The 288,358-nt window shown below is 39.1% G+C and overlaps 1 protein-coding gene across 2 annotated transcripts; it reads left to right on the top strand.

Moving 5' to 3' along the window:
* Nucleotides 1-25,497: 25,497 nt before the first annotated feature.
* HDX (highly divergent homeobox) lies at nucleotides 25,498-239,855 on the top strand. Of its 2 annotated transcripts, XM_053699335.1 has the most exons (11): nucleotides 25,499-25,646; nucleotides 30,692-30,802; nucleotides 60,481-60,627; nucleotides 62,781-63,887; nucleotides 67,707-67,760; nucleotides 98,413-98,559; nucleotides 124,132-124,333; nucleotides 177,894-177,976; nucleotides 179,889-179,972; nucleotides 237,778-237,900; nucleotides 239,537-239,855. In XM_053699335.1, the coding sequence occupies exons 2-11, from the start codon at nucleotides 30,734-30,736 to the stop codon at nucleotides 239,660-239,662; spliced, it is 2,142 nt and encodes a 713-aa protein (XP_053555310.1). In that variant the 5' UTR covers nucleotides 25,499-25,646; nucleotides 30,692-30,733; the 3' UTR covers nucleotides 239,663-239,855. The 2 variants fall into 2 exon arrangements, with proteins under 2 accessions (XP_053555311.1, XP_053555310.1); XM_053699336.1 differs by lacking the exon at nucleotides 60,481-60,627 and having other exon boundaries at nucleotides 25,498-25,646.
* The last annotated feature ends 48,503 nt before the right edge of the window (nucleotides 239,856-288,358 follow it).

Raw genomic sequence — 288,358 nt, forward strand, 5'->3', positions numbered from 1 at the left:
ACACTGAATGCAATAATGGGAGGGTACAAGAGGCGGCGCATTCTGAGGGCACCAGGCTTGAAAACCCCTACCCAACTAAATCCCTCTTCGTCCGAAGCCAAGAACAACTTTGAAAAAAAGGAAAAGGCCCAAGGACACTGACCCACAGATAGTCCACAAGCCTTGCTAGAGACTGCAGGAACTAGACTAGACTGAGTCAACAGCCTCCAAAAGACACCGTCGCCCAGCAGTCGGTCTCCAAACAACACACCCCTTACTAAAGAAAGGAAACAAACTACTGTATTCTTCCACAAAGAAGAAAGACACAGGGAAAACATGATTGTACCTGTAAAGCACGGCTAATCCCTCTTAAGGGACTCAAGGTGCTCATTTTATCAACCTCGAAAGGAAGAAAAGTTGAGTAGACCACACCGGGGATCGAACTTGCAACCCTCGGTTTGCTACAGTGCACCACACTACATTAGTATGCTGAGCTAGCTGAACAGCTAACATAAGGAACTCCAGAAAAAAAAAACCTTAAAGGGCACAAACACAGAGCAAAAAAACAGAGAAACTGGATCAGGCTAACAGAGACCTACCAGTCTCATAGAAACAAGGGGAGGCAACGCCCAGACCCCAGAAATACAGGAACCACGGGATAAGGCCGGGAGTCTAAAACAGAGAGAGGATCTTCCCCTAACACAGTGCAACTGCACTCTAGAAAGCAACTGAAGACGAAGGTCCCCAAGTCGCAAAAAGGTAGCTCAGAATACTGAAATATTCAGAAACGAAACCTCGTACAGCAAGCTCAGATAGGTTGGACAAACAACACCTGAAGCAAAAACACTGCACGCTGCAGTCATCTAAAAATGACTCTGAAACTTAAATACCTGCAGGGCAAGTAGAAAGCAGCTGAAGATAGGATCCTTCAGATTGCTAAGTATCCACTAACCAGCAGATAACATCGCTGGCTATCTAAGAGCCGCCAGTCCTTCCTACAAATCTTGATGTAGAAAGGAGAAACCTCAAAGAAGCCTACCGTACCTTGAATGCTCTGAGGTTGAAATAGCAGAGCAACAGATCTCAGATCCTGCTCCAACACCGGACCAGCCCAAGCGACAGACATGTCCGATAGACAGGGGGGACAGAAAGACCCCAACCACAAGCCCCCAGGGAATGGAAAGAAAAAGGGGGGACTCACCCACCCCAACAGAGCTTGGGTGCCAACCCAATAAGCTCCTCCAAAATAAAGCACTCCCAAGGAGAACCTCCTAGGACCTGGAACAGAGAAAAGTGCAATAGATCCGTAGGAAGACCTGTCACAACTCTCTTAGACAGTCTCTACGTAGAGAGATCAATTTCCAGCAGGTGGAACAGAGCCCACAGAGCAGCAGATGCTGCCCCTTACAGAAATAAGCCACCTGATCCAACCTCCTACACACAGGGCAGGACAATGACCCTCCAAAGAGAGGAAACCCCAGCTCATAAGGAAGAGACACTATCCCCTCAAAAGGGCACAGATAAGAACAGCATACATGTCCACAAGACATGAAGCCATAGTATGATCAAAACACGGACCAAATGAAAAATCATCCAGACACTAATGTTGACCCAACAGAGAAAAAACTCCCCATGAAAAGGAGCACACTCCGTCCATAGGACAAGTCAGGCTTTAAAGTTTATAACCAGTACCCGAAGGTGGATGCCTTCCTGCTTGCAAGCCCAATGAGCTAGCCCCTATGTCACAACATAGGGTCCCTGAAAAAAACTGGGTTGTCCCAAACCAGTCCACAGGATCATAAGTCTCCAGTCATCCAAGAAGGATCCAAGACAAGAACCCTGGACCCGGGACCCAGAATCATCCTAGAACAAACGACACCCCCAGGGAACACAAGATACCCCGTCTGAAGCATTCAGACCGCACAGGGGATGATAACCTAGTAACCCAGAAAACGGGTACAGGACTCCCTCGTAATTCCCAGCCCAAAGGGAAGAGAACACCCTTGGCCGGAGGTCAAAACCCCCCCAACAAGGTGCTAGGCCGTGACAAAGTCACGCAATTTCTCTAGAGCCCAAAGGCCCTAAGGGCAACACAAGAAAAATGAGAACGAGAACTGAGTCACCTGAAAGAGAGAGTAGAAAGGAAAGGCTAGTTTCCATAATCCTTTCAGATTAACGTTCCAGAGGACCACACCCCAGGGAGAAGAATGCAAAGCATCCCAAACCCAGGCAGAAAAACATCCCCTAAGCAGAAAGCTTGGAAAAAAAGACAAAACCTCCTATCGCCCCTGATATGGAGATGACTAACTCCCAAAGGAAGACAGAGCCTCACGGCCTTCACTTCCTAATTAAGTGGCCAAAGTCACCAGAAAAACCGGACGAAGTCCAGAAAGTCTCGACCCAAAGGAAGAGAACCTCTAAAAGGAACAAGTCCTAAAAGGACACTTTCAAAGAGACCATGAAAGGCAAAACCGTAAGAACGGTGGTATAAAGGACCTAAATCCTCCAAACCTCCAACCCACAATGGGAAGGAATACTCTAGTTCCCGGAAAATTTAGAAATGACTGAGCATGTCGCTGCGGATGTCGCTGCCCACTAGATTGAAAAGAGAATGAGGACTGAACCAATCCCCCATGCCCCTAAGCAACCATGGACCATCAAGTCCTCTCAGTATGCTAGTTGAAGCTTGTAAAATGACAAGTAAACAACACAAATCATATTGTGATCACTAGACGCCCTTACCGTACCAGCCGGAAATAAAAAGGCGCCACATGTCTGAACTAAGCCAGCCTCAAAGACAGAAGGATTTATACCCAGTCAGGACCAGCCTGAACCCAAGGGCCCCAGCACTGTCAAGGCCACATAGTCTCCCCCAAGATGGAGGGATAAAGAACAGTCAGACAGAACATAGGACTACTACGTCCTCACTCTTGTAAAAGTAAACAGTGACCACAAATCGCGAGTATCAATTCCAGAGAAGAAAGTTCCTGAAGGATACATCACACAACAACATGAGCTTTAGACCGAATAAAAATCATCCTCTAAGCTCAGAACTGGAAAAGGATACACAAATAACAAAGACTATAAGAAGATTACTTCATCCCCTTATTTCTATGCAAGCAAGCTATTCGAAGAGTAAGACTGAGAATCCCCAGACCCATTAAGAGTGGGATCCTCCAGCAACGCCAAAACGTGCCTCAGTAGAACACGAAAGCGTGCCAGTCTATAACAGAAGGCACAACATACCTCCGCCGGGACAAAAGAAAACACCGGCCCCAAAGGTTGACCCCCTGAGGCCTCAGGGGCAGTCACTCCCCCGGAGGGCTGAACTGGACCAGGCAATCCCCCGCCTGATGAGCCTCGGTTAACGGAACACGGACAATATCATAAGCACACTCTCGGGAGGTGCAGATGCGCCAGCGCCAAAGATATTGCCATGCGGAACCATGTCGTAACCTCCGGTAGGAACAGGCCACACTACATAGAAGGATAAGTAGCATTTGGGTTACATGCATGCGTAGTAAGAGTTAGTGGTAGGGAACTTGCCTCATGGGAAATAGAATCTCCATAGGCGGATGGCTCAGAGGGCACCTTATTCCCCGATCCCGAGGAACAGAGCACTCTAAAATGGCATTCGGAACATAACTGATGGGCATATATCACCTGGGCCAATTCATATTCTTCACAAGAAGTAGAGTCTGAAACAGAGAAAACGCCTCCACAAAATCAGAATCCTCCATAACTGGGATATTGAATAAAAAATGAACCAATAAGAAAAATCTAAATGGCACCTTACACCCCCAATGGCTGGGTCACTCACCACCTCCAGGGAATCAGACACCAGCGAACCAGGATTTCTCCATCGCCAACGGTTAGGAATGCGGAAATGGAGAGCCAAAATGTGGCCAGGCCTGGTCACAAGGTAGACCGTGCAGTCCATGCAAAAGTAGCGTCGCGTCTGCCATGGACTTGAGAGAAAAAAGCAGGCAGCGAAACTTGTCAACGCTGATTGCTTGTGGAGCTATTAATATGAGTCGGGATGGTTTCGTAGAAAGACTCTCCCTGCATCTCCGGACTCTAACTTTCACCCATGCTCTCACTGAGAGGCTGACAGGACTACTTAAAACTCTAGTCCCATGCCGAAGAGTACTACCCTCCATAAGAGACTATCGAAAACCTCTGACACTTCTCTGCCAACCTCCTGGGACGAAAGGCAAAGAATGACTGGGGGATGAGGGAAGTGGTGGAGATATTTTAAGCCTTTTGCTTTGGTGTCTTTGCCTCTTCCTGGTGGCCAGGTTCTGAATTCCCAAAAGTAATGAATGCAGCTGTGGACTCTTTCCATTTATGAAGAAAATAAAACTTTCATTATTCAAAAAGAGTGTGCCATTAAAAAAAAATACAATTTGCTTCATTTTCTTTGTAGCTTTTGTTGAAAAGCATACCTAGGTAGGCTCACAAGAAGCAATGCACTACTGGGTGGTAACTACTGATTGGTGGCTGCACACATATGCCTCTTGTCATTGGTTCGCCAGTTTTGTTAATCTAGCTCCCAGTAGTGCATTGCTGCTCCTTCAAAAAAGGATACTGAAAGAATAAAACAAATTAGGTAACAGAAGTAAAACTTAAAGTGTTTTAAAGTTGCATGCTCTCTCTGAATCATGAAAGAGAATGTTTAAGTTTCATGCCCCTTTAAAGACACAGATAAACTCTACTTTAACCCTTAAGTGCTGAGCCATTTCCACCCCTATGCTGAGCTGTTTTGGAGTCTTTAGATGCTGCTCACATTTAAACCCTACTGTACGCCATTTTTTAGTGAGAAACCCACATATTATATATTGTTGTTTTCAGCAGACCCAATTATACCATTATTATATATATATCTATCATGACATGTAAGAAGAACTAAACAACAAAATGTGTGAAAGAATGTATATTTAAAATTTTGATAAAGAAGGTTGCAATCAATTGTGTTAAAACAATAAGAGGTTATCCTCATATAAATTGGGGCCTTTGGGTATAATTATATAACTTTGATGTGCACATAGGAGCTCCCATGAGACTGTGAACAAATAAATGGACTTTTATTCACACCAGGTGATCCCTATTACCATGGTGATCACCTGGCTATTAAAACATATGTAGTGGCTTTTTTAAAGAGGGGCTTTGAGGCTTTAAAACAAGGGGTCTTGGAGTCTCTAAGTTTTTTGATGGCCTATTATAAGTGCTTAGAGTCCCCCCTTATTAATATAAATATATATATATTCCAATTTTAATAATCAAGGTTGCAAAAAATGATGGTGTTTTTTTTGTCTCAATCAAAAAGGCAAACAAGAAAGGAATATCCTCATATATTTCAGGGATTTCAGGTTTATTTACATAATTTTAATTTGCACGTAGGGGCTTCCATGAGCCTCTACACAAATGAATGCACATTTATTCACACCAGGTGATCACTATTACCACAATGGTCATCTGGTGATTAAAACTGATATATGAGCTTTATTTTAAAGAGAGGCTTGTGGGCTTTATAACAAGGGGTCCTGGGGATCTCTAGGCCTTTTTGATGGCCTGTTATAACAATAAGTGTATGCTAATTTTTATTAAATGTTATTTTAATTGTATGCATCCAAAACACAAACCGTTGGAAAGAGCAGAGAGCTGCCTTTCAAATGGTCTTGGGTGCTTTTAGGGATTGAGGGAGCTGAGATCAAGGGGTTTGAATATTTACTCCTCTATACAGCTCCCTTAAGCTACTTGCTGCTGCCTGTACTTCTGGGTCTCTGGGGCAGTTGACATGTCACCAGCATCCAAGGATTCCCCAGGCGATGCCAGTAAGTGAGGGGGCAATATTAAGCTCTGAAAGCGATACCCAACATCCTCCCCTATGGATGACTATTGGTCGTCAAATACACTAAAAGGATTAAATACATTTTTTCAAAAGTGTGTTATTATTGTTTTTTTTACAACTGAAGAGAGGAAGTAGAGGAAGGGACGGCATATGATAGTTACAGAAGGGGCAATCTAGACAAAACGTCTGCAAGTATAAACGATGCAAAAGCATTCAGATCATTTGTTATCATCCGAATGCAGAAGAAGGTCGGCTGCCCGCACCATTCAGTTCTTTTTAGAGCTGGATTCCTTCTAGTGAAGGTGCAACACACTAAGATCTATGAAAATCCAGATCTTAGTGTCTTGCACTTTCACAAGAAGGAATCCAGCTCTAAAAAAGAGCCAAATGCTACTAGTGGCCGCCTTCTGCTCATCACGAATGATCCGACTGTACGTGCTTAGTATAAACATTACACTATGTTCACTTGCTATATCACACTGACATTCTTACTACAGTTGTGGATGGAACAAAGTTTTGTAATAAGATAATTTTCTAACTTTGTAACAAGGAGGAATTTAACCAATTATTTAGACTGGTAATATAAATGTGAGGCAAAGTTTTTCTTTTCCCTTTTGCTTATAGTGATGGTATTAAGTCCTTTTTGTACCAAATAACAATCAGACAGCTATGGCATATTCTTCTACCTAGCGGCAAAACCATTACTCTTGCATGTTACATTAGCAACAAACATGCAATCACATCATCCTTGTTTACATACATAATTCTTGACCTCACATAGCTTTCAGATGTTTTAAGAGTTTATGATGACTGACTTGGGTTTCAAATACTTCGTTATTCCTTCTTGCTGTTAATTGCATATATAATCATGATATATACTTGTATTTGCTTTGGGGATGATCAATGATTGTTTCAGTTTTGTCTTACTATATCTCATTATTGCCTTTCTATTACAAACTTTTTGTGCCTGATCATTTATAGCGTTACACAAAATACTATTTATTTTCAGTTTTTTTTTTATTGTTTTTTTCTTGTTGGATGCTTATTACAAAAAAAAAGCTTTGTATACCCCAAGTGCTATGATATATGAGTTTATATGATATATAGTTTTATCCAGAACTACCAATTTACCAATGCACATTATTTGTTTCTTGAGTTCAGTATCATTTCATATTCTCATTCTTATCTGGACTTATGGTTCTGAGGATATTATTATTATTATCAGTTATTTGTAGAGCGCCAACAGATTCTGCAGCGCTATAAACAAAGGGGGAGTACAACAAAACAATTATAGGGTAGAGGGCCCTGCCAAGAGTTGCACTGTTGTAGTCAGCTCTTGAGAAGGTGATCATCAAACAGCTGGACTTTTAGGCTTACATGCTAAGGGGGTTCAGGGGATAGCAATGGAGGAGAGGAACTGGTATAAAGAAAGGTTAGCGTAGGTTGTATGCATCCCTGAACAGTAGAGTCTTTAGGGAGCACTTGAAGCTTTTAAAACTAGAAGAGAGTCTTGTGGAGCGAGGCAGAGAGTTCCACAAGATGGGAGCCAGTCTGGAGAAGTCCTGTAAACGGGAGTGTGATGAGGTGACAAGAGAGGAGGAGAGTAGGAGGTCATGAGCAGAGCGAAGGGGACAGGAGGGAGAGTATCTGGAGACAAGGTCTGAGATGTAGGGGGAGAGCAGTGCAGTTGAGGGCTTTGTTTGTCAGAGTGAGAGTTTTGTGTTTGATCCTAGAGGCAAGAGGAAGCCAGTGAAGGGATTGGCAGAGAGGCGCAGCAGATGAAGAGCGACGTGTAAGGAAGATGAGTCTGGCAGAGGCATTCATTATGGATTGTAAAGGAGCTAGGCAGCAGATGGGGAGACCAGAGAGGACAGAGTTGCAGTAATCAAGGCGGGAAAAAATGAGAGAGTGGATTAAAATCTTAGTTGTGTCTTGTGTAAGGAAGTGTCTAATTTTAGAGATGTTTTTAAGGTGATAGCGGCAGGCTTTAGCCAATGACTGAATGTGAGGAGTGAAGGAATGTGACCCCGAGACATCGGGCGTGCGGGGTAGGGGTAATGATGGAGTTGTCGACAGTTATAGAGATATTGGGTGTGGAGATTTTGGAAGAAGGGGGGAAAATGAGGAGCTCGGTTTTGGAGAGATTTAGCTTGAGGTAGTGAGAGGACATCCCGGAAGAGTTGTGAGACAGTTAGTGACACGGGTTAGCAAGGAAGATATAGGTCTGGTGCAGAGAAGTAGATTTGGGTGTCATCAGCATACAAATGATATTGGAAACCGTGGGACTTAATTAGGGAACCTAGTGATGACGTATAGATTGAGAAGAGAAGGGGACCGAGGACAGAGCCTTGCGGTACTCCGACAGAAAGTGGTGACGGGGCAGAGGAGGCCTTAGAGAAGGCTACACTGAAGGTACGGTTTGACAGATAGGAAGAGAGCCACGAAAGAGCTGTGTCACAGATGCCGAAGGATTGGAGGGTTTGGAGCAGAAGAGGGTGGTCGACAGTGTCAAAGGCTGCGGACAGATCAAGGAGGATAAGCAGAGAGAAGTGGCCTTTTGATTTAGCTGTAAGTAGGTCGTTGGTGACCTTAACAATAGCTGTTTCTGTGGATTGATAGGGACGAAATCCAGATTGCAGCGGGTCAAGAAGGGAGTTTAACGTAAGGAAATGGGATAGGCGTGCATATACTAGTTTTTCGAGAAGCTTTGAAGCAAGAGGGAGGAGGGAAATTGGGCAGTAGTTGGATGGGGAGGTAGGATCAAGGGAAGGTTTTTTGAGGATAGGTGTGACCAGCGCATGTTTCATCGATGAGGGAAATGTACCAGTGCTGAGGGAGAGCTTGAAAATGTGTGTTAGTATAGGGGTAAGGGTAGCAGAGAGAGAGGGGAGCAGCTGTGAGGAGATAGGGTCAAGGGGACAGGTAGTGAGGTGAGAGCGTAGTATAAGTGCTGAAACTTCATCCTCAGTAACAGGGGAGAATGAACTAAGTTTCAGGTTATGAGGATTGTGGTTGAGTGAGAGTATTTGAGGGGGGGGGAGAGAATGGAATTATGTTGAGAGCTGATTTCATGTCTGATGGAGTCAATTTTGTTAATGAAGTGACTGGCAAAGTCTTGGGCTGACAGAGAAGTTGTATTAGGAAGTGGGGGAGGGCGGAGGAGAGTATTGAAAGTGGAGAACAGACGTTTTGGGTTTGAAGAAAGATTAGAGATAAGAGTAGAGAAGTAGTGTTGCTTGTGGAGATTAAGGGCAGAGTAGTAGGAGTTCAAGATGAATTTGTAATCAAGAAAACAGCTGAACTCCATGATTTTCTCCAATGCCGTTGAGCAGTACGGGAACATCTGCGTAGGTACCGTGTCAGAGGAGTATGCCAGGGCTGGGGATGAGTGTGTGATTTCCTAGCAGTGGTAAGAGGGGCGAGATTGTCAAGGACGGATATAAGGGTGGAATTATAGTGACAGATAGATTGTTCAGGGCAGGAAAAAGCTGTTTTCCAGAAGGCTACCTGTAGAAAGTTAGATGGCAATTGGAGCAGATGAGTGAAAAGGTCTGTGTTTTTTTTCTGTGTTCTGAGAGAGACTGTGTAAAGGGAGAGAGATAAATTGGTTAATGATGGCCCAGAGAAAGTGTGTTAAAATGAGTGTGAGGGTACATTTATGGACATTTTAAGCTAAGGATCAGTCATGCAGAAACAAAAAAAAAAACACATCAAAAAACAAAATATTACAGAGATAAGACAGACATACAAGACAGACAAGGGGTGAAATAAAACCATTCAAACAAATACAGATAAATGGACAAGAGGTGCTTAAACTATGCAAATGATGACTAGCACAGCCTGTAATATATACATTTAAAATAAAAACAAGACAAAAGGAATTATCACTAAATATACAAACACATACAATAAAACAACTTAGTAGGTAAAATATAATGAAGCTGTTTTCCAGAAGGCTACCTGTAGAAAGTTAGATGGCAGTTGCAGGAGTTAAGTGAGAAGGTCTGTGTTTTTTTTCTGTGTTCTGAGAGAGACTGTAGAAAGGGATGTGTGACAATATGTAGACCAATTAATCTAAAGAATAGCTACTAAAATTATTTTGTAAAAAAAATATCTTCCTATGATGGCGTTCTCATGAGGTTACAAAGCACATACTGTATATAAAATATATATAATATATAAAACTATTTATTAATAAAAAGTTGGTGCAAAGGAAGCCTTTAGAAAGAAAGTTAAAGGGACACTGAACCCAATTGTTTTCTTTTGTGATTAAGATAGAGCATGAAATTTTAAGCAACTTTCTAATTTACTCCTATTATCAAATTTTCTTCATTCTCTTGATATCTTTATTTGAAATGCAAGAATGTAAGTTTAGATGCTGGCCCATTTTTGGTTGTTCTTGCTGATTGATGAATAAATTCATCCACCAATAAAAAAGTGGTGTCCAAAGTTCTGAACCAAAAAAAAAAAAAGCTTAGATGCATTCTTTTTCAAATAAAGATAGCAGGAGAATGAAGATAAATTGATAATAGGAGTAAATTAGAAAGTTGCTTAAAATTGCATGCTCTATCTGAATCATGAAAGAATAAATTTGGGTTCAGTGTCCCTTTAATGCCAAAGCCATGTACAGTATAACTTATCCAGTAGGGTAAAAATGCTGTTTAATGGTCATGCTAAAATTCCTTGCTCACAAAAACCTGCATTTTTTCCATTACTCTTACAATGAACCTTGCTATTCACTAGTGTTTCAGCTTCTGTTTTAACTCAGATATAATCTACACCTGGCTTCTCAAGTGCTGAATTCTGTCAACTGGTATCCAATTAGGTTGCACATAAACTACATACAAAATCCTTCTGTGTTTCTAGGCTTTTCGCTACTCTGCTACTCCATACTATATTCCTCTAATTGATGTGCATTCATGCATTGTATGTTTTACTTAAGAAAGTAAATAAATAATAAAGACTATTTTCCAAATCCAGCTTTACAACCTCCAATGTACCTCGAGGTAAGAGAAGATGGTGAAATAACGTTTAATCAACAACCAGCATCAAAAGGAAAGTACTCACTGGAAAGCCATCTTATGTTTAATATGTTTATTGAAGACTCTCAATGAGTAAATCTTCATACACTTTAAAGGGACACTGTACCCAAATTTTTTCTTTCATGATTCAGATAGAGCATGCAATTTTAAGCATCTTTCTAATTTACTCCTATTGTCATATTTTCTTTATTCACTTGGTATTTTTATTTGAAAAGCAAGAATTTAAGTTTAGATGCCGGACCATTTTTGGTGAACAACCTGGGTTGTCCTTGCTGATTGGACAGCACCAATAAACAAGTGCTGTCCATGGTTCTGACCCACACATTGGCTGGCTCCTTAGCTTAGATGTCTTCTTTTTCAAATAAAGAAAGCAAGAGAACAAAGAAAAATTGATAATAGGAGTAAATTAGAAAGTTGCTTAAAATTGCTTGCTCTATATGAATCACAAAAGAAAAAAATTGGATTCAGTGTCCCTTTAATCATAAAAATCTGTAAAAACGTCTCAACGCGTTTCGGCAGATCAACCCCCCTTTTCAAGAGCGAATAAAAAACTCAATAAAATAGTTATAATAACACAAACATAATACAAGATCTTAATACTGAATACTCCTCCTACCAATCACCTCGACAATTTTTATTTGCTCTTGAAAAAGGTGGTTATCAGCTGAAACGCTTTGAGCATTTTATTTACAGATTTTATACTAAAATAACTAATAAAATGTTAATAAATTAATATATATAAAGCTTGGAGAACTACCTGTATTTAAAAAATAGTTTAAAATAATAGAATAATACATTCAAATGATTTTTCATGAAATTATAGCCGAATGAAAGAACACAAATAGATATTGTAAGTCTATGGAAAAGTGTGTATACAGTTTGAACTTGAGCGAAAGACAAAACTGCTATAGAATATTTAGCACAACTTTAGACCTGAAGTAAAGTGTAAGGGTTAAAAAAATGGTCATAAAACACATCAAAATAAAGTTGCACACACATATATACACTTTTTAATAAAAATATATAATTTTAATATTAAAGGGCCAGTAAACGTACCAAATAATGTTATATCATTCTGCACATAGTGCAGAACTATATAACATTAGCTTATAGCGCTAGCTTTATAAAACAAAGGGCTGCATAGATATTTACCTATATTTAGCCCTTTGTTTTATAAAGCAAGCGCTAAGCTAATGTTATATAATTCTGCACTATGTGCAGAATTATATAACATTATTTGGTATGTTTACTGGCCCTTTAATAAAAAGGTGTTAAAAGGGATATGGCAAAGTGATTTAATGGAAAGGGAGGGTTGAAATATTCTGTGGTCCCGTAGTCCGGGACGAGAGTGAAATCTCTCTGGATGACTTTAAAAAGTTGCTGACTTAGGCCTCGCTTCCATTGAGTCGTAATTCAGTTTGCGTGCACTCGCAAACCGATAAATATGCTGTCGAAAGCAATAGCGTTTAACGACTGTTTCCAATGGTGCGTTATACCTCAATATCGGCTGCCGGACTTCGGCTGCCGAAAAGATTTTCGCGTCCCATAGAAAGTAATAGAAGCCGTTAATCGATAAATTATACCAGGTTTCCATTGAAAGCGCTAACCGTTAATACACTGTCGGAGGCTGTCGATACATTGAGAAATATTACCCCCAGCTCAACTAGGTGTAAAAGAGGAAAATTGTGCTTTTTGAGACCTATTTTCTATTGAAATGATAAAACTTGCATATAATGCAAGTGTTTTAATGTAGAAATAAATTGTTATAAGTAATATTTATTGTTGTCTCATGTATAGAAATAGTTGAACTTATATTCTAATAGAAATATCAGTATATATTTAAATATAATAATATATGCAAGAACATATCTACAGAATGCAAACTAGACCTATGCCTAGGGCAGCAATAAATATTACTTATATTTATGAAGTGTTAAATATAATTATATTAGAAAATAGTATTTGATTATTAAAAATATGGATAAGTGTTTTTTTATTTTTCTTGAGAGGCGATCACAGGTAAGAAGCACGGACGTTAAACGTAAATTCTATAGCGTAAGGTCGGGTTACCTTAGCAACTAATTGATTTTCAAGAAATCCGACGTCAGATGGAAGCGTTAACACAACGTTAACTTACAGCTACACGAAAAGAGCGACTGCGCGCAACACGCTAATCTTTTCAATGGAAACCTGGTACTAAAATGCAGCCGTAAATTACTTTTAGCTGTCGGCCGCTTCGGTAGCTTACGGCTCCATTTTTAACGACTCAATGGAAGCGAGGCCTAAGTTGTCCACCATATTTCTTATTTAAATACCTTTTTTACGCTTTTATCTAAAATTATAATGTGTCTTCCCACATATGGGTTACGTCTATCTAATGTGCACAGGTGAGCAGTGAAAGTCAGTGAGCAGGCTGTAGGAGGTGGATCAGAGGGGGAAGCAATCTCTGCTTGTGTGTTTACCTGGCGTGTGACAACACACATGTCTGTGAGCTGTGGGAGCAGGGCAGAACTGTACAGTTGGGACTGAGGGCTGAGTGAAAGGGAAGCTGTTGAGTCCTCTATAAGGTAAGGGGCAGCTGCAGTGAAGCCTTGTCCTGCCAGCCCCATGCATTCACTTACACTGAACTTTTCCTGTCTCACCAATTATTTAGAAGGACATCAAACACTTTGAGATGGTAATACAAAATGATAAATCATATATATAGAAAAAACTTTGCAATCTACTTTCATTATTTATTTTGTCCCCTTTTCCTGTAATTCCATTCTGAAATTGTGAGCTTTTCAGTTCCTGTTAGAAATGGAAGTGCAGAACACTGTTATATTCCACACAGCCATTGGCTGCACACTCTAGTGACCTATTTATAACTGTCCCTAATTGGCCACAGCAGAGAAGGTAACCTAAGTTACAACATGGCAGCTCCCATTGTTTTATAGTCACTAAAGCTTTGCACTTATTTTGTCAATATTTAAACAGCTTATAATTTAAAAAATATATCTACATGTTAATCTCAGAATAATCTTTTCTTTGAATGCATCATTCTATCTAATATTTATTAAGTGTTTAATGCCCCTTTAAGTTCTTCCTATACCATCTTATATAATATAATTGTGCTCTAAATGCGTATTTGATTTTAATATTTTTTCCTATTTTTTTCATCTATTTTTTTTTAATTCTCTCATGAATCATAGGTATCAGAGATAAAGATTTTTTTATGGCTTATTATTTAGAATATGCTTTAAAAATAAGTCTGCCTGCCTCAATAATCATGCCTTCAGTTGTATAAAGGATGGTGTCATTTTTTTTAACATGGTGATTTTTTAGATTTATCTTTACAAAATGTAGTTTTGTATTATAGTTTATTATAGTTTTATGTTTTAATTTTTAAAAGGGAATAATTGTGATTAGGCATAATTGTGAATAATAATAATTGTGAGTAAATAAAAATACAGATTTTAAAATTCACATTTAAATAGTTAATAGAAATAATGTGCTGTGTGTATGTGGGTGTGTGTCTGCCTTTGTATGTGTGTTGTCTGTCCTTCCTTTGTGTGTGTCTGGCCCTGCTTTAGTGTGTTTGCGTATGTGTGTGTGTCTGTCTTTTCTTGCATGTGTTTGTTTGTGTGTGTGTGGAACCTGTATTTGTGTGTTTGAGTGAGTGTTTGTGTGAGTCTGTGCACGTGTGTGTGAGATTATATATATATATATATATATATATATATATATATATATATATATACACATATATATATACACAGTTGTATGCAAAAGGTTAGGCACCCTTGACAATTTCCATGATTTTCATTTATAAATAATTGAGTGTTTGGATCAGCAATTTCATTTTGATCTATCAAATAACTGAAGGACACAGTAATATTTCAATAATGAAATGAGGTTTATTGGATTAACAGAAAATGTGCAATATGCATCAAAACAAAATTAGACGGGTGCATAAATTTGGGCACCCAAACAGAAATATTGCATCAATATTTAGTAGAGCCTCCTTTAGCAAAAATAACAGCCTCTAGACGCTTCCTATAGCCTGTAATGAGCGTCTGGATTCTGGATGAAGGTATTCTGGACCATTCCTCCTTACAAAACATCTCCAGTTCAGTTAGGTTTGATGGTTGTCGAGCTTGGACAGCCCGCTTCAAATCACTCCACAGGATTTCAATGATATTCAGGTCTGGGGACTGGGATGGCCATTCAAGAACATTGTACTTGGTTCTCTGCTGATATTGAGTGGAATCCATGCGACCCTCAACTTTAACAAGATTCCAGTACCGGCACTGACCACACAGCATGATGGAACATCCACCAAATTTTACTGTGGGTAGCAAGTGTTTATCTTGGAACGATATGTTCTTTTGTCGCCATGCATAACACCCCTTGTTATGACCAAATAACTAAATATTTGTTTCATCAGTCCACAGCACCCTTTTCCAAAATGAATCTGGCTTGTTCAAATGTGCGTTTGCATACCTCAAGCGACTCTGTTTGTGGCATGTGTGCAGAAAAGGCTTCTTCTGCGTCACTCTCCCATACAGCTTCTTCTTGTGCAAAGTGAGCTGAAATGTTGAACGATGCACAGTGACACCATCTGCAGCAAGATGATGTTGTAGGTCTTTGGAGGTGGTCTGTGGGCTGTTTTGACCGTTCTCACCATCCTTTGCCTCTCCGATATTTTACTTGGCCTGCCACTTTTGGCCTTAACAAAAACTGTGCCTGTGGGCTTCCATTTCCTCACTATGTTCCTCACAGTGGACACTGACAGCTTAAATCTCTGCGATAGCTTTTTGTAGTCTTCCCTTAAACCATTATGTTGAACAATCTTTGTTTTCAGGTCATTTGAGAGTTGTTTTGAGGCCCCTATGTTGCCACTCTTCAGAGAAGAGTCAAAGAGAACAACAACTTGCAATTGGACACCTTAAATACCTTTTCGCATGATTGGATGCACCTGTCTATGAAGTTCAAGGCTTAATGGGCTCACCAAACCAATTGTGTGTTCCAATTAGTCAGTGCTAGGTAGTTACAGGTATTCAAATCAACAAAATGACAAGGGTGCCCAAATGTATGCACCAGTCTAATTTCGTTTTGATGCATATTGCACATTCTCTGTTAATCCAATAAACCTCATTTCACTACTGAAATATTACTGTGTCCTTCAGTTATTTGATAGATCAAAATAAAAATGGCTGATCCAAACACCCAATTATTTATAAATGAAAATCATGAAAATTGTCAGGGGTGCCTAAACTTTTGCATACAACTGTATATGTGTATTTTGTCTGTCTATCCCTGCATGTTTTTGCTTGTGTCTTTTTGGATCTGTTTTTTGTGTTTAGCCTTGCCTTTCTGTGTGTTTGTGCATGCATTTGTGTATGTGTCTATGCCTTTCTGTGTGTTTGTGTATGCATTTGTGTATGTGTCTGTGCCTTTCTGTGTGTTTGTGCATGCATTTGTGTATGTGTCTATGCCTTTCTGTGTGTTTGTGCATGCATTTGTGTATGTGTCTGTGCCTTTCTGTGTGTTTGTGCATGCATTTGTGTATGTGTCTATGCCTTTCTGTGTGTTTGTGTATGCATTTGTGTATGTGTCTGTGCCTTTCTGTGTGTTTGTGCATGCATTTGTGTATGTGTCTATGCCTTAATGTGTGTTTGTGCATGCATTTGTGTATGTGTCTATGCCTTTCTGTGTGTTTGTGCATGCATTTGTGTATGTGTCTGTGCCTTTCTGTGTGTTTGTGCATGCATTTGTGTATGTGTCTATGCCTTTCTGTGTGTTTGTGCATGCATTTGTGTATGTGTCTGTGCCTTTCTGTGTGTTTGTGCATGCATTTGTGTATGTGTCTGTGCCTTTCTGTGTGTTTGTGCATGCATTTGTGTATGTGTCTGTGCCTTTCTGTGTGTTTGTGCATGTATTTGTGTATGTGTCTGTGCCTTTCTGTGTGTTTGTGCATGCATTTGTGTATGTGTCTGTGCCTTTCTGTGTGTTTGTGCATGCATTTGTGTGTGTGTCTATGCCTTTCTGTGTGTTTGTGCATGCATTTGTGTATGTGTCTGTGCCTTTCTGTGTGTTTGTGCATGCATTTGTGTATGTGTCTGTGCCTTTCTGTGTGTTTGTGCATGCATTTGTGTATGTGTCTATGCCTTTCTGTGTGTTTGTGAATGCATTTGTGTATGTGTCTATGCCTTTCTGTGTGTTTGTGCATGCATTTGTGTATGTGTCTATGCATGCATTTGTGTATGTGTCTATGCCTTTCTGTGTGTTTGTGAATGCATTTGTGTATGTGTCTATGCCTTTCTGTGTGTTTGTGCATGCATTTGTGTATGTGTCTATGCCTTTCTGTGTGTTTGTGCATGCATTTGTGTATGTGTCTATGCCTTTCTGTGTGTTTGTGAATGCATTTGTGTATGTGTCTATGCCTTTCTGTGTGTTTGTGCATGCATTTGTGTATGTGTCTATGCCTTTCTGTGTGTTTGTGCATGCATTTGTGTATGTGTCTATGCCTTTCTGTGTGTTTGTGCATGCATTTGTGTATGTGTCTGTGCATGCATTTGTGTATGTGTCTATGCCTTTTTGTGAGGCTTGTGTATGAGTGCATCCATTATTTTATGCGTGTTTGTGTAACTCTCTGTGTCCCCCACCTTTGTGCGTGTATTGCTACCTGCTTGTGTATGTGTTTCCTTACCTTTGTGTGTCTAATCATGTGTCCAGCCTCTGCCTGCTGTCATATTAATTGTGTGTCCAGTCTCTGCCAGTGTCCTGGCAAGTTATGTTTATTTAAGGCCTCAGCATGCTGCCATCTGAAGAATAAACGTCTCATTTTAGGTAAGGGAAAATGTTTATGTAAGTATATACAAATAGGGCTAGCTTACAAGTGGATAACTATATATCGCTTTCATGAAATTAGTGCTCCACTATGTAATACCAGCGCACGATAATGTGCGCTGGTAATACAAGTTCACAGCAAGTTCAAGAGAGCGCGCTTCCATAGGCTCCTATGGGAGCCTCGTTGTGATGCCGTCAGAGACAGCATCAGAACTTCAGCGCCAGCATAGGGGGTAAGTCAAGTAGTGATGGCAGCAATCAATTATATGTATATGCTGATATACATATATATCTATGTGTTGATATGTGTATATACACATATTAACACAAATATATATGTATATAAGCATATACATATATATATTTACTGGGAACATACAGTTCCCATTGACCGCAATGTAAAGGCACTTTTCAGTGCCGTTTTTTTTTCTTACACCCCACTCCCACCAACTTTAACCCCAAAATACTGCCTAGTGCAGTACATTTATTAAAAAATAAAGATGCTGCATCTTTATTTTTTAATTAACTACACTGGACAGTATTTTGGGCGCATTTGGGGCAGATCTATAAAAATTAACCAGAGATCCGATCTCTGGTTAATTTTATAAGCGCTAATTGCTACCACAAACTTGCGGTAGCAATAACCAGCCACTTGTAATAGCTGGTTAATTATTGCACTCCCACAAACGGGCAAATATGCCCATTTGCGGGAGCGCAATAATTTAGTGCTCCACTTGTAATCTAGCCCAGAGTATTTTATTCTTAATACAATTGTATAATAGAAGCATTTAACGTATTACAATTTTAAATTTTGAGTTAAAAAAGTGGGGCAAGTTTGGCATATTTTTCAACCCTTGTGTGTGTATATGTATATATATATATATATATATATATACACAGTATATATATACACATACATATATAGAAGGTGTCTGAGGAAGGAGTGTAAACCCTGAAACGTCACTGAATAAACCTTTGCTATGCTTAAAGAGACACTGAACCCAATTTTTTTGTTTTGTGATTCAGATAGAGCATGCAATTTTAAGCAACTTTCTAATTTGCTCCTATTATCATTTTTTCTTCGTTCTCTTGCTATATATATTTGATAAAGAAGGCATCTAAGCTAAGGAGATAGCCATTTTTGGTTCAGACCCTGGACAGCACTTGTTTATTGGTGGGTGAATTTATCCACCAATCAGCGAGAACAACCCAGGTTGTTCACCAAAAATGGGCCGGCATCTAAACTTACATTCTTGCTTTTCACTGCATCTTAAGTCTTGAAGATAGCACAGTCTTTCGCTTAAAGGGACACTGAACCCAAATTTTCTCTTTTGTGTTTCATATAGAGCATGCAATTTTAAGCAACTTTCTAATCTACTCCTATTATCAATTTTTCTTTGTTCTCTTGCTATCTTTATATGAAATAGAAGGCATCTAAGCTAAGGAGTCAGCCAATGGTTGGTTCAGAACGCTGGAGAGCACTTGCTTATTGGTGCTGTCCAATCAGCAAGGAGAACCCAGGTTGTTCATCGAAAATGGGCCAGCATCTAAACTTACATTCTTGCTTTTCAAATAAAGATATCAAGAGAATGAAGAAAATGTGATAGTAAGAGTAAATTAGAAAGTTGCTTAAAATTACATGCTCTATCTGAATCACAAAAGAAAAAATTTGGGTTCAGTGTCCCTTTAAATGCTAACTTTTTACTTTCAACTTGTAATACGCATGTTAATCCAGCCAAGCTAATTTTTGTCTGAGCACTGTTAGCAAAAAAATTAAAAATAGCGCACCACCTGTAATCTGGCTCAATATGTTTATTCTGTAGTGTTTAGATCAGTGTTTCTCAACCTGCGGTCCTCAAGTACCCCCGACAGTCCAGGTTTTCATTATAGCTGAACTAGAGCACAGGTGAAATAATTAGCTGATCAGTACCCATGGTTACTAACCTGCTCTCACCCATCACCTGATTATTTCACCTGTGCTCTAGTTCAGCTATAATGAAAATCTGACCTGTTGGGGGTACTTGAGGGCCGCGGTTGAGAAACACTGGTTTAGAGGATCTTCATCCCATTCTTCATACAGCAAATACCAAATAACTCAATAAGTGCACATATGGATTTAAAACTCACCCCAAGTGATGTTGAGACTTGGGGAACAATTTATCATGGCTGAATGGGGCCAAATACCCTTGTTTCCGCGCAAGCTTTCAAGCTCACCGGAAACAGGAGTTAAGAAGCCGCTGTTCCTTAACTTGTCCGCTGCCTTTGAGGCTGCGGACATCAATCTGCCCGATCGCATACGATCAGGTTGATTGAAACCCCCTGCTAGCGGTTGATTAGCCGCAAGTCTGCAGGGGGCGGCATTGCACAAGCAGTTCACCAGAACTGCTTGTGCAATGATAAATGCTGACAGCGTATGCTGTCGGCATTTATCGATGTCTGGTGGACATGATCGCTACAGTGGATCATGTCCGCCAGTCAAATGATAAATCGGCCACATGGTGGTATGAAAACAGGTAACACACGTGAATAAAAAAATAGCTAAAACAGAACCAGGAGAAATTAGACTGTAATCTCTGAGCTAATGAGACTGCACTCTGTTACTATGGCAACGGATATACAATACTTATATTGCCATGTAAACCTACCATGAACAAGTTAATGTTATTTAAGATGTAATAAATTCAAACTGAATCAAATCTAAATGCAAAATAAAATACTATTTTACATCTGAAACGATCAATAAGAGACAGTTAATGTAAAATGTATTTGTGCAACAGCACAATTTCAAAGATTACCCTATACGACATGAATGGACATTATAATTCAAAGAGCAAATCATTTTTAATTGAGAGAGTTAGAGGAACATTAAACAGCTGGGAACAACTACAGTAGCACAATCACCACTCTTGATGCTATTGTTTTCCCTCCTGTACCTACAGCTCTCATTAAAACTGTTCTCTAATTGTAACTCATTACAGAATCCTGTTGGCAAAGCTCTGCATTTTTTACTGGGCGCCGCCATTTTGTAGCTTGCATAGTGTTGCATCCTGTGATAGGAGCAGTGCACCTTCACAGATCTGTGATGTTATCGGCTTTTTCACAGCTGTGCCTTACACTTCAGTTTAGCTCATATAATACAGAGCAGATGTGTTACTTTTTTGCACAGTTTTAAAGTTAAATAACAAATATAGACTCCAATATGGCAGCACCCAGGGTCAGATGATCTAAAGCTTTATGGGCTGGCAAAATTATTAAAGAATGCTTGCCAGAATTTCCCTGGTGAAATTTTTATCCTTAAAACAGGATGTCTTGCTAAGGGGCGTATACTACATTTATGTATGAAAAGAGCACAAAAAATTGTATTTTAAACACCATACAAAACAAATAATTGAACCATTCACACAAAAATAAGCAGGGGAAATTTGTATTGTTAAAGGGACACTGAACCCAATTTTTTTCTATCGTGATTCAGATAGAGCATGCAATTTTAAGCAACTTTCTAATTTACTCCTATTATCAAATTACAAAATACAAAAGATAATTGTTGCTTTTTCATAAAAATGGGCTGAACAAGGGCGTTCCATGGGTGTATATGAAATTGTCTCTAATCCGAGCGTAATTCTGTAAAGATTTTCGCACTACAGTTCTCACAAACTACAAGGTGACGAGCTTTTCTCAAAACACTTAAAATACTTATAAACATAAAAGAAAAGCACATGCATACGAAAATATAGGTAAATGTAAGATGCTATACGCAGGAAGCAGCATGAGATTTATATTGGCTGCAGGATTTCATTTTTAAAGTGTCCCTCCTGATCATCTACTAATGTCACTCTATGGAGCAAAGTTTCCCTTTCCAGCAACCTCTATTACTTTCAAAAGGAGACATCTCGTCACTCCATCAGGGCAGCCCCTGCGAGGGTCGGCATGAAAACCATATCTGAATTTACGAAGTTTAGATCATCAGGCCCCCTGTGTGAAGATGCAGAGCACCACTACTAATACTTGAAAGGGATTAAAACAAGAAACAGCTGCAGGCATAGGAGGAAAAACAATAAAATAGTGAATAGTAACCATTTTATTGTAGTTGTACTCAGACATTTAATGTTTCTTTAAAATATTTAGGTTACACTATACTGAGCCTCTTACGATACTCATGAAATTGTTTTCTTTCATGATTCAGATAGAGCATACAATTTTAAAAATATTCCAATTTACTGAAGTTCTATTATTAAATTCGTGGCCGGACTTTTAGCCGACGGACACTTGGCCGACGGACATTTGGCCGAAACACAAGTGGCTGTCACATAACAGTCCGGCCACGAGATAGATAGATTTGATAGATACATAGATTAGATAGATAGATCAATAGATGCAATAGATACATTTGATAGATACGATAGATAGATTTGATAGATAAATAGATAGATTTGATAGATAGTTTCCCAGACAGATAATTACAAAACGTGCGGCCTGGGACCCATGGTAAGGTTCCCAGAGGCAGTTGCGGCGCCCGAGGCTCTGATTAGAACAGAGCACTCTGGAACGTATCTGCCCTCGGCCGAAATCGGAACATTCTTTAGCTTTCTGTCTGTCAGCCAAATGTCCGTCTGCCAAATGTCTTTCTGCATTTTGTCAGAGCACCATTAAATTTGATTTTGAAGAGCATTGCTAGGTAGGTTGTGTGTACGTTTATAGATCACTACATAGCAGAAAACACTGCTGCCACTTAACCCTTTAAGGACACAGCTTTCAGTTTGCTCAATTGTTTTATGACGGAAAAATTCTGTCATATGTCCTTAAGAGTTTAAAGGGACACTATACCCAAACATTTTCTTTTATGATTAAGGTAGAGAATATAATTTTAAACAACATTCCAATTTACTTCTATTACCTAATTTGCTTTATTCTTTAGATATACTTTAATGAAGAAATAGCAATGCACACAGTGAACCAATCACAGGAGGCATCTTTGTGCAGCTACCAATCAGCAGCTACTAAGTATATCTAGATATGCTTTTCAGCAAAGAATATCAAGAGAATGAAGCAATATAGATAATAGAAGTAAATTAGAAAGTTGTTTATAATTGTATGCTCTTTCTAAATCATGAAAGAAAAAAATTTGGGTTCCATGTCCCTTTTTAAGTGCTCTTATAACATTGTTAAAAACATTCTTGTAAAACTGTTATCATATATGCTTTTCAATAATGGAGGAAAACAATGTAAATTTGATAATGGAATTAAATTGGAACTTTTTTTTTTAATTTACATTTTTCTGAATCATGAGAGAATTTTTTTTTATCGCTTTAAAGGGAAAATTATAGTGCAAAAGTGACATGCTCTAACTGTTAGATCATGTCATTTTACCACTACCGACCCAGCAAGTCTATGTGATGGAGAGTTTAGCAAGTTGTGGTCAGCTGTTTCTTCATTTGTGGTTTCCAGGCTCGCATCAAGGGCTCCCAAGCTGTGTAAGCTGCAAACAAATTAAGTAAAGTATATTGAGTTTGTCCAACATTGCTAATCAATAGTAAGGTAACTATCCCATGTAAACCCAGAAAAAAGCAAGCCAGATACTTATGGATATACACTGTACTTCCAAATAATATTTTATTGCAGAGAGTCCAACTGGATCTTTACGATGAACACAACTGAATAGTATTGAGGTTAAAAAAGGTTTTGTACACTGGTTACTCCTAGCTTTGTGAAACATATCAATTTATTAGAGATTTGCATTTGTTTTCGGACGAATGAACATTTGTCACGGAAATGGGGTTTTCGTAAATAAAAATCTAAATTAATGCACCGACGAAAATGAAAAAATTAAAAATACTGACAAAATTCATTAGTACGGTGGGATACTTACCTTAATGCGCTGGAGAGAGCGCTAATCCGATTCTCTTCTTGCCAGAGCCCAAGGCTACCAGGAGACTTAGCGCAGTCAGCTCCCAGGATCTTCACTAAAGTTAGAAGAGGTTCGGGTAACCCGCTCTCTAGAGTGCATTAAGGTATGTGTAGCTACAGGTGAACTTTTTACCTGTAGCTTCAAAACAATTACAGTTGTTTAATGAAAACAAATGTAAATGTTTAATTAACCCTTTCGTGACAGGGTTAAAGTGCCTACATTGGAACAACTGTTCCGATGTAGACAAATTGAAACTACGCGATAGTGCATACGATCGCGAGATTTCAATTATTGGATCGCATCTGGGGGGCGTCCCTACAATCCTAGGAACGCCCTCCAGACCACGATTAAATCCTTGAAGCACAGAAGGCTTCAGGACAGCTGTTAGCTATGACGTTCTATTCCGTCATAACGGCTTTAAAGCCCAGTCTAATTATGACGGAATAGAACGTCATAACGGCTTTAAAAGGTTAAAATTCAATTTTTATTTTGTTTTGAAAACTGAATAGTGCAGCCACTGAATATTTGGGGAAACAAATTTATTTGAATATCCGAAAAGAAAATTACGTTCAAAACAAAATGTTTGGTCCTGCACGTCTATAATTTATATTGACATTTGTATTTGCCAATTGCCATCTCTATATTTCAGGTACCTTTTTGAAAATAGGATTCAGCGCCATGCAGTGCCTACGTATGAAGTAGCCTAAAACACTATGTTCCCTGAAGGGGATTAAATTAATTAATTTAATAGACAGTACCCTAATGGTGAGTGTGACATAGGCAGTAGACACCTTAAATTGATGTTAAATCCTAGAGTTTGGGAAACGCTAGGATTTACCAGTGGAACAAATAAATGGGACTTTCAGTCATGAAGTATAAAATACTTCATGCTGAAAGTTCCTTTCTTTGTCTGAAGCGTTTGCCGCGCTGAACGCTTCAGACATATAAAGGAACTTTCAGCATGAAGTATTTTATACTTTATGACTGAAAGTCCCCTTTATTTGTTCCACTGGTAAATCCTAGCGTTTCACAAACGCTTGGATTTATCATCACTTTAAGATTGTAATATAAAATTGTGTAGTAAAACAATTTTGCAATAAACTTTCATTATATATCTTGATACCCTTTCCTGTAATTTAAATTAAAAAATTGTTTTTTTTAAAGTCTTTAAAACTAAAATAGCACGTTGCAAGCGTCACAAATCTACTCTTACCAAATATATTTATCTAATTTGCAGTCTTTTAGCTTATGCTTGCAGCCAGCCATGGGGCACATTTTATTCTACCAGTGACACTATTTGTAGCCACCAATCAGCAAACGCTACCCAGGGTGCTGAACCAAAAATGAGCCAGCTCCTAAGCTTACACTCCTGCCTGTTCAAATAAAGATAAAAAGAGAACGAAGAAAAAATGATGTGGTAATTCTATTAGCTATTATACGTAATCTTAAAACTGTCATAAACTATGAGCACTCCACAGGTTAAAACCGGTCTCTAGTTGAATGCAGGAGATGCTGTTCATAAAGGTGCAATGGTGTACACCATTATCTTCCAGTGAAAATTACAAATTACATTATTTCTTTTTTTCATACACACTTTCCAAACTATTTCCTGCAAGATGAACTGCATTTCCCCCCCCAGCCACATAAAATAAAATCCCTCCCTTATAACACAAAATGTATACAGAAATTCCTACTTAGCAGATATATGCACTCCCATAATTTACAACATATATTTTTTTTATTGCAACCATATATTACACACTACCATGTATTAGAAATATAAATCTATTTTTAAAATATAAACAAATGTCAGATCACCTCACTTAGCATAGACATTAGTCTGCATGCACAGACATAACACGTTCTGCTGTCACACACACATCCCCTCCCCCATAGCACTGTCAGCCCCTGATCTCGCACTTCTATTGGATGCTATCTGCCGTGACGTCACGATCATGATTAGAATTGATGATCGGACGCGCTGATTTCATTGTCTGGTCCGGACCCGAGCGGCCTCGCCATCCTTGGCCTTGGGGAGGTAGGAAGAGGAAATGAGAACCGGGGAGAATAACGGGGGATTGGGGGCGGCCTATATGGGAGGGAGAGGGGGCTAGTACTGAAAACATGAGAAAGGGTTTCCAGGCTCAACATTTCACAAATCCTTACTGAATCGCATACATAGCACTGCGAAGAGAAGGTAGTGCACGGGTTAATTGCAAATACAGCAGGAACTGGGCCCAGAGCCTAGTTGTAGGAGGAGAGACTCTCAGAACATGCGCACTTCACCCAGATCTCGTAAGACAAATATCCAGTGCTGCTGCTTGGTGGTATAACCTGGGGAGGAGGGGAGAATGGAGTGGGGAGGAGGAGTGATGCTGAGAGAAGATGATGAGAAGAGGGGGCAGGCAAATAAGGGGGACATAAATACTAGGTGAAGACGAAGCATAAGCTGAAATAATAGAGATGACAGATCACACCTGATAATTAGTTATTGCTTGCATTAAATGGTTAGATACCTTTCTGAGATGGATAGTTAATATACACATGCACATCACTATATCACTATCAGGCTAAGCAACGTAAGAGCTTGTGCAACAGGTTATTACCACTCTCATACAAACAACTATCTCACCTGCAGCGTGATTTGCCCCGTCAAAAGCTTATTGTTTTACCACACCTATGAAATATAATATTTACTTGTTTCAGCTTACCATTCATTATGTAGATAACTACCAATTTTAAAGGGACAGTAAAGTAAAATTGTATGATTCAAATAGAACATGCAATTTTAAACAACATTACAATTGACGTATATATATATATTTTTCTTTGTTCTTTTTGTATCCTTTGTTAAAATACATTCCTAGGTAGGCTCTGGAGCAGCAATGCACTACTAGGAGTTAAAAGGATATGAAACCCAACATTTTTCTTTCATGATCCAGATAGGGAATACAATTTTAAACAACATTCCAAATTTACTTCTATTTAATTTACTTTATTCTTCAGATATCTTTTGTTGAAGAAATAACAATGCACATGGGTGAGCCAATCACACAAGGCATCTGTGCAGCCACCAATCAGCAGCCACTGAGCCTATTTAGATATGCTTTTCAACAAAGGATATCAAGGGAATTAAGCAAATTAGATAATAGAAGAAAATTTGAAAGCTGTTAAAAATTGCGTGCTTTTTCGAAATCATGAAATAAAAAAATGGATTTCATATCCCTTTAACTGCTGATTGGTGACTGCACATATAGGCCTCTTGACATTGGCTCGTCAGATGTTTTTAGCTAGCTCTCAGTAGTACATTGCTACTCCTGAGCCTACTCTTCAGCAAAGGATACTAACAGAATGAAGCAAATTTGACAATAGAAATAATTTGTAAAGTTGTTTAAAATCATATTCAGAATCATGAAAGAGAAATGTTGTGCTTCATGACCCTTTAAAGTGACCATCATGTAAATATGCATACAAATAGACCCCATAATCATGGTTGTCTGCAAATAAAACATTTTTAAGGGTGGGGGGGGGGGGAGAGAAAGGAAATGCCCAAGTGACATGTCTTTTGTACACAAGAGCTGTGCATGATTCTAAGGGAAAGGGACTATAGCCCCCTCTCTGGTCACTCATGTAGTATATAGAATGATAGACATTCAGAATTCTCAACTTTTTGGTTGAAGAAACAAAAAATGACAGGTGCTTTCCCATGATCAAAGATCATGTGAGGCAGAGAGCATGCTCTGTAAGACAGCCGCTGTAACACGCTAGTGTGCGTGGGAAGTTAGAGAAACCAAATGCTATCATCCATAATATTAGTATACAGGTCACATTGTGATCTGGAAAAGCTCTCACACTACAGCTGCAGACATCGTTATTTGGTTCATTCATGGATCGGCTCTGGCTGGTTCTTGTGCTGTGCCTGCAAATCATTCTGATCATGACTTCCTACCCAGGACAGTTGCCATGTGTTCTATGGCTCTATGTTAGCGCATGCTGTCCTGTATAATAGGAAAGTACCCAAGAATAAGCCCAGAGGTATGATTATTTTTATTAGATTGTTAATTTCTTTGAGTTTTGAATTTTCTGGGGTTGTGACATCATTACACAGAAAAGTGCATACACAGGGATGCAAGCAGGATATAGGTGTTATGGTATAACATAACACAAATACTCCTCCTTGGAACAGCGTAAGGGAAGGTAGGTGTCCCTACAGCATAAGAGTGTCTTACATAGTTTCATAACAATATCTACTAGCCCAGGAGTCTGTTTTGAAGAATATAGCTAAATGAACCATTGAGTTTGACTATGGCTTCCAAGAATATCATTCAGGAGAACAGAGTTTGATTTTTCTTCTTAACAACTTAATAATTAAACTGATCCAGAGTCCTTATTGTTGGGATAAAACTGATTTGGAGGGTTCCAAGCACCTGATTGTTTTACACAATTACCACTGAAGATAAAAAGGGAACTAGCTAAATATCAGAATTGGACTGTACTCCTCATTACCAATACCAGAAAATGTTGGAGATCTTCATAAACATTGTAACATTTTATGACCATTACATTCTTCAATTAAGAGTTTTCAGATTAATTAGAATTGGGTTTTGTGGCAAGGCCTTATGTTAAATATCTGATAAGTTAATAAGGTCTAAAATAATAAATTAGGCATACAATGTAGATTGTGATAGTTTGGAAGTTGAAAAAAGGCATATTGTGACTACAATAACCTGTCTGATAAACTAATCATAAGCTTGTATTTACTCCACAATTTCCTCAGCATTCTTAATAAAGTCAAAGTCATGACTTATGCTATAGATATGAATAATGTATTTAATATGGATCCAGCAGTAGCCCATCATCCCAAAAATATTTTAGTAGCACATAAATAAAATTCAATTTATGGGACTCTTAGAAAATTAGTGGCTTAATTCTAACTAATCTCTCAAAAAGCTGAAGGCAGAAGTTTATTTCATCCTCTAAAAATATGTCTAGATTGTATCTTAATATGTAGAAAACATTTTACAGATTTACACATCAAAAAGGCTTGGCAAATCCTGGATGCCAGGGAAAACACAGTTTATTGCTTTGGATTATTTTACATAAATTCCCCTTTTCATTCCTTATTGTTTTGGATCACTCCTAAACTTCATAAAAGTGATCAACTCTACATCCAATGCAAAGATGTCTGCTGGAAATTAAAGAGAAAGTGGTAAGGGAAAAGATCTTCAAGAAAAGTCTCTTTGAGATTCATCCTAATGAGTGCCTACTTGCTAAATTAAGTTTGAAACAGTATGTTCATGCCTTTGCAAAAAAAAACCACACAACACAAATTAGCTTTGTTAAGGTCATGTACATACATATTTAAAAAACAAATGCACACTACATTTTAAAATACTGTTATCAAAATATATTTTAATTGCTTTTCCTGGAGCTGTATACGTTAGTACAAAAGCAACTTCCCAGCTAGAAAGAAAAAAAAAAATCAGCATTGCAGAATATCATTGTGGTGCTATGAAGTCATCATGAATGGTCATTTACTTTGTATTGGAACGGGATATTGGAAATGGGAGGGATGTGCACTGGTTTCATGTTCAAGCTGGTGTTGTGTGGTTAGTATCCAGTCTGAGCTATATTCTGGGGTGAAGGCTAGAGCTTGATCAAAATTTCAGCGACGATATACATCATATTTATTATATATTTCAGAGTAATCTAAAGTACATTGTTTTATATATGTTAACTGTAAGTCAAACAGATTATATGGTCCAATATAGTTTTAGGGATGGTGAGTTTAATATAACCATATTAGAAAAAAATAAAATAAAAATAATATCATTAAAATAGTATTATAATCCATCTGCATCTGGTTATTTCAATAAGATCTTTAGTTGTGTGCTAACACTAATGATTTTTAGGACACGTATCATCCTAAACCCACAATCCCAAGCAGGTTACCTTACATCAAGAAAGACAAAGAAATCCTGTATGAATCCAGCAGAGTTCGCTGCCATTCCCAATATACAATGGTTTTACCTTTGTTCACTCACTTTATGCTTTGTGAATACTATTCTTTTTAGTCCTAATTGCTTCTCTTGATCCCTGGTATTACTCTCTTCAATACTGAGGTACTCTTTTCACAGAACTCTTGAGCACTGCACGAAACAGCACACCAACAAAAACCAACATGTATGATAAAACAGAATAAATAGTCAAAATCTGTATACAAATGTACTTCTACTGCTCCCATCTGCAGTTCTCGGATTCTCTTGTTCGCTGTTGTGTAATTGCTAATGTCCATAAATTGTCACACAGTTTTCAACCATATACTGATTTTGATAGTCCCCATGTATTATGCGCCTAACTGTAACATAGCAGTCACACATTTGCCTCTGGTCCCATCTTGTTTTTAGATTACTGCTAAAAGCAAACAAAATGTCATAACGTTTTCTTTTTCTTCTTTTATGTTGCCATTATCCTTTATTTTTTATTATGTTTTATTTGTTATTTTCTGCAATTTGTAATAGTGATTCTTTTGTCTAAACCAGAGAGATTGGTGGGATCTTAAATGGACATTGCGACCAAAATATTTATAGCAAATATATGAAAGAGCAACAGTTAATAGTTAACTTTTTTTTAAACGCAAAAATATTTTTTCGAGTAAAACCTATTTAAATGTAAAATGAACTTAACAACAATTGCAACTAATACCTAGGTATTTATAAATTGCTGGCAGATAGATGTCCTATACAACAAGTGTTTTATTAAGCACATGAATATCCATTTTTAAAAATAAAAGTGTAAAAAAGTGCATTAGAAACGTGCAAAAGACACAATGGTTCCTTAGCTTAAAAGATAACTCTGGAAATTGTATTTATCTTATCTTTTGGGCAGGGGAATTCTCAATAAAGATACAAAAAAGTGGCACATCTATTAAACAGAACAATGGGCATTGCCTTTCTGTAATTCAAGAATCTATCCCTACTTGTGAAGTAAATCTGCCTTTAAAATCTATTCTTTCAATATTTTTCTTTAATGAGTAGGTGCAAAAGTCATTACAAAGTAACTTATTTTTTCTCTTACTTTTAGGATTGATGTCGTTCTCTCTTTGACCACTGTTGAAATTCTACCATGGAAGGAACTGTTGCCCCAAATGTTGGGGAGGTGACATCCACTGGATCTCAGGGATATCAACAGGAGGTATAAATAATGAGCTTAATATTACATAAAAGCGATATTTGCTGATGTATGAGGATTAGGTAAGGTCATAAAATACATATAGAATAGTTCTATAAAATAAGCAACATTTTATTCTTCCAATAATAATTGCATCTGATTGAGTATCTCAAGTATGAATCTGTTAGGTTTTTATTTCCCTGCCCTTTTCTGTCTGCATTATTTAAAGGGATATAAAAAGTATAACAGATAACATGACTATAATGTGTCATTTATACATAGGAAGGGAACTACAGGGGAGGAAAGGATAGAGACTTGGTAAAAGGGAGAACAAGAGGCTCAGAAGATGCGTGAATGGAGATTGTCAGAAGTGAGGGTAGAAAGAGTTCAGATAAGGGTGACGGAGAAAGCCAGGTAAAAGTCAGTATTGAGACACATGGAATGTAGGGGATGGAGAACACTGGATAAAGAGAAGACAGAGTTTCAGATGAAAGGTGGATATGATGTTTCAGTGAAAGAATGGATAAAGTTACTCTTGCAAAGGAAGTATGGAAATTACCAGGCCGACTTGGGGCAAATTAGCCAGGATTAGTGAGATGAGAGGTGAAGTCTACTTTTAGTACATAGTTTTAGTAACGGTGGTTATAGTGTATTTGCGAGCAGGCAGTCATAGCTTCCGGTTTAATAAAACCCTTTCTATATTTGCATGCAAATGATGGTATATTGGGCCTTATCACTATGTAATCTCTCGAAGATGGAACAGCACTTGTCAGTGACAAAAAGGGATATTAAAATTACATTAAACACCTCTTAGTTTTGTGTAAAAAGGTACTTGTCTCATTCTAAATTTGCATTTTGGTCTCTTTAGGGAGCGTGGACAAAGTACATTTTTACACAAAAGCAAGAGGTTTTTAATGTCCCTTTAAAGTCCTTGTGGTGCATTTAAAAAATAGCTTTTTAAAATGTATTACAGTTTTGTTTAAAAAAAAAAAATAAAATAATGTTCTTGTACTGAGAACAAATAATTTTGTTTTTATGCTAGAGCAGTGTCTGATTGCCAATAGCTGTTCGTGTATGTTATTCTTTTCAACCAGTGAGCAATCTGTCCATAGGGATAGGTTTTAAACACTATTTCAACAGCTTTCATTTAACTTTTTTTGTGCAGGCAAAATATTTTTATCATGTTTAAGTAGAGCAATTTTTTTTTCTGTCTGCTTAATGTCCCTTTAATTTCTCACGCAAATATAGAAAAGGCAAAAACAAATCCTGTGGTTAAAGGGACATGATACTCAAAAAATGTATCTGATCCATTTAAAAGAGAAAATTTTACTATGCATAACAACTTTTTTTTTCTTTGAAAAATGGATGTTGTGTACTCAATAAAACAAGCTTTTTCAGTGGGACTTGTCCCTTTCAACCACAGTACAATGACTTAGTTACACATAATCATGCACTTCCTGTAAGTTTAATTTTAAATTGAAACCATTTTCAATAACTGTCTTATTTAAAAATAAATAAAAATTTAACTTTATTGGGACTTGTTCTCCAGTACAGTGCAGAAAACATAAGAGAGAAAATATGACATAATGACATCAGAGAGATTGGAAAATCATCTCTGACCACCCAATGTCCAGGTGTTAAAAGTCTATTCTGCATGAATGTCAATGAATTCTATCAGAGAGTCTCTAATATACAAAAAGAAGAGCTGATATTGGAGGCAAACATTAAACAGAAAAAACAAATAGCCTTTTAATAAAATGCACAAAATTTGTGAAAAATCTCCAAAACATATACATAACAATCAGAAATTTCCACTATAAATAACAATTATATAATGATATTAAAGGGCTAAGTATTGAACAAAAGAACATTACACCTGAATACGTAGTAAGGCAGCAACTTCATGATATAGGTTCAGTTGGTCTAGTAAATGGTAATGTCATTTTTCCAAAGTAAAGGTGGAGCGTACTTGAAGGAGCCTTTCTGAAAAGGATGGAATCGTAGGTGTTTTCCAGTGTCTGGGTATAACCTGTTTAGCACTATTAAGAAGGATTAATAGAACACAATTATAAAGTTTAGAAATCGTTTTTTGTAGAAAAGTGATAGAAGAATCATTAGAAATTTTCATTGATAAGACATTCATTTCTTTCAACACTTGTGACCAAGAGGGTACTAACATGAGACAAGACCACCATAAATGTATAAAGGTACTCCTCTCCTCCAGCTTCTATTTATTGTATTGGGAAATATATTTTTTAACCTATGAGTCAGATACCATCTCATAAGAACTTTATAGTTAGTTTATAAGATAGAAGCCAAGATGGAAGCTTTGGCCACACCTTGAAAAATAGCATTCCATTCTTTTTTAGAAGGAGGTTACAATAGGTCCCTTAAATTAATATATGAAGTTAGACAAGAAGATGGGGGGGTTGCACTTAAAAATGTATAAATCAATTATATAGTTCCCATTATCGGGGAATTTCCAGAGCATACATTTTTTATATCTGGATAAGTCAATACAACATGTTGGAGTTGGATGTACCAAAACAATTTGGTGAATAAGTATTGGCCGTGCTCTGCTAAAACTGACCTGTTTTTCAAAGTTTCACCATCCAGAACGTCAATAATGGATGAGATTCCATTAAATCTGAAACTGTTATTGAAAGGCAATGAATCATCAAAAAGGATGGGATTAAAGGGACATGCCACCCACATTTTTTCTTTTATGATTTAGAAAGAGAATGCAATTTTAAACATCTTTCTAATTTACTTATATTATCTAATTTGTTTTATTCTCTTGATATTCTTTGATGAAAAGCATATCTAGATATGCTCACTAGCTGCTGATTGGTTGCTGCACATAGAAGCCTCGTGTGATTGGCTCACCATGTGCATTGCTTTTTCTTCAACTAAGGATATCTAGAAAATTAAGCAAAATAAATAATGGAAGTAAATTGTAATGTTGTTTAAATTTCTATTCTCTATCTGAATCATGAAAGAAAGATTTTGGGTTTAGTGGCCCTTTAAGTAATGAAGGCAGTGTGGAAATGGGGTTACGAGATTTGAATATGTTACTCCAAATATTAAACACTTTTCCTATTATAGCATAAGTGTTGTCCATCTTTGGCCATGAAAGACTCTATGATTTAAATATGTATAGTTTAGAGGAGAGAAGGGAAAGAGGTGACATAATAGAAACCTTCAGATATATAAAGGGACTTAATAAAGTGGAAACTGAAAGCATATCCCACAAACAAATAAATGCCAAAACAAGGGGTCACAATCTTAAATTAGAGGTTAGCAGATACAGGAGAAATGTGAGGAAGCATTTTTTTTACAGAAAGGGTGGTGAATTCATGGAATAAACTTCCAATTGAGGTGGTAAACACAAAGACTGTAAAAGAATTAAAAAAATCCTGGGACATGCATAAGGCTATCCTAAGAAAAAGTACTGTAATATGAGTAGACTTGATAGGTCTTTTTGGCTCTTATCTAATGTCAAATTCTAAGTTTCTATGTTTAATAGGGTCTAGATAGCCAATATGTACCCCCTAGTTGTTTCTCCTGTACTAGATAGTGGTCTAAATGTACCCATTCTTTATGCACTGCACTACGATACCAATCCACTATTCTTTGTAGGAGAGATGCTGATCTATTTATTGATAAGCATGGATCCCCAATACACCGTTTGATTTAGAAAGGTAGAGAGTGGATTTAGAAACTTTGGGATGCGTCCCATTCCAAATGTGTTTATTAAGTAGACCTTGTAAATTAGGGATGTAAGATCTAGGCAGTAGAATTGTTAAAGCTTGTAACAGGTATAATATGCGTAGCAGAATTTGCATTTTTATAGCGTGGATACATTTTTTTTTAAATTCAAGTTTAATATCTTTTTTGAGTCTATCATAGTTGCATTTGAACAAACTAATACAATTTCTAAGTATTTTACGGAATGTTTCTGAATCTTAAGAGAGTAGGTCTGGTGAATTTGCTGAATGTCCCGGTGACTCATGCCAACACCTAATAAGTCTGATTTAGTTTGATTTATGGAGAAGTTGGAGAAGTATCCATACAATTCAATGGAACTTATTACCGCTGGGATAGATTGTAGGGGAGAGGAGAGGGTAAGCTAAATTATAAAATTTCACTTTCTCCAACTAGAATGCCCTGAATCGCTGCATCTTTTCTCACATGAGAAGCTAACACTTCCATTGCCAAGGTGAACAGCAGTGATGACAGGGGAGATCCCTGCTGCATTCCATTCTGAATCCGAAAAGGAGGGGATAACGTGTTATTGAATTTGATAAATGCAGAAGGAGAATTGTATAGTTCAAATATAGAATTATTTAATAATGGACTGAAGACAAACTGAGTAAATGTAGTTCAAAAGAATTGTCAGTTCAACCTATGAAATGCATCCATTGCCAGGACCAGTTACTGTGCTGAGAAGCAATATTTTGTTGTATTTCACACTTAGTTTTGCATTGGCACTGATAAATACCCTGCCCCATGCTTTAAATATGCAAGTGGTTGTTCAGCTGTTATTGCTGTGTAGTAGCTTTGCTTAAAACATTTTCCATCTCATACGAGGAGAGTCCACGGCTTCATTCATTACTTTTGGCAATACAGAACCTGGCCACCAGGAGGAGACAAAGACACCCCAGCCAAAGGCTGAAATACCTCACCCACTCCCCTCATCCCCCAGTCATTCTTTGCCTTGCGTCACAGGAGGTTGGCAGAGATGTGTCAGAAGATTTCGGAGTTGTCTCTTATGGAGGGTAGTACTCTTTGAGATGGGACTGGAGTTTTAAGTAGTCCTGTCAGCCTCTCAGTGAGAGCATGGATGAAAGTTAGAGTCCGGTGATGCAGGGAGAGTCTTTCTGTGAAACCATCCCGACTCATATTAACAGCTCCTTAAGCAATCAGCGTTGACGAGTTTCGCTGCCTGCTTTCTTCACTCAAGTCCATGTCAGGAGCGAGGCTACATAGAAAAAGGGGTTGTGGGTGGCGCCACTGAAGGCTAACTGTGTAGCGAATAAAATAAATGGTATAAATAATTAATACAATACCAATGCTGTAAGTCAATTACGATCAAATGCCAAAAATTATTTGTTAAAAAACCCCTAAAGTCTAAACGTAAGGTAATAACTTTCAGTATCAATGAACCTTCTATGCTCAAATAATTAATGAAAATTACAAAAAGAGATTTTGGTAATAAAATTAATTTAATACTAATACATAAAATCAATAAACAATCAAATACATATAGCTATAATTGCACCGGTGCTAGTAAACTAAAATGCCATCAATTAAACATATATTAAATTCATAAGAGGTCTAAAAAGCAATTTCATAAATATTAGCTATGACTATTTCACTATTTCATACAGAGCTAAATACACAAACAAAAATACATTAATTCATAAGAATAAAACAGCATTGTAAAATAAACGGTAGGACAGAAACAAAAATTATAAGAGAGTTAATATAGCAGCATCTCTTAATGTCCCTTTGAATAGCTTTGATATCCCTTTAAATAGCTTTGCAGCGTGAGTGCTAAAATGTTTCAGTTAATCCCGTTCCAGATAAAAGATGGTAATGTTGCAACATATACTACAAATGACTTGACTTTTTTTTCTTCTAGTATGCTTGTAACTTAGTTTTGTAACTTTATAGCAGGTTAGAGGTGAATCAAAACAGTGTAGATAGGTTTTAGATTTACAGTTCTCACCTACACGCCAGGTAATCCCTTAATGGAACACAGTCGGATCCCAATGTTAAATAACCACCGGGTTATCTCCTTAACAATTGGACCTTGCTCCTCGATGAAAGGTAAAGTGTAGTCAGCAGCTTTCTACTTTAGCCGTAAGAAAAATTCCTTCTACTGTATGAATTGTGTAGAGACTCAGTGCGCGCACTATTTTTGAAAATCCCGCTCCTACCGTTCAGCCAATCAGCCTCCCTTCTTGCTTGGTTAGTTCAAGCTGTTGATCTTGGCTTGATGGTGCGGTTCTGGGAGCTCAGTAGCAGTTCCTACGAGGCTCTCAATCAGCCTCTCCCTGGTTTGCAAACAATCTCGCAGGTGTTTGGGAAATCAGTACATCCACGCGTATCGGCTTTAGGCCTTTGTCAAGATCAGCGAGGCTACACACTGTCAAACTTGAGAGGCCGTGTTCCTGTTCCACGGCGTTGATTCTGGTAAGATTGTTTCATTTTCTATATATGTAATAACACAAGAAGACAGGGTCACAGTGTGGCTCCTTTTATCTGTATAGAATCAAGGGTTAATATCTCCAAAGGTGATAATTGAATGGGGGGGTGTATATACAGTATATTTGCTTTATTGTGTTATTGCTGCGACGTGTGAGATGTGGCTTGGGCAATGTGGAACAGTCAGGCTTTTTCCTCCCTGAATTACTGCGCAGCCTGTTTACTTGGCACACTTTTTCCTGACTGCAGGGGCGGTCCTGCACGGCACTCCATGTGACCGGGTGTGGTTTCTTCCTCTTCCTTTCCTGACTGTTGGCTGCAGGAGACAAAAGCGAGTTTCTCTGTGGTCCTGGGTCTTAAGAGGTGGTGAGTGCCCCTGCCATTGGGAGTATAAAGGTGCCTTTTAATTATTGTTAAAGTCCATATTAAAGGTGCAAGCTATGGAGGACTCTGGTATGTTAGAGGGTACTCCCTCTTTACCCAAATCTAATGCCTGTGTTTATTGTGAGGAGGCTGTGGTATACCCACCTGCTCAACTATGTTCCACATGCCTCGATAAAGTAGTGCTATCTAAAAGAAATAAGATGTTTAGTACCACTGAGCCGTCCACCTCTGAGGGCTCTCTGTCCCACGAGGTGCGTTCCCTACATTCATCTCCAATTACACATGCAGCTCCCCGGTGCACTTCTAATCCTCCTACGGGAGGGGCCATGTTGCCGTCAGATTTTGCTGAACAGTTGCAAACGGCGGTATCTGCAGTCTTTAGTGATTTACCTCTTCAGCTATGCATGCTGAGGCAGTGGAACGGCGTTCATTCTGACCTATCCCAACTGATCCCTCTGGACATCGGGTCGAGGGAATCTCTCTCTTGGTGGCTCTGTCCAGATCAGCTGTCCGAGTTGACATCCTTCCTCAGACCATATTGGGAGATTGTGACTACAGATGCGAGTCTCTCAGGTTGGGGGTGCAGTTTGGGGTTCCAGGAAGGCACAGGGCAGGTGAAATTGGAAGGAGTCTATTCTCCTGATCAACATCCTGGAACTTCAGGCGATCTTCAACGCTCTGGGGGCTTGGCCTCTCCTGGGGTCGTCCATCAGATTCCAGTCGGACAACATTACCTCAGTGGCTTAGTTCAACCATCAGGGGGTACGAGAAAGTCTCTAGCCATGAGGGAAGTTTCTTGGATTCTGGAGTGGGTGGAGGCCCACGACTGCTCGCTATCAGCGATCCACATCCCGGGTGTGGACAACTGGATTTTTTCTTTAGGTTCCAGCACCTCTCACCCAGACTTGGTACTTTCCGACGGAGATGTTCGTGCCTGGGCTGTGAATTCTAATACCACACTGGAGGGATCACCTTATGTTTGAAATTGCTGTTTTATCTTCTAAACGTCTGTAAGTATGTATTGTGTAATTGCACTAACGTTAAAATAAATTACCCTGTACTTGAATTGGGCTGCGCCTGTCTTCTATTCTGTCCTAGTTCCTGTTCCTGATTGGGTGTCACTCGAGAGCATACACTTTCCATTACGGGCAGCAGCACACCCAGATCTGAACAGCAGAGGTTCAGGTATTATCAGCTGGTTTGTTTGCAACAGCCAGCTTGTGGATTAACATCGCACACAAAATCAAGCACAACCGGCTTTTTACTTTCTACCCCTCACAACCTAGGGGTCTGACTCACTCCCAGGACTGAAGCGCCAATACCGGTATTTGTTTCAACTAGAGCTGTGGCTTCTTCTTGGGCCTTTAAGAATGAGGCCTCTATGGAGCAGATTTGTAAGGCAGCTACCTGGTCCTCCTTACACACTTTCACAAAGTTTTAAAAATTTGATGTTTTTGCTTCGACTGAAGCTGTATTTGGGAGAGAGGTTTTACAGGCTGTGGTGCCCTCAGTTTAGGGTCCGCATTTCTTTTTACCCTCCCGTTCTTCATGCAGTGTCCTCTAAAACTTGGGTATTTGTTTCCCACAAGTAATGAATGAAGCCGTGGACTCTCCTCGTATTAGATGGAAAACATAAATTATGCTTACCTGATAATTTCATTTCCATCGTTACGAGGAGAGTCCACGGCTCCCGCCTGGTTCTCCGCTGGGCGGACCTAAATTTCTTTTGTTTTCCTTCTGGCACCATTTATCCCTGATATTTTTCCTACTGTTCCTTGTTCCCGTGGCAGAATGACTGGGGGATGAGGGGAGTGGGGGGGGGGAATTTAAGTCTTTGGCTGGGGTGTCTTTGCCTCCTCCTGGTGGCCATGTTCTGTATTCCCACAAGTAATGAATGAAGCCGTGGATTCCCACAAGTAATGAATGAAGCCGTGGAAATTATCAGGTAAGCATAATTTATGTTTTTTTGAATGTTCAGTTTTTCTAACCAACTATGTAAGTTCTCACCTAATGGAAATTATATGTTGAGTAAATACAGAGCCAAATGCTCACATGGGCATGCCAGGCTTGAGATGTGTTTGACAGCCATTTGCATGGAGTTGGTGGTGGTGTTTTATGTGAACAATAAAGATTTCTAGTGACTAAAGTGAAACCTCTTCAATTAAAAATGATCCCTTTATAGATTTCAACAGATCTTTAACTGTAATGGAAACCTCAGACAATTACTCTCCATGTCAGTGGTGTATGTCCATGTGAATGTACATTTCATTTTATAATAGTAATTCACCAGCAAGCCCACAGGGTAGTTAAATATGAAGAGCCTCTCTGTGTATGAGTGCAAGTTTGGAGTGTGGACTGCTGAGACTGGATTTCCATGTGTGACACCTGTTTGTGTGTGAGATACCTATTGCAGAGGCACATGACAACACAGACTGGAGTTGTGTTGGCTTCCTGTGAGTGACTGCTTCTCCTTTCCACAACATAGCAGCCATCTTTATAATTCATCTATATATTTTGTAGATGCCTTGAAAAGCTACTTTGAAATTAGAGGGCTCTATGATAACTGAGGTTGAATGGAACCTTACAGAAATGTCATATACTAATATAATTATCACATTATGGGGCATATGTATCAAGCTCCGAATGGAGCTTGATGCCCCGTGTTTCTGGCGAGTCATCAGACTCGCCAGAAACAGCAGTTATGAAGCAGCGGTATTCAAACCCCCTTGCAAAGGACTTTAAGAAGAAAATCAGTATGCCTGTCCCGGGACAGGCAAGGTAGTGAGCTTCGTGCACACTCATGTTATTTCCCTATTCAGTTTAAGGAATTTTACTATGAAATCTCATGAGATCACAGTAAAAGAGTTCTTGACCTCAGAACGGCTGATGCTGATTGGCTGCAGTTAATTTCTTCAGTAACTGAAAAAATAACTTTTTACACAGGACTTACTCTGGTGAGCTGAGGAAATTGTGAGGTTAAATAGCTTCCTTTTTTACATAGAGATGCTCAGGTGATAGTTTCCTGTCATCTTTTTACAGTTATACTGCATCAGTTTCAAGTGATTTAGCATATGAGTATTATGTCCCTTTAAGTTGCTAAGAAATTGCCATGTGTCTGCATTTGTGCTTAAATAATTCTTTCTTTCTTTCTTTCTTTCTCTCTCTCTCTCTCTCTCTCTCTCTCTCTCTCTCTCTCTCTCTCTCTCTCTCTCTCTCTCTCTCTCTCTCTCTCTCTCTCTCTCTCTCTTTTTTTTTCTTTCTTATTTTCTTTCTCTCTCTCTCTCTCTCTCTCTCTCTCTCTTTCTCTTTCTTTCTCTCTCTTTCTCTCTCTCTCTCTCTCTCTCTCTCTCTCTCTCTCTCTCTCTCTCTCTCTCTCTCTCTCTCTCTTTCTTTATCTCTTTATTTCTTTCTTTCTTTCTTTCTTTATCTCTTTATTTCTTTCGCTCTTTCTTTCTCTTTCTTTCTTTCTTTCTTTCTTTCTTTCTTTCTTTCTTTCTTTCTCTCTCTTTCTTTCTTTCTTTCTTTCTTTCTTTCTCTCTTTCTTTCTTTCTCTCTCTCTCTCTCTCTCTTTCTTTCTCTCTCTCTCTCTTTCTTTCTCTCTCTCTCTTTCTTTCTCTCTCTTTCTTTCTCTTTCTTTCTCTCTCTCTCTTTCTTTCTCTCTCTCTCTCTCTCTTTCTTTCTCTCTCTCTCTCTTTCTTTCTCTCTCTATCTTTCTTTCTCTCTCTCTCTCTTTCTCTCTCTCTCTCTCTCTCTCTCTCTCTCTCTCTCTCTCTCTCTCTCTCTCTCTCTCTTTCTTTCTCTCTCTCTCTCTCTCTTTCTTTCTCTCTCTTTCTTTCTCTCTCTTTCTCTCTCTCTCTCTCTCTCTCTCTCTCTCTCTCTCTCTCTCTCTCTCTCTCTCTCTCTCTCTCTCTCTCTCTCTCCACTCACTCTAACACACTATATAACAAATTATTGTTACGCCCCCTATTACGCAGCATAGTCATAACCCATATCAGACATAAACATTGCTTATTAGAGATAACATTGTAAATCTAAATGAGTGTTGAGTCCCTTAGGCACCAGGGTCTCCAGGATATAAATCCATGTACTTTCTCTTTGTAGGAGTAGTCTACCATGATGATATAGTGCATATCTGCAACAGTATTGCCCGTGTTGCAAAAAATGTCTAGCCACCGGTTGCTCTGAACTGCCAGAATAATAACAGCCCGGATAGCAGACCGGTGGTTCGCCATCCTTGTCCTCAAGTCATCTTGGGTTTTGCCGATGTAAAACTTTCCACAGGGACACTGCAACATGTAAATGATATAATTAGTGGTACAGGTTACTCTAGCTCGTATTTCATACTTCTTATTTCTCAGTGGATGATTAAAATATTTACTCTGGGTTAATCCCCCACAAGTGGTGCATCCACTACACCTGTAGCAGCGATTTCTGGTGGTCCCTAACCAGGTCTTCTGGATATAGCTTGGTCTATAATCAGGGCGTAATAACAAGTCCTTTTAAAGATCGTCCCCTTCTATAACCAATCATAGGGGCTTCATAGGTCCCAAAGAGTAGTGCCTTGTCAGACTTGATAATGTCCCAATGTGCATACTTTGAGGAAATGCAATCAGGCTCTTTTAAGAATAACAGGATCAAAGTATGTAAAAGATACATTGATGATCTTTTCATTATCTGGGGAGGAACAGAGAAATATCCACAACAGTGGTTTACAACTCAGAACTCAGAGAACAATAATCTTAAAGGGACATAATACTCATATGCTAAATCACTTAAAACTGATGCAATATAACTGTAAAAAAAAAGAAAGATATTTTACCTCACAATTTCCTCAGCTCACCAGAGTAAGTCTGGTGTAAAAAGTTATACTTCAGCCAACTGCAGGTAAAAAAAAAAAGGAATAAATTAACTGCTGCCACTCAGCATCAACAGTGCTGAGGTCATGAACTATTTTACTGTGATCTCATGAGATTTGACTTGACTCTTATGAGATTTCATAGTAAACTTCCTTAAACTGAATAGGGAAATAAGATGAGTGTGCATGAAGCTAACTCCCTTGCCTGTCCCGGGCAGACATTCTAATTTGCAGCTTAAAGTTCTTTACAATAGGGTTTGAATACTTAGGACATCTTGAGGTAAAATATTTTTTTTACATTGGGATGTTCAGGTGATATTTTCTAGTCAGCTTTTTGCAGATATGCTGCATCACTTTCAAGTGTTTCAACATTTTAGTATCATGGCCCTTTAAGTTAAAAATGAGCTAGACATTTTTTGCAACATGGGAAAGGGAATACTGTTGCAGATCTGTGCTATATCATCATTGACCACTCCTACAAAGAGAAAGTAAATGATTTATATCCTGGAGACCCTGGTGCCTAAGGTACTCAACACTCATTTAGATTTTCAATGTTATCTCTAATAAGCAATGTTTATGTCTGATCTGGGTTCTGACTATGCTGTGTAATAGGGGGGGCATAACAGTAATTTGTTCTCTAGTGTGTTAGACTAGTTATTTCTTAATGATTAACATCTAAGTGGCTAGTATTGTATAAAGTGTAGGTTATTATTACCCATAGATATTAGGAAGGCATTTTCTTTATGAATCCGGAAAAATGATTTTCAAAAATAAGCAAAATTAGTTACATAGCTATGCTGTCTGGAGAGGTCTGATCCACCTCCCTGTATCAGTGTTTAGCATCAGAAACACAGCAGATAATGACTTTTAAAGTCTGGTATACTACCAAAGCAAAGGTGCAGATAGATACAGCCATATAAGGAATTGCGTGGGGGGAGTTAGAGCTGTACAATTCAGAAACTTCAAAAAAGGGTTAATGGCGAGGTACTGCAGTATAAATTTGCAGGTCAAGTAATTAAAGTACATATTACATTTTGTCTCTATCCCAACTTGTTTTATGTCCCTTTAAAGTATATTGGGAATTTCTGCAGGTAAATACAGTAATTTCTAAAGCTTTTTTTTTTAAAGGATTGTGATAGACCCCTTAGATAACTAGCTCGGAAATTGAAGGCCAATTTTATTCTTTGGTCATCCAATGCACAAATTACTTACTGATTTTTTTTCTTGTGGTTTTTCATATGCATCTTTGTTAATGTTACTGAATTAGTGATACATTTCTTTATGTATATTTACTCTATTTGTAATCTAAGCTTTTTCCTGTTTTTGGTACTAAAAACAACTATGTATTTGTATTTTAGAAATACGATTTCTGAATTTAAAAAACGTAATTTAAGCAATTTTAACTGCATCACATACATTGTACATATTCACCATTAATCTTACACTATCATAATTTTTTTAAAATTTTGTCCAAGACTGACTTTTTTTTTGTGGTAACATAATTCACTGCCAATAGAATGTTAATTATATACATATGTATGTGTGGATGTGTGTGTATGTATGTGTGAATGTATGTATGTGTATATATATATATATATATATATATGTGAATGTATGTATATGTGTGTGTGTGTGTGTGTATATATATATATATATATATATATATATATATATATACACAGTATGTTTACTCTCTGTAAAATATTATTGAAAAATGATGCAGTGAAGCCAGTTTGGGGTGGAATGACAATACTGTAAAGGTCATTAAGTAAGATAGCTCAAGCTTGCCAACACAAAGGTGAGAACACTAGCGGAGGTGGAGCAGTGCATCGACTGCTCCACCTCCGCAGGGATGAAGAAGATGCTGGGCCCGCAATGGATGAAGATGGAGCCGTCTGGATGAAGATGGAGCCACCGGGATGAAGATTGTTCAAGCAGGACTTCAGCAACTGTGAGTACCTAAAGAGGGGTTAGTGTTTTTTTAAGTTTTTTTGGGGTGGGTTTTTTTTTTTAGATTAGGGTTTGGGCATTTCTTAAAAGAGCTGAATGCGCTTTTAAGGGCAGGAAAAAGAGCTGAATGCCCTTATTTTTTAGAAAAAAGCTGATTTCTTTAGGGCAATGCCCTACAAAAGACCCTTTTAGGGGCTATTGGTAGTTTATTATAGATTAGGGTTCTTTTTATTTTGGGGTGGGTTTTTCCTTAAACAGGGTATTAGAATAGGAATAATTTTTATTATTTTGGATAATTTGTTTGTTGTAATGTTTTTTTTTATTTTTGGGGTGTTTTTTTTTTTTAGCATAGCCATTTTTTTTTTATGGGCAGCAAAAGAGCTGAATGCCATTTTAAGGGCAATGGCCATACAAATGCTCTTTTCATGGAAATGGGTAGATTCGGTTTTACTTTATTTTAATTTTGTGGGTTTGGGGGGTGGGGTTTTGTATACTGTTAGGGGGTGTTTGTTTTTCTTTTGTAGAAAAAGAGCTGATTTATTTAGGGCAATGCCCTACAAAAGGCCCTTTTAATGGCCCTTGGTAGTTTATTATTAATTAGGGTTTTTTTATTTTGGGGTGTTTTTTTTTTTTAAACAGGGTATAAGAATAGGAATAATTTTTATTGTTTTTGATAATTTCGTTTATTTTTTGTAATTGTAGGTTTTTCAATTTTTTTGTAATGGTAGTTTTTTGTAATTTTTGTAATGTTAGGTTTTAGTATAAGGCAGCTTAGGTTTTATTTCACAGGTAAGTTTTTTTATTTTAAGGGCCCTTGGTAGTTTATTATTGATTAGGGTTTTTTATTTTGGGGTGTTTTTTTTTTTTAAAACAGGGTATAAGAATAGGAATAATTTTTTTATTGTTTTTGATAATTTCGTTTATTTTTTGTAATTGTAGGTTTTTACATTTTTTTGTAATGGTAGTTTTTTTAATTTTTGTAATGTTAGGTTTTAGTATAAGGCAATAATAAATAAAGAGAACGGATATGTCTAGGTGGTACAGCGCAACAAAATAAAAATAAACAATTATTTACACAAGTTATTTGTACACTAATAATGATGTGGTAAACACTGTAGTAGGTAATAAAGTACACCTTCAGAATTGAGAAAGTTCTAATATATTAATGCTTGTCTTGTTTTGCAAACACAATAGTCTTATTAGAGTTCTGTAACTTGTCTATTCGGATATATAGATAGTTGAAAGGATGTCTCCTTACCAGATGTTACCCCAATCATATGAGGTAAGATTTATTCATGTAGGGAGTATCTTTGTCTTGTCTGTAGTGCCCACTAGTCCAAATGTTACAGGTATACCGGTTCAAGCAAGTGGGTCTGATTTCCTTCTCAGGATTCCGTCGCTTTAATATATACGATCTTTACCCAGTAGAACCTTTTTCCGATGGTTGGAGTCTTAGTGGCTCATGGGAGTATGGTACTTCGATTATGATCTTTCAGACTCTCATGTTCATAGTTGGATATAAAAAGAAGAAAAGCAAAAGAACATAGCGTAATATTGTAAAACCAGGTTGATTTATTATACAGTAAGGTAGGAAATACACTCACATGTTAAAACCTCAATCATTGATGAGGTAAGGATAAAGCATATCAGGAATATGTATATACGTTGTTCACAGGGTCCCCCGGTGGGAGTAGTAGATAGATGATAAAATATGTATAGTGGTATTATATACACATAAATTCTTGAGAAAAAGATTCCTTATCTTGCTGATACAAAGTTCCAATAAATGGTATATTTTGGTTATTTGGAAAGTTCTGTTAATTGTGTGTTTGAGCCCTTATTGCGCTCGATATGTGTGGGTGGCCCTACGTATTGGCGTAAAAAATGGGCTGACCCAAATACTTATACAGGTAAGGTTTACCTAATTATGTCCCAGGGACTCACAAACATATAAAGCAAAACTGAAGCCAAATGAGCGAGAAGAGTGGAATAAGACAATAATTGGTTAAAAAACGTTATTCCAATCCGAATAGTGAAATCACATGGGGGTAGTGGTTGTGCTGGGAAAAAAACAAAAGTAGTAACTTGAGCAATAATTGCCCTGAGTTGGTTTGATGTGTCTGTACTGACAAACCGTCCTTTTCTAATGGATACAAGAAATTGCGGTATATGTGTCAGCAATGAATGAAACTAGCGGTATATAAATTCCCAAAAAATAGCCGGTCACAACTGAGTACGTGAGAAGACTGCACTGTCACGCTTTGGGGTATCACCTTACGTGTTTCGAAGTTTGTACTTACTTCTTCATCAGAGGTAGTGGAAAGTGCAGTAAACCGGCTTTGCTTTTAAAGGTGTTTGGTGGGAGTGGTCTTCTCCGTACTCGGGTGTGCGTGATTACGTCAGTACGCTTATCTGCCAATAGAAACTAGTGTATGGGCTATTTCCTGGGTTTCTTTATTGATAGGTCGCCTGACCAATCTTATTCTCTGTATATACGGTTGTCATAGAAACTTAGGAGGCAGCTATATTGCGTGTGCCTTTCCTATGCTGTGTAACGTCATTGTTTACGATGTTGCTATAGTAACTCTTACTAGAATGACTACGTCAAAACTATAAGACAGAACAATTGCTTGTTATAATTAAAAGGTAAGGATGATAAAAATAATAAAAATAAGTGTATATGTTTGGTGACGTCCGTTTCTGCATGTAAAAAGTTATCCATGTATAGTGGAGATCAAACACTGAAAAAGGAGCTGTCTATATCTAAATGCTATGCGTTCAGCCTTATAAGATTGTAAGGACCGTAGATAACGCCTCTCATATTTATAATTAGTCCTATCGATATTCACTTCTTATATAGACTAATCTACTTTTGGGCTCTGATTTAAAATTGAATTTACACCCTTATAGGGAACTTACTTTTGAGGAATTTATATATATATATATATATAAGGAAGACCCAGAGTTAAATATCCTTGGATTTTAGTATCTATATACCCTTGAAAATTTTATATAAAAAATAAAAAGATTTAAGTTAAAAAATGAATGAAAACGGTCAGATATTGGTTGTATAAAAGCTATACTATACCCAGGAATGGGTGATAACACAATAAAATCTTAAGTGTTAATCTTACTTATATTTGTGTGTGGAGAAGATTTGTATTCTATTATTCATTAATCAGACCAGAAAGGCTCTACATTATGTTCATATTCTATGACCCTAAATGGTCCTAGGTTGTCATAGACTTATGTTGTTCAAAATACTGCAACTATGTTTCGTAGTTACAGAAATGCTGCTAGGTCCAACTCTTCATTTAGACCCTTGGGTGCCATAGTGCCCATATGGTGGATCCAGTATGACTCTCTTTGTCTCAAAAGTTGGAATCTATCTCCTCCTCTTTTGGGGGGGACCACATGTTCTAGAATTGTTCCTCTTAGGGCTTGTGGATCCATTTGGTGTTTGAATTTAAAATGTCTTGAGACGCTGTGGTCTTTGTAGCCTTCTTCAATGTTTTTTATATGTTCTAGTAGGCGGGTCTTATATGGTCTTTTGGTACGTCCTATGTATTGCAGATTACACGTACATTCTAGCAGATATACTACAAATGTAGTTTTGCAGTTAGTGAGTTTGTTGATGGAACATGTCTTATTAGGAAGAGATGTAGAATGGATTATTTTCGTTGGTTTGTTTGTAATATAGGCATGTTCACATCCTTTACAATTAAGTCTGTTACATTTGAAGAAACCTTTGCTTTTTTCTCTCAACCAATTGCCTCCTTGATTTTGCTTCAATTGGCTTGGTGCTAGCATCTGTTTAAGATTCGTGTTTCTTCTAAACGTTATATTGGGAGCCAGACCTATCGTGTTCTTTAGGAGATCATCTTGTAACAGAATTGGCCAGTATTTTTTCAAGATTTTCTTAATTTCTGGGGCTGCTTCGTTGAAGGTAGTTATCATGGAAATTTTCTGTATACTGGATGTAGTTTTTTTATTTTTATTATTTTTGACCGTAAGAAGATCTTGTCTTTCCAGGGATCTGACCTTTTTCTGGGCGTTTTCTACCATTTTTTTTGGGTAGTTTTTCTGAATAAATTTCTTTTTGAGTATTTCTGATTCTTCATTATAATCGGTCATTTTGGTACAATTTCGTCGTACTCTCTGGAATTGACCATACGGAATGTTGTTGATCCATGGTTTGTAATGGCCACAATTGGCTTGTAGATAGCCATTACAATCTGTTTCCTTTGTATATAAGCTTGTCATAATTTTGTTGTCCTCGTGGAACAAAATCAAGTCCAAAAACTCTATTCGGATTTCCGAGATTTTTGAGGTAAATTTCAAATTAAAAGTGTTAGTGTTAAGCGTTTCAATAAAGTCTTGACATCTATTCTCCTCCCCGTTCCATATTGCTACAATGTCGTCAATGTACCTACCCCACCATATGATGTTATTATTGAAGGGGTTGTTGTTGTAGATATACTGGTTTTCCCATTCGCCCATGTATAAGTTGGCGTAACTTGGGGCCATAGTAGTCCCCATGGCGGTTCCACTGATTTGTAAAAAATATTTGCTATCGAATTCAAAGAAGTTTTTCTCTAGGACGAACTTGATGCTTTCTAAGAGGAAACATTGATGTTCCTCTGTCAGTTTTGTATTCTTTTTTTGTACTTGTTCCATCATCTTTATACCTAGATTGTGTGGTATACAGGTATATAAGGAAGACACATCTAGTGTTACCCATTTGTATGTATCTTTCCATGGTATGTGGCTGAGTTGGACTATAAGGTCAGTAGAGTCTCTGATGTAGGATGGTAAATTTCTAACCAAAGGTTTCAAGAACTCATCTACATATTGGGACAGTCTTGCTGTTAGAGAATCGATCCCTGATACTATGGGTCGTCCAGGGGGATTCTTTAAATCCTTATGGATTTTTGGAAGGTGATAAAATATCGCCTTCCTGGGATGTGGGTGGGTAAGATACTTCAGTTCATTTGGGTTTAGCAATTTATTATAATTCACCGTGTCCATCAAGGAATCATATTCTTTCTGGAATGTGATTGATGGATCTCCTCTGAGGCAAATATATGTGAGAGGATCATTGAGTAATCTATATGCTTCCATCATGTAGTCAGATTTATCTTGGACTACTAGTCCTCCTCCCTTGTCTGCCTCTCTGAGCACTATAGTTTCCATATCCATAATGGATTTAAGTGCATCCTTTTCTTTTTTAGACAGATTGTCCTTTTTAATTTTGAAATTGGTACAGAGACTATCTAGTTCTTTGGAGACTAGATTACTGAACGTAGGAATAAAATTACCCTTAGATTGAACAGGGTAAAAGATGGAGGTTGGTTTGAGATTTGAATTTCTCTTTTCCTCAAGATATATATTTCCTTGAAAATCTTCATTTTCTTGTTGTAACTCTTCTAAAATCTTTAGGGTTTCTGTATCCGTTATGGTTAGAATGTCATCAGCATTCTTGACTTGTTTGTGTTTGATTTTTTCAAAATGTCTACACAAAGTGAGTTTCCGAATGAACTTGTTAAAGTCAATGAATAAATTAAAAGGATTTGGACCTCTGGTCGGAGCAAAGCTCAAACCTCTTGATAATACTTCTAATTGAGTTTCTGAAAAGGTGGTTGTGGAGAGATTGAAAATTTTTAGTAATTTATCTCCTGTTTCCCCCTTTTTGGGGTTCTTGGTAGGTCTTTTCCTTGTTCTCTTTCCCACCAAACCTCTTCCTCTTCTTCCTCTACGGGTCCTTTTCTTTTTCTTGTTTGGTCCTGGGACCATTGTGGTCTTAGATTTACCTCGTAGTTTGGTGTGTCGATTGGTGTTCGTGATGGTATCCCTGTAGAATTTTGTAAATTTTGCGGGTAGTGGTTCCCTGTCCATTCCCTCTCTAAAAAATCCCCCTGAGGGTGACTTCTATGGTGGGGTGGTTGAGATGCTTTTTCTTTTTGTCTTTGTGTTGTATAGTGACTTGGCCCTGGCTTTGAATTTCTCCATTCCGGATAATTTGGTCTCTGGTGTGAGTTGTTATAATTCGGATAATATTGGTGCCCTGTATTTGCTTTATTGTACTGTTGAATATTGTTCCTTGAATTTCTTCGTGGATATTCTCTAGTGTACTGGTTTTTATACCAAGACACTTGTTTAGGAGGGGGTCTGTTATAGGTGTCTCTATACTCATCTCTGGAATCATAGTGTTGTCTCGAATTTGTGTTGTTATAGTAGTTATTACTGGGCATGCGAGGTCTATGATTCCACTGGTTATTAGTGACTGAATTTCTGTGTTTTTTATTATTAGTAGAAATAGGTACTCGTGGTTTCATATGGGTCTGAATGGAATTCATTTTTTGTTGTTGTTGTTCCTGATGGTGTGTGTGTGTTATGCTCTTAGTACCTTTAGGAATATTTTTATTTATATTTGTGTTAGTGGTAGAATTATCTATTGACTCAGGTACAGTAATATCTTCCCATAGGTTGTCTTCCCCCTCTGGGTTATTTGACTCCTCCCCTTCTTGCATGTCAAGGAAGTCTCTTAGAAATTTTTTCCTTTTTTTGGACTCAATGTTAGATTCAAATCTGGATATTTTATCCTTGTTCTTCTCATCTAGTTCTTTAAACACTGGGTCTCCCTTATGTTTTTCCAAATTATTTTTTAGGTCTTTAATTTGTGAAGTAATTTTTTCTACTTTATAGTTTCTATATCTGGAGGCTATCCTCATTAAGGTAAAGGAACATTCCTCCAAAGCAGTGTCCCATTCCGTCAGATACTCTACATCCTCTTGTTCAAAGATGGATGATTTGTAGAGTTTCAGACCTCCTGGTATGATTTTATACTTAAGGTATCTTTCTAGGTTGAGGTTATCATACCAGTGTGTCAATTGCTTTTTACTAAGTTTTTCAAGATTTTCAAATATTTCTTTAGGATCTACATTAGATTCAATAATTGATTTAGTTTCCTCTTCTAAATTAATTGATAGTTTTTTGATCTTGGTTGTAGGATCAAAATAATTACCAAATTCAAATATGTGGGCTTCCATTTGTTAATCCCAATGGATAGACCTAATGGGCTGCTGATTAGGGTAAGTTGCTGACTAGCAGCAACAGTGACAAGGAAAGCAAGGGTATGGGTGACCAGCGCTCCAAAAGGTCTAGTGTTCAATATTGAATTGGATATCTGAGACTTAGTGTAGATTTAGAAAGTATATATGTATGTCAGTAGATATCTGATGTTTTAAGGTGTGGTATTGTGCAGCTGAACCAGACAAAATGTGTACCCCTAGCACAATGGGTGGAAATAATAAATAAAGAGAACGGATATGTCTGGGTGGTACAGCGCAACAAAATAAAAATAAACAATTATTTACACAAGTTATTTGTACACTAATAATGATGTGGTAAACACTGTAGTAGGTAATAAAGTACACCTTCAGAATTGAGAAAGTTCTAATATATTAATGCTTGTCTTGTTTTGCAAACACAATAGTCTTATTAGAGTTCTGTAACTTGTCTATTCGGATATATAGATAGTTGAAAGGATGTCTCCTTACCAGATGTTACCCCAATCATATGAGGTAAGATTTATTCATGTAGGGAGTATCTTTGTCTTGTCTGTAGTGCCCACCAGTCCAAATGTTACAGGTATACCGGTTCAAGCAAGTGGGTCTGATTTCCTTCTCAGGATTCCGTCGCTTTAATATATACGATCTTTACCCAGTAGAACCTTTTTCCGATGGTTGGAGTCTTAGTGGCTCATGGGAGTATGGTACTTCGATTAGGATCTTTCAGACTCTCATGTTCATAGTTGGATATAAAAAGAAGAAAAGCAAAAGAACATAGCGTAATAAATCTTACCTCATATGATTGGGGTAACATCTGGTAAGGAGACATCCTTTCAACTATCTATATATCCGAATAGACAAGTTACAGAGCTCTAATAAGACTATTGTGTTTGCAAAACAAGACAAGCATTAATATATTAGAACTTTCTCAATTCTGAAGGTGTACTTTATTACCTACTACAGTGTTTACCACATCATTATTAGTGTACAAATAACTTGTGTAAATAATTGTTTATTTTTATTTTGTTGCGCTGTACCACCCAGACATATCCGTTCTCTTTATTTATTATTTCCACCCATTGTGCTAGGGGTACACATTTTGTCTGGTTCAGCTGCACAATACCACACCTTAAAACATCAGATATCTACTGACATACATATATACTTTCTAAATCTACACTAAGTCTCAGATATCCAATTCAATATTGAACACTAGACCTTTTGGAGCGCTGGTCACCCATACCCTTGCTTTCCTTTAGTATAAGGCAGCTTAGGTTTTATTTCACAGGTAAGTTTTTTTATTCATTTTAACTAGTAAATAGTTAGTAAATAGTTAATAAATATTTACTAACTAGTCTACCTATATATATATATATATATATATATATATATATATATATATATATATATATATATACAAACTTACCTGTAAAATAAAAATAAAACCTAAGCTAGATACATTATAACTATTAGTTATATTGTAGCTAGCTTAGGTTTTATTTCACAGGTAAGTTTGTTTTTAGTTTTAAATAGTCTATTATTTAGTTAATAATTGTAACTTTATTTTAGCTCTATTTTAATTATGTTAAAGTTAGGAGGTGTTAGGTTTAGGGTTAGCGTAAGGTGCTAACAGTTTAATTTAGGTTATTGCGATGTGGGGGGGCTGGCGGTTTAGGGGTTAATAGGTTTATTTAGTGGTAGTGATGTGGGAGGCCAGAAGTTTAGGGGTTAATAACTTTATTTAGTGGCGGTGAAATAGGGGTTAATATCTTTATTATAGTGTGGGCAATGTTGGGGTGCGGGGGAATGGCAGTTAATAACTTTAGTATAGTGGCAGCGGGAGCGGCAGATTAGGGGTTAATAACTTTATTTAGGAGGCAGCGATATTGGGAGCGGCAGATTAGGGGTTAATAACTTTTATATACAGGGAGTGCAGAATTATTAGGCAAATGAATATTTTGACCACATCATCCTCTTTATGCATGTTGTCTTACTCCAAGCTGTATAGGCTCGAAAGCCTACTACCAATTAAGCATATTAGGTGATGTGCATCTCTGTAATGAGAAGGGGTGTGGTCTAATGACATCAACACCCTATATCAGGTGTGCATAATTATTAGGCAACTTCCTTTCCTTTGGCAAAATGGGTCAAAAGAAGGACTTGACAGGCTCAGAAAAGTCAAAAATAGTGAGATATCTTGCAGAGGGATGCAGCACTCTTAAAATTGCAAAGCTTCTGAAGCGTGATCATCGAACAATCAAGCGTTTCATTCAAAATAGTCAACAGGGTCGCAAGAAGCGCGTGGAAAAACCAAGGTGCAAAATAACTGCCCATGAACTGAGAAAAGTCAAGCGTGCAGCTGCCAAGATTCCACTTGCCACCAGTTTGGCCATATTTCAGAGCTGCAACATCACTGGAGTGCCCAAAAGCACAAGGTGTGCAATACTCAGGACATGGCCAAGGTAAGAAAGGCTGAAAGACGACCACCACTGAACAAGACACACAAGCTGAAACGTCAAGACTGGGCCAAGAAATATCTCAAGACTGATTTTTCTAAGGTTTTATGGACTGATGAAATGAGAGTGAGTCTTGATGGGCCAGATGGATGGGCCCGTGGCTGGATTGGTAAAGGGCAGAGAGCTCCAGTCCGACTCAGACGCCAGCAAGGTGGAGGTGGAGTACTGGTTTGGGCTGGCATCATCAAAGATGAGCTTGTGGGGCCTTTTCGGGTTGAGGATGGAGTCAAGCTCAAGTCCCAGTCCTACTGCCAGTTTCTGGAAGACACCTTCTTCAAGCAGTGGTACAGGAAGAAGTCTGCATCCTTCAAGAAAAACATGATTTTCATGCAGGACAATGCTCCATCACACGCGTCCAAGTACTCCAGAGCGTGGCTGGCAAGAAAGGGTATAAAAGAAGAAAATCTAATGACATGGCCTCCTTGTTCACCTGATCTGAACCCCATTGAGAACCTGTGGTCCATCATCAAATGTGAGATTTACAAGGAGGGAAAACAATACACCTCTCTGAACAGTGTCTGGGAGGCTGTGGTTGCTGCTGCACGCAATGTTGATGGTGAACAGATCAAAACACTGACAGAATCCATGGATGGCAGGCTTTTGAGTGTCATTGCAAAGAAAGGTGGCTATATTGGTCACTGATTTGTTTTTGTTTTGTTTTTGAATGTCAGAAATGTATATTTGTGAATGTTGAGATGTTATATTGGTTTCACTGGTAAAAATAAATAATTGAAATGGGTATATATTTGTTTTTTGTTAAGTTGCCTAATAATTATACACAGTAATAGTCACCTGCACACACAGATATCCCCCTAAAATAGCTATAACTAAAAACAAACTAAAAACTACTTCCAAAACTATTCAGCTTTGATATTAATGAGTTTTTTGGGTTCATTGAGAACATGGTTGTTGTTCAATAATAAAATTAATCCTCAAAAATACAACTTGCCTAATAATTCTGCACTCCCTGTATGTGTCGGCGATGTCGGGGGCAGCAGATTAGAGGTGTTTAGACTCAGGGTTTATATTAGGGTGTTAGGTTTAAACGTAACTTTTTTTTCCCCCCATAGACATCAATGGGGCTGCGTTACGGAGCTTTTCATTCCGCGTTCGCAGGTGTTAGTTTTCTTTCTAACACTCTCTCCCCATTGATGTCTTTGGGGAAAGCGTGCACGAGCACGTTAAAGTAGCACTTGTATTTTGTGCGGTATGGAGCTCAACGCAACCATATCGCACGCACAAGGCCGCTTTTTCAAAACTCGTAATGGCAGCGCTATGGAGGGTGGAATAACGCAACTTTTGTTGCGTTCGTTAACTACCCTTTATAGCGCACAACTCATAATCTACCTGTTAGTGTTTTAACTTTTTCTGTCAGGCCTCTGCCTGAATATCATTCTGGCGGTAAGCTCCACCCCTCCTTTTGGTGCCCTTTCTCTCTCCCTCACCGACAACAGTGGCTGACTGCCAGTATACACGGATAGTCCTAGGAAATTTTAGTTACCTGAAATTACCTTTTTAAAGACTTCTTTGTTCAGGAGGTGGGTGCGTACCCTCATAAGCGCTGCTAAGGGGGTGGATAATTGAAGAAAAAAAAATATTTGTGTTTCTGGCCTTTTTTCCTTTATTCCTCCTGGGTTCTGAGGTGTGTATAGAGGTTGTTTGTACTACAGGTGATTGCACTTTTATTTATGCTGCTTTCATTTTTGCATCTCATCTCATTTTTTTTTTTTTTTGATTGAGATGACTGTGTTGTATTAAAACATTTGTTTTATAATTTTTTTATTGAAATATTTGGCATATACAATATATAACTAAATATATGACCATTTGCAAGAATAGGTGTACATATTACAAATATAATATTATAGGAGCTAAGCGGCTAAACAGCAGATTTGTAAGCTTTAGGAAGTCCTAAAGTGAAATTCTTATAACTAGATTGCTTAAGTACTGCATCTCATTTTAGAGTCATGTCTGCACCCCCATTAAATATGACATACCCTCCAGAAGAGACCTCTAATTAACATAATACAGTTAATTATCCTTGTCTCCTTGGCAAAACTGTTCCTGTGGGCCAAGTTAACCAGTTGTGTACTTATTGTGCTCCACAGCTCCAGTTCACTTACCAAAATCCTGTCATTATAACTCCTGGAAGAAATTTCGTGCCCATGCCTATATATGTGACTCCCCCCCCCAGAATTTAAATCAAACCTCTCAAAACTATGACAGAATTTCAGAGAAAGTCCCTATTTGAACCTTGGAGCATCTTTTCTTTGGCTTACTTGGACCATGGCCACTACAGACGCAAGTTTGATGTGTTGGGGCATTGTTTGGGCTACCTGGAGGGTGCAGGGAGTGTGGTATCAACATCTTAGAACTTTGTGCGATTCCTCAGGCCTTTCAGTCTTGGCCCCTTCTCAAGCAAGAGAAATTAATTTGGTTCCAGTCAGACAACGTCACTGTGGTGGTATACATCAGTCATCAGGGAGGGACTCACTGACCCTTAGCTATGTGAGAGAGGTATCTCACATTCTGTCTTGAGCAGAGAAAAAGCACTGCATCCTATCAGCCATTCACATTCCCAGAGTGAACAATTGGGAGGCAGATTACCTTAGTCATCAGTTTGTTCATCCAGGAGAATGGTCTCTTCATCGGGATGTATTTGATTAATTAATCCCATGGTGGGGTCATTTGGAAATAGATCTAATGGCGTCCAAATTGAACCGCTCAAATGATAGATCCTCTAATTTGTCCTTGGAAATTTCAACTGGCCTATCTATTCCCTCTGTTTGTTCTTCTTTCAAGAGTCATTGCCAGAATCAAACAGGAATCGGCTTCAGTAACACTCATAGCTCCATCATGGCCTTGCAGAACTTGGCATGCGGACCTAATTCAGATGTCATCTCTTACCTCAATAGGCTCTATCCTTAAGGAATGATTTGCAGTCTCAAGGACCTTTATATCATCTGGATGGAAGATGAACGCCTAGTTTTAAAAAATAGAGGTTTCTCAGATTCTGTTATCTCCAGATAACCCAGAAAGCCTGTCACGCGAAAAATGTATCATACAATCTGGACAACTTCCTTTCTTTTGGTGTTTTTCTGGAGGTTTTTCTTGGAAATCTTTTTTGATTTATTCAGTTCCTTCAGTATGGACTGGATAAGGTTTTATCGGCTAGTTCTTTAAAGGTTCAGATATCTGCCTTATCTGTTTTTGTTTCATAAGAAGTTGGCTAAGTTGCCTGATGATCAAGGCCCATTTCTCCCATTTGTAATTTGAATCTGGTTCTTTTTTGCAAGGTCCCCCCTTTGACCTATGCATACTCTGGACCTAAAATTATTATCATGGAGGGTTCTCTTTCTTCAGGTCATTTCTTCTGCTAGATGAGTTTCTGAATTATCAGCTCTGTCTTGTGATCAACCCTTTTTGGTTTTTCATTAGGATAAAGCGGTCCTACGGATTTAGGGGCTGATTTATTAAGGGCCGAATGGCCCCTGATGCCCGTTTCCACGCGAGCCTTAAGGCTTGCCGGAAATGGCAGTTATGAAGCAGCGGTCTTAAGGTCGTTGCTCCTTATATGGTCCGCCGGCTCTGAGGCTGAGGTCTGCAATCCGCCCGATCGTGTACGATCGGGTTGATTGACACCCCCTGATTGGCCGTGAATCTGCAGGGGGCGGCATTGCACAAGCAGTTCACTAGATGTCTGGCAGACATGATACGCTACAACGTATCGTCCCCCAGACTTTGATAATTCGGACCCTAAATATGATTTTCTTCCTAAGGTGGTCAGAGCTTAACAATTTTATCTTCAGGATACTAAAGATTTTTTAGATAGACTTCTAGCTTTTTTGGCCACTTTTCAGGTCCCAGAAAGGGTCAAAGGCTACAGCGGTGGCCTTGGCATCATAGCTCAAGCTGACTATTCGTAAGGCTTACTTGGTTGTGGGAAAACCGCAACCACAAAGAGTAACTGCTCATTCTACTAGATCTGTGTCTACTTTCTGGGCCTTTAAGAATGAAACCTCAGTGGATCAGATTTGAAAGGCGGCAACCTGGTCTGATCTTCCTACCTTTTCTAATTTTTATCACTTTGATATTTATGCTTCCTCCAAAGCTGCTTTTGGCAGTTAAGTCTTTTTCTTCCACCCGTCCTTAACATGGACTCTCAGCTTTGTTATTATATCCCATCTGTTATGGACTGTCATCATCCTACGAGAGAAAACAGAATTTATACTTACTGATAAATTACGTGACCGTCCGTGTTTCTTCTATATGGGCGACAGTTTTTATTTGCACCTCAACCCTGCTTTTTATCTTTCCTACCTTTTCTGTCTCCTCTGCTCGGCTATACGTAAACTGAGTTGGGAGAGGAGGTGGGAGGACTCTCATCATCCCAAAAGCAATTTATCTGTAAGTGTAAATTTTGTTTTTTACATTGGCTGCATGGCTCTATATTAAAGCTGAGTGCTTTTTAAAAAATATTTTGTGCAACTGTAAAACTGTGTAAAACATGGAAAAATGTAAAGCTCACACGATGCATCACACACACTAACCTGAAGTGCATTATACAGCTGTAAAAAAATGGACAATTGTACTGATCTGCGAGTGTGCACAGCTTCTGTCACAGGCTGTGAGAATACCTGAGCTTCAAGATGACAGCCCCCAGTACAAAGAGGCGTAGCTTCAGTATTTGGCACCTTTAAGCTATTAAAACAGGAGAACTGATTTATAAAGAGCTTCAGGAACAGGATGAAATGCAATAACATGGCTAGTTGTGCACAGCAGTTTAATGTCCCTTTAATATTTAGTGTCACCTTCATGGTTGTTAATATAAGATTATATAAGACTACATTTGCTGCAAAGAATAGAAAGTAGCACCTTTAATGTTTTTCATATGGCATATATTATTCCCAAAGTGTAACAAAAATAGTTTCCTAGTATTGAGTATACATTTGCCAAATGCTTATATCACAATCTATACTTACTGCGAGGGTACCTTTTTGGAGTAAGGTTTAATTTTGTCTTTCAAAAAATTTTCAACAAGGGATTAGCATATCTGTGTTTTCTTAGATTTCAAAATGCCTCTGGGAAAGAATAAATTAGACTTGTTAAAATGTGTATTCCAGTAGCACATTAGGTGGAATAGGGGTATTAAAGGGACGGTTTATTCAAAACATTTATCTCCTTTAATTTGTTCCCAATCATCCATTTACCTACTGGAGTGTATTAAATTGTTTACAAGTATTTCCATTACCCTTATATTGACATTTGAAATAGTTTATTTAGCATGTGGTATCCCCACCCATCCTGAAAGTTTTTGGCCTCAAGGCCAAGCTGTATCAACACAGCCAGTAGAAGAAATTACACTCCCATTGAGTTATAGAATAGATAAGGTAATAAAATGTTAATTTTCCATTGTTCTCTCCAAGTATTGGTGATTGGTTTATGGACAGATATAAGTTAAAGAAGCAGGTATATGTACACATTGTGATAAAGTAATGAGATCTGATTATACCTACAAGCTTAACCCATTTTATTAGGATGTGGCTTCAAAACACAAGATCAGCTAATTCATAAACAGAAATAAGCCTTAAAAAAGCATATTTCATACATTTTATATTCTGCAGGTGGTAAAAAAGTTATTGGAAACACATTAAGGGAAACACAATTTTATAGTATACTGTCTCTTTAACAAAACAGTGTTCATAGAGTGCAAAGTTCCCCAAAGTTGCTTCTTTTTACAAATATTAATATATTACAAGAAATATTATAAATACTTATGCAGTATGCTATGAATGTAAGTAGGAACTGTTCTTTGATTTTGCCATCTTCATTGTTCTCCATTATGAAGTTAAACCCATAATCCAAGTGAACATTCTCCTGGAACTAATGCAGAGCTCCCAGTCATTCAACAAAATTTAGTATAGTACTGATACAGTAACTTTGTCCAATTGCAGCTTGTTCTGAGACTCCCAAATTTCTGCTCAAGGCCACCCCCTTTTTAAGGGGCAGTAAATACAAAAAGAAAGAAGGAAAGAAAAGGGTGTGGGAATCGCCACACAAGCCCTGTTGATCGGTAATACCAAGTTAAGTGCAAGTTTGGGAGTGGATATATCTACTAGAGGCTGTTGGGATTATCTGAGAAATGTTCCCAGTAGAACCAAACAGAGTGGAACAGCTCCACTTTATTTGTTATATATATATATATATATATATATATATATATATATATATATATATATTGTTGCTCTATTCCAAAGTACTACCATAAATACGTAATGAAAAGCAAAATCGAACATAAGTAAACATACAGAAGGAGTTAAGTACCTTCACTTAATATGTGTATATAACATACTCATAAAATACTGAGAATTGTTCCTTTAGATTTAAAAAATAAATAAATCTACTTTTATATGATTTGATTACTTAGAATACATTTGATAACAGATGTTGCTTTGTATTAACTTCCAAGATTTCTTAAATTTGTTTATTCCTGACCACTGCAGAATAGATCTGTAGGGTGTTGGAAATGCATGCAACAAAATATCACAATGTACCAAAGCAGTACTCTTTCTTGGATCAATATGGCAATAATGAATTTTCTTATAATAAATCTAGACTATAAAATTTAGACGTTTCAATTAATTTTGTATATCACACATGTTTACAAATAGCTCACTTCATTTAAAGAGTAAAATCCCTTTCTTTTGCTTTTTGTAGATGAACCTTCGTTCTGTTTTTACTGTAGAGCAGCAGAGGATATTGCAGCGTTATTATGACAATGGCATGACAAATCAGAGTAAAAGCTGCTTCCAACTCATTTTGCAGTGTGCACAAGAAACGAAGCTGGACTTCAGTGTAGTCAGAGTGAGTACTCTTTGACCTACAAAATATCAGCTTTTAGTTTTTTAATCAGATAGTTTTACAGCAGAGACTAGGAAGAATTCTAGATTCAAATGGACCTGCTTATATGTTGGTGTGTCTGTATATCCAACAATGGTATCAGCTTGATAATAATTGTATTGGAGAGAGAGGTTACTCTGTCAATAAATTTGATAAGTACCCTAGAAAAAAAAAAGGAAAGGATGATATAATTTATCTTTATTTTGCTTTTGCTCTTTATTTTTTTTTTAGTGACTTAAAAAGTTAGAACTGTATCTCTTTAGACCAGGTGTCAGCAACTTTGGTACCCAAGATATTTTGGAACTACATTTCCCATGTTGCTCAGACACACTTTAGGCTGAGTATCATGGAAAATGAAGTTCCAAAACATCTGGGGTACCAAGGTTGCTGACACCTGCTTTAGACCATTATAAAGGCCTGTGTACAAAATGTAATGCACCAGCAGTATGTAACAAGAACATTATATACCAACATCAGATATAGACCAGTTCTGGGATACAGTGGCCATGGTTCCAGATTTTTTTCCTGGCATCTATGTTTTGTTGAGGTTTATAATGTATCTATTTCTTACCTGCCGACTGTCTTGGATATCTCAAGATTGTGTGTCAAATGCCCTGGTGTCCAGGGGCTTCCCTAGCCCTGCACATGGCATGTTTGATTCTGTTTAACCCCACCCTTGGCACACAGGCCCTCCCCACAGCACACCACCACCTCTCCAGACCTGGCTGTTCCCATCTAACACCCCCCCCCTTACCTTCTGGTCCATATTTTGTATATATTTTCTAGGAAATCCACAGATATCTAGAGCATCCCACACGTGTAATTAGCATACTTTTTAAAGGGACCGTCTACACCAGAATTTGTATTGTTTTAAAAGATAAATAATTCCTTTATTACGCATTCCCAAGTTTTGCATAACCAATACAGTTATATAAATACACTTTTTATCTCTGTGATTATCTTGTATCTAAGCCTCTGCAAACTACCCCCTTATTTCAGTTCTTTTGATAGACTTGCATTTTAGCCAATTAGTGCTGGCTCCCTGGAACTTCACGTGCATGAGCACAGTGTTATCTATATGAAACACATGGACTTACACCCTCTAGTGGTGAAAAACTGTCAAAATGCCCTGAGAGAAGAGGCGGCCTTCAAGGGCTTAGAAATTAGCATATGAACCTCCTATGTTTAGCTTTCAACTAAAAATTCCAAGAGTACAAAGCAAAATTGGTGATAAAAGTAAATTGGAAAATTGTTTAAAATTACATGCCCTATCCGAATCATGAAAATTTATTTTGGACTAGACTGTCCCTTTAAGTCAGCATTGAAGGCTTAAAGGGACATAAAACCCAATTTTTTCTTTCATGATTCAGATAGAACATAACATTTTAAACAACATTCTAATTCACTTCTATTATCATATTTTCTCCGTTTTCTTGTTATCCTTTGTTGAAAAGCAGAAATGTAAGCTCAAGAGTGTGCACATGTCTGCAGCAGTATATGGCAGCAGTTTTGCAACAATGTTATACATTAGCAGGAGCACTAGATGGCAGCACTATTTCCTGTCATGTAGGACTTCAGGCATGTGCATGCTACCTACCTAGGTATCTCTTCAACAAAGAATATGAGGAGAATTAAATAAATTTGATAATTGTAAACTTTTAAAAAATTGTATTCTCTATCTGAATCATAAAAGATTTTTTGGGGGTTTAATGTCCCTTTAAAATAAGGAGGTGCCGTCGAAAGGCCCTTGAGCTTATCATATCTTGGCCAATAGTTGTAACTAATCCTCCATTTTATATTTTTAGTATTTGCAGCTTTTTTTTACATGAGAGAGTGCAAGACAGCTTCTATTGATGTATATTAATGCTGTACCATAGATCTTCAAAGCAGTGATCATACTCCTATAGAGTCAATGTTTTATTGTTATCGTACAATTGTAAACATATATGCACCCGGTATACTGAACACATATACAAAGCTTACACTTGTTTGGATATATCAAATTATATCAAGTAACGTTATACATTTCATGATGTTTATTCTGAGCACATTAGATAAGGAAGTGTGTGTATGTGTAATACAGTGTAGACTAACATCTATATCCTGTATCCCTACAGACTTGGGTTGGCAACAAAAGGAGAAAGATGAGCAGTAAAAGTTACACTGATTCTGGGTCATCTTTACAAGGAGCTGTGACAAATTCCCCTTCAGTACCTCCAGAAGTAGCAGTTAGAAATGTGCCAAATATAAACAGAGCTCAACCCCCTCGTATTTCCTCAAGTGGTGATCTGATGATGACTTGTGTCTACAGTCCAAATAATTCTGTGAGACAGGGGTCCACACCACAGACACAAACCACTACTGCTAAAGTGGAAATGCTAAAGCCCTCTTTGCAAAGGTCAGCTGGCAGAAATGAACAAGAGTACCTCAAGCAACATGCCCCAATGCACCATCAAGCGCCTCTTTCAAAGAATACCTTGCAGCAACTTGATGACAAGACTACTGCCTTAGCTCGACATCCAAATGTAGCAAATCCTCAAAACTCTGTCTACCCGAAAAAAGGTTTTGGTGGTTCATCTAATCCAATGGTGGAAAGGATTAACCCTCAGAAAACAATGAGCTGGTCAGTAAAAACCTTAGCAGAGCCTACAAATAATCAACGTTTGCTTAAGGCAGAACATTCAAGCCCTGTTTCTCATGTTCCTGTGGGACATAGGACTAGAGACTCTATGTGTGCTGTAAAGAATCTTGAAATTAGGGAAGTATTTTCATTGGCTGCTACTGAGAATTCCTCAAGATTGCTTGGAAGTGGTATGGAAGAGAAACGTCGTTTAGTTGAAAGTAACTGCTTTTCCATTGCCATGGAAACAGGAGATGTTGATGATGAGTATGCTCGAGAGGAAGAACTTGCATCAATGGGAGCACAAAACCAGGCTTGTTCAAGGTTTCGGGAAAGCAATAGTTCACCTCGTGTGGAGAACAGGTGCACATTATCTCCTTTGTCAGTTAGGACAGGAACATGTAAGACTTTGCCAACAAATACAAGAGACTTCTCAGAAAACAGAATGTATCACAACAGAGACTACTATTTATCACCTAATACCTCAGTACACAATACACCCAGCACACAATATAGCAGTGGTAACTCATCGAGAAACAGTTTGCATCCTCATTACACAACATCCCCTCAAATAAGACTGTCACAGAACCAAAACAACTACCAGGTAAGAATTGAACACATTTTTATCTGTCTTGGATTGGCATTGCCCGAAATAAAAATGTTTAGCTATTTAAACCACACATATGGTTGCCTAAACAGTTTTGAGCACAAATATCTTAAAGTGATTATGTAAAAAGCAATAAGGAATGAACATATTTGTGATTTTACTGATTTCCCGGGTAAAATTTAAGCCAATATTTAAGCTAATATTATATGTTTTCAGTGTTTATTGCTGACATTATAATTAAATCGATTTATGTTTCATTATGCGATTCATTTGTGCTTTTGATAGCTTAAGTAACATTCATAAATATCAGAAAATGTTATAATATTGCAAATTATTACACAGCCCCCACCTTGTTACTTCATAATGCCACCCAGCTGGCTACATTTTCAGTGGAGAACATTGATTCTGGTTTTATGACAAGAGAGGAAGGTTTACGCTATGCTTCAGTGTTTCTTTATCATTCCCATAGCAGCAACAGAAGAAATTGCATGACATCATCTCCAGCACTGGAACTTGTGCCTGTGCATTTAGCTTACCTGTGTATGCTATGGAAACCGTAGCAGCAGGTCCCTTTGACAAGTAAACAAAATATTACTCCATCTGTACCAATGTAGAAAACTGGCCAGCTATGGTAACTTTAACACTCAGCAATATTTTTTTACCCAAAGCTCATTAAAAAAAGAAAAGAAAATGGAAACAAATGTGGCAACAATATAAAAAACAAACTCAATATATCAGTGATACGAAAAAATCTGTTTGTTATATTGGTCTTTGCATTTATCACAGAAGAAAAAAACATATATAAAATAATTGATAATCAGTCAATTGTTTTTAAAATTCGCTACTGGGAATTTCAGAGAAAAACTTGCCCAAAGTCCCAGAGAATTTTTAGCATTTATGCTATCTCTCAGTTTAAACGGAAATAAAGCCCATGGTTTTGTTTAAATTTACCTATGAAAACTGTATATATATATATATATATATATATATATATATATATATATATATATATATATATATATATATATATATATATATACTGTATATTTAAAGTAAACAACTCAAGGTATTGATCTAGGCCCATTATAGTATATTTGATGCCTGTATTTGGCCACCAAAAACGAGCATATAAAAAAAATTAACTTTTTCATAATCTTTAGGTTTCTTACTGAAATTATTTACACACAACTACTGCAGTCATAAGCCAAATGGTTGTAAAAGCTTCTCTGGGATCCCCTTTGTTCAGCAATAGATGACATGCATGGCTTTGCCATTGGTTTTTGACAATTTGAAGGTCGCTAATTCCAGCTGCGCACCACACTTCTAAAATTCCCAGCAGTGAAGGGGTTAATCAGTTAGCTTGTAAGGTTAATATTTGCTCTAATGTAGGGATTACCCTCCCACCTGACACCTTCCAAACAGCTCTGTTACCCCAAATATATATTTGTTTCTGTAGTGTAGGGACCATCCCCCCCTGCAACCCAAATTTTTCTGTAGCATAGGACCACATCCCTCTATCACTGTTTTTTGCTGTAGTGTAGGAAACCCTGCACCTCTGTAACTACCAGCGATCTGGCTTCATGCGCCTCTTTGTTGGATGTAGGCACTACATCAACACTGTATGCTGGGCAAAGTACTGTGTGACATAGTACCTACTTCCATTTACCTATTTAAAGGGGCATGACAGTCAAAATTATAATTTCAATTTTAAGACTTTTCGGTTTACTTCTTTTATCAAATTTACTTTTTTTGGTATCCTTTGTTGAAATCATACCTAAGAATTCTCATGAGAATCAATGCACTACTGGGAGCTAGTCAGTGATTCGTGGCTGCACAAACACTTTTTTTTGTAATTGGCTCACCATGTGTGTTCAACTAGGTCCAAGTAGTGCATTGATACTCAGGAGCTGACCTTAACTATGTGATTAACCCTGCAGGGGTTAAAAACATAGTTACATGCTAGCAACAGTGCAATAATAAAATACTCATATCATATTGCAGCATTTTCGTTTTACATTGTTTTGTCCCTATAAATCATAAACGTCATATGGGCTTCTAATGGGCCTGGTCTCTTGTGGCAGTTCAAGCATATGAAGAGTTTATTGCAATGCAGAATATATAATAGAATATAAAAAAAATTTACTTTAACTTTGCAATTTATTATTAGTCACTTGAAGGGGATTAGATAGTTGCTTAGAGGAGCTGTACTATAGTACATATAAAGATATATGTCCATAATATAAGTACATAGGCTCTGATTTATTCACTAAGGGACAGATTTATCAAAGTCAGGCGGATAGGGGTGTATATCTCCGCCCCTGTCTGCCTGGCATCGCTTCCTCGTATGTAACATTGCACACTATAGCTAGTGTGCAATGCCACCCCCTGCTCACATGCAGCCAATCGCGAGTAAGCATGGGCTGTCAATCTCCCCTGTTGGAAAAGTCCGGGGGATTGAGATATGCCACATAGCAGGTGGCGAAACTGGGTTAAGAAGCAGCGGTCTGATGACCTACTTCTTAGCTCTCGGCTTCAAGTTCGCTAATGCGAGCCTGCAGCCGGATAGTTTGATAAATCTGGCCCTAGATAGCTACATACATAGCATGATTACAAAGAGGGGTCTAAAATATATGTCCATTAGATAACATTTGCACTTTATTAACGTTATGCTCACCCCAACAGGTGTTCGTGGTATAATTGCCCAGGCAGTTAAAAATGAATGTCCATTCGATAACATTTGCATTTAAAGTGACAGTCTGCACCAACATTGTTATTGTTTAAAAAGACAGATAATGCTTTTACTACCCATTCCCCAGCTTTGCACAACCAACATTGTTACATTAATAGGCTTTATAACATTTAAACCTCTAATATTCTGCCTGTTTCTAAGCCACTTGAGACAGCCTCTTATCACATGCTTTTTTATTAGCTTTTCACAACAAGAGACTGCTAGTTCATATGGGCCATATAGATAACATTGTGCTCTCTCCCGTGGAGTTGTGCATGACACTACACTAATTGGCTAAAATCCAATTCAATAGATAATAAATAAAAAGCCATGTGATCAGGGGGCTGTCAGAAGAGGATTAGATACAAGGTAATCACAGAGGTAAAAAGTATATTAAAGGGACACTCAAGTCAAAATTAAACTTCAAGATTCAGATACAGCATGCAATTTTAAACAACTTTCCAATTTACTTCAATTATCAAAATGTGCACAGTATTTTTATAATTACACTTTTTGAGTCACAAACTCCTACTGGGCATGTGCAAGAATTCACTGCATATACGTATATGCATTTGTGATTGGCTGATGGCTGTCACATGATACAGGGGCAGTGGAAATAGACATAACTTTGCAATTTATTTAACAAAAATCTACAAATCATTTGAAGTTCAAATAAAGTGCTATTGCATTGTCTTCTTATCATGCATTTATTGATTATGCAAATCTACTGCATTGACTGGTCCTTTAATATAACAGTGTTGATTATGCAAAACTGGAGAATGGGTAATAAAGGGATTATCTATCTTTTTAAACAATAACAATTTTGAAGTAGACTGTCCCTTTAATTATATACATTGAAACATTGATATATATGAATTTGTATTGCTGTTAGGTTGTGCAAGTTCCTTTTTTATTGGGAAGCTTTTTTTTGTTTTCTTTGGACCTAAATACCTTTTGGAGTTGTGCATTATATACAGTATATTAGCTAAAAGTACCTGACAGCATTTTAAGTCATTCCTGTCACTTCCATAATTTGTAAAAATGTAATTGGCTGGACAATATTGCTTATTATTGCCTTAAATCCACAGATTTCAGGAAACCTCACAGTGCCTTGGATTACTGAGTGCTCCAGAAAAAGAACAGTAAGTGCTATTTATTTTCAGCCTAATGAAAATAGTATGTTCTTTTATTAGAAATACCAGAGCCTTGGACTTTTGCTAAAGAGCAACTTGGAATCATGTAAACATGCACATAACCCCAAAAGATTTGATGCCATATTATTGCAAAAACTTTAATAGTAAAAAACCCTTAATTGTTTTATGCATATGTATCTTTTTGTTCAGTTCATTGGCGAGCTAGCAAAGGTGCTGTTTATGACCAAGAATCAACTGACATGTTGAAATTAATGTGGAAAATAGGATTCCTCTCTTCTATTGGATATTACCCTCAAAGCCTCACTTATAGTTCTTGTTTGCATTTAATTTATATCCACTTTGTAAGGCACTCAGCTTGGATACTTAGCACAATAATATGAATTATGTCTAGTCTATTTGGACCTTTCTGATCTTGTCTGAAGCATCATTAGTTTTTAAGTATTTGTCCATTCTATCTTCTTTCCATTATACTTTATTATAATTATGAAAATTGTTGGCTTTCCAATTCCTGTTAAAAGTGGAAGTGCAGACTGCAAACTTAAGTTATATTCCACTCAGTCATTGGTTGCACACCCTAGAGATTTATTTATAGCTGTCCCTAATTGGCCTCATCAGAGAAGGAAACCTAGGTTACATCATGGGGGTGCCCATTACTTTATGGACACTACAATTGTTAACTTATTTTTTCAATATTTAAACAACTAATCTAAATTTTAAAGTGAATGTAAATGTTGATGCTAAAGTGTCCAGTTTTAAAAAATTTGATTAAAAACAGGGGCACTTTAATTCATCAAAATTTACATTTCTCTCCTGTTGTGAAAAAATACTTGTTTTTTAAACAAGCCATTTCTGACATCAGAAATGATGGATCGGTCATCCTCCAATCACGGCTCCCCCTCCGAGGGAATCAGTGTCTGATTGGAGGAAGCCGGATTCATCATTTTAGACCCAGGAAGAGGCTTGCGGAGGAAGCTGGAGCTGCTGTGAAGATTAAAAGGTAAGGTTTTTTTTTTCACAATAAAGTGCCCCTGTTTTTAATAAAATTTTTAAAAACCGGGCACTTTAGCATCAAAATTTACATTCACTTTAACTATGCATATAATGTTTCATTATTTATTTTGCAGCCTTTTGTAAAATACATCTAAAAATGTGTTTGTTTGACTTTCTCCCGAGGGAGGCTTGAGTTAATATTTTAAGGCTATTTATGTGAGCTTTTGTTTACTTTTCCCTCCCTCTCTAAGCTTCTATGGTGTCACATGCTTTTAAAAGGTGGATTATCAGTTTTGCATCAAAAATCATAATAGGCAAATCATTCTTTGCAATATTATTTAAGTTGGATCAGTGCTAAACCACCTTAAGGGAATACAAGAGTGCAGGCTACCCCAGTCTGCACATGTGCAACAGAGTTTGTGCTGTATCTGAATATTTGTTTGTGATTGGCTAGCAAGGGTTCTTTTGTTCTGGGGGACAGGGAAATCAGTAAAAAGAAGAAAAAACAAACTCATTTGACAAAATAAAGCTGCAGTTTTCATTGCAAAACTATTCTAATATATGACGGTTTATAGTCATGTAGTTTACAGTTTGTGTTTAGTGTCCCTTTAAGCCAGGGATGGGGAACCTTGGCACGACTGATGTTTCAGAACTTCATTACCCATGATGCTTAGGCACTCTAAAGTCCAGTTGAGCATGGGAAATGTAGCTCTGAAACATCTGGAGGGCCAAGGTTCCCCATCCCTGTTTTAAGCTATCACTGTATTTTTTTGATGTGTGCAGGCTCTGAAACTATCTTTTCACATTTCTGAAACTTCAGATTTACTATTAAACAGTATGAAACTTTGCTAGTATGTCTTTACCTTTAAATCATTCCCGGATTAGGCACATACTCTTTAGTTTTAAAGTTAGTTAGTAGATATGCAGATGAACTATTTTCAATTAAACTTTTTTTTAAATCTCAGTTGTCATCTTTTTTGCGTGACAATTTTGTTCTATTACTTTCGTGACATGTTGTGTTGCTTTATCATACTGTAAAGCGAATGACACATTTAGTAGGGCAGTGTTTCATATTCTGCATCTAGTGTCTTTATCACATAGATTGGGTGGGGAGGCCTTAAGAGATTACACATTTGATTGATCTGAAGCACATAGTGTGAGTTTGGAGCTTGTTCTACTGCAGCTCATTTTGTAGTGATGGATCAGTTTGAAGTGAATTATACTAAAGCAAGCTATATATTCAAGGGCTCCCCACAGTGACTACTGGGAAGAGCGTTCATTGCTGCTCATTTGATCAGACTCCCCATGAGGAAGTGGAGTATGATCATAGAACAGCTTGTGAAACACCAGTGAGACGCTTGTTCGTTGAGAGGCTGTAAATTATTAGTAAGAGAGCATGTTGGTGTGTCTGGATCATCTTATGAGAAGTCCTAGTAGCATTGCTGATTTATAGTATGATAATTTAAGTTCCAGGACTACTTAAAAAGACAGTAAGCATATTGCGATTCTAATTTAAACTGTTTAATTATATGTGTTAAAAATACATTGCAATATATTATTATTTATTTTGCCCCATTTTTCTGTAATTTAAGTCTGAAAATTAAGAGTTTCACAATTTTGAGGACTGACTGTGCACCTGGCAGGCTTCTTCACCAGATCTGTTTCTAACTGGCTTCAGCAGAGATGATAAGACAAGAACTGCAAAACAATGGAGAGTTTGGTAGCATAATGACAATGGATAGTCTTGTCTATTTCACTAACAACTCATCCCCAAAAGGCAAGTGGTGGGTGGAGGTTAATAAAAAACAATTGCAGCAAACAAGATTGCATTCCAAACAGAACCAACACCTTACAGTTATTTAGCTCCGACATTCCTCAATGGTTTCTCATGGTAACTTCTATATATGCTTTCCCCATTTAGTTTTTTTGTTTTTCCAAGAAATTATGCTTTATACCATCATACCTTCCCTGTCTTAACTTTATTTATTACACCCCTGTGTAGCTCTGTGGAATCTGCTATATGACAAATAAAGATATGATATTGTATTATCCGGTCCAACGTAAGATGATAAAAAAAAAAACAATAGCCAATCAGCATCAGCAGTGCTGAGGTAATGATTTGCCTTTGCTGTGATTTAATTTCATTCATTTCACTTTACTTAAACTTAATAGGAAAATAACATGACAGTGCCGGCACATAAAAGATGAACAGTCCATAGCTTGTCCCAGGACAAGCATCCTAACTGGCTACTTAAAGTTTCTTTACAGTGGGGTGTGATTCCTTTTTCTTCTATAAGGTACGACGAGTCCATGGATTCATCCTTTACTTGTGGGATGTTTTCCTCCTGCTAACAGGAAGTGGCAAAGAGCACCACAGCAGAGCTGTCTATATAGCTCCTCCCTTAGCTCCACCCCCAGTCATTCTCTGCCTACTAGGAAGGGTAAAGTGAAAGAGGTGATAAAATATTAGTTTTTAATTTCTTCAAGCAAGAGTTTTTTGTTTTAAATTGTACCGGTGTGTACTATTTACTCTCAGGCAGCAGATGGATGAAGACTTCTGCCTGGAGGATGATGATCTTAGCATTTGTAACTAAGATCCAGTGCTGTTCGCACAGAGGCTGAGAAGTACAAGAAACTTCAGTGTGAGGAACGTTTTCATGCTATATAGCAGTGAGGTATGTTCAGTCATTTTTTCTGGAGAGACTGTGTATTTCAGAAAGGCTGACAGTATCCCCATGAGGGTAAGGGTAAGCAGTAATCCTAAGAGCTATAGACAGGCATTACTAAGCTTTAACCCCATATTTACTATCCCTGAGGGCAGGTAGGCGCCACAGCAGGGCTGTGGAAGGTGCTGGGGGTGTTTTTTTCCGGATTTAGGCCTCATTTCAATTCGGTTTGCACATTAAAGGGTTAAATGTTAAATTTCCTTGTGGGGCAAACTTAGCTACATATATTGAGTCTGCTTGCAAAAATTTGGAAAATTTGGTGAATTTTAAGGCAGTTTTGCAGAACGTGTATGCTTTTTTTCTCTTAAAGGCGCAGTACCGTTTTTTTAAGATTGTTATTTTTTTCACTAAATAAAGTGTTTTCATGCTTGTTTGTAGTCATTACTAGCCTGTTCAACATGTCTGACATTGAAGAAAGTCATTGTTCAATATGTTTAGAAGCCATTGTGGAACCCCCACTTAGAATGTGTCCCTCATGCACTGAAAGGTCAATAAATTGCAAAGAACATATTTTAGCTACTAAAAGTATGTCACAGGATGATTCTCAGTCAGAAGGGAATCAGGTTATGCCATCTAATTCTCCCCAAGTGTCACAACCATTAACGCCCGCACAAGCGACGCCAAGTACTTCTAGGGCGTCTAATTCTTTCACCCTGCAAGATATGGCCGCAGTTATGAATACTACCCTTACAGAGGTTTTATCTAAGCTGCCTGGGTTGCAGGGGAAGCGCAGTAGGTCTGGTGTGAGAACAAATGCTGAGCCCTCTGACGCTTTATTAGCCATATCCGATGTACCCTCACAATGTTCTGAGTTGGGGGTGAGGGTTTTGCTGTCTGAAGGAGAGATTTCTGATTCAGGAAAGATGTTCCCTCAGACAGACTCAGATATGACGGCTTTTAAATTTAAACTAGAACACCTCCGCTTATTGCTCAGGGAGGTTTTAGCGACTCTGGATGATTGTGACCCTATTGTAGTTCCAGAGAAATTGTGTAAAATGGACAGATTTCTAGAGGTTCCTGCCTACACTGATGTTTTTCCGGTCCCTAAGAGGATTTCGGACATTGTTACTAAGGAGTGGGATAGACCAGGTATTCCGTTCGCTCCCCCTCCTACTTTTAAGAAAATGTTTCCCATATCAGACACCATGCGGGACTTGTGGCAGATGGTCCCTAAGGTGGAGGGAGCTATTTCTACCCTGGCTAAGCGTACAACTATAACTATTGAGGACAGTTGTGCTTTCAAAGATCCTATGGATAAAAAATTAGAGGGTCTCCTAAAGAAAATATTTGTTCATCAGGGTTTTCTTCTCCAACCTATAGTGTGCATTGTTCCTGTAACTACTGCAGCTGCTTTTTGGTTCGAGGCTCTGGTGGAGGCTCTTGAGGTTGAGACCCCATTAGATGATATTCTGGATAGAATTAGGGCTCTCAAGCTAGCTAATTCTTTAATTACAGATGCTGCTTTTCAACTGGCTAAATTAGCGGCAAAGAATTCAGGTTTTGCCATTTTAGCGCGTAGAGCGTTATGGCTTAAGTCCAGGTCTGCTGATGTGTCATCAAAATCTAAGCTTTTAGCCATCCCTTTCAAGGGTAAGACCCTATTCAGGCCTGAACTGAAAGAGATCATTTCAGACATCACTGAAGGGAAAGGCCATGTCCTTCCTCAGGATAAGACAAATAAGATGAGGACCAAACAAAATAAAGGTGGTCCCTCTACCTCTTCCCCTGCTGCAAAGCAAGAGGGGAATTTTGCTCAATCCAAGTCAGTCTAGAGACCTAACCAGACTTGGATCAAGGGTAAACAGACTAAGACGCCCGCTGCTGCCACCAAGACAGCATGAAGGGGTAGCCCCCGATCCGGGACCGGATCTAGTAGAGGGCAGACTTTCTCTCTTTGCTCAGGCTTGGGCAAGAGACGTTCAGGACTCCTGGGCTTTAGAAATCGTAGCCCAGGGGTATCTTCTAGATTTCAAAGATTCTCCTCCAAGGGGGAGATTCCATCGTTTTCAATTGTCTGTAAACCAGACAAAAAGAGAGGCGTTCTTACGCTGTGTAGAAGACCTATATACCATGGGAGTGATCTGCCCAGTTCCGAAAACAGAACAGGGGCAGGGGTTCTACTCCAATCTGTTTGTGGTTCCCAAAAAAGAGGGAACCTTCAGACCAATTTTAGATCTCAAGATCCTAAACAAATTCCTCAGAGTCTTATCCTTCAAGATGGAGACCATTCGGACTATTTTACCAATGATCCAGGAGGGTCAATATATGACCACCGTGGACTTAAAGGATGCGTATCTACACATCCCTATCCACAAAGATCATCACCAGTTCCTCAGGTACGCCTTTATGGACAAGCATTACCAGTTTATGGCTCTTCCCTTCGGGTTGGCCACAGCTCCCAGAATTTTCACAAAGGTGCTAGGGTCCCTTCTGGCGGTTCTAAGGCCGCGGGGCATAGCAGTGGCGCCTTATCTGGAAGATGGGTGGAAGGTGAACGTAAAAAAAGAGTTAACTTATCCATCTCACAAGAGTTCCATTCCTGGGAACTCTGATAGATTCGGTGGACATGAAAATTTTTCTGACGGAGGTTAGGAAATCAAAGATTTTAACCACCTGCCGAGCTCTTCATTCCATTCCTCAGCCGTCAGTGGCTCATTGTATGGAGGTAATCAGACTAATGGTAGTGGCAATGGACATAGTTCTGTTTGCATGCTTGCATCTCAGACCACTGCAACTATGCATGCTCAAACAGTGGAATGGGGATTATGCAGATTTATCTCCTCAGATAAATCTGGATCAAAAGACCAGAGACTCTCTTCTTTGGTGGTTGTCACAGGATCATCTGTCCCAGGGAATGTGTTTCTGCAGGCCAGCATGGATCATAGTGACGACGGACGCCAGCCTATTGGACTGGGGTGCAGTCTGGAATTCCCGGAAAGCACAGGGTTTGTGGACTCAGGAGGAGGCTCTCCTCCCAATAAATATTCTAGAACTGAGAGCGATATACAATGCGCTTCAGGCGTGGCCTCAGCTGGCTTCGGCCAGATTCATAAGATTCCAGTCGGACAATGTCACGACTGTAGCATATAGCAATCATCAGGGGGAACAAAGAGTTCTCTAGCGACGATAGAGGTTACCAAAATAATTTGATGGGCAGAGACTCACTCTTGCCATCTATCAGCAATCTATATCCCAGGAGTGGAGAACTGGGAAGCGGATTTTCTAAGTCATCAGACTTTTCATCCGGGAGAGTGGGAACTCCATCCGGAGGTGTTTGCACAATTGATTCAGCAATGGGGCACACCAGATTTGGATCTGATGGCGCCAAACTTCCTTGTTACGGGTCCAGGTCAAGGGATCCTCAGGCAGTACTGATAGATGCTCTAGCAGTACCCTGGTCGTTCAACCTGGCTTATGTGTTTCCACCATTTCCTCTCCTTCCTCGTTTGTTTGCCAGAAACAAGCAGGAGAGAGTTTCTGTGATTTTGATAGCACCTGCGTGGCCACGCAGGACTTGGTATGCATACCTGGTGGACATGTCATCTCTTCCACCATGGACTCTGCCACTGAGACAGGAGCTTCTGATTCAAGGTCTGTGCCAGCATCCAAATCTGAAAATTTATCATAAGATATGGCGTAAATATCTTTATTGGTGCTAATCCAAAAGCTACTCATGGAGTAAGATCATGATTCCTAGGATTTTGTTCTTTCTCCAAGAAGGATTGGGGAAGGGGCTATCAGCTAGTTCCTTAAAGGGACAGATATCTGCTTTATCAATTCTACTGCACAAGCGTCTGGCAGATGTTCCAGACGTTCAGTCGTTCTGTCAGGCTTTAGTTAGAATCAAGCCTGTGTTTATACCTGTTGCTCCGCCATGGAGTTTGAATTTAGTTCTTAAAGTTCTTCAAGGGGTTCCGTTTGAACCTATGCATTCCATAGATATTAAGCTTCTATCTTGGAAAGTTCTGTTTTTAGTTGCTTTCTCTTCGGCTCAAAGAGTTTCTGAATTATCTGCATTGCAATGCGACTCGCCTTATCTTGTTTTCCATGCTGATAAGGTGGTTTTGCGTACCAAACCTGGATTCCTTCCTAAGGTTGTTACTAATAGGAATATCAATCAGGAAATTGTTGTTCCTTCTCTGTGTCCTAATCCTTCCTCTAAGAAGGAGCGTCTGTTGCACAACTTGGACGTGGTTCGTGCTTTGAAGTTTTACTTGCAAGCAACCAAAGATTTCCGTCAAACATCTTCTTTGTTTGTTGTCTATTCTGGAAAACGTAGAGGTCAAAAAGCTACGGCTACCTCTCTTTCTTTTTGGCTGAAAAGCATCATCCGTTTGGCATACGAGACTGCTGGACAGCAGCCTCCTGAAAGGATTACAGCTCACTCTACTAGAGCGGTGGCTTCCACATGGGCTTTTAAAAATGATGCTTCTGTTGAACAGATTTGTAAGGCTGCGACTTGGTCTTCACTTCATACCTTTTCCAAATTTTCCAAATTTGATACTTTTGCTTCTTCTGAGGCTATTTTTGGGAGAAAAGTTCTTCAAGCAGTGGTGCCTTCTGTTTAACCATCTGTCTTGTCCCTCCCGTTCATCCATGTCCTGTAGCTTTGGTATTGTATCCCACAAGTAAAGGATGAATCCGTGGACTTGTCGTACCTTATAGAAGAAAAGTAAATTTATGCTTACCTGATAAAATTAATTTCCACGGCCCGCCCTGTCATTTTAAGACAGATTATATTTTTTGATTTTAAACTTCAGTCACCTCTGCACCTTGTAGTTTCTCCTTTTTCTTCCTGTACCTTCGGTCGAATGACTGGGGGGTGGAGCTAAGGGAGGAGCTATATAGACAGCTCTGCTGTGGTGCTCTTTGCCACTTCCTGTTAGCAGGAGGATAATATCCCACAAGTAAAGGATGAATCCGTGGACTCGTCGTACCATAGAAGAAATTAATTTATCAGGTAAGCATAAATTTACTTTTTACATAGCGATGTTCAGGTGATATTTTCTAGTCGGTTTTTTACAGCTATGCTGCATCACTTTCATGTGCTTCAACATTTTGGTATCATGTCCCTTTAAATAACTCCTTCACTACCGGGACTTTCAGAGAAATAGAGCCTTGTTTTTTTAATTACCTGTCAAAACACTATTTGTTCAGAAATAGCAGACTTGCCATTGCTTTTTGGTAATTAGAATGCCGCTAACTGCCACACTTCTATTATTACCAGCAGTGAAGGGGTTAATCAAGTAGCTTGTAAGGTTCATTTTAGCTTTCGTGTAGAGATCACCCTCCCACCCCCTGATCCCTACCTGATCCCTCCCAAAAAGCTCTCTTCCCTCCCTCACACCCCCTGGTCACCATCATATTGGGTACTGGTAGACAAATATTAAGTTTTAAGACAAATTTTGTTTTAAATTATTTTTTTGTTTTATTTTTTGCAGTGTAGGATCTCCCTTACCCTCCAACCTCCCTGAGCCCTCCCAAACAGCTCTCTATCCCTCCCCCCTCTAACTAGTGTCCGCCATCTTAGGTACTGGCAGCGGTCTGCCAGTACCTATAAATTACCTAAATATATATATTTTTTAAATGTTTTTATATTTTCTGTAGTGTAGTGGTCCCCCCTCCCATCATCGTTGGTTTGGGACCCCATCCCACCTTTTTTTCTGTAGTGTAGCTCCCCATCCCTCTTTCTCCCTTTATTTTTTTTCCTGCAGTGTAGGGCCCTCTCACTCCCTGCCCTCTGCTGCTGGACTGCCCATCCGCCTCTAGGGTTGCCACCCATCCCTTAAAATACGGAATTGTCCGTATTTGAGAATAAAATAGCGCGTCCCGTTTTGAATCAATACGGGACAGGGTTTGTCCAGTATTTTCTTCAATGCAGCATCCTATGCAAATCATCCCATCCGCATTCTGTGAAGACTTGTCCTATTCTGCCCTTGATTGGGCAATACTCACTGCCATTGTTGGTTTGATTGGTTTGTTTCAGGTTCACGGCCAATCAGAGTCAGACTCTTGGCGGAGAGTCAATTTGAAAAAATGGCAGAGGCAGCTCCAGATACCCCCCCCTTGTCCAGCTCTGAAACAAAAGCGGATGCAAAAGTACAGATGAGAGTGGGAGGAATCAAATACTTGACTAGAAAGTGTCAGAGGAAATGAGTATCAAGCCAATTGCACAATTTGTCGGCGAGTGTTCTCTGTGGCGCACGGTGGCCTGTCAGATGTGCAACAGCATACCTCAGGAGACCAACATTCCCACAATGCTAGAGCTCACAAATCAGAGCACCGTCTCACAGTTATTCATACCTCAATCCTGAGGCAGATAGTGTAAGTTTAGTCACCTCAATAACTTTCTGGTTGATTACGTTAGATTTCATAGGCTGCCTATTTGTTAAGAAATAATGTTTAAAATGTAAATGAATCATGTTATGGTATGATTTGTTTATTAAGGTTAAGGTGTACAGTCAGACACATAAACATTATTTTAATAAGGGATAAGAGAGATACAGGTATACCCCGCTCATACAGCGGGTTAGGGACCGGAGCCCCGCTGTAAAGTGAAAACCGCCTTAAAGTGAAACAAGGGGGTTTTAGCTTTCTTTTCACTTGCCAGTGTGTTTAAAAACTTAAAAACATGTTTAAACTAACATATATTAGGCGAGCAATAGTGCTATGTTTAGTTTAACACTAGCACAGCACAGTATTCAATAAATACTGTACCTGTAAAATAGTGACAATTAATGTAGTAAAATGTGACAGGCTATAACACTGAAACACAGATTGCACTGTAATGCTGTAAACAGAGTGAACTGCGCATAACAAAATGGTGCCAGTCACTTTTCTTGCAATCTCACAATGATTACAGCACTGTTTCAAAATCCTTGGAGGTTGAACTTCAGCTCCACAAAGCGCTGTATTAGCGAAGCGCTGTAAAGTGAAGCGCTGTAAAGTGAGGTATACCTGTATATTTAATGCATAATAACAATATGGGGCGCAATCCGATATACGGCGTAGTTTGCGGCGCAAGCGAGGGAACCCGCGTTGCCCGCAGTTTCAGCTCGCAACTCGAGCTATCCAATATACGGCGCCGTCAGATGCTAACGTGCCGTAAGTCGGATAAACCAGCGATGTCCAGAAATCTGTGCAAGTACAAATTTCTGGCGTCGCCAGTGACTTGCGCCACGTTAGAAACTGCCGGCGCCTACAAAACCTGACTAAAGTATGAAATCACCCGCACTGTCTAACACGCCTCCTAAACCTAGCCCGACACGTCTAACCCTCTAACCGCTATCCCCCCTCACTATCCTAATAATAAAAAAGTTATTAACCCCTAAACTGCCGCTCCCGGACCCCGCCGCCACCTAATAAAGTGATTAACCCCTAAACCGCCGCCCCAGGACCCCGTCGCCAGCTATATTAAATCTATAACCCCCTAAAGTGAGCCCCTAACACGCCGCCATCTACCTTACCTACCCCCTAAAGTGAGCCCCTACCCCGCCGCCATCTACCTTACCTACCCCCTAAAGTGAGCCCCTACCCCGCCGCCATCTACCTTACCTACCCCCTAAAGTGAGCCCCTACCCCGCCGCCATCTATTTTAAAATTATTAAACCCTAATTTAATCCCCCTACCCCGCCGCCATCTTTATTAAATTATTTAACCCCTAAAATACTAAACTATCCCTACCACTAAACCTAAGTCTAACCCTACAAATAGCCCTGAAAAGGGCTTTTTGCGTGGCATTACCCCAAAGTAAACTGCTCTTTTGGCGGGGCTTTGTCACAAAGTAATCAGCTCTTTTGCCTACAATCTAAATCCCCCTATACCGCTGCCACCTATAATAAATGTATTACCCCCTAATCTTATCCCCATACACCGCCGCCACCTATATTAACTATATTAACCCTAATTATATTAGGGTTAATATAGTTAATATAATTATTATATTATATATATTAACTATATTAACCCTAATTATATTATGGTTAATATAGTTAATATCGTTATTATATTATATATATATATATATATATATATATATATATATATATATATATATATATATATATATTAAGTATAATAAACCTATCTAACTCTAACATCCCTAACTAAACTCTTATTAAAATAAATCTAATATTAATATTATTAATGAAAATATTCCTATTTAAATCTAAATACTTACCTATAAAATAAACCCTAAGATAGCTACAATGTAATTAATAATTATATTGTAGCTATTTTAGGGTTTATATTTATTTTACAGGTAACTTGGTATTTATTTTAACTATGTACAATAGTGTAAAGATTATTTTATATAGAATATGGATTACATGTGCAAACTAATATTTAATTAATTATACCACCCAGTCTCACACCAAACCTTGACTCATTAGATTTTCTTAGGAGTTTTGTTTTGCTCATTGACTGGGGGATGACAACTTAGTCATAGGCCTAGATAGGGAAATCTGAGATTTGAATCCCAAATTTAGATCCCTATAAATCACAATAGTTTAAGTTGTTATATTTGTATTGTAGTTCTGTTTTGAAATATATAACACTTCAACAAGTAATTCCAAACTGTATTAATACTTAATAAACTGTAGCTTAAGCAGGAGTAATTCTTTGAGTAATTAACTGAGAGCACATGTCAAATGGAGGTGAAATAGTTAAATTCTCAAGTTAGTAAGAAGCAGATGAAATGCATGCTTAGCTGTTAGATTAGCAGAGTAATAAAGCCACAATGAACCTTCTTTACAATTATATTATAATAAACAGTCCATTCATATGCAAGTAAATTCAACACTTCACAGATTCAATGCAAATACAGTCTTTTTTGGTTTGGTAATGAATTGCTGAAAGCATGACTTCAATTAGGCAAGTTGTACTATTTAAAGTCTCATGCAATTATAAGTTGCTGTTAGTAATTACCATAAGTCTTCAGTTAGAAATCCAAAAGGCAGATTCTGTTTTGATATTATAAAAAAGGTTACCGTTACTCCATGTACTTCACTCAAATGCCTGTAACTGACTGCGTCTGATGACGTCACAGGCTCCAGGTACTGTGTGGAATACACTGAATGAGGGAGTAGTGCAGTGCTGCAGACTGGAGAAACTGTTTGCTGGGAGGAACAGTCAAGCTCTGGTTCCTGCTGGAAGTAGATACACTGTTGAAGTAAAAGGTAACAAGATTGAATCAGCCAATCAGATTTTTCTACCTTAATTCCGATTGGCTGATAGAATCCTATCAGCCAATCGGAATTCGACGGACGCCATCTTGGATGACGTCATTTAAAGGTACCTCATTCGTCGTTCAGTCGTCGGCCGGGATGGAGGCTCCGCGTCGGAGGAGCGAAGAAAGAAGATTGAAGATGCTGCTTGATGGAAGATCCTGCCGGATGGAAGAAGACTTTGCTGCCACTTGGATAAAGACATCGCCGGGATGAAGACTTCTTCTTTGCCGCTTGGATAAAGACATCGCCCGGATCGGATGAGGAGTTCGGCCCGGTTGGGTGAAGACAAGGTAGGGAGATCTTCAGGGGGGGTAGTGTTAGGTTTTTTTAAGGGGGTTTGGGTGGGTTTAGAATAGGGGTATGTGGGTGGTGGGTTGTAATGTTGGGGGGGGTGTTGTGTTCTTTTTTTTTACAGGCAAAAGAGCTGTTAACTTGGGGTAAATACCCCGCAAAAAGCCCTTTTAAGGGCTGGTACAGAGCTGGGTATTTTATAATTTAGAATAGGGTAGGGAATTTTTTTATTTTGGGGGGCTTTATTATTTTATTAGGGGGCTTAGAATAGGTGTAGTTAGCTTAAAATTGCTGTAATCTTTTTTTTTTTTTTTTGTAATTTAGTGGGTTTTTTTTGTAATGTAGTTTAGTTTATTTAATTGTATTTTTAGATAGATATTTGTAGTTTATTTAATTTATTGATAGTGTAGGTGTATTTGTAACTTAGGTTAGGATTTATTTTACAGGTAATTGGGTAATTATTTTAACTAGGTAGCTATTAAATAGTTAATAACTATTTAATAGCTATTATACCTAGTTAAAGTAAATACCAAGTTACCTGTAAAATAAATATAAACCCTAACATAGCTACAATGTAATTATTAATTATATTGTAGCTATCTTAGGGTTTATTTTATAGGTAAGTATTTAGATTTAAAAGTTAATATAAATACTATAGTAACTATATTAACTATATTAACCCTAATATAATTAGGGTTAATATAGTTAATATATATAATGTAATAACTATATTAACTATAATATACTTAGGGTTAATATAGATAATATAGCTGGCGACGGGGTAGGTAGATTAAATTAGGGGTTAATAATTTTAATATAGATGGCGGCGGTGTAAGGGGCTTACATTAGGGGTTAATACTATTAATATAGGTGGCGGCGGTGTAGGGAGGGCAGGTTATAGGGCAAAAGAGCTGTTTACTTTTTGGCAAAGCCCCGCAAAAGGCCCTTTTAAGGGCTGGTAATAGAACTTATTATTTTAGGGATATTAGATTCGGAGTTAATAATATTAATATAGCTGGCGGCAGTATAGGGGGATTAGATTAGGGGTTAATAATTTTTATATAGGTGGCGGCGGTGTAAGGGGTCAGATTAGGGGATAGATAAGGTAGATGGCGGCTGTGTAAGGGGTTCACATTAGGCGATAGATAAGGTAGATGGCGGCGGTTTTAGAGGTTCACATAAGGGGATAGATCAGTTAGATGGTGGCGGTTTTAGGGGCTCACAGTAGGGGGTTAGTTTATGTAGATGGCGGCGGGGTCCGGTAGCGGCGGTTTAGGGGTTAAATACTTTATTAGGGATTGCGGCGGGGGATCGCGGTTGACAGGTAGATAGACATTGCGCATGCGTTAGGTGTTAGGTTTATTTTGCAGGTAGTTTAGGGAGTTACGGGGCTCCAATAGTCAGCGTAAGGCTTCTTACGGCTGCCTTTTGTGGCGAGGTGAAAATGGAGTAAGATTTCTCCATTTTTGCCACGTAAGTCCTTACGCTGTATATTGGATACCAAACTGCGCGGGTTTGGTATACCTGCCTATGGCCCAAAAAACTACGGGCGACGGCAGAAATATACGGGCGTAACTTCTAGGTTACGCCGTATATAGGATACCAAAACTGCGCAGATTTTGGCGTCGCCGGCTTTTGCGGGCAACGATTTTTATCGGATCAAGCCCATAGTGCCTATGTGAAGCAAATAAACAACTTTGTTATGCTTAACCAATTTAAATGATTGCATCCTTCAATACTATAGAATTAACAATAGACTATATAAAATAGATTAACGTGTGTGTGGTTTCACTGTTTGGATGGTGTTATTGCAAACAATGACAACTATTTTAGCCAAAATCTGTGTTCACACCACCCTATACAATTACTGAAGTTGATTATCAATTTCTGATCCTACTCCCCTGTAGGTTACAGCAGCAGAGTTAACACAGGTATACCACACGGTTAAACACAACCTCAGCTATAACAGTGCTGACTGTGGACACAAGCGCAACAAAAGATTCTGCATGACTCCAAAATCATAAAGAAAATGTCCCTCGGGAGAACTAAGTCAGAAGCAATGGCCAAAGATGTCCTTGCTCCAAAGGCAGTGGCTGATGTTGTTGACTTCTTAAATGGACACTGAACCCAAATTTTTTTCTTTCGTGATTCAGATAGAGCATGCAATTTTAAGCAACTTTCTAATTTACTATTATCATTTTTTTCCGTTCACTTGCTATCTTTATTTGAAAAAGAAGGCATCTAAGCTTCTTTTTCGGTTCAGACCTCTGGACAGCACTTTTTTATTGGTGGATGAATTTATCCACCAATCAGCAAGAATAACCCAGGTTATTCACCAATAATGGGCCGGCATCTAAACTTACATTCTTGCATTTCAAATAAAGATACCAAGAGAATGAAGATTTGATAATAGGAGTAAATTAGAAAGTTGCTTAAAATTGCATGCTCTATCTGAATCACGAAAGAAAAAATTTGGGTTCAGTGTCCCTTTAACATCAGGTAAACCCCTCCCATTTTCCATACAGATGGATGCATCAAATAAAGGCAACAGGAAGATGTTTCCCCTTGCTGTACAGTATTATAGGCCAGAAACTGGGATCTGCAACAAAATGCTTGATTTTGGAGAGAATGCAGATGAGTTTGCTGCTGGGATTATGGATTACATAGAACAATCCCTTGATAAATTTGGCTTATCGTTAGATCAAGTACGCTTCTGTCTCAGCTGAGTGCATCTCTCTCTCTCTTTTTATATTTATGCAAATTGCTCTTGGGTCTCCCTAAGAGTAAAAGGGGAAACCAGGCGAGCACTACTTGCACACATGCCCTTAGAGAGATGCGACTGCACCTCACTGACGAGGCCCACAGAAGGCCGAAACAATAGTTTGGGGTTGTTGTTTCTCTTGTTCAGAGAGGAATTGCCTGATATTTTGGTGCTGGACTGTCATTGGGCAGGGTCAGACTGATATGCTACAGGATATTTTTTATCTGTGAAGGGGCATAGTGTGCTAAAAGAGTATGCACCCTGAATGACACCCTAAAAATGAACAGGCACAGAAGTTTTTCTAGCTTTTGTTCTGTCTCAGCTTAGTGCATCTCTCTCTCTTTTTATATTTATGCAAATTGCTCTTGGGTCTCCCTAAGAGTAAAAGGGGAAACCAGACGTGGACTCCTTGCACACATGCCCTTAGAGAGATGCGACTGCACCTCACTGACGAGGCCCACAGAAGGCCGAAACGATTGTCTGGGGTTGTTGTTTCTCTTGTTCAGAGAGGAATTGCCTGGTATTTCGGTGCTGGACTGTCATTGGGCAGGGTCAGACTGATATGCTACAGGATATGTTTTCTCTGTGAAGGGGCATAGTGTGCTAAAAGAGTATGCACCCTGAGTGGCACCCTAAAATGAACAGGCACAGAAGTTTTTCTAGCTTTTATTCTGTCTCAGCTGAGTGCATCTCCCTCTCTTTTTATATTTATGTCCCTCAATCCAGCCATCTCCCGGCTTATGCAATCCTGGACTGCTCTCAGGTCTTATTTCATCAGCCTGGGGGAAGAGTGTCCCAGACAGATCAGAGCTTTGTTAAAGCTCAGTGAAGCCTCAACTGAGGAAGATGCTGATAATAAGGAAGTTTACCTTGTGTTCTCCAATAACATCCTCTCCCTCTTTGAGGATGCTGTAAAGAAGCTGGAAAATGATTCAACCACCTGTGTTGAGTAATATTCCATCATGTCTACCTTCAAGCAAAAAATCACACAGAGAAGAGAAGACCAGTTTTATGGCTGCAGCATCTTTTCCCACTTGATGCAGACAGGACAAGGGCAGATTTCACAGCATTTCTCAACACAGCAATCTCATACATTGAGAAATGGTTTGCCTTTTCAGAGGACAACTGGCTGTTCTCCCTGCAACCTCTCTCTGCACCATGGCATGCTTTACTTCAGCGTCACTGAGAGGATCACTTATAAGCTCAACCTAATCCAAAAAAGTCAGCATGGATGAACTTTATGATGAATGCACCACAGCAAATAGCATTCTGAAGGGGCTCAGAGAAGGTGCAGAGGATGAATGGAAGTCCAAAGACGTGTTTGCCAGGTGGATGGCTCTCTTTCAAGTAGCTAACCTGCCTAACATGCTGTCCATCATCAGCCACATCTTAAGTATCCCAGCATCCACTGGTTATGTGGAAAGGATATTTTCCAGAATGACCAACAAATGGAGTGATAGCAGGAACAGGTGCTCTATGAACTCATTAGGAGTGAGCTCTCAACTTTGAGCAATGCTGTTCAGAGTTTTACTGTAGCTGTTTGAAAGACAAACAGCTTCTCAGTGCTGCACAGAGTGACAAGAAGTACAAGTAGGCTTGACATGCTCCAATACTGCACACTTCTACTTTTGGTCCACTGATGTTATCATGTTCATGATGTTCATGGAAGATCCTTTGCAAGTCTCCTACACTATATATTTTTTTTCCAATAGACTTTTTTGAGTATCAAAGCATTTGTTTAATTTAAAGTTAATACGTTTTGGATCTGTTAATTTAATAAATAAATAAAATATGGTTCACATCTCACAAGTTCCTCCAAAAGCCTATTTTTTTGTGGTCTCACTGTCAAACTTTGTTGGCCTATGTTTAGTATCGTCATAGCTGTGTATTCAGATATGACGATATGACCACTTAAGTTGTGATAGAGAGAGACTGCATCTGTTCACACTGATTTCAATAGCAGATATCCTTTTACAATGTCATTGTATCAATCTTAATATTTTTATGAAAACATGTTTTAAGTTGTGATTTACCTCCCCTGGCACGTCATCGGGTCTGTAGTCATCATTGTAGCCCTGAGGGGTATGGCCCCCAGTGCCGCAGGCGTCCCTTATTTTTCTGTATTGAAGGTGGCAACCCTACCTGCCTCCTACACCTCCCACCGGCACCAGAAGATGATCGTTACAGATAGTGACACACACAGTGATCGCGCTCCGGTTCCATATGCAGGCTGATGCCCTGAGCTCAATAATTTAACAGCCGAGACTGCTGGAGCTTCCCGCGCAACGAATATATACATTGCATTGGGTTAAGGGGTTAATAAACAAATGAAATAATAGAACAGCTAAAATGTTTTAGCCTTTTAAGAGACATTAAAGGGAGTTTCTAGCCATTTTCTATATTATATGATTAGACAAACATTTATTCCATAGTGATCTATTAATCTATTTTCTCTTTTGCAGTGTTTTTTTAAGAACACTTTAAAATAAAATATCTTCGCTGCCATTAGAAATAAGTCTAATAAAATAGAGCGTATGGATGACTGACCTCTATTGCAGTACATGTGTACCTCTGCCTGCTTGTCACTCCCATAACTTTGAAATTGTGCACGTTTATGAAATTGTGAAATCCACCAATCAAAAGCTGACTCTTCCTCTATTTGAGTGCACTACTGAGCCATAGTAACAGAACCTTGGCGTCTAGCTGATAATATAATAAGAGCTGCAGGTAGTGTATGTGTTTAGATTTATTTTGTTATTCAGCCTGTTTAGTCATGTGTTTTCCAGACATGCTTTAACAATATTTTATTTTAAATTCTTTTTATTTCTTTTTCCACATAAAGGGCTAGATTACAAGTGACGCAGTATTTTTATTTTTAGTGATCGTGAAAACTCCAGTAGAGGTTAACTTTTTGCGCAAGTCGGGTTTCGTTCATATTACAAGTTTAAAAAAAATCTTATTTAGCGCTAGCATTAATTCAAATAGCGTGAGAAACCTAACTTAAGTTTCCGCATGCGCGTGAATGTATTCCCCCATAGAAATGCATAGACAAAAGAAAGTGGGAAAAAAACTAACACCCGAGTATAATGTTTTCATCTACTTAATGGCAAAGGGCTATGATGCACTTATACATATGTTTATAAATTTGTACATATATATTAATGTTTTTATATGTGTATATATGATTATAAATACATATATACACATACAAATAAATGTTTTATATATATATATATATATATATATATATATATATATACACACACATATAAATACATCTTTAGCTATGTATATGTCTCAATGTTAAAGCCATTTGCCTTTTTTTTCCCTAACACCTGAGATCTCATATCTTTGAGCCCTTATAACTTTTGTGTGCAATATATTTTGTAATACTTTTAATTAGACAGTGTTAATATGAGTGTGACTGTAATGTAATTTTTGAAGGATTGAAGCGTAAATGGCAATTGCCCTAGCGCAATCTGGAATTTGCTCCACTTTTAATATCAGCGGAATGAAAATGGCTTGCAAAAACACAATTACACTAGCGCAAAACCGTTTGTGCCTCACTTGTGATCTAGCCCAAAGAGTTCTGTATAAATGATACATGCTTAGAGTATTTAAAACCACGACTTGTGGTCCAACATTCGTGCTCAAGATGTGATAGCAGAACTGGCAGCAACTTGTTGCTATAGGGCACGTCTCTGGTCCTTAAGGGCATGACGACCAGTGTCGTACAGGGTACGGCGCTGGTCGTTAAGGGGTTAAGAAATGAAATTCATTCATGTGGATTCCAATTTTGGCTGGAACTTCCCTTTAAATCCATCAGTAATTGTATATATAAGCTGTATCTAAATAGTTACACTAAATTTTTGGTCTCTTCAGATTAAATCAATCTAAGATTAATGTCTTAGACATAAATCAGTATACTATGCTAAAGCTTAATAAACACTTTGTTGTTTAATAAATATGTTTATTTATTATGTTTATTTATAGTGCTTTGTTATTTTCTTCCCCTACAGTTTGGAGATTATTCTTGGCAGTTATAAATACAATAGTATTTGTTCTTTGTAGATAACATTAGTTTATTGAGCTACTTTCTCAGGCTTCCCATCCACTAAATCAGGCCACGCTTAGGATAGATCTCCTCACCCTCCCGCTGTTTAAAGGAAATTCAGAAACAACAGGGATACAAGAGTAAACCTTTTAAAAGACTGTCAACAGCTTTTTCCTGCATCTTGCATTTTAACTAGGGTTAAGCATTTTATTCTTCATGTACATCTTGCACTCAACAGCATTGTTATAAAGATTGGTATGAGTACTTTTTATCAATGACAAAAACGTGTAAAATTAATCGCTTGTTAATAATTTGGTATTTGTGTGTCTCTTTATGTAGATATGTTAGTAACCACCCATGTAATCCTTTACTTCAGTTACTAAAAGTGGGAAGATTTACTCTCCTCTTTAAATTCCTCTATTGATTTTATTTTACTTTCTCCATTGAGACCCATCCCATGATGCCGGGGCTTCATTATTCGCATGGTGACATCATGCGCAATGGCGTGATGGCGTCACCGTGCAACTTTATTTAAAATTAACAATGGACAATATAGGGAAATGGGGGCATGCTGCTTAGAAGCCTGTATCTCAGGCATCTAAGCAGCTACAGACCCCCCCAAAATATATATATTTAAAAAAAGCAATGGGAAATGGCTTAGCAGCCAAAGGGTTAAAATTGTATGTTCTAATCTATTCAAATCACAAAATAACATTTTGGGTTTCCTGTCCCTTTAAAGTGAAGGTCCATTTTGATGAATTAGTGCCTGGTTTTTATTAAAACTATTAAAAACAAGGGCACTTTAATTCATCAAAATTGACATTTCACTGTTTTCTTCAAAAACTTACCTTTTAATCCTTGCAGCAGCTCCAGTGATTTCCCCCGGCTGTCGGAAGCCTCTGCAGACTTCAGAAATGACGAATCAGGCTTCCTCCAATCACAGCTTCCCCCCCAGGGGAATCTTGGCCTGATGCAACGCTGTGATTGGAGGAAGCCGGATTCATCATTTTGGACCCGCGAAAACGGCTTGTGACGGGCGGAGGAAGTGCTGGAGCGGCATTCAGGATTAAAAGGTAATTTTTTAAAGAAAACAGTGAAATGTCAATTTTGATGAATTAAAGTGCCCTTGTTTTTAATAGGTTTATTAAAAACCGGGCACTAATTCATCCAAAATGGACCTTCACTTTAAGGGAAGCAAATATGTCTCTTCTTAGTTTTGATATTGCATACTACCCAGTTCTTTTGGAGTGTCACTGATGCTCTTTTAGAACAATCTAAATATCTATCTAATGCTGCTACCTGGGCTTTAGATTTATGCTGACACCTACTTGGGCTCTAAACATAAAGGGACATTAAAGTGGAAAAATTACACACACTAATTTGTTCTAAATTGACACAGCTGTGCGACTACCACTGCTCATTGGGTGATTGTCAGTTTCCCCTCTGGATGATCAGCGCTTTACAGCTATGGAGGGGTACTTTAACTATGCGATTAACCCCTTGCAAGGGTTAAAAACCATAGCATGGCAGAGTCGATAGTTATAAAGTATTTCATTGTTCCACTTAACAAATCCCTGGTTTGAAAGCTAATGGACGAGATACCTTGTGTGATTGACTCACTCATGTGCATTGCTATCTCTTCCACAAAGGATAGCTAAAGAATTAAGTAAGATAATAGAGCTAAATTGTAATGTTTAAAATTGTATTCTCTATCATGTCCCTTTAATATTAAATTGGTATGTAACATTTTCATCGGATATTAATGATTCAGATAGAGCCTGCAATTTTAAGCAACTTTCCAATTTACTCCTATTATCAGTTTTTATTTATTTATTCTCTTGCTATCTTTATTTTAAAAGCAGGAATGTAAAGCTGAAGAGCCGGCCCATTTTTTGGTTGAGAACCTGGGTTATGCTTCCTTATTGGTGGCTAAATGTAGCCACCAACAAGCAAGCTCTATCTAGGGTGCTGAACCTAAAATGGGCCTAAGATTTAAATTTCTGCTTTTTAAATGAAGATAGCAAGAGAACTAAACAAAAAATTGATAGGAGTAAATTAGAAAGTTGCTTAAAATTGCATGCTCTATCTGAATCATTAAAGAAACAAATTTGGGTTTAGTATCCCTTTAAGCATGTCTTTATCAAGAGTATTGTTTTTAAGACAAACAAATGATTATTTATGTACTGTTAAACTATCAATAAGATAACACATATCAACAACCAATTTGTTTTAAATGGATTCCTGTTATTAGTAAATGTTTCCATTAAGCAGAGCCATATAAACCAAACATACTGAGCAGTAGAATAAAAAATAAAAAAGTAAAAAAATTATTATTTAAATTTTTAAAAAAAAACAAAAGGATTTAGGGGTCTCTAAAGGCACATAAATAAAGATCAAAATTGCCTAGAGACCCCCAAAATACATTTTATAAAAATGAACTTGTTTGTTTTTTAAAAATAAATATTGCTTTAAGTATTATAGCTAAATGATCACCGTGGTAACGAATGTTACTGCAGTGATCACCTAGCTGAGAAATGTTGCATTCCCTTTCACAATACGGACCAATATTATATTTGTAATCCTACGATCACCTGGATAATGTGGTTACAAATTAATAAATGGTAGAGGAATGCTATTTAAAAAAAACCCACACCAATAAATATTTTTATAATCAGTCTTTTAGCGTGCGTGGAACATGAGTAAAACACCCTCTTTACGCAGCTCTCTCCATCTTTCAAAACATCTGTATTTTTACTGCAATAAAAATTATATATGGGACTTTATTAAAGGGACACTGAACCCAATTTTTTTTCTTTCATGATTCAGATAGAGCATTAAATTTTAAGCAACTTTCTAATTTACTCCTATTATCAATTTTTCTTCGTTCTTTTGCTATCTTCTTTTAAAAAGCAGGAATGTGATGCATAGGAGCCGGCCCATTTTTGGTTGAGAACCTGGGTTATGCTTGCTTATTGGTGGGTAGATGTAAGTCTCCAATAAGCAAGTGCTATTCATGGTGTTGGTTCAGTGTCCCTTTAAGGAACCTAATGATGACATGTAGATTGGGTCATACAGGTAGGTAGAGAACCACAAGAGGGCTGTGTTGCAAATGCGGAAGGATTAGAGTGTGTGGAGCAAAAGAGGGATGGTCAACAGTATCAAAGGCTGTGAACAGATCAATGAGGATTAGCAGAGAGAAGTGGCCTTTCGATTTCTGTCTCTGTGGAGTGTTGGGGGCAAAATCCAGATTTCAGTGGGTAAAGGAGGGAGTTTAATGTAAGGAAATGTGATAGACGTGTATAAACTAGCTTTTCAAGAAGGTTTGAGGCAAGGGGAAGTAGTGAAATAGGGCGTTAGTTGGAGGGGGAGGATGGATTGAGGGAAAAATGTGTGTGAGTATAGGGGTAAGGGTAGAAGAGAGCGAGAGGATAAGCTGTGAGGGGATGGGATCAAGGGGACAGGTAGTGAGGTGAGAGGACAGTATAAGGGCAGAAACTTCTTCCTCAGTAACAGGGGGAAAGAGCTGAATTTATGGCTTTTTGAGTTTTGGATGATTGCGAGTTTTTGAGGGGGTTGGAGACTGGTAGTATGTTGAGAGATGATATCATTTCTGGTGGAATCAATTTTGTTATTGAATTGGCTGGCAAAGTTTTAAGCTGAGAGAGAAGTTGTAATAGGAGGTGGGGGTGGGCGGAGAAGAGTATTGAAAGTGAAGATCAGACTTTTTGGGTTTAAAGAAAGAGAAGAGACAATGTAGAAAAGTAATCTTGCTTAAAAAGGTTAAGGGCAGAATATTAGGAGTTCAAGATGAACTTGTAGTGAAAAAAGTCAGCTGAACTTTGAGATTTTCTCCAGTGTCGCTCAGTAATACGGGAACGTCTGCGTAGGTAGCGTGTCAGAGTAGTATGCCAGGGCTGAGGATCAGTGTAGGACTTCTGAGATATGGGAGGAGGGGCCAAACTGTCAAGAACTGATGTAATGGGTGGAATTTTAGTGGCAGATAGATTGGTCAGGGCAGGAAAAAGGAGGAGATGGAAGAGAGTAGAGGTTTGAGAGCTGTTGCTGATGTAGTGATGTAATGCTTTTGTGGAGTTTGGTGTAAGGAGTAGAACGAGGGAGAATTATAGGGAGTTATGTGATGTTGCAAGTGAGGAGATGATGGTCACAAAGAGGAAAAGGAGAGTTTGTGAAGTTTGTGAGAGTGCATTGATAGCTGTACATCAGATCAAGGGAGTGACCATCTTTGTGAGTCAGTCCATTGTGACAGACTAAAAGAAGAATTGAGTTGCAGAAGTTGTTTTTCAGAGGAGGTAGTGGGATTGTCAGCGCTCCAAAAATTTACCAGAGGTCAGACCTCTGGTTAATTTTTTAAATATCCCCCAATTGCCCCCCCCAAAATAAAGTGTTTCTTTTCCTTTTATTAAAAAAATATGAACATCTTTTTTTGTTATAAAATAACTGCACAAAGCAGTTTTATAGGGTTAAAGTTGGCGCAGTGGCGTATTTAGGTTTTGTGCTGCCCTAGTCACTCAAAATTCTGCTGCCCCCCCCCCCCACGCACACACACAATTTAAGGCCATTTTTAGTTATAATATTATTTGCTCGGGTATAACATGACATTATTTTTTTATTTTTCATAGCATTTCCAAAGTAAAAGCTAAGCAAGGCTTACAAAACACACACAAAAATATAAATAAAAAATATATAATATAATTATATATATATATATGTGTGTGTGTGTATATATATATATATATATATATATATATATATATATATATATATATATATATATATATATATATATATAAAAAATCAATAATTGTGTAAGGTGTGTGCACTCTCACCATCAAAACATCAACTGCCAGGGTGCTATAGTGGTAAAAATATGCTGAATCAATAAGCGCTCACTGGTCTTTAGCCATCAGGATTTTCTTTATTAAAGTGACGTTTTGGGACAAAGCACAGTCCCTTCTTCAGACAAATAATGCTTTGAAATGACAAACTTTTATAGACCTATAAAACCCTCCCCCTCAAACAAGCCAATCATGGCTGTCCTAAGTGCAAAAAACATTTGGTGAAATAAACAGTGTATTGATAAGGTGAAACCATATAATAAATAACTGTGAAAGATGCTAACTAGCAGATGCGTGTTAATGGATAGGCCAACAAGGCCGGTGCCTTTGCGGCAGATTTTGGGGGGCGGCATTTTTCAACACTGAGTCACTGACACTACTCTTGATAACGCTGCTGCTTCAGTGCTTTTTAAAAAAACAACAACAATTTTTAACTTTTAACTTTGAGCGGGCGGCTTACCGCACGTGACCTGCTTTGTCGCCGAGGTCACATAACATTTTAAACCAGTTATATACCAGCAATTAATTAGTGTATATTAATGTGTCTCTCAAATGGCTCTTAGGTGATCAAACAGAATTGGAGTTAAAAGAAAAATTATACAGCTGAACAAAAATAAGTTCCCCTGTACAGATGGAACCTTCCAAGAAATCCACACAGCCAATCACCCCCTCATCACGTCCTCACACTTCTCTCTCATGTCAGATCAAAAATGGGTAAAAGGGTAGTTGTCAAACACAGTGTTCACGCCCCTTACAGTATGGTTAGATCGCATCCTCCTGTTTGCCAGGTAAAACATTGATAAATATCCTACGCCACTACCTACTTCATTCATATGATCCACAGATAATTCCTCCTTCCTTCTAAATACCCAGTCTGTGTATAACACACAAGTCACTCCCAAAGGGTGTATCCATACAAACTACTAAACAGAGCGATCAACCAACAACTTACCCATAAATATTGAGTGATCAAAAGATCACCGTTATAGAACTCCTATCGTGCTCACGCTCATATTAACCTAAATCTCCATGTACCCCTCCGATAGAATGTTAAACAATTTCTATCACCAACGAATAGACACGGCTGTCAAATCAATGGCCAATCATTTTCTGATCACTATTGGATACCGCCCAGAATCCTCATGTGTATCCAAACTAGTATCGCCCCTTATGGGCGTGGCTACAAGGCGCTCCTGTAAAAAAAAAACGTAAACAACCCTCTTGTTTTACAAAGTATTTTGCTCAGCGCTCATGTTATCCACCAAATATCGTTCAAAATAATTCAAAAATAAATACAAGTATTCTGTTGATTGACGTCACAGCAAATGGCTATCATTGTTATACTAAATCCCTACCTGAGTTTGTTGCTCCAGACGGACAGTAGTCACTCTCTCTGCCACTCCACTGGATCAGATTCAGTCTGATCTGTCTCCTCTCCTCCCGCTACCGACTCAATCTCACCTCCGTTGCCGCCTGGCCTACTCCCTCAACTTCAAGCCATGATCTGTGGGCGCCGGGCAGCAGATAGTGGAAGCTGACTGGTAACTGGTTTAAAATGTCATGTGACCCCGGCAAGAAAGCTGGTCACGTGCGGTAAGCCGCCCGCTCAAAGTTAAAAGTTAAAAATTGTTTTTTTTTTTTAAAAAAGCACTGAAGCAGCAGCGTTATCAAGAGTAGTGTCAGTGACTCAGTGTTGAAAAATGCCGTCCCCCAAAATCTGTCGCACTAGGCATCGGCCGTGTTGGCCTATCCATGAACACGCCCCTGATTTGGCGGGTGTGGAGTGTTGGAAAAAAATCGGCACTGATAAGTGCCTTTACATTTTGGTCTATGGGGAACTGTGTGTTCCCTGTAAATGTATATGTCAGTGCTTATATACATATATTTAATGTCTTAATATGTGTAAACACACATATAAACACATAAATATATATGTACTGTATATATTTATATAGATATATATTTACATCTGCTGCATGACTTACCCCTCTCGCTGCGCTAGGTTCTCATGCCTTGTCTGACGGCAAAAGAATGAGGCTTCCTTTGGAACATATGGAATCCCACTCTTGTTTGTGCAGTGCTTCCCTTCATTTGTGTGCGTTGGTATTACTAAGTGGACCGAAAGCGATATTTTGTGCTCCACTTGTAATCTAGCCCTAAATTTGTTAAGCACCCACAGATCCATATAACATTTTGTTATAAATAAAACAAAAGAAAACAAAGACAAATGTAGTTATATAACACTATACCCCAGACCAAATTGTCATAGTAATAGTTTTTTTTATGTTATGTTCAAATTATATATATTTATATGTAGTAAAATAAAATATACCTTTTATCTGTTTGTACACATGCATAGCTTTATTTCTTTCCATCCTATCAGTCTTCTTTATAAGCATTTCCACAATTACCTGAGTTATAATGTTAACCTCTGAAACAGATTATTTTAATTGAATTTCCCTGCTATTGCAGCAGTGTGTTAATTGGTTCTTTTCAAGTGTCACTGATCTGTGTAAATAATTGTGAGCTTTTAAGAAGAAACATAAATAGTTTGACAGCATGAAAACATTGATTACCCAGATTAGTATCAAATTAAAGAATACCTTGCTACCTTTCATTGTATAGTAGCTAATTTCCTTACAACATAAGTGTGTTTCATACTGTTTCTGTGAATTATTCAGGAGTAGTCAGCAGATGGATCTCTTATTCCTTATAGACTGAAAATCTCTGTACTGCTGGCTAATACAGCATCTTTCCTTATGCATCACAGACAGAGCATTTAACCCTTCATAGCAAACACATAGTAGATAGTAAGCTCTGGTTGCAACAATATTGTGTTATTAACATGTTGTGTTATTAGCACTGGTCAAGTAAAGCTAGACACATGCAGCCAGCGAGAAATACATCAAAAAATGACAGTTTACGAAAAAACACTTTAAACTGTCGCTATAGTTGAAACATTTCATGCTCTAATTCATTCTCCTGAGCCATACTTTAAAGCATAAAGCACAATAGGGCAATTGATGTGCTTAAAATGCTGGTGCATAAGGCATACTTAAAGGCACATGAAACCCAAAAAAATGTATTTCTTGATTCAGATAGAGCAAGCTATATTAAACATCTTTCCAATTTACTTCTATTACCTAGTTTATTTTGTTCTCTTGGTAATCCTTTGTTGAAAACGTAGGCTGATGTGATTGGCTCACCCGATGTGTCCAGCTAGTTTGCAGTAGTGCATTGCTGCTTCTTCAACAAAGAATACCAAGAGAATAAAGCATTAAAGAATACCAAGAGAATAAAGCAAATTAGAAAACACAAGTACATTGGAAAGTTGAATAAAATTATTGTCTTAATCATTAAAGAAAATGTTTGGATTTCATATTCCTTTAAAGGGACATTAAGCCCAAATTTTTTCTTTCATGATTTAGATAGAGAATACCATTTTAAACAACTTTCTAATTTACTTCAGTTATCTAATTTGCTTCATTCTCTTGATATTCTTTCCTGAAAAGCATATCTAGATAGGCTCAGTAGCTTCTGATTGGTAGCTGCACAAAGATGCCTCATGTGATTGGCTCACCAATGTGCATTGCTATTTCTTTAACAAAGGATATCTAATGATTGCAGAAAATTAGATAATATAAGTAAATTGGAATGTTGTTTAAAATTGTATTCTCTATCTGAATCGTGAAAGATTTTTTTGGGGTTTAATGGCCCTTTAAGTACACTCTTGAAACAGCTATAGCTTTTACTAGAAGCGGTTTTGCTAATATGTGCATATTGGAAACATGCTTCTATAAAAACTGAAATTCTCTGTACATTCCAATTTTTGGTGGGAATGTCCCTTTAAACACAGAGTTGCTAGTGTAAGAAGAATTAGAGCATTTTATTTTTCTACTATAATGGCCCTTTAAAGGGATAGAAAGTTCAAAAATTAAATGTGCATGGTTGCATTTCAATATGAAATAGAAGCATTTTTGCAATATACTTCTATTAGCAAAAATGCTTCTAGTAAAAGTTATTACTGTTTCTGCCGTATATGCACATATCCTGTGAGGGCCTGTGCACCAGTAATGAAACACCACACCTTCTCAGAGGGTCAGCAGTAGCTTGTATGACACAAATTACATCTTCAGAAGCAATACACACTATTGCACAGGACCTCACAGGATATATGCGCATATATAGTGTGAAAAAACAGTAATAACTTTTACTACAAGCATTGTTGCTAGTGGAAGTATATTGCAAAATGCTTATGTTTCAAACTGAAGGGTTTCTGAATTCTTAGCTTTGCAGTGTGATTCTCCTTATCTCATATTTCACGCAGATAAGGCAGTTCTCCGTTTGGTTTTCTTCCTAAGGTTGTTTCGGACAGAAATATTAATCAGGAAATTGTTGTTCCTTCTCTCTGTCCTAATCCTTCTTCTCATAAAGAATGTTTGTTGCACAACTTAGATGTTGTGCAGGCTCTTAAATTCTATCTGCAGGCTACGAAGGACTTTCATCAGTCTTCTGCATTATTTGTTTGCTTTTCTGGAAAACGTAAGGGCCAGAAAGCTACTGCCACTTCTCTTTCTCTCTGGTTGATAAGTATTATTTGTTTGGCATATGAGATTGCTGGACAGCAGCCTCCTGAGAGAATTACAGATCATTCCACTAGGGCTGTGGCTTCTTCTTGGGCCTTAAAGAATGAGGCCTCTGTAGAACAGATTTGTAAGGCTGTGACTTGGTTTTCTTTGCACACTTTTTCTAAATTCTATAAATTTGATACTTTTGCTTCGGCTGAGGCTTCTTTTGGGAGAAAGGTTCTGCAAGCAGTGGCTTCTGTTTAGGTTACCTGTCTTGTCCCTCCTTAATAATCTGTGTCCTCTAGCTTGGGTATTGATTCCCAACAGTAATTGCTGATCCGTGGACTCACCGTGTCTTAAGAAAGAAAACAAAATTTATGCTTACCTGATAAATTTCTTTCTTTCTTGACACAGTGAGTCCTCGACCCTTCCTGTTTTCAGGCAGTTTTCTTATATAAACCTCAGGCACCTCTGCACCTTGTGTTATTTCCTTTCTCTCCTTTTCCTTCAGTCGAATGACTGGGGGTTGTGGGAAGGTAAATGATACTTAACAGCTTTGCTGTGGTACTTTTTGCCTCCTGCTGGCCAGGAGTGATATTTCTAACAGTAATTGCTGATCCGTGGACTCACTTTGTCAAGAAAGAAAGACATTTTTTAGGTAAGCATACATTTCGTTTTTTAGTACTGTAAAAAAAACAAAAAACATAAACTATAGTCATTCTAAAGAAAGACCAAGAATATAAAGAATGTTTGCCTCCTTTTTGAAATAAAAAAACAAAGTTTTAACTACATGCAAAAGGGAAATATTCATGAAATAAATAGAGACAATAATATTATAAGGTGTAAAGCTTGGAATAAATCTGAGTATTTTATTAAAAGGGATGATGGGTACATGAACTAGCCTTTAGGCAACATTAGCAGAGATTCATGGGAAAGATAGACTTGCTTAGAATTAAATTAGATTTGCATTTAAAGTAGAAATTTATGGCAGATAAGAAATGTTTTGCACATATAGCTTGTTCATACTTAGAAAAACGACACATAAACAATCTGTTATGTTTGTAATTTAGTGTGCAAATGAATGATTGAACCATTTTTACAGTTTGCTATAACTAGATTGAAAACGTTGAAAGTGCACTGATTTACATCTTGCTCTCTTTTTTTTAGCTCCAGGACCGCACTCAGTTCAGTGACCGTGATTTAGCCATGTTAAAAAAGTATTGGGACAATGGAATGACCAGTCTGGGCTCTGTCTGCCGAGAGAAAATTGAAGCAGTGGCTTCAGAATTAAATGTTGACTGTGAAATCGTGCGGGTAAGAGAGTATTTACAAAAATCTCAAAGTACTTGGGGTTAGCTACAATATTGTATCTTTTGCCTTAAAGGGGTATACAGGTACAAATCCCCAAATCCAGAATTATTCCAAAATCTAAACTCTTTTTTTCATGTTTTAAAAAATGATTAAAAACTATATTTTTTCCCCCACAATTAAGTCACAAACTTTATACCTGAATCTATGATTTGTTTTTGTGTTCTTAAATACTAATGCTTCTCTTTATTTTATTTGTTAACAACTGTTACCTTTCTGGTTACAGTACTGTACTATCTTTATGATGGTAACATATACAAAAGTAATACAAATGATAAAAAAAACTACCTTTAGGTTGCATGTATAAGCTGTATTATGACATGTAAATATTGCTTAAATGACCTAAGATATTTTTGTTAACACTTGGTTTCATTTTACATATGCAAATACACAAATATTCCAAAATAAAAACTATTCCAAAATCCAAAACTTTTCCATCCCAAGCAGTTTGGATAAAGGGCTTCCTGCCTGTAATACCCATATCCTAAATCACTTAAAGATGACAAGAAAATATCACATGAACCTCTTTATGCAATAAATAAAGATATTTACCTCACAATTTCTTTCTTTTATAATATTAAGTGATCTGTGAACAGTTATGCTTCAGCTACTGTCATCTGCATATTAAAAGGGGAATAAAACAACCAATCAGCTTTATCAGTGTATTACACTGTATTGCAATCTCATGAGATTTCACTGACATCTAGTGAGATTTTATAGTAAACTTCCTGAAACTGAGGAAGAAAATAATTTGCACGCTCCCTTGGAAGTCCCAGAACTAGCATCCTGATTGGCTGCCTAAAGTCCCTTTACAATTGGATGTGGCTACTGAGGAAATTTTGAGGCAAAATATCACACTTTTTTAGCTATCACATATTCAGGTGACATTTTCTAGTCAGCTTTTTGCACTTTGCTGCATCGTATTTGATCGGGTTGATTGATGGCCGCCTCCTCAGAGCAGGCGGACAGGTTATGGAGCAGTGGTCTTTAGACCGCTGCTTCATAACTTCTGTTTCCGGTGAGCCTAAAGGCTCGCCGGAAACAAGGGGCATCAAGCTCCATACGGAGCTTGATAAATATGCCCCAATGTGGGTGTGATTGGTGATAATGAAGACATGGGGGTAATATACAGTATAACCAACAGTGTATATGGATGCATTGTTTTAGTTTTGTGTTTTTAATAATAAATAGTAAATGCTGGTGGATTAGAACAAAAGTGTACTGAATTTTTTGTTAAGTATATTGATAATATGTTGCCAAACTTATACATGCCGAGTAAAGGTGAACCCTATTGTACAGCTGAAATTCATAGCAATACATGTCTATAAGGATAAAAACTCTGTGCTAATTTTAATTGCGAAAGAGATATGATAAATAACCACACACAGTTCCTTAGCTTTAGCATGACTTTTTATAATATAATTAGACAATTTAATAAAAAAAAAAGATAATTAGACAATTGCACAATTAGTTGTATTTTATGGAACAGTCGATCATTATCTTATAGTTGCCAGGGGACCTTGAACAATCTGGCTTTGAAACTCAAAAAGATTAGAGCTGGGCAAAACACAGACCAAAACATGTAGTCCATCAAATGATATAAAATGACAGAAATGTAATAAAGATACAGATAATGGTATATATAACTGTTTCCAGAGAATGTTCCAGTGAGAATGAATATATTATTTTTTACATCTTATCGTTACAAGTTGGCCGCGTGCAGTGAAGCTTTCAATGCAAATCTTGCAAAGCACTTTTTATGTTCACCCTTATCAGGTCTAATTGGGCCATATTTCTCTGGCACCCACATTTGCCATAGTAAATATTCTAAGTGGCGCTGGTAATGTTGCACAGCATTAGTAGCAGGCAGATGTGGGTGCATGTGACCTATGACAGTATTGGTAGCGGATGTATGTGTGTTAAAAGTTATTACTCTAGCACTGATCATTTTAGAAGATGCATGTTTACTAACAGGACCATTTTGGAAAACAAGAATAAAGAGAACAAAGAAAACAGACAGAGTCTCTATAGAAGTGCGCAAATGATCACAGCATGTGGCAGATGGCGGATTCGGCAACCAGCAATCCAGGCAGCTCTCTTAGAAATAGTAGGTGGACAACGGGAACCTGTGGATGACAGATGGAAGAGGCGCCTCATGGGACAAGTATCGTTTTAGGCAACAGAGGGAAACACAATAACAGCGGACCCCCCACACAGAGTGTTACTCACAAGAGCGGCGGTACAAGCGTGTACCCAGACAAGCAGGACGGAACCAAAAGTCGCCCGTCAGACAGGCGTAAGCTCGGTACGCTAAGGCAGACGTCACTCAGCAGGCAGCGTCAGAGTCGACCCAGCAGGGGAACCAATGGAGTGGAAGGAAACTCGACACAGCGGACCTCCAAAGGGGAATCAGGAACGTAACCAAATTGCTCCAGCGGCAATAATAATAGAAAACAGGCAGGTGTGATGTACTCAAGGATATATTTATTGAGTACAAACAGATAAAAACATGCGTACAGCAACGCGTTTCTCAACAAATAGTCGTTTCATCAGGCTGATCATAATGGATATGTACTGATGATTAGTTATATCCCTTTCAAAACACCTTAGCCAGCAGTATAGCCAGTTACTTCACCAACCCAAAGGTTCCCCAGATCAACACTTAGGTCTCATAAACAGCATGGAAAAGAGCCGTTAGTGTTCACTGATAATAACTCTCCTCCCTTTGTAAAATGTTTTTGAACTAAAGCTACTATTGGCCAATATCAAGTTGAAGACATTGCTTAATTTTCCAGAGAGCTTTGCTCCACAGGATACCAGTGCTTTCCTTTCTCAGATATTGTTTAATATTTGGATATTACTGGGCAGTCTACAGAAAACTATGGGCTAGATTACAATTGGAGCGCTAATTTATAGTATACCCGCAAATGAGAAAATTCACCTGTTTGCTTGCGCGCGATAAATAACCAGCCATTACAAGTGGCTGGTTATTGCTACCGCAAGCTGGCGGTAGCAATTAGCGCTCAGGAGATTAACCAGAGATCAGATATCTGGTTAATTTTCTAATGGTGCCCCAAATGCCCCCAAAAATAAAGGGTCTTTTAGTGCAGTTTTTAGGGGTTAAAAGTGGCGTATGGGGTGTTTACATTGCGGTCTATGAAAACTGTGTGTTTCCTGTAAATATATATGTATATACACATATTAACACATAAATCTATATTCATATACATAAATATTTAAAATTGCTCTCCATCGCTGCATGACTTACCCCCTTCTCTAAGTTAGTTTTAATGCCGTGTCTCACTGCAGGAGAACGAGGCTCCCATTGTAGCCTATGGAAGCAAGCTCTCATGAGCACAATGCTTCCATGCACATTTGCATGAGCTGGTATTACTTAGTTGAGCGCAAATATTGCTTTCGCGGAAGCAATATTTTCTGCTCAACTTGTACTCTAGCCCTATATATTTTGTCCCTGATTTTGTGTTCTTTTTAAAAATCCCATAGTATGAAAAACAACAATACTTCTATAAGCAATACACTACATTAGTGTCCTTATCATTTGTCTAAGACTGTTTAAGACATAATCAAGCACAGCTAAAAAGATATATTTCTCCAACATTGGTGTGTCCGGTCCACGGCGTCATCCTTACTTGTGGGAAATATCTCTTCCCCAACAGGAAATGGCAAAGAGTCCCAGCAAAGCTGGCCATATAGTCCCTCCTAGGCTCCGCCCACCCCAGTCATTCTCTTTGCCGTTGCACAGGCAACATCTCCACGGAGATGGTTAAGAGTATGTGGTGTTTAGTTGTAGTTTTTTTGTTCTACTATCAAGAGTTTGTTATTTTAAAATAGTACTGGTATGTACTATTTACTCTGAAACAGAAAAGGATGAAGATTTCTGTTTGTGAGAGGAAGATGATTTTAGCAGACAGTAACTAAAATCGATTGCTGTTTCCACATAGGACTGTTGAGATGAAGTAACTTCAGTTGGGGGAAACAGTTAGCAGACTTTTCTGCTTAAGGTATGACTAGCCATTTTTTTAACAAGACTGTGTAATGCTGGAAGGCTGTCATTTCCCCTCATGGGGACCGGTAAGCCATTTTCTTAGTCTCAAACAGAATAAAGGGCTTAATATGGGCTTTAAAACTGGTAGACACTTTTATGGGCTAAATCGATTGCTTTATTTGGACATTTTATACATGTTTATGCTGATATTTCACACTTATAAACTTGGGGAACGTTTTTTAACGTCCGGCACTATGTTAGACACCTTTTCCAGTCAGGAAGGGCCTTCCCAGTTGTAGGCTGAGCCTCATTTTCGCGCCATTACTGCGCAGTTGTTTTTGAGAGCAAGACATGCAGATGCATGTGTGAGGACCTGAAAGTAGTTGGAAAAGTTCCTAAAAGGCGTCATTTGGTATCGTATTCCCCTCTGGGCTTGGTAAAGTCACAGCAAAGGCTGTAGCTGGGACTGTATAGGGGTTAAATCTGTAACCGACTCCAGTTTCGTTATTTTAAGGGTTAAAGCTCTGAAAATTGGTGTGCAATACTTTTAATGCTTTAAGACACTGTGGTGAAATTTTGGTAAATTTTGAACAATTCCTTCATACTTTTTCACATATTCAGTAATAAAGTGTGCTCTGTTTAAAATTTAAAGAGACAGTAACGGTTTTGTTTTAAAACGGTTTTTGTGCCTTATTGACAAGTTTAAGCCTGTTTAACATGTCTGTGCCTTCAGATAAGCTATGTTCTATATGTATGAAAGCCAATGTGTCTCCCCCTTCAAAATTGTGTGATAATTGTGCCATAGCATCCAAACAAAGTAAGGACAGTACTGCCACAGATAATGAAATTGCCCAAGATGATTCCTCAGATGAAGGGAGTAGACATGGTTCTACATCATCTCCTTCTGTGTCTACGCCAGTTTTGCCCACGCAGGAGGCCCCTAGTACTTCTAGCGCGCCAATGCTTATTACCATGCAACAATTGACGGCTGTAATGGATAACTCCATAGCAAATATTTTATCCAAAATGCCTGCATATCAGAGAAAGCGCGATTGCTCTGTTTTAAACACCGAAGAGCAGGAGGGCGCTGATGATAATTGTTCTGTCATACCCTCACACCAATCTGAAGGGGCCATGAGGGAGGTTTTGTCAGATGGGGAAATTTCAGATTCAGGAAAAATTTCTCAACAGGCTGAACCTGATGTTGTGACATTTAAATTTAAATTAGAACATCTCCGCGCACTGCTTAAGGAGGTATTATCTACTCTGGATGATTGTGACAACTTAGTCATTCCAGAGAAATTATGCAAGATGGACAAGTTCCTAGAGGTTCCGGTGCTCCCCAACGCTTTTCCTATACCCAAGCGGGTGGCGGACATAGTGAATAAGGAGTGGGAGAAGCCCGGCATACCTTTTGTTCCCCCTCCTATATTTAAGAAATTATTTCCTATGGTCGACCCCAGAAAGGACTTATGGCAGACAGTCCCTAAGGTCGAGGGGGCAGTTTCTACTCTAAACAAGCGCACTACTATTCCTATCGAGGATAGTTGTGCTTTCACTGATCCTATGGATAAAAAATTGGAAGGTTTGCTTAAAAAGATTTTTGTACAGCAAGGTTACCTTCTACAACCCATTTCGTGCATTGTTCCTGTCACTACAGCAGCGTGGTTCTGGTTCGAGGAACTAGAAAAGTCGCTCAGTAGAGAGACTCCATATGAGGAGGTTATGGACAGAGGTCACGCACTTAAGTTGGCTAACTCTTTTATTTTAGATGCCGCTTTGCAATTAGCTAGATTAGCGGCGAAAAATTCAGGGTTTGCAATTGTGGGGCGCAGAGCGCTTTGGCTAAAGTCTTGGTCAGCGGATGTATCATCCAAGACAAAATTGCTTAACATCCCCTTCAAGGGTAAAACTCTCTTTGGACCAGAATTGAAAGAGATTATCTCAGACATCACTGGGGGAAAGGGTCACGCTCTCCCACATATAGGCCTTTCAAGGCCAAGAATAAGTCTAATTTTCGTTCCTTTCGTAATTTCAGGAACGGACCGGCCTCTAATTCTGCATCCTCTAAGCAAGAGGGTAATGCCTCACAGTCCAAAACAGCCTGGAAACCGATGCAAGGCTGGAACAAGGGTAAGCAGACCAAGAAGCCTGCTACCGCTAACAAAACAGCATGAAGGAGTAGCCCCCGATCCGGGACCGGATCTAGTGGGGGGCAGACTCTCTCTCTTTGCTCAGGCTTGGGCAAGAGATGTTCAGGATCCCTGGGCGCTAGAAATAGTTTCTCAGGGTTATCTTCTGGAATTCAAGGAACTACCCCCAAGGGGAAGGTTCCACATGTCTCACTTATCCTCAAACCAAATAAAGAGACAGGCGTTCTTACATTGTGTAGAAGACCTGTTAAAGATGGGAGTGATACACCCAGTTCCAATGACGGAACAAGGAATGGGATTTTACTCAAATCTGTTCGTGGTTCCCAAAAAAGAGGGAACCTTCAGACCAATTCTGGATTTAAAGATCCTAAACAAATTTCTCAGGGTACCATCGTTCAAAATGGAAACCATTCAAACGATTCTACCCACTATCCAGGAAGGTCAATTTATGACTTCTGTGGATCTAAAGGATGCGTACCTACATATTCCTATCCACAAAGAACATCATCAGTTCCTAAGGTTCGCCTTTCTGGACAAACATTACCAGTTTGTGGCCCTCCCATTCGGATTAGCCACTGCTCCAAGGATTTTCACAAAGGTACTCGGGTCCCTTCTAGCGGTTCTAAGACCGAGGGGCATTGCAGTAGTACCATACTTGGACGACATTCTAATACAAGCGTCGTCCCTTTCAAATTCAAAGGCTCATACAGACATCGTTCTGGCCTTTCTCAGATCTCACGGATGGAAGGTGAACATAGAAAAAAGTTCTCTGTCTCCGTCAACAAGAGTTCCCTTCTTGGGAACAATAATAGATTCCTTAGAAATGAGGATCTTTCTGACAGATGTCAGAAAGTCAAAACTTCTAAGCGCTTGTCAAGTTCTTCATTCTGTTCCACGTCCTTCCATAGGTCAGTGCATGGAAGTAGTAGGGTTGATGGTTGCAGCAATGGACATAGTTCCTTTTGCGCGAATTCATCTAAGACCATTACACTGTGCATGCTGAAACAGTGGAATGGGGACTATACAAACTTGTCTCCAGTGATTCAAGTAGATCAGAAGACCAGAGATTCACTCCGTTGGTGGATATCCTTGGACCACCTATCCCAGGGAATGAGCTTCCGCAGACCAGAGTGGGTCATTGTCACGACCGACGCCAGTCTAGTGGGCTGGGGTGCGGTCTGGGAATCCCTGAAAGCTCAGGGACTATGGTCTCGGGAAGAGTCTCTTCTCCCGATAAACATTCTGGAACTAAGAGCGATATTCAATGCTCTCAGGGCTTGGCCTCAGCTTGCAAAGGCCAGATTCATAAGATTCCAATCAGACAACATGACGACTGTTGCGTATATCAATCATCAGGGGGGAACAAGGAGTTCCCTGGCGATGAAAGAAGTAACCAAAATAATACAATGGGCGGAGAATCACTCCTGCCATCTATCTGCGATCCACATCCCAGGTGTGGAAAACTGGGAAGCGGATTATCTGAGTCGTCAGACATTCCATCCGGGGGAGTGGGAACTCCACCCGGAGATTTTTGCCCAATTGACTCAATTATGGGGCATTCCAGACATGGATCTGATGGCGTCTCGTCAGAACTTCAAGGTTCCTTGCTACGGGTCCAGATCCAGGGATCCCAAGGCGACTCTAGTGGATGCACTAGTAGCGCCTTGGACCTTCAACCTAGCTTATGTGTTTCCACCGTTTCCTCTCATTCCCAGGCTGGTAGCCAGGATCAAACAGGAGAGGGCCTCGGTGATCTTGATAGCCCCTGCGTGGCCACGCAGGACTTGGTATGCAGACCTGGTGAATATGTCATCGGTTCCACCATGGAAGCTACCTTTGAGACAGGACCTTCTTGTTCAGGGTCCATTCGAACATCCAAATCTGGTCTCCCTCCAGCTGACGGCTTGGAGATTGAACGCTTGATTCTATCAAAGCGTGGGTTTTCAGATTCTGTGATTGATACTCTGGTTCAGGCCAGAAAACCGGTAACTAGAAAGAGTTACAATAAGATATGGAAAAGATATATCTGCTGGTGTGAATCCAAGGGATTACCTTGGAATAAGATAAAAATTCCTAAGATTCTTTCCTTTCTGCAAGAAGGTTTGGATAAAGGATTATCTGCGAGTTCTCTAAAGGGACAGATTTCTGCTTTATCTGTCTTACTACACAAACGACTGGCAGCTATGCCAGATGTTCAAGCATTGTTCAGGCTCTGGTTAGGATCAAGCCTGTTTACAGACCTTTGACTCCTCCCTGGAGTTTAAATTTAGTTCTTTCAGTTCTTCAAGGGGTTCCGTTTGAGCCTCTACATTCCATAGATATTAAGTTGTTATCTTGGAAAGTTTTGTTTTTGGTTGCTATTTCTTCTGCTAGAAGAGTTTCAGAGTTATCTGCTCTGCAGTGTGCTCCGCCCTATTAATCAGGAGATAGTTGTACCTTCTTTGTGTCCGAATCCAGTTTCAAAGAAGGAACGTTTGTTACACAATTTGGACGTAGTCCGTGCTCTAAAATTCTATTTAGAAGCTACAAAAGATTTCAGACAAACATCTGCTCTGTTTTTCGTCTATTCTGGTAAAAGGAGAGGTCAAAAAGCGACTTCTACCTCTCTTTCCTTTTGGCTTAAAAGCATCATCCGATTGGCTTACGAGACTGCCGGACGGCAGCCTCCTGAAAGAATCACAGCTCACTCCACTTGGGCTGTGGCTTCCACATGGGCCTTCAAGAACGAGGCTTCTGTTGATCAGATATGTAAGGCAGCGACTTGGTCTTCACTGCACACTTTTGCCAAATTTTACAAATTTGATACTTTTGCTTCTTCGGAGGCTATTTTTGGGAGAAAGGTTTTGCAAGCCGTGGTGCCTTCCGTTTAGGTAACCTGATTTGCTCCCTCCCTTCATCCCTGTCCTAAAGCTTTGGTATTCGTTCCCACAAGTAAGGATGACGCCGTGGACCGGACACACCAATGTTGGAGAAAACAGAATTTATGCTTACCTGATAAATTACTTTCTCCAACGGTGTGTCCGGTCCACGGCCCGCCCTGGTTTTTTAATCAGGTCTGATGAATTATTTTCTCTAACTACAGTCACCACGGTACCATATGGTTTCTCCTATATTTTTCCTCCTGTCCGTCGGTCGAATGACCGGGGTGGGCGGAGCCTAGGAGGGACTATATGGCCAGCTTTGCTGGGACTCTTTGCCATTTCCTGTTGGGGAAGAGATATTTCCCACAAGTAAGGATGGCGCCGTGGACCGGACACACCGTTGGAGAAAGTAATTTATCAGGTAAGCATAAATTCTGTTTTTGACTGTATGTTGGTCAACTGAAAACAGTTTAATTCACTGAAAGGATCTGATAGTCTAAGATGAAATTAAATTGACTTTTTTATATTGAGTTGGTGCTTTAGAATTTGCAGGTGTCCCTCTGTCTACTAGACAAGCAGAACCCTGCTCTTGTATATAAAGCTTAGCTTTCTGCAGAAATGTTCATACAGTGAAAGCATCATCTAGGTATTTATTTATTTTTTACTCCAAAACCATACTGCTTCCTACACTGGCTTGTGACAGGCAGTTATTACTAGATCTCAGCTACCGTCTTTGAGCTGCAGTGATTGCTTATGTAATACGTTCCATAATATTACATTTATAAATACTCATTATGTTTAAACTATACTTTCAAACATGACCATTTTTTCAGTGGTGGCAAATAAAAATAAATAATCTTGCATTAAATACAGAACTAAATAAATGACAATGCTGCTTAGCTTGGGTTAAATTAATAAGAAAAAAGCCCATTAAGAGAAAGAAATTGCTTGGACTGGCTGTGAAATCAGGCAGATTTATGAAATATATCTGCAATGTTCTCTAGCTCTATGCTCACGCACAAATTTCATCGCTGGAGAAGCCCTTTAAAATTGCATGAGGCACAAGGCTTGTATGTGGCTTTACAAGGGTCCAAAAATAGATTTTAGCTCCTGTATAACGAATAGCCGTGTAAGAAACTACTTACTCATTCTGTCTGTGCAGCTAAATATAGACACTAGACCCCAGGAGAGGAGCTTTTTATTGAATAATGTGAGGAGCTGATACATCAAAATGCACGTATCTGATCTTACAGAATAATACAAAAACCTATTTATAGAATGAACACCGTTGCTGTATATGCACTTTTTTTCATATGCTGCATTTCAAGTTGTAAAATGCGAATTTCCTATCTACGTTAAACAAAGGATGTAAGATGTATCTGCATATATATAATATGGGCCAGATTACAAGTGGAATTCTAAATATCGCTTTTGTGAAATTGATATTTACGCTCCGCTGATTAATACCAGCGCACGCTAATATGCGCTGGTATTACAAGTTGACAGCAATGCAAATGCGAGCTTGTGATCGCATTGCTGGGAAGCATTGCGCTCACGACAGCGCTTCCATAGGCTCCAATGGCAGCAAAGTGTAAATATATATGTATATGACTATATATATATATATATATATGTGTGTGTGTGTGTTAATATGTGTAAATACATATCGACACGTAAATATAAATGTATATAAGCATATACATACAGTATATATTTACAGGGAACACACAGTTCCCATAGACTGCAATGTAAAGGCACTTTTCAGTACCGTTTTTTCTTTAGAACCCTACAGCCACTGACTTTAGCCCCCCAAAACTGCAGTTTTAAAAAAAAGCTACATATAAAAGGAAAAGAACTAGCACTTAAGCGAACAGTCAACACCAGAATGTTTGTTGTTTAAAAAGAAATATAATCCCTTTATTACCCATTCCCCAGTTTTGTATAACAAACACTGTTATAGAAATACACTTTTTAACTCTGTAATAACCTTGTCTCTATGCTTCTGCAAACTGCCCCCTTATTTCAGTTCTTTTGATAGACTTGCATTTTAGCCAATCAGTGCTCACTCCAGGGTAACTTCACGTTCATGAGCTCAATGTTATCTATATGAAACACATGAACTAATGCACTCTAGTGGTCGAAATGCATTCAGAATAGAAGCAGCCTTCAAGGTCTAATAAACTAGCATATGAACCTCCTAGGTTTAGCTTTCAACTAAGAATACTTAGGCCTAGATTTGGAGTTCGGCGGTAAAAGGTCTGTTAACGCTCCGCTGGCTTTTTTCTGGCCGCACCATAAAATTAACTCTGGTATCGAGAGTTCAAACAAATGCTGCGTTAGGCTCCAAAAAAGGAGCGTAGAGCATTTTTACCGCAAATGCAACTCTCGATACCAGAGTTGCTTACGGACGCGGCCGGCCTCAAAAACGTGCTCGTGCACGATTCTCCCATAGGAAACAATGGGGCTGTTTGAGCTGTAAAAAAACCTAACACCTGCAAAAAAGCAGCGTTCAGCTCCTAACGCAGCCCCATTGTTTCCTATGGGGAAACACTTCCTACGTCTGCACCTAACACTCTAACATGTACCCCGAGTCTAAACACCCCTAACCTTACACTTATTAACCCCTAATCTGCCGCCCCCGCTATCGCTGACCCCTGCATATTTTTTTTAACCCCTAATCTGCCGCTCCGTAAACCGCCGCAACCTACGTTATCCCTATGTACCCCTAATCTGCTACCCCTAACACCGCCGACCCCTATATTATATTTATTAACCCCTAACCTGCCCCCCACAACGTCGCCGACACCTGCCTACACTTATTAACCCCTAATCTGCCGAGCGGACCTGAGCGCTACTATAATAAAGTTATTAACCCCTAATCCGCCTCACTAACCCTATCATAAATAGTATTAACCCCTAATCTGCCCTCCCTAACATCGCCGACACCTAACTTCAATTATTAACCCCTAATCTGCCGACCGGAGCTCACCGCTATTCTAATAAATGGATTAACCCCTAAAGCTAAGTCTAACCCTAACACTAACACCCCCCTATGTTAAATATAATTTACATCTAACGAAATAAATTAACTCTTATTAAATAACTTATTCCTATTTAAAGCTAAATACTTACCTGTAAAATAAATCCTAATATAGCTACAATATAAATTATAATTATATTATAGCTATTTTAGGATTAATATTTATTTTACAGGCAACTTTGTAATTATTTTAACCAGGTACAATAGCTATTAAATAGTTAAGAACTATTTAATAGTTACCTAGTTAAAATAATAACAAATTTACCTGTAAAATAAATCCTAACCTAAGTTATAATTAAACCTAACACTACCCTATCAATAAATTAATTAAATAAACTACCTACAATTACCTACAATTAACCTAACACTACACTATCAATAAATTAATTAAACACAATTCCTACAAATAAATACAATTAAATAAACTAGCTAAAGTACAAAAAATAAAAAAGAACTAAGTTACAGAAAATAAAAAAATATTTACAAACATAAGAAAAATATTACAACAATTTTAAACTAATTACACCTACTCTAAGCCCCCTAATAAAATAACAAAGCCCCCCAAAATAAAAAATTCCCTACCCTATTCTAAATTAAAAAAGTTACAAGCTCTTTTACCTTACCAGCCCTGAACAGGGCCCTTTGCGGGGCATGCCCCAAGAATTTCAGCTCTTTTGCCTGTAAAAAAAAACATACAATACCCCCCCCCCCCCAACATTACAACCCACCACCCACATACCCCTAATCTAACCCAAACCCCCCTTAAATAAACCTAACACTAATCCCCTGAAGATCTTCCTACCTTGTCTTCACCATCCAGGTATCACCGATCCGTCCTGGCTCCAATATCTTCATCCAACCCAAGCGGGGGTTGGCGATCCATAATCCGGTCCAGAAGAGGCTCCAAAGTCTTCCTCCTATCCGGCAAGAAGAGGACATCCGGACCGGCAAACATCTTCTCCAAGCGGCATCTTCGATCTTCTTCCATCCGGAGCGAAGCGGCAGGATCCTGAAGACCTCCAGCGCGGAACATCCATCCGGACCGACAACTGAACGACGAATGACTGTTCCTTTAAGGGACGTCATCCAAGATGGCGTCCCTCGAATTCCGATTGGCTGATAGGATTCTATCAGCCAATCGGAATTAAGGTAGGAATTTTCTGATTGGCTGATGGAATCAGCCAATCAGAATCAAGTTCAATCCGATTGGCTGATCCAATCAGCCAATCAGATTGAGCTCGCATTCTATTGGCTGTTCCGATCAGCCAATAGAATGCGAGCTCAATCTGATTGGCTGATTGGATCGGCCAATCGGATTGAACTAGATTCTGATTGGCTGATTCCATCAGCCAATCAGAAAATTCCTACCTTAATTCCGATTGGCTGATAGAATCCTATCAGCCAATCGGAATTCGAGGGACGCCATCTTGGATGACGTCCCTTAAAGGAACAGTCATTCGTCGTTCAGTCGTCGGTCCGGATGGATGTTCCGCGCTGGAGGTCTTCAGGATCCTGCCGCTTCGCTCCGGATGGAAGAAGATCGAAGATGCCGCTTGGAGAAGATGTTTGCCGGTCCGGATGTCCTCTTCTTGCCGGATAGGAGGAAGACTTTGGAGCCTCTTCTGGACCGGATTATGGATCGCCAACCCCCGCTTGGGTTGGATGAAGATCTTGGAGCCAGGACGGATCGGTGATACCTGGATGGTGAAGACAAGGTAGGAAGATCTTCAGGGGATTAGTGTTAGGTTTATTTAAGGGGGGTTTGGGTTAGATTAGGGGTATGTGGGTGGTGGGTTGTAATGTTGGGGGGGGGGGTATTGTATGTTTTTTTTTACAGGCAAAAGAGCTGAAATTCTTGGGGCATGCCCCGCAAAGGGCCCTGTTCAGGGCTGGTAAGGTAAAAGAGCTTGTAACTTTTTTAATTTAGAATAGGGTAGGGAATTTTTTATTTTGGGGGGCTTTGTTATTTTATTAGGGGGCTTAGAGTAGGTGTAATTAGTTTAAAATTGTTGTAATATTTTTCTTATGTTTGTAAATATTTTTTTATTTTCTGTAACTTAGTTCTTTTTTATTTTTTGTACTTTAGCTAGTTTATTTAATTGTATTTATTTGTAGGAATTGTGTTTAATTAATTTATTGATAGTGTAGTGTTAGGTTAATTGTAGGTAATTGTAGGTAGTTTATTTAATTATTTTATTGATAGGGTAGTGTTAGGTTTAATTATAACTTAGGTTAGGATTTATTTTACAGGTAAATTTGTTATTATTTTAACTAGGTAACTATTAAGTAGTTCTTAACTATTTAATAGCTATTGTACCTGGTTAAAATAATTACAAAGTTGCCTGTAAAATAAATATTAATCCTAAAATAGCTATAATATAATTATAATTTATATTGTAGCTATATTAGGATTTATTTTACAGGTAAGTATTTAGCTTTAAATAGGAATAAGTTATTTAATAAGAGTTAATTTATTTCGTTAGATGTAAATTATATTTAACTTAGGGAGGTGTTAGTGTTAGGGTTAGACTTAGCTTTAGGGGTTAATCCATTTATTAGAATAGCGGTGAGCTCCGGTCGGCAGATTAGGGGTTAATAATTGAAGTTAGGTGTCGGCGATGTTAGGGAGGGCAGATTAGGGGTTAATACTATTTATGATAGGGTTAGTGAGGCGGGTTAGGGGTTAATAACTTTATTATAGTAGCGCTCAGGTCCGCTCGGCAGATTAGGAGTTAATAAGTGTAGGCAGGTGTCGGCGACGTTGTGGGGGGCAGATTAGGGGTTAATAAATATAATATAGGGGTCGGCGGTGTTAGGGGTAGCAGATTAGGGGTACATAGGGATAACGTAGGTGGCGGCGCTTTGCGGTCGGAAGATTAGGGGTTAATTATTTTAAGTAGCTGGCGGCGACGTTGTGGGGGGCAGGTTAGGGGTTAATAAATATAATACAGGGGTCGGCGGGGTTAGGGGCAGCAGATTAGGGGTACATAAATATAACGTAGGTGGCGGTCGGCAGATTAGGGGTTAAAAATTTTAATCGAGTGTCGGCGATGTGGGGGGGCCTCGGTTTAGGGGTACATAGGTAGTTTATGGGTGTTAGTGTACTTTAGGGTACAGTAGTTAAGAGCTTTATAAACCGGCGTTAGCCAGAAAGCTCTTAACTCCTGCTATTTTCAGGCGGCTGGAATTTTGTCGTTAGAGCTCTAACGCTCACTTCAGAAACGACTCTAAATACCAGCGTTAGAAAGATCCCATTGAAAAGATAGGCTACGCAAATGGCGTAGGGGGATCTGCGGTATGGAAAAGTCGCGGCTGAAAAGTGAGCGTTAGACCCTTTAATCACTGACTCCAAATACCAGCGGGCGGCCAAAACCAGCGTTAGGAGCCTCTAACGCTGGTTTTGACGGCTACCGCCGAACTCCAAATCTAGGCCTAAGAGAACAAAGCAAAATTGGTGATAAAAGTAAATTAGAAAGTTGTTTAAAATTACATTGCCTATTTGAAAGGTTTTTTTTTTTGGACTTCACTGTCCCTTTAATAAGTTTGGGGGCATTTGGGGCACATTTATAAAATTAACAAGAGAACTAACCTCTGGTTAATTTTCTAAGCGCTAATTGCTACAGTGTGCTTGGGGTAGCATTATCCAGCCACTTGTAATGGCTAATTATCTTGCCCATTTGTGGGAGCGCGATAAATTTAGTATTCAACTTGTAATCTAGCCCTATATGTTTTTAAAGAGCAGATCCAGTTACATAGTATTTCTTATAAATATATAATTAACCTCTTAATGACCAGCATCGTCGTTATGCCCTTAAGGATCTGCGACGTACCCTGGGCTTCTCTCTGCCGCAATCTCGCACAAAATTGTGAGAGTGCGCTATTTCTGCATGCCCCACGAGTGGGACACTGCAGAAATATATTTGCAGAGTTACCAATGTAACTCTGTGGCCCTCTCTGCATTGGACAGCGGTGGTCCGATCATTGGTTGGTGGGAGCAATAGCAGGGAGGCGGGTGAGCGGCGCATCGCCAGTGCATGTTCCGGATCTTGTCCATGAGTGTGTACAGAGGCGATGGGCGGGCTCGGGAGCGCATGTGCGTGTGCTCACGCATAGTAATCAAATACTGCAGCCGAAGGAGGGAAAGGGGAAAGGGAGAGGGAGGGGGAAAACATTTTTGGAAAGGGATCCGGGAGGGGGAGGGTATTGAGGGGGGGAAGCTACACTACAGAAAATAAGGGATTGTATTTTTTTTACAAAAAAAAGGGCAAATTTGTAAGCAAACTGGGTACTGGCAGACAACTGCCAGTACCTTAGATGGCGGCCAATAGTTACTTAAGATGGCCGTGCCAATTGTGAGATGGGGGAGGGGAGAGAGCTGTTTGAGAGGGGTCAGGGAGGGATCAGTGGGTGGGATGTGTCATGTGGGAGGCTGATCTCTACACTAAAGCTAAAATTAACCCTGCAAGCTACCTAATTAACCCCTTCACTGCTGGGCATAATAGAAGTGTGGTGCGCAGCGGCATTTAGCAGCCTTCTAATTACCAAAAAGTAATGCCAAAACCATAAATGTCTGCTATTTTTGAACAAAGAGGATCCCAGAGAAGCATTTACAACCAGTTTTGCCATAATAGCACAAGCTGTTTGTAAATAATTTCAGTGAGAAACAAAAATTTGTAAAAAAGGTAAGTGAAAAAGTGAACAATTTTTTTTATTTGATCGCATTTGGCGGTAAAATGGTGGCATTAAATATACCAAAATGGGCCTAGATCAATACTTTGGGTTGTCTACTAAAAAAAAAAAAAATATACATGTGGAGGGATATTCAGGGATTCCTGTCAGATATCAGTGTTACAATGTAACTATCGCTTATTTTGAAAAAAAATGGTTTGGAAATAGCAAAGTGCTACTTATTGCCCTACAACTTGCAAAAAAAGCAAAGAACATGTAAACATTGGTTATTTCTAAACTCAGGACAAAATTTAGAAACTATTTAGCATGGGTGTTTCTTCTGTTATGTGTGATCAGTCCACGGGTCATCATTACTTCTGGGATATAACTCCTCCCCAACAGGAAATGCAAGAGGATTCACCCAGCAGAGCTGATATAGCTCCTCCCCTCTACGTCAGTCCCAGTCATTCTCTTGCACCCAACAACTAGATAGGATGTGTGAGAGGACTATGGTGATTATACTTAGTTTTTATGACTTCAATCAAAAGTTTGTTATTTTACAATAGCACCGGAGCGTGTTATTACTTCTCTGGCAGAGTTTGAAGAAGAATCTACCAGAGTTTTTTACTATGATTTTAACCGGAGTAGTTAAGATCATATTGCTGTTCTCGGCCATCTGAGGGAGGTAAAAGCTTCAGATCAGGGGACAGCGGGCAGATGAATCTGCATTGAGGTATGTAGCAGTTTTTATTTTCTGAATGGAATTGATGAAAAAATCCTGCCATACCGTTATAATGACATGTATGTATACACTTCAGTATTCTGGGGATGGTATTTCACCGGAACTACTCTGTTAAAGGTCACTAATCCTTTTAATAAGTATTTGTCATGTTAAACGTTTTTGCTGGAATGTAGAATCGTTTACATTGCTGAGGTACTGAGTGAATAAATATTTGGGCATTATTTTCCACTTGGCAGTTGTTTGCTTTAATTGTGACAGTTTCGTTTCTCTTCACTGCTGTGTGTGAGAGGGAGGGGCCGTTTTTGGCGCTCTTTGCTACGCATCAAAAATTTCCAGTCAGCTACTCTTATATTTCCTGCATGATCCGGTTCATCTCTGACAGATCTAAGGGGTCTTCAAACTTCTTTGAAGGGAGGTATATTCTCTCAGCAGAGCTGTGAGAATTTTATATTGACTGTGAATAAAAACGTTGCTCTGTATTTTTATTTCAAATTTAATTATTGTTATTTTACTAATGGGAACAAAACCTTTGCTAAAAGTTGTGTTGTTTTAAAGTTTGATGCTATAACTGTTTTTCAGTTCATTATCTCAACTGTCATTTAATCGTTTAGTACCTCTTTGAGGCACAGTACGTTTTTGCTAAAAAAGATTATAACCAGGTTGCAAGTTATTGCTAGTGTGTTAAACATGTCTGACTCAGAGGAAGATATCTGTGTCATTTGTTCCAATGCCAAGGTGGAGCCCAATAGAAATTTATGTACTAACTGTATTGATGCTACTTTAAATAAAAGTCAATCTGTACAATGTGAACAAATTTCACCAAACTGCGAGGGGAGAGTTATGCCGACTAACTCGCCTCACGCGGCAGTACCTGCATCTCCCGCCCGGGAGGTGCGTGATATTATGGCGCCTAGTACATCTGGGCGGCCATTACAGATAACATTACATGATATGGCTACTGTTATGACTGAAGTTTTGTCTAAATTACCAGAACTAAGAGGCAAGCGCGATCACTCTGGGGTGAGAACAGAGTGCGCTGACAATACTAGGGCCATGTCTGATACTGCGTCACAGCTTGCAGAGCATGAGGACGGAGAGCTTCATTCTGTGGGTGACGGTTCTGATCCAAACAGATTGGATTCAGATATTTCAAATTTTAAATTTAAATTAGAGAACCTCCGTGTATTACTAGGGGAGGTCTTAGCAGCTCTCAATGATTGTAACACCGTTGCAATACCAGAGAAACTGTGTAGGTTGGATAAATACTTTGCGGTACCGGCGAGTACTGACGTTTTTCCTATACCTAAGAGATTAACTGAAATTGTTACTAAGGAGTGGGATAGACCCGGTGTGCCGTTCTCACCCCCTCCAATATTTAGAAAAATGTTTCCAATAGACGCCACCACTCGGGACTTATGGCAAACGGTCCCTAAGGTGGAGGGAGCAGTTTCTACTTTAGCTAAGCGTACCACTATCCCGGTGGAGGATAGCTGTGCTTTTTCAGATCCAATGGATAAAAAATTAGAGGGTTACCTTAAGAAAATGTTTGTTCAACAAGGTTTTATATTGCAACCCCTTGCATGTATCGCGCCGATTACGGCTGCGGCAGCATTTTGGATTGAGTCTCTGGAAGAGAACCTTAGTTCATCTACGCTAGACGACATTATGGACAGGCTTAGAGTCCTTAAACTAGCTAATTCATTCATTTCGGAGGCCGTAGTACATTTAACCAAACTTACGGCTAAGAACTCAGGATTCGCCATACAGGCACGTAGGGCACTGTGGCTAAAATCCTGGTCAGCTGATGTTACTTCTAAGTCCAAATTACTTAATATACCTTTCAAGGGGCAGTCTTTATTTGGGCCCGGTTTGAAAGAAATTATCGCTGACATTACAGGAGGTAAGGGCCACGCCCTACCTCAAGACAAAGCCAAAGCTAAGGCTAGACAGTCTAATTTTCGTCCCTTTCGGAATTTCAAAACAGGAGCAGCATCAACCTCCACTGCACCAAAACAGGAAGGAGCTGTTGCTCGTTACAGGCAAGGCTGGAAACCTAACCAGTCCTGGAACAAGGGCAAACAGGCCAGGAAACCTGCTGCTGCCCCAAAGACAGCATGAACCGAGAGCCCCCGATCCGGGACCGGATCTAGTGGGGGGCAGACTTTCTCTCTTCGCCCAGGCCTGGGCAAGAGATGTTCAGGATCCCTGGGCGCTAGAGATCATATCTCAGGGATACCTTCTAGACTTCAAATTATCTCCCCCAAGAGGGAGATTTCATCTGTCAAGGTTGTCAACAAACCAGATAAAGAGAGAAGCGTTTCTACGCTGCGTACAAGATCTGTTATTAATGGGAGTGATCCATCCGGTTCCGCAGTCGGAACAAGGACAAGGGTTCTACTCAAACCTGTTTGTGGTTCCCAAAAAAGAGGGAACTTTCAGGCCAATCTTAGATTTAAAGATTCTAAACAAATTCCTAAGAGTTCCATCGTTCAAAATGGAAACTATTCGGACAATCTTACCCATGATCCAAAAGGGTCAGTACATGACCACAGTGGATTTAAAAGATGCTTACCTTCACATACCGATTCACAAAGATCATCACCGGTATCTAAGGTTTGCCTTCCTAGACAGGCACTACCAGTTCGTAGCTCTTCCATTCGGATTGGCTACGGCCCCAAGAATCTTCACAAAGGTTCTGGGTGCCCTTCTGGCGGTACTAAGACCGCGAGGGATTTCGGTAGCTCCGTACCTAGACGACATTCTAATACAAGCTTCAAGCTTTCAAACTGCCAAGTCTCATACAGAGTTAGTTCTGGCATTTCTAAGGTCGCATGGATGGAAAGTGAACGAAAAGAAGAGTTCTCTTTTTCCTCTCACAAGAGTTCCATTCTTGGGGACTCTTATAGATTCTGTAGAAATGAAGATTTACCTGACAGAAGACAGGTTAACAAAGCTTCAAGATACATGCCGTGTCCTTCATTCCATTCAACACCCGTCAGTAGCTCAATGCATGGAGGTGATCGGCTTAATGGTAGCGGCAATGGACATAGTACCTTTTGCACGCCTACACCTCAGACCGCTGCAATTGTGCATGCTAAGTCAGTGGAATGGGGATTACTCAGATTTGTCCCCTACTCTGAATCTGAATCAAGAGACCAGAAATTCTCTTCTATGGTGGCTTTATCGGCCACACCTGTCCAGGGGGATGCCATTCAGCAGGCCAGACTGGACAATCGTAACAACAGACGCCAGCCTACTAGGTTGGGGCGCTGTCTGGAATTCTCTGAAGGCTCAGGGATTATGGAATCAGGAGGAGAGTCTCCTTCCAATAAACATTCTGGAATTGAGAGCAGTTCTCAATGCCCTTCTGGCTTGGCCCCAATTAACAACTCGGGGGTTCATCAGGTTTCAGTCGGACAATATCACGACTGTAGCTTACATCAACCATCAGGGAGGGACAAGGAGCTCCCTAGCAATGATGGAAGTATCAAAGATAATTCGCTGGGCAGAGTCTCACTCTTGCCACCTGTCAGCAATCCACATCCCGGGAGTGGAGAACTGGGAGGCGGATTTCTTGAGTCGCCAGACTTTTCATCCGGGAGAGTGGGAACTTCATCCGGAGGTCTTTGCCCAAATACTTCGACGTTGGGGCAAACCAGAGATAGATCTCATGGCGTCTCGCCAGAACGCCAAACTTCCTCACTACGGGTCCAGATCCAGGGATCCGGGAGCGGTTCTGATAGATGCTTTGACAGCACCTTGGAACTTCGGGATGGCTTATGTGTTTCCACCCTTCCCGCTGCTTCCTCGATTGATTGCCAAAATCAAACAGGAGAGAGCATCTGTGATTCTAATAGCGCCTGCATGGCCACGCAGGACTTGGTATGCAGATCTAGTGGACATGTCATCCTGTCCGCCTTGGTCTCTACCTCTAAGACAGGACCTTCTGATACAGGGTCCATTCAAACATCAAAATCTAACTTCTCTGAAACTGACTGCTTGGAAATTGAACGCTTGATTTTATCAAAACGTGGTTTTTCTGAGTCGGTTATTGATACCCTGATACAGGCTAGGAAGCCTGTTACCAGAAAGATTTACCATAAAATATGGCGCAAATACCTATACTGGTGTGAATCCAAACGTTACTCCTGGAGTAAGGTTAGGATCCCTAGGATATTGTCCTTTCTACAAGAAGGTTTAGAAAAGGGTTTATCAGCCAGTTCATTAAAGGGACAGATTTCAGCTCTGTCCATCTTGTTACACAGACGTCTGTCAGAAAATCCAGACGTCCAGGCCTTTTGTCAGGCTTTAGCTAGGATCAAGCCTGTGTTTAAAACCGTTGCTCCGCCATGGAGTTTAAACTTAGTTCTTAACGTTTTACAGGGTGTTCCGTTTGAACCCCTTCATTCCATTGATATAAAATTGTTATCTTGGAAAGTTCTGTTTTTAATGGCTATCTCCTCGGCTCGAAGAGTCTCTGAGTTATCAGCATTACATTGTGATTCTCCTTATCTGATTTTTCACTCAGACAAGGTAGTTCTGCGTACTAAACCTGGGTTCTTACCTAAGGTAGTCACTGACAGGAATATCAATCAAGAGATTGTTGTTCCATCCTTGTGTCCAAATCCTTCTTCAAAGAAGGAACGTCTTCTACACAATCTGGATGTAGTTCGTGCCCTCAAGTTCTACTTGCAGGCAACTAAAGATTTTCGCCAAACTTCTTCCCTGTTTGTCGTTTATTCTGGACAGAGGAGAGGTCAAAAAGCTTCTGCTACTTCTCTCTCTTTTTGGCTTCGTAGCATAATACGTTTAGCCTATGAGACTGCTGGACAGCAGCCTCCTGAAAGAATTACAGCTCACTCCACTAGAGCTGTGGCTTCCACTTGGGCCTTTAAGAATGAGGCCTCTGTTGAACAGATTTGCAAGGCTGCAACTTGGTCTTCGCTTCATACTTTTTCCAAATTTTACAAATTTGACACTTTTGCTTCTTCGGAGGCTATTTTTGGGAGAAAGGTTCTTCAGGCAGTGGTTCCTTCTGTATAATGAGCCTGCCTATCCCTCCCGTCATCCGTGTACTTTTGCTTTGGTATTGGTATCCCAGAAGTAATGATGACCCGTGGACTGATCACACATAACAGAAGAAAACATAATTTATGCTTACCTGATAAATTCCTTTCTTCTGTTGTGTGATCAGTCCACGGCCCGCCCTGTTTTTAAGGCAGGTAAATATCTTTTAAATTATACTCCAGTCACCACTTCACCCTTGGTTACTCCTTTCTCGTTGATTCTTGGTCGAATGACTGGGACTGACGTAGAGGGGAGGAGCTATATCAGCTCTGCTGGGTGAATCCTCTTGCATTTCCTGTTGGGGAGGAGTTATATCCCAGAAGTAATGATGACCCGTGGACTGATCACACAACAGAAGAAAGGAATTTATCAGGTAAGCATAAATTATGTTTTTTTGGTGGTTGTAAATGTGTAACAGATTTTGGGGGTCAAATTGAGAAAAATTGTTTTTTTTTCCAATTTTTTCATCATATTTTAAAATTTGTTATAGTAAATTATAAGATATGAGGAAAATAATGCTATCTTTAGAAAGTCTATTTAATGGCGAGAAAAACGGTATATAATATGTGTGGGTACAGTAAAGAGGTAAATTACAGCTAAACACAAACACTGCAGAAATGTAAAAATAACCCTGGTCCTTAAGGATAAGAAATTAAAAAATGGTCTGGTCCTTAAGGGGTTAAATTAAACTGAATTCCATGGGAATGAAATATTTAGTTGTTTGGTTGAAATACAAAGCGTGAAAAATACTTTTTAGCAAAATGAGCTGTTATGTGCAGTATGCTTTAAAAAATGCAGATTCATTATATTTGCTAAATGAATTAACTTGACATTAAAAACATTGAGATTGTAATAAACTGTATCTCACAAAAGTGACTACACCCCTCACATTTTTGTAAATACTTTATTATATCTTTTCATGTGACAACACTGAAGAAATGTCACTTTGCTACAATGTAAAGTGGTGAGTGTGCTTCCTGTATAACAGTGTAAATTTGCTGTCCCATCAAAATATCAGCCATTAATGTCAAAACTGTTGGTAACAAAAGTGAGTACACCCCTAAGTGGAAATGCCCAAATTGGGCCCAAAGTGTCAATATTTTGTGTGGCCATCATTATTTTCCAGCACTGCCTTAACCCTCTTGGGCATGGAGTTCACCAGAGCTTCACAGGTTGCCACTGGAGTCCTCTTCCACTCCTCCATGACAACATCATGGAGCTGGTGGATGTTAGAGACCTTGCGCTCCCCCACCTTCCATTTGAGGATGCCCCACAGATGCTCAATAGGGTTTAGGTCTGGAGATATGCTTGGCTAGTCCATCACCTTTACCCTCAGCGTCTTTAGCAAGGCAGTTGTCATCTTGGAGGTGTGTTTGGGGTCGTTATCATGTTGTAATATTGCCCTGTGGCCCAGTCTCCGAAGGGAGGGGATCATGCTCTGCTTCAGTATGTCACAGTACATGTTGGCATTCATGGTTCCCAAAATGAACTGTAGCTCCCCAGTGCCGGCAGCACTCATGCAGGCCCAAACCATGACACTCCCACCACCATGCTTGACTGTAGGCAAGACACACTTGTCTTTGTACTCCTCACCTGGTTGCCACCACACACGCTTGCTACCATCTGAACCAAATAAGTTTATCTTGGTCTCATCGGTCCACAGGACATGGTTCCTGTAATTCATGTCCTTAGTCTGCTTGTATTCAGCAAACTGTTTGCGGGCTTTCTTGTGCATCATCTTTAGAAGTGGCTTCCTTCTGGGACGACAGCCACACAGACCAATTTGATGCAGTGTGCGGTGTATGATCTGAGCACTGACAGGCTGATCCCCCACCCCTTCAACCTCTGCAGCAATGCTGACAGCACTCATATGTCTATTTCACAAAGACTAACTCTGGATATGACGCTGAGCACGTGCACTCCACTTCTTTGGTCAACCATGGCGAGGCCTGTTCTGAGTAGAACCTGTCCTGTGAAACAGCTGTATGGTATTGCCCACCGTGCTGCAGCTCAGTTTCAGGGTCTTGGCAAACTTGTTATAGCCTAGGCCCTCTTTATGTAGAGCAACAATTCTTTATTTCAAATCATCAGAGAGCTCTTTGCCATGAGGTGCCATGTTGAACTTCCATTGACCAGTATGAGAGAGTGTGAGAGCGATAACACCAAATTTAATACACCTGCTCCCCATTCACACCTGAGACATTATAGCACTCATGAGTCACATAACACTGGGGAGGGAAAATGACTAATTGGACCCAATTTGGTCATTTACACTTAGGGGTGTACTCACTTTTGTTGCCGACAGTTTAGACATTAATGGCTGTGTGTTGAGTTATTTTGAAGGGACAGCAAATTTACACTGTTATACAGGCTGTACACTCACTACTTTACATTGTAGAAAAGTGTTATTTCTTCAGTGTTGTCACATGAAAATATATAATAAAATATGTACAAAAATGTGAGGGGTGTACTCACTTTTGTGAGATACTGTAAGTTTTGTGATCTTATATTATATGTATTAAAACAAGTTTGCAACATACTTTAATTATTTAAATTTGTTCCCTTTTCCAGTATTTTAATCCTGAAAATTGCGTGCTTTCCAATTATTGTAAAATGTAGAAGTGCACACTCTAAACCTAATACTGCTGTATTACACACAGTCATTGGTTGCTCACTGTAGTGACACATTTTTAACTATCCCTGATTGGTCTCAGCAAAGAAGGAAACCTAGGTTACAAAATGGTGGTATCCATCAAAATATTCCAATATTAAAAAAGAGATAATTAATAAAATAAATAAAACATTTTTTATATTATTATACTAAACTTTACTTTGAATACATCATTTTGTTTAACCGTTATGTAGTGTTTTATATCCCTCTAAGGAATGAGAATATCACCTGTTGCACTTCATGCACAATGCATACAGCTGTTTAAAACCACATAAACCTTTATTAATTCTGACATTTTCTGTCATTAAAGACGTGGATAGGGAATCGAAGAAGGAAATACCGTTTAATGGGGATTGAAGTCCCACCTCCTAGAGGAGGTCCAGCAAACTTCTCTGAGCTTGAATCAGGATCATCTATGCTATCGTCAGGAGACGATCCTGCAGCAGAAGTGTCGGAAGATAATGACCGGAATGATGCTATATCTATCTGCCTCTCAGAAGAAAGTTTACAAGGTATGGTTACAGTAATGATGTGGGTGAATAAAGAATACAAACAAAATTTGCAGAATTGAATTAAAGAATTCAGCAGAATTAATATGGAAATAAAAAGAACTGGACTTTGCTAACCCACAAACTGCCATGTTCATTAAAGAGACAGTAAACGTTAAGCTTTTGTTGGCATAAACAGAATCATTGTAAAAGTAAAAACTTTTCAAACAAGCATTTTGACGTTTCTTTTTTCTTTATTATTATCTGTATAAGCGGCACTCTGCTCCTGCTGCCAGCTGCCCCCTGTAAGCATTTTGTTTTAATTATTATTATTATAATGAGCAATACTTGATTCTGCCAATTGTAAGGCGATCTATCTATGCAACATTCCCCTCAGTATCACGCTCAGTATACCGCTCATGCTCAAAGGCTGTTAGCTTGCTGCTGAGGGGAAACTTGCAGCGATTGATCACCTTACAATTGGCAGAAACATTTGTTGATCATTATAATAAAAAAACTGCTTACAGGGGGGCGGCCAGCACTAGAAGCTGAGTGTCAGTTGTAAAAAAAACTTGAAATCCTTTCTATGGTAATATGGAGACTTTATTATTTTTAGAGTGATTCTGTTTATGCCAACAATTTATTAACATTTACTGTCTCTTTAAGCCCATTGCTATCAAGGTTTTCTCTTAATGGTTCCTAGTAGGCCACAAGGTATAGCTTGTTGTAAGCCAGGTGAGTTTGTGGTCTCACATTTATCATTAGACGTAGAGCCCAGTTCTCAAAAACTCACTGACATAGAGAAATCAACTTATTTTCTTCCTAATTGGAAAGAGTCCACAGCTGCATTCATTACTTTTGGGAAATAAGAACCTGGCCACCAGGAGGAGGCAAAGACACCCCGGCCAAAGGCTTAAATACTCCTCCCATTTCCCTCATCCCCCAGTCATTCTTTGCCTTTCGTCCCAGGAGGATGGCAGAGAAGTGTCAGAATTTGTTTTGTCTCTTATGGAGGTTACTACTCTTCGCAATGGGACGGGAGTTTTAAGTAGCTCTATAAGCTTCTCAGTGTGGGCCTGGGTGAAAGTTAGAGTCCAGAGATGCAGGGAGAGTTCTCTTTTGCAACACCATCCCGCCTCATATTAACAGCTCCTACAGCAATCAGCGTTGTCAAGTTTTGCAGACTGCTTCTCTCAAGTCTATGTCAGGAGCAATGCTATGACCTGTCACACTTGAAGGGCCATTTTCCTGTTCCACGGCGTAGATTCTGGTAAATTTGTTTTATTTTTTATTACATAATGTTAACACAGAAGACAGGGTCACAGTGTGGCGCCTTTTATCTTTATAGAATCAAGGGTTAATATCTCCTTAGGGGGATTATTGAACAGGGGGGAATAATCTTATATGTTTATTTGATTTTATGCTGCTTTATGTGTGAGATGTTATGGGCTCTTAGGCTGTTATGTAATATACAGGTTTCACTTTCACTTTGAGAGCCATGCAGCTTACAAGCTTGGGTGCTCTCTCTCATAGCAGGGACGGTCCTGTATTGTGCACTATGTGATTCATTCCCTCTTCGTGACTATCAGAGAGGAGTCCTACATCTCTGTACTGTCTGGTTCATAGGAGGTGGTGAGTGCCCCAGCCATTGGGGTATAGAGGTGCTGCTATTTTTTTTTTTTAAAAAAAGGCTGTTTTATCTCTTTAGTTCTCCGGTTATTGCTCTAGTGATGGAGGATTCGGTTTCTTTAGAGGGCACTCCCTCTATTCCTAAAGAGCAATTCCTGTTTATATGGTGAGGAGGCCCTAGTTCCCCCTCTCAATTATGTTCCATATAGCTTGATAATGTGATATCAGACATATTTGATATCACGGAGCCGTCCACCTCTGAGGAGTTGTCGTTCAGTGAGGTGCGTACCCTACATTGTTATCTCTATACATATGCAATTTTCCCGTAGCATTGCTGATCCTCCATCTGGAGGGGGCCTTTTTTCTCCAGACGTTACTGCACAGTTCAGACAGCGGTGTCTGCGGCCTTAATGCTTTACCTCGCACTGCTAAGCGCAAGCGAAAGGTTACATATTGCACTCCTTCCCAGAATACATCAAATAATTTTTGGATATAACTGATAGGGTTATCCGAGGATGAAGTTCTTTCTGAGACTTTAGAGTATGAACTTTCTGAGTCAGAGTCTGCTGCCTCTCAACCTCCAGCTGCGGAGTAACCAGACTTTAGTTTTAGGAATTTGCACTTCTTCTAAAGGAAGTTTTTAGCAAATTCAGGGTCATATTGCCTGATGAACCTTTATTTTCTAAATTGAATAGAGTTTGAGGACAGTGTGGTGCCTTCCCTTCCCTGCTCCTGTTGTCCCGGGTATTCCACCTTGGACTGAACAGTTCCCTGCAGGTGCGACTATCCCTGAGTGTCGTGCCTTTCGTTACAGAATTGTGCGCCTTGGCGTATTACTCAGACATGTTTTTTTAGCTATTGAAGACACTATCCTTATCGGATACGGGAATACTCGGTCTGCTCTTCGTATGGCGCATCTCATTAGACATGTGGGGATGATGTAATCTCCTGATTGTCCATGTATTGGAATCTTTCCCAGTTTTTTTGGAAGATCAGGGCTCCGTTTGGCTGGTCCTGCGGTGGCCCGTTTCTTCTTGGGTGTTAACCTACGGGTTGCCTTGTATTTTATTTCATCCGATAGGATGTCCTGTCTGTTTGCCTTCTTCCCCTCTGAGAGAGGAATTATGCGGCTTGATGGTTAGGACCTGGATTGCAGGCTGGTCCTGTTTGGGTTCAGTTCTGTCTGGTAGCTGTTCGGACACGGGGCGCCGCTCTGCTTGGCTGGTCCGGTAGAGGCGCCGAGTGCTCATGTTATCCTCTGTGTTCAACTAAGCATTCTAGAGGACCAGTGGGTCTGTGAGGCAGGAAGGGTTGTCTCAGTCCTTATAGCCTTCAATTTGGATGACGGGGTCAGTGGAGTTCCGCTGCGTCTCTCTCTGTGTCTGGGGTTGTCAGACCCTAGAGCTCCTTCCCATCTAGTGAAGGGTTGGTGGGCTTGCGCCCTCTTGCCGCCGAGTTGGGCGGTTTGGCCTTTTTTCTTTTGAGGCCCTGGGAATGGTTCTCCTGGACTTAGTTCTCAGCTGCTAGTAGTTTATTGGGTGGTTCAGCTGCCTTGCAGCGGATGGGTTGCAGAATGTGACCAGCTGCAGCTATTGCACATTGACTGTGTACTGTCCTAGCTGTTTTTATGAGACCTTTTGGTCTTCCTCTGTTGTCTCCATGTGAGTTAGGTCTCCTTTTAGGGACCTGGGTTCCCCTCTGGGATAGGATCGTTCCCTGTTAAGGGCACTGGGCGTGGTCTCTTTAGGCTCTACTCTGAGCTGGGGATGCTGTGCGTCCTTTTTTCTCTATGATCCTCTGATTGTATGGAGGTGATGCGGAGACCAGCCTTTGCTCTAGTGATTTTGGCCTTGGGGTATCCCTTTGCTTGTTGTCCTGTGGCTGTTTGAGAGTCTATGGGCTCTAGTGTCGTTGTACGACTTTTAACGCCTAAGCTCCTTTGGAGCATTGGACTTTAGCAAGGGGTGGTCTCTTCCTTGGGTCGGGACTTGCGAGTTATCTCGTTATCCGGGTTGATCTGGATATTGCATTGTTATCTCCCTGTGGTCTGTTTTTTTTTATATCAGATGGGGTGTTAAGTTCTCGGATATTGTTTGTTTAAACAATTGGGCTTCCAGTTGCTGAGGCTTCGCTCAGTGTTTTCCTTTGTGGAGTTGTTGCCGGACGTTTTGGCTCTAGGGCTGGTTCGGGATTCCCCAGTTCCTTGGAACTTGGGTTATGTCCTTTTAACTGAACTAATTGACCTGGTCATGGTTGGCCAGGTTGTCTGAGTGCTGATGCTCATTGGGCTTGACTTATGCCTTTATGGTCGGTTTCCCTTGGTCAGCTTGCTGGGGTAACCTTATGGATTCACTGCTCTGTAGGCGAATGGGTTTGCAGTGTCTCTGCTGCAGCTATTGCACATTGGATGTGTGTTAGCAAGCTAATTCCTTAGGGGTATCCCTTCCAAGTTCATCTGTATTGGAGATTGATCTCTCCTTTTAGCCTGTGGCTTTGTGTCTTGTAGGCAGGTGCTCTGCCTTTTGGCCCTATCCCTTTTCTTAGTGTGGGGGGCTTATTCTCTTCCTTATGGAGGTGTGGTCCTTTTTCTTAGGGATTCTCTTGGAGGTGTCTTGCTGGCTCTGTGTCGAGACTATGGAGGGCCTTTTATTAGATTCCTTTAGGTCTACGGCCTTGTAGTCTGTTTCTAAGGAGTTGGGTTGGCACCCGTGCTCTGTTGGGATGGCTGTGGCCATTCTTTCGCTCGTTTTTGAGCTGGTGTTGGGGTTCTTCTGTTTCCCTGTGTTCAAGACCTACCGATGCTTGGGCTGGCCCGGTTGGGAGCGGGTTCTGAGATGCGTTGTCATCTTCAGGATCTAGGTTGGCATTGTAGCTAGGCCCCTGGGTTTACAAGCTGACGGTCCCGGGTTACCATTCACCTTCAGATTCTGGGTGTAACCTCTCTTTCTCTTGGGGGTGCAGTGGGTCTCGTTGAGGTTATGTGCTTCCCTTTTGGAGCCCTGTGTGTAGGTCTAGTAGCTTTGATTGCCTAGAGTGTGCCCTCTGTCTGGGAGTTCTCCTTTTGCAATCTGTTCTCTTGCTGGCCGCTTTTTACTTCTCAGCAAGTATTCTTCTATGTCATCCTAATGATGGCTGCGTGTTCTTGACTCAGGGTTTTTTTGTCTGGTTCTGTTACACATTCTTTTTTTGTCTGAATACTTTAGTATTCTTAGTTCTGATGATGTGAGGACTCAGTCTTCAGTTGTCTTTCGGTGCTTTTGCACAATGTTGAGAGAAAGGTTTCTCTGTTTCGAGGCCCGGTCCTAAACCTCTGGTTTCTGCTTGGTCTGGGCGTAGCCTCCCCTTGTCTGTCAGGACCCATTTGGGTTTTTGTGAGCTGGGCTCGCTATTGGGGTTTTTTCCTTTTATGGATTTTGTGTTGACCTTTTGGTTCCCCTTTCGGCTCTTCCTTGCCATATCCCTTGGGGGGTTTAGGCAGGGACCGCCTGTTGGGCGACGGTGTCTCCTGGAGGACTGTTGACTCAGTTTAGTCCGATTTTGCGGTCTCTAGCTAGGCTTCTGGACTATCTGCGGTCAGTGCCCTTGGGGCCTTTCCTTTTCAAAGTTTTCTCGGCTTCGGACGAAGCAGGGTTTTTGTTGGGTAGTGCTTTTTGGCTTGGTGCCCTCAGAATGGGCCGCCTATTGTACCCTCCCGTTTTGGCATTCAGTGTCTTCTTTATCTTGGGTATTGTTTTCCCAAAAGTAATGAATGCAGCTGTGGACTCTTTCCAATTAGGAAGAAAAACATAAATTATGCTTACCTGATAATTTACTTTTCTTCCGTTGGAAAGAGTCCACAGCTCCCCACCCTTTTTCTACGTGGGGCTTCTTTTTATTCTTCTGTTCTTCTGGCTCCTTTTTTCACCCTGATATTTTTCTACTGTTCCTTGTTCCCCGGCAGAATGACTGGGGGATGAGGGAAGTGGGAGAATTATTTAAGCCTTTGGCTGGGGTGTCTTTGTCTCCTCCTGGTGGCCACGTTCTTATTTCCCAAAAGTAATGAATGCAGCCGTGGACTCTTTCCAACGGAAGAAAAGGAAATTTTCAGGTAAGCATAATTTATGTTTTTATTGAGCACTATATTACATAAAGAAAAATAGAGACCTCTTAATGAGATACACAATTCTGCTAAGTGATGGTAAATTATGCAACATCTCATTTGTAAATATATATTACTTATTTGGCCGGCCCCGTTTCGCTTCCTGATCTGTATAGTGATGACATAGAGAACGATCCTACCCGCTCTCTAAATTTAAACTAAAAACTAAAATTAATATAAATATTGCTTTTGTTAAAAGATGTACTCCTTTTATATTTATTTGTAAATAATAAAATTGAACTGTTACTATAGTGCATATAACGATCATACATTTCTTTTAACGAAATCAGTAATATTCTGACCATTGTTATAAATATACATATCTCACAATTACAGTATTGATTATTGTTTTTTTTTTTTAATAAAGAGTGTTCAATTTTATCCTATTTAATCTACTCATTTTAGTGTGTTCTGATTTCACGTTTACTTCAGCAGTGTGATTTCAGTGATTGTACATATGTTAAACAAGCATGCGCATGGGGGAATGTCCAAGTAAGAGGATAACAAGGAGACAAGAGCACATGCGCAGCTCTGCCTTCTTTTTGTTTTTTTGTCGGAGTGCCGTATGGCATGAGCAAGGTTTTCACAAATAATGACTACATTAAAAAATTAAGTTATACATTTTTTTCCATAGAAGTTCATGAATTAAACTTATAAAATATTGCTGAGATTTTAGATCTGACTTTAGATCACTTTATGGTAAAACAAAATCCTTTACAGCATTCCCTGTTGGGCCTCTTAAAGAAACTTGCCATACCAGAGATCTTTAGAGTTTGTCCCATAGAATCCAACTGTAATCACTGATGTCTTGACCTTTAAAAGGGACATGAAAAGTCAAAATTAAACTTTTATTATTCAGACAAAGCATAAAATTTAAGAGACATTTCAATGTACTTGTAATATTAAATCTACTTTGTTCTCTTTGTTAAGAATCGTACCTAGATAGGCCTCAGAACAGCAAGGCACTACTGAGAGCTGGTGATTGGTGGCTGCACACATGTGCTTTTTGTTCAGCTAAATCCCAGTAGTGCTTTGCTGCTGTGAAGCTGACTTTAACTATGTGTCAAACACCTTTGCAGAGGTTAAATACATAGTTATATGCATTCAACAGTGCAATAATAAAATGCTCTAACACATTACAACATTTTATATTTGCAATTGTATGCACCTTCAACTTTTGTTTAGACAAGTCTGAGAAATAAATGAAAGGCAGGCAGATTTGTTTTATAACAAATTGATCATTCTTGCAGTACAGAGTACTCATGACAATTTATACAATTTATTTTTGAGACTCCAGACAGATTATTTATTTATGTATTTATTGGTAAACTAAACACTAACTTAGACATTTCAGAACAATACCTCTCCTAAACCCCTCTTTAAAGATATTAAACACTTGACTTTATTTGATAGTAGACTTGTGCGCGGCAAAAAAATTTGTTTCGGTCCGATTTCTGATTTTTTTTCAAATTTCGTTTTCAGATTGATTCGGATACATTTGAATGCATTAGTTTCCGATTCATTCGGATTCGAATAAATTCCAATTTATTCAGATGTATTCAGTTCGGATTCGATTCGTAAATTCGGAAGTTTGGTATGTGTTAGGTGGGATGTGCTGTGTATTAGACTAGTATTATGTACTGTATATTAAGTGTAACCCATCTGAATCAACATAAGTTCCAACCTCACAGGTACCAGCTACACAATATGCACAGAGCTAGCAGAGTTATATAACCTAATATACAGTACATAATACTAGTGTAATACACAGCACATCACACCTATGTGCCAAACTCACAGGTACCAGCTTGTCAGGACTAGTCCCCCTAGGAGAGAGGAGTGTGTATACTTGAGTGTATGGACCTCAGCTGCAGATTCAAAAGAAAATATTTATGTCCAGTATGTTTCTGGTCTGTAGGTGATTAGGTAATTGATCCTGGTAAAAAAAAAGTTTCCAACGAACCTGACGGGAAGATAGAATGTGATTACTTTTCAGATACTGAAGGTTCCTATGATCAGTATAAATTAGAACTAGAAATGTAGTACCTTCCAATAGGTGTCGCCAATGTTCTAATGAACATTTTATGGCAAGGAGTTCTTTTTCACCTATTGGGTAGTTTTCTCCAGCTGACGTAAAAACACGAGAGTAGAAGGCAACTGGATTTAGAGGTTCTGTCTTTGAGAGAGTATGGCTCCAATTGCTGAATTGTAGACATCAACCTCAAGAGTATATTGGAGGTTTGAGTCAGGGAAATGTAGGATTGGTGCAGAGGTAAACTTGTTCTTTAAATTGTCAAAAACTGTTTGAGTCTGTGGAGTTCAATGGAATTTTTCTTGATAGGAGAGCGGACCTCTTAAGAAGCCAATCTCCAAAATTTACTGTCAGGACTAGTTCCCCCTAGGAGAGAGGAGTGTGTATACTTGAGTGTATGGACCTCAGCTGCAGATTCAAAATAAAATATTTATGTCCAGTATGTTTGCTAGTTTCCCTGATAACAGAGGAGGAATAAGTAAGAAATCTTATTGGAAACCTGATCCTCAGTTCGTTCAGAGAATCTGACAATTTATTATAAGGTGAAGGCTAACAGACACACAATACTTTGTTAAAAAGCGTCAGTACTTAACTGTGTGAATGTATTGCCAAATACCATTTTAGCTGATATGAATAACATAAAGTAAGTGTGCAAGTGAACGTTATAAGTCAGAGGATATGGTTAAGAAAGTGAAGCTGACACATGATATAGCGGTTAATGCTCCAGAGGTATAAGGTGATACTGCATAGTAAAACAGTCTTGAAGTGCAGAGGAAAGTCGAGCCATAAATCAAATACTGACAATCTCAAAAAGATAAAGTCTCTGAAGTTAATCGAGCAATGCGAGAAAGGGTTTTTACATAACTGAGGAAATTAACTTACTTCAATTTCTGATAAGTGTGAGGAGAGTCACCTAAACAGGAGACACGATACAGCTCTGGCTGTTGATGCAAGCTGAGACGGAATCCGGAAAGGCGTGTGACGTCACCGTTAACGGCTGTGAATGCAGAAACACTGAAAACAGCTGATCAGACAGGTTTGAATCAGATGCCTGTTGAGCGCAGGGAAAATTAGGCTGGCTACTTCCTGTGCAAAGAGAATTACCAAGAAATGGTATAAGGTGTTGCGCAGCTTTTATGGAAAAGGTTAGGGGCGTGTCAGCTAGTTAATATTTCTTTCATGTAATTTGCAAGAGTCCATGAGCTAGTGACGTATGGGATATACATTCCTACCAGGAGGGGCAAAGTTTCCCAAACCTTAAAATGCCTATAAATACACCCCTCACCACACCCACAATTCAGTTTTACAAACTTTGCCTCCCGTGGAGGTGGTGAAGTAAGTTTGTGCTTAAGATTCTTCGTTGATATGCGCTTCCCAACAGGTTGAAGCCCGGTTTTCCTCTCAAAGTGCAGTGAATGTCAGAGGGATGTGAAGAGAGTATTGCCTATTTGAATACAATGGTCTACCTCTAGGGGATCAATTTCATAGGTTCTCTGTTATCGGTCGTAGAGATTTCTTCTCCTACCTCCCTTTTCAGATCGACGATATACTCTTATATACCTTTACCTCTACTGATTCTCGTTTCAGTACTGGTTTAGCTATCTACTACATGTAGAGGAGTGTCCTGGGGTAAGTAAGTCTTATTCTTTGTGACACTCTGCGCTATTGTTGGGCACTTTATATGTAAAGTTCTAAATATATGTCTATAAACTTATATTTGCCTTGATTCAGGATAATCAGTATTCCTTTTTAATACAGACTGTCAGTTTCATTATTGGGATAATGCATTTAATTATTTTTTCTTACCTTGAAAAATTTTCATTTGGCTATTTTTTTCCTGCGTGCTGTTAGGCTCGCGGGGGCAGAAAATGTTTCTTTTTATTACGTCATTTTTGGCGCATACTTTTTTTGGCGCAAAAAATGTTTTGTCATTTCCGGCAACGTAATTTACGCCGGAAGTTGTATTCTGTTATGCATGCGTATTCAGAAATTTTTTTGCGCCAAAAAAATGTGGCCGGATTTTTTACTCACTTTATTTAAACATTTTATTTTCATGGCTTCTGGTTTCTAGAAGCTTGTTTTTTTTTGCATTCTTTCCCATTCCTGAAACTGTCATTTAAGGAATTTGATAATTTTGCTTTATATGTTGTTTTTTCTATTACATATTTCAAGATGTCTCATCCTGACCCTGGATCAAAATCCTCTAATGGACAGACGCTGCCTGATGCTGGTTCTACCAAAGTTAAGTGCATATGTTGTAAACTTGTGGTATCTGTTCCCCCAGCTGTAGTTTGTGAAAGCTGTCATGATAAACTTTCCAATGCAGATTCTGTTTCTATTAGTAACAATCCTTTACCTGTTGTTGTTCCTTCAACATCTATTGTTCAGGATGTTCCTGTTAATGTTAAAGAATTTGTTTCTAATTCTATTAAGAAGGCTCTGTCTGTTATTCCTCCTTCCAGTAAACGTAAAAGGTCTTTCAAAACTTCTCACTTTTCAGATGAATTTTTAGGTGACCGCCATCATTCTGACTTATCTGTTTCTGATGAGGTTTTTTCCGGTTCAGAAGATTCTACTACAGATATTGATACTGATAAATCTTCATATTTATTTAAGATGGAGTTTATTCGTTCATTGCTTAAAGAAGTTTTGATTGCTTTAGATATGGAGGAGTTCAGTCCTCTTGATACTAAAACTGCTAAACATTTAAATTCGGTTTATAAACCTCATGTGTTAATTCCAGAAGTTTTTCCAGTTCCTGATGCTATCTTAGATGTGATTGCTAGGGAATGGGATAGTCTGGGTACTTAATTTACTCCTTCTCCAAGGTTTAAAAAATTGTACCCTGTGCCATCTGATAGACTGGAATTTTGGGATAAAATCCCTAAAGTCGATGGGGCTATCTCTACTCTAGCCAAACGTACTGCTATTCCTACGGTAGATAGCACAGATAGTTTAAAGATCCTTTAGATAGGAAAATTGAATCTTTTTCGAGAAAAGCTTATTTATGTTCAGGTAATCTACTTAGACCTGCTATCTCTTTGGCTGATGTTGCTGCAGCTTCAACTTTCTGGTTGGAGGCTTTAGCGCAACAATTGACAGATCATAACACATATAGCATTGTTAAACTTCTTCAACATGCTAATAACTTTGTCTGTGATGCCATTTTTTATATCATTAGAGTTGATGTCCGGTATATGTCTTTAGCTATTTTAGCTAGACGAGCTTTATGGCTTAAATCCTGGAATGTAGATATGACTTCTAAATCAACTTTGCTTTCTCTCTCTTTCCAAGGTAATAAATTGTTTGGTTCTCAGTTGGATTCTATAATTTCAACTGTTACTGGAGGGAAGGGTGCCTTTTTGCCTCAGGGAAAAAAATCTAAAGGTAATTACAGGGCTGCTAATCGTTTTCGTTCCTTTCGTCAGAAGGAGCAGAAGCCCGATCCTTCCCCTAAAGGAACAGTTTCCGGTTGGAAACCTAATCCAGTCTGGAATAAATCCAAGCCTTCCAGAAAGTCAAAACCAGCCCCTAAATCCGCATGAAGGTGCGGCCCTCATTCCAGCGCAGCTGGTAGGGGGCAGGTTACGATTTTTCAAAGATGTTTGGATCAATTCGGTTCACAATCCTTGGATTCAGAACCTTGTTTCACAAGGGTACAGAATAGGTTACAAAGTAAGACCGCATTCCAGTCAATTCAGTGAAGGCTCAGGCGTTTCTGAAATGTGTTTCAGACCTAGAGTTAGCTGGGGTAATTATACCAGTTCCAGTTCTGGAACAGGGTCTGGGGTTTTATTCAAATCTATTCATCGTACCAAAGAAAGAGAATTTTTTCAGAACGGTTCTGGATCTAAAAATATTGAATCGTTATGTAAGGATACCAACATTCAAAATGGTGACTATAAGAACTATTCTGCCTTTTGTTCAGCAAGGGTATTATATGTCTACAATAGATTTACAGGATGCATACCTGCATATTCCAATTCATCCAGATCACTATCAGTTTCTGAGATTCTCTTTTCTAGACAAGCATTACCAGTTTATTGCTCTTCCATTTGGTCTAGCAACAGCTCCAAGGATCTTTTCGAAGGTTCTCGGTGCCCTTCTCTCTGTAATCAGAGAACAGAGTATTGCGGTATTTCCTTATTTGGACGATATCTTGGTACTTGCTCAGTCTTCACATTCTGCAGAATCTCATACGAATCTGAAATTGGTTTCAGCCTGTCGAAACCTTCAGTCTCAATTGTTCCCTTCGGTAGCATTATGCATGGAGATTTTAGGTCTCATGACTGCTGCATCGGACGCGATCCCTTTTGCTCGTTTTCACACGAGACCACTCCAGCTTTGTATGCTGAACCAGTGGTGCAGGAATTATACAAGGATATCACAAATAATATCCTTAAATCCCAATGTTCGATCATCTCTAACTTGGTGGATGGATCACCATCGTTTAATTCAAGGGGCCTCTTTCGTTCGTCCAACCTGGACTGTGATCTCTACAGATGCGAGTCTATCAGGTTGGGGAGCTGTTTGGGGATCTCTGACAGTGCAAGGGGTTTGGAAATCTCAGGAGGCGAGATTACCAATCAATATTTTGGAACTCCGTGCGATTTTCAGAGCTCTTCAGTTCTGGCCTCTTCTAAAGAGAGAATCGTTTATTTGTTTTCAAACGGACAATGTCACGACCGTGGCATATGTCAGTCATCAAGGGGGGACTCACAGTCCTCAAGCTATGAAAGAAGTATCTCGGATACTTGTATGGGCGGAATCCAGCTCCTGTCTAATTTCTGCGGTTCACATCCCAGGTGTAGACAATTGGGAAGGGGATTATCTCAGTCGCCAGACGTTACATCCGGGCGAATGGTCTCTTCATCCAGAGGTTTTTCTTCAGATTGTTCAAATCTGGGGACTTCCAGAAATAGATCTAATGACCTCTCATCTGAACAAGAAACTTCCCAGGTATCTGTCCAGATCCCGGGATCCTCAGGCGGAAGCAGTGGATGCGTTGTCAATTCCTTGGAATTATCATCCTGCTTATATCTTTCCGCCTCTAGTTCTTCTTCCGAAAGTAATCTCCAAAATTCTATTGGAGCGCTCATTTGTACTGCTGGTGGCTCCAGCATGGCCTCACAGGTTTTGGTTTGCGGATCTCATTCGGATGGCCAGTTGCCAACCTTGGACACTTCCGTTAAGGCCAGACCTTCTATCTCAAGGCCCTTTTTTCCATCAGGATCTCAAATTATTAAATTTGAAGGTATGGAGATTGAACGCTTAATTCTTAGTCATAGAGGTTTCTCTGACTCAGTTATTAATACTATGTTACAGGCTCGAAAATCTGTCTCTAGAAAGATTTATTATCGAGTTTGGAAGACTTACATCTCTTGGTGTTCTTCTCATAAATTCTCCTGGCATTCTTTCAGAATTCCTAGAATTTTACAATTTCTTCAGGATGGTTTGGATAAAGGTTTGTCTGCAAGTTCTTTGAAAGGACAAATATCTGCTCTTTCTGTTCTTTTTCACAGAAAGATTGCTAATCTTCCTGATATTCATTGTTTTGTACAGGCTTTGGTCCGTATCAAACCTGTTATTAAGCCAATCTCTCCTCCTTGGAGTCTTAATTTGGTTTTGACAGCTTTACAGGCTCCTCCGTTTGAGCCTATGCATTCTCTAGACATTAAATTACTTTCTTGGAAAGTATTGTTCCTTTTGGCTATCTCTTCTGCTAGAAGAGTTTCTGAGTTATCTGCTCTTTCTTGTGACTCTCCTTTTCTGATTTTTCATCAGGATAAGGCGGTGTTGCGGACTTCATTTCAATTTTTACCTAAGGTTGTGAATTCTAACAACATTAGTAGAGAAATTGTTGTCCCTTCATTGTGTCCTAATCCTAAGAATTCTAAGGAAAGATCGTTACATTCTTTGGATGTAGTTAGAGCTTTGAAATATTATGTTGAAGCTACTAAAGATTTTAGAAAGACTTCTAGTCTATTTGTTGTTTTTTTCTGGTCCCAGGAAAGGTCAGAAGGCTTCTGCCATTTCTTTGGCGTCTTGGTTAAAGTCTTTGATTCATCATGCTTATATGGAGTCGGGTAAGTCCCTGCCTCAAAGAATTACGGCTCATTCTACTAGGTCAGTTTCTACTTCCTGGGCTTTTAGGAATGAAGCTTCTGTTGATCAGATTTGCAAAGCGGCGACTTGGTCTTCTTTGCATACTTTTACTAAATTCTACCATTTTGATGTGTTCTCTTCTTCTGAAGCAGTTTTTGGTAGAAAAGTACTTCAGGCAGCTGTTTCTGTTTGATTCGTCTGCTTATAATTTCATTTTTTTTTCATTATACAGATTTAAACTTTTGATTTGGGTTGTGGATTATTTTTTTCAGCGGAATTGGCTGTCTTTATTTTATCCCTCCCTCTCTAGTGACTCTTGCGTGGAAGTTCCACATCTTGGGTATCTGCTATCCCATACGTCACTAGCTCATGGACTCTTGCTAATTACATGAAAGAAAACATAATTTATGTAAGAACTTACCTGATAAATTCATTTATCCATGAGACCCACCCTTTTTTGTGGTGGTTATGATTTTTTTGTATAAAGCACAATTATTCCAATTCCTTATTTTTGATGCTTTCGCTCCTTTCTTATCACCCCACTTGCTTGGCTATTCGTTACACTGAATTGTGGGTGTGGTGAGGGGTGTATTTATAGGCATTTTAAGGTTTGGGAAACTTTGCCCCTCCTGGTAGGAATGTATATCCCATACGTCACTAGCTCATGGACTCTTGCTAATATGAAAGAAATGAATTTATCAGGTAAGTTCTTACATAAATTATGTTTTGAATAGCAAGTCAAAAATTATTGTTGTTACAGGAGAAACAACGTCAGATATGACACAGCTACATAATGTGCCCTGCACAGAGCTAGCAGAGTAATATAACCTAATATACTGTACAATACTAGTGTAATTTTGATTAGTCCATGGCCATTTGAATGTAACGAATAAATCCAAACTAATTCGGATTTATTCGTTACAAATGCATTCGGATTAGCTTAGTTTCGTTTCTAGGGTAATTCGTAAATTCAAATCAATCTGAAGCTCCAAATTTGACAAATTTGTCCGAATTTCAATTTGGAACGAAACGCACATGTCTTTGTGATACTAAGCTTATGTCCTTAATAATGCTACTATCTATAAAATGTATTTTAGTAGAAGCATGTCATGTATTGGCTCACAGTTATTGAGTATGGGGCTTGAATGTCTATAAAAATAAAATCGGTAACACTTACCAGAGAGCTAAATTGTTTCTGATTTATTCTAAAATAAATAGTGAGTTTTTGCACTATTTATTTATATTGAACTATTTTTTTTTTTTTTTTTAAATGAAAAAATACAACAAAAAATAATGAATATTTCTTTCATACAGGTGGTTAGAGTCCGCAATCCATTACACCTGGGAATTACTCTTTCTGACCACTAGGGGAAGGCAAAGTTTCCCAAACTCCAAGAGCCCTATAAAACCCCTCCCACTTCTATGGTAACTATTCTTGTCTTTGTTTCCACTGGAGGTAGGTGAAGAATAAAGCTGCTCCAGAAGTTGTAATATAAGATGGGTTCTCTGACTGAGTTGAGGCCCATTTTACCATGAGTGCTGCTGTTTAATGTATTGGGAGTATTGGGTAGTGGCACAATTACACTTTATGGGACTTAGTCACAAGCCTGCCACAAGTGTCACAGAAACATGCCCTTTGCCTCCTGTTGGGATGCTCCTATTCCATTTCCTTTGCTGATATTTTTCTACTTGTTTCCATTCATTATTCAAGTAGAAGGGCGTCAGCCGATCAGGATAGTGTGTGTCGTTGTGTGCAATCTTTGTTTAAATGCTATGATGCATTTCAATCAGACTAATGCTGTTCTTTCTTCTAAAGGTGTCTGCCCTCCTACTGTTTGTTCTACATGGGTGAGTTATACAGATTTCGCTCCAGGATTCAAGGATTTTGTACTCTCTACTATATCTGAAATTTTGGCGGCTATGCCTCCTTCAAGTAAGCGTAAAAAGGTCAGTTCATGATTTACGTTCTTCTAGTTCTAAGCCTGTATTAAATACTGTTCCGGATCCTGGTTCAGCTGATTCATCTTTTTTTGTTTAAGGTGGATCATATTTGTTTCCTTTTAAAAGAGGTTTTGTCTTCTTTAGTCATTCAGTCATTCAGGATTCTAAGGTGTCTGAGGACAAGTCTTCTAATTGTTTGAATGTTAAACAATTCAGTTAAGTCCCCAGAGGTTTTCCCTGTGCCTGATGCTGTCTCTGAGATAGTTTCTAAGGATTGGTGTTAGCCTGGCAGCCCTTTTAATCTTTCTGCTAGATTTAGGAAAATGGATCCTTTGCCGGGATCTAATGTTGAACTTTGGGAAACAACTCCTAAGGTGGATGGTGCTGTTTCTAATTTGGCTAGGCGTAATACTATACCCTTGAAAGATATATATATATATATATATATATATATATTTTTTTTTCACTAGGATCCTATGAATCTATAATATTAATTGGTCTAGCTTGGTCTCTCAGAACTTGGTTTGCGGATCTAGTCCAGATGTCCAGTTGTCCTCCATGGCCACTTTCTCTGCGACAGGTTCTTCTTTTTTAAGGTTTTTTTCATCAGGATCTCAAATCTCTAAGCTTAATGGCATGGAAATTGAACACTTAATTCTAAGGCAGAGGGTATTTTTAAATTTGTGGTAAAGACTTTGATTCAGGCTTGTTAACCAGTGACTAGAAAAATCTATCATAAGGTTTGGAAAACCTATATTGCATGATGTTCATGTTTTTTCCTTGCATTCTTTTAGAATTCTAATGATTTTTCAATCTCTGCACGATAGTTTGGATAACTGTTTATCTGCTAGTTCTCTTATAGGTCAGATTTCAGAACTTTCCATTTTCTTTCATAAGAAGAAGCTAATCTTCCAGATATTCACTATTTTGTTCAGGCTTTAGTCAGGATTAAACCTATTATAAAACCAATTTCTCCTCCTTGGAGTTTTAATTTGGTTTTAAAGATTTTCCAGGCTCCTCCTTTTGAGCCATGCATAATGTGGATATCAAGTGGAAGGTGCTGTTTCTTTTGGCAGTCTCTTTGGATAGAAGAGTTTTTGAGTTATCTTCCCTTCTTGTGATCCCCCTTTCATTTTTCATCAAGATAAGGCAGTTTTAAGAACTAAATTTGACTTTTTACCTAAGGTGTTGTCTTCAGTCAATATGAGTAGAGAAATTGTTCCTTCCTTTTGTCCTAATCCAAAGAATTCTATGGAGAAGCTTCTCCATAATTTGGATGTTGTCGGTGCTTTGAAGTACTATTTGCAGGCAACTAAGGATTTCAGGCAAACTACTAGTTTTTTGTGTGTTCATTTTCTGGCTCTAGGAAAGGAGAAAAAAGCTATGGCTGTTTACTTGGCATCTTGGCTTAAGCTTTTGATTCAGAAGACTTACTTGTAGGTGGTAGTCCTCCTAAACATATTACTGCCCATTGTACTAGTCCAGTTTCCACGTCTTGAGCCTTTAAGAATGATGCCACTGTAGATCAAATTTATTTTTTCTTCCATTTTGATGTTTTGGCTTCTTCTGAAGCAGCCTCTGGTAGAAAGACTTTTTCTTTGCTTATTTTTTCTTTTCATAATATATATATATATATATATATATACACTTATACATATAGTGTATTTGTGTGTGTGTGTGTGTGTGTGTATATATATATATATAAAACACTTATTATTTATCATGCTAGTTTCACCCTCATTACTTGTGGACTTCACTGCTTGGATATTAGTTTCCCAGGAGTATTAGATTGTGGACTCTCACCACCTGTATGAAAGAAAACATTTATGCTTACCTGATAAATTCATTTATTTTATGGTAGTGAGAATTCACTAGACCCCACCCTTTTATTTGTACTATTGGTAGTTTGTATTTTTCTTTGCACTTTTTTTTTCCTACTCCTTTTTTTACTCTGTTCTCCTATTTCTACCTCTTTTGCTTGGCTATACGTCAGACTAGTTACCATAGAGGTGGGAGTAGAGATGGAAAATGTCCGTAAATTTTGAAGCCATGGAAAAAAAACACGTTTTTTTCACTGTTTTTTCCGAAAAAAATGGAAATTTTCTGAAAATTTAAAAAAAATGCAGCATGGAGTAGTTTTACAAATTGAAAGTCTTTTTTTACACTGGGAACATGAAATGCAGTGTATATAAAAGTTTTATGCTTGAAATAAAAGTACAGCTTATTCAGTAAATAAACTAAACTTGCTTTTTAAAATACAAGGACTGTATATGTTAAGAACATTTCAACTTTACACGAGAACAGGTAACTACCCCCCTTACCCTCAAAAGCAACAAAATAAGCAAGAAACCATCAAACTAATATAAAATCAGATTTGCCCCTTAGCATCAATTGCAAATAAAAAGGAAAGTAACTGGCATTATTTGTGTCAGTAGGATATGGTCATTACAGGTTGTAAGGACACCTCAATATTTAAGCCCCATAATGAGGTTTAACTTTGGAGTGGTGCTTTAAAAAAATAAATTGAGAAAAGGAAACAAAGACACAAAATATACAGTACATGCAATTTAATCTATCTCATTTTCTGAACTACTGCTATAATTTCCTTTTTTTTTTTTAACTCTTCAACTTTGTCATTTTTCTCATGGACTTCTAAAAACGTAAGAATTGCACAGATTGAAACAAGCTTACCATTGCTGAAGACAGTAAAGTGAAACGTATCAAGATCTTGATCAGGTGTAATGTTATCTATAAATGAAGGTATCGTGTATTTTTATGAGGCAGTGGTTTGCAACACTTCCTTACTTAAAGTGAATGTAAACTTTCATCAATTAGTGCCCGGTTTTTAAAAATACTATTAAAAACAGGGACACTTAAATTGCTGAAAGTTTACATTGCACCGTATTTTTACAAATACTTACCTTTTACTTCTTCAAAGCCAGATCGGCATCCCCCGCCTGCAGGTCCTCTGTAAATATCGTCACCAATGACGAAACCGGCTTTCTCCAATCTCGGCTTTCCCCCCAGAACGTCCATCTCGTGAGGTCCTGCCGTGATTGGAGGAAGCCAGTTTCGTCATTGGTGAGGTTTTTACAGAGGACCTGCAGACGGGGGTTGCCGATCCGGCTTTTAAGAAATACGAAGGTAAGTATTTGTAAAATACGGTGCAATGTAAACTTTCTTCAATGAAAGTGCCCCGGTTTTTAATAGTATATTTAAAAACCAGGCACTAATTGATGAAAGTTTACATTCACTATAAAGAGGCTGCTGGTGAAGAAACACTTTGTGATGATACAGAAGCAGCAGAAAGAGTGTTTCTGGAATGAGAACTTTGGAGGAAAATGCTACTTGCACTTTCATTGTGATCCTCATCATTTAATGCCATAAAGTATTTTTTATGTCTTATGGGCACCTCTGGCATGCATGGATGCATTTTGTCATCCTTGTAGCATTTGGAAAACAATATTTCTTCTTACAGTATTTGCAAATTGCAGCTTTGCTCTCAGCAGAAATTGCACTGTGGAAATGTTTCCAAACTCTAGATGTTGGTCTCACCATTTTACTGAGAGGAGGGGGAAAAAACAATTTACTGGGAAGACTATAGGTAAACATTATTCTGTGATGGGGGAGAACATTAATAGGAATCATTTAGATAAAGGTTATAGAGATAAACTAATATGTCCGTATTAGTTGGATCAGCCAATAGGATTGAAGCTCAATCCTATTGGCTGATTGCATCAGCCAATAGGATTGTTTCACCTTTAATTCCGATTGGCTAATAGAATTCTATCAGTCAATCAGAATTTAAGGCACGCCATCTTGGATGACGTCATTTAAAGGAACCTTCAGTGTACGGCTGGGACCGTATGAAGAGGATGCTCCGCGCCGGATGTCTTGAAGATGGAGCCACTCCGCATCGGAAGGATGAAGATAGAAGATGCCGTCTGGATGAAGACTTCTGCCTGCCTGGAGGACAACTTCTTGCCGCTTGGATAAAGACTTCTCCCGGCTTTGTTGAGGACTTCTGCCCGCTTGGATGAAGACTTCTCCCGGGTTGATGAGGATGGATGTCTGTTCTTCAAAAACTGTAAGTGGATCTTCGGGGGTTAGTGTTAGGTATTTTTAAGGGTTTATTGGGTGGGTTTTATTTTTAGTTTAAGGGTTTGGGCAAAGGGCAATGCCCATCCAAATGCCCTTTTCAGGGCAATGGGGAGCTTAGGTTTTTTAGATAGGATTTTATTTGGGGGGTTTGGTTGTGTGGGTGGTGGGTTTTACTGTTGGGGGGGTTGTTTGTATTTTTTTTTTTTACAGGTAAAAGAGCCGATTTCTTTGGGGCAATGCCCCGCAAAAAGCCCTTTTAAGGGCTATTGGCAGTTTAGTTTAGGCTAGGGTATTTTTCATTTTGGGGGGGCTTTTTTATTTTGATATGGCTATTAGATTAGGTGTAATTAGTTTAAATATTTGATAATTTCTTTTTTATTTTGTGTAATTTTGTGTTGTGTTTTTTTGTAATTTAGTTAATTGTATTTAATTCATGTAATTTATTTAATTGTAGTGTAATGTTAGGTGTTAGTGTAAGACAGGTTAGGTTTTATTTTACAGGTAAATTTGTATTTATTTTAACTAGGTAGTTAGTAAATAGACTAGTTAGTAAATAGTTATTAACTATCTAGTTAAAATAAATACAAACTTAGCTGTGAAATAAAAAATAAAACCTAAGATAGCTACAATGTAAATATTAGTTATATTGGCCCCCTTAACAAAAATTTAAATTTTACCTGGACAGACCATTCCGTCCTACACTTAGGTGTTCGACTCTCTTGCAGCTTCCCTCAAATAATTAAAGACAACTATCTCCCTCTCCTAACCTCACTTCGCTCTTTATGGAATGATTGGAACCTTCAACATGTATCCTGGCTGGGCAGGATTTCGGCACTGAAAATGTCATTTCTCCCTAGACTAACTTATTTATTTTGCTGTCTACCCATTAAAATCCCTTAAGATTTACTACTCCAATTTCAGAGCGGGGTTACAAAATTTATCTGGCAGGGCAAGCCCCCTAGAGTTGGGCACAAATTGCTTCAACTCCCTAAAACCTCGGGTGGTATAGCTTCTCCGTCGGTCGCCCGGTATTATGAAGGGAGTTAAAATCTCCAACCCTAAATGGAAATCTATTGAGCAGGCCTCTCTACCCCATCAAATTAGTTTGCGAGACCTAATATGGACCCCACCACATTGCCGCAGAGAGCTGGAACTGATTAACTCAGTTGTGTGTGAGTGTCTTGACTATTGGGACAGAATTCGGCATCATCCGCATATTGCCCCTCACCCTTCTCCTGTCACTTCCACGGCAGACCTCCTTTCGGGACTGCACGACTCCATCCTAATAAATGGGCGCAACTAGGAATCAACCTTGTATCGGACCTTTGGTCTTCGACTTCCCAAGACTCTTTCAAAGAACTCTCCCAAATTAGTGGAAATATCCAGACGCCTCCTTACTTATCCTTTGAATTCTACAGGATAAAGAGCTTCCTAAACAGTTGGGGTTTCAAGCCGAATCTTTCCAGGCCGGTGACCCTTTGGGAGTCTACCTGGATTAGGGGAGATAGGTTGCGTAGGCCCCTCTCTCTTCACTATATGTTACTTGGTGGCACACAATGTCCTGAAACACCTGCCCATTTGTCCCGATGGGAGACGCTGATAGGAAAGCAGGTTTCTCCTAATGATTGGGAGCAAGCTTTCTCCCTGACACAGAAGGCCATTCATTGTACAACGTTCTACGAGATGTATTTCAAGCTTTTATCTCACTGGTACTATGTACCCACTAGACTGGCAAAGATTTCTCCTGTTAAGTGTAGTCAGTCCACGGGTCATCCATTACTTATGGAATATATCTCTTCCTAACAGGAAACTGCAAGAGAATTACCCAGCAGAGCTGCTATATAGCTCCTCCCCTCACATATCATACTCAGTCATTCTCTTGCAGCCTAACTAAAAAGGAAGCTGTGAGAGATCTGTGGTGTTTTTTAACTTAGTTTATTTCTACAATCAAAAGTTTGTTATTTTTAAATGGCACCGGAGTGTGCTGTTTATTCTCAGGCAGCATTAGAAGAAGAATCTGCCTGGGTTTTTTTCTATGGTCTTAGCAGACGTAACTAAGATCCACTGGCTGTTTCTCATCTGAGGAGTGAGGTAACTTCAGAGAAGGGGAATAGCATGCAGGGCCCCCCTGCAAATGAGGTATGTGCAGTAATTTATTTTCTGAGGAATGGAATTGACTGAGAAAATACTGCTGATACCATTGTAAAGTAAGTTCAGCCTTAAATGCAGTGATAGCGACTGGTATCAGGCTGATGTGTGTGTGTGTGTGTGTACACTGAATGTATTTTTCTAAGGAATGGAATTGACTCTGAAAATACTGTTAATACTGAAATAATGTATGAGCCTTAACTGCAGTAAAAACGACTGGTAGCAGGCTTATTAATAATAATACATAACTTTCAAATGTATGTTTAAAACGTTTACTGGCTTGTTAATCGTTTTTGTGAGGTACTTGGTGATAAAACTTATTAGGGCATGATTTTTACCACATGGCCATTTTTGTTTTCTGCATAGAAACAGTTTCTGAGCTTCCCAACTGTTGTAATATGAGTGGGAGGGGCCTATTTAAGCGCTTTTTTGCGCAGTAAAAATTCAGTCACAATCTGTCTACTTCATCCTCCATGATCCAGATCGTCTCTAGAGAGCTCAGGGGTCTTCAAAATCCATTTTGAGGGAGGTAATCAGGCACAGCAGTCCTGTGACAGTGTATTTGACTGTGAGAAAAACGTTAATTATATAATTGTTATCCGTTGTTGGGTACTAAGGGGTTAATCATCCATTTGCTGGTGGGTGCAATCCTTTGCTAACTTAATACATTTACTGTGAAAATTTGGTTGCTATAACTATTTTGGTCATTGTTATTTCAACTGTGTCAGTTTTTCTGTGCTTCTTAAAGGCACAGTAACGTTTTTTATATTGCTTGTAAATTAATTTTGAAAAGTATTTCCAAGTTTGCTAGTCTCATTGCTAGTTTGTTTAAACATGTCTGACTCAGATGAATCTCTTTGTTCACTATGTTTAAAGGCCAATGTGGAGCCCAATAGAAATTTGTGTACTAATTGCATTGATGCTACTTTAAATAAAAGTCAATCTTTACATGTAAAGAAATTATCACCAGACGACGAGGGGGAAGTTATGCCGACTAACTCTCCTCACGTGTCAGTACCTTCGCCTCCCGCTCAGGAGGTGCGTGATTTTGTGGCGCCAAGTACATCAGGGAGGCCCTTACAAATCACTTTGCAAGACATGGCTACTGTTATGACAGAAGTATTATCTAAGTTGCCAGAATTAAGAGGCAAGCGCGATAGCTCTGGGTTAAGGATAGAGCGCGCTGATGAGATGAGAGCCATGTCAGATACTGCGTCACAGTTTGCAGAACGTGAGGACGGAGAGCTTCATTCTGTGGGTGACGGATCTGATCCAGGGAGACTGGATTCAGAGATTTCCAATTTTAAATTTAAGCTAGAGAACCTCCGCACATTGCTAGGGGAGGTATTAGCGGCTCTGAATGATTGTAACACGGTTGCAATTCCAGAGAAATTATGTAGGTTGGATAGATACTATGCGGTACTGGTGTGTACTGACGTATTTCCTATACCAAAAAGGCTTACAGAGATTATTAGCAAGGAGTGGGATAGACCGGGTGTGCCTTTTACCCCTCCTCCCATATTTAGGAAAATGTTTCCTATTGACGCCACCACACGAGACTTATGGCAGACGGTCCCTAAGGTGGAGGGAGCAGTTTCTACTTTAGCTAAGCGTACCACTATCCCGGTGGAGGATAGTTGTGCCTTTTCAGATCCAATGGATAAAAAATTAGAGGGTTACCTTAAGAAAATGTTTGTTCAACAAGGTTTTATTTTACAGCCCCTCGCATGCATTGCGCCTGTCACTGCTGCGGCAGCATTCTGGTTTGAGTCTCTGGAAGAGGCCATTCGCTCAGCTCCATTGGATGAAATAATCAACAAGCTTAAGACACTTAAGCTAGCTAACGCATTTGTTTCTGATGCCGTTGTGCATTTAACCAAACTTACGGCTAAGAACTCCGGATTCGCCATCCAAGCGCGCAGAGCGCTATGGCTTAAATCCTGGTCAGCTGACGTGACTTCTAAATCTAAATTGCTTAATATTCCTTTCAAAGGGCAGACCTTATTCGGGCCCGGCTTGAAAGAAATTATTGCTGACATTACGGGAGGTAAGGGCCATGCTCTACCTCAGGACAGGGCCAAATCAAAGGCCAAACAGTCTAATTTTCATGCCTTTCGTAACTTCAAGGCAGGAGCAGCATCAACTTCCTCCGCTCCAAAACAGGAAGGAGCTGTTGCTCGTTACAGACAGGGCTGGAAAGTTAACCAGTCCTGGAACAGGGGCAAGCAGGCCAAGAAACCTGTTGCTGCCCCCAAAACAGCATGAAGAGAGGGCCCCCTATCCGGAAACGGATCTAGTGGGGGGCAGACTTTCTCTCTTCGCCCAGGCTTGGGCAAGAGATGTCCAGGATCCCTGGGCGTTGGAGATCATATCTCAGGGATATCTCCTGGACTTCAAAACTTCTCCTCCACGGGGGAGATTTCATCTTTCAAGGTTATCAGCAAACCAAATAAAGAAAGAGGCGTTTCTACGCTGTGTACAAGACCTCTTACTAATGGGGGTAATCCACCCAGTTCCGCGGACGGAACACGGGCAGGGATTCTATTCAAACCTATTTGTGGTTCCCAAGAAAGAGGGAACCTTCAGGCCAATCTTGGACTTAAAAATCATAAACAAATTTCTAAGAGTTCCATCATTCAAAATGGAAACTATTCGAACCATCCTTCCCATGATCCAAGAGGGTCAGTACATGACCACAGTGGATCTAAAGGATGCCTACCTTCACATACCGATTCACAAGGACAATTACCGGTATCTGAGATTTGCCTTCCTAGACAGGCATTACCAGTTTGTAGCTCTTCCCTTCGGATTAGCTACGGCTCCAAGAATCTTTACAAAAATTCTAGGATCACTTCTGGCGGTACTAAGACCGCGAGGCATAGCGGTGACTCCGTACCTAGACTACATTCTGATACAAGCGTCAAGTTTTCAAACTGCCAAGTCTCATACAGAGATAGTTCTGGCATTTCTGAGGTCGCATGGGTGGAAGGGGAACGTGGAAAAGAGTTCTCTATTACCACTTACAAGAGTTCCCTTTCTAGGGACATTTATAGATTCTGTAGAGATGAAAATTTACCTGACAGAGGCCAGGTTATTAAAACTTCTAAATGCTTGCCGTGTCCTTCACTCCATTCCACACCCGTCAGTAGCTCAGTGCATGGAAGTAATCGGCTTAATGGTAGCGGCAATGGACATAGTACCATTTGCGCGCCTGCATCTCAGACCGCTGCAATTGTGCATGCTAAGTCAGTGGAACGGGGATTACTCAGATTTGTCCCCCCTACTAAATCTGGACCAAGAGACCAGAGATTCTCTTCTATGGTGGCTTTCTCGGCCACATCTGTCCAAGGGGATGACCTTTCGCAGGCCAGATTGGACGATTGTAACAACAGACGCCAGCCTTCTAGGCTGGGGAGCAGTCTGGAATTCCCTGAAAGCTCAGGGATTATGGACTCAGGAGGAGAAACTCCTCCCAATAAATATTCTGGAGTTAAGAGCAATATTCAATGCTCTCCTAGCTTGGCCTCAGTTAGCAACTCTGAGGTTCATCAGATTTCAGTCGGACAACATCACGACTGTGGCTTACATCAACCATCAAGGGGGAACCAGAAGTTCCCTAGCGATGTTGGAAGTCTCAAAGATAATTCGCTGGGCAGAGTCTCACTCTTGCCACCTGTCAGCGATCTACATCCCAGGCGTGGAGAACTGGGAGGCGGATTTTCTAAGTCGCCAGACTTTTCATCCGGGGGAGTGGGAGCTTCATCCGGAGGTCTTTGCTCAACTGATTCGTCGTTGGGGCAAACCAGATCTGGATCTCATGGCGTCTCGTCAGAACGCCAAGCTTCCTTGTTACGGATCCAGGTCCAGGGACCCGGGAGCGGTGCTGATAGATGCTCTGACAGCCCCTTGGGTCTTCAACATGGCTTATGTGTTTCCACCATTCCCGATGCTTCCTCGTTTGATTGCCAAGATCAAACAGGAGAGAGCTTCGGTGATTCTGATAGCGCCTGCGTGGCCACGCAGGACCTGGTATGCAGACCTAGTGTACATGTCGTCCTGTCCACCGTGGTCTCTGCCTCTGAGACAGGACCTTCTAATTCAGGGTCCTTTCAAACATCCAAATCTAATTTCTCTGAGGCTGACTGCATGGAGATTGAACGCTTGATTCTATCAAAGCGTGGCTTCTCGGAGTCGGTTATTGATACCTTAATACAGGCTAGGAAGCCTGTTACCAGAAAAATTTACCATAAGATATGGCGTAAATATTTACATTGGTGTGAATCCAAGAGTTACTCATGGAGTAAGGTTAGGGTTCCTAGGATATTGTCCTTTCTACAAGAGGGTTTAGAAAAGGGCTTATCTACTAGTTCGTTAAAGGGACAGATTTCTGCTCTGTCTATTCTTCTACACAAACGTCTGGCTGAAGTTCCAGACGTTCAGGCTTTCTGTCAGGCCTTAACTAGGATTAAGCCCATGTTTAAGTCTGTTGCTCCGCCGTGGAGCTTAAACTTAGTTCTTAAAGTTCTTCAAGGCGTTCCATTTGAACCCCTTCATTCCATTGATATCAAGCTGTTATCTTGGAAAGTTCTGTTTTTGATGGCTATTTCCTCGGCTCGAAGAGTCTCTGAGTTATCTGCCTTACATTGTGATTCTCCTTATCTGATTTTTCATTCAGACAAGGTAGTCCTGCGTACTAAACCTGGGTTCTTACCCAAGGTAGTTACTAACAGGAATATCAATCAAGAGATTGTTGTTCCATCTCTGTGTCCTAACCCTTCTTCAAAGAAGGAACGACTTTTGCATAATCTGGACGTAGTCCGTACCCTGAAATTCTATTTGCAGGCAACTAAGGATTTTCGTCAAACTTCTTCCCTGTTTGTCGTTTACTCTGGACAGAGGAGAGGTCAAAAGGCTTCGGCTACCTCTCTCTCTTTTTGGCTTTGTAGCATAATACGCTTAGCCTATGAGACTGCTGGACAGCAGCCTCCTGAAAGGATTACAGCTCATTCTACTAGAGCTGTGGCTTCCACCTGGGCCTTTAAAAATGAGGCCTCTGTTGAACAGATTTGCAAGGCTGCGACTTGGTCTTCGCTTCACACTTTTTCAAAATTTTACAAATTTGACACTTTTGCTTCGTCGGAGGCTATTTTTGGGAGAAAGGTACTTCAGGCAGTGGTTCCTTCTGTTTAATGTTCCTGCCTTGTCCCTCCCTTCATCCGTGTACTTTAGCTTTGGTATTGGTATTCCATAAGTAATGGATGACCCGTGGACTGACTACACTTAACAGGAGAAAACATAATTTATGCTTACCTGATAAATTCCTTTCTCCTGTAGTGTAGTCAGTCCACGGCCCGCCCTGTTTTTACGGCAGGTCTAAATTTTAATTAAACTCCAGTCACCACTGTACCCTATGGTTCCTCCTTTCTCGTCTGCTTTGGTCGAATGACTGAGTATGATATGTGAGGGGAGGAGCTATATAGTAGCTCTGCTGGGTAATTCTCTTGCAGTTTCCTGTTAGGAAGAGATATATTCCATAAGTAATGGATGACCCGTGGACTGACTACACTACAGGAGAAAGGAATTTATCAGGTAAGCATAAATTATGTTTTTTCCGAGTGCGTCTTCCGAATGCTGGCAAAACTGTGGCCATAGGGGCAACGCTTTCCATATTTGGTGGGAGTGTCCTGTGATCCAACCTTTGTGGCAGAAATCCTTTAAAGCCCTAAAGCGTATCGGTATCCCGCTTCCTATTTCATTTACCTCAGCTCTCCTCCACCTAAATTTCCACTCCCTACCTAAACATCATGCATATATTTGCATCTATTTGTTTATGACTATTAAACACTCCATAGCATGTTCCTGGAAAAAGGAGCTACCCCCTAGTTGGTCTGTAGTTCGTAATAATATGGCGTATATATATACCATGGAAAAGGATATTTTCTACAAATTAAATAAATCTGATCTGTTTGAACTTGTCTGGGCAGATTGGAAAGAGCAATACAACACTGACTGGAAACCCAACACAGTTACTCATGATAATTGACTGTGCCCTTACCACACTTTTTACTCATATAATGGGACTCTGCCTGAGCCCTAACCATCCCTTCATCTCCCCCATCTCCCTCCCCTTGTGTTCCCCCCCTGCCCCAATTTCCTGTTTTCTCTCACTCATACAAGAATTTGTGATTTCAAGAGGGCATAATGCCCTCCTTTGGCTTCTAGATTTACCTTTAATGATATCTTTCCCCATATATATATTAGCCCTCATGGGGATACACAGATGTAACTATGTAGAGGGCTGATCCTAGGGACCTCTCTGTGTTATCCGTTAAAGAGTTCTTGTTGAGGTTCTATGTAATAGTTCGTATACTTACGATATGTTAATTTCATGGACTTTGACATTTTATATTTGTATTTTCTATGTATCTTTCAAAACCTTAATAAAAATATTTAAATATAAAAATAATAAAAAAAAAAAATATTAGTTATATTGTAGCTAGCTTAGGGTTTATTTTATAGGTAAATATTTAGTTTTAAATAGGAATTAGTTAGGTAATGATAGTAAGTTTTATTTAGATTTATTTTAATTATATTAAAGTTTATATTAAAGTTAGGGTTAGACTTAGGGTTAGGTTTAGGGGTTAATATATTTATTTAGTGTTAGTGATGTGAGAGGCCAGAGGTTTAGGGGTTAATAACATTAGTATAGTGGCGGCTGCGACGTTGGGGGCGGCAGATTAGCGGTTAATAAGTGTAGGTAGGTGGCGGCAACATTGGGGGCTGCAGATTATGGGTTAATATGTGTAATGTAGGTGGCGGCGATGTCGGGCGGCAGATTAGGGGTTAATAAGTGTAATGTAGGTAGCAGCGATGTCGGGGCGGCATATTAGGGGTTAATAAGTGTAATGTAGGTGTCGGTGATGTCGGGGCTGCAAATTTGGGGTTAATAAGTGTAATGTAGGTGTTGCCGATGTCGGGGACGGCAGATTAGGGGTGTTTAGACTCAGGGTTTATGTTAGGGTGTTAGGTGTAAACATAATTTTTCTTTCCCCATAGGAATCAATGGGGCTGCATTACGGAGCTTTACTCTCCTTTATTGGAGGTGTTAGGCTTTTTTTTTAGCCGGCTCTCCCCATTGATGTCTATGGGGAAATCGTGCACGCGCACATAAAACCAGCTCAAAGCAGCGCTGCTATTTGTGTGCGGTATGGAGCTCAACGCTGCCATATTGCCCGCAAATGCAGGTTTTTGGAAAACCTGTAATAGCAGCGCTATTAAAGGTGAGCGGTGCAAATAATTTGCAAGTTAGTACCGAGCCAGCCATAACGCAAAACTCGTAATCTGTCTGTCTGTCAATTAAGGCCTGAGAAAACAGTACTACTGTACACTAACAATCACCCACTGTAGGAGGTTCAAAATGGAGCCCACAAGCAAACTGAACTAAAGCCTTTCCCCCGCAGTGCCCCCTAGAGGCATAAATGCTTATTTCTCTTATTTGAGAATTGTATTGAGAAGTGCAGTGTACTTGAATTGTATTCCAGGATTTGCTTGTCTTCAGCTGAGAGAACTTGCATTGATTTGAGACTTTACATAAAGTATCAGACACCTTTCATTAAGGTCTTCATGTTATATAGTTTGACTACCATGTCAGACATATTATTTATCATTATAAAAGAATATATTCCACACTCCATATTTTTTTTCGATTTTTCTGGAAAAAAAACAAAAATTGGCTTGGGAAAAAAACGGAGAGAAAATGTTTTTTTTTTCAGACCTTCCCATCTCTAGGTGGGAGGTTTTTTTTAGGGCTTTTTGAGTTTGGGAATCTTTGCCTCCTTCTAGTGGTCAGGAAGAGTAATTCCCAGGAGTAATGGTTTGTGGACTCTGATCACCATGAAATAAATTAATTTATCATTTTGTTTTTACGCTGCCAAGATAAAAAATAAAACAGTGCTGCTATTTGTCGGTATACAATTGCATTTTTCAAGTTCATAGATACAAACGGACTCTAATATTCTTTAATAATATGATAAATTGATCTCCTCATCTGCTGCCACTGTTCTTTTGATTTAAGTAATGCATGTTTGTACCATCACACAAGTTTAAAAAAGTATCCTTAGAGTAAACTGTAGTTTAGTTAAACTGTATCCTAACTTCTCTAATTAAAATACTTGATAAAATGTGCTATAAATAAAATTAAACAATACATTTTTATTCTTAAAGTAGGACCCAATACTAGTGGTTCATTGTTACTTTGCTCTAAGTAATGTATGGGCATCCTTTGGACATGGTGCAGTATATTTCAGTCTTTCTGAATTTACGGTTCATGATGACATTTTCCTATTGCGACCATTTTTTAGTTTCCTTAAAGGGACAGTAAGCACCTTGAGATTTTTACATAAAATGTTTAATTATGCATAGTGAAACAACGTTGTAATATATTTTCACTATTTATTTTGCCCCCTTTCATGTAATTTAGCTCTGAAAATTGTGAAATTTCTAATTCTCAGCACTTGAAATGCACCCTACTGACGTCTTAAGGTTAACCATGCTACATATCCGTCCCTAACTGTCTTTATCAGATTACTGCAAAACAATGCATTTTATACTAACTTTATGACCGTGGCCTTGTTGTCTGTCGACTAAAGCCCAAATTGGCTCTTCCAAATATGTGGCGTTTTATCTATTGAAAATAATTTTAATAAAAGGATATTCATTTGTTTTAAAAACATTCAGAAATAGCTGATGTATTATTTAAAAGTAGGGATGTGCATTTGGAACATTTGTTAGGAAACAAATGGGGAATATGGCCGCCGCCACCAGCATTTGGCATTATTCAGAGCCAGATTTCTTCTTGTGAATGTGCAACAAACTGAGATCTGGATTTGCACAGATCTTAGTGTGTTGCATGTTCACAAGAAGAAATCTGGCTCTTAAAATAGCCAAATGCTGCTAGAGCTGGCCATATTCCGCATTCGTTTCTTAACAAATATTCTGAATGCACATCCCTATTCTAAAACAACACAACAGAAATGTCTTATTATTACAAGGTGTTTGCTGTCCCCTTAAATACTGTGGCCCAATTTCTGAGAAACACTAGTGTTTGATTTTACTTAGCATCCTGACATACGCATGTACATAAATTAGCAAATGTTCATGTAATGTCCAAGTGTAATGTAAACTGAAACACAAAAAAGCAACGCACAGAAAATAGAGAAAATTAAATAAATCCGTAGTCCTCAGTTAAATTCTTATAACACTGTAGTGTTGATAGAAGAGAATAACCTGTTCCTATAACAATTTGAACCTTACCTAAACATTAGAATGGGCAATGCTACAACAATACCTGGTATCCTATGTAGAGTTTAGAAAGCTTCATATATTAGTTTAGAATGGCCTATATAAAATGAAATGGCTGTCCATGAATAAAATAACAGATCTGATATCTATGGGATATACTTATGTAACACACATTGCTGTTTGTTACACAGAATGGTCCATGTTCCATCAATACTAACCTTGTCTGCCAAATAGAACGGTCTCTTAATACCTTGTATCTTGCCCATATCTTTCATTCTTAATGCTTTTAAAGCCAGGCTTTCAACCTGATGTGGAAAATGTAGTGATCTGTGCTCTGATAGCTCTTTTTATCCTTGTCTTGTGTCCTTGCTGCACACTAGAATAAATGTGACATAAAAGTGCAAAAAGAAAATGCTGTAATGTGTTAGAGCATTTTATTATTGCATTGCTGCTTGCTTGTGGTTTTTTTTAACCCTTGTGAAACAAGGCGCTTGCTTCCTCACTAGATACAGAATGTTTTACTGAATATATGCATTGCATTCTCCAGCAGCACAAAGACTTCTGGGTGATCCTTTGCATGTCATCTTAACCCCTTAATGACCACAGCATTTTTCCATTTTCTGTCCGTTTGGGACCAAGGCTATTTTTACATTTTTGCGGTGTTTGTGTTTAGCTGTAATTTTCCTCTTACTCATTTACTGTACCCACACATATTATATATCGTTTTTCTCGCCATTAAATGGACTTTCTAAAGATACCATTATTTTCATCATATCTTATAATTTACTATAAAAAAAATTATAAAATATGAGGAAAAAATGGAAAAAAACACACTTTTTCTAACTTTGACCCCCAAAATCTGTTACACATCTACAACCACCAAAAAACACCCATGCTAAATAGTTTCTAAATTTTGTCCTGAGTTTAGAAATACCCAATGTTTACATGTTCTTTGCTTTTTTTGCAATTTATGGAGCAATAAATACAAGTAGCACTTTGCTAATTCCAAACCATTTCTTTTAAAAATTAGCGATAGTTACATTAGAGCACTGATATCTTTCAGGAATCTCTGAATATCCATTGACATGTATATATATTTTTTTAGTAGACAACCCAAAGTATTGATCTAGGCCCATTTTGGTATATTTCATGCCACCATTTCACCGCCAAATGCAATCAAATACAAAAAAATCGTTCACTTTTCACAAATTTTTTCACAAACTTTTGGTTTCTAACTTAAATTATTTACAAACAGCTTGTGCAATTATGGCATAAATGGTTGTAAATTCTTCTCTGGGATCCCCTTTGTTCAGAAATAGCAGACATATATGACTTTGGTGTTGCTTTTTGGTAATTAGAAGGCCGCTAAATGCCACTTTGCACCACACGTGTATTATGCCCAGCAGTGAAGGGGTTAATTAGGGAGCATGTAAGTTTTAGCTTTAGTGTAGTGTAGTAGACAACCCCAAGTATTGATCTAGGCCAATTTTGGTATATTTCATGCCACCATTTCACCGCCAAATGCGATCAAATTAAAAAAAAAAACGTTAATTTTTTCTCAATTTTAGGTTTCTCACTGAAATTATTTACAAACAGCTTCTGCAATTATGGCACAAATGGTTGTAAATGCTTCTCTGGGATCCCCTTTGTTCAGAAATAGCAGACATATATGGCTTTGGCATTGCTTTTTGGTAATTAGAAGGCCTCTAAATGCCGCTGCGCATCACACGTGTATTATGGCTAGCAGTGAAGGGGTTAATTATGTAGCTTGTAGGGAGCTTGCAGGGTTAATTTTAGCTTTAGTGTAGAGCTCAGCCTCCCACCTGAAACATCAGACCCCCTGATCTCTCCCAAACAGCTCTCTTCCCTCCCCCACCCCACAATTGTCCCCGCCATCTTAAGTACTGGCAGAAACTCTGCCAGTACTAAAATAAAAGATATTTGGCCCTTTTTAAAAAAAAAAAAAAAAAGCATATTTACATATGCTGATGTGTAGGATCCCCCCTTAGACCCCAACCTCACTGATCCCCCACCAAACTGCTCTCTAACCCTTCCCCTCTGCAATAATGGGCGCCATCTTGGGTACTGGCAGCTGTCTGCCAGTACCCAGTTTTGTAATAAAATGTGCCTTTTTTTAAAAAAATATTCCCTTTTCTGTAGTGTAGCTTTCCCCCCCCACCGAGACCAACCCCCAACCGCTTCCAGGTCCCTTAGATTATATTTTACAGTATTGGTGTTTTTAACTTTTAACCTTTTTTTTCTGTAGTGTAGCGGTTCCCACCCGCTCCCGCCCCGTGCACGCGCCCGCCCACCACCCCCGTGCACGCGCGCGCTCCCGTGCGCGCCCCGTAGCTCCCGCCCCCGATCCCGCCCCCCTCCACTCCACACTGAGCACCGATGGCCGCCCACCCGCCTCCCACGTAAGCTCCCACCCACCAACGATACCGGCCACCGATGTCCGGTGCAGAGAGGGCCACAGAGTGGCTCTCTCTGCATCGGATGGCCAAGGGGGGTTATTGCAGGATGCCTCCATATCGAGGCATCACTGCAATAACGGGAAAGCAGCTGGAAGCGAGCAGGATCGCTTCCAGCTGCTTTCCAGACCAAGGACGTACGCCACACGACCTCGGTCATTAACTGTATTTTTTTTGAGGACGTGTGGCGTACGTCCTTGGTCGTTAAGGGGTTAAAGAGACATACTAACCAAACTAAAACCAATTTTTTTTCTTTCATGATTCAGATGGAGCATTCAATTTTAAATAGCTTTCTAATATACTTCTATTATCAAATCTTTTTTGTTCTTTTGGTATGTTTTGTTCAAAAGCAGGGACATAAACTTAGGAGTGTGCACGTGTCTGGAGCACTATATGGCAGCACTATTTCTATGGCCAGCTCCTAACTTTACATTTCTGCTTTTTTTTTTCAAATAAAGATACCAAGAGATCAAAGAAAGATTGATAATAGTAGTAAATTAGAAAGTTGCTTAAAATTGCATGCTCTATCTGAATCATGGAAGAAAAAAATTGGGTTTCATATCCCTTTAACTACAATAGTTTATCTTTATAACCTTTTATCTAAATGATGACTAAATTCCTACTAATGTTCTGCTCCCACAATAACACACAAACATTGTATAGTGCTCAAAACATGAGCACATTTCTTAACCTACCTCCGTATTTTCTCATAGAAAGGAGCTAAGTACTAATAAAGGATACACAAATGTGGTAATATATTTAAATTGGAAAGTTTTAGTTTTTTTAATAGGTACTTTTTAAATCCATTCATACTTTTTAGCCTTTATAAGGTATGTCTTGATACATTTTTAAAGATACTGAGGCCGAATGATCAAATGTCTGTCGGACCTGATCTGACAGTGCGGATCAGGTCCGACAGACATTGCTGAATGCGGAGAGCAATACACTCTCCGTATTCAGCATTGCACCAGCAGCTCACAAGAGCTGCTGGTGCAACACCGCCCCCTGCAGACTCGCGGCCAATCGGACGCCAGCAGGGGGGTGTCAATCAACCCGATCATACTCGATCGAGTTGAATTGTGGTGATTCCTGTCCGTCTGCTCAGAGCAGGCAGACAGGGTTATGGAGCAGCAGTCTTTAGACTGCTGCTTCATAACTGCTGTTTCTGGCGAGTCTGAAGACTCGCCAGAAACACGGCATACGCTATCTGCATTTATCATTGCACAAACATTTTGTGTGTAATGCTTGTGCAATGCTGCCCCTGCAGATTCTCGCGCTAGCAGGGGGTGTTAATCATCCCGATCGGATCGGGATGATTGCTGCCCGTTACCTTAGGGTTTTTTTTTTAAGGGGTGTTCTAATGCAAAATGTTCATGCTCTAATCAAATTGGTTAAACACATAGATAAAGTACTACTCAGGAATTGCCTGCTCCTGAGGAGGAAACAGCCAACTGAAAGTCTTAGTCATAAGACCCCGCCAATCACGAGCAGTGTTCTGCTTTGGAGCTGCATGGCTTGTGAATACTGAGCAGGACAATACCAAAGTGTTTAAACTCTTTGTAAGGGTTAAACACATGGAAGTCTTGAGTCATTAATGTAAAAATTACATGCTTGCACCTATTAGAGCAAGTTGCTTTTCATTAGAATGTGTGTGTAAATATATAGTATAATATATACTTTTATAAATATTAATGTTATTGTTGCCAATTTAACCCTTTGTCTAAGGTGACTGCAGTCGCTGGTGAATACAGCTGCTTCAAAACCATGTCCAAGCCAGCTTAATAAACCACCAAAGTTTTCCTTGGCTGAGATACATTTACATTCTCTCTTCTTGAGGATGCAATCTCAGTTGTATTAGAGACTACCGCAGTGGCATCTGGCTGGCATGTTCAATTAATCTTTAGCCTTGGGTGCACTGAATGCTGATGCACACATAGCTAGGAGGTGGGGCTGCAAATTAGAAAGTTGCATCTCTCCCATGAACTTCTAAAAATGATCTCTTTTTTCTTTTACATCTGTCCTATGTACCAGATGACCTCCAGAGGTCTGCCCTTGCATATATAATATAAGTATGCTGTCACCAAGCATACACATTGCCTGTTATTCCTTCAAGTGGATTGTACAAATACATAGTGAAACAATATACTGTGGGAATATATAATGCAATGATCTATCTAGAAACAGAACTATGTAATCAAGTTCATCCATATGTAATGGCTTTAGATAGTGGAACTAAAATGTAGTTTATCTGTGATCAGTCATATAGATACCATTTAACTTGACTATGTAGTATAGGTATGATAAGTTTATAATGAATAGTTATTTGTTATACTATGCAATGCATTGGCAGCTCAGACTATTCTTAAATGATCACTTCCTAAACTTGTTTATATTGTGTTTCATGCTCTTCAAATTAGATTTCTATTATGGAGGCTAAATCCGTTTTTTTTCCTCTTTAAATTGTTGTGTATATATATATTGTAGGGCATTGCCCTAAGTTAAAGAGCTCTTTTACTTACAAAAATTACCAATTACCCCCTAACAGTAAAACCCTCCACCCACCAAACCCCCCCAAAATAAAAAAATCTAACACTAAAAAAACCTAAACTACCCATTGCCCCTAAAGGTGCATTTGTATGGGCATTGCCCTTAAAAGGGCATTCGGCTCTTTTACTGCCCTTAAAAGGGCAATCAGCTCTTTTCCAGCCCAAAAAACCCTAATCTAAAAAAAGCCACCCTAAGAAACTATAAAAGCCTAAGACTAAGCCCCAAATAAGTACTCACCATTCTTGAAGTCTGGCAGAGAAGGTCTTCTTCCAGGCGGCTCCATCATCTTCTATCTTCATCCGGAACGAAGGCGTCACGGAGTGGAGGTGCAGAGCTGTCTTCCCCGATGCGTGGATCCTCAGCGGCGGTCCTCAACAGCGGCGTTCCTCAGCGGCATGGAGACGCCTCTTCATCCGATGTCCGTCGTACACTGAAGATTGAATGCAAGGTACCGCAATCAATTTGGGGTACTTTGCATTCCTATTGGCTGAAATTTTGAAATCAGCCAATAGGATTAGAGCTACTTAAATCCTATTGGCTGTTCAAATCAGCCAATAAGATTTCAGTAGCTCTCATCCTATTGGCTGATTTTAAAATGTCAGCCAATAGGAATGCAAGGTACCCCAATAAATATGGGGTACCTTGCATTCAATCTTCAGTGTGCGACGGGCAATAGCATGAAGTGTAGCCTCCACGCTGCTGAGGAACGCCGCCGCGGAACGCCGCCGTTGAGGACTGCCGCTGAGTATCCACGCATCGGTGAACTCAGCTCCGCACCTCCGCTCCATGCTGCCTTCACTCTGGATGAAGATAGAAGATGATGGAGTCGCCTGGAAGAAGACCTTCTCTGCTGGTCTTCAGGAACGATGACTACCTATTTGGGGCTTAGTGTTAGGATTTATTTTTTTTAAGATTAGGGATTTAATGGGCTGGAAAAGAGCTGAATGCCCCTTTAAGGGCAATGCCCATACAAATGCCACTTTAGGGTCAATGGGTAGTTTAGGTTTTTTATTTTGGGGGGTTTGGTTGGTGGGGGGATTTACTATTAGGGGGATTTAGTAATTTTTAAATGTAAAAGAGCTGTTTAACTTAGGGCATTTCCCTACAAAGGGCCATTTTAAGGGCTATTGGTAGTTTAGTTTAGGGGGTGTTTTTATTTTGGGGGGGCTTTTTTATTTTCATAGGGATTAGGTTTACATTTTTTTATTTTTGATAATATTGTTTATTTTTTTCTGTAATTTTAGAGTTTTTTATTTTTTGAAATTTTAGATAATTTAATGTTAGGTTTTATTTAAGTGTAATTTAGTTTTGGGGTTAATTTAGGGGGTGTTAGGTTAGGGGGCTTAGTAATTAAATTAGTAATTTGCGTTGTGGGGGGTTGGTGGTTTAGGAGTTAATAGCTTAATTAGGTTTATTGCTATGTGGGGGTTTGTCGGTTTAGGAATTAATAGGTTAATTAGGTTTATTGTGATGTGGGGGTTTGTCGGTTTAGGAGTTAATAGGTAAGTTAGGTTTATTGCGATGTGGGGGGTTTTCGGTTTAGGGGTTAATACGTAATTAGGTTTATTGTGATGTGGGGGTTGGCGGTTAAGGGATTCATATTTTAATTATGTTAGGGGTTAATGACTTTATTATTTTTCGATGTGGGGGTTGGCGGTTTAAGTGTTTGTTAATACTTCATGTGGGAGGTTAGTTTTTTTGTTATACTTCGTGCGGACGGTTACGTGTTTTTTATTTATTTCTTTCGGGCGGTTACGTGTTTTTACGTTATTTCGTGTGGGCTGTTGCATGTTTTTTTTTTATAGCTTCAGGTTTCCCTGCGCTGCATCCAGGTGGATTCCGCAAATGGCAGGGTGGTGAAAGAATCCACCTTCAGTTCTTTTGGCTGCCTCGCCCAGCTGACTGCAAGTTTGTGAAACTGGAAACACTCCATACAACAGATTCCGGATGATGGTATCCAAATTACACCAGCAAGTGTAAAAGTTAAAATCAATAATACTTTATTAAAAGCGACGTGTTTCTCAGCCGTTATGTCATCCTGAATCTGTTGTTTGGAGTGTTTCCAGTTGGACAAACTTGCAGTCAGCTGGGCGGCTGTGAAGTCCCAGTCCGCCTATATTGCACCTGGAGGTGCTTTTGTTTTGTAAGTGTGTTTTTGTCTAACTTACAAATTTACATTGCTATACAGTACTAGGCTATGGTGGTATATTCTACATTCCAGAACAAGATTTGGTGAAAACTTCTGTGGATACCCCCTGGCTTTGATTGGAGCTGAGTCTTGTACAGTGAGCTGGACTACTGCTAAAGTTCCAGCCTCCCTCACTAGAACAATTGGGTGAATCACGTTTGTGAGTACCTGTCTTTTTTTATATCGATTGTCGCTGTATTGGTGGTACTAGGCCATTGTGGCGCCTCTGTGCTCTCTCTTTCAAATATTTCTGCTATGCTGAGTGACAGGGATAGGAACATGCATACAGTTTCAAAATGGGTTAAATTACCCCTAAAGTAATTCAAAATTTTGTGGAATTTTGAATTTGTGTAATATTTTTATGATTTGACATTTTATACCTACTCATTGTCTGCATAAATTGCAAGATGGTGAATAGTGACAAAAATAATAATTTCCGTTTTTCTATTAAGTTTAATAGAACTATAAATTATAAAATCATAATTTCTGCTTTTTTAGAAGGTGAACTAATGCTAAATGTGGGACAATTAAATGTTTGTGAAATACATTATATATTTAGGAAATAATGATTCCTATTTTGTTTATTATGTAAACCACATTAAATGTTTCCCCCTATTACTATGGTGGCATTTTCTCATATTGCTATATTTCTGCAAACTAAAAAAGTTATTTTCCTAAAATTTATGTGTAAATGCAATGAGGGACAAACAACGAAGAACACCTCTAGCACTGGGGTGTGAAATTGCCCAGCAGCGAAAAGGGTTAACAACTTTGTATTTTTGTGGTCATGCTGCACAATAAATTTGGGACCAGTCAGATGCCTTCCTGATGGTATTGCATGATGGATGAATGTCTGCCTGTACTTCTTAGCATTGAGGAGACCATTAATTCTGACCAAATTCCCAACTCCATTTGCCGAAAATTCATCCCCAAACTTGCAAGGAACCTCCACCATGCTTCACTGTTGCCTACAGACACTCATTCTTGTACCACTCTTCAGCCCTTTGGTGAACAAAATGCCTTCTGCTACAGCCATATATTTAAAATGTTGACTTATCAGTCCAGAGCACCTGTTGCCATTTTACTGCACCCTAGTTTCTGTGTAATCGTGCATTGTTGAGTTGCTTGGCCTTGTTTTCACTTTGGAGATATGGCTTTTTGGCCGCAAGTCTTCCATGAAGACCACTTCTGACTAGACTTCTCCAGACAGTAGATGGTTGTACAGGGTCCCACTGGTTTCTGCCAATTCTGAGCACTGCTGGACATCTTCCGATTGTGAAGGGAAGTAAGCATGATGTGTCTTTCATCTGCTGCACTAAATGTTCTACTGTGCTCAGCATTGCCTGTTTCTTTGTGCTTCAGAAGTGCTAAGGAGAGGCCTTGCTGATGCAATAATAACTACCTTGTGTCTTGTTGCTCTGCTCAGTCTTGCTAATTTGTGTATGACTTTTGACATGAAATGGTCTTCAGCAACTTAGCAGAGTCTGACTGTTCCTCACTCAATTGTATTCCTCCTACACAGCTGTTTCTGTTTCAAACTACATATTAAATTGATCATTAGCACCTGTTTGGTATAATTGTTTAACTATGCTCCTGACTATATGCCTACAAAATCCATGACTGCGCAAATGTACGTAGAAGAATTGATGCTGTTTTAAAGGCAAAGGGTGGTCACCCCAAATATTGATTTGATTTAGATTTTACTTCTGTTCACTCGCTTTGCATTTAGTTAATTGATAAAAAATAAACTATTAACATTCCCAGTTTTTTTTTTAAACCATTCTTACTTTACAGCATTTTTTCACACCTGCATGAAACTGCACAGTTGTTTTTTTATTTTGTTTTTAACTATGTGAACTTTTATTTTTATACTTGAGCTGCAAATTTGGTGGTAAATAACTGAACTGATGAATAATCAAAATCCTAAAGCTCTCAGAATAAACAGAGAAAACTAAGAGAAATGTACTTGTTTAATAGGAAGTAAGGCTTGTACAGGTGTCTACATAAATGCAAATTAAATATTTTGATTCATACAGAGTTTATAGTATGAGTATATCATTCAGCAATATGCAAAATACTCTGGGTTCTGCATTTTCTTAAGAACACATCATTCATAATGAACAATTATATAGAATTAACTTTCTAATTCTAATGCAGTGTTTCATTTAAAAATATTTTGAGGGCAACAGTGTCCCTGGGACAGTATAGCACACACATAATATCTCGGGTAACATTGCCGCTGGGGTGCAAACTCTCATATCTTTAGATAGCAGATGGGGCTGCTACGCATTGCTTTGCAATGTATTTTAGTCCTCTCAGCCATTCTAGGGGTTTACTCTAAACATAGCTCCAACTACAGTGTTAGCAATCGTTTGTCTTTAGATTGGTTATTGTTAAAATTCTAATATGTTCATAGGCAGAGAGGGCTTGTTGAACTCAAAAGCTTATATTTTGTGACTGATATTGTTTTGACAATACTAAGGTTACAAAATGTACAGCTTTCTTGACATTTAATAAAACTAACTAGACTTTGCAGACGGTCTCATCATGTGAAAATACCAAGTTCATAGGTCTGATTGTTTCTCTCTAGACAAAGAAAATAAGGCTCACAAAAGTTAGATTAAGAAGTTGAAAAAACAAACAAAACCACAATGGTGTAGTTATCACAAGAAATCATAAATGAAAGCCACACATTGAATTCATATTGGTGATCATAATATTCAAAACAGGAGGGGATGCAGTATTAGGGAGATCACAATTTGGCAACAAACAGCCATACACAACGTTTTCAATAATACATGTCTCTGATTGTATGCTCATTTAATGTCACAATACACCCTCTCCAAAAAAAATAAAATAAAAAATATATATATTGAAGAACAAACTTGAATTAGATACCCGTTATGCTTCACCCTTAAAGGGACAGTCTACTCTAGAATATTTGTTTAAAAAGCTAGATTTTCCCTTTATTACCCATTCCCCAGTTTTTCATAACCAACACTGTTATATTAATACACTTTTTACCTCTGTGATTACCTTGTATCTAGGCCTCTGCAGACTGCCCCTTATCTCAATTATTTTGACAGACATGCATTTTAGCCAATCAGTGCTGACTTTTAAATAACTCCACGGGAGTGAGCTTAGTGTTATCTGTATGACACACGTGAACTGGTAGTGTCTAACTTTTTAAAACTGTCAAAATGCATTGAGTTAAGAAGCAGTTCAACGGCTTAGAAATTAACATATAAGGCCTACCTAGGTTTAGCTTTCCACAAAAAAATGCCAAGGGCGAGATAACATATGTGGCGTAAGTTTCAGCGCAACTGCTGAAACCCACGTCGCCCGTAAGTTCACCTCGCACATCGGGTGAATCACATAAACCACGCCGGCAGATCATATGCTGCAGTAAGTCGGATAAACTGGCGAGGTTCAGAAATGTTTGTAAATATACTTTTCTGGAGTCGCCAGTGATTGACGGCAGTATATGAACTGCCGGCGCCTACGTTTTTAAAAAAAAATTCACATAAAAATCTAACCCGTCTAAAAAAAAAAAAAGACACGTCAAAACCCCTATATCCGCCATCCCCACACATCGCAACTACTAATAAAAGTATTAACCCCTAAACCGCCAACCCCACACATCGCATCTAACTAATAAAGGTATTAACCCCTAAATTGCCACCCCCCCCCCACAACCCCTCATCACAATCTAACTTAATTCACTATTAACCCCTAATCTGCCAACTCCCACATAGCAAAGTACCTAATAAAGTTATTAACACCTAATCTGCCAACCCCCCCACAACCCAATGTACCTAATTACACTATTAACCCCTAATCCATCAACCCCCCACAACACAAAGAACCTAATTTACCTATTAACCCTCTAAACCACCACCACCCCAAAACGCAAACTACCTATTAACACTATTAACCTCTAAACTGCCACCCTCCCACAAAGCTAGGTATTAATCTAATAACTAAGCCCCCTAACCTAACACCCCCTAACTTAACCCCAATTATAATACTCTAACATAAAAAAACACTAGCTACATTAAAAATTAATTACAAATTACCAAAAAAAATAATTACTTAATAAAAACCCTAACATTATCCAAAATAAAAAAACTAAGATTACATAAAAAGAAAAAAACCTAAGATTAAATAAATAAAAAAAACCTTTTGTAGGGCATTGCCCTTAAGAAAGCAGCTTTTTTTACCCATAAAGTTACAAAGTCCCCCCTAACAGTACAACCTCACCCACCCAACCCCCCAAAATAAGAGACCTAACTAAAAAAAACAACAGATCTAGCCATTGTCCCTAAAGAGGCATTTGTATGGGCATTACCCTTAAAAGGGCAGTCAGCTCTTTTAGTGCCCATTAAATTAAAAAAAGCCTTAATCTAAAAAAAACCCTAACACTAACCCAAAAATAGGTACTCACCATTACTGAAGTTCAGCGACAAAGGTCTTCTTCCAGGCGGCTCCATCTTTATCCAGTGTGGGACCATCTTCAATCTTCATCCCGGTGGCGCGGAACAGAGGCGGATCAGCGGCGGCGCGGTCATCAAACGTGGAGGGTCCTCTTAATGCGATCTTCCGCCGCACACTGAATATTGAATGCGAGGTAACCATTTTATATTGGGGTACCTTGCATTCCTATTGGCTAAAAATGTCAAATCAGCCAATAGGATGAGAGCTGCTTACATCCTATTGGCTGATTTGAACATTGTCTTAGAGGAGTAGTGGTTGCTAATCCCCAGGAAGGGGGGTAAGTATCTTGTGCATATAAATGGGATAACTGTTAGGGGTGTGCATTAGGGGATGTGGAAGTATTGTAGAGGGGATGGGGAGAGGGGGGGAGAGTGGGATGTTAAGTGTGGAGGAAAGTAGAAGTACCCTAAGAAATGAGGATTCCTATTGGTCCCTCATACCTTGTTCGGCTTTGTTCCAAAGGTTTAACATCACTTTGTGTTGTTCTATTTGACCTGTTTTCAGGTATCTATATCTTTCTAGGCTGAGGGAAAGGGAAACTTGTGACTTCCAGTCACTCTGTGTCGGTACATTTGTTGACTTCCAGTGTCTGGGAATGAGGAGTTTGGCATTATTCCACTTAGTGTTTTATAGTGCTTTTTGTTTTGATGTGCTTTGTTTCGTATTTTGGAGCACGATAAAAATAACAAGAGATGTGGGTCTGTTGGTATCAGTATGTCTAGAACCTTGCTTATGGTGCAGATGATTTCCTCCCAGTATGACCCTAGTTTTTCACAGGACCACTAAATATGTAAAAAGGATCCCTCTGTTTCACAGCCCCTCCAACATTTGGAGGTGGAGTGATAGATATATTTTAGTCTAGTGGGTGGTAAGTACTTGCATTCCTGATGAGATGGAGGATGTCATGGTTATGCAAAATGCTTTCGCCCAGTCCCTCAGTTTGAGGTTCTGACCTAATTCTTCTGCCCATCTTGTGGTGTATGTCGGTAAGATAGTATTATCTGTTGTTAACAGGATTTTATAGAGTGTGAAATAAGGTGTTGTTTGCATTATACATAGGTTCTCAAAGGGTGTTATTCAGCGTGATATCTTGTCTCTCTGTGTGTGTGTGTCGAAATAGTGCTTTATTTTGGTGTGTTGGAACCATGAGGAGAATGATTCTGCATCAAAATCAAGCAGTACAATTTGTGGCCTGAGTTTGCCTTCTTTTGAAATGTAGTGATATGATAATTGGGAAAGTGGGGGGAATGGCTGGACTCGCCCTTGCTTTGTGCTAACATTTAGTTCGGGGTTCCCCTTGTAAGGTGTTAATGGAGATGGTTGGGTAGAAATGTGCTGTGATGTGTGTGTTATGTTATCCCATGTTTCGAAGAAAGCGGTAAGAAGAGGGTATGTGTTAACTGATTGAGGTCTGAGTTTCTTGGGTAGCCAAGGTATGGTGGCCGTGTTAGTTGTGCTCAAAATGTGGTTATCAATTTGAACCCAGCGTTTGTGTGTAGAATGAGTAGCAATCATTTTTACCCCCACCCTATACAGTATTACACATAGTGAACAATACAGCAAAATGTTACTTTCATTGTAGGATACATACTGACCAGTCATAAAAATTACTCCTATTATAGTTTATGACCTGGTTTATATGAACTGCAATATTTCTTTAAAAATGAAGACAAAAGCCCCCATACAATCTCTTACTAATTTGTTTTGTGATCTGCTTCTGGAGGTGTAACAGCATTATCAACAATATTACTTGGTATATATTCACAGTGTTGTTTTACTAAACTCCTTGTATATACTTTTGCAAAGCTGCAGGGTGCAACTTATAAATGTCAATAATTGCTGGTTGAAATATGACCCTTAGGGGATTAGAATTGCCTTAGAGTCTTAAGGGACAGATAGCTTATGCATTAAAATGAATCTGAAGCATCAGAACACAGATTTATTTACGAAGAATGCTTTAATAACATATTCTTTAAAATGTGAAGCAGCCTAGCCAAAGTGCCCATTAGCTATCCTGAGTTAGGAATCCTTGCCAGCGTGCAGCTGGGTTTGTATAGTTTTATCTGATCAGCATTTAGTGCTCTGCTGTATATTCTGTTTATTAACTATGAGATAATACTCTGTAAATTGCATTGTTGCATGTATATCACTTAAAGGGCCACTAAACCCAAAATATTTTTTTCATGATTCAGATAGAGAATACAAATTTAAACAACATTACAATTAACTTCTATTATTTTTTTTGCTTCATTTTTTAGATATCCTTAGTTGAAGAAAAAGCAATGCACATGGGTGAGCCAATCACACCAGGCTTCTATGTGCAGCAACCAATCAGCAGCTACTGAGCATATCTAGATATGCTTTTCAGCAAAGAATATCAAGAGAATAAAACAAATTAGATAATAGAAGTAAATTAGAAAGATGTTTAAAATTGCATTCTCTGTCTAAATCATGAAAAAAAAAATGTGGGTTTAATGTCCCTTTAACTGAGTTTACAGCAGCACACACTTCTCTGAACTCAGATCTTCCAGATAGAATCTGCTAAATTGTGTTGTAGAGAGCACAGGAAATGCCTTAGGGCTAGATGATAAATGGAGCGCTATCGTTAGCACACGCCATTTACAAGTTGAAAGTAAAGGTGATGACACAAGCGCAAACTAAGTAAGTGACCCTTACCAGTGCATAGTTTTGGCGTTTGAATGGTTTTATCTGATCAGTATTTAGTGCTCTGCTGTACAGTATATTCTGTAAGCTGCATTGTTGCATTAACATCACTGAATTGAGTTTACAACAGCACACACTTTATTCAGTAGAGGGTAAACCAATGGCACTACTTAATGTAGACCCTTTGGGAAAGCCGTTCACACGGCGAAACATGTTAGGGATTTGTTGAGAAAACATTGGGAACTCCTGTTTTTTAACAGCCACTTTTAGTATAACCTCATATGCTACCATACTAATAATGCATTACTAGAAGTTGACTCAGATACTGACTACATTTAAGAGAAACAATAAACCAGGTGTTTACTGTGAGCACTTTGACGCTCAACACTTGAGACAATAGGTACAAACTGTGTAAACCGGACATACAAATTCACATACTTCAGTGAATTCAGATACTATATACATTTACCTAAGTCCTGTGTTTTTGCAAGTTATACGTATACCAGAATTACCTTCGCTTATTAGCTACAAATTTGTCAGCCAAACGTTAAAGGCAAAATTAGTTATTACTGTAAGTTGACTCAGATACTAACTAAATGAAGGGGAAATAATATTGAACTTAAAGGGACAGTCTACTATAGAATTGTTATTGTTTTAAAAGATAGATAATCCCTTTATTACCCATTCCCCAGTTTTGCACAACCAACACAGTTATATTAATATACTTTTTACCTCTGTGATTACCTTGTATCTAGGAACCTTCTTCCAGCCCCCTGATTACATGACTGTGACTGTTTATTATCTATTGTCTTAAATTTAGCAGTGTATTGTGCTAAATCTTAAATAACCCCCTGTGCCTGAACACAGTGCTATCTATATGGCCCACGTGTACTTTCTGTCTCTTCGTGTTGAAAAGAGATTTAAAAAGCATGTGATAAGAGGCAGCCCTCAAAGGCTTAGAAATTAGCATATGAGCCTACCTATGTTTAGTTTAAACTAAGAATACCAAGAGAAAAAAAGCAAATTTTATGATAAAAGTAAATTGGAAAGTTGATTAAAATTAAAAGTCCTATCTGAATAATGAAAGTTTAATTTATACTAGACTGTCCCTTTAACCAGGTGTTTGCTGTAAGCATACTTACGCTAAACAATTGAGACAGTAGGTGAAAACTGAGCTAGCCTATCGGACATTAATTCACATACTTCCGTGCATCTTGATACTACATATTCACCCAAATCTGGTAACAGTTTTTGCTTACTATACACGTATTTTAATTACCCTTGCCTATTAGCTACAAACTTGGCAGCCGAATGATAAAGGCATCATGAGCTGCAAAGCACAAGCCTATTCACACAAAACTTGTTGTCAATATTAGATCATTTAAAGGGACACTGTACCCAAAAAATTTATTTTGTGATTCAGACTGAGCATGAAATTTTAAGCAACTTTCTAATTTACTCCTATTATCAAATTTTCTTCATTCTCTTGGTATCTATATTTGAAATGGAAGAATGTAAGTTTAGATGCCGGCCCATTTTTTGTGAACAACCTGGGTTGTCCTTGCTGATTGGTGGATAAATTCATCCACCAATAAAAAAGTGCTGTCCAGAGTACTGAAACCAAAAAAAAGCTTAGATGCCTTCTTTTTCAAATAATGATAGCAAGAGAACGAAGAAAAATTGATAATAGGAGTAAATTAGAAAGTTGCTTAAAATTGCATGCTCTTTCTGAATTACAAAAGAAAACATTTGGGTACAGTGTCCCTTTAAGGCTCAAATTTAGATATGATTCTCTACAATAGACTCCCTATGTACTCTCTACCTAATTAAATTAACCAAAGGCAACAAGCAGGCTAGATATAACTATAGCTAGCACTTCTACAACCGCAATATTAATACTGTTATAGCAACTTTAATAATACTGCTTTGTATATTATTACAGGGCTAGGTTAATGTTTAGCCAGATTTAAGGCAAATTTATAATTCCTAGGAGCGGTCACAAGCACAAACATACGTTTTACAGATTGCGCAAATACTGCTTATGAAAAGCATTATCTTGGTAGAAGTGACATTGTATAACTTTTTAAGCAATTACATTTAGCTAACTCTAGTTGTAGGTAACACGCCTGTTATTCATTTTAGTTGCCAGGAGGGGAGCACACAAGCTGCGTCTATCACTGCTTTTTGCAGTTGCCAGTCCTCTGTATGAACCTTCTATTAATCCCATCACGCATTATACTAGCAGGCAACATTTTGTATATGCATTTTCCTACTGCTGCTATTTTATCCCAATAAAGGAATTGAAATTGTAGTATCAATTTCCTTAATACGTGAATTTAGTGGTAAACGATACACTTACAATCACATCTAACACAACCATGAACAAGATATCACATGTACAAATTCATGTTGGTATCGAGATTGCTGTAACCTTCTAATAAGTGAATCAAAGGTTATAATCAAATACAGTCACACTTTAAACATCAAATATTTTTCTTTTTACTGTGATATATAATCTGAGTCACACTAATGTTAATCCAAGCATATGTAGGATCTTACTCACGTGTGTGTTTTTAATTGTTTTTCCCTTTATATTTTAAGCGAATGCATTAAAAGCAATATTTTAAGAGGATCTTCATCCCTCTCTCCACATTAGGGGTTATCTGTTATCAATATATAATCACATCCTTAAGGTCACACAACACTTAGAGCTCGATGATATATTCTTCGCCAGCTCAAACCTTCTTTTTTTCGCTGACACTCGCAGGGCTGCCCCAGTGCAATGATTGTAAAAAAGGGGCAGTCCCTGCGAGTTGCGAGATGGCTCCTATTAAAAGTAATGAAGCTTGCTGAATAGGGAAACTTCGCTCCTTAGTGCGAAGTTAGCAGGGTGCAGGGGGAGCACTTTAAAATTAAAATCCTGCAGCCAATATAACTCACATTACGCTGCTTTCTGCTTATAGCATCTTACATTCGCCTATATTTTAGTATGCATTTGTTTTTCTATTGGGGTTATAAGTGTTCGTATTGTTTTGACAAAAGCTCGCTGTGATATCTGCAGTGCGAAAATCTTTATAGAATTACGCTGGGATTAGTGAGACATTGTCATATACGCCCATGGAACGCCCATGTTCAGCCCATTTTACGAAAAAACAACAATTACGCTTTGCATTTTGTATTGCATTTTGTATTTATAAATTCAAATTTCTGTGTGATTTTTGCACATCCAGTGTACTACAATTACGATTTACGCTGTGCATATTTAATTTGATTTATTCCTGTGTAAATTACATACTAATTTTACGTTTTTGTTAACATACGATTTTTGGTGAAGAATTTTGTTACGATTTTTGATGCACCTTAACAATACAATTTTTCCCTGCTTATTTTTGTGTGAATGGTTCAAATATTTGTTTTGTATAATGTTTAAAATACACATTTTGTTCTGCACATTTCATATGGAAATGCAGTATATGCCCCTTAGCGAGAAAACATGGCTTTAGATCATTCCACAAGGGAAATAGAAGGACTGGCGAGCATTCATTAATAATCTTGCCTGCCCAGAGAGCTTTCAATCATCGAGCCCTTAGTGTCCAGCGACTCTAGAGTGCTAGATGTGTATTCTCCTCTTGTGGGTTTTGTACCCATCTTTGCTTTCAGAACAGCACACACTTCTCTGAACTTAGATCTCTCTGATCTTTTCTACATGTTAGTGCGGGCACAATATTGCAATATCACGTCCGTGTTAACTTCTGCGCCTATTACAAGTTGAAAGTAAACACAACTGCACAAGCACAAACTAAACTTGTTCTTGTCATGTTAGTGTGACTTAAGTTCTTGCATAAAGGGTTAGGGCTAAATAAAAATTTGCACCAAACAAAACATAAATACATTAGTTAGTCATACTCTATATTATAAAAAATATTCATATAAATGTTAATTCAAAATCTGTATAATTGTTAAAATGTATATGGTATATGACAAGGTGTTTTAATATAAAGGGCTATTATATACAGTATATATATATATATATATATATATATATATATATATATATATGTATGTGTGTCTAAATATGTATATGTATTTATATATACATGTGTATTTATGTGTATAGATATATATATATGTATGTGTGTCTAAATATGTGTATGTATTTATATATACATGTGTATTTATGTGTGTGTATATATATATATATATATATATATATATGTGTATGTGTGTATAAATATGTGTATGTATTTATATATACATGTGTATTTATGTGTGTGTATATATATATATATATATATATATATATATATATATATATATATATATATATATATATATATAAATAAATATACACACATATATTCATGGAGCCCTTTCTACACTAATAAATGAATTTATTTTTTATTTTTTATTGAATATTAATATGAATTATGTTTTTTATTGTAAATATTTCACATTGCAATGTTCTTCACTTAGAAGAAATGTTCTTTGTATTTCTAAATATTTATTTCTATATATATATCTGAAGTTTTGAAAGTAGCGTAGTTTCGCTCGCATGCAAACAATTTACTGTACTTTCAGCTTGGGATAAGCACGCTAATCCTGCACGTAATACAAGTTTACTTCTGGCGGAATTTGTGCATGAGCGAAAACGCTAAATATAAATATCTGGCCCTTAGTGTTTTGGGTCTGTGTTTCATGACATAATCTCTTTTTATTAAAAGTTGCAATTACCCCATACTTACTATGTTCTCTGTCATTAGAGCCACTAAACTGATCTGGAGACCCAGAGAAAGATCTCATGACAGGCATGATGTCATAGTCTATGCTTGACACCATTACAAATAAACTTTATCTCTTTTTTAACTAAAACTACAGAAGATTTATTAAAGCTTAAAGGGACAGGACCCCACAATTTTATTTCATGATTTGGACAGAACATACAATTTTAAACAATTTACTTATATTATCAAATTTACTTGATTATCTTGTTATCCTTTGCTGGAGGAACAACATTGCCCTACTGGCAGCTTGCTGGACACATCTAGTTAGCCAATCACAAGAGACAAATGTGTGCAGGCACCAATCAATGCTTTATATGTGCATATTCTTTTTTAACAAAGGATGCCAAGAGTAGTGGGTAGTAGATATAATAAAAAGCCTACATTATTGAATTAAAAAGTGTCAATAAAAGCTAATTTTGTGACGTTTCCAATGCCAATGGATTTTGTACAAAATGCTTATCAAAGCCAGAACCATTCAAAAGGTTCCACCTTGGAATGCAAAACCAGTTTCTACAGTAGTTTATTTCTAGTTTCCAGAAATAAAGACCTATATTAGACTTTCAGGCATTAAACATGTATACTGGCACCCAAAAGTTAGAAATGATAAGAAAGGCATACAGTTGCACTGCTGTGTAGATGTTATTGTTAATGTGGCTCCCTCAGAGGATCTCACATGCCAACATCAAGATACAAGACTTGTGTATTTTGTAACCAAACATGGCTGGAGGTTCAACTTTGGAAAGAATTCTCAAGCATTGAACGTTTTCATAGCTTCTGCCTATTATCATTTTCGCAATGTCTTTTATGTGTGGATTTAATTACATGAAATTTCTTTAGATTCTTTTAGATTTTTTTAAAACATAAAATCTTGACCCTAACTTTTAAAGCTCTCAAGAACACTGCTAATCCCCCTATATCTCCAACCTAGTGTCCAGATACTTTCCCTCTCGCCCTACACAACTCTCCCCTAGTTTTCAAACCTTCAAGCGCTCCTTAAAGACTCTACTGTTTAGGAATGCTTATAATATACACTAACATTTTGCTGTCTTAGTTCTTCTCCTCTTTTTAGCTATACCTGTACTCTGAACCCCCTTAGCATGTAAGGTTTCAAGCCTAGCTGCTTTGTAGATCACCTCCATGAGAGCTGATTAACAATAGTGAAACTCTTGGCAGGGCACTCTATCCTTTTGTCTCCTATAACTGTCACCTTGCATATATTGAACTATGTATTTAGCGCTGCGGAATCTGCTGGCACTGTACAAATAACTGATAATAATAATAATAAAGGTCTCCTTGAAAGTCCACCTTTGCTCTATATCAAGAAAGCAAGATATAGCCTATATTGGACCTAAGTGCAAGTTATTTGTGTAACCATGGCTCTTGACATTTTGATGATCTCTTATTTTGAGTAGTAATGAGAAGGAATCATCACTCTTGAATTTCACTGTAAAGACAGTATTTAGTTTGACTGTAACTTTAGCCAGATGAGTAGCTGAGCCACTTAACTTATTTGGTCTTCCATCAGGATGTGCTCCAGCCAGACTCTAAATGTCTGCCCCAAAGTAGTTGCCACATTTCATGCATTTCAAGACATCTGTCTTCACTTATTTTGGTACTAATAAAAACAATGAATATGTTTAATGGACACAGTAACAGAGGTAAACTAATAGACTACCCTTAATTTTACAATGATATCTTAAATGTTAGCAAAGATTAAAATTTCTAGATAGATTTGTTCTTGCCAATTGAGAACAACATATTTTCAGCTGAAGCTTAAAGCTTGTTTTATAAGGTTCCCACTTATTGGCTAGCCAAAGAAGACATAACTCTGACAAATTGTATAAAGCAGCATTGTAGATTTCTACTCACTTCTGAAACATTACAAATTAGATGTACATACTGTAGCTGAAACCAAATTCAGGAGAAAAAAAATCTGTTTTTCTTTATGGACTTTTATGTGTTTGCTGCTACGTGCCTGCCATTAAATGATACTGCTTAGTAAACCTTCATTAGTGAGTGCTGAGGGTAAGCCAAGAAGTCCTTAAAGGGCCATAATACCCAAATGCTTGAAAGTGATGCAGTATAGCTGTAAAAAGCTGACTAGAAAATATCACCTGAACATCTCTATGTAAAAAAGAAAGATATTTTACCTCAAAAGTTTCTCAGTAGCCACATCCCATTGTAAAGGACTTCTAAGCAGCAAATCAGTATGTCTGTCCCGGGACAGCCGAAGGAGCGAACTTTCGTGCTCACTCATCTTATTTCCCTATTCAGTGTAAGGAAGTTTACAATGAAATCTCATGAGAGTTAAGTGAAATCTCATGAGATCACAGTAAAAGAGTTCATGACCTCGGCACTGCTGATGCTGATTGGCTGCTGTTCATTTCTTCATTTTTTTTTTTCCTGCAGCTGGGCAGCAGCTAAGTATAACTTTTTACACAGAACTTACTCTTCTGAGCTGAGGAAATTGTGAGGTAAAATATCTTCCTTTTTTACATAGAGATGCTCAGGTGATATTTTCCTGTCAGCTTTTTACAGTTATACTGCATCAGTTTCAAGTGATTTAGCATATGAGTATTATGTCCCTTTAAATCACATTGAAAGAAATTTCCATATCTTGACTAGTGTACATAGAGCCTACAAAGCTTATTTCTTTTCATTACAAAAAAAGGGAATATGGAACCTATTGTCTGCCTGTCATTTGTACATAGGTCCCAAAATGCTAAATTATATGTAGTAAAAAAATAAAATGTACATTCAATATTTATTTTGTCCCGTATACTTATATTTTAATTTTAAAATGTGTTGCCTTTCCAATTCCTGTTAAATGTGGAAGCTAGGTAACATGACAGCAGCCATTACTTTAATATTATTTAACACAATTGATTGCATAGACATACATACACCATAGTCTGAATTTAGCTGTGTAATATAAAACATCAGCTTTGATATAAGGAGTTAGAATTCAATAATGACAAATTGATGTCTGAATTCAGTAGAAATTAAGTTTATATCGATAACATACTTTTTATGGTTTTTCAGCTGAGGAAATGGCAGAAATTGGAAGAAATGAAGATATTTCTATCAAGGAAGACAGTCAAGATGCTGTCCCTGTGCACAAAGTGGTGAGTGACAACAACTCATATGGCCAATTGTAGAATAAAGAAAAATCTTGTCTTTTCAAAGATGATTGTTTATGATGAAGATAGTATATATGAAACCATGATGAAGCAATTACAAACCGATTCTATGTTATGTGCCTGTCATGGTTACAGAACCTAATATTTGTTAACATCTTATGAGTATAGCCTGATAGTTGAATAATGATGGAGTAGGCTACCCTGATAAGTTCTCAATGGAGCATGTTAGATTTGCCATAACCTGAGTATGGTAGGAAAGTAGGTGGGATACTTGTAAAGTAATGAGGATGGTATAAGCATAATCCTAGGTTACTTTTGGTGCAAATTTGATTTCTATAGGATAACTCCGACAGCCTAGAATGACAATAAGATAAGTCTGAAACAGTTTAGTAGTAGGGTACTCCTAAGGATAATCTAGGTAGTTAGTATAGAACTTCAGTAACCAGATAAACTTGTCATGTAAAAAACCTGGAACAAGCTAGCCTGTTAGAATAATGCTACAGGGGATTAGGAATGTAAATTGATAGTTAAGTGTTAAGTAGAATATTCTTAGCGATGGTTCAAGTAGGAAGGAAGATCCCCGGTGAACCAGGTATGGTGGCAGCAAGATACTCGAATTAAAGGGACATGAAACCCAAACATTTTCTTTCATGATTTAGGTAGAACATACAATTTTAAACCACTTTCCAGTTTACTTCTATTATCAAATTTGCTTCATTCTCTTGGTATCATTTGTTGAAGGCGCAGCAATACACTACTGGTTTCTAACTGAACACATGGGTGAGCCAATGACAATCGGTGTATGTATGTATATATATATATATATATATATATGCAGCCACCAATAATCAGCTAGAACCTAGGTTCTTTGCTGCTCCTGAGCTTACCTAGAGAAACCTTTCAGCAAAGGATAACAAGAGAAGGAAGCAAATTAAATAATAGAAGTAACTTGAGCCGTCGCAGAGTTTCCCACTCAGGTGCTAACGACGGCTCAGAGCCGTCGCTAGCACTCTCCCTCCTTGAGGGAGATCTGGGGGCTCCCACCCGCTCCTACCCTGGCAATCGTTCCTGTATAGTGACAGGTATCGTCGGGGCTTCACATTTTGCGTGGTGACATTACACGCAATGACGTGATGACGTCACTGCACAACTTTATTAAAAAAAAGACAATGACAAGTATAGGGAAAGGGGATATCTCAGGCATCTAAGTAGCTACAGACCCCCAAAACCCACCCTTGGAAAGGTAATCGCCTAACCTTTCCAACGAAAAGTCTTGGGGATCTGGAAAAAAAAATATTTAAAAAAATTTACAAATTAAAAAGCCCTCAAATCAGCTTAGCACCCAGGTGGGAAAGTGCTTAGCACTCAAAGGGTTAAAATTGCATCTAAATCAGGAATGTCTAATTATGACTTAAGGTTGGCTGCTAGTAAAATATTTATATGGTGGGCATTTCTGCTCTTAAGACACTTTTAAAGATAGTTAGGTTGCAAGATCTTCTTTGAAAAGGAAGGTGTACAAAGATAATAGGCTCGACCCTGAGAAAAGAGTATTGGTTTATTTTTCTTATCAGTCGTCATGGTTTGAAGGAAAATATCTGCTAATCAGATCATTATTGGACCCAAACAAGCTGGCAAAATAAAACATCTTACATACACTTGGTTGTAGTAGAATACCTATGGTGAAGCAAATATTTTATTAGTATACATTTGTGGTCAAACAGGCGTGGTTTTTGGATGCTTCTAGTGATGGCTAGACTGTATTTATGATTATATTTAAGTCATGGGAGGTTGGTTGACTGTTTATAAGAACTGTGCCCATAGAGTAAAAGGAGGTCTGACACTTGTTATTACTGAGTCTAGGGCACACTTTTAAATGTCCTTTTTTTTTTTATTGCAGAAGGTGGAGGTCACTGAGGAAGAAGTAAATGATTCAATGAGTACGTTGGACATGGAGCAGATGCACAGTCTCCTGGACTATAAGGTAAATTTATGAGGATGCCCATCTTCTTCATTTGTGGAATTAATGAATTTTTGTTTTCTGGATATTGTGTAATTAAAATGCATATATATATATATATATATATATATATATATATATATATATATATATATATATATATATATATATATATATATATATATATATACAGCTATACTTGTTTATACCAGAACAAGTTCCACAAAACTGCATATACACGTAGACTACAAAACACAGGAATGTTTACAGAGAACTACATGGATTATTTGTGATTTAGTTGGCTCTGTAGAGGACGGGGATATGGTTGGTGTGGAATTTCAGACAAAATACTTTCTATAGGAGTCATGGCCTGCACATATATAGCTTAAGATAGTATTGCGTTACAGAAAAATACCTTCATAGTTCAGGCATAAGTATATTGTTAAGTTTAAGATTAATAGCACTTAAGGGATGTATAGCGGCCTCTAATACAGTTGCTGTTTATAATGTATGATTCATACAGCTAATCAGAAAACTGTTCTCTCATAATAGAGCTTTCTCATTTTTTACTTTTGTGTCGCTTTAAGTGAAATTGGGTGGCTGGGTAAGCACTTAAAATGACAATAAGCACCTCATGCTTGTGTGTTAAAATTGTGCTTTGTACCATGCTTTCTAAAGGGGACCGGAATGTTAGCTTATGAGCCGGCCCATTTTTGGTTCAGAACCCTGGCTAGCGCTTGCTGATTGATGGCTGCATTTAGGCACCAATCAGGAAGCACTACCCAGGTGCTGAACCAAAATGGTTTAGCGCCTAAGCTTACACCCCTGCTTTTCAAATAAGGATAACAAGAGAACAAAGACACATTTATAATAGGAGTAAATTAGAAAGTTGCTTAAAATTGCATGTTCTATCTAAATCATCAAAGGAAAAATGTGGGTTTCATATCCCTTTAAGGTGTCCTGTGAAGCCACAAGCAATAAAATTACTCAATTTTTAAGATCTGTCTTTTATCTAAGTTGTTATAAAAGTATACAAGTAAAACATGTTAAAAAGCAAAAACAAATATATATATATCTTTCCCAGTAATCCTATTAAAAATAGATCTAGAAAAACAGCAACAGGTTAAAAAAATAATACATTCAATAATATTATTTCACTAAGCATCATAATTAAGATAAAAAATGTGCATTGTAAAAAAATCTGTTGTAGTCGATTTCATTTAGTTAACAGCACTTATGGGTTAACCTGTCAGATAAGTACATTTGTTCACTTTATAAATTAATTTTGAAAGAAAGCTGGTAAGTCTCTTAAATTTGATATGTGGCCATAATTTAATAAATCCATCCAAGATTCTCAAAAAGTAACACAACACTGAGGCTTCACCTCTAGTATATAGGGTTAAGGACAACGTCAGTAAATAACATCCTGAATCCTGTAGGATTATTGTGACACACATGCTTCAACCCTGTAATAAGGTTATTGTGAAATCAAGGCTTAAAGGGACAATAAGCACCTTGTAATTACGTTTTTTCCACAGTCTTCCAATAGATTAAAAGGATATGAAACCCATATTTTTTTCTTTCATGATTTAGATAGAGCCTGCAATGTTAATATATATTTCTAGTTTACTTCTATTATCAAATTTTCTTTGTTCTTTTAGTATCATTTGTTGAAATGCAGGGACATAAGTTCAGGAGCGTGCACATGTCTAGAGTACTATATGGCAGTGAATGCTATCCATTTGCAAGAGCACTAGATGGCAGCTTTATTTCCTGCCATGTAGTGCTCCTGGCCCCTACCTAGGAATCTCTCGGCTAGATTACGAGTTTTGCGTTATGAGTGAAAAAGCAGCGTTATGGCTCTTTTTCACTACCGGTGCTATTACGAGTCTTTTAGGTATAGCTGTACCGCACACTTTTTTGGCCGTCACGCAACGTAACTACTGCACTTTTTAAAAAGTCCTTTTTCAATGGAACTTCCACAGCGCCGGTATTATAAGTTTACAGTACAGCCTATAACTACAAGATCCGTACTGAAAGTCAGTAGTTATGGGTTTTACGCTACAAAGCTGTAACATAAAACTTATAACTAAAGTGCTACAAAGTACACTAACACCCATAAACTACCTATTAACCCCTAAGCCGAGGGCCCTCCCGCTTCGCAAACACTAAAATAAAATTATTAACCCCTAATCTGCCGCTCCGGACATCGCTGCCACTATAATAAACATATTAACCCCTAAACCGCTGCACTCCCGCATCATAAACACTAGTTAAATATTATTAACCCCTATTCTGCTGTCCCCCATGTCGCCGCCACTATACTAAAGTTATTAACCCCTAAACCTCTTGCCTCCCACATCACTAACACTAAATAAATATATTAACCCGTAACCCTAAGTCTAACACTAACACCCCTAACTTTAATATAATTAAAATAAATCTAAATAAAACCTACTATTATTACCTAAATAATACCTATTTAAAGACTAAATACTTACCTGTAAAATAAACCCTAAGCTAGCTACAATATAACTAATATTTACATTGTAGCTATTTTAGGTTTTATTTTTATTTCACAGCTAAGTTTGTATTTATTTTAACTAGGTAGAATAGTTAGTAAATAGTTATTAACTATTTACTAGCTACCTAGTTAAAATAAATACAAATTTACCTGTAAAATAAAACCTAACCTAAGTTACACTAACACTTAACATTACACTAAAATTAACTAAATTACATTAATTAAATACAATTAACTAAATTACAAAAAAAAATAAACACTAAATTACACAAAATAAAAAATAAATTATCAAATATTTCAAACTAATTACACCTAATCTATTAGCCCTATCAAAATAAAAAAGCCCCCAAAATTAAAAAAAACCTAGCCTACACTAAACTGCCAATAGCCCTTAAAAGGGCCTTTTGCGGGGCATTGCCCCAAAGAAATCGTCTCTTTAACTTGTAAAAAAAATGCAAACAACCCCCAACAGTAAAACCCACCACCCACACAACCAACCCCCCCCAAAAAAAAGCTACCTATAAAAAAAACTAAGCTCCCCATTGCCCTGAAAAGGGCATTTGGATGGGAATTTCCCTTAAAAAGGCATTTAGCTCTTTTTCTGTGCCCAAACCCTAATCTAAAACATTGCCTAAAGTCCCTAATCTAAAAATAAAACCCACCCAATAAACCATTAAAAAAAAAAACTAACACTAACCCCCGAATATCCACTTACCGTTTTTAAAGACCGGACATCCATCCTCAACGAAGCCAGGAGAAGTATTCATCCAAGCGGCAAGAAGTCCTCAACGAAGCCGGGAGAAGTCCTCATCCAAGCGGCATCTTCTATCTTTATCCTTCAGACGCTGAGCTGATTGGAACAGCTAATATAATATAGAATTCTATAAGCCAATCGGAATTCAAGGGACGCCATCTTGGATGACGTCATTTAAAGGAACCTTCAATCTTCAAGAGTAATCGAAAGAAGAGGATGCTCCGCGCCGGATGTCTTGAAGATAGAGCTGCTCAGTGTCGGAAGGATGAAGATAGATGCTGTCTGGATGAAGACTTCTGCACGTCTGGAGGACAACTTCTTGCTGCTTGGATGAAGACTTCTCCCGGCTTCGTTGAGGACTTCTTGCCGCTTGGATGAAGACTTCTCCCGGCTTCGTTGAGGACTTCGGCTTCGTTCAAAAACTGTAAGTGGACCTTCGAGGGTTAGTGTTAGGTTTTATTAAGATTTATTGGGTGGGGGTTTTTTTTAGATTAGGGTTTGGGCACAGAAAAAGAGCTAAATGCCCTTTTAAGGGCAATGCCCATCCAAATGCCCTTTTCAGGGCAATGGGTAGCTTAGGTTTTTTTATTTGGGGGTTTGGCTGTGTGGGTGGTGGGTTTTACTGTTTGTATTTTTTCTTACTAGGTAAAAGAGCTGATTTCTTTGGGGCAATGTCCCGCAAAAGGCCCTTTTAAGGGCTATTGGCAGTTTAGTTTAGGCTAGGGTTTTTTTAATTTTAGGGGGCTTTTTTATTTTGATAGGGTTATTAGATTAGGTGTAATTAGTTTAAATATTTGATAATTTCTTTTTTATTTTGTGTAATTTAGTGTTTATTTTTTTGTAATTTAGTTAATTGTATTTAATTAATGTAATTTATTTAATTTTAGTGTAATGTTAGGTGTTAGTGTGAGGCAGGTTAGGTTTTATTTTACAGGTAAATTTGTATTTATTTTAACTAGATAGTTAATAAATAGTTAATAACTATTTAATAACTAGTCTAACTAGTTAAAATAAATACAAACTTAGCTGTGAAATAAAAATAAAACCTAAGTTAGCTACAATGTAACTATTAGTTATATTGTAGCAAGCTTAGGGTTTATTTTATAGGTATTTAGTCTTAAATAGGAAATATTTAGTTAATGATAGTAATTTTTATTTACTATATTTATTTAGTGTTAGTGATGTGGGAGGCCAGAGTTTTAGGGGTTAATAACTTTAGTATAGTAGCGGCGGCGACATTGGGGGCGGCAGATTAGGGGTTTATAAATTTATGAAGGTGGCGGCGACATTGGGGGCGGCAGATTAGGGGTTAATAAGTGTAATGTAGGTGTCGGCGATGTCGGGGGCAGAAGATTAGGGGTGTTTAGACTCTGGGTTTATGTTAGGGTGTTAAGTGTAAAATGTTCTTTCCCCCATAGGAATCAATGGGGCTGCGTTACGGAGCTTTACGCTCCTTTATTGCAGGTGTTAGGCTTTGTTTTAACCGGCTCTCCCCATTGATGTCTATGGGTAAATCATGCACGAGCACGTAAAACCAGCTCAAAGCAGCGCTGGTATTTGTGTGCGGTATGGAGCTCAACGCTGCCATATTGCCTGCTAACGCAGGTTTTTGGAAAACCTGTAATAGCAGTGCTATTAAAGGTGAGCGGTGGAAATAACTTGCAAGTTATTACCGAGCCACTCATAACGCAAAACTCGTAATCTGGCCGTCTGGGAACAAAGCACATTTGATAATAGAAGTACATTGGAAACTTTCTTAAAATTGTATTCTCTATCTGAATCACAAAAGAGAAGTTTGAGTTTCATATTACTTTAACAGATTAGCATTTTGCTGTAATTGTCAAACTCCAGTCACCACTTTGCTCATTTGGAGGACCAATCTGGACTTGAGCCTGGAAATGGCAGGACATGCCACTGTCATTGTGTTAACAAAATATCATTTGTTTGGATTCAGCTACAAATAGATAACAAATTAAAGAGTGAGCTATGGCAAGGTTAGGCTTATGAAGTCTGCCATTTTCAGACATAAATAACAGGAGAATTAGGCAAAATAAATAAAGAAAGCATACTGCAAAGCTGTTTTACTGTGCATAATAAAGTTTTTGTCACAATCTTAAAGTGTTTACTGTCCCTTTAAATACACCAACCTCTCCATGGTGTTTTAGGGAATGCTCTGTGCTTGGTCTTCATCCCCTACATGAGGTATTTCATATAAACCCCTCATGCCATGAGTCTGGAACAAAAACAAACACAAAATTATTCAAAACTGTTGTTCTTTAGAATATAAAACAATTCACTCCGGGATATATAATGATTAATTCCAGCAATACTTTGCATGGAGACTGTGTGGGTTTTTCAAGTCCATCGGAAAACTGTGGCAAGTTGTCACTGCTATATGTTTGCACTGTAGCATTATTAACAAAAAACCTGTAACAAGAAGCCTGCATATTAAATATTGGTGCATTGCGGAGGTTAAAAAAACTTGTGGAAATACTTTTCAATTAGATTTTCATATTTTTTTTTCTTTTCTTTTTTCTAATTCAACAGACCTCTTGAACACGTTTTGAACTTCTTCTTTTTTTAATGTTAAAGGGATAGAAATGTAAAAACTGAAATGTGTATTGATGCATTTCAGTTTTAAATAGAACCGTGTTTGCATTACACTTCCATTAGTAAAAAGGCTTCTAGTAAAAGTTATTGTTTTTCAATGACATATGCACATATGCTGTGAGGACCTGTGCACTAGTAATTAGACATCACACATTCTCAGAGAGTCAGCAGTGACTTGAATGACACAGACACAATTCTCATCACTGACAACTCTCTGAGTTTGAAGATTGTAACTCCCCACGTTTGATATTTTTATTTAAATGAATTGTACCCATGGCTGGCGCTTCATAAATAAAGTATAATAATACTGGTGCAAAGACTCACACAGGATATGTGCATATGCCAATGAAAAACAATAACTTATACTACAAGCATTTTTGCTAATGGAAGTATACTGTCCCTTTAAATTATTTGCACATGGTCAGTTCAAAGATTACAAATCTCAGTCACTTCTCTTTGCGCTCTCTTCTTCATTCTGATAGCATTTTCTTAGATGTGCAATTCTATTTCCTTTAGATTATGTATACGACTTGGTAAATCTGGACTATCACAAAACTTTTATGTTTACTAATTAAATGATAAAACATATTAAAAAATGTCAGAAAATGGCTGTGCACTGGCTTTATAAACAATTTGATCTCTGCAAATATATGTTGGGATATAAATAAACATTTACCACATTTTCATACATCAGTGTCATGTTATAATATCGCATATGTCAAAGGAATGTTTGGGTTAGGTGAAGTCCCTTAAAATATGGTAGTGAGCACATGTTAAATAAGTACCTCTGTCATTCTTTTATTTTTCATGATGATTGTGCTGTTGCTGGGTGAGTAAAATGTACCTGTGTTGTTGTTTTTTGTTGTTGTTTTTTTTGCAAAATTGAAAGTATTGGATAGGTTAGGGTGTTATTACAATGCAGGGTTAAATCCAAGTTACAATTGTCCCTTAAATAACACCAACAATATGTGAACATAAATAAGAACCCATATCCATTTATAGATACTATGCTCTTTTACATCCTAGTGTCAAGCCATTTTATTAAACTTTTTATTCTTGATTAAAATAAAACCATTTCACTGTTAGAGGTCAAAACACCCTGCTCAAGGCCGGTCTGTCACACTTTGGTTAGGTAATTGTATAATTTACATTTAATTGTAAGCGTATGCTGTCTGTGATGATTAAGTGAAACTCTGGTTAATTGTTTGGAAAAACTACAAAGAATCTGTGATATTTGTTTACAAACAGTAAAACTTAGTTGCACATTTTGTTTTTCATTTTTTTAAATTAATAAATCATATGCATATTATATGCCATATTAAAACCTCTATAATAATTTTTTTAAATATTTATCAAACGCAATTAATATACATTTTATATGGGTTTTTGTTTTTAAAGTAAAAGAATATAATTAAATAAAACAGCTTTACATTTTGTAGTATTTCATAGTATTTTAATTTTCAGTTATGGATCATTTCAGTGCTTCATTCCAGTACTCTTCTCAGAAGATCATCTATATAGTTTGTGCTCTTGCCTTCAGAACCTGGCACAGCTCAGTGGTCTTCTGTGTGAGTTTAATCTTTACCATGATTGTGAGCAGGTAATTTAATGGCAGGTGAGATGAGGTCATAGGCAGCCAGGTACTAATAATACGTGGGTTCTTTCAAAGTAAAGTACACTAAGAAAAGTAATGAATAAAAAAAGTTTACACATAAAAGTAAAACACACAGATACATACACGTATATTTGAGCAATTCATTTCCATCTTAATATGAGGAGATGGTATTAGCAGGTTACATACAGGTAAAACTAAAGATGCAGAGGCTCAAAAAAGGTTGTGTCAATTAGTCTGTATTTCAACAAGTCAAATAGCGTTACAGACAGGCAAAAAGGCAGGTCAAACGCTTTTCATATGTGTAATATACTTCATTATGGTGGTCACTGATGAAGTATATTACACATATGAAACGCGTTTGACCTGCCTTTTTGCCTGTCTGTAACGCTATTTGCCTTGTTGAAATACAGACTAATTGACACAACCTTTTTTGAGCCTCTGCATCTTTATTTTTACCTGTCTGTAACCTGCTAATACCATGTGCATTGGAAGTTGCTTAACTTTATCATTTGGAAGCGGTGGTGGATCGTTTTCTACCATTTGCACCGGCTTAGCAGACGAACCCGGGATACGTCATCGTGACGTCAGGAGGAATCCCAGGAGGGGCGGGACCTTACGTGAAGCTCAAGCCGACGGCCACACACAGAGCGGATGTCTGAGCGCTCCCACGTTGTTGCTATTAATATGAGGAGAGTCCACGGCTTTATTCCTTACTTGTAGGAATACAGAACCTGGCTACCAATAGGAGGCAAAGACACCCCAGCCAAAGGCTTAAATACCTCCCCCACTCCCCTCATCCTCCAGTCATTCTTTGCCTTTCATCACTGGAGGATGGCAGAGAAGTGTCGGAAGATTCGGAGTAGTCTCTTATGGAGGGTAGTACTGTTCGGTATGGGACTGGAGTTTTACGTAGTCTTGTCAGCCTCTCAGTGAGAGCATTGACGAATGTTAGGTTCTGGAGATGCAGGGAGAGTCTGTCTGCGAATCCATCCAGACTCGTATTAACAACTCCTAAGCAATCAGTGTTGACGAGTTTCACTTCCTGCTTCTATCACTCAAGTCCATGTCAGGTGCAATGCTACAAGACTGTCAAACTTGAGAGGCTGTGTGTCTGTTTCACGGCGATGATTCCGGTAAGATCGTTTAATTTTATCTCATATGATAACGTAAGAAGACAGGGTCACAGTGTGACTCCTTTATCTTTATGGAAACAAGGGTTAATATCTCCGGAAGGGGATTATTGAACAGGGGGAATTTATACATGATTTGCTTTATAATGTTTTATGCTGCGACATGTGTGAGATGAGGCTCTGGGAGATGTGGGAACATTCAGGTTTTACTTTCGTTTGGATAACTGCGCAGCCTGTTAGTTTGGCGCGCTTTTCTTCCTGCAGCAGGGGCGGTCCTGCATGGCACTCCATGTGACCGGGTGTGGCCTCATTAACTTAACTTTTCCTGACCGTGCGGTTCACAGGAGAAGAAGCGGTTTCTCTATGGAGGACTCTGATGCGTTAGAGGGTACTTCCTCTTTACCCAAATCTAATACCTGTTTTTATTGTTAGGAGGCTACGGTATATCCGCCTGCTGAATTATATTCCACATGCCTTGATAAAGTAGTTATATCTAAAAAGACCAAGATGCTTAGTACCACTGAGCCGTGCACCTCTGAGGGATCTCCGCCCGCGACGTGCGTTCCCTACAATCATCTCCTATTACACCTGCAGCTCCCCATTGCACTACTAATTCTCCTTCGGGAGGGTCCCTCTTACCGCCAGACTTTTCTGAACAGTTGCAAATGGCAGTGTCTGCGGCCTTTAGTGCTTTACCTCGCCCTGTTAAGCGCAAGCGGAAGGTTAAATACTGCTATCCTTCCCAGGGGTAATCTACCAACTTGTTGGATCTATCTGATTCTAGATTATCCACTGATGAAGACGCCTCTGATACTTCAGAGGAGGCTCTTTCTGGGTCGGAATCAGCTGCCTCTAAGCCTGTGGTTGCAGAGGAACCAGACTTTAGATTTAGGATAGAGCACTTACACTTTCTGTTAAAGGAAGTGTTGGCTACATTAGAGGTTCCGGAAAATAAGTTACCCGAGGAACCTTCTATTTCTAAGCTTGATACGGTTTACGAGGACAGGGTGGTGCCACAAACTTTCCTGGTTCCCGTAAAGATAGCAAATATTATTAAGAATGAATGAAAAAGAGTTGGATCCTCTTTTTCTCCTTCTTCTTCTTTTAAGAAATCGTTCCCGGTTCCTGACTCCCAATTAGAGTTGTGGGGGTCTGTCCCTAAGTTGGATGGAGCTATCTCCACGCTTGCTAAGCGCACCACTATCACACTTGAGGATAGTTCATCGTTTAAAGAGCCCATGGATAAGAAGCTAGAAACTCTGTTAAGAAAGATGTTTCAGCACACAGGTTTTTAATTTCAGCCTGCAGCGGCGGTTGCTGCGGTGGCTGGAGCCGCTACCTATTGGTGTGACTCTCTGTTGGAGATGATCGAGGTGGAAACTCCCCTCGATGAAATCCAGGAAATAATTAAGGCCTTGAGGGTAGCTAATTCGTTTATTTGTGATGCAAACATGTAGATTATTCGCTTGAATGCCAAGACATTAGGCTTTTCTGTTCTAGCCGTAGGGCTATGTGGCTGACATGACTTCAAAATCTAGATTGCTTTCCCTTCCATTTAAGGGGAAGGTTCTTTTCGGTCCAGGACTGGACTCTATCATATCCACAGTCACTAGGGGCAAGGGTGCCTTTTACCGCAGGATAAGAAGAATAAATCTAAAGGATAGGGTCCTAATTTTCGTCCCTTTCGTTCGGATAAATCCCAACACTAGCAGCCCTCCGCGAAGCCTGATCAGTCCAAGGGAACTTGGAATCCATCTCAATCTTCGAATAAATCCAAGCAGAACAAGAGGCCCGCCAAGACAAAGTCGGCATGAAGGGGCGGCCCCCGATCCGTCGCTGGATCATGTTAGGGGCAGACTATCTCTCTTTGTGTAGGCTTTGCTGGGAGACGTGCAAGACCCTTTGATTCTGGAGGTCATTGCTCAGGGTTACAGGATAGTTTTCAAATCTTATCCACCTAGATTCCTCTTATCAAACCTGTCTTCAAGACCAGAAAAACAAGTTGCTTTTCTAGGGTGCGTGAGAGATTTCTCCTCCCTAGGAGTAATTGTGCCAGTACCTCTAGCAGAGAGAGGTCTGGGATACTACTCAATCCTTTTTGTGGTCCCAAAGAAGGAGGGTACGTTTGGCCCGATTCTAGACCTAAAGTGTATAAACAAGTTTCTGTCGGTGCCATTGTTTAAGATGGAGACGATAAGGTCTATTCTGCCCTTAGTTCAAGAGGGACAGTTCATGACTACGATAGACTTGAAGGATGCTTACCTTCATGTGCCAATACACAAGGATCACTTCAAGTTCTTGAGATTCTTCCTTTTGGTCTAGCTACTGCTCCAAGAGTCTTTACGAAGGTTCTGGGTGCTCTACTCACGGTGGCGAGATCCAGAGGTATTGCAGTAGCGCCTTATTTGGACTACATCCTGGTCCAGGTCCCGATCAACATTTTGGAACTTCGAGCGATCTTCAACGCTCTGAAGGCTTGGCCTCTTCTGGGTTCGTCCCAGTTTATCAGATTTCAATCGGACAACATTACCTTGTCGGCTTACATCAACCATCAAGGGGGAACGAGAAGCTCCCTAGCCATGAAGGAAGTATCTCAGATTCTGGACTGGACGGAGGCCACAACTGCTCGCTGTCAGCGATCCACATTCCGGGTGTGGACAACTGGGAAGTAGACTTTCTCAGCAGACAATCGTTTCATCCGGGGGAATGGTCTCTCCATCCTGAGGTGTTTGCGGAGATTTGCTACAGATGGGGGACTCCGGAGATTGATCTTATGGCATCCAGACTCAATACCAAGCTACCCAGTTACGGGTCACGGTCCAGGGATCCCCAGGCAGAGCTGATTAGACTATTCTAATTGCTCCATCGTGGCTGCGAAGGATGTGGTTTGCGGACCTGGTGGGGATGTCATCATCTTCTCCATGGAGGTTACCTTGTCGCAGAGATCTGCTGGAACAGGGTTCCTTTGTTCATCAAAATCTAGATTCTCTAAGGCTGACTGGGTGGAGATTGAACACTTAGTCCTAGCCAAGAGAGGGTTTTCGGAGAGAGTGATTGATACTCTCATTCAAGCTAGAAAGATGGTCACCGTCGTATCTATCATAAGGTGTGGAGGACCTACTTATTCTGGTGTGAAGAACGTGGATTCCCCTGGCTTAAGAATATGAAGAAAAAGGAAAGTTAAAGCGCTAAAGGAAAAAAGATCCTGCTACACTCAGATTTTCCCCTCAAAGAAAAACAAAAGATAATTAATATACAAAAAAGAGTAAACGCTAAAAGCACGGACCCAAATAGTGAATAGTTAAATGGAAACCTGTGTGGGAATGTGTGTAAATAAAACCCAGTGTGGAGAGTGTGTAATATATATAAAAATAAAAATTAATATAAAATTAAACGAATAGCAGGTGACAAAAAATGTATACAATTTAATAACACAATAATAAAACATAAAAGGGACGTCTCCCTTATACATAAAATAGCTCCTTATAATAGTGTATAGTGGCGTATCTAAGAAAAGCTAATAACAATAAAATCAATAAGAGACAATAATGCCAAGGGCTACGGTACTTCCAATAAACAGTGGAGGCATGTGAAGTCAAAAAGAAAGTACCTGTAAATGTAGGATGTCAGTACATCCAAAATCCTAAGTAACTTTATGGAAAAATATTACCTTGGTAGATCAGTCTTACGGCTAGCACACAGCTTATGGCGTTACCGACCTAGGCCTGGATGCAGCCTTTTATGTTGAACTAGCGTGACGCCTTTGACGCCATCCGGGGAGAGCGTGAAAACGCTAGATGTAGAAGTATTAAATTGATACTGTAGCGAGGAAAAATAACTTAAAAACAGATGAATTGCTAGCAATGAAAAGGATACTATGTGTCACAAGGATTCCTGATATGCAAATTGGTAAAATATCTCAGATAGACAGTTTGTCACCTTTTTATCCTGTTTTCACTGAAGAATATACCGTCTACTGAGGAGTTCCCACTGGGAACGTTATATATCATTATCCGTTACAGCTTATAGAGACACTATTTGCCAAAGATAGTCACTGTGTGTGACCGCAAAGACGTCTGTATTATCAGACATTGCTGAGGTCTCTGCTTCATATAGTCACTGAAAGTGACCGCAAAGAACCACCCAGTCACTGATAGTGACCGCCAAGTATTCCAGTCACCAGGAGTGACCGCCAAGTGTGGCAAGTACGTCTGACCACTTGGATCATTTGCTCAATACACCTAGTCACTGGTAGTGACCGCCAAGTTTTTCTACACTGACCCCAAGATTCTTGTGTTAAAGAAAAGAATACACGCATCTGAGATATTCTACCAATTTGCATATCAGGAATCCTTGTGATACATAGTATCCTTTTCATTGCTAGCAATTCATCTGTCATCTGTTTTCAAGTAATTTTTCATCGCTACAGTATCAAATTAATACTGCTACATCTAGCGATTTCACGCTCTCCTCGGATGACATCAGAGGCGTCACGCTAGTTCAACATGAAAGGCCGCACCCAGGCCTAGGTCGGTAACCCCATAAGCTGTGTGCTAGCCGTAAGACTGATCTATAAAGGTAATATTTTTCCATAAAGTTGCTTAGGATTTTGGATGTACTGACATCCTACGTTTACAGGTACTTTCTTTTTTACTTCTTTTTGACTTCGCATGCCTCCACCGTTTATTGGAAGTACCGTAGCCCTTGGCATTATTGTCTCTTATTGATTTTATTGTTATTAGCTTTTCTTAGATATGCCACTATACATTATTATAAGGAGCTATTTTATGTATAAGGGAGACGTCCCTTTTATGTTTTATTATTGTGTTATTAAATTGTATACATTTTTTTGTCACCTGCTATTCGTTTAATTTTATATTAATTTTTATTTTTATATATATTACACACTCCCCACACTGGGTTTTATTTACACACTTTCCCACACAGGTTTCCATTTAACTACTCACTATTTGGGTCCGTGCTTTTAGCACTCACTCTTTTTTGTATATTAATTCCACTAGCTTAAGGTCAAGGTGTCCAGGATTCTTTCCTTTTTCCAAGATGGTTTGGAGAAGGGACTTGCCGCTAGTTCCTTAAAGGGACAGATTTCGACTCTTTCAGTGTTATTACACAAGAGGCTCGCTGAGCTTCCTGATATTTAGTCTTTTGTTTAGGCTCTGTCTAGATTCAGGCCGGTGTTTAGACATTCTGGTCCTCCTTGGAGTTTAAATTTGGTTCTTAAGGTTTTACAGAGGGCTCCGTTTGAGCCCATGCTTTCGGTGGACATTAAATTACTGTCTTGGAAGGTTCTTTTTCTACTGGCTATTGCTTCGGCACACAGAGTCTCTGAGATGGCGGCCTTGCAATGTGAGCCTCCTTACCTAGTTTTTCATGCTGATAAGGCTGTTCTTCGCACTGGGTTGGGTTTTCTCCCAAAGTTGTGTCTGATCGCAACATCAATCTGGAGATCGTGGTTCCTTCCTTGTGTCCTAATCCTTCTTCTTCGAAGGAACGATTACTTCATAATTTGGATGTGGTTTGGGCTTTGAAATTCTATCTTCAGGCTACGAAGGATTTTAGACAGACTCCGGTATTGTTTGTTGTCTATTCTGGGAAGCGCAGAGGGCAGAAGGCTTCTTCCACTTCCCTATCTTTTTGGTTGAGGAGCATTGTCCGCTTAACATATGAAACAGTAGGACATAAGCCTCCTCAGAAGATTACGGCTCATTCAACTAGAGCTGTGGCTTCTTCTTGGGCCTTCAAGAATGAGGCCTCTATGGAGTAGATTTGTAGGGCGAATACCTGGTCCTCCTTACATACTTTTTCAAAGTTTTACAAATTTGACATTTTTGCTTCGGCCGAAGTAGCTTTTGGGAGAAAGGTTTTGCAGGCTGTGGTGCCCTCAAAATAGGGTCCGCCTCTTTTTTTACCCTCCCGTTTTCATTCAGTGTCCTCTCGAGCTTGGGTATATGTTTCCCACAAGTAAGGAAGCCGTGGACTCTCCTCATATTAAGATGTAAAACTTAAATTATGCTTACCAGATAATTTCCTTTCCATCTGTATGAGGATACCCATTTTCTCCGTTGGGTGAACCTAAATTTTGTTTTGTTCTTCTGGCACCATTTATTCTCTGATCTTTCTCCTACTGTTCCTTGTTCCATCGGTAGAATGACTGGGGATGAGGGGAGTGGGGAGGTATTTAAGCCTTTGACTGAGGTGTCTTTGCCTCCTATTGGTAGCCAGGTTCTGTATTCCTACAAGTAAGGAATAAAGTTGTGGACTCTATTATTATTCTCTGATCTTTCTCCTACTGTTCCTTGTTCCATCGGTAGAATGACTGGGGATGAGGGGAGTGGGGAGGTATTTAAGCCTTTGACTGAGGTGAATAAGTAAATGACATCAGAATTCACCTAGGGAGACTAATAGTTGTATATAAAAATGATGGAGAGTAATCGTATAACGTAAGAATTCACCTAATAACAATAAAGGGATTATTCGGCTTATAACAACATAACTAAAACTAAATTTCTAGAACAGCGTTCCTATCTATACTGCAATAAAAAACAATATTGTTAAATCCTGGGAGATGTATCTGTTGCAAGCAGAAACCCGTTAGGTAGGGGACTCCATTGAACAACAATGACAGTTACCAATATGTTAGTGCCACTGTATGTAAAATAGCTGATATAAGGAACCACTAACGTAAAATAGGCAGTTAAAATGCTGACACTCCACTGAGGTAGATTGTGGGTAACCATAACTAATTATACAGTGAAACGATGCCAGACTATTTCTATGTAAGTATACACAAAGATATAGAGTAACTAACCCAGTTTGCTAGTAAGGTCCTTTCAATCTGATATCAGATAGCCTTACCATATGGGTATGGGCCCTACACCCCATGGCAAGGTAAGATGCATTATTTGGTATACACACTAAATGTAATATGCAATAATCCCCACCTTACAACATATAGTCTGTGACACTCTACATCAGTGTAACACACCTTAGCACTTTACATATAATAAGTTCAGTCCTTATAATAGGTCTATCGCAAAAATAGTACAATATAAAGGAGACAGCTAGCATGTTCCAAATATTAAAAAGCCACAAAGATCAATAAATTGTAAGTTAAAATATATAAACTACTATAGTATATGCCCCAAACATGCATATTTAACATTTCAACTTTTATGTTGGGTATAACAGTGTGTATCTTATTTTCATATACAGAATCCACAGTTTTCAAGCTTAAGTGCCATCATTATGGACAATTGATCTAGATACAGAAGCAGTGGGGGAATAAGCAGTGACATGTCTCCCCATCACTTTGAGAAAGTAGTAGAAACAGTCATGGGTACAAGAACATGGTAGCCTGCTATACAGTCATAATTATCTTAGCCCACCCCTGCTTTAATTTCCTTACAGGCCTGCAGAAAGTCGCTCAGTCTGGTAGGCAATAAATGAGAGAGGTGTAATAGGCCACAAGTTTGTCAATTGAACTCTCGGCACATACTCTCTGATAGATCAGAACAGTTATCCAGAGCATAGAAGCAGGACCTCTCTCGCATGTGATTTAAAAACATCACTCAAGACAAGGCCAAGCCTACCTCCCTGCTCCATCAGCTGCCGACCGGGATCTTGGCGCAGAGACAAAAGAGGGTCCTCACTGACGGAGTTGCAATATCGCACACTTCGCGGACCATGAGGGAAGTAGGTGAGAGAGAGGAATCTCCACATTGCAAGAGCCCGGTAGGTATTAGCGGTTGGACAAGCTGCCTCATGTACTGGGTCGCCGTAGTACTTGGAGAGGTAGCTGCAATGACCGATATCTGTGAGCTCCGCCTAGGCAAGATCTGTCCATCCTGTATAAGGACTGCTCTGACATATTTAGCCTCTTGTGAATAAGATGTAAGGCAATTGCGGATAATATCCTCGTGAGGACTCTGTAACTTCTTGAGATGATTCAGGTTCACTTTAGCTGATAACGCCTTTGCAAGTACTTGCGTTAGGTTGAAGAAGTGGGCATCTAACATGGCCATGATTTCCTTATCCCACGAGTAAAACGCCTGTCTGGATGTCTGGATCGCTATATAGTTTGCCTTGTCACTATGCCTAATCAGGTAATATATAGCTGTGGTACGCTCCCGGACTCGTTCTTGAGAAGTCTATATGATTGGGATCCCTCCCTAAATGACTTTGGGCTGAAAAATAAGATAGATAAGCCCCTTTAGTATATCTAGAGCCGTGAGCTCTGTAAACATGCGACCATCCACTTCGGTAGCTAGCTCCGCCCCCTAAATTCTAAATTTAAATAAACCTAATACTATGAAAAAAATTAAAAAATCTAACATTACAAAAAAATCACTAAAATTACGAAAAATAAAAAAATGAAATTACCAAAATAATAAAAATTACACCTAATCTAATAGCCCTATAAAAACAAAAAAGCCCCCCCCCCAAATAAAAATACCCCCTAACCTAACAATCAATAGCTCTCATCCTATTGACTGATTTAAAAATGTCAGCAAATAGGAATGCAAAGTACACCATATTTAAACGTGTACCTTACATTCAAGCTTCAGTGTACGGCGGTGACCGTATGAAGAGGATCCTTCACGCTGTATGTCCGTGCCACCGGCGATGATGCTCCGCGCCTCCACAGCTCCGCAACACCAAGATGAAGATAGAAGATGCCGCCTGGATGAAGACTTCTCGCCGCCTGGATGAAGATGGATGTCCGGACTTCAGGAACCGTGAGTAGATTTTCTGGGGTTAGTGTTTTTTATTTTGGGGGGGTTGGTTGGGTGGGGGTTTTTTACTTTTAGGGTGGACTTTGTAATTTTTTTATATAAAAGAGCTGTTTAACTTAGGGCAATGCCCTACAAAAGTCCCTTTTAAGGGCTATTGGTAGCTTATTGTTAGGTTAGGGGGTGTTTTTATTTTGGGGGGCCTTTTTTGTTTTTATAGGGCTATTAGGTGTAAATTTTATTATATTTGGATATTTTTTTTATTTTTGTAATCTTAGTGTTTTTTTATTTTTCGTAATTTTAGCGGGGGGTTTTTGTAATGTGATATTTTTTTTTTTTTTTTTGTAGTATTAGGTTTATTTAAATTTATAATTTTGTTTTTTTTAATTGGTAGTTTTTTTATTTTATTAGAATAGTTATGTTAGGTTAATTTATAGTTTAATCTTAGTTTTTTTTTTATTTCACAGGTAAGTTTTTATTTATTTTATTAGAATAGTTATATTGTAACTTTTAATTTAAAGTTAGGGAGGTGTTAAGTTTAGGGGCTAATAGTTTAATTTAGTGTATTGTGATGTGGCGGGCCGGCGGTTTAGGTGTTAATAGGTTTAGTTTATTAGTTGCAATGTGGGGACGGCGGTTTAGGGGTTAATACTTTATTATAGTGTTGGCGATGTGGGGTGCCGGTGGTTTAGGGGTTAATATGTTTATTCTAGTAGTAGCGATTTGGGTGGGTGGATGGCGGATTAGGGGTTAATAGGTTTATTTATTAGTTGTGATGTGTAGGCCGGTGAATTAGGGGTTAATAGGTTTATTTGTTGTGATGTGGGGGCCGGAGGTTTAGGGGTTAATAGGTTTATTTAGTGTCGGGAGCGGTGGATTAGGGGTTAATAACTTTAGTGTTGGCGATGTCGGGGAGCGGCGTATTAGGGGTGTTTAGACTAGGGGTTTATGTTAGGGTGTTAGGTTTAAACATAATTTTCTTTTCCCCATAGACATCAATGGGGTTCCGTTACGGTGATTTGCCATTCCGCGATCGCAGGTGTTAATTTTTTTCTAACACTCTCTTCCCATTGATGTTTATGGTGGAAAGCGTGCACGAGCACGTAAACTCAGCTCTTGGCTTTTGTGCAATATGGAGGTTAACTCACCATAACGCACAGCACAAGGAGGATTTTCAGTAACTCGTAATGGCAGCGCTATGAAAAGTGTGATACCGCTCATTTTATTGCGTTATTTATGCACCCGGTATAGAGCAAAGCTCGTAATCTAGGTGAATATTTGTAAGATTATTTTTTTGTTTTTCAAAACAGAATACATTTTTTTTCTGAAACAAACTATATATAGCAATTCAATACTTACAAACATCAAGTATATTGGGATTTAAATGATGTACAGGTATATAGGGATAAATATCTCATTTCACATTGTAGATTTGAATGTCATGGGCCTAGATTTGGAGTTTGGCGGTAGATGGGCTGTTAACGCTCCGCGGGCTTTTTTCTGGCCGCACCATAAATTTAACTCTGGTATCGAGAGTTCAAACAAATGCTGCGTTAGGCTCCAAAAAAGGAGCGTAGAGCATTTTTACCGCAAATGCAACTCTCGATACCAGAGTTGCTTACGGACGCGGCCAGCCTCAAAAACGTGCTTGTGCACGATATCCCCATAGAAAACAATGGGGCAGTTTGAGCTGAAAAAAAAACCTAACACCTGCAAAAAAGCAGCGTTCAGCTCCTAACGCAGCCCCATTGTTTCCTATGGGGAAACACTTCCTACGTCTGCACCTAACACTCTAACATGTACCCCGAGTCTAAACACCCCTAACCTTACACTTATTAACCCCTAATCTGCCGCTCCCGCTATCGCTGACCCCTGCATATTTTTTTTAACCCCTAATCTGCCGCTCCGTAAACCGCCGCAACCTACGTTATCCCTATGTACCCCTAATCTGCTGCCCTAACATCGCCGACCCCTATATTATATTTATTAACCCCTAATCTGCCCCCCACAACGTCGCCGACACCTGCCTACACTTATTAACCCCTAATCTGCCGAGCGGACCGCACCGCTACTATAATAAAGTTATTAACCCCTAACCCGCCTCACTAACCCTATCATAAATAGTATTAACCCCTAATCTGCCCTCCCTAACATCGCCGACACCTAACTTCAATTATTAACCCCTAATCTGACGACCGGAGCTCATCGCTACTATAATAAATGGATTAACCCCTAAAGCTAAGTCTAACCCTAACACTAACACCCCCCTAACTTAAATATAATTTACATCTAACGAAATTAATTAACTCTTATTAAATAACTTATTCCTATTTAAAGCTAAATACTTACCTGTAAAATAAATCCTAATATAGCTACAATATAAATTATAATTATATTGTAGCTATTTTAGGATTTATATTTATTTTACAGGCAACTTTGTAATTATTTTAACCAGGTACAATAGCTATTAAATAGTTAAGAACTATTTAATAGTTACCTAGTTAAAATAATTACAAAATTACCTGTAAAATAAATCATAACCTAAGATATAATTAAACCTAACACTACCCTATCAATAAATTAATTAAATAAACTACCTACAATTACCTACAATTAACCTAACACTACACTATCAATAAATTAATTAAACACAATTCCTACAAATAAATACAATTAAATAAACTAGCTAAAGTACAAAAAATAAAAAAGAACTAAGTTACAAAAAATAAAAAAATATTTACAAACATCAGAAAATTATTACAACAATTTTAAACTAATTACACCTACTCTAAGCCCCCTAATAAAATAACAAAGACCCCCAAAATAAAAAATTCCCTACCCTATTCTAAATTAAAAAAGTTAAAAGCTCTTTTACCTTACCAGCCCTGAACAGGGCCCTTTGCGGGGCATGCCCCAAGAATTTCAGCTCTTTTGCCTGTAAAAAAAACACATACAATACCCCCCCCCCCCAACATTACAACCCACCACCCACATACCCCTAATCTAACCCAAACCCCCCTTAAATAAACCTAACATTAAGCCCCTGAAGATCTTCCTACCTTGTCTTCACCATCCAGGTATCACCGATCCGTCCTGGCTCCAACATCTTCATCCAACCCAAGCGGGGGTTGGCGATCCATCATCCGGTGGCTGAAGAGGTCCAGAAGAGGCTCCAAAGTCTTCCTCCTATCCGGCAAGAAGAGGACATCCGGACCGGCAAACATCTTCTCCAAGCGGCATCTTCGATCTTCTTGCATCCGGTGCGGAGCGGGTCCATCTTGAAGCAGGCGACGCGGATCCATCCTCTTCTTCCGTTGTCTCCCGACGAAAGACGGTTCCTTTAAGGGACGTCATCCAAGATGGCGTCCCTTGAATTCCGATTGGCTGATAGGATTCTATCAGCCAATCGGAATTAAGGTAGGAATATTCTGATTGGCTGATGGAATCAGCCAATCAGAATCAAGTTCAATCCGATTGGCTGATCCAATCAGCCAATCAGATTGAGCTCGCATTCTATTGGCTGTTCCGATCAGCCAATAGAATGCAAGCTCAATCTGATTGGCTGATTGGATCAGCCAATAGGATTGAACTTGATTCTGATTGGCTGATTCCATCAGCCAATCAGAATATTCCTACCTTAATTCCGATTGGCTGATAGAATCCTATCAGCCAATCGGAATTCAAGGGACGCCATCTTGGATGACGTCCCTTAAAGGAACCGTCATTCGTCGGGAGACAACGGAAGAAGAGGATGGATCCGCGTCGCCTGCTTCAAGATGGACCCGCTCCGCACCGGATGCAAGAAGATCGAAGATGCCGCTTGGAGAAGATGTTTTCCGGTCCGGATGTCCTCTTCTTGCCGGATAGGAGGAAGACTTTGGAGCCTCTTCTGGACCTCTTCAGCCACCGGATGATGGATCGCCAACCCCCGCTTGGGTTGGATGAAGATGTTGGAGCCAGGACGGATCGGTGATACCTGGATGGTGAAGACAAGGTAGGAAGATCTTCAGGGGCTTAGTGTTAGGTTTATTTAAGGGGGGTTTGGGTTAGATTAGGGGTATGTGGGTGGTGGGTTCTAATGTTGGGGGGGGGGGGTATTGTATGTGTTTTTTTTACAGGCAAAAGAGCTGAAATTCTTGGGGCATGCCCCGCAAAGGGCCCTGTTCAGGGCTGGTAAGGTAAAAGAGCTTTTAACTTTTTTAATTTAGAATAGGGTAGGGAATTTTTTATTTTGGGGGTCTTTGTTATTTTATTAGGGGGCTTAGAGTAGGTGTAATTAGTTTAAAATTGTTGTAATAATTTTCTGATGTTTGTAAATATTTTTTTATTTTTTGTAACTTAGTTCTTTTTTATTTTTTGTACTTTAGCTAGTTTATTTAATTGTATTTATTTGTAGGAATTGTGTTTAATTAATTTATTGATAGTGTAGTGTTAGGTTAATTGTAGGTAGTTTATTTAATTAATTTATTGATAGGGTAGTGTTAGGTTTAATTATATCTTAGGTTAGGATTTATTTTACAGGTAATTTTGTAATTATTTTAACTAGGTAACTATTAAATAGTTCTTAACTATTTAATAGCTATTGTACCTGGTTAAAATAATTACAAAGTTGCCTGTAAAATAAATATTAATCCTAAAATAGCTATAATATAATTATAATTTATATTGTAGCTATATTAGGATTTATTTTACAGGTAAGTATTTAGCTTTAAATAGGAATAAGTTATTTAATAAGAGTTAATTGATTTCGTTAGATGTAAATTATATTTAAGTTAGGGGGGTGTTAGTGTTAGGGTTAGACTTAGCTTTAGGGGTTAATCCATTTATTATAGTAGCGATGAGCTCCGGTCGTCAGATTAGGGGTTAATAATTGAAGGTAGGTGTCGGCGATGTTAGGGAGGGCAGATTAGGGGTTAATACTATTTATGATAGGGTTAGTGAGGCGGATTAGGGGTTAATAACTTTATTATAGTAGCGCTCAGGTCCGCTCGGCAGATTAGGGGTTAATAAGTGTAGGCAGGTGTCGGCGACGTTGAGGGGGGCAGATTAGGGGTTAATAAATATAATATAGGGGTCGGCGGTGTTAGGGGCAGCAGATTAGGGGTACATAAGGATAACGTAGGTGGCGGCGCTTTGCGGTCGGGAGATTAGGGGTTAATTATTGTAAGTAGCTGGCGGCGACGTTGTGGGGGGCAGGTTAAGGGTTAATAAATGTAATACAGGGGTCGGCGGGGTTAGGGGCAGCAGATTAGGGGTACATAAGTATAACGTAGGTGGCGGTCGGCAGATTAGGGGTTAAAAAATTTAAATCGAGTGGCGGCGATGTGGGGGGACCTCGGTTTAGGGGTACATAGGTAGTTTATGGGTGTTAGTGTACTTTAGGGTACAGTAGTTAAGAGCTTTATAAACCGGCGTTAGCCCAGAAAGCTCTTAACTCCTGCTATTTTCCGGCGGCTGGAGTTTTGTCGTTAGAGCTCTAACGCTCACTTCAGAAACGACTCTAAATACCAGCGTTAGAAAGATCCCATTGAAAAGATAGGATACGCAATTGACGTAAGGGGATCTGCGGTATGGAAAAGTCGCGGCTGAAAAGTGAGCGTTAGACCCTTTAATCACTGACTCCAAATACCGGCGGTAGCCTAAAACCAGCGTTAGGAGCCTCTAACGCTGGTTTTCACGGCTAACGCCAAACTCCAAATCTAGGCCATGATGTCTAATATTTCTACCATAATGCAATCATTAGATTGTTTTTCACACATTCTCTAGTAAAGGTATATATTTTCATGATATGCAAGCCTATTTTTATTAGACAGTTTTATATAAAATATGTTTTTCAAAACCAACTTAGGGCTCGTTTCCATTGAGATGGTAAAGTTTGGAAAAAATAAAAAAATCTAATATTACAGAAAATAAAAAAACAAAAAGGCCATTTTAAGGACTATTGGTAATTTATTCTTAGATTAGGAGGTGTTTTTATTTTGGGGGGGCTTTTTTATTTTCATAGGGATTATGTTTAATTTTTTTAAACTTTGGTAAAAAAAAAAATTCCTGTAATGTTAGCCTTTTTTTATTTTTTGTAATCGTAGCTTTTTTTTATTTTTTTTTTATAAATGTAGTATTTTTTAGTTTAGATAATTTGGGTTAAGTTAGGGGGTGTTAGGTTAGGGGACTTAATAATTTAGTTATTTGCGTTGTGGGGTTTTGCGGTTTAAGGGGTTAATTGGTTAATTAGGTTTATTGCGATGTGGGGGTTTCGGTTTAGTGGTTAATAGGTTAATTAGATTTATTGCGATGTGGGGTTTTTGTGGTTTAGGGCTTAGTAGGTTAATTAGGTTTATTGCGATGTGGGGGGTTTGCGGTTTAGGGGTTAATTAGGTTTATTGTGATGGGTTTTTTTTGCGGTTTAGGGGTTAATATTGTAATTAGGTTTATTGCGATGTGGGGTTTTACGGTTTAGGGGTTAATAGGGTAATTAGGTTTATTGCGATGTGGGTGGTTGACGGTTAAGGGATTAAGGGGTTAATTACTTTATTATTTTGCAATGTGTGGGTTTGCCGTGTAGGTGTTAATACTTTGTGTGGGAGGTTCGGTTTTCTTTTTTGTTATACTTCGTGCGGGCAGTGTTTTTTTTGTTGTTGTATAGCTCTGTTTGCCTTCACTGCATCCCGGTGGAGTCCGAAAATGGCAGGGTGGTGAAAGAATCTTTCACCACCCTGCCATTTTCAGAATCCACCTGGATGCAGCGAAAATTCTTTTGGCTGCGCGCGCTGCCAACATTCCATTGAGGATGCATGCGCAACTGCTGACGGCGACGGACATTACAAACGCAATTATAGATTGTAATGCACCCATGCACATTTCATTTTTGACTTTTCTATCACTTTAGTTTGTGAATACATAGAAAACCATATATAATGAGCACAAGTATAATACATTCCATTTAAATGTGTAATCATTGCTAATAATTTGATATTGACACCTATGACTATCAACTACTCAGCATTTTCATATAACTCTTTTCCCTGTTTAAACTCCTGATATGATTGTGGGGTAAGATGCAGCAGAGTCTTCCATTGTATCAACCATATGCTATTTGATATGCACGCTTCAACTTATACAAGTTTCTCAACAGCTTACACAAAATATCCTGTAAATAAGAAAAGGTTAACATTAAACAGCTGCAATTTGGCATATGCTCATTCAAAACAAAATAAAACAATATACTTTCACTGTTGTCAAGTAAACTCAGAGCTTCCCAATTAGGAATAGGAAAAATTATTGTTCTACAGTTGTAGTGTTTGAAAGGAAACAAAAGCTATTTGTGTGAAAGCATTATATTGTATGAGTGTGTTAGGAGTATATGCATCTATCTATTTAGTCACATAGAATGAATGTTATGAAAAGATTAAAAACAATTACTTTGTTGTTGTTTTTTAAGGATCTCAAGCCCACCTGTCCCTCTCACGCCAATTAAGACAATTCCATTAACAGAAGGGTATTTAGATTTGACTTTCTTTTGACTGGTAATAAATAGGGATGCACTGAAATTTCGGCCGCAGAAAGTTTCGGCCAAAAATGGCATTTTTGGTTATTTCGTTTTTCGTTTTTTTGCCTTTTATTTTCGGTAAAATTATTGTGTAGCATATTTCAAATTTGATGCCAGCTTAGAGCTGCTGTTTGAGTTCATTACTTGATTTACTGTTTTGCATATAATAACAGTTTTCTAGGACTATACTTTATTTTGATAATTGGTTAAAAAAAAAATAAAAAAATGGTTAAATCTGATTCTGTTACACAGAACTAAATAAAGAATAATACTAGCGATGCACCAAAATTTGGGCCGCCGAAAATGTGCAATTCCAATTTCGGCCCAAAGAGGACCAAAATGGCTAAAAATGTACAGCCCTCCCCTGTTCTGTTGAGTTACATGTCTATCCTTGAACGTAAGGTCGTAGCTAAGTCCGGTGGTCCTGATGATAGGTGACAGGCAGACTCCATTTGGGGCTCCGGACATATAATCTGACGGGTCAGTGTGAGACCCAAACCAGGAACTAGGCGGAGACACGATGAGAGAAGATCAGGTGCAGCCACGCCTATTGCATGGATAACTACACCCAAAAACAAAACACATGTCCATCTCGTATTGTTGTCTGGCTATAACCACGCTCTCCCTTGTAGAGCTCCACCTGTTTCACTGCAGATCACGCCCTACGGTACAAGTGACCCATTTGTTGGAGCTTTCCCGTCTACAAGCTCTCTCAGCTACACACACACTATAGTTAAAAAAATAAATAAATAATAATTTCGGTTTCGTTTCGGTTTTCGGCCAGGGGCATCCTGAATTTTCGGTATCGGTTTCGGTCCAGAATTTTCATTTTGTTGCATCCCTAGTAATAAAGTGTCACTGAGGTCAACAGTAATCAAAAAATAATAAAATCATTTGGGCATATTTACGTATTTAATCAACATGTATTCATATGTATTTGAAAGTCTTTTCTAATTGATTGGGGGCTAGAAAGGATCCAGGGATTAGTAACTATGTGTAGCTGCAGATGTGAGACATTAGCGACAGTATAAGCTTCCCTTTTGGCTATAGGCACAGCATCAGTTTCCATCTTCTCCACTCTTAGTTCCTGCAACTAAGAACGGTAGCATATACCAACAAAGTAATATTGTATATGTTTGTTCTGTGATTGAATTATTTTTATAGACATTAATATCACTTAATACTATGGGGTCCATTTATTAAGCAGCAGATGCTGCTTTAGAGCCCCATCATAAGACTGCTGCTCCTTAACTTTTCCGCCACCTTTTAGGTGGTGGACTAAAATCATCCCAATCTGATATGATCGTGATGATTGACGGCCCCTACTAGTGAGCATGGGGCGACATTGCACAAGCATTTCACCAGAAATGCTTGTGCAATGTTAAATGAGTATGCTGTCGGCATTTAGCAAATCATGTCCGCTCGACCTTTGTTAAATCTACCCCTATGTCTCAGGAGTTATTTATTTATAAAATATTTTACCAGGAAGAATTACATTGAAATTTCTCTTGTTTTCAAGTATGTCCTGGGTCCACAAAACAGTGCATTGATACAATAGGGTACAATAAAATACCAAAACAATAATAATACACAATATATGCAAACATTTAACATAGAATAGGTAGGAAATATATAATCAACCATGACAGGTGCATTCTGTTTTGAGATATGTAGAGAGGGATCTCTTAAAGGATATTAGGCTTGGGGAAGGTTTGAAAGTGTGCGGGAGGTTGTTCTATAATTGTGGCACTCTGTAGGAAAAGGAGGATCAAGCTGCTTTCTTTTTGTATTGAGGCAGACTAAATAATGTGCTGGTACGGATAGGAGGTTATAGGAGGTGTGAATAGCCGGGGTGAGCATTTTGCTCAGGTAGGGTGGGAGCTTCCCAGAAAAGCTCTTAAACACAAGGCTGGAAAGATGGAGGGTGCATCTGGATTCCAGCGACAGCCAGTTTAGTTCTTTTAGCATGTCACAATGGTGGGTCCTGTAGTTACATTGTAGCACAAAGCGGCAGAACGAGTTATACAATGTATTAAGGTGAGTTTGCGGTGCAGGTGCATATACTACATCCCCATAATCCATGATTGGCATCAGCATTTGCTGTACAATCTTTTCCTTTACTGTAGGGCTTAGGCAGGATTTGTTTCTGTACAGGGCACCTAGTTTTGGATAAAGTTTAGATGCAAGTTTTTCTATGTGGAAACCAAAAGATAGATTGGGGTCTAACAACATAGTAAAAAGGTGCTGGAGTCGCAATTGTAAAGTAGTTACAGCTTTATTTCATCCAATAAAACAGGTTACCTGTTTTATTGGATGAAATAAAGCTGTAACTACTTTACAATTGCGACTCCAGCACCTTTTTACTCAGTTACTAATAGCCGTTATTTGGAGTCGGCAGCTGGCCACTTTTAGTTCCTAACCAAGAATTTCCATTCCGGATACTTACGAGGTGGACGAGTGAGGACCTTACGATTGAACATAATAATCAGGGTCTCCTTACCCCCCGCAAGTTGGCTACAGAGGATGACGTCACACCTGTAAGCCGGGTGAGTCATAGCGGCAGCGACCTACGTGAGGCTTGTTAGAGCATGGAGGCTCCAAGCCGAATACACAGACCGGCTACCGCGCAAAGAATGCTACACCAAACGGCTGCAAACAAACAGGTATTCAACACACCGAAAAGCCGTGAAGAAGGGGGTGAGTCTCTACAATTTTGCATACATATGTACTATGTGAATGTCACACCGAAGTATCCTATAGGATTACCACGGAGGGGTTTGTTTGTTTTTCCCTACTTGGGGGAACGGACTGTTTATGTCTAACAACATACCCAAGTATTTGAAACAGTGGAGTGTGGTCAGTGTGCAATTTGATTTTGTTTTCATGCATAGATGGGAATTTTGTAGTTTGTGTAATTTAGGTCCCATTCCAAAGATCATTGTGACAGTTTTGTCAGTGTTTAGGAAGAGTTTCTTTTTTGAGATCCACTTGTCTACCTCTGTTAACTGGTCTTGGAGCACTGCCTCAAGCTGCAGTAGATCAGATTTGCTTGCATAGATTACTGTGCCGTCTGCGTACATGTGTACAGTTGAGGATTTGCAGACATTAGGCAGATCATTTAGAAATAATGTGAATAGTAGGGGGCCGAGTATGGAACCTTGGGGAACACCACACGTGACTGGGAGAGGGAGGGAGTCGCTGTCAGAAATGGAGACATATTGTGATCGATCACCAATACCTGAGTTTTTAAGTTTGAGCAGTAGAATGTCGTGGTCTACTGTGTCAAAGGCCTTTGCAAAGTCAAGGAAAATAGCTTCAGTTAGGTCTCCTTGTTTCATACCAGTTTGGATGTCGTTGCAAACTTTTAGGAGGGCAGTTGTAGTGGAGTGATTCGGGCGAAAACCTGATTGATCAGGGGTCAGATAGTTATATTGTTGGTAATACTCACATAGTTGCGTATGGACAAATTTTTCTAAGATTTTTGACAATACTGGGAGCAATGATATAGGGCGATAGTTAGAAACCAAGGTTAACTCCCCACTTTTATGGATAGGCACTACTCTTGCAGTCTTCCAAAGTTTGGGTATGTATCCAGACACCAAGGATTCGTTAATTAGGGTTGTGACAGGTTTAGCAATTGCCAAAGCACTGAGCTTCAACAGCATTGCTGGGATTTGATCAGGTCCAGACTGGTTTTTTATTTTTAGATTATTAAGGTGTTTCTTAATGACATTGATGGTTACAGGTCTAAAATTGAACTTCTCTATATTGGGTCTTTGCAGATTTAGTGGGGCCTAATCCACAATTGTAGTTTCAGGATGTGTGTCATTTATTAGTTTGTCAATCAGGGTGGTGGAGCATCCGACAAAATAATTGTTAAAGGCATTTGCTACTACTAAGGGAAGTTGCAGGGCGTGGTTGTCCACTTTGACAGTGGAGGGTTGGGATTTGATTTTGGGAGTTTGTAAGTTATTTATGACTTTCCAAAACTTTCTAGGCTTTGATTTGTTATTGTTCAGATTTTCACAGAAATATTGGGCCTTTGCCAATTTTGTTTGTTTAGTGCATATATTTTGCCATTGTCTATATACACAGTGATCGTTCATAGAGCCAGTATGCTTGAACTTTGACCACAATGAATACCGAAACTGGTACATTTGAATGAGGTTAGCTGTGATCCAATTCATATGCGCTCCTTTTACTCTCACCTTATGCAGCGGGGCATATAAATTCCAAACTTGTAGGAGTTCGGACTGAAAGAATTCAACTGTAGAGTTGTCAGGATACAGTATCTAATCAGCAACCTTCTTCTATTTTTTTATAAAGCAAATGTCATGCCTACGTTTCAGGAGATAATTTACAAAATGACTAAATACAACTGGCAGTTTGAGATAGTTGTAAAGTATTTATTTAGTATATACATCAAAATTAATTCTGTGAATACTGGAAACAGGACAGTAAAATAAAATCTGAGGCAGTGGTAAAAGTATCTGAGGTCTGCATCAAAGAAATTTAGGACCAGAGGTACTAGAGGAAGGAGTATGTTAGCAGTAAGCAATAATCAGAAACATTAAGGGCCGGATTACAAGTGGAGTGATATTTAATGCTCACACTCGAATGTTTACTCTGCTAGAATTAAGCTTTTTGCTCGCGTCCGGTAACACTCGTATAACAAGTTTAAACAGATTTTGCGCACGCGATAATGTATTTCTCCATAGAAGTCAATGGCGCAAGAAAAGTAGAAAAAAACACCCTACTCGCGTGCAAACCCGATCTCATCTTCTTAAGTGCGCTAACCTGACCTGAAAATATGAATATTTCACATTCCAATGTGAATATGTTCTATTTATTCATAAGCACTACCCAGGATGCTGAACCAAAAATGGACCGGCTCGTAAGCTTACAGTGGAAAACCTGATGCACGAAAACACCTGCGATAAACCCCTTTTTGCTTGCGTGTAACTGTTAGTGCTCCACTTGTAATCTAGCCCATAATAGCCAGCAAGTACACAGAACAATGGTCAACAGCAACACAGGGCAATTGTCAACAGAAACATAAGAAGCAAAAGATACATGATTTGAAATAGGTTTTATGTTTAAAGAAGACTAATCTGTCATTGAGGTTTTATCTTTGGGAGGAATACATAGAATATATAAGGTGAGAAGATGCATAGATATTTACTCATCTTCTGATGTAGTATACATTATAAAATGCCCCAGTTTAATTACTAGTTAGAAGTTTGACAATTGGCAATATGTTCACAAGCCAAAATATGAAAACATTTCCACAGTTTGAGATAAAGACAACTGTTGTAGCTATGATCATGAAAACTGAATATATTATGAATAAAGATATAAAGTTTTTTTTAAGTACATTAAATGCAGATTACCAGCTTGATTTGTATTCCAATCGGATCTGTTAAAAGAGCTTTCCACATGGGTTTAAAACAAATACATTTCCATTTCAACCCATTGGAACATCAGCTTTTGTAATAGAAATAATTTTTCACAACGTTAACTCATCAGCTTCTTTGCTGTAAAGGGAAATTAAACACTAAATAAATGCTAGATAGAATGGTGCATTCAAAGAAAATATTAGTCTGAGAATAAGATGTAGATATATTTGTTAAAGTTTCATTATCTGCTTAAATATTGACAAAAAAAAAATGTAGAAATTGGTCACTAGAGTGTGCAGCCAATTGCTGTGTTGAATATAGCAGTGTTCTGCACTTCCATTTCTAACAGGAACTGAAAAACAATTTCACAATGGAATTAAAGGAAATGGTGACAAAATAAATAATAAGTATAGTGCAGACTTTTTTTTATTTATCTGATTTATCATTTTACATTACCATCTCAAAGTGTTTAATGTCCTTTTAAGTGTAAGTACAAAGTAATGTGGTGTCCAGCCTATCCCGCCATTAGTGACCAGACTTTCATAGCAAAAAATAATAATAACTTGTTCTTTTAAGATTCCTGTCCAATGAACTTGGAATTTTCACTTTGAATATAAAACTGTGTGACACCCACAGTTTAGGCCTGAGACACCCCAAGGTGTCCTGACACCGTAGCTGAGAATCACAAAAAGCCCAGAGGAACAGTGGGGCAGGAAGTCAGATTAAATACAGACTGAACTGCCAATTACAGCTGCAAGAGTTTGAATAACTGAAGTATATTTATTGCTCACAGCAATGTGCGGAAAGCAACAGAAAACACATGAAATGACTGTGAACATATAGAGAAGATATGTATAATCTCTTCCTAAGCAGATGCTGCCAGCATGAGACTATGTCTCTAGTCCAATTCAGCTGTTTGTACTCTGCACCTAAAAGGCTTTTCACTTTAACACCAGCATTTTGCTGTTTATTGTCTAATAGCTCAACGACTCTCAGTGTGTCAGGACAGACAATCAGCAGTGATCATTTTATAATAGTGATGAGGGAAATAGTTCTTGATATGTAAAGAGTAATGATCAGTTAAGTGATTATTAAATTATATAGTTTCAATTCTATATGCCTCTCTATCGCAATCCTGGAAGGCTGCCCTGCCTCTATCAAGCCCACAGCATTTTCTTAAATCCATCATCGAACAGTGCAGCTAATGAGAAGACTACAGCCTTCGCTATTTAATTTGCTTTTATGAGTCCTTCTTTTTTTTACCTGCCTGCCCAGCATCTCTGTCAGGGTTTCAAACTCACCTGTGTTTTCTCCTTGCCTGAAGCAGAGTGTGTAACACTGCTCACTACACTTAGGCTCCCTCTTATGGCCAAACTGGAGCACATCATCAGTGAGAGACAGGTTGCAGTCCCAGAATGATGATTTAATCACTTACTATTTAAGTGCCTCGGTTCAGTCTGCCTTTGCCCTTGAGTTGTCTCTGACTTCTCTGTAAGTTCCTGTTTATACCTGGCTTGTTTGACGTCCCTTCTGGTTCCTGATCCCTGGCTTGTTCCTGAGTTCGCTGATCTTCGTGTTCTTGACCCCAGCTTGTCTGACTACTCACTTTGGTTCCTGACTCGACTTGTCTGACTACCTGCTCTGGCTTTGACTCCTGGCTTGTCATTTGGCTTTTGGACTCTTATAATATTTTTTTTTTTTAATAAACGTGTTATAAAGTTTGCATTTCATGTCTCTGTCTGGTTCCTGGTATCCTGACATTACGCAAGGGCCATGAATCCTGACAATGCTAATAATTCACCTTTGCCCACCATCATTTCCAGGATGGCGGAGCAGGATCACAACATGGATCAATTTGAACAAGCCCTGCAAACCCTTCTGATTCGCACAGCACAGTTGGTTCAGAGTGCCTCACAACCTCTTGCTGCTCATGTTACCACTGCTGTACCTAGTCCAACCAGGAGTATCACCAATTCTGCACCCTCTAGCTCAGCATTATGGAGGTGATCCTAATCAGTTTAGAGTTTTTTTTTAATCCAAGTGGGTTTATACATTTAGATGTTACCTCTGGCGTTTCCCCACTGACAGGTAGGATTTCTCATCTCATTACTCTTCGACATGGTTCTTGCTTGGGCTAATCCCCTGTGGGAGATTAACAACCCTGTGATATATAATTGAATTTGTGGCTTCCTTTCGAAGGGTATTTGATGTCCCTGCTTGCTCCTCCTCTGCTGCCAAACATCTCGTGTCTATTCAGCAAGGTACAAAAACTGTAGCCCAGTGAGCCATTGAGTTACATACACTTGCAGCAGAGGTAGGTTGGAACAATTAAGACCTTGTTGCCTTCTTCTCTCATGGGCTTTCTGATGAGATTAAAGACCAAATTGCTGCCAGAGATTTACCAGAGGATCTCAAAGCCATGGTGTCTTTTCTAATCCTAATTGACATCAGACTCAGAGAGAGACCTATGTTTTTGTGCCCACCCATCTTGTGATGCCCTTTGGCCCATGCAATGCTCCTGCTGTTTTCCAGGAGTTTATTAATGATGTCCTACGAGATATGTTGCAACAGTATGTGGTGATGTTCATTTACCATTACTTGAGGCTCACCATTCTGATGTCACGCGGGTCTCTTCAGAAACTACGTGAGAATGGTCTGTTTTGCAAACTTGAGAAATGTGAGTTCCATCAAACTCAAATCACCTTCCTAAGTTATTTAATTTTTGCTACAGGGTTCTCCATTGATAGGTGCACTGGTAGATATATATTCCCTGCGCTGATGAGGTATAAGCTCTTATATCTAATGGAAGCTTCCTCTATGCTTCCTACAGAGGTATTGGGTGAAAGAGTTTTAGAAAAAAGAGCGCTAAAATAGCTAATACCCAATGGAGATAGGAAAAGAATTGTCTGTAACGAATAAGTTTCTTATTAAAACAGTAATTTTATTAGTTGTATCAACTCTTAGTAGTAGTGACGTGTTTCTAATTGTCTTTTGCAGACTATAGTATATACACTCAATGTGTTAAAAGAGTTTAGATGTAAAAAGAGTTATGATGTTGCACAAATATGTGTGTGATGTAAACCCTATAACATAAAAAAAATAAAATTAAAAAATAAAATTAAAATTAAAAAATACAAATTAAAAAATACAGTAGGTTGGCCAACCTATCGCCTAGATTACAAGTTTTGTCGGTAAAAACTTGCGGTGCTAACAAGCCTTTTTTTTCCAGCACACACTTTAACCCCTTAATGACCGCAGCACTTTTCCATTTTCTGTCCGTTTGGGACCAAGGCTATTTTTACATTTTTGCGGTGTTTGTGTTTAGCTGTAATTTTCCTCTTACTCATTTACTGTACCCACACATATTATATACCGTTTTTCTCGCCATTAAATGGACTTTCAAAAGATACCATTATTTTCATCATATCTTATAATTTACTATAAAAAACATTATAAAATATGAGGAAAAAATGGAAAAAAACACACTTTTTCTAACTTTGACCCCCAAAATCTGTTACACATCTACAACCACTAAAAAACACCCATGCTAAATAGTTTCTACATTTTGTCCTGAGTTTAGAAATACCCAATGTTTACATCTTCTTTGCTTTTTTTGCAAGTTATAGGGCCATAAATACAAGTAGCACTTTGCTATTTCCAAACCACTTTTTTTCAAAATTAGCGCTAGTTACATTGGGACACTAATATCTTTCAGGAATCCCTGAATATCCATTGACATGTATATATTTTTTTTTCAAAGACATCCCAAGTATTGATCTAGGCCCATTTTGGTATATTTCATGCCACTATTTCACCGCCAAATGCGATCAAATAAAAAAAATTGTTCACTTTTTCACAAATTTTTTCACAAACTTTAGGTTTCTCACTGAAATTATTTACAAACAACTTATGCAATTATAGCATAAATGGTTGTAAATGCTTCTCTGGGATCCCCTTTGTTCAGAAATAGCAGACATATATGGCTTTGGCTTTGCTTTTTGGTAATTAGAAGGCTGCTAAATGCCACTGCGCACAATACGTGTATTTAGGCCCAGCAGTGAAGGGGTGAATTAGGGAGCATGTAGGGAGCTTCTAGGGTTAATTTTAGCTTTAGTGTAGTGTAGTAGACAACCCCAAGTATTGATCTAGGCCCATTTTGGTATATTTCATGCCACCATTTCACCGCCAAATGCGATCAAAGTAAAAAAAAACGTTAATTTTTTCTCAATTTTAGGTTTCTCACTGAAATTATTTACAAACAGCTTGTGCAATTATGGCACAAATGGTTGTAAATGCTTCTCTGGGATGCCCTTTGTTCAGAAATAGCAGACATATATGACTTTGGCGTTGCTTTTTGGTAATTAGAAAGTTGCTAAATGCTGCTGCGCATCACACGTGTATTATGGCTAGCAGTGAAGGGGTTAATTAGGTAGTTTGTAGGGAGCTTGCAGGGTTAATTTTAGCTTTAGTGTAGAGATCAGCCTCCCACCTGACACATCCCACCCCCTGATCCCTCCCAAACAGCTCCCTTCTCTCCCCCACCCCACAATTGTCCCCGCCATCTTAAGTACTGGCAGAAAGTCTGCCAGTACTAAAATAAGTTTTTTTTTTTTTTTTTTTAAGAAAAAAAAAAAAAGCATATTTACATATGCTGTGTTTAGGATTCCCCCTTAACCCCCAACCTCCCTGATCCCGCCCAAAACAGCTCTCTAAGCCTCCCTCTCAGCCTTATTGGGGGCCATCTTGGGTACTGGCAGCTGTCTGCCAGTACCCAGTTTGAACAATCAAATGTTTTTTTTAATTTTTTATTTTTTTTTCTGTTGTGTAGCTCAATCCCCCCGCCCACGGACCAACCCCCACCACCTAAATCACACCTAAGGGTTTTTTTTTTAACATTAAATGTCCCACATTTTTTCTGTAGTGTAGCGTTCCCACCCGCTCCCTCCCCGTGCACGTGCGCGCTCCCGCGCGCTCCCCCGGACTTACCCGCCCACGATCCCGCCTCCGCTGCACATGACCAGGGCCATCGATGGCCGCCACCCACCTCCCACACCGGCTCCCACCCACCAACGATACCGGCCATCGATGTCCGGTGCAGAGAGGGCCACAGAGTGGCTCTCTCTGCATCGGATGGCCGTAAAAGGTTATTGCAGGATGCCTCCATATCGAGGCATCACTGCAATAACCGGAAAGCAGCTGGAAGCGAGCAGGATCGCTTCCAGCTGCTTTCCACACCAAGGACGCAGGGTACGTTCTCAGGCGTTAACTGCCTTTTTTCTGAGGACGTACCCTGCACGTCCTCGGTCGTTAAGGGGTTAAACAACGCTGGTATTACAAGTTTTCTGAATGGCTGCGTTAGCCTCAGAAAAGTGAGCGTTAAGCAAATTTAGCGCCACTTCTACCTGTAATACCAGCGTTGCTTACGGTAGCGGTAAGCTGGCAAAACGTGCTCGTGCACGATTTCCCCATAGAAAACAATGGGGCTGAGCTGGCTGAAAAAAAACCTAACACCTGCAAAAAAGCAGCGTTCAGCTCCTAACGCTTCCTATGGGGAAACACTTTCTAAGTCTACACCTAACACCCTAACATGAGCCCCGAGTCTAAACACCCCTAACCTTACACTTATTAACCCCTAATCTGCCGCCCCCGACATCGCCGACACCTACATTATATTAATAACCCCTAATCTGCTGCTCCGTAAACCGCTGCCACCTACATTATACTTATGAACGCTGCCCCCAACATCGCCGACACCTACATTATAGTTATTAACCCCTAATCTGCCGTCCCCAACGTCGCCGCCCCCTAACTACAATTATTAACCCTTAAACTGCCGACCGGACATTGCCGCAACTTTAATAAATGTAACCCTAACACCCCCCTAAATTAAATCTATTTTTAATAAATCTAAATAAAATTACTATAATGAAATAAATTATTCCTATTTAAAACTAAATACTTACCTGTAAAATAAACCCTAATATAGCTACAATATAACTAATAGTTACATTGTAGCTATTTTAGGATTTATATTTATTTTACAGGCAACTTTGTATTTATTTTAACTAGGTATAATAGCTATTAAATAGTTAATAACTATTTAATAGCTACCTAGTTAATATAATTACAAAATTACCTGTAAAATAAATCCTAACCTAAGTTACAAATACACCCAACACTACACTATCAATAAATTAATTCAATAAATTAACTACAATTATCTAAAATAAAATACAATTAAATAAACTAAACTATATTACAAAAAAACAAACACTAAATGACAAAAAATAAAAAAATATTACAAGAAGTTTAATCTAATTACACCTAATCTAAGCCCCGTAATAAAATAAAAAAGCCCCCCAAAATAATAAAATTCCCTATCCTAAACTAAATTACAAAGTAATCAGCTCTTTTACCAGCCCTTAAAAGGGCTTTTTGCGGGGCATTGCCCCAAAGTAATCAGCTATTTTATCTGTAAAAAAAACAAATACAATACCCCCCCCCCAACATTACAACCCACCACCCACACACCCCTACTCTAAAACCCACCCGATCCCCCCTTAAAAAAAACTAACACTACCCATTGAAGATCACCCTACCTTGAGCCGTCTTCAGCCATCCGGGCACCATTGGGGCAGAAGAGGACATCCGGACCGGCACAAGTCTTCATCCGATTGGGGCATAAGAGGTCCTCCATCCAGCAGAAGTCTTCATCCAAGCGGCATCTTCTATCTTCATCCATCCAGCGCGGAGCGGGTCCATCTTCAAGACATCCAACGCGGAGCATCCTCTTCTTTCCGACGACTAACGACGAATGAAGGTTCCTTTAAATGACGTCATCCAAGATGGCGTCCCTCGAATTCCGATTGGCTAATAGAATAAATATATATATATATATATATATATATATATATATATATATATATATATATAAAAAATAAATAAAACAACCTTGGGGGAAAAAAAGATGTTTTGAAACATGGGTAATGTTTTTAAACGCTGAGAGCAGCGGCCATTAGATTGTTGCTATTTGACTGACACGCACCTGTTAAGTAAGCTTTACAAAGGAGAACAGAGATCTGCACGGATCTGCACAAGCTATTCAAGGCAACCAGCAGCAGCCAGCATTGCTGTATATGGGAAAGAAAGCTTGAGATATCCATCTCACTGCTCCAAGCGTTACTTAAAGATGCGAGCGTTACCCTCAGCCGGCAAAAACAGGGGACAGAAAGTTTCACTCATCTCTTAACAGACTCATCTTGATCTTTAAGTAACGCATGCAGCAGTGAGATCTATTTCTCAAGTTTTCTCTTTCTCGTATACAGCAGTGCTACTGTGGGTTGCCTTGAAAAGCTTGTGCAAATGTGCAGATCCCTGTTCTCCTTTGTAAAGCCTAATAACAGGTGCGCGTGCGTGTCAGTCAAATAGCAATAATTTAATGGCCGCTGCTCTCAGTCACCCTCTAGCCTAGCCCTACACAGTCACATTGCGCCTCACAACACACTATGACCACGTACCTCAGTCCAGCTGTCCTCGGTCGCAATTGACAATGGCTGTATGTTAACTTACATGCTCATGCTGAATTGTCCAGGCTGTGCTGTGCCACTGGCAGCTACGCAACTGGGAGTCAAAAGAAATTTGAAAAGTCAAACCTGTTACAAAGCTGTGTTATCCAGGCCATGGGGCTGGCAGCCGCACTGCTGGGAGTCAGAACTTGAAGCCCTTTTATTTCCATTCCCAGCATCTGGATGGATCTTGCATTCACCTGAGCTCCTTCCTATTCACAGATCTTATGCGCTGCTCAGATCTTGCTGATGCCTGACAGGGAAAGTGCGGGTTACCAGAGAAGTTTTCCTGTGCTTCTTGCCATGTTCTTTTTCCATGGCACTTTCCCTGGCAGGCCTCAGCAAGGTCTGAACAGTGCACAAGATCTCTGTGAGGAGGTGGGAGCTCAGATGAAGAATTATCGGTTCGTCGGATGCTGGGAATGGAAATAAAAGGGTGCCGGGCCACAGTAATAGGCTTCTCTTCTGCCAGTGACACAGTCTGGATAACTGGGGGGCATGCGGTGTCTTAGAAGGGTGGCAGGCACAGCAGAGCAGGTGTTATCTTAGTGCGTGAGTGGCAGGTTCTAAATGAGCAGATCCACAGCGGCACTGTGTTTCACAGCATGTAAATCCCACCCCCCTGTTGTCAGGCTCAGCCAATTAGATGTCAGGATTCTTTTTTTTTTTAGGATGTCTGTGCCTTAACGGTCATATAGAAACTAAATAGGTGCCGTAAGAAATCACTTCTTGGGGTAGACTAGGCATGTGTGAAGTGCTCCCAGACAGGGCAAATATTAAAAACGCCCTTAATTGTTAATATTCCATTAAAAAAAAATTATAAGCTTTTTTATTATTATTATTATTTTAAATCAACCACCCCCCTCCTGAAAAAAATAGCATCCTGAGAAATAAATAGTAACCTCACAGTCCCTGTCTCAGCTTGTAATAGCTTTTTATTATTTTATGTCCCACCCTCAAAATAATTAGTGGGGCATAATTATTAGTGGGGCATTGCCCCACCTGCCCCTATGGAGGAGCCTCCACTGTATTGTACCTAGTTAAAATAAATACAAAGTTGCCTGTAAAATAAATATAAATCCTAAAATAGCTACAATGTAACTATTAGTTATATTGTAGCTATATTAGGGTTTATTTTACAGGTAAGTATTTAGTTTTAAATAGGAATAATTTATTTAATTATAGTAATTTTATTTAGATTTATTAAAAATATATTTAAGTTAGGGGGTGTTAGGGTTAGACTTAGGTTTAGGAGTTAATAAATTTATTAAAGTTGCGGCGATGTCCGGTCGGCAGATTAGGGGTTAATAATTGTAGTTAGGGGGCAGAGACGTTGGGGGCGGCAGATTAGGGGTTAATAAATATAATGTAGGTGTCGGCGATGTTAGGGGCAGCAGATTAGGGGTTCATAGGTATAATGTAGGTGGCGGCGATGTCCGGTCTTCAGATTAGGGGTTAAATAATTTTATTATAGTGTTTGCGATGTGGGGGGGCCTTGGTTTATGGGTTAATAGGTAGTTTATGGATGTTAGTGTACTTTTTAGCACTGTAGTTAAGAGGTTTATGTTCCGGCGTTAGCCCATAAAACTCTTAACTACTGACTTTTAAATGCGGTAGGAGTCTTGGAGGTAGAGGCTGTACCGCTCACTTCTTCCAAGACTTGTAATACCAGCGTTAGGAAAATCCCATTAAAAAGATAGGATACGCAATTGACGTAAGGGGATTTGCGGTATGGAAAAGTCGCGGAAGAAAAGTGAGCGGTAGACCCTTTCCTGCTTGACTTGTAATACCAGCGTTAGGACCCCTTAACGCTGCTTTTTAAAGCTAACGCAGAACTCGTAATCTAGCCGTATATGCGCTAATAACAAATACAGTTACAATATAAAATCGAATTTGGGCTTAAGGGCCAAAAGATCAACAGCAATCATAGAGTAAGTGTCCTTTCCCAAATAAAAAGTCATAAATAGTTCATATAGAAATTTTATATGAAGAGCAAAAAAATGAAATATATCAGAGGCGATAGCTGTTGTCATAAGTTCTGCCAATTGAGATACAGCTATAGGGAGCCTGTGTTAACAGCAAAAATTTAGTATGCTATACCTATCTGACCTTTTTACCCCTTCGGTAGGTCGGTAGTAGTGGAGAAACGTCCTGGAATCCTAGATGTAATGTTGCAGGTTTACGGGTTTCAAATCCCTTAGCCCCGATGTTGTCCTTCTGTAAGTTGCATCCGTTTGAGGGATCTGTGCTTAAGGTAGAAATCTTTACCTTCTTTAAGGTTTTTGCGGCTTGCAGGTTTCAAATCCACCCTGTGTCCGGATGTTTTCGTATGCCGTATCAGTAGCAAAAAATCTGTACTCCAGATCTCAATTGGGTATTAGCTATTTTAGCTCTCTTTTTTTCTAAAACTCTTTCACCCAAGGGTTCTCCATTGATCCTGATAAGTTATCTGCAGTTCTTCAGTGGCCTTGCCCAGTTGGTCTTCGGTCCATTCAAAGTTTTTGGGCTTTGTCAATTACTATAGGAAGTTTATTAAAAACTTTTCTTCCTTGGTCAAACCTATCACGGATATGACCCGTAAGGAGAATGATCCACTCCATTGGTTTCCTACTGCAATTAAGGCCTTTGAGAGTTTTAAAACTTCCATTGCTGCAACCCCATTTGTGGCTCATCTTAACCCTTCTCTGCCTTTCATTCTAGAGGTTGATGCGTCTGAGACAGGAGTAGGTGCCCTCTTGTATCAACGTCCTATTATGTGGTTTCCTACCTACCTGCCTGGTAGTAAGCATGTTATGACTGATGCCCTCTCATCAATTTTTGCCTCTGTCCAAAAAGGAGTCTGTTCCTACTCTTGTTATACTGCCTGACCATATTTTGACCACCATACGTACTAATTTGACTTCTCCCTTGGGGGAGGAGATCCTGGCCACACAAACCAATGCGCTTCCTGTGAAACCTAGTGCCAAGTGCTTTGTACCTGAGAATCTTTGCACAAAAAAATATTGCACACTTATCACTACCCTAAAGCCGCAGGTCACACAGGAGAGAACCAAATGATGTGGTCTGTCTCTCGACAATTCTGATGGGCAAGTCTTCGTTCTGATGTTGCAACATATGTTGTGTCCTGCTCAGTCTGTGCACAGAATACGACTTCTCGACACCTTCCGGTGGGTCTTTTTCACCCTATAGTCAATGGTGAGCATCCTTGGACACATCTATCCATGGACTTTATTGTCGACCTTCCTGTTTCCAATGGCAATACTGTTATTCTGATGGTTTTTTCAAAATGTCACATTGCATTCCCTTAAAGAAGCTGCCTACCGCTCAGGAGCTTGCTTCAATTTTTCTTTCGTTTACATGGGTTTCCCAAGGAGCTAGTCTCAGACCGGGGTAGCCAGTTTGTCTCCAGGTTTTGATGGTCCTTTTGTGCTCAGATGGGGATCAATCTATTCTTCTTCTCAGCCTATGACCCTCAATGGGACTGCAGAACTGTCTAACCAAGCTCTCCGTTGCTATGTTTCCGATCACCACAATAACTGGTCTGACTTGTTACCTCGTAATACTGCTATCAATGCTTCCTCCCAGATGTCTCCGTTCATGGCGAACTATGGGTTTCAGCCATCCATGTTGCCCGATACATTCTTGTCACAAGGGTATTCCGGCTTTGGAGGAGCTACTTTAGCAACTCCGTTCCACTTGGGTGCAGGTTCAGGATTGCTTTAGTCGGTCGATGCAACGCCAAAAGTTCCAGGCAGACTCTCGTATGTCCAGAGGTCGTGTACAGTATTTGGTTCACTGGAAGGGTTACTGTCTGGAGGAGTGTTCTTGGGTTCTCTTCTCTGATGTTCACGCTCCTGCCCTCCTCCGTACCTTCCATGCCCGTTACCCCAATAAGCCTTTTGTTCTCCTGCGAAGAGGGGTCGAGGGGATGGTATTGTCAGGGTTTTACCCTGACTTCGCTTGTTATTTGCAGCTTTTTTTTATGGCTGCAATTTCAAACTCACCTGTGTTTTTCTACTTGCCTGAAACAGAGTATGTAACGCTGCTCACTACACCCAGGCTCCCTCTTATGGCCAAACTGGAGAATATCATCAGTGAGAGACAGGTTGCAATCCCAGAATGATGATGTTGTCTCTGACTTCTCTGTGAGTTCCTGTTTCCGTGTATACCTGGCTTGTTTCACTTTCCTTCTGGTTCCTGATCCCTTTCTTGTTCCTGAAATTGCTGATCTTCGTGTTCCTGACTCTGGCTTGTCTGACTACTCGCTTTGGTTCCTGACCCAGCTTGTCTGACTACCCGCTCTGGCTTTGACTCCTGGTTTGTCATTTGGCTTTTGGATTTGTTATAAAAATGTTTTTAATAAAGGTGTGATTAATTTAGCATTTCACGTCTCTGTGTGGTTCCTGGTACCCTGACAAGCTCCAAGACAACATGTAGTGCAGGTGCACAGCAAACAAATGAAATGTGAAGGGTGATAGCCTTGTCTTTGTTTTTACCTCCTTCTACTAAATATAAGAAGAAAAAAAGCTCTGTTCTTTGGGATGACTGGGAAAGTCTTGAAGTAGGGATATTGCAAGGTAAAATTTATATATATATATATATATATATATATATATATATATATATATATATATATATATATATATATAAATGCAACTACATCTTTCTTAGAAAATTAAATATATTTTGAGTAGCACTTCTGTTCTAATATATCTAGTGCACAAGTATTTTCTTAACCAACAATAAATGCTTAAAATGTTTAGTATATAAATAGTATAGATATAAATTACATTGATGGTATCTAAAACTTGAAAAATCCAAATTTATTTTCATCAGTAGAACTTCTTACATTTTATTTTGTTCTAAATTGTTTTCTAAAACATAGACTTATATAAAAAAATAAAATAAAAAACAAAATGTTGGAAATATGAACTAATGATATATGTACTAATAAAAAAATATTAACATTTTTTTAAGTAAAAATTGGATAAATCTGCAGTTAAAGTGATAGTAAACTGAAATCAGTGATCCAGCACAGTATGTCAGTAGGTGATGAGAAAATATTGTTCATATTAATATGAGAGCTGAAAATGCATTATAAATATAAATATTTTATCTATAACTATCCATTATTCAGGTACCAAGTGGGCAGTATAGTCAATGGGATTAGTACAACCTGCTCTGTTAAAATCTTTAGTCACCTGCTCCTGTGCCACTGCTATAGAGCTGAATAGCTTTCCCTGCAAATACCATAAAATGTATTTTTAGGATTATTTTAAAGGGTCATTAAACACATATAAAATGTATAATTATGCATTGTAAAAAAAAAATAAGTACAAAAATTGTATATTTTCATTATTGATTTTGCCCTTTGGGAGATCCATGAGTAAAATGGATATTTGAAGCAAAACAGTTGAGGCATTGTAGAGCTAATTTGTATACCCTTACCCAGAATCCTCTGCTACATTGGAAAACACTGGTAATTAAGTATTTATTTGGAGAAATGTGTAGATAAGCTTTAATCACCTTTTTCACTCACCATAACTTATATAGAGGTTTGGATGCCTGCCGAATAACAGCTTCATTATGCAACAAGCAGATATCTGTAAAGTGCTGACAAGGTCTTATATTGCTGAAACATAGATATGCTTTCCATTTTGCCCAAAGCTACCTAGAGCAACACCACATTGCTATAAGGGACATCTATTATTAAAATGGATATTTAAAACAAAAAAATTAAGGCATGTTGGAGCTGATTTACATATCATTACCCAGAATCATCTGCTCCACTGGTAAACAGATGTAGTTCAGTTGTCTGTGGAGATATATGCAGAGCTATACAATTTTCTATACAGTTACCTATTGGGGTGACCCTTTTGTCCTGTCTAGCTGTGTCTCCTCTGGTAAGGTGTCTACTCCAGTAAGAAGTCTGTCTTGGCTCCTTCAAATAAGTCAAGTGGTGGGAGGAGTTTGGCTATTGAAAAAACAACAGCAAGCAAAATGTTAATGCATTAACCTTTTAACGCCGTTGGGGCATTGTATTCCGTCCGAATTTTGCTGGGCTTTAGCGCCAAAGGATGGAATACAACGTCCTTGCCGCTTGACTTTTCTGAAGACACTGGCGCTTCCCTGATAGGATTGCGGTCTGGAGGGCGTGCCTAGCATCATAGGGACGCCCCCTGACACAATCCTATCATTGAAATCTCGTAATCACGTGCACGATCGTGAGATTTCAATTTGTTTACATTGCAACAGTTGTTCCGTTGTAGTCACGTTAACCCAGGCACGAAAGGGTTAACAAAATGTTTATACTCTCCCTGTATGTAAATGTATTGCCAGACTGCTGACACATCTCATAATTACAAGGTGTTTACTGCCCCTTTAAGGTAAAACATTTTTTTTCTAGTTTTTTCATGGAAGTCTAAAATAAGTGAAGCGATAAACTCCTTTCTGTAGCTGATTCAGAAATAATGCACAGAGGCTTGGTTTTTTGTTGTTGGCAGTAATAATTCCAGAGGCAGCATTGCCTTATGATGTTTTAGAGAAACAATCAGTGCAGTCTTAACCCCCCACACACAGATTTGCCTTTTAATGAAGAAAATAAAATATTTGTTTTATTTTTAACCTTTCAGTAGGAAATTAAACACCAGTGTAGCTTTGGAGAACCGTGTAGCTGTACAAACATGAACTTATTATATAACTGCTCCCTTTGCTCCACCTGAGCTTTTAACCCATTCAGTGCTTTATTTCTAACTATCTTCAGGAAGGTCTCACCCTGAATGTATGCAGAAAGCTGAAGTATTCGGACCGTAGAGAGACAACAAAAGTTATAGGGATTTCCCTGTACTTAGCATTTAGATAGCAGTTGTGTTTAGATACTGCAATTTCTACAGCTCATCGTTGGAAGCATGTTTACTACCCACCAGCAGATATATGGACATGTCTGGAATTCACTGTTTGGCCGTTTCACAACCTATGGTTTAAAGGGAGAGAATCGGTCTTGCTTCTTTTCTAAAGCAAATTAGAGGGCTGCCATGGTAACCAGTCATCAAGGGAATGATTCTCTCTGCCACGTCATTCATTGGTGGTGACCATCCTGCCTGCAGCAGGCGTGCTCATGCTGTGGGCTGTTCGTGAAATGCCAGCTTCTGCTCTCAATGAGTCACCAAGTGTTCTCTTATTAGGTTTTATTTTTTTATAATGATGGCACTAGTTCCTGTTATTATGGTTATTGCCTTTTATTTTGAATAAGCTGCCTGTGCTAGTCCATTCCCTTTTGTCTGTCTTTGTGAGGCTGTTATACAAAATGTATGGCATCAAGGAGCTTCTTGTTTGTGGTAAAGAAATGTAACTTAATTCTGCCGGCGGTTAAAATGTGTGTAAAACTGAATCCACGCAAAAGTGATGTTAAAAAACCCCATTAGAATTGTTTCTTTTTTTTTTTTATCTATTGCAGGAGTCTGACATTTCCTTAGATGCAAGAAATGTCTTTATTTTTTTTATTTCTCAGTCAGTAAGTTTCCATAATGCTTTTTTACTGATCTGTGTTTTAATCAGCCTTAAATGTCATATCATAAATTATTAAAAGGTGTTAACTACAGTTTATCCCCCTTTAGTGTAAACACATAACATCTTCATATCATATCGTTTTGACAGTTCACAAGGCTACTTTATATACTATATGCAGAGTGAATGACTTGCCTTTATAAGTAACATCTAAGTTTTTTTTTAAATATATGGATATCAAATATGATGGGGTCTGCGCTCACATGGGAATAGTGAATGTTTTCTATGCAAAGGAGGTGTACAGTGGCAATAGTGTAATAGACAGTAAACAAGTGTAGTGCAAAAAGAGTATGTAAAAATAGTATACCAACACCCAAATACTGTAAGACTTAACTAAAAGTATCTTTCCATCTAAAGGGGAGGAGAGACCACGGCTTCATTCATTACTTGTGGGAATTAAGAACCTGGCCACCAGGAGGAGGCAAAGATACCCCAGCCAAAGGCTTAAATACCTCCCCCACCTCCCTCATCCCCCAGTCATTCTTTGCCTTTCGTCACAGGAGGTTGGCAGAGAAGTGTCAGAAGATTCGGAGTAGTCTCTTATGGGGTAGTACTCTTCTGAATGGGACTGAAGTTTTAAGTAGTCCTGTCAGCCTCTCAGTGATAGCTTGGGTTAAAGTTAGAGTCCGGAGATGCAGGGAGAGTCTTTCTTTGAAACCATCCTGACTCATTTTAACAGCTCCATAAGCAATCAGCGTTGACGAGTTTCGCTGCCTGCTTCCTACACTCAAGTCCATGTCAGGAGCGATGCTACTATACTGTCACACTTGGGAGGCCGTGTTCCTGTTCCACAGCGTAGATTCTGGTAAGATCATTTCATTTGTATACACTTAATGAGAACGCAGAAGACATGGTCACAGTGTGATGCCTCTTATCTTATAGAATCAAGGGTTAACACCCTTAGTAAGGGGATTATTGAACAGGGGGGTTTATACATAATATTGTTTATTGTGTCATTGCTGCGATATGTGTGAGCTGAGGCTCTGGCAATGAGTGAACTTTAGTTTCCTTCCAGGAGTATTTGCATGACAGTTTTGGCACGCTTTCTCCCTAGTGCAGGGGCGGTCCTGCGAGGCATTCCTTCTGACCAGGTGTTGCCTAATCTACTTCCTTGCTTGACTGGCGGTACAGGAGACGTAATGTAAAATAAAAATAACAATTATCACAAACCAAGGAAAAAATGTGAAATAAATGTGATACCGCAAGATCATAAAAAATGAAAACTTAAAAATAAAAGTTCTTATAAGGATATGCGTGTTCTTGCTGGGAATCTTCTGCTTCTTAGTATCTTTTAACCGTTCTCAGAGAAAGAAAAAGAAAAATTGCAACATAGTGTAATTCTGTAACACTATCCAGCATATGTATCAAGCTTGTGAACAAATGACTACTCACATGGGTTGGAGCTTATACCTAAGCTCAAGGAAATGCGCACACCCACTTTATACTGGTGGGTAAACAGTACTCTCACGGAAATGTAGTTTAAAATAATTTATTAAAATGTAATAAAAGCGTCACAAATGCTTATAATACACCATTTGCAGAGGTTAATAGAGTAGCAAATTACTATTGTTGCTCACAAAAGCAAACTCCCATTAAGGATGCAAGTGGATACGGATAGCAGAATCTTAACTGCTAGACCGTACAACCTGATCGCAAGTCAGAGTTGCTCCTCCTTCTGGTGTATGAGCAAGTGTAGAGACGCGCTGGAAAACTATTGGTTCCGACGATCGTTTCGCTATGTAAGCTTCTGCTATCCGTATCCACTTGCATCCTTAATGGGAGTTTGCTTTTGTGAGCAACAATAGTAATTTGCTACTCTATTAACCTCTGCAAATGGTGTATTATAAGCATTTGTGACGCTTTTATTACGTTTAAATAAATTATTTTAAACTACATTTCCGTGAGATTACTGTTTACCCACCAGTATAAAGTGGGTGTGCGCATTTCCTTGAGCTTAGGTATAAGCTCCAACCCATGTGAGTAGTCATTTGTTCACAAGCTTGATACATATCCTGGATAGTGTTACAGAATTAACAGAAAACCGTAACATTAATAGGAAATAGTTGTTCCTTCTTTGTGTCCTAACCCCTCTTCTCCTAGGGAGAGGTTACTTCATAATTTGGATGGGGTTCGTTTGAAGTTCTATCTTCAGGCTATGAAGGATTTCAGACAGACTACATCTCTTTTTGTGGTGCATTCAGGGAAGCACAAGGGGCAGAAAGCCTCTTCAACTTCTTTGTCCTTTTGGCTGAGGAGCATGATTCGCTTGGCCTATAAGACAGCGGGACATAAACCTCCTCAGGGGATCACGGCTCATTCAACTAGAGCTGTGGCTTCTTCTTGGGCCTTCAAGAATAAGGCCTCTATGGAGCAGATTTGTAAGGCGGCTACCTGGTCCTCCTTACATACCTTTACAAAAATTTTACAAGTTTGACGTTTTTGCTTCAGCAGAAGCAGTTTTTGGGAGAAAGGTGTTACAGGCTGTGGTGCCCTCAGATTAGGGTTTGCCTCTGCCCTCCTGTTTTCATTCAGTGTCCTCTAGAGCTTGGGTATTTGTTCCCACAAGTAATGAATGAAGCCGTGGACTCTCCTCCCCTTTAGATGGAAAATATAAATTATGTTTCTCCAACATAGGTGTGTCCGGTCCACGGCGTCATCCTTACTTGTGGGATATTCTCTTCCCCAACAGGAAATGGCAAAGAGCCCAGCAAAGCTGGTCACATGATCCCTCCTAGGCTCCGCCTACCCCAGTCATTCTCTTTGCCGTTGTACAGGCAACATCTCCACGGAGATGGCTTAGAGTTTTTTAGTGTTTAACTGTAGTTTTTATTATTCAATCAAGAGTTTGTTATTTTAAAATAGTGCTGGTATGTACTATTTACTCTGAAACAGAAAAGAGATGAAGATTTCTGTTTGTAAGAGGAAAATGATTTTAGCAACCGTTACTAAAATCCATGGCTGTTCCACACAGGACTGTTGAGAGGAATTAACTTCAGTTGGGGGAACAGTGAGCAGTCTTTTGCTGCTTGAGGTATGACACATTCTAACAAGACGATGTAATGCTGGAAGCTGTCATTTTCCCAATGGGATCCGGTAAGCCATTTTTATTCAGACAGTAAATAAGGGCTTCACAAGGGCTTATTAAGACTGTAGACATTTTCTGGGCTAAATCGATTCATATATTACACATATTTAGCCTTGAGGAATCATTTAATCTGGGTATTTTGGTAAAATAATATCGGCAGGCACTGTTTTAGACACCTTATTCTTTAGGGGCTTTCCCTAATCATAGACAGAGCCTCATTTTCGCGCCGGTATTGCGCAATAATAAAGTGTGTTCAGTTTAAAATTTAAAGTGACAGTAACGGTTTTATTTTAAAACGTTTTTTGTACTTTGTTATCAAGTTTATGCCTGTTTAACATGTCTGAACTACCAGATAGACTGTGTTCTGAATGTGGGGAAGCCAGGGTTCCTTCTCATTTAAATAAATGTGATTTATGTGACACTGAAAATGATGCCCAAGATGATTCCTCAAGTGAGGGGAGTAAGCATGGTACTGCATCATTCCCTCCTTCGTCTACACGAGTCTTGCCCACTCAGGAGGCCCCTAGTACATCTAGCGCGCCAATACTCCTTACTATGCAACAATTAACGGCTGTAATGGATAATTCTATCAAAAACATTTTAGCCAAAATGCCCACTTATCAGCGTAAGCGCGACTGCTCTGTTTTAGATACTGAAGAGCATGAGGACGCTGATGATAATGGTTCTGAAATGCCCCTACACCAGTCTGAGGGGGCCAGGGAGGTTTTGTCTGAGGGAGAAATTTCAGATTCAGGGAAAATTTCTCAACAAGCTGAACCCGATGTGATTACATTTAAATTTAAGTTGGAACATCTCCGCGCTCTGCTTAAGGAGGTATTATCCACTCTGGATGATTGTGAGAATTTGATCATCCCTGAGAAACTATGTAAAATGGACAAGTTCCTAGAGGTCCCGGGGCTCCCAGAAGCTTTTCCTATACCCAAGCGGGTGGCGGACATTGTAAATAAAGAATGGGAAAGGCCCGGTATACCTTTCGTCCCTCCCCCCATATTTAAAAAATTGTTTCCTATGGTCGACCCCAGAAAGGACTTATGGCAGACAGTCCCCAAGGTCGAGGGAGCGGTTTCTACTTTAAACAAACGCACCACTATACCCATAGAAGATAGTTGTGCTTTCAAAGATCCTATGGATAAAAAATTAGAAGGTTTGCTTAAAAAGATGTTTGTTCAGCAGGGTTACCTTCTACAACCAATTTCATGCATTGTCCCTGTCACTACAGCCGCGTGTTTCTGGTTCGATGAGCTAGTAAAGGCGATCGATAGTGATTCTCCTCCTTATGAGGAGATTATGGACAGAATCCGTGCTCTCAAATTGGCTAATTCTTTCACCCTAGATGCCACTTTGCAATTGGCTAGGTTAGCGGCAAAGAATTCTGGGTTTGCTATTGTGGCGCGCAGAGCGCTTTGGTTGAAATCTTGGTCAGCTGATGCGTCTTCCAAGAACAAACTCCTTAACATTCCTTTCAAGGGGAAAACGCTGTTTGGCCCTGACTTGAAAGAGATTATCTCTGATATCACTGGGGGTAAGGGCCACGCCCTTCCTCAGGATAGGTCTTTCAAGGCCAAAAATAAACCTAATTTTCGTCCCTTTCGTAGAAACGGACCAGCCCCAAGTGCTACGTCCTCTAAGCAAGAGGGTAATACTTCTCAAGCCAAGCCAGCCTGGAGACCAATGCAAGGCTGGAACAAGGGAAAGCAGGCCAAGAAACCTGCCACTGCTACCAAGACAGCATGAAATGTTGGCCCCCGATCCGGGACCGGATCTGGTGGGGGGCAGACTCTCTCTCTTCGCTCAGGCTTGGGCAAGAGATGTTCTGGATCCTTGGGCACTAGAAATAGTCTCCCAATGTTATCTTCTGGAATTCAAGGGGCTTCCCCCAAGGGGGAGGTTCCACAGGTCTCAATTGTCTTCAGACCACATAAAAAGACAGGCATTCTTACATTGTGTAGAAGACCTGTTAAAAATGGGAGTGATTCATCCTGTTCCATTAGGAGAACGAGGGATGGGGTTCTACTCCAATCTGTTCATAGTTCCCAAAAAAGAGGGAACGTTCAGACCAGTCTTAGATCTCAAGATCTTAAACAAGTTTCTCAAGGTTCCATCGTTCAAGATGGAAACCATTCGAACAATTCTTCCTTCCATCCAGGAAGGTCAATTCATGACCACGGTGGATTTAAAGGATGCGTATCTACATATTCCTATCCACAAGGAACATCATCGGTTCCTAAGGTTCGCATTCCTGGACAAGCATTACCAGTTCGTGGCGCTTCCTTTCGGATTAGCCACTGCTCCAAGGATTTTCACAAAGGTACTAGGGTCCCTTCTAGCGGTGCTAAGACCAAGGGGCATTGCAGTAGTACCTTACTTGGACGACATTCTGATTCAAGCGTCGTCCCTTCCTCAAGCAAAGGCTCACACGGACATAGTCCTGGCCTTTCTCAGATCTCACGGATGGAAAGTGAACGTGGAAAAGAGTTCTCTATCTCCGTCGACAAGGGTTCCCTTCTTGGGAACAATAATAGACTCCTTAGAAATGAGGATTTTTCTGACAGAGGCCAGAAAAACAAAACTTCTAAACTCTTGTCGGACACTTCATTCCGTTCCTCTTCCTTCCATAGCGCAGTGCATGGAAGTAATAGGTTTGATGGTAGCGGCAATGGACATAGTTCCTTTTGCGCGCATTCATCTAAGACCATTACAACTGTGCATGCTCAGTCAGTGGAATGGGGACTATACAGACTTGTCTCCGAAGATACAAGTAAATCAGAGGACCAGAGACTCACTCCGTTGGTGGCTGTCCCTGGACAACCTGTCACAAGGGATGACCTTCCGCAGACCAGAGTGGGTCATTGTCACGACCGACGCCAGTCTGATGGGCTGGGGCGCGGTCTGGGGATCCCTGAAAGCTCAGGGTCTTTGGTCTCGGGAAGAATCTCTTCTACCGATAAATATTCTGGAACTGAGAGCGATATTCAATGCTCTCAAGGCTTGGCCTCAGCTAGCAAGGGCCAAGTTCATACGGTTTCAATCAGACAACATGACGACTGTTGCGTACATCAACCATCAGGGGGGAACAAGGAGTTCCCTGGCGATGGAAGAAGTGACCAAAATCATTCAATGGGCGGAGACTCACTCCTGCCACCTGTCTGCAATCCACATCCCAGGAGTGGAAAATTGGGAAGCGGATTTTCTGAGTCGTCAGACATTACATCCGGGGGAGTGGGAACTCCATCCGGAAATCTTTGCCCAAATTACTCAACTGTGGGGCATTCCAGACATGGATCTGATGGCCTCTCGTCAGAACTTCAAGGTTCCTTGCTACGGGTCCAGATCCAGGGATCCCAAGGCGACTCTAGTAGATGCACTAGTAGCACCTTGGACCTTCAAACTAGCTTATGTATTCCCGCCGTTTCCTCTCATCCCCAGGCTGGTAGCCAGGATCCATCAGGAGAGGGCGTCGGTGATCTTGATAGCTCCTGCGTGGCCACGCAGGACTTGGTATGCAGATCTGGTGAATATGTCATCGGCTCCACCATGGAAGCTACCTTTGAGACGAGACCTTCTTGTTCAAGGTCCGTTCGAACATCCGAATCTGGTCTCACTCCAGCTGACTGCTTGGAGATTGAACGCTTGATCTTATCAAAACGAGGGTTCTCAGATTCTGTTATTGATACTCTTGTTCAGGCCAGAAAGCCTGTAACTAGAAAAATTTACCACAAAATATGGAAAAAATATATCTGTTGGTGTGAATCTAAAGGATTCCCTTGGGACAAGGTAAAGATTCCTAAGATTCTATCCTTTCTTCAAGAAGGATTGGAGAAAGGATTATCTGCAAGTTCCTTGAAGGGACAGATTTCTGCCTTGTCTGTGTTACTCCACAAAAAGCTGGCAGCTGTGCCAGATGTTCAAGCCTTTGTTCAGGCTCTGGTTAGAATTAAGCCTGTTTACAAACCTTTGACTCCCCCTTGGAGTCTCAACTTAGTTCTTTCAGTTCTTCAGGGGGTTCCGTTTGAACCCTTACATTCCGTTGATATTAAGTTATTATCTTGGAAAGTTTTGTTTTTGGTTGCAATTTCTTCTGCCAGAAGAGTTTCAGAATTATCTGCTCTGCAGTGTTCTCCTCCTTATCTGGTGTTCCATGCAGATAAGGTGGTTTTACGTACTAAACCTGGTTTTCTTCCAAAAGTTGTTTCTAACAAAAACATTAACCAGGAGATAGTCGTGCCTTCTTTGTGTCCGAAACCAGTTTCGAAGAAGGAACGTTTGTTGCACAATTTGGATGTTGTTCGCGCTCTAAAATTCTATTTAGATGCTACAAAGGATTTTAGACAAACATCTTCCTTGTTTGTTGTTTATTCTGGTAAAAGGAGAGGTCAAAAAGCAACTTCTACCTCTCTCTCTTTTTGGATTAAAAGCATCATCAGATTGGCTCACGAGACTGCCGGACGGCAGCCTCCTGAAAGAATCACAGCTCATTCCACTAGGGCTGTGGCTTCCACATGGGCCTTCAAGAACGAGGCTTCTGTTGATCAGATATGTAGGGCAGCGACTTGGTCTTCACTGCACACTTTTACCAAATTTTACAAGTTTGATACTTTTGCTTCTTCTGAGGCTGTTTTTGGGAGAAAGGTTTTGCAAGCCGTGGTGCCTTCCATTTAGGTGACCTGATTTGCTCCCTCCCTTCATCCGTGTCCTAAAGCTTTGGTATTGGTTCCCACAAGTAAGGATGACGCCGTGGACCGGACACACCTATGTTGGAGAAAACAGAATTTATGATTACCTGATAAATTACTTTCTCCAACGGTGTGTCCGGTCCACGGCCCGCCCTGGTTTTTTAATCAGGTCTGATCATTTATTTTCTTTAACTACAGTCACCACGGTATCATATGGTTTCTCCTATGCAAATATTCCTCCTTAACGTCGGTCGAATGACTGGGGTAGGCGGAGCCTAGGAGGGATCATGTGACCAGCTTTGCTGGGCTCTTTGCCATTTCCTGTTGGGGAAGAGAATATCCCACAAGTAAGGATGACGCCGTGGACCGGACACACCGTTGGAGAAAGTAATTTATCAGGTAAACATAAATTCTGTTTTACCTGATAATTTCATTTCCATCGAGGGGATGAGAGTCCACGGCTCCCGCCCGTTGCTCTGGTGGGCGGACCTAAATTTAGTTTGTTCTTCTGGCACCTTTTATACCCTGATATTTCTCCTACTGTTCCTTGTTCCCTCGGTAGAATAACTCAGGGATGAGGGAGGTGGGGGAGGTATTTAAGCCTTTTGGCTGGGGTGTCTTTGCCTCCTCCTGGTGGCCAGGTTCTTAATTCTCACAAGTAATGAATGAAGCCGTGGACTCTCCTCGCCTCGATGGAAATTAAATTATCAGATATGCATAATTTATATTTTTATTGTAAACACAATTGAAATAGATACAAAAGGAACTCAAAAGTAGGATAATTAAATGCAATATAATATGAAGAACAAAAGTACCCAAATGTGCACGAAAAGAACTTAACCCATTAAGGACCAGACTATTTTTCAATTTCTTACCCTTAAGGACCAGGTCTATTTTTACATTTCTGCGGTGTTTGGGTTTAGCTGTAATTTTCCTCTTACTCATTTACTGTACTCACACAAATTATATACCGTTTTTCTCGCCATTAAATGGACTTTCTAAAGATAAAGATAATCATTTCTTATAATTTACTATAAAGAAATTATACAATATGATAAAAAAAAATGAAAAAAACACACTTTTATTAACTTTGATCCCCAAAATCTGTTACACATCTACAACCACAAAAAAACACCCAAGCTAAATAGTTTCTAAATTTTGTCCTAAGTTTAGAAATACCCATTGTTTACATTTACCTACAGCTTGTGCTATAATGGCAAAAATGGTTGTAAATGCTTCTCTGTGATCCCCTTTGTTCAGAAATAGCAGACATTTATGGCTTTGACATTACTTTTTGGTAATTAGAAGGCCGCTAAATGCCGCTGCGCACCACACTTGTATTATGCCCAGCAGTAAAGGGGTTAATAAAGTAGCTTGTAGGGTTAATTTTATCTTTAGTGTAGTTTAGTAGACAACCCAAAGTATTGATCTAGGCCCATTTTGGTATATTTTTAATGCAACCATTTCACCGCCAAATGCGATCAATTAAAAAGAATCGTTAACTTTTTCACTAACTTGTTCACTGAAATAATTTACAAACAGCTTGTGTAGTTATGGCACAAATGGTTGTAAATGCTTCTCTGGGATCCCCTTTTTTCAGAATTAGCAGACAGATATGGCTTTGGCATTGATTTTTGGTAATTAGAAGGCCGCTAATTGCCGCTGCGCACCACACTTGTATTATACCCAGCAGTGAATGGGGTTAATTTAGTTAGCTTGTAGGGTTAATTTTAGCTTTAGTGTAGAGATCAACTTCCCACCTGACTCATCCCACCCCCTGATCCCTCCCTGACCCCTCTCAAACAGCTCTCTTCCCTCCCCCACCACAATTGCCCCACCATCTTAAGTACTGGCATAAAGTCTTCCAGTACTAAATAAAGGCATATTTTTATTTTTTATTTATATTTATTCTGCAGTGTTGGATCCTCCTTAGCCCCTAACCTCCCTGACCCCCCCCCCCCCCAAACAGCTCTCTAACCCTCCCCTCTCTACCTATATGCCTCCAACTTGGGTACCCAGTTTGCTCAAAATTTGGGCATTTTTTATAATAAATACACAATTTTTCTGAAGTGTAGCTGCCACCCTCAATACCCTACCCCCTCCCTCTCCCAGATCTCTATCCAAACATTAAATTACCCCCCCCCCCTCCTTCTCAGAGATTGTCATTTTTTAATGTAACACGCGCACGCAACCCCCCCCCCCCCCCCCGCGCGCAGCGAGATCGCAGCAGAGAGAAGCCCAGGACTGCAGCAACGTACAGGGTATGATGCTGGTCATTAAGGGGTTCAAGGGACAAGAAACCCAACATTTTTCTTTCATGATTCAGATAGAGAAAACAATTTTAAACAACTTTCCAATTTACTTCTTGTATTTAATTTGCTTCCTTCTCTTGTTATCCTTTGCTGAAAGGATTATCTAGGCAAGCTAAGGAGCAGCAAAGAACCTAGGTTCTAGCTGCTGATTGGTGGATGCATATATATATATACTGATTGTCATTGGCTCACCCATGTGTTCAGTTAGAAACCAGTAGTGCATTGCTGCTCCTTCAACAAATGATACAAAGAGAATGAAACAAATTAGATAATAGAATTAAATTAGAAAGTAGTTTAAAATTGTATTCTCTGTCTAAATAATAAAATAAAATTTGGGGGTTTCATGTCCCTTTAAAGAGAAAAATTGTGCCTCCCTTAAATTCCTGGCTGATAACTGGAATCTCTGAGTCAGGTCTGGGGGGATATAGATAAATAAATATTGTATTCTTACCAAGCAACTGGAGTTCCATGATGGTGGTGACACACTTTCTATTTCAGCAGGCAATATAGTAATCATATACGGTATATTGATGGTAGTGAGAATAATATATGGGACAATATCCATAGGTTTAGATGAAAACGAAAGTACGATTGCTCACACAGTCGTCTTGCAGTTGATATGCTGGAATGTAAGTACTTCAGGATTTGACAATTTTGCTATGGGTTTAGGAGTCATTAACTTAATGGTAAATATAAACATATATAATATGCACACATAATTATTACAGTATAAAATAAATAAGCCCAATAGACATAAAGCTACACAATTAATTTAATATCATTATAAAAAGTATAGCCAATTTAACCAAATTAACAATAAATATACCCAGGTAAAGCTAGATAATTACAACCTATTTAAAAAGGAAATTAAGTTCACATTTTATTTATGCATTAGAATTTTTTTTTACTGCATTGCAAAAGATCTGCCTAAAAATACATTGTTTTTCAGTCCCAGAAGACACTCTTTAATAAAAAGCTTCTTGAATGTTGTTTATCTTACTTCCTGTGATGTGTAAAGTCAGGTATCCTTTATTGAAGACAGATAGGTAGGGCTAGGAGCATGCTTGTGTCTGGAACGTATATATGGCCACAGTTTTGCAAGAATACTTTTTAACAATGTTATACATTTGTAAGAGGACTAGGTGGGAGCAGCATTTACCTAGGTATCTCTTCAACATAGGTTACCTTGAAAATAAAGTATATTTGAATTGGACATTTATTTATTTTTTAAATTGTATGCACTGTCTGAATCATAAAAGAAAGTTTTGATTTTATTTCCCTTTAATTTGTTTTGTTTAGTCTATGTTATGTATCCATATTTATTATGAGTGTATCTTTTTAACCACGAGTAAGCGTCATTGTGTACCTCTACTCATATACTTAGTGCTATGGAATTTGATTAAGGCTTTTTACAAATAAGTGCTAATAATATTCATCTATACACTAATACGTTCTTAGCTCTTCAGTCTCCTTTCTTTTTAAAAGTGGCTTCAGATATCACCATACTATAGGGAGAGTTAACACGTGGCACATACATATTTTTTTTTTTTAGTAATACTCAAAATATATCACACGTAAAAAGGCAGATTTATATCAAAGTAAATGCTGTTTAATAGAGGGCAGAGGAGTCTATCCATTAATTAAATGGGCTGTCATTTATTGGTTTGTTTGTCTACTTATGCACTTGTCAAACTCAAGGAAATTTGAGTTTGCACACATGGTCAAACCAATGTTCGGAATCACACTTTACACTTAGAAAATACTTGTGGTACAAAGTATGTGCAAAACACTTTTATACTGGCTGTGAGAAAAGTGGGAAATAACTAGTAGTTAGCATATAGAGAATAGTTTGATTTATGTTATGAGTTCTTCTGATATGGAAATACACTGGTCATAAAAAAGCAAATTGATACTTATTAGTGGACTAACAGCAAACACTCCACCTTATGTCCAGCAGTGTGGTTTACCTTACAATATGTAAACAATATACTGATAGTACATAAGGTAAGCACAATAACTAATACACACTGTACAAATAAACTACAAAACAGTCATATTTTCAATCTGAACATATTTTTTACTTTTAAATGTTAAACCTTAACCTTAAAGACAATTCCAGATGCACACTGATAACATATATGGACTATTTATTATGGTATGGGTTCATTAGAAATGTCAACATTTAATCTGTGCTATACTTTAGTACCATGGCCACCATTATCTCAAATTTAACATATTATCTCCTAAATCAAGTGTTTGTTTGTTTTTTGTTTTTTTTTTAGAATGAAGAAATGAGATTTATTGAAAGTGAACTGGAACGTTACAAGCTCAAGTATGCAGAACTTCAAGCTTTTACAAGGAACCTAATACTTGCAGTGAAATCAAATGATAAAGACCAGCAGCTGGTAAGGTCTCCATATATATTTTTTTAGAGGAATCTGCAAAGTCTTATACAACTAGTGTTCTATTTGCTAACTGTTCCAGACTGATCAGCTATCATAAAGGTTCAAGTCCTTTTGTTGTTGTAAGTTGTTCATGGTATAGTTTCATACATATCAATTCTGGTGAGGTTTCTCTACAAGATTTACAGATGTACCACCTCTGTTTGAGAAGACTTCTAGATTCATATTTTATCCTTGATATTTTAGTTTGCTGAGGATTCATTAAGGATTTTGTTATGATCATTTTTCTTCATTAAGCATTCCAGATTACACAGTAATATTTAAAGATGGCTCCATCTAGTTAAGGACCTGGGCTTATATTTTTTATTAGGTTCCTTACTAATCTGCTCTGGTGTCAGTGCTGTGCTCTGCAAAGGTTCCAGATTTATGTTAGAAAATTAGATTTTGATGGCAGATAAGAACTATAGGCCCAACAAGTCTGCCCCAAATTTCCTAAAATTGTAAACTTATTTAGGTTATAGGAGAGCCTTATCCCAGGCATTCTTAAAGTCCCAGGCAGTGTTTGTCATTACCAACTCCAAATTAAGTTTCTTCCATGGGGCTGATTTAACATAGTATTTATCATAGCACAAGCTTTTCTCGTGAAATGCTTGTGCAATACTGCCTCCTGCACATTCACGGACATTCAGCCGCTAGCAGGGGCTGTCAATCATCCCGATCGTATCTCAGAGGTGGCTGACGAGTTAAGAAGCAGCAGCCTTAAGACCGTTGCCTCTTAACTCTTGTTTCCGGCGAGCCTAAAGGCTTGCGCAGAAACTGCAGCATACGAGGCATGATAAATTGGCCCCCATGACTCAACCACCGGTTCTGTGAAGAAGTGATTTTGCAAATTACTCATACATTCGTTTTATTTTTTAGACCATGTACCATTTTGGTAGCCCTCCTTTCAACAGATTCCAGTTTGTTTATAACCTTCTGGAGATATGGCCTACAGAACTGCACACAATACTCAAGACGAGGCCTAATTAGTGATCTGTAAAGTGGCATAAGAACCTTACTATTTTTTTTCCACAAAGTAGATTGCAACTTGCTTTGTAGTGTTAAAATATTCATCTCTAGTAAATACGTGTTCTACTGCTCTTAAACTTTTTTTTTCCCCTAAGATGTTCAGTATGATTTGTCTAGCAAATGATTTCACACTGCTTTGATATGTTAAAATTGAAAAATAAAATGCACAGTAGGTTGTTCTAAATTATTTTAGGAACATTACTAGATCTGTTTACATCCTTGTAAAGTTATTCCATCTGATATATAGGCAAGCCCCATGTACTTGCATTACTCTTTCTGCTTGCTGTTAGTGCTGATGTGATCATTCAAGTCTTCACTAACAGCACTCAGAACATGCAGAAGAATGTATATCAGTGCAGGCTTATGCGCACAACAAAAGTTACTACGAAAACAAAGACAACTTTCAAATTAATTTCATTTCATTTTGCACAGCTGTTTCTAATGAATTTTTAAATGCTTTGTATTATACTGGCATTTGCTTGTTTGCCACTGTGGGGTAGATTTATTTAAAGCTCACAATGAATCCAATGCTAGTGTATTCCTAATGCACATCACTATTCTCTCGTTCTAGGCTCTTCTTGCTGAGCAACCTCCCGAATTAGAAGATATGGATTATAACCACACATCTTCTGAACCCGATGATACCTCATACAGCATGTCCTCTGTTTCTGACAAACACACCCTGGACAGTGTATAACCTCATCACATCACAAATAACATGTACTGTGCCAATGTGACACACAAACATTTGAACTGACATCAATATATCCCTGTGTCAGAAATGCAACTTATTTTCATCAATTGGAAAAACATATATTTTGCATCTTGGAAATACTTCTTGACAGCATAAATAAAACATATTAGAGTGAAAAAATATTATTTATATTCCATACATGTGTTTCATCTTTTATTTCCCTAATCTTTGCCTGTTAGCATTTACAGTTATATTGTGGGTACCAGTTCTGCAGTTTTACTGGACTTAAAATTAGTATGACAACGTTGTTGGAGTAATAAATATTTATTTCCTAAGATATGGTGAGTCCACGGTTTGAGTAATTACTGTTGGGAATATCTCTCCTGACCAGCAGGAGGAGGCAAAGAGCACCACAGTTAAACTGCTAAGTATCACTCCCTTACCCACAACCCCCAGTCATTCTCTTTGCCTTCGGTGCATGGAGGAGGTGAAGTTTAGGTGTCTGAAGAAGATTTTTGATTTCATCTACAAGCAAGTTTTGGGGTATAGCCATGATCCACGTCATTCTTTGCGGTCGGTTAGTGGTGGCTTTAAAGCCGTTAGAAACTTGTAAACAGGTACTTACTGAGTTTTCCTAACAATTGCTGCCCTAGTTTAGAAACCCAGAGTTGGCTACTCTGTTCTTTCTTTTTCAAAGGTCTCTGGGAAGAACTGTGTCTTCTCATACCTTGTTACTGTCTATATGCTGGACATCGGAGCAGGTAAGTGCTTTTTCTTCCAGTTGGGGAGACCATGCACTTAACAAATTAAAAGACACTGTTTTTTTTATTTGGACATAGATAATCCTGTTGTATGGGTTACACTGGGGCATGAAGCAGGCACTGTAGAATGTGTGAGACTAACATTTAAACTCTTTTAAAAAGAAAGGGTAAAATGTTTTTATTAGACTTTATTTTCTAACACATATTTACTTGATAAAACAATACAAGTTTAAACTGAAAGTAAGGCTGAATTTTCTATTTCAGCAGTTTATTTATGTCCCCTTTGCTTTAAAATAAAACAATGCAACATTTTAAACTGTCAGGTTTGAAAAAACTGATATTTCTGGTGCTCAGTGTACCAGGAAGTGGTGCCTCTGTGTCGCAGACACTAATTTGAGCTCGGCAGTTGCGGTCACATGACCGGCTTTACTTCATAAAGTTTTTGAGGAAAAAGTTGTTTTTCTCCATTTCTGGGTGATCCGGTCTTAATTGGTTGTGTGAGGGGTATTTTAGAAGTTTATTTGATGTTTATTAAAAAAAAATCTTTTTTCACATAATTTTAGCTGGGGATCGATCCTAATTTGGGATAAAATGTAAAGTGTATTTTTCCCTTGGCTTATTTTAATTTAATATTAAAATCTTTTAAAATCTTTTAAACTTATCTGTACAAGTTTATTTACTGTTTCACAACATGTTTGGTATGGAGCAAGAACCTGCTCTCATTAATTCATGCTTATTATGTTTAGATGCACAAATTGCAGCTCCTATGAAATGTTGTTCTTCATGTGTCAAGAAAACCTTGCAAAATAAAGGTACATTTTTTGAGCCTAATGTCTCTCAGGATGATGCTGTTAAAATAATACCTCAGCTTTCTCCTGCTACGTCCAAAGCCTAAATGGCGTCACATGCACTGCCCTGCGGTTCCTCTATAACTCCTAGTGGAGTTTATTTAAAAGCAGAAATTGCTGCCCAGGTATCTTCAGCGGTATCTGCGGCATTAGCTGCCAATCCCAGATTACAGGGAAAACGCAAGAGGAAATCTAGAAATTCAGAAAGTAAGGTGCCTGTCCTCAGTTCTGCTTCCCAAGTTGCCCTTTCTCATAAGTCTGATGAGGAAGATACATTGGGACTTTCTGAGGGTGAAATCTCAGATTCGGACAGTATAATTCCTTCTGAGACTGAGGTGGTGTCCTTCAGATTTAAGCTTGAACACCTTTGTGTATTGTTAAAGGAGGTTTTAGCTACTTTAGATGACTCAGATACCCCTGTTGTTGTCACTCCTAAGAAATCTAGTAAACTTAATAGTTTCTTTGATGAACCTTCCACTTCAGAGATTTTTCCTGTGCCGAACCGTGCTAGGGAGATTATCTCACAGGAATGGGAGAAACCAGAGTGTCTTTTTCCCTGTCTCCCATTTTTAAGAAAATATTTCCTGTTGAGGACTCCATTAAAGACCCTGTACCTAAAGTTGAAGGGGCTATTTCCACTCTGGTTAAGAGAACCACTATTCCTATTGAGGATAGCTGCTCTTTTAAGGATCCAATGGACAAGAAGCTGGAGGCTTATTTGAAAAAGATTTATGTTCATCAAGGTCTCCAATAGCAACCTGCTGTGTGTAATGCTACTGTGACTAGTGCGGCATCTTATTGGTTCAACGCCTTGTCTGATTCTCTTTAAGTAGAGACTTCCTTGGATGAAATTCAAGATAGGATTAAAGCTCTTAAATTGGCCAATTCCTTTATTGCAGATGCCATTTTACAGGTTGTTAGACTAGGAGCTAAAACTTTTCGCTGTCCTAGCCCGCAGGGCGTTATGGTTGAAATCCTGGTCTGCGGACGTTTACTCTATAGTCAAGCTTCTGGTGATTCCTTACAAGGGCAAAACCTTGTTTGGACTTGGTTTGGCAGAAATTATATCTGATATTACGGGTGGAAAAGGGTCTTTTCTACCTCAAGATAAGAAGAATCGGCCTAAAGGATGTCAGAGTAATTTTCGTTCCTTTCTTAACTTCAGAGGAAAGTCTTCCCCATCTTCCTCCAAGTAGGAAGAATCCAAGTCTTTTTGGAAATTCAATCAGTCTTGGAACAAGGGGAAACAATCAAAGAAACCCGCAGCTGATTCCAAATCAGCATGAAGGGTTTGCCCCCGATCCGGGATCAGATCAGGTGGGGGGCAAACTTCCTCAGTTTTCTCAAGCCTGGATATGAGATGTCCCAGATCCCTGGACTGTGGACATAGTATCCCAGGGTTACAAATTGGAATTCAAGACTTTTCCACCCAGAGGCAGATTCCATCTCTCAAGATTATCTGCAGACCAGATAAAGAGAGAGGTGTTCTTGAAATGTATACAACATCTTTCCTCCCTGGGAGTGATAGTTCCAGTTCCAGTGCAAGAACAGGGTCTCGGGTTCTACTCCAACCTATTTGTGGTTCCATCCCATTCTAGACTTGAAGTGTCTAAAAAAGTTTCTCAAAGTTCCATCCTTCAAGATAGAGACTATACGCTCCATCCTTCCTTTAGTACAAGAGGGTCAGTTCATGACAACCATAGACCTAAAGGATGCGTATCTTCATGTTCCTATTCACAGGGACCATCACAGAGTCCTGAGATTTGCCTTTCTTAACAAACATTTCCAGTTTGTGGCCTTTCCATTTAGTCTAGCCTCGGCTCCCAGAATTTTTTCAAAGGTTCTGGGGGCTCTTTGGCATTGATCCATTTTTGTGGAATTGCTGTGGCACCCTACCTGGACGACATATTGGTTCACGTGCCATCTTTTCAACAATCAAAATCTCACAGAGATATTGTTGTCTTTTCTTCATTTCCACGGATGGAATGTGAATCTGGAAAAATGCTCCCTTTCCCTTGCTACAAGAGTAGTGTTCTGAGGGACCATAATAGATTCTCTATTGATGAAGATTTTTTTGACAGAGGTCAGGAAAAACAAAATAATTTCCTCTTGCCTCTCTCTTCAGGCTACTGCTCATCCTTCAGTGTCTCAATGTATGGAGGTAATCAGTCTGATGGTGGCTTCCATGGACATCATTCCTTTTGCTCAATTCCATTTGAGAGCTCTCCAGCTGTGCATGCTCAGACAATGGAATGGCAACTATGCGGATCTATCTCTGAGAATAGAGTAAGATCAGTCGTCAAGGGACTCTCTCCCATGGCGGATCTCTCAGGAACATCTGTCTCAGGGCACATGCTTTCGGAGACCTTCCTGGGTGATCGTGAACACGGACGCCAGCCTGCTGGGCTGGGGAGCAGTCTGGAACTCGTTAAAAGCTCAGGGCCGTCCTTCCGTAGTGTGTCACTGGGAACTGCTTCCCCAAACAGATACGGCACTTAGTAAAAAAATTTGCTACGCATTTCAGCTGAGAAAAAGGCTGAGGCTTTACTAAGTGCCGTATCTGTTTGGGGAAGTAGTTCCCAGTGACACACTACGGAAGGATCAACGGAGGAGATCTGCTTTGAGTTCAGAGTAACTATCCGCCGGCGTTCTAAGGGACGCATGCTTACAAGGCGCGGATAATATTACAAGGAGACCGTGCAGAGGATCATATATCATAGTAAGACTGAGTTCAAACAAACAAACTGCCATAAATTGAATGGATGGATAAAATTGTGATGCAATTACCGGTATTTGCCAACGTTTAACAGTATAAATGATTGGAATAATCTTTGCTAATAACTTTTTTCTGGCACTCTTATACAAATAAGGCTTGCTTACTCTTGGAGATTTATTCAATATAGACTTTTCACTCGATCTTTAAAAACAGGTCTTAATTGAAGAATACCAATCGAAAAGGAAAACATTTTTTCTCTAACACGTTTTTCTTTATATGGCGACTTTTTGACTAAGTCCTGGGTGCATAATTTTTATGTTATATCAACATTTAGTTCTGCATGCAGAATGGTATAAGCCCTTTACACAAAAAGGTGGAATTTGTGTTTGAGATTTTTGTGTTTTTCTGTTACGCTACAAGTTAGATAGATTATATTGATACAGGTCCTTTATATATTGAGGTATATTTTAAATGTAAAAAATTTTTGTTAGACATATACGGCTAGATTTAGAGTTTGGCGTTAGCCGTCAAAAGCAGCGTTAAGGGGTCCTAACGCTGCTTTTTACCGCCCGCTGGTATTTAGAGTCAGACAGGAAAGGGTCTACCGCTCAGTTCCTTTCCAGAGACTCCAGGCTACCGCAGATCCCTTTATGTCAATTGCGTATCCTATCTTTTCTATGGGATTTGCCTAACGCTGGTATTTGGAGTCCTGGAACAAGTGAGCAGTAGAGCCTCTACCGACAAGACTCCTACCGCCAAAAAAAGTCTGTTGTTAAGAGCTTTATGGGCTAACGCCGGAACATAAAGCTCCTAACTACTGTGCTACAAAGTACACTAACACCCATAAACTACCTATGTACCCCTAAACCGAGCCACCCCCACATCGCCAACCCTCTAATAAAAAATGTTAACCCCTAATCTGCCGACCGGACACCGCCGCCACCTACATTATAGCTATGAACCCCTAATCTGCTGCCCCTAACATCGCCGACACCTATATTATATTTATTACCCCTAATCTGCCCCCCCCCCAATGTTGCTGCTACCTTACCTACACTTATTAACCCCTAATCTGCCGACCGGACCTCGCCGCCACTATAATAAATGTATTAACCCTTAAACCGCCGCACTCCCGCCTCGCAAACACTATAATACATTTTATTAACCCCTAATCTGCCCTCCCTAACATCGCCGCCACCTACCTACAATTATTAACCCCTAATCTCCCGCCCGCAACGTCGCCACAATAATAAAGTTATTAACCCCTAAACCGAAGTCTAACCCTAACACCCCCCTAAGTTAAATATAATTTAAATTAAACGAAATAATATTCCTATAATTAAATAAATTATTCCTATTTAAAACTAAATACTTACCTATAAAATAAACCCTAATATAGCTACAATATAACTAATAATTACATTGTAGCTATTTTAGGATTTATATTTATTTTACAGGCAACTTTGTATTTATTTTAACTAGGTACAATAGCTATTAAATAGTTAATAAGTATTTAATAGCTACCTAGTTAAAATAAGTACAAAATTACCTGTAAAATAAATCCTAACCTAAGTTACAAATACACCTAACACTACACTATTATTAAATTAATTAAATAAATTAACTACAATTAGCTAAACTAAATCTATAATACAAAAAAAAAACACTAAATTACAAAAAATTAAAAAAATTACAAGAAGTTTAAACTAATTACACCTAATCTAAGCCCCCTAATAAAATATAAAATCCCCCCAAAATAAAAAAAATGCCCTACACTATTCTAAATTACAAAAGTAATCAGCTCTTTTACCAGCCCTTAAAAAGGGCTTTTTGCGGGGCATTGCCCCAAAGTAATCAGCTCTTTTACATGTAAAAAAAATACAACCCCCCCCAACATTAAAACCCACCACCCACATACCCCTACTCTAACCCACCCAAACCCCCCTTAAAAAAACCTAACGCTAACCCCCTGAAGATCTCCCTACCTTGAGTCGTCTTCACCCAACTGGGCCGAAATCTTCATCCAAGGTGCGCAGAGGAGGTCCTTCATCCGGTAGAAGTCTTCATCCAGGCGGCGTCTTCAATCTTCATCCATCCGGAGCGGAGCCATCTTCCAAGGAGCCGACGAGAGCCATCCTCTTTATCCGGAGTCTTCGAACACAATGACGGTACCTTTAAGTGATGTCATCCAAGATGGCGTCCCTTCAATTCCGATTGGCTGATAGGATTCTATCAGCCAATCGGAATTAAGGTAGGAAAAATCTGATTGGCTGATGAATGATTGCATCAGCCAGTCAGATTTTTCCTACCTTAATTCCGATTGGCTGATAGAATCCTATCAGCCAATCGGAATTGAAGGGACCCCATCTTGGATGAAGTCACTTAAAGGTACCGTCATTGTGTTTTTCCATCTTACCGCTACCGTAGGCAACGCTGGTATTGAGAGCTGAACCTAACGCAGCCACTCAGACAACTCTAAATACCAGCGTTGTCTTAAGGGTGCGCTGGAAAAAAAAGCAGTGTTAGCTACACGGGTCTTTACCGACAAAACTCTAAATCTAGGCGATAGGTTTATTATATAATAATATAATCCTCTTTTCTATCTTTGACTGGCCAGTCACAATTAAATAATCTATATAATATACTATGTGTTGATGATATATGTTTTGATATTATGTGTTTTATATGTTTTATTCATAAAGATCTATTAGAATGAATAAGAGCACATCTTTTATTCCCTTTTCTTGATATTTCAGCCCTTCTAATTTTATATATTAATTTTATATACTATATATATTTTAGTTTACTTTAGTGTATATCTGTATTATCAGCTTTAAGCATTTATTTGATAGTCTAGGCTAACATCTAAAGGCACAACTACACTTCTTTCGTTTTTCAATATTGCATCTTAATACGCCAATTTTCCTGAGGTTTTATTGGTTTGGTGTAGTTGCTTAGTAGATATATACAGACACACTCTTTTTACTGACTTTTAGATTATTTTCTAGACCTAGTGGAGATGTCATCTCTCCAACCTTGGAGACTACCTCTGAGGAAGGACCTCCTGATTCAGGGTCCCTTCCTTCATCCAAATCTCGTTTCTCTGAAGCTGACTGCTTGGAGATTGAACGCTTAATGCTGTCTAAGCGTGGTTTTTCTGAGTCAGTCATTGAGACCATGATTCAGGCTCGCAAGCCTGTTACTAAAAAGATTTACCATAAGCTATGGCATAAACATCTTTATTGGTGTGAATCCAAGGGCTACTCTTGGAGTAGAATTAAAATTCCTAGAACTTTATCTTTTCTTCAGGAAGGCCTGGAGAAGGGATTGTCAGTCAGTTCCCTGAAGGGTCAGATTTCTGCTTTATCTTTTTTACTACATAAACGTTTGGCAGGTGTGCCAGATGTGCAATCTTTTTGTCAGGCCTTGACCAAAACCAGGCCTGTCTTTAAGTGTGTTGCTTCTCCTTGGAGCCTTTACCTTGTTCTTAAAGTTTTACAGCTGGCTCTGTTTGAGCCGTTGCATTCCATAGACATTAAATTGTTATCTTGGAAGGTTTTGTTTCTTGTTGCTATCTCTTCTGCTCAAAGAGTCTCGGAACTCTTAGCTCTGCCGTGTGATTCCCCTTATCTTATTTTTCATAAGGCGGTTCTTCGTACTAAGTTAGGTTTCCTTCCTAAGGTTGTTTCTAATAGAAATATTAATCAGGAAATTGCTGTTCCCTCTCTGTGTCCTAATCCTTCTTCTTGCAAAGAACGTTTGTTACACAATTTGGATGTTGTTCGTGCTCTTAAATTCTACTTACAGGCGACTAAAGATTTTCACCAGTCCTCTGCCCTCTTTGTCTGTTTCTCTGGGAAACGTAAAGGTCAGAAAGCTACTGCTACTACTCTTTCTTTTTGGTTACAAAGTATAATTTGTTTGGCTTATGAGACTGCTGGCCAGCAGCCTCCTGAGAGAATTACGGCTCGTTCCACAAGAGCTGTTTCCTATTTTCGGGCTTTCAAAAATGAAGCTTCTGTGGAACACTTTGCAAGACTGCAATTTGGTCTTCTCTACATACTTTTTCCAAATTTTATACTTTTGCCTCGGCTGAGGCTTCTTTTGGCAGAAAGGTTCTTCAAGCGGTGGTGTTTTCTGTTTAGGACTGCCTGTCTTGTTCCTCCCTATTTGTCAGTGTCCTCTAGCTTCGGTATTGGTTCCCAACATTAATTACTCAAGCTGTGGACTCACTATATCTTAGGAAAGAAAAACAAATTGTATTCTTACCTGATAAATGTATTTATTTCCGGATATAGTGAGTCCACGGCCCCACCCTTTATTTTTATTTTTTTTATTTTGACTATAACCTCAGGCACCTCTACACCTTGTGTTACACCTTTTTCTCCATTTCCCTTCGGTCGAATGACTGGGGGTTGTGGGTAAGGGAGTGATACTTAGCAGTTTAACTGTGGTGCTCTTTGCCTCCTCCTACTGGCCAGGAGAGATATTCCCAACAGTAATTACTCAAGCCGTGGACTCACCATATCCGGAATGAAATACATTTATCAGGTAAGCATACATTTAGTTTTTTTGGCTTTTTTATGTTAATAACATTTATCTACACAAGGCAGTATCTTTATAGCAGCACTTTAAAAAGATCAAGGGGTCGATTTAACAAGGGCCAAATGGCCCTTGTTTACACGCAAGCCTTCAGGCTCGCCGGAAACAGCAGTTATGAAGCAGTGGTCTAAAGTCCGATGCTCCATAACTTGTCCGCTGCCTCTGAGGTTGCGGTCTTTAATCCGCCCAATCCTATACAATCAGGCTGATTGACACCCCCAGCTGTGAATCTGCAGGGGGCGGCATTGCACAAGCATAACTATCATGTATCATGTCGGGCAGACATTGGTAAATCTACCCCCAAATATGCATCTGAACTGTGTACCCAATGAAATTGGTATGGATAATTAGAAACAGGCTAGGTTTCCCCACATACAACTAAAGTGCATCTGCTTGTTACCGTTTATTTAAAAAGAAAGAAGACTCTACTAAAATGATCTCATTTAGCACTGCATACAGTGTATTTAATATCTGATTAGAGATATTTGTGCAAACTGCCTTTCTTTTCAAGAAGTTTTTTTAAAGTTTTAACAGTTTTTACTATAACATTTATTGTACAGATAAGTCATGGCTAGTAGGGCAGATGGTCACAAGTGCTTTATCCTTCTGTGCATATGCAGAGGTAAAGACAAAGGGCCAGATTATAAGTGTGTGCACGAGCGATAAGGGGTTTATCGAAAGTGTTTGCGCTCATCAAGCTTATCGCTTGTATTACGAGTTGAAAGTAAATGCAATTTTTTTGAGCACAGTCACAATTTACTCTAGAATGATTACGGCGACGTCAGAGCTCTGGTTAACCGTTTTGCAAAACTAATAAGTTGCACAAAATACCTCACAAATATTTTACAGCGTATAGTTATGCTCATAACACTAGCTAATAAACATTTACTCAAAAAAATATCACACACAAACATAAAGGCTCAAAGATATGAGATCTCAGGTGCACCCAATTGTCTTTAACATAGAGATGCATACAAATACATGTCTAAAGATGTACTGTATGTATAAATATATATACTGTATCTATATGTATACATATGTATTTATGTGTATATATGTATTTACAGACATATATACACTTATAAATATAGTAGTATAAATATGTACACATATATAGACATATATACGTGCATTGGAGCCCTTTGCAGTTAAGTAGATGAAAATTATAAGTGTGTGCACGAGCGATAAGGGGTTTATCGAAAGTGTTTGCGCTCATCAAGCTTATCGCTTGTATTACGAGTTGAAAGTAAATGCAATTTTTTTGAGCACAGTCACAATTTACTCTAGAATGATTACGGCGACGTCAGAGCTCTGGTTAACCGTTTTGCAAAACTAATAAGTTGCACAAAATACCTCACAAATATTTTACAGCGTATAGTTATGCTCATAACACTAGCTAATAAACATTTACTCAAAAAAATATCACACACAAACATAAAGGCTCAAAGATATGAGATCTCAGGTGCACCCAATTGTCTTTAACATAGAGATGCATACAAATACATGTCTAAAGATGTACTGTATGTATAAATATATATACTGTATCTATATGTATACATATGTATTTATGTGTATATATGTATTTACAGACATATATACACTTATAAATATAGTAGTATAAATATGTACACATATATAGACATATATACGTGCATTGGAGCCCTTTGCAGTTAAGTAGATGAAAACATTAAAAAACATTTATGTAATATTAATATTTATTGAAGTGTTATACTGTGTATTTACTGTAAATTTCTCTTGTAAAGGTGTATCCAGTCCACGGGTTCATCCATTACTTGTGGGGATATTATCCTTCCCAACAGGAAGTTGCAAGAGGACACCCACAGCAGAGCTGTCTATATAGCTCATCCCCTAACTGCCACCCCCAGTCATTCTCTTGCAACTCTCGACAAGAAAGGAAGTATCAAGAGATATGTGGTACTGTTTTACTCTCAGACAGAAATTGGAAGAAGAATCTGCCTGGAGGTTGATGATCTTAGCGGTTTGTAACTAAGGTCCATTGCTGTTCTCACACATAACTGAAGAGTATGGAAAGAAAACTTCAGTTGGGGGGACGGTTTGCAGATCACCTGCTTTGAGGTATGTTCAGTATATTTTTTTCTAGAGAGATGATAAGGTCTAGAAAATGCTGACAATGCCTGGTATATTTGAGGTAAGCCTGATACAGTGATTTAACAACGACTGGGATCATGCTTACAAGATAAGGGTAATATTCATGTTAACTCTCATATTACTTAGAGTAAAAACGTTTGCATAACTTACAGAAAAAACGTTTTTTCTCTGAGGGTGATAAATCTTTATTTGGGGCCTAGTTTTCCACATGGCTTGTTAGATTACTCCTAGGAGTACTTTTTTAAGGCCCTCTGACATTGAGTGCATAGTGGGAGGGGCCTATTTTCGCGCACTTTATGCGCAGTTGATATTCAGACTGAGACATCCAGCTTCCCTAAAGGAGTCCTCTGGCATCTAGGACCACTATAGAGGGTTTTTTTCCTGCAAAAATCGTGTTTAAGGGCAGGTAGGAGTAGTGTGTTTGACTGTTTTTTAACGGTTTTACCATTTTTCTAATCCGGTTTGGGGCCTAAGGGGTTAATCATCAATTTGCAAGTGGGTGCAATGCTGCTTTAGTCTCTTATACACACTGTAAAAATTTTGTAGAGTTTACTACTTTTTTTTTTTTTTATTGAGGTATAAAACAAGGCGTACAATCCAAGCGTGTCCGTAAACAATTGTACAGTGAAACAGTTTCAAAACATCATATGTATACACGTTAAACCTGACACACAGATTAAGTTCACCTGACAATGGAATATATTGTGACATACAGCTTGCCAATTGTACCGGGAACTCTCTAAGTGGCACATGAGGCCGCTTGTGGACCTCTTATTTAAATATGGAGCTAGGGAGAGTTATCATGCACACTAGGAGACTACTCTTGAGTCTCAAAGAAAAACCTCTATTTTCTCTTTTGATATATATATAACACAAATAAAAGTATAACTGATTAAGTAAATAACACTTTAGTAAGGTATAGGGGACTTATCATGTATATGTTGTCAGTAAAATGCAGTCTATAGCATTTTATGTGAAATTATGGCATAACTTGATAAAAGAACCGCAGACAATATTAGGAAGTATTAAGCACCTTTAGGTTCTGCAGGTGAAAATATACATTGAAGTAAACATTAGTGGGCTTAAAAAGCTTTGGTGGTACAGAGGTAACATAAGAAACCAGCTATATTACTGGAATAGTATAATATGGGGCTTGTCTTACAGATTATGGTAACATTATCTGCTACTTGTCGCATATACTTAACAGGACTCAAATAGTAGCCAAAATGGTCATATCCCAGAGTCACCTCAATCCAAATACAACCTAGGATAACAGGCAAATAAGTCTTCATGAATGGTTGAGCCTCTGAGGATAGTCACAAATGAGTCACGTATACTATATGAGGGTTCTAACAATAAAAGTCAATTTTAAAGCAAGCAAATATTGTGGAAGGATTATACTAGCAAACCTCTATATGTATTACTATCTAAAATATAAAAGGGATCTCATAGACAGAGTATATGAAGTTGCGCCAGATCAAACAACTTAAATAAAGTTCAAATAAAGTCCCCACATGTACAGTAGCATAGCGGTATAATAAAGAAAAAAAAGAAAAAGACAAAAAAAGAAAAGGAAAAGTGTTGAAAGTTTTTGTTTTGAGCAACACCATTGAGAACATAAACACATATATGATAAACTAGGGAACCACTCTTAAAACTAATAGATTAATGACTATGGGTTGACTCCTTACTGACAAAAGTTCCTTATGGAGATGTTTGTAGGGCTCGCAGCTCACCCTCATCCTCTAAGAAACACTGTCCCTTGCAGAGTGGACTGTCCCCATTATCCGATACCTGTTTTAGGGTCACGCCATGTTAAGGAGCGGTCATTTTCCTGCTTCGGGCTATTAATTAAGTTGATGAACCACTGCATCCACTTTATGACCGGGGTACATGTTTTCGAGAGAGTCTCATGAGGCATACTAAGAAACACTGTGGTCTGGGGATTGCGGATAGTAGCGCTATGTCGGTTCCCGGCTTCAACCAGAATGTAGTTAAAGGGGTCCTGCTCCGTCGGGTGTCGATGTCGGTCTCCAAATAACAAGAGGGGGGTCACGGTCGGGACCATCTTGTGTACATCTGCTGCATCAATCTGGTTGCCGATCGTTCCGTGGACAGCGCTGCAGAGAGTGGCCAAACACCCTGGCTCTTCTAGTGTCTCTCTCTCCATAGGAAATGCCTGAACTGTAACTTCCACGTGTAAGCCAGTGTCCTCTCTATCCTCCAAGCTGGTCGCCCCTCTCATCGTCGACTGCAAGGCCGCACAGGGTGTTGAGGGTAAGTCTCCATTATCCTCTCTCTGGGAGACCGACTCTAAATGGAAACAGGTTGCGATGCGCCTGCAGAGATTCTGGAAATGATTTTCTAGGAGCTGAATAGTTGGGGCTTCTAGATCTTGCACATATGACGCCATGTTAGTTTATCTTGCGAAACTGATGGCAGAACTTTGTAAGGAATTTGGGTGTAAAAGTGGCTCTTTTGTGTAGGAAGCTCTTGTCAGGGACAAGGTGTTTGTACAACACAACGAGCTGTTTCACCTGGAAGAGCGGGGGTTACAAAGGTCCTGCAGTGTCTTGCGGGTTATTCACTGCACCGTAACGACAGACATATGGCTTATCTGCCGGGGGTTATGTAGAGGGCCGCAACCCTTAAGCTGCTCCGGTAGGCTGGATCTGGCTCCAATTCCAAAAATAGGTGTATCATTCGAAAGAGCTTTCTTTGTTATAGAATTTCTATCAGAAAGTGATACTTGATGAAGTGTTTCAGTAAAGATTATATTCAAAACTATGATGAGACTTGGAGTAGCAGACAGTCTTGCGACCTGTCATGGCCGCCGCCCGGAAGTTCCCCCCGAGTTTACTACTTTTTAACACTGTTTTGCAGTTTATGTGGTAGTTTTTTTCTCTTAAAGGCACAGTACCGTTTTTGTTTAATTGCTTTTTCACATTTATTAAAGTGTTTTCCAAGCTTGCTGGTCTCATTACTAGTCTGTTAAACATGTCTGACATAGAGGAAACTCCTTGTTCATTATGTTTAGAAGCCATTGTGGAACCCCCTCTTAGAATGTGTACCAAATGCACTGACCTTTCTATAAGTTATAAAGACCATATTATGGATTTTAAAGATTTATCACCAGAGGTTTCTCAGACTGACAAAAGGGAGGTTAAACCACCTAGCTCTCCCAATGTGTCAGAACCTATATCTCCCGCGTAAGTGACGCCAAGTACATCTGGCGCGTCCAATGCGTTTACCTTACAAGACATGGCGGCAGTTATGAATCATACCCTCACAGAGGTATTGTCCAAACTGCCAGGGTTACAAGGAAAGCGAGACAGCTCTGGGGCTAGAACAAATACAGAGCTTTCTGACGCTTTAGTAGCTATGTCTGATATACCCTCACAATGTACAGAAGCCAAAACAGGAGAGCTTCTATCTGTGGGTGACATTTCTGATTCAGGGAAGGCGTTACTTCAGTCTGACTCTGAAATGACAGCATTTAAATTTAAGCTTGAACACCTCCGCTTGTTGCTCAGGGAGGTTTTAGCAACTCTGGATGACTGTGACACCATTGTAGTCCCAGAGAAATTGTGTAAAATGGATAAATACTTTGCAGTGCCTGTTTACACTGATGTTTTTCCAATCCCTAAGAGGTTTTCAGAAATTATTATGAAGGAATGGGATAGACCAGGTGTAACGTTCTCTCCCCTCCTGCTTTTAAAAAGATGTTTCCCATAGATGCCGCTACACGGGAATCGTGGCAGACTAAGGTGGAGGGAGCAGTCTCTACCCTAGCTAAGCGTACAACTATCCCCGTCGAGGACAGTTGTGCTTTCCTAGATCCAATGGATAAAAAATTAGAGGGTTTCCTTAAGAAAATCTTTATGCAACAAAGTTTTATTCTCCAGCCTCTTGCGTGCATTGCCCCAGTCACTGCTGCAGCGGCTTTCTGGTTCGAGTCTCTTGAAGAGGCTCTACAGGTGGAGACCCCGTTGGATGATATCCTAGACAGGCTTAAAGCTCTTAAGTTAGCCAATTCATTTATTTCTGACGCCGTTTTTCATTTAACAAAGCTAATGGCTAAGAATTCAGGTTTGGCCATTCAGGCACGTAGGGCGCTATGGCTTAAATCCTGGTCAGCTGACGTTACTTCAAAGTCTAAGCTTCACAACATCCCCTTCAAAGGGCAGACCCTATTCGGGCGTGGAATGAAGGAGATCATTTCTGATATTACTGGAGGAAAAGGCCATGCCCTTCCCCAGGATAGGTCCAACAAATTAAGGACCAAACAGACTAATTTTCGTTCCTTTCGAAACTTCAAGAGTGGCGCAGCTTCAACTTCCTCTACTGCAAAACAAGAAGGAAATTTTGCCCAGTCCAAGCCAGTCTGGAGACCTAACCAGGCTTGGAACAAGGGAAAGCAGGCCAAAAAACCTGCTGCTGCCTCTAAGACAGCATGAAGGAGTAGCCCCCGATCCGGGACCGGATCTAGTTGGGGGCAGACTTTCTCTCTTCGCCCAGGCTTGGCCAAGAGACGTCCAGGATCCCTGGGCTCTGGAGATTGTTTCCCAGGGATATCTTCTGGATTTCAAAGCCTCATCTCCAAAGGGGAGATTTCATCTCTCACAATTATCTGCAAACCAGATAAAGAGAGAGGCATTCTTACGTTGCGTTCAAGACCTTCTGGTTATGGGAGTGATCCATCCAGTTCCAAGGGAGGAACAGGGGCAAGGATTCTATTCAAATCTGTTTATAGTTCCCAAAAAAGAGGGAACTTTTAGACCAATCTTGGATCTCAAGATCCTAAACAAATTTCTCAGGGTCCCATCCTTCAAGATGGAGACTATTCGAACCATCCTACCTATGATCCAGGAGGGTCAATATATGACTACCGTGGACTTAAAGGATGCTTATCTCCACATTCTGATACACAGAGATCATCATCGGTTTCTCAGGTTTGCCTTCCTAGACAGGCATTACCAGTTTGTGGCTCTTCCCTTTGGGTTAGCCACGGCACCAAGAATCTTTATGAAGGTTCTAGGGTCCCTACTGGTGGTTCTAAGGCCACGAGGCATAGCGGTGGCTCCTTACCTAGACGACATTCTGATACAGGCGTCGACTTTTCAAATCGCCAAGTCCCATACGGACATTGTTCTGGCATTCCTGAGGTCTCATGGGTGGAAGGTGAACGAAGAAAAGAGTTCTCTCTCCCCTCTCACAAGAGTTTCCTTCCTAGAAACTCTGATAGATTCAATAGAAATGAAGATTTTTCTGACAGAGGTCAGGTTGTCAAAGCTTCTAACTTCATGCCGTGCTCTTTATTCCACTTCTCAGCCGTCAGTGGCTCAGTGTATGGAAGTAATCGGCTTAATGGTAGCGGCAATGGACATAGTTCCGTTTGCCCGCTTACATCTTAGATCACTGCAACTTTGCATGCTCAATCAGTGGAATGGGGATTACACAGATTTGTCCCCTCTGCTAAATCTGGATCAAGAGACCAGGGATTCTCTTCTCTGTTGGCTATCTCGGGTCCATCTGTCCAGGGGAATGAGCTTCCGCAGGCCAGAATGGACTATAGTGACGACAGATACCAGCTTTCTGGGCTGGGGTGCAGTCTGGAACTCCCTGAAGGCTCAGGGTTTGTGGACTCAGGAGGAAGCCCTCCTTCCGATAAACATTCTGGAACTAAGAGCGATATTCAATGCTCTTCAGGCTTGGCCTCAGCTAGCTGCGGTCAGGTTCATCAGATTTCAGTCGGACAACATCACGACTGTACCCTATATCAACCATCAGGGGGGTACAAGGAGCCCCCTGGCGATGTTGGAGGTTTCAAAGATAATTCTATGGGCAGAGGTTCACTCTTGCCATCTCTCAGCTATCCATATCCCAGGAGTAGAGAACTGGGAGGCGGATTTCCTAAGTCGGCAGACTTTTCATCTGGGAGAGTGGGAGCTCCATCCGGAGGTATTTGCCCAGTTGATTCAACTATGGGGCAAACCAGAACTGGATCTCATGGCGTCTCGTCAGAACGCCAAGCTTCCTCATTACGGGTCCAGGTCCAGGGATCCCAAGGCAGCACTGATAGATGCTCTAGCAGCGCCCTGGTCCTTCAGCCTGGCTTATGTGTTTCCACCGTTTCCTCTGCTCCCTCGTCTGATTGCCAAGATCAAGCAGGAGAGAGCTTCGGTGATTTTGATAGCTCCTGCGTGGCCACGCAGGACTTGGTATGCAGATCTGGTGGACATGTCATCCTTTCCACCATGGACTCTGCCGCTTCTACTTCAAGGTCCTTTCAAACATCCATATCTAATTTCTCTGTGTCTGACTGCTTGGAGATTGAACGCTTGATTCTATCAAAGCATGGTTTTTCCAAGTCGGTCATTGATACCTTAATTCAGGCTCGAAAGCCTGTCACCAGGAAAATCTATCATAAGATATGGTGTAAATATCTTCATTGGTGTGAATCCAAGGGTTACTCATGGAGTAAAGTCAGGATTCCTAGAATCTTATCCTTTCTCCAAGAGGGATTGGAGAAAGGATTGTCCTCTAGGTCCTTAAAGGGACAGATTTCTGCTCTGTCTATTCTTTTGCACAAACGTCTGGCTGAGGTTCCAGACGTTCAGGCGTTTTGTCAGGCTTTAGTTAGAATTAAGCCTGTGTTTAAACCTGTTGCTCCGTCATGGAGTTTAAATTTAGTTCTTAAAGTTCTTCAAGGGGTTCCGTTTGAACCTTTGCATTCCATAGATATTAAACTTTTATCTTGGAAAGTTCTGTTTCTAGTATCTATCTCCTCGGCTCGAAGAGTTTCGGAGTTATCTGCTTTACAGTGTGATTCCCCTTATCTGATTTTCCATGCAGATAAGGTAGTTTTGCATACCAAACCTGTGTTTCTTCTTAAGGTAGTCTAATAAGAACATCAATCAGGAGATTGTTGTTCCTTCATTATGTCCTAATCCTTCCTCAAAGAAGGAACGTCTTTTACACAATCTTGATGTGGTTCGTGCTTTAAAATTTTATTTACAAGCTACAAAGGATTTTCGTCAAACATCTGCTTTGTTTGTTGTCTACTCTGGACAGAGGAGAGGCCAAAAGGCTTCGGGAACTTCTCTTTCTTTTTGGCTGAGAAGCATAATCCACTTAGCTTATGAGACTGCTGGCCTGCAGCCTTCTGAAAGAATTACAGCTCATTCCACTAGAGCGGTGGCTTCCACATGGGCTTTTAAAAATGAGGCCTCTGTTGAACAGATTTGTAAGGCGGCGACTTGGTCTTCGCTTCACACTTTTTCTAAATTCTACAAATTCGATACTTTTGCTTCTTCGGAGGCTATTTTTAGGAGAAAGGTCTTACAGGCGGTGGTGCCTTCCGTTTAAGTTCCTGCCTTGTCCCTCCCTTCATCCGTGTCCTAAAGCTTTGGTATTGGTATCCCACAAGTAATGGATGAACCCGTGGACTGGATACACCTTTACAAGAGAAAACAAAATTTATGCTTACCTGATAAATTTATTTCTCTTGTGGTGTATCCAGTCCACGGCCCGCCCTGTCATTTTAAGGCAGGTGTTTTTTATTTTTAAACTACAGTCACCACTGCACCCTATAGTTTCTCCTTTTTTCTTGCTTGTCTTCGGGAATGACTGGGGGTGGCAGTTAGGGGAGGAGCTATATAGACAGCTCTGCTGTGGGTGTCCTCTTGCAACTTCCTGTTGGGAAGGAGAATATCCCCACAATTAATGGATGAACCCGTGGACTGGAAACACCACAAGAGAAATAAATTTATCAGCTAAGCATAAATTTTGTTATTTCACATTCCAATGTTCTGCACATATAATATGTTTTATGTATTTTAAATAGATATTCCTATATATATCTGTATATATCTATACATATATATAATCATGGGGTCTGATGAAGGGGTGCAAGCCCCGAAACGTCACTGGAATAAAGAACACTTTTTGAAGTCAAGCCCAGTGAGTGCTGTTTCCTTCTACATATATATAATCATGTATATCTATAGGTATAGATATATATTTTACCAAAAAAAAACATCAGATATATATAGAAATATTTATTTCTAAATAAATAGAACATATTCTTCTATGTGAAGAACATTGGAATGTGAAATATTCATATTTTCATGTCTGGTTAGCACACTTGAGAATATACGATCGGATTTGTTCTAGAGTGGGGTGTTTTTTCCACTTTTTTTTCTCCATTGACTTCTATGGGGAATATGTGAACGTGCATGCAATATTCTAAGTTAGGCTTTTTAGGCTTGTTGGTTTAGCGCATGAGCAAAAACAGTATACTTTCAACTCATAATACAAGCACAACCAGACAAGCACAAAAGCTTCTAGCACAATTAACGCTCATGGGGAGCGTTAATTAGCGCGCCACTTGTAATCTCGCCCAAAATCGTATAACTACACAAATGGTGCTGTGAGCTGTGAGTTACATCTCCAAACTCTGCAAGATAGTTGTGGTCAAACTGGTGACTAACTCCTCCCTCAGCAAGCCCAAGTTAAAGGGACATGAAACACAAAATTATTTTTTCATGATTCAGATAGAGCATGCAATTTTTAACAACTTTCCAATTGTATTTATTTTATGAAATGTACTTCATTCTCTTGGTATACTTTGTTTAGGGAGCAACAATGCACTACTGGGAGCTAGCTGAGAAACAATAACAAGGCATATATGTGCTGTAGCCAATCAGCAGCTAGCTTCTTAGTCTACCTAGATATGCTTTTCAGCAAATGATACCAAGAAAACAAAGCAAATTAGATAATAGAAGTCAGTTGAAAAGTTATTTAACCCCTGTATGGCGGCTGTGTCCTGAGCTGTTAGCGCTCCTGTCTCACTTCTGTTGGCGCAACTGCGCTATTTCTGCATGCCTCAGGAGTGAGGCAATGCAGCAATAGCATAATGGGGAACACCTCAGGCTAGTAGCCGGTCAGTGAGGTGCCTCCATTCATGAGATACGCACCGCAATCAGTGTGTATCCATGCTGCTGCCAGCAGCAGTACAGAAACTGTAAAAAAGGAGTTATTGTGTATATAATCACTATGACATTGTTAACAATGGCTTGTCTTGGCCCTCCCCTTCTGTCCCAGTGAACACATACAGAGAAAAAAGTGTAACATTTATTTAGTTAGGAGTTTCTATGTATTTTTTTAATGCATTTTATATTAATAAAGTTTTGTTTTTTATATAATTTTATTTTAATAAAGTCCTTTTTTGGGTGTTTTTTTTTACCCCTAAATTTTATGTTATGCCCTTGGTGATAAAAGGGTTAAGCATAATGTGTCAAAATACCTCTAGATAATTACTCTAGGGTGTCTAAATACTTTTGTTTAGCAGTTTTGAATTGGGTGATTGCTATTTTGCATATAGTCCAAGCATAGGAAATTTTTAGCATTTAAACAATAATTCCATCTTCAGGGCCGGCGCTTGTAAAAGGCCATCTAGGCAGAGGTTTTGCTTGCCATAAAAGATCTTAAGCCAAACAAAGCTCCAGGACCAGATGGTTATTCCGGAATATTTTATAAAACCTTCAAAAATATATTAGCCCCACAATTAGTCGCTATCTTTAATTCTATAATGAAAGGAAGTGAAATCCCAAAAGAAATGCTCCTGGCCAGAATATCAGTTATCCCTAAACCGGGGAAAAATAAGCAGTTATGCCAAAATTATAGGCCCATCTCCCTTATAAACCAAGACATAAAACTGTTCAAAAAAATCCTGGCAAATAGACTAAACGATCCCCTAACTAAATTGATACTTTCAGATCAAGTTGGTTTCATTAAATCCAGGGAAGCGCCAGACAATACCCGTAAAGTCATCAATTTAATAAATTATGCTGCGGTACATGGAGTGCCTTCTCTGCTCCTTTCGTTGGATGCAGAGAAGGCATTCGATAGAGTAAACTGGAGCTACATGACCGCCTTATTGACTAAAGTAGGAATACAAGGAGAATTCTTAAACGCTATCTCATTACTGTACTCAACTCCTGAAGCATATATTAGACTAGCAGGATATAACTCTAAATCAATACCAATCCGAAATGGAACAAGACAAGGATGCCCCCTCTCCCCACTGTTGTTCGCCTTGTGCATAGAATCCCTAGCACTTAAAATTAGGGAATGTACAGATATCTCAGGAATTAAAGTAACTAATACAATATATAAACTTGCATTATTTGCAGATGATGTCATTTTAACCCTTACAAAACCCACACTTTCTTTACCACCCTTATATAATATCCTACAACAGTTTGGAGCGGTGTCAGGATATAAAATAAATGAAGATAAATGCAAAGCCATAGGAATCCATCTACCATTGCATACTAAAAAATTGTTAGAGGCTAATTTCTCCTTTAAATGGGCAAGCAAAACTATAAAATACTTGGGAATTCACATCACGACTGATGTCTATGCACTTTTTAAATATAATTACAAACCCCTATTCGCACAAATACGTCAACTTATGTCCAAATGGACGAAATACAAAATATCATTCCTGGGAAGGATTATAGTATCTAAAATGACAATCCTACCAAAACTTCTTTATCTGTTCAGATCTTTACCTATATCCATTCCAATAAGGGAATTACATAGTTTACAAAACGATATTCTCTCTTTTATTTGGCAAAATAAAAAAGTGAGGATTAACAAGCATATTATGACCAGACATAGAGACGGGGGAGGAATGGGTATGCCCCATCTGATATCATATTACAACGCCGCCAGAATGGTGCAAACAGCTTTATGGTGTACAAGAGATAAAAACATACAATGGGTGCAATTAGAAGCTAACATAATAGGAGTTAATAATATAGCCAAACTTCTATGGTCCACAAAACAAAGCAGGCCCCAGCAGGGGAAGCGATTCATATCCATTACACACACATTATATATCTGGGACAAATTAACACATTATTATCAAATCACAAACACCAAATCCCCAATAACCCCTCTAATTGATCTCAACTCCTCCATAGATAAGATTGTACAGGATAAATGGGCTAACAGAGGACTGTACAGGATAGCAGACACCCTCATTAATGGGACATTCATGACACACAATCAATACAATGAACTAGACCATTTAGACACACATACGTGGTACCACTACTTCCAGTTACGCTCTAGAGTACATGAAATTATGGGTACATCAACCACACGCATTACCACCCCCTTTGAATCCATATGTCTTTCCAAAACTAGGCCATAACTAAATTATACCTAATATTCAATATAAATAATAACACGAAAAAAAACATCAACAATGGACAAATGGGAAGCTGATTTAGGAAAGGAATGGGCAATTACAGACTGGATTCAAACACTCAGACAGGGTACAAAGTTCACGATTAACTCTGCATTACAGAAAAATTACCTAAAATCAGCCTATAGATGGTATTTATACCCCACTAGACTACATAAGATAGGAAACCAAAATAGTAATTTATGTTTCAGAGGATGCGGAGAGATTGGCACCTATATGCATATGTGGTGGCACTGTGAAAAAATACAACACTTATGCCAAGAAACAAACAAATTATTGCAAGACATATATGACAGAGAAGTAACATTATTACCGGAACATGCTTTGCTACACCTCCCAATGAGAGGATTCCTACCAAAACAAAATAAATTAATTGCTCAATTATGTACAGCCACGAGATTATGCCTTGCTAGATACTGGAAAAATGAACCACCAGGGTTCTACATAATTCAACAAAAAATAGAGTATTTATACAAAATGTCTAGTTCAGTAGCGGATTTAATGGCAACTGAAGACACATTCATAGAAATATGAGAACCTTGGATAATGTACACAGAAGCAAAACACAGAGAGCAAGCCAACACCATAACAACTGTCAGGCCCCATATCAATCCTGGTGTACAAGCTGAATAGCCAAAGACAAGCTAATAGTATACCAACACAGACCATATCAGGAGCGTTACTGATTTAGGAGAGATGTTGAAGTTTTGAATGTACAAGTCAACTATTCTTAGTTTATATATTTGTTGTCCTTTTATATCTGATAATAATTCATACAAAGTTTTCAGGAAAACAAGAATGGACCACAGACTTTACTGTTTAAATTTATTATTTTTAGTTTTAGTTTTTTTTTTGCATTGTATAATTTATCTTTCTGTTATGATGTGCAAAATATGCAAGCACAATATGTTATATGTTACATATGATAATAAAAGCAATTTCTAAAAAAAAAAGGCAACTAGGCAACCGCCTTGGTGCGCAATTTAGAGCAGCCTTTTTTTTTTCTTTTTTTACTTTAAGCTCCTAATCTTTTTTGGCTCAGCCTATAATCTCTAATGGGTAAACCGTAATAGACTTCTAGTGCACGCAACGCAGTGCAGCACATGGAACACCCCCCCCCACGGATCCGACCAACCAACACTGCCCCCCCCACACACCCACCCAACCCATTGCAACCACGCAGACGGCCTCCAGTGTTTAACAGGTGCGGCGCCGCACCAGGGTTTCAGGAGGATGCACCGTACTCCAACAACTCCCCCACATACTGGCTTCAGGGCCAGCTCCCTCTGTTCCCTTCTCTATATAGGTTGGGTGCAATAGGAGTAGCCAGCGTCACACACGATATCGCTCTGAAGGTTTTTATTTAAAATTAAATTGCAAAGCCCGCGCGCAGCACAGTGCTGGCCGGTGCATGGGCTTTTACAGACTGAGACTGAATGAAAATTGTGATCCTGGCTGCTGAGGCATAGGAAACATTGTTGCAGACAGCTCCCTTAAAACCGACAGATTCCTTTGTGAACTGTGAGTAAGGGCTGTTTAAAGCAGATTTAGACCACATCAGTAGATTTACCATTAGCTGAATACCGGAGAGAGAGAGAGGGTTGTCACGACCGGAACTGTTTGTGGTTATGTTTACAAACATGATTAGATATCGTTATACTGCTCTTTCTGTAAGCATATTATAGTCCTTAGCACTCTGAGTTTTGAAGAAGGTGCTGCGGAACTCTTTATCTTTATACATGTGTAGCAGCCAATCAGGTAGCATACACGTGTAGCCGCCAATAACCTGCCATGTTCAGAGCAGCGCTGGCAATGTGTTTCTTTTCTGGAGCTGAATTTAACAATATTTTCACCCCTTGTGGGTGCTAAATATACACCAAACACTGTGTGACAGGAAGACAGACTGCAGAGCAGGATGGTCCCCAGACTACTACATAAGGTCTGTAAGTGACAGTGATTCTTTCTGGCAAATTATGTTGCCCTTTCTCTGTAGGTCTATATGTGTTGGTACATGTATGCAAGTCTGTGAATATCTATGCTTGTGTGTGTGTGTATGTATATATATATATATATATATATATATATATATATATAAAAGTTCAAGGATTAAGCACTCACTGGTCTTCAGCCGTCTGTGGTACAACAAAATTTATTAATGTGACGTTTCAGGACACAAAAAAACAGTCCCTTCCTCTGACAAACAACAGTGCAAAATGACAAACTTTTAAAGGTAAGTGAAACCCTCTCCTTCATCTCAGCCAATCCAGGCTGTCTGCGTGTCAAGACAGAATAAACAAAGCTTCTGATAGGTGAAGACAGAAGAAACAAAGGCCAATCACACTTACTGACAAGGGCCACACACCCCTAAACAGTGCATCCACACAAAAAATAAAACAATGGCGGTAATTGGTGGGGAATAAGCTAGTGAAACGCCCACTCTGTATGTCAGTGTTTACACCGAGAACTGTCATTCCTGAGTGGGTGTAAACACTGACATCCCTTGTCAGTAAGTGTGATTGGCCCTGAACCCTAACCCGGGAATACATGACGTAATGAATGTTTATAAGTTTATTATAAGTTTATCTTAGGCATTAACTTATGGTTTTGGATTTTCATACACCCTGCAGGCCTTGAGACACTTTATGCACATTCACATTGGTTTATTGGTAGCCTATTATTACATAGGATTGTACACTATGTCTTACACAATGTTAACCTATCAGAAGCTTTGTTTCTTCTGTCTTCACCTATCAGAAGCTTTGTTTCTTCTGTCTTGACACGCAGACAGCCTGGATTGGCTGAGATGAAGGAGAGGGTTTCACTTACCTTTAAAAGTTTGTCATTTTACACTATAAAATTTTATAGCACCCTGGCGGTTGTGGATCAACGGTGAGAGTGCATGCACATTACATTGACTATTATATATATATATATATATATATATATATATATATGTGTGTGTGTGTGTGTGTGTGTATATATATATATATATATATATATATATATATATACACAGCACTACCACTGTTTGATTTGCAATGCAGCACTACCACTGTTTGATTTCCTATGCAGCACAACTACTGTCTGATTTGTTATGCAGCACTACCACTGTTTGATTTCCTATGCAGCACAACTACTGTCTGATTTGTTATGCAGCACAACCACTGTCTGATTTGTTATGCAGCACAACCACTGTCTGATTTGCTATGCAGCACTACCACTGTCTGATTTGCTTTGTTGTACTACTACTGTTTGATTTTCTATGCAGCACTACTACTGTTTGATTTGCTATGCAGCACTACCACTGATTTGCTATGCAGCACAACTACTGTTTGATTTGCTATGCAGCACTACCACTGATTTGTTATGCAGCACTACCACTGTTTGATTTTCTATGCAGCACTACTACTGTTTGATTTGCTATGCAGCACTACCACTGATTTGCTATGCAGCACTACCACTGTCTGATTTGTCATGCAGCACAACCACTGTCTGATTTGTTATGAAGTACAACCACTGTCTGATTTGTTATGCAGCACAACCACTGTCTGATTTGCTATACAGCACTACCACTGTTTGATTTTCTATGCAGCACTACTACTGATTTTCTATGCAGCACTACCACTGTTTGATTTGTTATGCAGCACTACCACTGTTTGAATTGCTATTCAGCACAACCACTGTCTAATTTGTTATGCAGCACTACCACTGTTTGAATTGCTATGCAGCACTACCACTGTTTGATTTGAATTTGGCCACCAATCAGCAAGCGCTACCCAGGTGCTGAACCAAAAATGGGCTGGCTACCCCATATGTCTAGGTTTCCTGTTCCGATCAGCCAATAGAATGCAAGCTCAATCTGATTGGTTGATTGGATCAGCCAATCGGATTGAACTTGAATCTGATTGGCTGATTCAATCAGCCAATCAGATTTTTCCTACCTTAATTCCGATTGGCTGATAGAATCCTATCAGCCAATCGGAATTCGAGGGACGCCATCTTGGATGACGTCATTTAAAGGAACCTTCATTCGGCGAGTAGGCGTCGTGGAAGAAGGATGGATCCGCGTCGGCTGGAAGAAGATGGCTCCGCTCTGGATGGATGAAGATAGAAGATGCTGCTTGGATGAAGATGTCTACCGGTACAGATGTCCTCTTCTGCCCGGATAGGATGAAGACTTCTGCCACTCCGGATGCCCTCTTTTGGTCCATCGGTGCCCAGCTGGGTGAACAAGGTAGGGAGATCTTCAGGGGGGTAGTGTTAGGTTTATTTAAGGGGGGTTTGGGTTAGAGTAGGGGTATGTGGGTTGTGGGTTGTAATGTTGGGGGGTGGTATTGTGTTTTTTTTTAAAGGCAAAAGATCTGATTTCTTTGGGGCATGCCCCGCAAAAAGCCCTTTTAAGGGCTGGTAATAGAGCTGTTAACTTTTTTAATTTAGATTAGGGTAGGGATATTTTTTTATTTTGGGGGGCTTTGTTATTTTATTAGGGGGCTTAGAGTAGATGTAATTAGCTTAAAATTCTTGTAATCTTTTTTTATTTTTTGTAATTTAGTGTTTGTTTTTTTTGTAATTTAGTTTAGTTTATTTAATTGTAGGTAATTGTAGGTACTTGTAGTTAATTGATTTAATTTATTTATTAATAGTGTAGTGTTAGGTTTAATTGTAACTTAGGTTAGGATTTATTTTACAGGTCATTTTGTAATTATTTTAACTAGGTAGCTATTAAATAGTAAATAACTATTTAATAGCTATTGTACCTAATTAAAATAAATACAAAGTTGCCTGTAAAATAAATATAAATCCTAAAATAGCTACAATATAATTATTCGTTATATTGTAGCTATAGTAGGGTTTATTTTACAGGTAATTATTTAGCTTTAAATAGGAAGACTTTAGTTAATAATATTTAATTTATTTTGTTAGATTAAAATTATATTTAACTTAGGGGGGTGTTAGGGTTAGGGTTAGACTTAGTTTTAGGGGTTAATACATTTATTAGAGTAGCGGCGAGGTCCGGTCAGCAGATTAGGGGTTAATAAGTGTAGGTAAGGTAGCGGCGACGTTGGGGGGGGGCAGATTAGGGGTTAATAAATATTAAGTAGGTGTCGGCGGATTAGGGGTTCATAGAGATAATGTAGGTGGCGGCTGTGTGCGGTCGGAAGATTAGGGGTTAAAAAAAATTATTATAGTGGTGGCAATGTGCGGGGACCTCGGTTTAGGGGTACATAGGTAGTTTATGGGTGTTAGTGTACTTTAGAGCACAGTAGTTAAGAGCTTTATAAACCGGCGTTAGCCCATAAATCTCTTAACTACTGACTTTTTTCTGCGGCTGGAGTCTTGTCGGTAGAGGGTGTACTGCTCACTTCAGCCAAGACTCTAAATACCGGCGTTAGGAAGATCCCATTGAAAAGATAGGATACGCAATTGGCGTAAGGGGATCTGCAGTATGGAAAAATCGTGGCTGGAAAGTGAGCGTTAGACCCTTTCCTGGCTGACTCTAAATACCAGCGGGCGGCCAAAAGCAACGTTAGGAGCCCTTAACGCTGTTTTTGACGGCTACCACAGAACTCTAAATCTAGGCGTTTGTCTTTAAATACATAACATAGTATTTTACAGTATAATACATACATATAATAAACTGCATACATGTGTATCATATACCCTTAATCCCCATTTCATATAGGTTTATTATACTTGTACTAGTTTCATTATTGTAACAAGAGAGGTTGAGTTTCAGTGTAAATTGTATTGCCATTCAGTACTTTCTAAAGGGATCATTTACATTGCAACTTCAATGCAGGTGGCGATGCTGCTTTTAAAATTCTGCCACTGTCAGAGAACCACCGCCTCCCAAAGAGAAGTAAAGTAAAATGCGTATTGGCGAGACTGTCTTCAAACACTGATTTCAGCCCTTTATAACATTTCACAAACAATCTCGATTGCAAGGCGGATCCCATTTTAAAATATTGCTATTATCACAATGCTTTTATCATCGGAACCTCAGGCTCAAATTTCTTCTTACAGTAGTGTATAAGTCCACTTACATCTGGCCTTTGATTGGCCATAATTTTTATTAAGGTTCTCCAAACAGTACAGAATGAATATATTTCAATGTTAGACACTGATGCATAAATCCAAAATACATACAATAAGAAATGCTTAGCATCATCATACTGCAAACAGTACAAAAGACCATATTGATTGATGATATTCACGTCTGTTAGTACAACATAAAAAACCCTCCTAGCTGATCGTGAAGGCAACTTTTAGACCCTTCCAACACCTGAAGCCTATAGGATGCAAATGATAAATAGGGGACCACTTTTGGACCCCATTTGGGTGTAGAACCTTATATTTTTTTTTATATGTAAAGAGAAACTGATAGGCCACTTATGGGCCATATACTTAATATAAAAACAATTGCAATTAACTAACCAGACAATAAGTTCCAGACAATGACTTCTCAATAGTAAGACGTATAAAGTAATCTCTTAGAAGAGATTTGCACATGCGTGAATACAGAAAACTCTGGGCGGTGATCTTATGTATAAAAACTACCTCATGAGTCAGGGCTTACTCAACTGATACTACTGTACTATAATAATATACTTTGTATCCCCTAAGACCTAATAAATAAAATATATCTTCTCACCTCTGCACTTTGGAACTTAAAATTGCCATCTCCATCAAATTGGTTCCCACTGTCTTGGCCGCTGACAGCAAGGTAACTGCTATTGTAACTAAAGGCTAGTAATAGGTGAGGAGAGAAGGTTAAGACAAGGTCTTGTTGGGGTTCCTGCAGAATACATCTATAAATAAAACCAGTCGCTTATAAAAATACTGATTTAAGTTTAGGGCATCATTAGGAATAAAAGGTCTGTAGTATAAAATAGCTGAGTCTTCTTAAGTTGGAAATCAGTACAAAAGAGTAAAACTATAGTGACGATCATCAACCTCAATAGATTTTTGTCTAGTGCAGCTTTAGAAATCACCATTGAGAGTCTGGAATACATAAATCTGCAATAGGTATTTACAATTTTTTGGAAAGCTCTAAATTCATTAGCTTCTGAAAAAGTAGCTTCAGCTGTAAAGCACTTATCAAAATGAGAGATAATCAGCTTGGCGGATCAGAAAAGACATAAATAACAAATGGCTAGTTTACGAGTTTTGCGGTAAGAGCGGCTCGGTGCTAACTTGCAAGTTATTTCCACCGCTCACCTCCCTATAGCGCTGCTATTACAGGTTTTCATAAACCCGGCGTTAGCAGGCAATATGTAAGCGTTGAGCAAAATTTAGCTCCATACTGCACACAAATACCAGCGCTGCTTTGAGCTGGTTTTACGTGCTTGTGCACAATTTCCCCATAGACATCAATGGGGAGAGCCGGCTAAAAAAAAGCCTAACACCTGCAATAAAGGAGTGTAAAGCTCCATAACGCTGCCCCATTGATTCCTAAGGGGAAAGAAAATTTATGTTTACACCTAACACCCTAACATAAACCCAGAGTCTAAACACCCCTAATCTGCCGCCCCCGACATCACCGACACCTACATTACACTTATTAACCCCTAATCTGCCGTCCCCGACGCCGATGCCACCTACCTACACTTATTAACCCCTAATCTGCCATCCCGTATGTCGGGGTCACCTACCTACACTTATTAACCCCTAATCTGCCGCCCCCAATGTCGTTGCTACCTACCTACACTTATTAACCCCTAATCTGCTGCCCCCAACATCGCCGCCACTATACTAAAGTTATTAACCCCTAAACCTAACCCTAAGTCTAACCCTAACACTCCTAACTTTAATATAATTAAAATAAATCTAATTAAAAATTACTATCATTAACTAAATAATTCCTATTTAAAACTAAATACAGTGGGGAAAAAAAGTGTTTAGTCAGCCACCAATTGTGCAAGTTCTCCCACTTAAGAAGATGAGAGAGGCCTGTAATTTTCATCATAGGTATACCTCAACTATGAGAGACAAAATGTGGAAACAAATCCAGACAATCACATTGTCTGATTTGAAAGAATTTATTTGCAAATTATGGTGGAAAATAAGTATTTGGTCAATATCAAAAGTTCATCTCAATACTTTGTTATATATCGTTTATTGGCAATGATAGAGGTCAAATGTTTTCTGTACGTCTTCACAAGGTTGTCACACACTGTTGCTGGTATGTTGGCCCATTCCTGCATGCAGATCTCCTCTAGAGCAGTGATGTTTTGGGGCTGTCGCTGGGCAACACGCACTTTCAACTCCCTCCAAAGGTTTTCTATAGGGTTGAGATCTGGAGACTGGCTAGGCCACTCCAGGACCTTGAAATGCTTCTTACGAAGCCACTCCTTCATTGCCCGTGCAGGGTGTTTGGGATCATTGTCATGCTGAAAGACTCAGCCACGTTTCATCTTCAATGCCCTTGCTGATGGAAGGAGGTTTGCACTCAAAATCTCAGGATACATGGCCCCATTCATTCTTTCATGTACATGGATCAGTCATCCTGTTCCCTTTGCAGAGAAACAGCCCCAAAGCATGATGTTGCCACCCCCATGCTTCACAGTAGGTATGGTGTTCTTTGGTTGCAACTCAGCATTCTCTCTCCTCCAAACACGACGAGTTGTGTTTCTACCAAACAGTTCTACTTTGGTTTCATCTGGCCATATTACATTCTCCCAATCCGCTTCTGGATCATCCAAATGCTCTCTAGCATACTTCAGACAAGCCCGGACATGTACTGGCTTAAGCAGGGGGACACGCCTGGCACTGCCGGATCTGATTTCCTTCCGGCGTAGTGTTACTGATGGTAGCCTTTGTTACGTTGGTCCCAGCTCTCTGCAGGTCATTCACTAGGTCCCCCCGTGTGGTTCTGGGATGTTTGCTCACCGTTCTTGTGAACATTTTGACCCCACAGGGTGAGATCTTGCGTGGAGCCCCAGATTGAGGGAGATTATCAGTGGTCTTGAATCTCTTCCATTTTCGAATTATTGCTCCCACAGTTGATTTCTTCACACCAAGCTGCTTGCCTATTGCAGATTCAGTCTTCCCAGCCTGGTGCAGGTCTACAATTTTGTTTCTGGTGTCCTTCGACAGCTCTTTGGTCTTCACCATAGAGGAGTTTGGAGTGTGACTGTTTGAGGTTGTGGCAGGTGTCTTTTATACTGATAACAAGTTCAAACAGGTGCCATTAATACAGGTAATGAGTGGAGGACAGAGGAGCCTCTTAAAGAAGATACAGGTCTGTGAGAGCCAGAAATCTTGCTTGTTTGTAGGTGACCAAATACTTATTTTCCACCATAATATGCAAATAAATTCTTTCCAAATCAGACAATGTGATTGTCTAGATTTGTTTCCACATTTTGTCTCTCATAGTTGAGGTTTACCTATGATGAAAATTACAGGCCTCTCTCATCTTCTTAAGTTGGAGAAATTGCACAACTGGTGGCTGACTAAATACTTTTTTGCCCCACTGTACTTACCTATAAAATAAACCCTAAGCTAGCTACAATATAACTTATAGTTACATTGGCCCCTAGTTATCAATGTCTGTCGGACCTGATCCGACAGTGTGGATCAGGTCCGACAGACATCGCTGAATACGGCGAGCAATACGCTCGCCGTATTCAGCATTGCACCAGCAGCTCACAAGAGCTGCTGGTGCAACGCCGCCCCCTGCAGACTCGCGGCCAATAGGCCGCCAGCAGGGGGATGTCAATCAACCCGATCGTACTCGATTGGGTTGATTTCCGGTGATGTGTGTCCGCCTGCTCAGAGCAGGTGGACAGGGTTATGGAGCAGCGGTCTTTGTGACCGCTGCTTCATAACTGGTGTTTCTGGCGAGCCTGCAGGCTCGCCAGAAACACGGGGCATCAAGCTCCATACGGAGCTTGATACATATGCCCCAGAGTATCTATCTTAGGTTTTATTTTTATTTTACAGGTAAGTTTGTATTTATTTTAACTAGGTAGACTAGTTACTAAATAGTTATTAACTATTTACTAACAAGTTAAAATAAATACAAATTTACCTGTAAAATAAAACATAACCTCCATTTACCTCTAAAATAACACCTAACCTTACACTACAATTAAATAAATTACATTAATTAAATACAATTAACTAAATTACAAAAACAAACACTAAATTACACAAAATAAAAAAGAAATGATCAAATATTTAAACTAATTACACCTAATCTAATAGCCCTATCAAAATAAAAAAGCCTCCCCCCCACATAAAAAAACTCCTAGCCTACAATAAACTACCAATGGCCCTTAAAAGGGCCTTTTGCGGGCTCAAATCTATGTCCTATACAACTGGTAGCAAAATGTTTACCCCTAGATATATGAGGACATATGTGACAGTTAGTTTCCCACATCTAAAATTACCCATTTTGTTTAGCAAATTGTGTTTTTGGGCTTTGTCTCTAATGACCAAACTGGGTGAAAGAATTTAACCAAGAGTTTTAGATTTTTTGGGAACAAATTTAACATTGTTTATGTACGGTTTCAAAGTGTCATCTCTTAAGAGAATGTGTAAATGTTTAAGAATTTTTGTGATTGCATTATACTGTTGGGAATATGCAGTGGTAAACACTATTGAATCCTTAAATTTAGAATTTATCTTATTTTCATTATTGTAACCTTCCATATCCTTATTTTGTTGTTGTTTTTTTTACACTTATACCCATTAAACTTGGACTTTTTACATTTATGGAATCTCTGTGCAGTGCCTGCTCTTTTTGTTTTTTTGCATACTAGCTTTTGTGGCTTGATTCTGCCTCTGCTATGGCACTCCGTTGCTATTGGAGGACTTTGGATGACCTTCTGGCGGGTTCACATCCGCTTTGGGAACAGTGAGAATCGGATGTTGCTTCGACCGACGAATTACAACTATAATCACAATACCTAGCATAGCATTAAGACCTGAGTTCTGTAGGTAAATATAGTATACATGTAGTAGGGCACATCTGAGTTTTACACTTTTATTATACATTCATTGCATCAGCCAACAGAGAGAAATTAATAAGTTCAAGTGCTAATATGCGCTCCCTATGTTGACTCTAACTGTTAGGAGGTGATGGACCCTAAAATAACAAGTATCACTGCATTCTCTTCATTGTCACAGCCTAATAATTGCTCCTAGAAAGCCCTCTTTAGATCTCCAAATATTGAAAACACAAAAAAAAAAATTACGGATGCAAAATCTGTACGTTTCAGAGCATTATTCTTCATAAATATAGAATGTTCATCCTTATGTTAAATATTCATACATATAAAGTGAAAATTATACATAGGCAACTGCTAGATCTGGAGTCTCCCACATACTACCGGTCTGTAGTGAGTGCCTTAAAGGGAGAGCCCATGTTTATGTCCCTTAGCTGACTCCAACTTTTAGTACACAGTCACCTAAGGAGATGTATTAGTATATGTACGCTGCCCCGTGTCCTCTCGACAGTCTCCAATGTAAACTAGTTAGCTTCGCCTAATCTAGCAAGAGAGACAAGTGCAGCACAGCATGCAATAGAGGCAGTCCCAGGAAGCCTCTGAGAAGCACCAAATTCAGGTGGGTTGAGCTCCAAAGTGTCCATATTGGCGTGACTCTATCTGCCGGATTAGAGGGTCAACTTCTTTCGGGTTAAGCAAGTGAATTTTCAAATGCCCTCAGTGAATACGGGCATTGCGCGGCTCAAGTGGTTGCTCAAAAAACGTCATGCCAATAAGGTAGGCCTCTTTCCGGGGATGGACACAATCCATGTCATGTTGCAAGGGGCTGGCCGCATCCCCCCGCATAGAAAACATGCGGCTAGATTTAGAGTTCGGCGGTAGATGGCCTGCTAACGCCACTCGTGTTTTATGTCTAACGCACGGCATTGTTTAACTCCGGTATTTAGAGTTCAAAGAAGACCATCTAACGATGCTCTTAACCGCGTGTATGTCACACGCGTAATCCTGCCCGCGTTAGACAGTCTCCCATAGAGATCAATGGGAAAGGCAAAAAATAGCTTTTTTCACCTAACACTCGATCTCGCGAGAATACGCACAGCTCGGTCATATGACGCATACCACATCATGCACAACAATAACACGCCCCAAATGTGACAACAACAATCAATCAACAAAGCACACAAGCATTACTCATTCACAAGCGGGGGGATTTTAACAAAAATTTAATACGGGGAATACGCATATACTTTAAGATGCGTAAAATCGCAAAATAACAACAAGGATTAAAAAAGATATACATACACTAGAAAAAAAATCGCATTCAATATCACTATATATTAGGACAAACATACATATACAACACTTCACTAAGAACACACCATCGCAAATTCACATTTAAAAAGAATACTATTGGACAATGTTAGAGAAAACGACCCACTATGACATCATCGCATTCTACACATTCCACAAATACCAACTCAAAATGAGCATGCGCAAATTCACACACTTAATACACATTGCAATAATATTAATTGCTAATAAAGCACACCTGAACACTATTTACAACGGAAATTGGTACATCATTAAACATTTACACAGGGTATATAAGCACCACACAAGCAGGGCTTCTTTGACTGTGTTGCTGTTGGGTCTTTGGAGATTGGAGGTTTAATATTAGAGAGTTTGAGAATTTTTGAGAGTGAGTTAGTGTTAGCGTGAGAGAGTCAGTTGTTAGTGTTATCGTGAGTGAGTTAGTGGGAGTTAGTGGGAGTGGGAGAGAGTCTGTTAGTGGGAGCGTGAGTGAGTTAGTGGGAGTTATTAGTGAGAGTTGTTAGTGGGAGCGTAAGTTACTGGTAGTTAGTGAGAGTTAGTGGGAGTGTTTGTTAGTGAGAATTAGTAGTAGTGTGAGTTAGCGAGCGAGTGATTTTTCTGTACACTTAACACATTTACACGCAAACACATTCAATACATACATACACTTATCAATAACACTACATACACTCCATACCCCCTACCCCCCTCATACTACACTCCATACCCCATTCCTTGTAGTCCCATTCCCTTTCATCCCATTTACTCTTATCCCATACCCCATACCCATCCCATACCCATCCCCTAGTTACATTTAGTTTACATATCCTCCTTTTAGTCTTATTCTTCTTTTGGTTTATTTAAATACTCCTTACCCTCTTTTTTTTTTTTTACATCCCTCTCACACTTTAAGCACCTTTTTTGTCTTTTTACTTCTTTATTTTGACCCCCTTTCATTTCATCACACTCACTTTTTGTTTGATTATTTGGGGTTTAGTTTAGGGAACAGATGGAGGCCAGGCAGGGGACAGGTAGAGGGGGGAGGAGAGGGAGGGGGGAGAGGAACAGGGCAGGAAGGGGAGCAGGAAGGGGGGGCAGGAAGCGGGGGTGGAAGCGGTGGGTGGACCCAGCCACTTGGTTCAAGATGACCAAGTGGCTGGGCCCAGTGGCGGTCAGAGTAGGGCTTCACAGTCCGGGAAACAGAGGGCATCATCACAGGGGAAGGCCAAGGCGACTAGGTAGGCGAGGTTTTCGATGGAGGAGAAGGAGGCCCTCGTAGAGGCCTATATGGCCAGGCATAGGAGGCTGCAGCACCAAAAGACAACCCCGACTGACAAGAGGAGGCTCTGGAATGAGATCAGGAATGCAGTCAATGCAGGTGGGTGGCCGGGAACCGAGATATGGATTCGATCAAACATCGCTACCGGGACTGTAAACTGGAACTCAAAAAAAAGTTAGGTCTGGAGGCCCGACATGCCGCAGGAACCGGTGGCGGACCTGCCCTTGAAATCGAGTACTGCCGATGGGAGGAAATGTTGCGGCCCAGCATCTCCGAGGTGGAAGTAGTCGGTATCGGAGGAATTGATACCGGGAACCTGCCACTCTCATCTGACGGTAAGCTCATTGAACAATAATTTCACATACGAATGTATTTCAAGGGACACTATACGCAAACATTTACTTTCATGATTGAGGTAGCGAATACAATTTGACAAAACATTCAAATGTACTTAAATTACCTAATTTGAATCCTTCTTGAGATATATTTTAAGGAAGAAATAGCCATGCACACGGGGAAACAATCACAGGAGGCAGCTATATTCAGCTAACAATCAGCATCTTCTAAGCATATTTAGATATGCTTTTCAGCAAAGAATATCCAGAGAATTAAGCTAATTAGATAAGAAAAGTACATTCGAAAGTTGATACAAAATGTATGCTTCTAAATCATGAAAGATAAAACATTGGGTTTCATGTGTTAAGGATTAATGCTATAACGTTGTTTACACGCATTCAATTACTTTGCGGTTACATCAGTATCTAGGCTATAGGTTAGGTGTGCATTTAAACAGACTGAAAACAAACGCTAAAACATTCACATTGACCACAGATATCACAAACACGGTTTATGAAAAAGCTGAAATCGTATTGATTGTTTGTTAGATTTCTAAGTGGATTAATGATTCTGCATTTGTAATTGTATCGTAAGCTAAGTCATTTAAAGCTTGATTTGCAAATATGCTAATATATACATTTTTTTTTTTTTTTTAATATACAGAGTCTGGGGAGGAGGCAGCACAGGAAACACAGCCTCATGCATTCTCCCCGGGATGAGAGTGGTGGGGAGGAATTTCCACTTCGGAGGGAAGAGGCCCCCCGTGACGAAGAGCGCACGGGAGATGATGAAGAGGCCCCGGAAGCAGAGGAGGATCCCGCGGAACCCGAGGCCCCTCAAGGACCCCGCACCCCGTCGTGCACGGGCACCCCCGCCGTGCACGGTACAACAACAAGCACAACAAGAGGAAATAGCGGAGGTGCGGGTTCTACTGGACTACATAGACCAGATGCGTACCTCCGGATAGAAAATATCGAGGACGCGAATAGAATACTTGATGGCCAAAATCAAATTATTCAAGGACAAAACGAAATAATCACCATACTCAATCGAATCGAAGAAGGACAAAACAGAATATTTCAGCTTCACCAAGAACTGTTCAATTTTTTTCCGGGAGGTGCATGCTGGTCTACCTCCTGGTCCGCCTCTTGCTGCTGGGCCTCTTGCTGCTGGGCCTCTTGCTGCTGGGCCATCTCCTCCTGCCGGCCCATCTCCTCCCTGCCGGTCCATCTCCTCCCTGCCGGCCCATCTCCTCCTGCCGGGCCATCTACCTCCTGCCGGGCCATCTACTCCTCTTCAGCCATCTTCTCCTCCTCAGCCATCTTCTCCTCCCTCAGCCATCTTCTCCTCCCTCAGCCATCTTCTCCTCCCTCACCTTGGTCGTCCCAGTACTCTTCCTTTCCACTCTTCCCACAACATCTCCAAGGAGAACTCTTCGGAGTCGGCAGTTGCCCTCTCCCAGAGCCTCAGCCCGTGGGAAGAGGGGAAGGAAGAGGAAGTAAGTATTTGTTTTCATCTTTACTGTTTTTTTTAATTTAATGTGTAATGGATAGGTATGTGATGATGTGGTTTTCATTACAACCTTGTGGACCACACTCTGTATATAATCGACTTCTATGGGACCGGGTCCATGGAGGCAGATTGTTAGCAGAGTGTGGGTTATAAGTGTGTGAAAACCACATCATCACATACCTATCCTTGATCATGATATTGATTTGTTTCTGTGATGTAATGTCCAAACTGTTTCCCCGAATCGCAAACAAAATTACCATTACAATTATCCATGATGGCATATTACTGTTTGAATGCCAATAACACAGCTTAAAAGGGACAGTCAGAAAATTATTGATTACAAAGAAAACACTGTATTACACATTATCAAGTTGGAAACAACAAAACATGGAGAAATACGTGTGACTTATGTGCTTACCCTTGTATCTATGACTATGAAAAATGACCACTTATTTTGTTGTTCAGACATAACAACATTTTAGATATCAAAGATCAATACATGGTCAATAATATGCTGTATGAGCACAAGGTTTTTACATATACAAATGCTATCACAAATGCCCTCTAGTGGTCAAATTGATATGATTACAAGCACTCTTCAAGCTCGAAGAAATTAGCACACGAACCCTCATAGGTTTAGCTAGCAAATTTAAATAAACCCAGACAAATGATCAATTGTGAGAAACATTTGATATCATAGATATTACATAATTGACTTTTAGAATAATGAAAAACATTATTTGTTTTCGAAACTGTCCCTTTAACAAAATTACATATGCTAACACATATTTGAAGCTTGTTGGTATATCTACATGTACTTTGTGAAAAAATAAATATTGAAATCACATTTATATTGACGTGTTAAATAAAGTCTATTTTCTTAAAGAGACATTATTGTGTTAATATTTTATTGTAAAGGACATTTGTTTGAACAATGAATATGGTTTAAAGTCCTTTTAGGAGTGGGGGGGGGGGGCGTGAAAAATATGCTAACAATAATATATTTGAAGATTAACAATGTGGAACTCATACATGATACAAAAAACAACATTTGCAATTCAAGGGACAGGTCTACCTATATTATTTAAACGAACTGTATGTAATAGACACTACTACAAACAACAAGATTAACATATACTGATATCAATATTACAAAGCTTCAAACACTTTCAACTAAAATCGGGTTAGCTATATTGACAATACTAGTGAACCCCCATTACAAACGTAAAACAAGACAATACCCCATCATTAACATATGAAAAGACCCTTTACACAAACAGGAGAAGCTGGAGATGGTACTCACATGAACATCAGAGGCTTTGCGAGGAGTCTGAAAATTACTTACATTTTCGTAGAACAGAAGCAAAAATAAACGTATTGGTTAAACAATGGGACTATCCTAACTAGAGACAAAATCAAAGCTTTTGATTTATAATGTGAGTGTCTAATGAACCTTTAATAAAATATACAACGAAACATTACATTTAGAAGAAGTCGGCATCCTATACTTTAGCATATGATAAATATAAATGCATAATGATTACTTTATTCAAACACAATAGCGCAATATTTATTAATTATATATGTTCAACATTAAACACAACAGTAATTTTTCAGAAAAAGGAACATTGTTGACAAACATATTAAACATGGACTATAGAGATTTGCACTTGCCTCGAAATATCATATGCATGAAAACATTTTGCTTTCGTTCGTTTATTCAACCAGACATCCAGCAAAAGAGAATGTGTTGGTCTTTATCAGCTACGGGGTCAACAATGTAACATGATGCAAATAATACATATTCGCAAGGTTTTTAAAATTGGCTGCAGTCACAAACGTTTTTAACGTGCACAAATAATTGCGGGACTACGTAATACAATCAGACGTTTTTTTTACCTTTGCATGTGACGTCTTTAACATGGCGCTTCCTTGATCACGTAAGAACGCCATCCCAATGAAAGGCACATTATTGATCACGTAAGAACGCCCCCAAAAAAAAAGGCGCATCCTTGATCGCGTCAAAACGCAATCAATAAAAGGCACATTCTTGATCACGTAAGAACGTCAGTCAATACAAGGATCATGGACAGCCTGGCAGGTGACGTCCTTAAGCAACATGGCACATCCGACATCGCTGAAAAACCCGCAGCCAATACAAGGACTCAGTGACATCTTGGCATATCACTAAGAAACGTATTTATATTTTAGGAACTAGTATGTGTCTAGATTGCTATCTAGGAATGTCACCAAATCATGAATCATCTTTTCGGACTTGACTGTCACTTGAACCTATAGCTATGGTGTATATCTTTAACATTTAAAAGATACCATGAGAAATACATATGCCATTGATGTTTTAAGATATGTTTGGATTGTTGTGGAATAACAATAGCTTATACATGGATTGATTAAACGTGTAATTTATTCAAGTTTAATTATTGTCAGCCTACCTATAACCCAAATATGGGAGGAGAAGTATTTTGTTAACATATTTGTTAACAAATATTCATCATCTAAATTATTTGCCATTTACACACAGCGATTTATTCTGGTATACACTTTTACAATAATATAGAATTGAAAATGAAATACATGTGCTGTCAACATTACAATAAGATTGTTTATTAATAAGATTATATGTCCTTGTTCATGTAAAAAGGACAAAAACGCTTTAGAAAATGGAAAATACATTCATTAACAATTGTGCTCACCCATCACTTAAAGGGACATGATTTTGTTTTTAAAAAGAGCATACACACTAGACAATAACTATTTCAATAAAATGAACACTTTACAGGGATTATATCATTGTATCAATACTCAGATCATTTGGTAAAGGTGCATCAACTTCATGCAGAGTTTTCTAAATACACACATGGATCTGAACATTGAAATATACATATATACACAAATAACAATCTATATATACATATATAAAACAATTACTATGCTAATCATAATCATGCAATGATAAAGCTAAGAGAAAAATATATAAGACAAATAATAAGATTACATTGGAGATGTTAATCTTAAAGTCATTTACAATTGTCTTACATATATGATTTTATTATTAAAAATATTTTTGGTAGGTCCCTTTAAGGATCAACAACATAAACTAGCGCTTTAATAAAATAACATGAAGAATCAGGACAAAGATTCGTGCAATAAAATGTCTTTTATTAGTATGTAAGAAAACATACACAACGTTTATAAATAATCTTGTAAAAATAAGGAATATATGAGCATATGACAAGGTAACACAGTGCATCACAGTCCATGAAGAGCGTTGCCAAGGGCCCAGCATAGCCCCATTGGTGTCAGGGATTTATCTCTTTTCCTACTGTGCCTTTAAGGATGTCAACTCACTACCCCTATTTAAGGCTCCTCCCAACAGAACTCATTGCTTGGTAATTTGTTGCTCAGTGTGAAGCTGCTTCAGAAGAGACCTTGCGATTATACTACTTTGTATTCTCAACTTATTGCCTCCCCATGAGTATCTGCCTATTTGAATCAACTTGCAGATACTCTTTTGTGCCTTGAAGATTTGCTCCGTTTGTTCACTAAGAGATTTTTTCAGTCTCTCTCCTGTAGTGAGGTTGTTCCCCTGCAGCGTGTGACGTCACGCTCCTCATTCTCCCGCCGCGGATCTCTGCCAGGCTTTCTGCGATACTCCTAGGACTTGTTGCTGTGTGGGTAACTGTATCGCTATGTGCTAATATCATCTACAATATTTCTAGTCTATATATATTGCATTCTATGAACTGTGTGTATTGCTGCAACCTCATTTTTCCTTCACTTGCTATATATTGTGGAACGCTCACTTGCTGGATTTCCATATTCGCTTCAGATATCAAATATGCACCTAAACCTTTTTACTGCTATTTACCATATTACAAACAAATAACTGTGACAAAGATTATTACAAAGTACCATTATTCATTATCGGATTGCATAAGCATAATTCAAACTTTACGCAATTAACCCTCTATTGTGCTTGAAATGAACTGTTTGCTCTAACTTAAACTATATCTGTTTCCTCAAGTTTACCACAGCTTATATTACTCTGATTGAACACTCTGCAAAGTATTAATATTCATTATCAAAGTATGGTTTACAAAATGACCCAGAGGTTGATTTATTCCACTTATCAAAGTACTGTGTTAATTTCAGTGTGTTTGTTAAAGCCTGCTGCATAAACTATTTCCATTACAACTCTGTTTGAATTAAGGCACCTGCACTAATTAACTCTTTCACTACTGCTGCAGTCAATCCTATAAGACTTACTCTCTTTTCTGCTTTAAGCATTTATTGTTGTGTGAAGGTTCCGGTTTCACTCAGCAACCCTGCTGTAGTGACCCTCAGATCAATGAGCATATCAGGGTTCCCTTAAGTTAAATCTGTGGGAATCCGAGGTAAGGTGTGAGACTGAGTGGTCCTGCATTAAAGCAGGGGCTGTAATTGTAGTGTTCTCTAAAACACAACTAAAACATATCCTTACATAATTACCAAGCCCTTAAAAAAAGGAATACTACTAACAGCTAAAATCATGGATGTAAGTGAACTGTCCAGGAGAGTTGGTTCTTTAGCTCAGAGTATGGATCACATGATTCAAGGCTTAAGGGATATACAACTAGAGAATCAGAGTATAAATTTTTTTATTAATGATCATCTTGCAAACAAAACTACTAATGTTGAACTCATGTCCCAGAACCCATTGTTAGTCCACCTGAAAAGTTCTCCTGGGGACAGAGCTATGTTTAGGGATTTCAGGAATTCCTGCACTCTGCCTTTTTACTTTGAAACCTAAGTCATACCCAACTGACAGGATTAGAGTTCTAACTGTAATTTCATTTCTCAGAGGTGAGGCCAGGTCTTGGGCCAATGCTTTCTATGAAAAAAATGATCCTATCCTAAATTCACTAGAAGATTTTTTTTCTGCAATGTCTCTTTTATATGAAGTCACAATAGAAAAAATACTGCTGAAAACTGCCCATTAGGTCCTCTAAGACAGGGCATAAGAATGGTAGAAGACTACATTACTGAATTTAAAAGATGGGCTCCTGACACCCTGTGGAATATTCCTGCTCTACACAATCAGTTCCGTTTGGGACTCAATGATGCAGTTAAGGATGAATTAGCAAGGGGTGTGATTCCAGAGGACTTGGATGAATGATGACTCTCTCTATTGGCCATAGATTGTCGGCTTAGGGAAAGGAAGTCAGAGAGATCTATTCAGAGACTACCCCCAGAAGAAACCCCCAATTATCCATCACTCAACACCTTCCACAGCATTCACTAGACCCATAGAAGAACCCATGGATGTTGCAGTTATTAGGGGACCCTTGAGACCTGAGGAGAAAGCTAGGCGTAAGCTACTAAACCCTATGTCTATACTGTGCTGAAAAGAACCATGCCTGTTAGGGACTGTCCCTCTCTGATTCGACAAAAGAAGGGTAAGACTTCGTCCAATGACCATACTGTTAATTTGGTTAACAGCATAAAATCTCATCTATCTATTTATGTCTCCCCTACAGTGGTCCCATCAGAGATAAACGTTCAGGCCATAATTGACTCTGGGGCTTCTGGGAATTTTGCTGATAACACCTTTGTTGTTAATAATCACATCCCACTAATAAAGAAGAGTGTTGCTTTAGCTATTCGTCTGGTTGACGGTTCCTTCTTTAGCTCTGGTCCCATAACTCACCACACTATCCCACTCAAAGTTGTTACCCCTTCAGGACACACAGAGCTTATTTGTTTTGATGTTCTTCCTTCTTCTGTCTATCCATTAATCCTTGGACTGAATTGGTTAATAAAGCATAATCCCACTATATCGTGGTCCACAGCATCAGTAGTTTTTGATTCAAACCACTGTAAACAATCCTGTTTTGGGGTACACACACTTTGTCATATCACTGAACATAAGTTACCAGAATGTTATAGTGAATTTGCTGATGTTTTTGATAAAAAGGAGGCTGAGTCATTACCTCCACACAGAGACTATGATTGTCCTATTGATCTTATACCTGGAAGCTCCATACTATATGGACATATACTATCCATTGTCACAGCCAGAATTAAATCATTTAAAAGAATATTTAGATGATAATTTGAAAAAAGGCTTTATTAGACCTTCCACATCCTCTGCAGCTGCAGCAATGTTCTTTGTAAAAACAAGGATGGCAGTCTTAGACCCATCATTGATTATAGGCAGTTGAACAAATGCACAAAAAAGAACAGATACCCCCTCTGCCCCTCATACCTGAACTTATTGAACGTTTACAAGGAGCCACAGTTTTTACTAAACTTGACCTCAGAGGTGCTTACAATCTGATTAGGATGAGGGCAGGGGATTGAATGGTTAACTGCATTTCGTACTAGATACGGTTTATATGAATACACTGTAATGCCCTTTGGGCTTGTGCAATGCCCCAGCGACTTCAATCGTTTTTATAAATGATGTCTTTCATGATTTGTTAGATATCTGTATTGTCGTATACTTGGATGACATCTTGGTTTACTCAAATTCTCTACAGGATCACATTGTACATGTCAAACAAGTGTTGACACGTTTAAGGGCACACGTCTTTATGCAAAGCTTGAAAAGTGTATTTTCTAATACAAACACCATATCATTCCCTTGGTTATTGCATCTCACCAGCTGGAATTTCAATGGAGTCAAGCAAAGTAGAAGCTATCACTAATTGGCCTATTCCTCGTAATAAAAAAAGATATTCAAAGATTCCTTGGCTTTGCGAACTTTTATAGAAAGTTCATTAAAGACTTTTCACTTATTGTTAGACCTCTCACTACGTTAACATGTAAGCAAGTTAAGTTTGTATGGAATCAAGATGCTGATCATTCCTTCAATACTCTAAAAAACTAAATTTGTTTCAGCCCCTATTTTATACAGTTTCCAGATCCCACATGTCAATTTACGCTAGAAGTCGATGCTTCTGAGTTAGCTGTGGGGGCTGTTTTATCTCAAAGACGTTCTGAAAAAGACCTTTACATCCTGTCTCTTACTATTCTAGAACTATGAGTTCAGCAGAGATTAACTATGGAATCGGTGATAAGGAACTTCTTGCAATCAAATCAGTTTGGAGTTCCTTGCGACACCTCCCTAGAGGGTGCCAACATATCAATCACCATCTTATACGATCACCGTAATTAGAATATCTAAAATCAAACCAGACCCTCACTGCTCGTCAGGTTCGATGGAGTTTGTTCTCTCTCTCGTCTTTGATTACGTCATCACTTATAGACCCAGGTTCAAAAAAATATGAAAGCTGATGCTCTTTCTAGAAAAGACCCCTCGTCCTACTGATGTGGTTTTCTCCTTCATCTATCATACCTCCGGATAGAATATTATTTGTTAACAACTGAGTTTTAAAACCCATCTTACAAGAACATCTGAAGGATGATTCATCTTTGGGTCATTTGGATGTACTAAAACATTCCGACAACTTATACTATCATGGCATATACTATCATATATTGTATATACCTTCCTTCTCTCAGGAATGAGATACTTACCTCTGCTCATGACTCTTTATTGGCTGGTCATTCCCTGGAGTTCATAGAACTGCTCATTTGATTTAAAAGGAATTACTGGTGGCCCAAGATGAATGATACTATTAAACAGTATATTGATTCCTGTATGGTATGTACAACTAAGAAACATCAGCATAAAGAGTCCTTACTGGTTACCTTCTCTCTTTACCAGTACCAGCCAGACCCCTGGGCAGCAATTGCTATGGATTTTGTTGTTGATCTGCCCTCGTCAGCCTAATTATAATACCATATTGGTTGTAGTGGACTTATTCTCTAAAATGGCTCATTTCCTTCCACATAGAGGATTGCCTACGTCTTCAGAAACTGCTTCACTATTTTTGAATCACATTGTAAAACTACATGGTCTACCTGAAACAATCACCACAGATAGAGGTACGCCAATTCACCTCGAGGTTTTGGAATCAATTGTGTTCCTCTCTTAACAATTACCTAAACGTTTGAGTACCGCTTATCATCCACAAACGAGCATGGTCAAACAGAACGAACAAATCAAACATTAGAACAGTACCTTCCTTATGTACTGCACTCAACAACCAAGATAACTTGGCATTCTCTACTTGCTACTGCTGAATTTGCTCATAATAATGCCGTAAATTCATCAACTAAAATGACACCATTTTACATCAATATGGATTCTCATCCCTCATACTATCCAAATCAGATCAACCATTCCGACATGCCTATAGTTAATGATCTTGTTAATACCATTGCTACCAATTTCTCAGCATTGAAACAAGTTTTACTAGAAGCCAGGCCTGTTCAGAAACATCACTACGACCCTACGTAGATCCAAGCCTCCAGATTACAAGATTGGCTGACAAAGTTAGGTTAAGCACTAAAACCTTTACGCTTACAAGTTCCATCTAACAAAACTGGCCTTCCCTATATTTAGGGCCTTATCCGCTACAAAAGATCATCAATGTTACATGCTGTAACACTTAAACTACCAGATTCCATGAAGATACATCCCACATTCCACGTCTCTCTTTTGAAACCTTACAGTGCAATCAGCGATTCAACTCAAATGAGACGGTGGATCTTACAGTCATTGATGGCATGGAATATGAGATTGAGTCATATCATAGACTCTCGTTACCATCGTAATCAATTCAGTAGCTTGTCAGTTGGAAGGGATTTGGTCCTGAGGAGGACTCCTTGGGAGCCTTTCAATAATGTCTCTGCACCACGTCTTGTCTCTTTGTTTCATCGTAGACACATCCTGATCGTCCTGGTCCTTGATCCGCGGAGCGGCTCCTTGGGGGGGGGGTGTCCTGTCAGGGCTTTATCTCTTTTCCTACTGTGCCTTTAAGGATTGTCAACTCACTACCCCCTATTTAAGGACTCCCTCCCCCAAACAGAACTCATTGCTTGGTAATTTGTTGCTCAGTGTGAAGCTGCTTCAGAAGCGACCCTTGCCGATTATACTACTTTGTATTCTCAACTTATTGCTCCCCATGAGTATACTGCCCTATTTGAATCAACTTGCAGATACTCTTTTGTGCCTTGAAGATTTGCTCCGTTTGTTCACTAAGAGATTTTTCAGTCTCTCTCCTGTAGTGAGGTTGTTCCCCCTGCAGCGTGTGACCTCACGCTCCTCATTCTCCCGCCGCGGATCTCTGCCGGCTTTCTGCGATACTCCTAGGACTCTGTTTGCTGTGTGGTAACTGTATCGCTATGTGCTAATATCATCTACAATATTTCTAGTCTATATATATTGCATTCTATGAACTGTGTGTATTGCTGCAACCTCATTTTTCCTTCACTTGCTATATACTTGTGGAACGCTCACTTGCCTGGATTTCCATATTCGCTTTCAGACTATCAAATATGCACTAAACCTTTTTACTGCTATTTACCATATTACAAACAAATAACCTGTGACAAAGATTTATTACAAAGTACCCACTTATTCATATTGGATTGCATAAGCATAATTCCAAACTTTACGCAATTAACCTCTATTGTGCTTGAAATTGAACTGTTTGCTCTAACTTAAACTATAACTGTTTCTTCAAGTTTACCACAGCTTATATTACTCTGATTGAACAAACTCTGCAAAGTATTAATATTCATTATCAAAGTATGGTTTACAAAATGACCAGAGGTTGATTTATTCACTTATCAAAGTACTGTGTTAACTTCAGTGTGTTTGTTAAAGCCTGCTGCATAAACTATTTCCCATTACAACTCTGTTTGAATTAAGGCACCTGCATAATTAACTCTTTCACTACTGCTGCAGTCAATCTATAAGGACTTACTCTCTTTTCTGCTTTAAGCATTTATTGTTGCGTGAAGGTTCCGGTTTCACTCAGCAACCCTGCCTGTAGTGACCCTCAGATCAATGAGCATATCAGGGTTCCCTTAAGTTAAATCTGTGGGAATCCGAGGTAAGGTGTGAGAACCTGAGTGGTCCTGCATAAAGCAGGGGCTGTAATTGTAGTGTTCTCTAAAAACAACTAAACATATCCTTACAAATTGGAGACATATGACAAGGTAACACAGTGCATCACAGTCCATGAAGGAGAGTAGCCAAGGGCCAGCATAGCCCCATTGGAGACATATGACAAGGTAACACAGTGCATCACAGTCCATGAAAGAGAGTTGCCAAGGGCCAAGCATAGCCCCATTGGAGACATATGACAAGGTAACACAGTGCATCACAGTCCATGAAGAGAGTTGCCAAGGGCCAGCATAGCCCCCATTGGAGACATATGACAAGGTAACACAGTGCATCACAGTCCATGAAGAGAGTTGCCAAGGGCCCAGCATAGCCCCATTGGAGACATATGACAAGGTAACATAGTGCATCACAGTCCATGAAGAGAGTTGCCAAGGGCCAGCATAGCCCCATTGGAGACATATGACAAGGTAACACAGTGCATCACAGTCCATGAAGAGAGTTGCCAAGGGCCAGCATAGCCCCACTTGGAGACATATGACAAGGTAACACAGACAGCATCACAGTCCCATGAAGAGAGTTGCCAAGGGCAGCATAGCCCCATTGGAGACATTAGGACAAGGTAACACAGTGCATCACAGTCCATGAAGAGAGTTGCCCAAGGGCCACCATAGCCCCATTGGAGACATATGACAAGGTAAAAGAGTGCAACAGGCACAACAATAAACTTTTTTAAAAAAGGCCAAATGGCAAACAATAATACAACAAAATCAACATGTGGACGGAGGATTCTTATCTGCCACCATGGAGCATCTCCAGATCCCTCCACTTACTGGTCATCCTCTTCATTGTCCTGTGCATGTCCAGCTCCAGATTCAGGCCTTGAACTTAATCTCATAATTGCACGCAGAGGTCAAGTCCTGACCCCGGAGCTGGGCACTGCATGGTGTCGTTCATCCCTCTCAGGACAGCTGCGTTCCTCAACCCGGCCTGCTCTACTC

This window comes from Bombina bombina, chromosome 1, assembly GCF_027579735.1.
Source record: "Bombina bombina isolate aBomBom1 chromosome 1, aBomBom1.pri, whole genome shotgun sequence".
NCBI classification, from domain to species: Eukaryota; Metazoa; Chordata; class Amphibia; order Anura; family Bombinatoridae; genus Bombina; species Bombina bombina.

Coding starts and splice junctions, on each gene's coding strand:
- HDX (XM_053699335.1), top strand. CDS start 30,734: ATGGAAGGAACTGTTGCCCCAAATGTTGGGGAGGTGACATCCACTGGA. Junction 67,761..98,412: donor AGTGCTCCAGAAAAAGAACA/GTAAGTGCTATT, acceptor TCTTTTTTTTAG/CTCCAGGACCGCACTCAGTT. Junction 179,973..237,777: donor ACAGTCTCCTGGACTATAAG/GTAAATTTATGA, acceptor TTTTTTTTTTAG/AATGAAGAAATGAGATTTAT.